Source organism: Acinonyx jubatus, chromosome B2 (assembly GCF_027475565.1).
Source record: "Acinonyx jubatus isolate Ajub_Pintada_27869175 chromosome B2, VMU_Ajub_asm_v1.0, whole genome shotgun sequence".
NCBI classification, from domain to species: Eukaryota; Metazoa; Chordata; class Mammalia; order Carnivora; family Felidae; genus Acinonyx; species Acinonyx jubatus.
Window position 1 is genome coordinate 82,767,135 of NC_069385.1, and position 256,064 is coordinate 83,023,198.

A 256,064-nucleotide genomic window follows, 5' to 3' on the forward strand; every position below is an offset into this window, starting at 1 on the left:
GAATTGTTTTAGCTGAGATGGTGAATATGGAGTAGCTGGCTATGTTAATTTGGGTTCTCACAGGCAACTCCAAGGCAATGATTTGAGTGAAATTAGTTTTTTTGGGAAGTTCAGAAATATGGTAGGGAAGTAGAGGCAAGTGACTGAGTGACTGGAAGACAGCCAATAAAGAGTGCATGGATAAGCCAGGTACCACAAAAGGTACCTGGAGCTTAATTCTATAGAGAAACTCTGCAAAACTGATGCAAAGCACACACCTTAAAGCTATTTCACCCAAGCTGTGAGGGAGTGGGGATGTTAATACACCAACTCCTGGGAGGTCATTGGTTAATGGCTGCTCTTGAGGATATTAATTCCTTAGCACTTAAGTCTACACCTGCATAGAGCTGGAAGAAGAGCACTGAGGCACAGGGATGCAGATAGCAGCAGTTGGAATTTCACCAGAGCACACTGAAAAGTCCCAGGAATATGGGATGGCCACTAATATGGCTTCTATGCTAGTACAATGTTTAGCTAAGGTTCAGTAAAAGATAGCGATGGAAAAAAAATTAAATTTATCTCCTTTTAGAATATATTGTCATTGAATACTATACCCTTCCTTTCATAATATACTTTCTCTTCTGAAACAGTCTGTGTAAGGCTAAGCTCCTATAAAAAAGAGAACCCAAAGAACTCACCAAACTCCACACCCGAAAAACAAATAATCCAGTGAAGAAATGGGTAGAAAACATGAATAGACACTTGTCTAAAGAAGACATCCAGATGGCCAACAAGCACATGAAAAGATGCTCAACGTCGCTTCTCATCAGGGAAATACAAATCAAAACCACACTCAGATACCACCTCACGCCAGTCAGAGTGGCCAAAATGAACAAATCAGGAAACTATAGATGCTGGAGTGGAGAGGATGTGGAGAAACTGGAACCCTCTTGCACTGTTGGTGGGAATGCAAACTGGTGCAGCTGCTCTGGAAAACAGTGTGGAGGTTCCTCAAAAAATTAAAAATAGACCTACCCTATGACCCAGCAATAGCACTGCTAGGAATTTACCCAAGGGATACAGGAGTGCTGATGCATAGGGGCACTTGTACCCCAATGTTTATAGCAGCACTCTCAACAATAGCCAAATTATGAAAAGAGCCTAAATGTCCATCAACTGATGAACGGGTAAGGAAGATGTGGTTTATATATACAATGGAATACTACTTGATAATGAGAAAGAATGAAATCTGGCCATTTGCAGCAACGTGGATGGAACTGGAGGGTATTATGCTAAGTGAAATAAGTCAGGCAGAGAAAGACAGATACCATATGTTTTCACTTATATGTGGATCCTGAGAAACTTAACAGAAGACCATGGGGGAGGGGAAGAAAAAAAAAAGGTTCGAGAGGGAGGGAGGCAAAACATAAGAGACTCTTAAAAACCGAGAACAAACTGAGGGTTGATGGGAGGTGGGAGGGTGGGGAGTGTGGGTGATGGTATTGAGGAGGGCATCTGTTGGGATGAGCACTGGGTGTTATATGGAAACCATTTGACAATAAATTTCATATTAAAAAAAAAAAGGTTGGGAGGACAAAGAAGGCTAGAAGAGAATCAGAGAAATGATACTACCTGAAAGGATTCTCTTCATCCCTGGTGATAGTCTTTGCTCTGACATCTCCTCTGTCTTACATGAATACGGCCACTTTTGACTAGTGTTTTTATGGAATATCTTTTTCCGTCATTTTACTCTTTTTTTTAAGTTTATGTATTTGTTTTGAGAGAGAGACTGCGTGTGAGTGGCAGAGAGAGAGAGGGACAGAGAATCGAAGCAGGCTCTGTGCTGACAACAGACAGCCCAATGCGGGCTCAAACCTATAAACCATGAGATCATGACCTGACCCAAAGTCAGATGCTGAACCAAGTGAGCTACCCAGGCGCCCCATCATCATTTGACTCTTAAACTCTCTCTGCCCCTATATTTAAAGTGAGTTTCTTGTAGCGAGTATACAGTTGAGTATCACTTTTTTGTCCAATCTGACGATCTTTGACTTTTAATTGGGGTGTTTAGGACATTCATACTTCTTTTGACTGTTGATAAATTTTGATTGTTCAGTGCTGGGTATTTTTGTATTCCTATAAATAATCTTGAGCTTTGTTTTAAGAACATGGTTAAGCTAGGAACAATAAACTGGGAAAAGTTTTATCATCTTAAAGAAATAAAAAATAAAATAAAAAAGAGAACCCAGGGGTGCCTATGTGGCTCTGTCAGTTAAGTGTCTAACTCCTGATTGTGGCTCAAGTCATGATCTCATGGTTTGTGGGATTGAGCCCTGCATTGGGCTCCACACTGAGCATAGAGCCTGCATGGGAGTCACTCTTTCCCTCTCTCTGCCCCTCCACCACTTGTTCTCTCTCTCTCAAAAACAATAAAATAAAACATAAAAAAAAAAAAAGCCCAAAATACAGTGGTTTAAAGACTAGAGAAGTTTCTTTAGGTGAGAAGTTTCTCACCTAACAGTCTAGAGTTCAGTGGGACAGATCTGTGGGACTCAGATTCAGAGATTCATGTTTCTTTTATCTTGTTGTTCCATGATCCACGATTGTAATGTCTTTGTTTATGTGGTCAAACTAGAATGTGCCATGTCTAGGTTCCAGCAGTGGGAAGGGGAAGAATGGGGACGACCTTATGTCCCTTGTCTTAGGCCCAGGTTCAGAAGTGGCATGCAACATTCTCACTCACATGGAGAGAGCTTAGTGAGGAGGCCATGTCTAACTGCAAGGGACTGTGGGAAATACCAGGGTAATCAGAACTCAGCTATTACACAATTAAAGGAAAAAGGAGAATGGGTTTTTGTGGGCAGTCAGCACTATCTTTCAGAATTTGGTTGTATAGTATCTATTTTAGGCTTGATTCAGCTTTTTGTAAATCTCACTAATCACATGAAGAGAAAGGATATGAATCTGCTCACCCATTTGGTATCTTTCACTGAATTTGAGTCACAAAGCTAATGACAAAGGTGTGGATTTCACATCTCTTTTCTTTACTCAACCATATACCTAACTAGAACTATTCCTACTTTTCCTCATATACATTTGTATACTTCAGTGTCTTGATTTTTTCAGCAATCTGTGTTGGAATTGAGGCTTATCTATTTTTTAATTTTTAATTTAAATTTTGCCTTTCTTCTATCTCATACTGAATAACTCCTACTGCTTCACTGATAAAAGTGAAACGGGAATGAAGGAAAGTCACGACAGGAGTCCCACAATTTCATATGTAACAACTTTTAAAAGTTATTTTAGAAAATAAAATACAATTTTGGAAAATAAAATGTCTGAAATTCCCTGGTATGCTCATGTATTACACAAGGGATTCTATTCTCAGAGTTATAAGAAATAGTATGCAATCTCTAACTGTGTTAAAAAAAAAAAACGCTGCTTTTCTTGAATCTAAACAACCCAGATGGTAGATGAGGATCTTTAAAGCTGCTGGGACCTCTGCTGCCTGTTCCCTGTGTTAAGGATGGTCCATTTTCCCATGAGTCTGCTGCTTCTCTGTAGCAGCCTGAGCAGGTGGCTGTGTAGTCAGTATGATTTAAATCTCACTATCAGGTCTCCATACATTTCTAAAGCAGAGATAAGGGAAAAGGCCTTTTGTTACCCCATCAATATACCACCATCTGGTGCACATGTGACCATCTACTATTTGCTTGGTGCTCCTTTGGAGATGGAAAAAAGGAGAAGAAGGTGGAACATGAGGTTGCTTGGAGAGATTGTTTTTGGGGAACAAAACTTTTGGCTTCTGGGTGCGGCTATTGAGAGCTCAAGAGAGGAGCTCCAGAAGTGGGGTGGGTTCTTAGGCTTGCTAGAGAGGACATCTGTGACTTTTTACCAGGCATGAGATGGAAGGTGGGAGGGACTGGTGGAGAGTGCATCTAAAGTCATAGGTTGGTCCCCACAAACATGGGTCAGTGAGAGATCCCCTACTTGCCACTGTAATGGTGGCCAGGCCTTTTCTCCCAGCAGCGCACAAAATACTGCCTTATATAGCCTATATAGCTTAAAATAATTTTTACTCAAGAGGTGCCTGGGTGGCTCAGTTGGTTGAGTGTCAACTCTTGATTTTGGTTCAGGTCATGATCTCTAGGTCATGGGATCGAGCCTTGCATCTGGCTCCACAATGAGTGTGGAGTCTGCTTAAGATTTTCTCTCTCTTGGGAAAAAAAAAAAAAGATTTTTGCTCTCTGGGACACCTGGGTGGCTCATTCGGTTGAGAGTCTGACTTCGGCTCAGGTCATGATCTCACAGTTTGTGGGTTCGAGCCCTGCATCAGGCTCCGTGCTGGCAGCTCAAAGCCTGGAGCCTGCTTCGGATCTATGTTTCCCTCTCTCTCTGCCTCTCCCTCATTCATGCTCTGCTACCCTTTCTCTCAAAAATAAATAAACATTAAAAAAATAAAAAAAGATTTTCTCTCTCTTCCTTTGCCTGTCTCTTCTACTCGAGCTCTCTCTCAAAAAAAAAAAAAATTTTTTTTTTTTTTTGGTCAGGTGATTGGCAAAACTCTGATTTAGACCCTATCATTTAGAGAAATTAATGTATGATATATGAAAGTATGGGATTTTTGAAATTTGACTCTATAAAACTTGAGGATCTCACAGATGTATTTCAATCACCTACACAATTTCTGTCCTTATAGTCATGAATTTTTGAGATTGGCTAATCTCCACTTCGTGGATGCAATGCATGCTTTTTGTATCTACATCTATCTGAATCTCTGATTTACTGAGACCCTTCTAAAAAAGTTTCTCTTCCTTATAAGCTCTTGCATTAGAGGAGAATATTTATGATTCTTTGTCCTAATCCTATTATATGTTGTTCTAATTATAATGTGTGTATTCTAATTATATATCTATCACATTAACTAGATGAAATATCTTAAAAGAAGGGGCAAACATAACTTTTTACTTCTAGGTACAAGCCTTGCTCACTGCTGATACTCAGTGAGCATGTATTGCTAATGTTATCATTTATAAAGCAGACTGTCTCCTCCTTTACTTGACTTCTTAAGCCCCTTTTCAATCATATGAATAATCTCAAGAAATTTTGCAGAACTATCCAGATTTCCATACAGTTTCCTTCTGTTAAACTCTGTCTAATCTGGATATGCAATATGGAGCTTCATTTCTGGGAATGTTTAGTTGTGCAAATTCCTAAGAAGTTACCTTGGAAATCCAAGGGTTTAAAGTTTGGGAGGACTAGCTGGAGTTGATGAGTTAACAGAAACCCTTCTAAACTTGTCAAACTCAACCCTCTCCTCTTTTCTATATAATTTATTGGGAGTATAGGATTCCTTTTTCCCCCCGGTGAGATACTGCCTCACATACTTTACTACTCTTTGAAGCACAGTTGTTCTCCAATAGTTCATTCTTAACATTTCAAAGAAGCTTCAGATGTTTTCCTTAGGTTTATTAATCATAAAGGCATTATAAAACCTTTCCAGACAAATTCCACCTGGCCTCTTCTTGTTTGGTCCTTCCATAACCCTGATTACTCAGCATTTGTGTATTTTTCTGCTTATATTTAGAAACTTGCACATTGGTAAAGAGAATGTTTTTAAGTTAGGGTTACCCAAAATCAACTAAAGTAACGGTATACATAAGATGCAACGGTTGCCAGCGCCTGGCATTAAATAGAATAAATAGGACAATGAACCCATTAGAATGCCCCTGTGAAACATCACGAACTTTGGGGACCTCTCAAGAATCCCTCATCAATATTGGAACACCATTTAATGCCACTCTAAAACATTAAGACTTGCAGTTTAGATTTGAGACACTTAAATGAGTAAGCAAAGCCCTAAGTGGAAACCTGATACATGATACTTTTTGGCCTTTCAGAGATAAAAATCACAGAACCATAGAATATTCAGAACGGGATCTTAGATCCAGAATCAGCTGAACTTTGACCTCTGGAGAGCTACTCATTCTGAGTATCTTACAAAAGGCATTTGTTTATTCATCTCATCAAGTCTGTGTTAAGAATCTTAATTTTGAATGACATTAAATACTTCTTTGACTGTAGGCAGAAATGATGGAGAACCAACAGCCTTCAATATGTTAGTTATTTTATTTTGCAAGAACTAAACCAATGCATTTTATTTTCCACATCATCTCTTAAATCATTTCTCATTTGCAGTCTTTTACTTCTAAAGGTGAGTCTTAAGGCTCAGAGGTTGAGAATAAGAGGGCAGGCACTAGACTTCTTACCAAGACAATAGCGTTGAAAGCAAGGCTTTGTGAAGTTGAGAGTTTTGTTTTTTCCCCCAGTCTCCTTTAGCTTCAGATTTAACTTACCAAAGGGAAAGTCTGGAAAACTTGAGTCACAGAATTTTCCCATAGTGAAGAGAAGATACCTCTTCCCCTGTGGCATTTGAGCCATTTCCCTCTCTGGGCTTTCCCAGAAGAGGAGCAGGTGTGTGGGGGGCTTATTTCCATTTAGGATCTGAAAGAGACTGCCTTGTGGGCTCACTGAGACTAACATGGGTCTAAACCCCAATATTCTGAACTTGATTGTGCAATGTTGCTAGGGAGAGCCCTCAAAGTTGAGCTTTCCTGGACCTCTCCTCCATCCTGTGCAGCATAAATACAACCCAGGAGTTATTGAAACTTCTGGAAGGGGAACTTGCAAAGCAGCTAGTTTGAGAGCCAGGACCTACTCTGTGTCCCAGCTTGAGACTGTCCTAGTTTACCCCAGTTGTTCCACTGTAGTTATAATATACCTTCCTGTCACTCCCACAAGTGTCTTGATTTGGATGGTAAATTTTATTGTCAGTGTAGCCCTGGAGCCTACTGAGACAGGAGCAGTTCTGAAGCAGAGGCAGGAGATGGGCTGTTGGGCGAGGTGGCTGGATGTAGGAAATGTCACAGATGTGGGGAGCTTTACAGAACTGCCGGGGCTCCATTAACTAGGGAATACTGTTCAGTTTTTAGTCAGCTAAGAGACCAGGATCAAGGATGATTCCAGCAAAGGAGTTTAGCCATAAATGCCAGCAGAGCAGCAGCAAGCAGATGGACCTGGAAATCAAGCCCATGATTGGGGAACTTCAGTGGTTCTCTGTCCACACATAAACCACATCCTTCCCCCATCCATTCCAACACCATCTTGTACGTGCATATGTGCTGGTTCACATGGGTGTTGTGGAAGGTTGAGAAATCCACATTTCTTTTCTAGACAGGTCAAAACATTACTTAAGAGACTGTTTCAAATACTGAATGGAGCTAAGTTTTAAACAGTCTTGAGGACACTTTAATTTCCTTTCCTCTATCCAACTGATAGAGGCTTCTGAGGAAGCAATTTCAGCCAAGTTAAAGGAGTTACATTTCTCTTTGCACATCTAAGTTGCAGTAACCCAAGTAACTTTGTGACTCCACTAAAGTTATATAAAGCAGTCTAGGGCACTCATTAAACAAATGCCTAGTGGAGTCAGTCCACTTGGGTCCTAATGTCAGTTCTGCCAATTACAAGCTCTATGATCCTGTACTAGTTACCCAACTTCCCTGAGTTTCTATTTTTCCATGTATAAAATGGGAATGACAATAGTGCTTAATTCCAGGTGGTATTGAATGAGATGTATGTACTGGGTACGTAATATACCCTTAATGAATGTTACTATTACTCTAATAGTTACAGTTGTCTACTACATTGTATAACTTATAAATACATATATTTGCATCAATCCTACTTCTACTAATAGAATTCAAGCTCCTTAAAAGCATTAGAGTTACTTTTATTTGTACCCCCCACAATACAAGTTCTCCATGTACTAAGGATTATCAGTAAATGTCCCTTCAGTGGTTGACCACAAAAGCCTCAAGTTCTTTATAATATAGTACAAGTCATTTTTGATTATCTCTCTCACATTCAATATAGAATCTATCAAAAAATACTGTATTTTCTTATTCCAGGCACACTTTAAATCCAACTACTTCTCTCCGTTTCCATTGCTCAGTATTCCATTTCAAGCCACTGTAATCTTTCACCCAGATTCATGCAATTGTCTCCTCATTTGCATCCTCTTTTTCATTCTTGGTTCTCTCCAGTCTATTTGCTTTTTTTTATTTTTTATTTTTACAATGAGTGGAGTATATGTAAATAGATCATATCATTCCCTTGCTAAAACTATTTAAAGGGTTTAGAATAGGATCTAAATTTTTTAAAGTTTGTTGATTCATTTTGAGAGAGAGAGAGAGAGAGAGAGCTCACATGTGCAAGCAGGGGAGGGGCAGAGAGAGAGGAAGAGAGAGAATCCCAAGCAGGCTCCATGCTGTCAGTGCATCATGGGGCTTGATCCCGTAAACTGTGAGATCATGACCTGAGACGAAATCGAGAGCTCTGTTGCTCAACCCACTGAGAGCCACCCAGATGCCCCAATTATTTTTTTTTAACCATAACTTATTAAGTCCCAAATTAGGAGCTATAAATTCAAACTCCCATAGATACTAAATCAGAAACATAAGTGAATGAAAAAGACTGGGTTGGGATGGTAAACATGAATGGTAAACATGAGGTCACAGACCTTGCCTCGAGGAGGTAGATCCAGCTGAGGGGTGCTATGTAAGAATACAAGCCCACTGCTGACAGATATTTCGAATTTTTTGAAAATCCAGAAATTATTATGTGATATCTGCTTACTTTCAGCTTTGGCAACTAATGTAAGAAAACACACACACAGCTGTGAACAGAGTCCAAGCCTAAGACCTTTGTTCTACATGACTGGGCATGCATCTGTCCAGACTTCCCTCTGCCATTACCTTCTTTATGTTTCTTGAAGATTCTGTGCTCTGTTCCACATCAGAGCCTTTGGGCATGCTGTTCTCTCTACTGTTCTCTCTTCCCCTCAAAAGTTTGCATAGGCTTCTTATCCTTCAGGTCTCAGTGTAGAACAGTAGCTCCTCAAATAGGCCTTCTCTTACAAGAGTCCCTAACTTAGTTCGGGTTACCTAGAAGGCAGAACCCATGACAAAGATTATGTAGTACGTTTTATTTGCTAGGTATAATCTCAGGGCTTTATGAAGAGATACAGCTGGTCATAAGGGATAGACTGCATGCATAAACTGTTAGGTATTCTGTGGGGATTACCTATTAAGGGCTTCTTATGTTAAAATTCTAGATTGGGGATTTTCAGACAACATGAGTGTACATTTGCTCATCGAGCCTACTAAAACCTGGTTTGTGGTAGTGAATTCTTAGGATAGGCCATTTTTTGCCTTTATCTGGAGTCAGGCCAAGATGGATAAGTTTCCTTCTTATTTTCCTATGTCTGTAATTTTTTTTTTTTTTAAGTCCAAGGGTCTTAGCTTTATTCAGAGGTCTCAGTTTCAGATTCTAATCTCTGGGACCTGAGGCTGCATGTCCTATTCCTACCTAGTCACCAAAATCTACTGGTTTCTGAGACTAATTGCCCTCCTCCTCCCCAGACCTCAGGGACCTCACTGTCAGTTTATACTCATTGTTCTGTTTTTCCCTTTTTGTTTTTGGCCCTTACAGCTTTTCCATAACTTCTTTAATGTTCAGCTAGGTTTCAAAAAGCATGTTGGTGGTATTTTAGCAAGAATTTCTAGGTGTTTTCTAATAGAGAGGTTTTTAGGGTTTTTGGACTTTCCAGTATTTTTGGAAACAAATCACACACCGAAATCATACATTTGTTGGTCTGATTTTTTTCCCCTCCCCCAAATGGCATTTCTACAAGGGCAGAAAACTTGCCTGTTTCAAGTCCTGTGCCACACAGTGTTTGATATATAATTGGTACTCATGACATATCTGAAGGAATGAATCTTGATAATGTTAATGTGGAATTAGAGATGTAACTCTGCTCTGAGTTCCAGAGAATAGTGGCTCTGTTTTACTCAGCTTTGTCTTTTTGGAGAACTTAATACACTTTCAAGAACAGAGAGGATGTCTTCTATAAGTATTTGGTGGTTAGTTTATCTTTATTGATGTAAAAAATAATTATAAAAATTAATAGTGCCTTAAAATTAAGTTATTTTAGGGATGTTAAGATAGATACTTATAGTATCATTTTTCAAAGTTTTCCCTGAGCCCTGAAGCTACAAGTAATTTTTTCTCTGTGTATTTCTTTTTGTTTTTTTAAGGAAGTTTTTTTTTTTAAGGTTTATTTATTTATTTTGAAAGAGAGCACGAGCTTGAGCCAGGGAGGGGTAGAGAGAGGAGGAGAGAAAGAATCCAGGCAGGGTCTTCATTATCAGCCTAGAGCCCAATGTGGGGCTCAAACCCATGAACCATGAGATCATGAGCTGAGCCTAAATCAAGAATTGATGATGAAATGTGGGGCTTGAACCCATGAACCACAACATCATGACCTGAGCCAAAGTCAAGAGTCAATGCTTAACTGACTAAGCCACTCAGGTCAGGTGTCCCTCTGTATATTTCTTAGAGCTTTCTTGCTTTGTCCATTTTGCTGTGTATCTGCCTCATCTTCATTGCTAGACTAAGCTCTTGAGGGTGGTTCTTGTTTGTGTTACTCTTTTTTTTATCCTGTAGTGCACGCAGGGGTTCCAACCTTGACACTATTGACACTATGGCTGGATACTTCTTTGTTTTGGGCAGTTGTCCTGTGTATTGGAGGATATTTAACAGCATCATTGGCCTCTACCCACTGGATGCCAGTAGAATCCTCAGTTGTGAAAACCAAGTGTCTCCAGACATTGCTCAATGTCCTTGGGGAGACAAAGGTACTCTCTGTTGAGAACCATTGCTTCTGAATGCCTTACACAGAGCACATGCTCCCTGTTTATTACTGAAATTCTATAGCAAATTTTGATTGAATCCCACAAAGGCAAACATAGGATTCGTATTTTCTTGAGGAAAGTGGTCTAGTGTCTTGGACTAGCTAGTGGACTAGTCTTCTTGTTTGCAGGTCTGGCTCACCACTAGAATGACTTATGCTCCTGTCACCACTCACTGTCACCTCCCTCCTCAAAGCCTTGTTTTTATACCTATGTATTTATACCTGAAAACATTTGGAGGTTTATAGTTTTGGTGAGTAGCTTATGTCCATTGCTTCCATAATGCTGTATTCATTTTCTGATAAATGCTGTCAGTCACATTTACATTGAACTGCACTTGCTTTAAAGATGACAGAATTTCTAAAATGTACCCAGACCCAGAAGATTAGGGTACTATTTATTGGCATAAATGAGCAAAATTAGGCTCTGGAACCATAACATTGTTTCCCCTTTAGCAAGACTACAACTATTGTAATCAGCATTTTTGAAAATAAACATTCCTGCTTTCCTATTTTTGCAATTTTTACAGTGTTTTTAATAGTTTAGGATTATGTATAAAAACCTAAGCAATAAATTATGTTTTGTAAAAAAAAAAGATGTTTATATCTGAAACAAAGGTTATAACAAGTAACACATTTTTAGGTAATAGAAATAATTTTAAGCAATAAAAATAATTTTAGATAATTAATTTTAGCTGGCAGTGGGCCCCACGAATGCCTGTTGCCTTTTCTTTTTTCTCACACTTCATTCCCATTCTGTGACACTGGCTCCCCATCTTCTTATGTACTGTGACTGGCAGTTGCCGAGGTGGTGGTGGCGGTGGTGGGAGGTCCAGAATGGTGGTGGGGTGTGTAGATTAAACTCCATTATCTGTATTTGACAATTGAAGAAATAGGCTCAGAGAGATGAAGTCATTTTTAAAAATTATCTTGCTAGTTGAGGTCAGAGAAAAGTCTCTTTTTTCCCAGGGCTCTTTCTGCTATAAGACATATTCAGATAGTGATGTCGTATTTCAGATATTGCTGTGGGAGTGCAAAAAGTGTTTCTCCATCCCCTATCACTTAAAGTCAACAACAGCACAATGGCTGGACACTTTCCTCAGGTAAGCCCTAAAGGTGAAAACATTTCCCCTTTTCTGCACTATGCAGAATGTCTGCACTCTGCAGAATTTCCAGGAAGAACCCAAACACAATCTATGGCTCAGAGGGAAAATGCCAGAGGAGAAAGTTATAGAAGCAAGCATAGTGATGTAATGTTATGAAGAATTAAAACATTTGCAAGGATGAAAGAGTAGAAAAAGCATGGAGAGCAGAGCAACCCTCGTTCATTTTGAAGAATCATGAAAAGATGACCTTTTTCTTTTTCTTGTGAGCAAATATTAAGAGGAATTTAATAAATGAAACTGAATGCCAGACTCACACCAGACAAAATTCAGCTGTGTTTGTTTAATTATTACATTATCTTGAGGCAAATTCACTGAACTCCTGAATAATAACAGGAAAGGGAAATCAGGCCAAACACAGGTCTGTATGTTTCTACCTCCGCAAAATATTGGAAAACCACTCCAGTGAAAAATAATTTTAAATAATCTTATTTTCCTACTACAAAAACAAAATGTCAATTAAAAATTTTAGAAAATATATGGATGATAACCACGTAAGTATTATGGTATGTATTACAGATATAAATATACACTTACATGTATATACATATATGTGTGTATTTATATATTTCTGTAGAAATACATATGCATAGTATGTGAGGAAATACCTATATCTATATTTATTTACCTGTTTCTATATCCCCATTGAAATAATACTAATTCATTAATGCTATTTATTGACTACTGTCTTCACTTAACTTTCAGTGAGCTTCTTTCAAGTCATTAAATAATTTAATATTCTGTAATGTTATTAAAAACATTTTTTAAATCTTTATTTATTTTTGAGAGAGAGAGAAAGAGACAGAGTGGGAGTGGGAGAGGGGCAGAGAGTGAGTGGGAGACACAGAATCTGAAGCAGGCTCCTGGCTCTCAGCTGTCAGCACAGAGCCTGATGCAGGGCTCAAACTCATGTACCATGAGATCATGACCTGAGCCAAAGTCGGATGCTTAACCAACTGGGCCACCCAGGCGCCCCTGTAATGTTATTTTTAATGGCTAAAGAGTCAATAAGGATACTGTGATTGTCTTAAAGAGTTCAATTTATTTTTTAAAAAATTACTGCTTTGTAATTTTCATTCACTTTTTTATTATTTTGCTCTACCTAATGATTCCAATTTCTACATTCATTTTATACTCGCTGAACACTAGGCTTTTGAAAAAATTTTCTTCATTATTTCCTCATATGGTTAAATTACCTCATGGTCCTGAAGATGGGTGACCAAAAGGAAAGCTTTGAGGCACAGAAATTTTAGATTATTTCATTATTTCATTATTTAGATATTCATTTTCCTGTCCCTGATTATAATGTTTCAGCTCTCCCAGGAAGTGAGTGATGACCCATTTTCAGATGAAAGAAGTAAAGAATGCAAATATTAAGCACACAAGGCCTGCTCAGCTGTAAAATGGATATTAAATTCAAGTATTTCTGAGCATTTCTCACCCTGAACTTTTCACCCTGAGTGTTGAACCCTTGTGATCACATTTCCTCTTACTAACTGCTTGTTAGCTGTTGGCCCACAGCTTTTGCTGCCTAGACATCTTTATTTCTTGATATTTTTCTCTTTCATTATCAGATAGAATAACATGTTAATGAGTTTTGCTGATAAAAGCAAGAATGAAGCCTATTCTCCCTGTGGTTTTTAAGACTAATTTGCTTCAGGCAGTCCTTCCTAGTTTCCTTACTTTTTTTTCTTAATCCACTAAAAAAAATATATATATATATATAATATATATATATTTTATATTATATATAATAAATATGTTATATATATTTTATATTTTATATATATATATTTATTTATTTATTTTGAGAGAGACAGAGAGAGAGAGAGAGTGCATGTGTGCTCAGGGGAGGGGCAGAGAGAGAGGGAGATAGAATCCCAAGCAGGCTCCCTTGCTGTCAGCGCAGAGCTCCATGTGGGGCTCAAACCCACAAACTGTGAGATCATGGCCTGAGCTAAAATCAAGAGTTGAACTCTTAACCAACTGGGTTAAGAGTGCTGGGTGATTTCCATGTAAAGACTTGATTGGATTCAAAGAATTCAGTTTGTATAGATATTTTAAGATGACAGCCATATTAATATTCATAATTAAAATAATAAGTAACATTTACAGTAAGCACTATTTTGAAGAAATTGTATGAAAGTAGAGAGAATAGTGTAATGACCACCTATTACCCAGCTGCAATAGCTGTCAACTTATGGGCAATCTTGTTTCATTATTCTCTTGACCACTTCCCTTCCTTTCCTCACACTGGATTGTTTTCATGTAAATCCAAGACACTATATTATTTCATCTGTAAATATTTCAACAGGTAAGGACTCTTAGATATTGTGTATTTTAAATAATGTTTAATTTTATGCTTTTTATTAAATTATAACACAAAAATTTTTTTAATTAAATTATAACAGACAAAAATTCTAGCAAGAAATAGAATGTTACCAATGCCACAGAAGCCTTCCTTGTGCCCATTTCCAGTTGTGTCCCCACCTTCCAAGGGTAACTGCTATTCTAACTTCTTACACCATAGATTTATTTTGCCTGTTCTTGAACTTGGTGTGTATGCATTCATATAATGTATTCCTTTGGGTCTGGTTTCTTTCATTTGACATTTTGTTTGAGAGATTTATCCATATTGTTGCATATAGTTGTAGACTGTTCATTCTCCTTGCTGTTTAGCATGCCATTATCTGACTATATCATAATGTACCCATTCAATTGTAGAAAGCGCTCAGAGAAAGTTTCTAGTGTTCAGCTATTATAAATAGTCTTAAATTCTTTTATTACTCTTACAGAAGAGGTAGTCTTAGGTGAAATAAAGTAATTTTCTAAGTTCACACAGGTAATAAATAATGGAGTCTGAATTCAAACTAGTTTTGCCTGACTCCAGAATCAGAGGTCTTAACCACTGTGTTTTCAAGGCAGCCTGTTTTGCAGAGTTAACTGTAGTTTATCTATATAGCGTATACATACAAACCCATAAGCTCTGTGGAAAAAGGTGCATTATTATTCATAGTTCTCTGCCCAATCATTGGTTTCCTAATTCAGAGTCTATTTCTTGAAGACTTGTAGAAAATTGTCTAGTCGTCTATTACAACTAAGAATTAAAGCATTGAACATGAGTGAGGAATGACTCTGGAATAGGAAGGAAGAAGGAAATACACTCAGGATAATGTTAGCTGACTCTGTTGTAAAGTAGGATGCTTGCGATCTTTCAACGTCTGCACAATATGGTCCTATAATAACTTTCAGAATTAAATTCTGTTCACCCAATTTCAAGCACATAAACAGGAAGTGAGGATTTTAATGTCTAATACAAGCATGTAAATGCTTCCTTTGCTCATGTAAATGCAAAAATATAATTATCTTATAACTTCCTAAAAACCTAATCTTGGCTCTCTTTTCTCTGAAGCTGTTGGGAAAATAAATGATTTAATTGAATATTTTATGAATAAATGTAGGTGTGACACAGTATTGGTTTTATAAATGAACAGAACAACGTAGTTATTTTATTATGAATATGTGTAGATATTACAAAGTAATAGCATTATTTCTTTTAAAGTTTTATAAGATCTAAATAGAAGCATATCTATATTAATAGAAAATGCAAGTATTTTTAAATTGTAGAACTTGACTATAGCAAGTATAAAACAATATCATTCTGATATCAAAGAGCTAGTTAATGTATGAGGATTCCTCCTGCCATCACCCATATTGTCTTTCTAAAAAAAAATTTTTATTTTTGAGAGAGTGCAAGCGGGGGAGGGACGGAGAGACACGACAGAGGATCCAAAGTGGGTTCTGCACTAGCAGCAGTGAGCCTGATGTGGGGCTTGAACTTACGAACCATGAGATTGTGATCTGAACCGAAGTTGGACACTCAACCAACTGAGCCACCCAGGTGCCACCCCTCATCCCCGCATATTATCTTATGTTTTTTCTTATTGTTGGTTACAGCTTTGAGAAGTTTTGGTTGTGAATGCATAGCTCGTAAACATTTAAAAATTGCCGATCAAATGATAGTCCAAAATTATATTCTTAGAATGTAATTTTAGAATTTCATTAGGCAGTGAACTCATTCATCATAGAACATCATGCATTGTTTGTTTTAGAGAGAATACTGAACAGCTCATATCCTTTGCTTAAAAATAGACAAGCGATTTTTTGCTTTTTTTTTCTCAAAGCAATTATCTTCTTTTCAGTCCAATTTTCTCTTCTCTGGTATTCAACAGGACTTCAGTTCCAATGAGCTTTCATTTTACTATGCTGATCATGCAGTTACGCCATTTTTTTTTTCTATCTGCCTCAGAGCTGTAGAATTTTAAATATATTTTTTTTTGGCCAGAAGCATATTTATTCAGGTATAGCAAAGCCTGTATCTTTTGACTCTCAGTGATTGCCAAGAACAGGATACTCGGACTACTAAATGTAAGGAGGCAGTTACGTAGTTAGGAACACAAATTTTTGGAACCAGACTCTCTGGTTCAAATTCTGATTCTGCTACTTATTTGCATGCAACCTTGATCAAGTTACTTAATATCTCTATGCCTCAGTTTTCTTTCCTGTAAAATGGGGGATAATAATACCTGACTTAGTGGGTTATTGTGAGAAGTAATGGGTTATTATATATATGTTAAGCCCTTATAACTGTGCTTGGCACATATTAAGTGTTACATAAGCATTTTTATTATTATCCTGACATCTATTAACTTTCCCTTGAAATTTTAACAAAATTCAAAATAATTCACAATCTATGAATTTCTTTCTACAACTTTTATATGCAGGTAATAATGACCCAACTGTGTCCAGAGAACCTAGAAACATTTTCCATAAGTTTTGGATAATATGCTCTAAGTTTTCTTCATCTTCATATGTTCATTTTCTCATTCAATCATTCCTATTTATTGAACACTTATTGTGGTGCTTGAGTAGTCAGTAAAGAACAAACAAGAAACATTTTCTACTACCTGGGAGCTTATATTCAAGTCTTATATCCAGGCAATAAACGTCAACAGAGATGTTTGTTTGAAAACTCTCCTCATAACTCCCCATCCCTGAACTTCATTTTGAAGCAAATGTTAAACTGATTAATTTTTTACTTAAAAAAAAAATCACTGTGCCTCTTTAAATGCACCAATGCAGTAAACTTTGGTTTTAGAAATGGATGTAGAGATAATGTGCCAACTCTCTTAATTCATTTGCTTTTTTCTCATTGATATTATTAACCTCTCTTCATGTTAAAAAGTTTTATCATGACTCATTCTTGAAGTTGGGAAATTCAGCTATAGTTGTAAGTATCAGATGTTCTTAGAATGCTCACACTTAAGACTGTGGGAAAAAGGTGCAGCTGAATGGTAATATATTAACAATATGTGTTGAAAAATCAGTTCCTTGTTGACTGTATACAAAACACAAATTTCTAATAGCTCTTAATGGCACTACTTCCTCTGTGGATTATGTAGGAAATTCTTTTGTCTGAATAATTGTTCCCTGAGGAAAGCTTTCAAAATAATTTCACTTTATAAAGAGGGATAGAGAATCCAAGTGTATATATGTGTGCACATGTGCATGGGTGAGATAGAGAAAGAGAGGCTGATTATTGTGGAATACTGAGTTAAACAAGCACATGTGCCAGTATAATTAAAGAACATAATTTGAAGGTAGCAACAGTATCTAATTATATAAAATACTCTGTATGCTGTTGCTTGTGATCACATTGTTTAAAATGAACTAATGGCAATAATGGACTGCTAATCCAAGTGTTATAGAAAACAATGGTGGGAGGACTAGATTTTCACTAAAGAAAAAAAACAAAACAAAACACTGAGAACCCTAATTGTCTGGATAGTTAGAGAGGAAATAGCTTTCATGCTCATGATGGAATTATCTAGGTCCATAAAGGTAAAGTGGGCTATTTCCTCTCAGTTATCTTGGCTTGAGCTGTAAGTTCTCTGCTTCTATAATGTGAACTTAAAAACATTTTTTTTAATGTTTATTTATTTTTGAGAGAGACAAAGCGTGAGCAGGGGAAGGGCAGAGGAGAGAGGGAGACATAGAATCTGAAGCAGGTTTCAGGCTCTGAGCTGTCAGCACAGAACCTGACACGGGGATCAGAACTCACAGACCATGAGATCATGACCTGAGCTGAAGTTGGACACTTAACTGACTGAGCCACCCAGGTGCCCCTAATGTGGACTTTTAGTAAGAGTGAAATGATACATTCCTGGAGTCCTCTGCAGTGAAATGGTTCTCAACCTGGTGGGCTATGTTGTGTGCGGTATGTACATTTTTGAAACAATAATCTCTCCACACCCCTTTGTAATTTTTAAGAGTTCTCGTGGTGATTCTAAACCATGTTCTAGCCCAGTCACACACTTCTACCTCCTATCAGAATCCACTTTTTAGGAACTGTGAATAGATTGTTTCTAAGAGATCCATTAGTGTTCTAGAAGAGTCAATTAATTTCACATAAGAACACTTCCATCTTAATAGAAGCCTTTTTAAAAAATCAAGCTTGAAAAAAAAACAAAAAAAAATTAAAAAAAAAAACAGGTCATGATCTCACGGTCTGTGAGTTCGAGCCCCGCGTCAGGCTCTGGGCTGATGGCTCAGAGCCTGGAGCCTGCTTCTGATTCTGTGTCTCCCTCTCTCTCTGCCCCTCCCCTGTTCATGCTCTGTCTCTCTCTGTCCCAAAAATAAATAAACGTTAAAAAAAAAAATTAAAAAAAAAATCAAGCTTGGCCTAGACCCAGAAAGACTAAGAATCCAAACAAATGCAATTTTATATGTGAATAGTAGTAAGTAAATTAAGAGTAAAGGATGAATACTGTTAGTGTGGTGGCTGGGATGGGAAGAAGGAAGATGTTTTCTAATGGGTTGAGGTATGGGGGGGTCAGTGAATCTTGGAGGTGAGGGTAATTGTTTTAAAAAGAAGGACACACACACACACACACACACACACACACACACACACCCCTCTTGTGAAAAGTGGTAGCCTTTCCCAGAGAGAAGTTAAGTGTTATCAAGCATATTGAGCACTTCTCACAAATTTACAATGCTCAAAATATTAAATCCATGCTTTTACATGTCTCCTTGGTCTAGTTTCAGTTTGCATGTCAAAAAAAGAGTATTATTAGACTGATAAACTGATATCAGGAAAGGGACCAACCTTTATAATGGTGTTAGTGAGGTTTTTGTCAGGGCAGTATTCTAGTGTGTTAACAAATAATGGGGTGTGTGTGTGTGTGTGTGTGTGTGTGTGTGTGTGTCCCTTCCTACTTTACCTGTGCTAAAGGGATCTCTCTCAGTGCCTCTTACATATGTAATAAATAGTCCCCAAAACTAGTTTAGCACACTTTTTTTCAAATAAGTCTAAATCTTGGCAGATTAATACTATTTTAGGATATAAGAATAAAATATCTTCAGACATTCTTCATGTGAGAGTGCAGAGTAGAAGTGACCCTTCTCTGGTTTTGGAGACTGCAGGGTTAATGATGAGGCAAGTCTGTCAACAGCTAGAGGTGTTTCAAGCCCTGGTTTTCCTGGAGGGTTCTCCATTTCTTACTTTGAATGAATGACCTGAGTGAGAATGCTAAGATTTTCCTTCTTAACCTTACTCCTTTCAAAAACATAGTATTACAGACATTCCTTTATGTTAACCTTATTTTAATAACATTCAGGTATTTAAACTGATCAAGTCTGATATGACAGGGTAGGTCATCTAGCTATGAAAGTAAAACACCAGTGTAAAACACTGTCTGGAACGATCACTTTCTGTGAAATTTCCCAACAGTTGTGATACATTTTAAAAAGGCTTTTTAAATTTAAGAACATTTATCTGAGACTGCCTAATTGAGAAAACTACTGCACATTGGTAAATTGCTCTGCTCAAGACAACTGCTGCTATTTCTTCATCATATTTAAAGTCTCAAATCACAATTTGTATTTAAAAGCTTCAAATAATAATTACCTCTGTGTAATGAGCAGAAGTCCTTAAAAGGGTCTGCCGGTTTCCCTGAAATCTTTTACAGGGTGAGCAGAGCTATATCCACTGATAACCCAGCTGCCGAGGAACTGAGTAAAGCCGGCTCCAAACTTCTCAGCTGTTGACAGGCTTGACTTGCTGAGAACACTGGTTAAATATAGCACGCGCGAGCTCAGCTCCTCAACAAAGTCATTGCTCCGACAGTGTTGTGAAGGGAGCAGAAGACGAGAAATCTAATCTCAGAACCCAACAACACCTAGCAACAGTTGAAAAAACTTTTAAACAAAAGTCTGGGTGGGAGATATACAACAGCCTCCAATTTCTGCTGATCGGGATTTCAGGGAGAAGAAGCTGCTTTCTTTCCCCTTCTCTCTACTCAGTTTCCTGCATGACTTCAGCTATTGGCCAGTCCTAGGAAAGAAAGTGGGAAAAGCTTTTTCCTCTGTATTCTTTTGGGTTGGATAGTTTTCCAGGACTCCAGTCTCTCTTGGGCTGTGGGACAAGCCACTGGGTTCTTCAAAGGATAAACTACCTCCATAAAGGACATACTCTTGGTTAAACAAGCTGCCGTCAGGTAAGACCAAAATAAATAGCTATTTACTGTCTTAAGAAATTTCTGCTTCTACAAGAAGTGTTTTCTCTCAGATTCTGTGTTGTCAGTTTCCTTTGATTCTTACTGTTTCCACTGTGTGATAACACATTTAAGGAATTATCATAATTATTGTGAATTATTTTTAAAGAATCAGTACTGTCATCTCTCTCAGAATTATGCCAATTCCTTTTTAAACACAAAGATTGTTATAATGTTTTAATAGCCATCACAATATTTCTGCCAAGTTATCATTCTTTGGCAGGTAACAGAAATATGGCAAAGGACAAGTTCACAGCTCCTTTCACAGTTAAGAAGGCTAAACAGTGGAAGAGATCTTTTCCCTAGGAGCAAAATAACGTTGATTTACTGAAACTAGCTGAGCAGCTTGTGTGGTAAATGAGAGAAGAGTCCTGTATGGTGTTTGTATTGCTATACTTAAGACGCCCTGCTATCTGCTTTTCCCTTTGCTTGATTCTCTGATTACACTGGTACACCTTGTGCTGGTTCTGACCTGGTTACGTTACAGTCACCCCAAATGCTTCTGACTAGGCACAAAATATGGCTGCTGTAAAATCACTACTTTTGCAGTTGTTGAATATAAACCATTCAGGAGAATGTTTTTTTTGTGTGTGTGTGATTTGGAAAATGATAAACTGAGTAATTGCTTGTGTATAGATAAAACAGGTTCTGGTTTCTAAAATGGAAATTGAATTTATTAGAAAAAAACTCTTTCTAAAGTTGTATATGTGTGTATATGAGTGTATTTACTATCATGCGAAGGAAATCCTCCTTTTATCTGTTGGTATATTGTCTCCCCCTCCATGAGTTGCCATGCGATTTTATCAGAAATGCTTAGAGTGATCAATTTCACATTGATTCTGACAAAAGTTGTGGCTGAATGTTGGGATATGGTTATTGAGACGTGGTGTCTATAACTGGGCTAGATTTACATAAGAAATTTTGTTCCTTTAAGTGAACATGATAATTTGGATGAATGTTCTAAATCTTAGGATAATATAAAACATACAGATGCACATTTTGAAAGGGAATTATTTGAGTCTATATTGTTAACTTAAACAAAGAATTTACCCAAGACCAGTTTTGAACAGGTTGTTTATTGACATTAAGAATGTATCAACCTTTCAGTAAGTGTTCCTATGTTAAGAAAAATTCATTAAAGCTCATATATCGAATATGCAGGTAAATGAAATAGTATATACATTTCAGTATGTCCAATGCTTCATAATTCTGATTGCATGATTAGTTTATGAAGTAAATGAAGCTAGTCATATATAATAAATGTATACAAGTAATAGTGCAAAATGCATTCTGGTAACCTTGGTATCAGAGAATGAAGCTCCTGGTGCTTTAGTGGAGATGAAGTATCTTCGTCTTGAAAAAATTTTGAAAAGTCAGAACAAAATGCTTTACATTTTTCTTGTTTTTATCTTGGGAAGGGTCACATTGTTGGCTTACAAATGTATGTGTAAAGCCAAACTCTGCCATTAGTTCTAGGCATGTAATTTCTTTTGGAGTTAATGGAACACTGTGCAGATAACTGAGTACAGCATTTGGCCTTGAGTGAAATCTATTCTTCAAAATGAATCAATTTCTGAGAATCATTGTCTTCATGGCTGTAAATTTACTCATGAGAATAAAAAATAGCTGAAGTTAGACCATGTGCTTCCCTCCAGTATATGAACAATGAAACCCTCCATGAACCGTGCGGATTCTGTTCTCCTGTTCACTCAAATTCACGTTTCTATGTTATTTTGCAAACTACCCTTTCCCCTTTACCATAAGGGTTGTTAGATTCCATTGTTGTATCTCCTACCACACTAAGACCTCTTCCCTTTACTCTCAGTCTGGATTGTAACAATGCTGGCCCCCCTACCACCCCTCCTTGCCATCCAAACCATTTTGCCAATGACCACAGGGTTAATTTTCCTAAAACATTGCTCTACTTGTTTCTCTATTCTTCAGTTATCTTCTGGGACTCCTGGTTGCTGCCAAACACCTAGGCTGGGTATTTTGAAAACCTTCCATCATCTGGCATGTACTTAACTTTTCCAGTTTCACCTCCCATTACTCGACAAGTGTCCTTCTGCTTCAGATATTTCAAACACATACACAGTGTACATTTCAGTGCTACACCCCTGCCTGTTTCATTCCCCCTGCTTGGAATACCTTTCCTGCCTTTTCCTGTAGATACCTTGTCCACTCTTTAAAGCCCAGATCAGTGTCTTCTACTTTCACAATGAATCTCTGACCATGCCTTTTAGAAGTGATTCCTTTTTAGTTTAGACAGTTTGGTGCTCTGTTAGAATTAAAGAACGTTGGGAAACGGTTTGTGTATGTAAATTCAGAACAATTTGATGAAGCAATTGGGTGCAAAGCGTTGTCCTAAGCATCGCTTGGTTATGGAGCTTTTTATCCCCATGCACACTGTGGATGTTCTATCAACTTTTTTGGCTCTAGATTTCTGATGATGAGTACATGACAAAGTATAAATAGGTATAAAATCAAGAAAAGCCACTTACAGTGCACTTTTTATCTCAAAAATTTCTCAAGGCAAGTCTTCATAGTTTTATTATGCACAGAGAAGTTACAAGTAATTCTAACTATGCTCATGTACCTGATTGTGGAGATGATGTACCTCTTGAGAATAAAATAGAAAGAACTATATATAAAGACTGTGTATATATATATGCTTGTCCTATGTATGCATCTACCCACCTAAATGCTATAACTCATAACTTTTATCATCTTTTGGTACCAGATTCAATTTATAACCACCTTTGGTACTGCTCATTCAAGTCATGGTATTTTGTGGATCGTCATGGATAACAATCTGGCTTGGAACATTAAAATATTTAAATATCATGTTGTGATCCCTTTTTTCTTTTTTCCCTAGATATTTAAAAATAGAGACATTTTTCAGATTTATTTTTAATCACTCATGAAGACCATAAGTAAGGCACTGTATGAGATAAAACATGAGTTATGATTTTGAAGCAATTTTTTCTGTGTCCACCAAAAGAAAGGCATTCTCTTTATACTTTCAGATAGCAAAGGAAGTTAAATTTACTCTTCTACATGTGTTTAGCAAGAATCATTATAGGATTTTACCAATGAAATTTGTGAAATATTTAATATATTCATTTAGCAATGGTTTTCCTATGGTTATATTTTAAATTTATTTTGTTAGAAGTGAAACTTGGTGGCAAAATACACATTCTAAACTAATGCTGATGATGTGTTTCTTTTTTGGAAGATGAACATGTCTTTGTAAAACAGGCGCCTTAAGAAATAGGGTTTTACAGAGCTTGTTTAATCCATATTTTTACTTATTTGTCTCATGTAATTTCTCTATACATGAGGATTTTAGAAAAGCAGCAGCTTGAGAAGTGAGGGGGAAGCTTAGGTTGAGATCTGTTTTAGCAGAAAGATTTCAGAGAGAACACTGGTAACGCCTTGTTAGAAATATGACATGTAAAAGACTGCAACATAAATTTGTTTATACATTAATTATTTTATTTTATTTTATTTATTTAAAAAATTTTTTAAAAATATTTATTTATTTTTGAGAGAGACAGAGACAGAGCTTGAGAGGGGGAGGGGCAGAGAGAGAGGGAGACATAGAATCCAAAGCATGCTCCAGGCTCTGAGCTGTCAGCACAGAGCCCGATGCGGGGCTCAAACCCATGGACAGTGAGATCATGACCTGAACCGAAGTTGGATGCCCAACCAACTGAGCCACCCAGGCGCACCTAATTATTTTAAATATATATAGCAATCGAAAGATAAGCTAATAAAATAAATTTTGTTTCCTTAAATGTGAATTGAAAATACAGCAAAGATATTGGTATGAAGGAGGAGGTAAGGAAGGCTAGTAGCACAGACAAGTCAAATGGCCTGGATTCAGATCTTCACTCACTACAACCCTGGGCAATTATTCTCTGTGCCTCAGTTTTCTCATCTGTAAAATGAGGATAACAATACTATCTTCCTCATAGAGTTGTTTTGAAGATTAAATGAGTTAATAAAAGTTAGTTGCCTGGTAGACTTCTCAATGAATTTAAGCTATTATTGCTTTATTATCACATCTTAAACGTAGTTATCTGTTTATTTTAATCTTTGTTGCATACAAAATTCTTAGATATAGATATTCTGTGAACTCAAGTTCATAGATCATAGGAAAGGCAGAAGAATGTATTGTTTAAATTTGGAATCTTGTTTGGGACATACTTTGCTGCTGGGTACTCTAAGCAGACATAGTTTGAACGCCGGCCAATAATTTAGTATGGAATTTATGTTTCAAACCCTCTCTTATCTCAGCAGTCTGCTGTCTTATAGAATCATTACTAAAAAGGCTAAAAAATCACCCACAGCATAGACTCTTCTACGGTTTCTAAATTTGCACTTGGAGATAAAGTATGTTTATACATAGTGCTTGGGTGCCTCTTTTATAGCCTACAACACTGGGTAACGTATGGCAATGAAGACTTCCTCCTTCATAGAAAATATACTATTAAATTTATCACTCTTTATTTCTTCACTTAGAAGTTCTGTTTTGTTTTACTAACCTAGTAACAGATAAAAATGAAAAGACCAAAAAAGGTCATCTCACGCTAGCTTTAACCTTACCAAATGGAAATGAATTCTTGCTATTCATTGTCCTTAATCCTATTCATTCTTAAACATGACAAGAAAGTATATTCCAAGGCAAACAAACAAAAAAACCCTTATATCATAAAGATGTGTGTGTATATTATAAGGTACTTATATTCTGTATATTTAATTTAGCAAAAATATTTGAAACACTCTTATAAACAGGGAAGTTTCTTAGTAGCTTTAGCTCCAACAAACCTTATGCCGGGTAGTTATGGTTTCAACCCGACCATTTGCTTTATTTTTCCCAATTGAAAGGATAAGTTTCTAAAACATAAGGCAAACTGAGTTTTAGAATTGTCATTCTCTAATGAAAACCTTGCTATAGAAATAAAGTAGGAAGAAAAGAAAAGAAATAGGAACTTTTCCTGGCTTTACAGAATACATTTTTAAGACTTGAGGGCAAAAATATAGGAACCTCAGGAAAATACATTGAATTATGTTCTTCTTTTCCCTTAAATGGTCAGTCCTACTCTTTGGCTAATCAGTGAAGGGGAAAGAGTACTACTACTTTCCCTGTGGCAATAGCTGACGCAGTTTGATTTCAAAGGCAAGGCAGGAATTATAGAAGAACTTGGAATAAGGAAAGTCAAACGTGAGTTGAGCAGTTAGCGCTAGCTGGCCGCTAACCAGCTGATTGCAGAACTTGAGAAACTCCCAACAGAAATGAAGTAACAGGACGTTAACCAGCACCCCAGTCCCTGAGAGCTTTGTTTAAGCCACAGCAACGCTGAAAAGTCAAAAGAAGGTTGGTGTTGCTTTTCCTTTTTGGGAAGTGGTGTCAATGTGCATAATATTGGGTGATTTATGTGTTTCTGAGGTCTGTGAAAGACAGACTAAAAAACTGTAAAGCGAATGCAGAATTGATCTCAAGTGATCTGACTGTAATTGAGCCCTTAGGGTTAAGGGATATTTCTGTTTTTGCTTTCTTGCTTAAATTCTGCCACCTACTTCCTTTACTCAAATATAGATGAACATGATTGTTACCCGACTGGCCAAAGACCTTATATGTCTACACTTGAAAAAAGTCTTTTTTTTTTTTTTTGCAACAACTAATTGTAACTACCATCTTCCCAAGTTACTTTGAAGAGATGAATTATCTGCTGCTTATCTTTGTAAGGAAAAGGTGTAAGAAATCCATGAACTGAACACATCAGACTTGGCCAAATTCATTCTATAAAAAATGATTTGCTGAAGATTTAATGCTGAAAGGCAATTTGATTAAAAACAGTAGACTGTTGACATCACCAAGACAATCAAGTTACTGCCAACTTGCCTTGTTTGTCTAAAAGATCTTTATAAAAAATAAGGTTTTTAGGAACACCCACACATACACACACAGAAATACATTCATAGGTGATATGGTAATAGGGATAAAAGGATTTTATTTTTTTTTATATCCCTTTAATATACTTATGTCTTAACTAATTCACTTTAGGGCCTGCTTCTTTGAGGTACCACAGCACAACAGGAAAGGAAGAGGCATTGCTGAGTTCATAATGCTATTTCAGTGTGGCAGCCTAAGTACATGAGGAAATGACGCCCTGGGCCTGTATTTGGAGCCTCACAGTTACTGTGACGACAACACACACACTACTGGAAAACAAAGATGGTCTGCTTGCCAGGTTGAGCCAGGAAGAGTTTGCCAGCTCATATTTTTCCTAATTATTCTGTAAATCTTGAAATGTGACACTGGAGATATGCAAGCCTCTTTGTATTTCAAGAACTGTTTAGTAAGTGATACATACTTGAGCAGCATGGTGTTTGGATGAGGGAGGGGTCTTACACATAAGCTTAACTTTCACATGTTGTCTTGATAGACACCATCTTCTGGTTTGGACATCACCAAACCAACTGCTTTGATCACAGGCTGTTGTTTGCTATGGTGCATAAGGAAGCCAACTGCATTGGTAGAATTCACTCCTTAGGGGCTTCTCAACTTTGGGTTACATATCTCCACCTTCTGTATGCTGTTCATTTCAGAGATCATTGACCAACATACCAGGTGTTCCTACCAATGACTGGGCATCTGAATCCAATTCTTATATAATGATATAATCCATTATATAATAATAATAACTGTGTAAAATTCACCTCATCTATATAATGTATATTATATAGCTATACATAATTATTTACTATATACAGATGATGACAATATTGGGTAGCATGTACTGGAGATTATTGTGCCAAGCACTTCACATGGATGATTTTATTGACTTCTCATAACAACCTTGTGCGACATTAGTTTTATCTCTGTTTTATGGATTGGAAAAATGAGGCTGGTAGATGGTAACAAACACGCCCACTGGTAAGGTGAACATTCAAACCTAGGCAACTTGACTTTAGCTAGCCATAATTTCAACCAGTTTCTTGTAATGTAGGCACTAGTTCAAGGAAGACCTCCACCTAGGTGACTGTGAGATGTTTTAGTGAAAATTGTAGAATGTAACACTGCAGGGAGTCAGGTGCTTCTGCAGTCTGAAAAGACTCACCAAGAGCAAAGAACAAAGAGATTCAGGGCCAACTGGCGACTCTTCTCCCAGATCCAGAAGTAGAAACAGATGGGCTTCAGTGGCCCCTGGAGTTGGGCAACCCAGGAAAAGCCAGGCCTGGGTACTGGAATGCATAAGTTATTCTTCCACAGTTATTGATAGGACAGTGTGATTCCCTGGGAGAGGGTGGCATGGAGCATTTGCTTTTATGAGTTATTAAGGCTGCTATTGTAGCCAAATCTATTGATACTATTGGGGTTTTGGTCTCCTTCTTGCCTCTGTTGACAACTCAGAACTCCACTTCTTTTTTTAAAAAAAAATTTTTTTAACGTTTATTTATTATTGAAAGACAGAGACAGGGCATGAGCAGGGAAGGGGCAGAGAGAGAGGGAGACACAGAATCTGAAGCAGGCTCCATCTAAGCCATCAGCACAGAGCCCGACGCGGGGCTCGAACTCACAAACCACGAGATCATGACCTGAGCTGAAGTTGGACGCTCAACCAACTGAGCCACCCAGGCGCCCCTCAGAACTCCATTTCTGTAGTAACATTTGAAATGCTCTGCAAATCTCTGCCTTGGTCATAAACATTCAGTTTGTTAAGTGTGTTCAAGAGAGAGTCCTACAAAATACTTATTTCAGGTATTGGTGTTCCTTGAAGAAGTCTTTGGTGGTGTGTGTATATTGGTTGGAGGAGGCAAGGAAGGAGGGGATAGAACGTTTTGTTCTATATAAGAGCCTTCATAGGCTCCCCAAGACTCTGTTTAGGGAGTGAGTTGTCAATCTGGCATCATGTTGTTCCCTCAGAAAAAACCAGAGAGGTTGCTATAGTTTAAGGAAAATTATCCGATTCTTCAGCCAGTGGTTTGCTCCTGTGGAACAATAGTGTGAAATATTTTATTGGATATTTGATTTAATTCTTTTATCTTTATTAACCAAGAGTTAACCACTAATGATGCTAAGTGTCTGGTCACTTGGATATAATTAAAATTTTTGAGTTTCTATTTACACGTATGGCATGGATTATCTGAAGTAAAAGGAGATAAATTCTAATAAAATTTTGATGGAACAGATAATGCTTTGCTTTTTCTTATGCCAGTGTCCATAAATACTCTATGTATCTAATATCCCAGGTGATGAGAGTGAATATTCCAGTAACGTAAATGTTTCATGTGAAGTGAGCACATAACAGAATGAATCTCTACCCTCTGAGAAATTTTATTCTATGAATTGTAAACAGTATCTTGTCATAAATATATTAGCACACCTTGAGCCCCCGCCTCCTGCAACATATAGATAAACATTCATTACTGGTCAATACACAGGACTTATACTACTGCTTACCTGACGGGCTAAACACTCTTTGCAAATACACTCTTTGCACAGGTTTATTTAATCCAAAATAAAAGTACTGACCTATTTCATCAAGGTCCTCTGTTTCATTCACATGGTCTCTCCTGATTTCCTTACAACAAGTAAACTCAGAACTTCCCTTTTGTCATCTCTTGTCTTTATGTAAAAAGGTGTAACAGTATCAAAGGAAGAAGAGAATTAGTGCTATATCCATTAGAGACAAAGGGCTTGACTGTTGGCTTCTGGAAGTTATTTTTTTCTTTTTTCTCATTCAGTTATTCTAAATTTCTCTTGGCAACAAAACTGAGATAGCCTCTTAAATGGACGATATTAACAATTTATCATATTAATGCAAGAGCTATCTAAAACATTCTGTAAGAGCTTCTAGTTCTCTGGGTACTTTTGTACCTGGTCTGATTTCAAGCAGGAATGGGGGCTCTGAGTCTCACACTGTTGATGATTATATAGCTTTGGTCTTGAAGCCAACCTTACCCAGCAGGAAACTGAACTCTGAGTTCACTTGGAATGGTCAGAACATCTAGTCTTGTGGTTCTCAATACTCTTTTGCATCAGGCTCACCAGGGATGCTCTAAAAATTCAAATGTCTGGGGATATGCTCCAGAGGTTGTGATTCAAGCTCCTGAGTAGGTGCTCAGTACTGATCTATTTTGGAAGATTTTATGTGATTGTAATGTACACCTGGGGTTGAGAACCAGTTATCTAGTTACAACCTCATCATTTAAAAGAAGATAGTACTGAGGTGAAGGAAGAGAAGTCACTTGGCAGAAGTTACAAATTCCTCTGAGTACCAGTCTACTACCCTTTTTATCACATGATCATTATAAATAATAACATAAGTAATATTTTAATTTTTTTATGTCTATGTATTTTTGAGACAGAGACAGAGCATGATCTGGGAAGGGGCAGAGACACAGGGAGACGCAGAATCCGAAGCAGGCTCCAGGCTCCAAGCCGTCAGTGCAGAGCCTGACGTGGGGCTCCAACACATGAACCATGAGATCATGACCTGAGCCAAAGTCAGATGCTTAACTGATCAAGCCACCCAGGTGCTCCTAAAATAGCTAATATTTAATGAGTGCTTTCTATGTATTAAGCACTAACACCTCCACAGGGCAGATACTCATATACTCTACATTTTACAGGTAAAAAAGGCTGAAGGAATTGTCCAAAGTCTCCTAACAAGCAAGTGGCAGATCTGGGATTTGAGTCAAGCAATTGGACTCCTCAGTTTGTACTCTTTTATTTTATTTTCTAGTTTTTAAAATTTACATCCAAATTAGTTAGCATATATCAGTTTGTACTCTTAAGCTCTTCATTGCTTTGCTGTTCTGGAGCTAACTCTGAGACTGTAAGGTGTTAAATGGTAGCTGCTTCCCTGTTTCAGCATCAGCGATCTTGTGGCAGCTGACCTTGGTGCTGTGATAACTTACTGGACTTTCTGCTTGACTAAAGATTGGTTCCTTGCTTTCTCTATTTGCCCAATAAGTGGGCCAATTGGAGACAACCCATTATCTTAGAGACTGTTCCAGGGTGCTCCATTTCCCCAGTGACTTTGTTTCTGTAACTGTATTTTCTTGCCCTTGTTCACTGATATAATATCTTCTGCCTTACTTTTGGGCACATATTCTTTTTATCGTTCCATGGAAATTCTAATCACAGACTCTAGTCTCCTGTTCAGACCCTTGACTTTTCCCTAGTCCTGTGGCTTTGGCTGGTTTCACTATTTTCCCTGGGATTCCCCTATCGGGATGTACATACCATCCGTTAACTTCTCATGATAGCAGCAACAACAGGAAGGGATTAATTACTTGACTTCTTCTATGGCAGCAGGTGCATTGGAAACAAGCTGGTCTGTCCCATGGAACTGACTGGTCCCACAGCCAATGGGTTAAATACCCTGAAGACCTTTGAAGTCTACATTTCTGGGCAGCATGTATAGAATTAATTTTCTGATTGATTCTGTAAGTTTGAAGTTCTAAAGAGCAGGATTTTTTACATGTAGGGGAAAATCTATAAGCATTGTCTGGTTAAATGAACCTTACCAAGATGAAAGTCATCAATGGCAAATCCTGTAACACAGATTATTCTAAGCAATAGAATCTAAACAAAAAGTCAGAGATTATAATTATTCTGATTAGTATTTACTTGTAAATTTTAAAAATAAACATGATAAATAGATTGAGATATGATTTGGCATGATCTTTAGAATCACATTGCACAAAATAAATGCTCAATAAGCATTTGTTAAATTGAATCCATTAAATATCATGAAACTGAGAAAGCAAACATTACTGACAAGTTTCCATTGATTGGATTTAACATGATTGTTTTTTATAAACATAGGAATAACAATCAGTAACCATGGGTGATTATCTCTCTGCTTCTCAGTATTCTCTTAACCTTATTGGTCACATGTTGCTTTTATTACTATACAAATTAAAAATCAACAAACACTTAAAATGTCCATTAGAGTATCAGAGAATAACCAACTCATAACTAACTGAGTGGAAGCTGTACTCTAGCTATGATTAGTAGGATATAGATGTATTTCCAATAAGAGACTAAAACTCTTACTTTAAATATAATGGTATAATGGGGCAGCTGGCTGGCTCAGTTGGTAGAGCATGTGACTCTTGATCTCAAGGCTGTAAGTTTGAGCCCCACAATGGCATAGATATTTACTTAAAAAAATAAATATAGTGGTATAAGACAACTATTGACACAGACTAATTGCAAATATTCGCCACTTATCTTTTCACTCATGCACTGAAAAACTCATGAAAAAAACATAACCAGGCTCTTATTGTGGTTTATTAGCTGGAAATGTTCTCATCCTCGGAAATCTATTTTGGAGTTAGGATTGCTCCACTCCCCTACAAGTGGTAAAGCAACAGCTGCCATTTAATTAATGTGTCTGCTGACAGCTCCAGCTGATGAATACCAGTGAAGTTCCCTATCAGCATCAATACTACCCACACATTACTCCAAAAGGAAATATTGATCATAGTTGCTTGATTTTGTCTTAATTTCACCATAGCTTTCTTCCCTGCATCACTTCCCCCAAATTCCAATGATGCTGTTATTTACATCACCATTCACATCTTCCAGGGAATAAAGTCCCAGTGGAACACATGTGTTCCTGGTGATGTATTGCGATGGAATCTCACCAAAATGAACACGTGAAATGCTGAGCTCAAACAGAGGAGAGGACAAGGGAGAAAACCAGATGAAAGTGACTTGTGGTTTCTCGGAAAGTGAAGAATTTTGTCCTTTTGAGAGAGAGAGAGATTGGAGGGAAAAAACAGAGCTTTTCTTTTTCCACATAGTATGAATGCATAGTTAAAATCCTATGACTTGATTTATGTCTGGCTTACTTTAATATCTGTTCCCAGACACTTTCATAGGAGTTGGACTTCCACAGTACCGACACTAGTTTTGTGTGAAAATTGAAGAGGATTTGGGCTGTGTGAAAGCAACTAATTATAGAGTGAAATTCACTCAGTCTGCTCATGTTGAAAAATATGTTTTGGGCTCAAGCAGGCAAGGCCCATGTATATAGCTGGAAGAAGGGCTGGAGTGGTCCTGAACTGGGAACAGGTGGAGCACAGGATCCAAATGGCATGGGATTAGGTGATGAAGGGTAATCCAAGTTGGCAGTGGGCACCAGAAAGTCTAACATAAAGTTATGGCGTGTCCTGGCATGCAGGTAGAGCATGGCTGTGTCCGATACAGGTAGAGAGTCAGCATTCAGGTAAGCCTGTGAGCAGGACCAGGGAGGAAAGCAGGGAGGTGAGATTTAGTTCTGGTGGTGGAGTAGTCCTAGAGATTCTGAGTGAGATGCCAAAATTGTAATGAAATGTCAGAATAACTAAGATGATGCTAAATCTGAGAGTACTGGGCTAGGACATTCTGTGTCCTCTTTCACATTTAATATGTAGCAGTCACCCATTCACAAATATTTTAGATTCATAAGTGTCAGGCATTGAGCTAGAGATTGGAATACAACAGTGAATATTGTATTATTTCTACTCTTTAACAGGTGCTGAAGGTAAAAACAATGGCAATTTTGATGCCATGTGACCAGTGAGTAAATGGTATCGTGAGAGCACCCATCTGTTTTTGGGTAGTCAGTGATTGGTTTAGCAATCATAGGTGGGATGAAGTGACTCTTGCTGTGGGGAAGACGAACTTTTGAGGCTGAAAAGGAAATACGGCCTGACACACAAGGTCTCAGGGAATGCAGCAGAAATGAATGTGATTAAAATTTCGAATATCTGATTTGTTGCAACAAGTCCACATAGCTTTACAAATGGTGGAGAATTTGTAAATTACATTCTTTCCACTTATATGATAATTTTAATGTTTTTTGAGAATAATGTGATGAAGAGGATGCACTCTCTCTATATATTTTCATTATACTTAAATCTATGGTGGCCATAACAAGCCAGCCAAATATGCATCTTGTGGGCTAGAAAATTCTTGACCCTCGCCACCATCCACACTCTTTCACAACAGTGACTGCTCTTAATGTATCTAAAAGGGGTGATGACCACTTCCTATTAAATTATTTGCTTTAGGGCTTTCACAAGCTTGTGTACTTTGAAAAATTGTTACATATATTCAAACTTCACTTCAAGGGCTTAACTGCTGCTGGAGCAAGAAATCTGTGTGAATAGCCAGGAAATTTTTGAAGTGCAAGTTGGGAGGATTGCCTCACCACATATTAAAATAAATTTTGAAACCACATTCATTAAAACACTTTGGTAGTGGTGTCAGAATCAGTTCATATCCGATGAGGATATCAAGGGAAAATAATAGAAAGTCTAGAAAAACAGACACCTCCATATAAGAAGTTTGTGCTGGGAAGGAGAGACATTTCAAATTAGAAAAGAAAATACAGATTTTTCAATCAATGCATGTTGAAATAATTGAAAAAAAAAGAAATTAATTCTCTACATCATACCTTATACCAAAATATATAGTAGATGCACCAAAAATGTAAGTGGAAAAAATGAACCTGAAATACTTGAGAATAGATAGATAGATAGATAGATAGATAGATAGATAGATAATAGATAGATTGATAGAGTGGGGAAGATCTTCCTAAACAAGACAGAAAAGCAGTAAAACAAGACTAAAATATTTCACTCCATAAAAACTGAAAATTTTACACAGGAAAAAACCCATCTCATGAATCCAGTTACAATACAAGCAGCAAGCCAGACAAAAATATTTTGACCCAAATATTCTTAATATAAACAGCTCTCTTAAATGAATAAAACAAAAGAGATACAAAAGAAACATGGGCAAATAACATAGGTAAACAATTTATAATAAATGTGTGGAAAACTAACCTCACTGATAATTAAAAACTCAAAGGAAGGTAGTATTATTTCAACCGACACATTGACAAAGACTGTAAAGAATACAGTGCCTTGTATAGTGAAGATGTGAGGAAATGGACACTGTACACTGCTGGTGGGAAAGTCAACTAAGGAAAGCTTCCTGAAAAGCAATTAGACAATATGTGGTAAAAATCCTTATAATTAGAAGAAAAATAAGGTCACTTCCATTTTGAAAAATAGAAGAGTTAAAACACATGTGATGCTTTTGAGAATGCATTGTTTCTTTTCCTCCTATTGTTCCCAAATACTGTCTATTGACTTCTAAAAGTTTGGCAGACCTAGATGGCCTTATTAAAAAAAAAAAAGTCCACATACTTCTTCCTTAGTAGTTTGATAAGATTTTCTAGGAGAGATCCTGCTTCATCAGAGTTGTTGAAATAAGCCTACCCAGTCCATTTTGCCTATCATCGAAGTGCCAAGTACATCTTAATGGCAATGTACTTCCTGAGTAATGATATTACCAAAACCTAACCTGATAACCAAAATGGACACACTTCCATTGACTGGATCATGAGGGAGAGGGATCAAGGAGCAGGCAGATGAAGTGCGGCAAGGCAGTAAGCTTTATGAGAGATGGGGAAGCTGAGACCCAGAAAGTTTGACTTTCTCAAGGTCATATAGCTTATTAACTCAGGTGTATGAATTCACAGATAAGGCACAGTATTGTGCAGCCTATCTTTCTGGAATTTAGAACATGACGTGTATTGGATTATTTCCCTAGATATCTGTTGTATAAGAGATCAGGATTTCTCTGTCTCATCATGTCCTTGGCACCTCCAGATGTTGGGCTTTTCGGAACATCAGCAACTCTCCTCATCAATTGTGCCTGTCATTCCAGGAGATGGAGGGAGGCTAGTTCCAGAGTGGTGTGTGGTGTGCATGTGTCCTGAGAGGGGTCTTGTGAGGCGGGGACATACTGCAAACGATGCCTAGCTGCTTCCCACTCACTGGTCTGAGAGCAGGGGCATTTTGTGAATGGGTCAGGAGCAGTGATGTGAGTGATATCTCACCCGAGACCTTGTGTGCTAGCATTCTTGTTCTTTCTTCTGGGAGGCCCTTTTTTTGGAAGAAGCCACTCCTGAAAGGTTGCACAGAGGGAAGGTAGGCACTAAACATTCTAAACCAAGCTGATTATCTGGATCATCTCTTGCTGTTTGGTCCTGCAAGATGTGCTGAGATAAGCGGTGGTGCTTATCACTTCGCTTGTCCTTCCAGGTATTCTTCACACACTGGGCTTAAGCAAAAGAGTTCCCTTCTCTCGTACTAACACATGAAGAGGAGTGAGACCAACATTACGGGAATACATTTTATGGTACTTCACTTGGCTCACTTTACTGCTTTTCGCAGATATTGTGGTTTTTTATTTTATTTATTTTTTAAATTTATTATTATTATTATTATTATTATTATTATTTTACAATTTGAAGGTTTGTGGTAACCCTGTGTTAAGCAAGTCTACTGGCACTATTTTTTCCCAACAGCATCTGCTCACTTCATGTACTTGTGTCTCATTTTGGTACTTTTCACAATATTTCAAACTTTTTCATTTTCAGTATGTTTGTTATGGTGATCTGTGATCAGGGATAATGGCTCCCTAAATGCTCAGATGGTGGTTAGCATTTTTTTTTAGCAATAGAATATTTTAAATTAAGATATGCTTTTGGGGGGCGCCTGGGTGGCTCAGTCAGTTGAGCGTCTGACTCAATTTCAGCTCAGGTCATTGTCCCAAGGTTGTGGGATCGAGCCCCACGTCAGGTTCCATGCTGAGTGTAAAGCCTGCTTAAGATTCTCTCTCCTTCTCTCTCTCTCTTACCTTCTGTCCCTCTCCCCTACTTGCATGCTCTCTCTCTCTTTCTCTCTGAAAAAAAGATATGTATTTTTTAAAGACATAATGCTATTGCACACTTAATAGATTACAGTATAGTGTAAACATAATTTTATATACACTGGGAAACCAAAGAATTCATTTGATTCACTTTATTGCATGATATTTACTTTATTGTAGTGGTCTGGAATGGAACTTACATTATCTTCGAGGTATGCCTATATATACAATTCTGTTAATTAGAATTTAAGTTGAATAATAGCAACAACAGTGGTTTATTTCTAACTTCTTTCTGGTGATTGCTAGACCAAGGAATTTAACAATGCATTATTAGGGGTGCTTGGGTGACTGGCTCAGTGGTTAAGCATCTTACTCATTTAAAAAAAAATTTTTTTAACACCTATTTTTTAGAGACCGAGAGAGACAGAGTATGAGCAAGGGGAGGGGCAGAGAGAGAGGGAGACACAGAATTCGAAGCAGGCTGCAGGCTCCGAGCTGTAGGCACAGAGCCCAATGAGGGGCTGGAACTCACAAACCGGAAGATCATGACCTGAGCTGAAGTTGGACGCTTAACCGGCTGAGCCACCCAGGCACCCCAAGCGTCTTACTCTTGATTTCAGCTCAGGTCATTATCTCACAGTCGTGAGATGGAGCCCTGTGTCAGGGCGTGGAGCCTGCTTAAGACTCTCTCTCTCTTTCTCTCTCTCTCTCTCTGTCTCTCTCCCTTCCCTGCAGGCTCTCTCTCCCCAAAAAACAAAACAAAACTATACAAAACAAAAACAAAATAAACAAAAAACCCACTAATGCATGATTCAACAAATTCATCACATTGTCCATTTCTAGCCCTCTGTTCATTAAACAGCCAAGCCAATGATATTCTCTTGTCCTTGCTTCATATTGTTCTGTATGTACATTCTTATATACTCACTGTGATCATGGGAATTCTCTTTCTTTCCTCTTCTTCCCTTTCCACATGGGTTCAGACCTTGATATGTGTGCGTTTTTTCCTCTCCCTCACATGAGGTCCATCTCCTTCAGGCTTTCTAACCAACTTTCTGTACTTCCTGGGCTTATTCCTTATTGTCTCCTCTTTTTCTTCTTTTGAGAACCTTCTTTCTATTATTCCTTCTGCTTCAGCCAGTCTTTCTTCTTTTTTAATTTTTTTTTTTTTTTTAAATTTACATGCAAGTTAGTTAGCATATAGTGCAACAATGATTTCAGGAGTAGATTCCTTATTGCCCCTTACCCACTTAGCCCATTCCCCCTCCCACAACCCCTCCAGCAACCCTCTGTTTGTTCTCCATATTTAAGGGTCTCTTATGTTTTGTCCCCCTCCCTGTTTTTATATTTGTTTTGCTTCCCTTTCCTTATGTTCATCTGTTTTTTTTCTTAAAGTCCTCATATGAGTGAAGTCATATGATTTTTATCTTTCTTTGACTGACTAATTTCGCTTAGCATAATACCCTCCAGTTCCATCCATGTAGTTGCAAATGGCAAGATTTCATTCTTTTTGATTGCCAAGTAATACTCCATCGTGTGTGTGTGTGTGTGTGTGTGTGTGTGTGTGTGTGTACACACCACATCTTTATCTATTCATCCATTGATGGACATTTGGGCTCTTTCCATACTTTGGCTATTGTTGATAGTGCTGCTATAAACATGGGGGTGCATGTGCCCCTTCGAAACAGCACACCTGTATACCTTAGATGAATGCCTAGTAGTACAATTGCTGGCTCATAGCATAGTTCTATTTGTAATTTTTTGAGGAACCTCCATACTGTTTTCCAGAGTAGCTGCACCAGCTTGCATTCCCACCAACAATGCAAAAGAGATCCTCTTTCTCCACATCCTTGCCAACATCTGTTGTTGCCTGAGTTGTTCATGTTAGCCATTCTGACAGGTGTGAGGTGGTATCTCATTGTGGTTTTGATTTGTATTTTCCTGATGATGAGTGATGTTGAGCATTTTTTCATGTGTTGGTTGGCCATCTGGATGTCTTCTATGGAAACATGTCTATTCATGTCTTTTGCCCATATCTTCACTGGATTGTTTGTTTTTTGGGTGTTAGTCTGATAAGTTCTTTATAGATTTTGGATACTAACCCTTTATATGATATGTTGTTTGCAAATATCCTCTCCCATTCCGTTGGTCGCCTTTTAGTTTTGCTGATTGTTTCCTTCACTGTGCAGAAGCTTTTTATTTTGATGAGGTCCCAATAGTTCATTTTTGCTTTTGTTTCCCCTGCTTCAGCCAGTCTTAGAGAATCTTTCAACATTCATGTACATGAAAGTTACAGAAATCAAGATACTTTTATTAATGTTATAGAGAAAAATTTGTTACCAATAATTAATCTTCAACCTCAAGATTTATTATCAATTCCAGTCAAAACTGTTAACCCCAATCATTCTCTAAGAAATATACACTTTGAAGGAGGGACCTGCCATTTTTTCTAGATTATTGTATAACAGAGCAGAGTTTGAAGTACAAGTTACCACTCAATGTAAGGGTCAAATCAGATGCTTGGGAACTGGAAGATTTTTTTCAAGTTCATTTATTTATTTTAGGAGAGAGAGCAAGAGAGAGAGCGTGACAGGGAGGGGCAGAAAGAGAAGGAGAGAGAATCCCAAGCAGGCTCTGCACTGTCAGCTTGGGGTCCGACATGGGGCTCAAACCCATGAACCATGAGATCATGATCTGAGCCAAAACTGAGAGCCAGACACTCAAGCAACTGAGCCACCCAGGCACCCTAAGGGAACTGGAAGATGGTTTGACTTGAATTTCTTCTCAGTTTTTTTCTTTTAAAATAGGCTTCATGCCCAACATGGAGCTTGAACTTATGACCCCGAAATCAAGAGTGGCATGCTCTATTGACTGAGCCAGCCAGATACCCCTCTTCTCAGTTTTTTAAATTTGTTTTTCTTTATTTTTTTTTAAGTTTATTTATTTTTGAGAGAGAGACAGAGCATGATCTGGAGAGGGGCAGAGAGAGAGGGAGACACAGAATCCAAAGCAGGCTCCAGGCTCTGAGCTGTCAGCACAGAGCCTGACGCAGGACTCAAACCCACAAGCTGTGAGATCATGACCTGAGCCGAAGTCAGAGGCTTAACCGACTGAGCCACCCAGGTGCCCCTGTATTTGTTTCTCTATTCTGGAATTTTGTGCCTTAGGGGGGAATAATGTCTAATACCTGAAGAGATTGGAAGAACATGGTATGAGTACCATGAATGTAAAGGTGTTTAATATACTCAGAAAAGGTCAGAATCTTGGTTACATAAAGAGCTCAGCTAAATTCCAAAAAATTTTCATAAGTGCTTTATTTAAAGGATCATTATAAATTGTAGATTTAAAATATATATGTGGAATGGATTGAACACAATTTTCTAAAATATTCTTGAGAAGATTCTATATAATGATGGTGTGAAATTGCTTTTTGTAAAGCCCAGCTTAGTTTCCTCATTAAGAGTGGTTGATATATTTGTTTAATTTGGTTCAATCCAAACTAAAGTTTAAAGTTAACATATAACCTCTTATGCTGCATATGATCTGGACCTAACTACAAAAGCAATTGTCTATGTATTTTTCTCTTTAACAGCCCAATTAAAGAGAATGGCAAACTAGAAATAATATCATATTTAATAAGATAAAAGTTGGTTATTTTAAAATGACTTAATGTATTAGTTCACATAGCCAAATAGATAAGGAATATTCCACTTAAATTCAAAATTCAGTAAGATATTATCTGGAGGTCATAATGCCAAAATTGTATGTATGTGTGTATGTATGTATGTATGATGTATAGCCTACCTTCTTCCATAAAAGATTTAAAAGGTTATCATATAGATTTGGTAGGGATTGTTATGCATTGTCCCAAATAAAACTATAATATTGCTATATTTTTAAATAAAACATTTCTTGGCTAGCAAATGCATGGGCTTTTTGCTTTCCCTAAAATGCATTTGTTTTGTTTATTTTTTTTTAATTTGATACAATCACAAACTTAACAGAAAAGTAGGAAGTACTTTTTCTTCCTGAACCATTGGAGAATAAGTTTCAAACATGATGTCCCATCACCCCCAGTTCTTTTTCTTTTTAATGTTTGTGTATTTATTGTGAGAGAGAGAGGGCACTCACCTACATGCATGCAGTTGGGGGGAGGGGCAGAGAGAATCCCAAGCAGGCTGCATGCTGTAGTGCAGAGCTGCATGGGGGCTTGATCTCACCTACTGTGAGATCATGACCTGAGCTGAGATCAAGAGTTGGATGCTCAACCAAGTCAGATGCTCAACTGACTGAGCCACCACCAGGTGCCTCTCCCATCACCCCCAATTCTTTTTTTTAAAGTTTACTTACTTATGTTTGAGAGAGGGAGTTGCACCAGTGCACATGGGCTCATGCACGTGTGCAAGTGGGGGAGGGGCAGAGAGAGAGGGAGAGAGAATCTCAAGCAGACTTTGTGCCATCAGCGTGGAGCCCAGATGTGGGCTCAATGGACCATGAGATCATGGCCTGAGCTGAAATCAAGGCACACTGGCTGGCGATCTACCCCCAATTCTTTAATGTACATTGCTACAACAAGGATATTTTCCAACATAACTATGACATCAACATCAAGATTAGGAAATTAACATTGATACATTACTACCATCTAATCCTCAGGACTCATTCAAGTTTCCAGTTGGCTCAGCAATGTCTTCTATAACAAAAAGATTTATTTCAGAATTACATATTGCATTTAATTGTGTCTCTTTAGTTTATTTAACTCTGGAACATTTCCCTAGTTCTTCCTTGGCACTTTTGAAGCTTGCAGGCCGTTTGCTTTGTAGAATATCTTCTCATTTGGGTCTGATGTTTCCTCATGATTAGATTTAGGTTCTACAGCTTTGGCAAAGCATTTGTTTTTAATGTCCCCAAATGTCTTCTTTGATACCAGAATTATAACTTTATTGACACAAGAAGGCTATAATATAAATTTAGATTTTCATATGATTCCATCCTCTGTAACTTCAACATCATTTTTGACCTTTATCTAGCCTGTTTTGCTGCATGTGTTGTGGTAGACAGTCTCACCATTTACTGCCTTTGGTGGTCTGACTCAGGGTTTCTCAACCTCAACATAATTGACATTTTATGCTGGATAATTCTTTGTTGTGGGGGCCTGTCCTGTGCGTTGTAGGATATTTATCCTTATGTATCATTAGCCTCCATCCACTAGACACTGGTAGCATTTCCCATTATAAGGTGTGACAAGCAAAAATGTATTTAGACATCGCCAAATATTTTGTGAGGCGTGAAATTGTCCCTGGTTGAGAATTCCTGGAGTAGCACATTTCTTTCATTGGTCTGACTTTTATTGGTATTCAAATCCTCATGAAACAGAAACAATACTTCAGGCAGTTTCTTTTCTTCTAATTGAGTTCCATCTTTAAAATCTAATCAGAATATTTTATCACATTCTAACAATGGTATTCTTTTTAAATACTAAATATGCCTGTTCTCACTTAGTTTCCAGTGGGCCCTTGGCAGCACATGAGACTTACTTGACTTAAGGTACCAAAACAAGACTTTTTTGGTGTTTGTATCTCTTTAAACCTTGTGTATCTTTCAAAGTCTACTAAGAAAACAAAAGCAGATACCTCATGCTTTCCTCCATAGTAAATGGGACTTTCTACTTCCATTGTTCTCTTCATTCCTTAAGGGCACTTATTGTTTGGTTTATACATTTTAGCAAGTACTTATTTTCGGTTTAGCATTTGCTTTTATGCCTTTTTGTTTGCTTGCTCATTTTCAACTTACTGTTTTGTATTCCTATCTCACTGGGGGCTCTTGAAAGCAGAGATCTACCTTCTTTGTGTTCTCCACAATTCTGACATATGACTAAACTATGTGGAGTGAATACTCAATAAATATGGGATTCAATTCAACTGCTTTTGCCAGAATGGTTAAGAATTGTGTTTTTTGGAATACGATAGATTCCCACCAATCTTACCTCTCGAAAGTGCAGGAGAGGTAAGATTGCAGGAAAGAAACTTACTTAACATGTATCAGCTTTTCGAGTATTTTCTATTTGTTAGTTAGCCTTAGTATTCTCATGAAACAAATGGAAGTGTTATCTGTTCTGTTCTGTCAATGGGAAGGTGGGCTTATCTCCTGTAAACGATGTTACATGGTAAATACTCTGACTCAAACTGTCCTACTTTGAGGGGTTCTTTTCCCCTCCACAGTTTTTTCATTTTATGACCAAAATTGTGGCCACGTGCTTCTCAACAATTTCAGGATATATATGTCAACACTTGAAAGTTACCATCATGACCAGCTGGATTTTTCTGTCACTTGGTTAAGTTTGGTTAATTATAACATATTATGGTTTTTTTCAGAAGCAATTTTTACCTTTCACCAAGTCCAGGATGCTCATTGTTTTATTGACTATAGAAATGATAAGACATTTCTCCAAATTTTGACAAATACAGGTATCATATAAGATTTAGTTGTTATCATGGTCAAATACTTGGTCAGAAATATATTTGTCAAAAAACATTATTTTGAGTTTAGTGAGAAAAAGACACTTTATTAAAATTAACTACAAACCCAAGCAATTCTTCCAGTACCAAATTGGCAAGCTTCCTTTCAGTGCCTGTAGTATTTTGTAATAAGTATTTTTTGAGATAAAACCTAGGTGTAAACGTAAATATGTTTAGTTATTCCAAATGCTCAGTAAATAAATCTGATGAAATTCTTTTTTAATAAGTAATGAAGTTGGTAAGAAAATGTTCTAAGACCATACTGTTGTTTGTAATTGGATAGGAATAGCTCTTAGTATTTTAATAAACTTAGATGAACAGATATATTCTCCAAGATGGTATTTTTTTTTTTTTTTATGTAGCATTATGCAATCTTAAATACAAACCACTATTGTTACAAACATAGTGATTGCAGAAATATATCTTACGCAGGCTTGGGGCTTAGGCTGGTTGGCCAGTGCTGTACCTGGAAAATGAATCTTCCTGATCTTGCAGTAAACTCAGAAACAGGCCTGGTGGTCACCAATCACACCTGTGCACACATAGTCATTCCTCTAAGACTCCAACGCAGATTGGAAGAAATAGTACATTGCCAAGTTCAGTCTTCAGGTTGTATTTTTTTTTAAAGTTTATTCATTTTGAGAGAGAGAGAGAGAGATTGAACAGGAGATGGGCAGAGAGAGAGAGAGAGAGAGAGAGAGAGAGAGAGAATCCCAAGCAGGCTCTGCACTGTCAGTACAGAGCCTGACTCAGGGCTTGAGCTTACAAACCGTGAAATCATGACCTGGGCTGAAATCAAGAGTTGGAGGTCTAACCAACTGAGCCACCCAGGCACCCGTTCAGGCTGTATTTTTATTTTTCTTTTCTCTGCAACTATTCCAATATTTCCCTATCTTTGTAACTAAAGTTTACATTCCTAAGGGAAGGGAGTGAAAGCAAGAGGGTAGAAAATACCTTTAGAGGTAGCAAATGGAAACATGTTAAATGACCCCCAAAAGAACTAGACACCTCTAGAGGGATCCAAGACCAGGAAATTTGGTGCAGTCAGTAGGAGAGCTTCTGGATGCCCTGCCCTGCACAGCAGTCTTCAAACTCTTAAATTTCTGTATTCTTCACTTACATCAAGGACGTTAAAGGCCCATAAATCCTTTGTTTGTCCTTATTAAGATTTTTCTAAAATTAAACCACCTTTACATTTGGAGGCCTTAGTGGTGATTAAAATTTCTCCAAGAAACTGTTGTATTAAGGCAGGGAAAACACTTAAGATTCAGTTTCTACCTATATATTTGGCTTTTGTTTATTTTAAATGGAAATGGGTTTTGAGAGAGGCTCCATTACTTTCTTTTAAGTGTAATATAATGAACTCAAATGCTTCCATTTTAATTTTAAAAATCAATTTTCTACTTATTACTTTTCCACTGCTGATAAAGAAGTTTCTTTTTCTTAAAATTCCATTGAATATTTAGTCATTTTCATTTGGATTTTGCTTTCATTATTCATTTATTTGACATTATTTTTAAGGACCTACAATGTTATTGTATCATAAATAGGCACTGTGGGGTAGCAAAGAAAATTCAGATATAATCCTTCCTTGAGGTCTTCTATAAAGTTAAAAACAACACATGATCTCAAGTTTAGTCAGTTTGAAAGTAGCCAGACCTGATTTCATATCCAGACTCTACAGACTGAAAAGGCTTATGCTCTACTGCTCCCACAGTTTTCCCTCTAGAGTATAGAGTTTAATTAGAAGGGTAGAAAAATATTAAAAGAGTTGATGAGAAAAGAAAGGTAAAAATATGGTTAAGAGACTTTGAGATTTGGAATGTGCTGTTTCTTTCAATCTTTGTGGGGCTTGAGATGGGGTTTTTGGAAGAAGTAAGATTTATGATGTACTTTATATTATGTCTCTGTGACCAATATATGTGTCGTGGAGATAATTTGATGCTTTTAGTTCTTTAAATATTGCTTCTTAAATAAATCCATTCAGTCCATTAACCATAGTTAATGTTTTCCCACTGGTTTGTACATGTCATAGCTAAAGACCAATGTAGACTAACAGGGAAGGAGAAAGAAAAATTAGTACATTCATGAATTATTCTCTGTTCTCACTTTAGACAAGTTAATTTTCCTTAAATTATCAGGTTCTGTCTTAATCATAGGCCACTTGTGGTTATCAAGAAATAAATGTTTATATACTTGGCCTTCACAGTTTTACATTTCATACTAAAAGCCCAATTCAATTCATCCTTCAACACTCTATCACAAAACAGTCAATGTGGGAATCAAAATTCTAAAACATGTATAATTCTTAATTATAAAACTTTTCTTCCAATGAATATTGAACACTAAGACTGAAGAAAGACTATTCTGTTAAATTAACAGTCAAATGTTATAATTGCATTAAGGGGGTGACTCTTGTTTCCAGAGTAATTATATTAGAAATTACAGAGCATTTATGTCACCACATCCTGGATGGGTAATTCAAAGTTCACCCAAAAAACAGCCACAAAAAATATAGGTCCACCCAAGATTACCTTTCGTTTTTTAAGACTAGAAGGATATGGTGTAACATGCAGTTTCTTTTGATTCCCTAGTAGTATGAATAAAAGGAAGAAGTAACTTAAATAAAGGAGGAAATATCTTAGTCTGTTGTTTCACTGACTTTACTAACTTTAAGCAACTTTGCTTACAATACTTCACTATAACTTCATCACTCGTTTTCCACATGTATGACACATATTAAAAATAATTTGTACATGAGGGGTGCCTGGGTGGCTCAGTTGGTTAAGTGTCCAATTATTGATTCCAGCTCAGGTCATGATCTTTCCATTCGTAGGATCGAGCCCTGTGCCAGGCTCTGCACTGACAGGACAGAGCCTGCTTGGGATTCTCTCTCTCTGCCCTTCCCCCACTCATATGCATATGTTCTCCCTCTCTCTTTCTCTCTCAAAATAAATAAACATTAAAAAATAATTTGTATATGAACAATAATTTAAAATTACCTTAGTAATGGATTCTTATTAAAAAACTAGAATTTAACAGATTAAACTGAAGTACTCCTTGTTCCCCTCTCCAATGCCTTCTACCTTAGTCTTCTCTGCTGGAAATGGTCACTATTAACAGTGTCTAATATGCTTCCAGACCTTTCTCTGTGGGGATAGAAAAGATACGGATTTGTGGATATATTTTAATATAAGTAATGTATCTTTTATTTTGCATAACAATATGGCTTAAACATTTTTTCATTTTAGTAGATGTAAGTTTGCTTCATTTTAGAAAATTATAGCATGGTATTCCATAGAAAGGGTGCCCAATTATTTATTTAGTCATTCCTGTTTTTATGAATATCTAGGTTTCTTTGAAGTTTTCACTGTTACAGATAACACTGCTGTGAAGCTCTTTATACATGCCTCCTTGGGCACACAGGTCAAGTGTCTCTCTGGGGTAGATATCAACAGTAGAACTTTAGGGTGATGAGTTGCACAAGATGACCTCTTCAGTGCTTATGTCTATAGACCCTCCAACTGTGTCTGAGTATACCCACTGAATTTGAATTTCCTCCATTAAAGTGGGGTTGAACACCAGTTTATATAACTCGACCATTTTTATGATTTCTTCTGTGAATTACTGTTTATATTCTTAGCCCGTTTTCCAATTAGATTAGTTCTTCTTTCTTTAAATGATTCGTTAATTCTAATTCTTTGTTGTTGTACATGTTGCTCATCTTTTTACTTTTTTTTTTAATTAAAAAATGTTTATTTAATTTTGAGAGAGAGAGTGCAAGTGGAGGAGGGGCAGAGAGAGAGGGAGACACAGAATCTGAAGCAGGCTTTAGGCTCTGAGCTGTCAGCACAGAGCCTGATGCTAGGCTCAAACTCATGAACTGTGAGATCATGACCTGAGCTGAAGTTGGATGCTCAACCGACTGAGCCAACCAGGAGCCCCAACATCTTTTTACTTTTAAAGTGCTTTGGTCAGTCAGGTGTTTAAATTTTTATGTAGTCAAATTCATTATATTTACTTTTAGAACTTTTGCTTTTTTGTGTATTATTTCAGATGGCTTTCCTGACTCTAGTCCTATACATATATGCCCACATTTTCTTCTAATAATTTCTTACCATTTAAAAATTTAAGTCCTGATTACAATTTTGTGAGAGGTATAAGTAAAGATGTAACAACTTTTTAAAAATATTTATCCAGTTCTTCTTATCAATTTGAAATGCGATACTATTTTTTTCTCAATGATTTGAAATTCCATTTTCTTCATGTTTCGTATATATGAATATATAGATATGCATATACATACATTCATATTTATCCTCTTAACAAAAACGTTAGGTTAATTCCATGGTTATTCTTTATTTGACAGAGAAAATGAGGCATAGAAATAGAGTAACTTGTCTAATGACACATAGTCATGTGGTGGTGAAACAAGAAATCCAACTCAAGGGTCTGGATTTTACAGTCTGTGAGCTTACCGACTACAATCTATAAAATCCCTTTTTATGTGGGTCTGTTTCTGGAATCTATTCTGTGTCTTTAAACTACTTGCATAGTGTTGTATTAATGTCATGTAGTCCTAATTACCATAGATTTATAATATGTTTGATGTCTGTTAGGGAAAGTCCTTCTTTTTGTATTTCTTTTTCAAAAGATGACTTTAGGGGTGTCTGGGTGGCTCAGTTGGTTAAGCGTCTAACTTCAGCTCAGGTCATGATCTCACAGTTCATGGGTTCAAGCCCCCTGTTGAGCTCTGTGCTGATAGTGTAGACCCTGGAGCCCACTTTGAGTTCTATGTCTCCCTCTATCTCTGCCCATCCCCTGCCCCTGCTCACACTCTGTCTGTCTCTCTCTCTCAAAGATAAATAAACATTAAAAAATTTTTTAAAAAGATGACTTTAGTTACCATTGTTCATCCAATCTTCTGTATACATTTTAGTATTTTATAAAAGATTCTATTTGTATTTTGAGAAAGATTGCATTGATATTATACATTAATTTGAAAAAGAATTTACATTTAAAAAGTATTGAGGTTTTTATCTATGAATGTGGTATATTTTTTCCTTTATTAAGGTCACCTTATGTTTTTTCAGTTAACTTTTATAATTTTTTTTCCATAGAGGCTTTTTTTATTTCTATTAATTTTACTCCTAAGGACCTTATACTTTAATGTCTGTTGCTATTGGGAATGTGATTTTTTCACCACTTATATTTAAAAAAAACCACTGAAGTTAATGTACAGCAAAGTTGTTCATCTTTTATGTTGACTTTGCATTTTGCCGTCTTGCTGAACTTCCTTCTTATTTATAGTAGTTTTTCATTTGATTATGTTTAATTTTCTAAGTAGATCATCATGTTTTCTGAAATTAAAAGTAGTTTTTCTCTGATTTTCCACTCCTTATACCACTTAATATGGCTTTACTTATTTAATTCCATTGGCAAGGACATCCAGTATGATGTTAAATAGTAGCAGTGTCATTCTTATTTTGTTCCTGACCTTAAAGACAATATTCCCAATATCATGTTTACTGTATTTTGGGGGAGAGGGTAGATACCTTTTGTCAAACTAAGGAAGTTTCTTTTTGTTCTTAGATTTTATACATACACACACACACACACACAGTCACATATATATCTCCACAATTGAGATTTTGGTACATCATTTGAATTATTTTTTTCCTGATTCATATGAATTATGTTAGTGAATTACATTTGTTGTTCACTATTAGAAAAATCTATCTTTGTATCCCTGAATAAAACTTGCCTGATCATAATACATTATTTTTTAAATAGATTGCTGAATTTACATTTCTGATATTTTTATTTAGCATTTTTGCACTGATGCTTGTGAGATTGGCTTTTAGGTTTCTTTCCTTACGCAGTCTTGTTTTGAATTTTTAGAAAGCTTATAACACATACCTAAATGGTTTAGTGGCTTCTCATATTTTTCCATTCTTATTTGTTTAAAATGTGAATTTTTAGTGTTTTAAAAGCATTGGTAAGAGTTGCCCATGAAATATTGTGGGCCTAGTAATTTGTGGGGGAGGTTGTAGATTTGAGTACTTCTTTTTCTGCCTTTTTTGGATTGATTTAATTTTCTTCTATTTTTTTCTGATGGTATAAATTATAAATTGTAATTGTGTTTTTCCAGTAATTACTATTCAATTTTTAACAAATACAGCTAAAATATATTCTCTATTAGTATCCAGAGTTAATTAGTGTTTTTCTACATTTATTGTACAAAACAAAATTTCTATATGTTTCCATTTTACTTGAAGCATTCCCTTTCATTACCATTTCCTCCCATGTTGAAATCGTTTGGACTTTTAGTTCTACGTTGTTATTTTTAAAATTGTTATTGTTGTTGTAAAAAAATAACATTTAAATATAATTATTAATGTTATTTAATGGATTTCTTTTTCACCATTGCTTCTCAGAGATTCCTTATTACTATATTAATTTTTTATTTTGGATGGCATAATTATTTCAAAGGTACTACAGATGACAAACGTACTTGTTCTTTCATGTTTCATTTTTATCTCGAATGATAGTTTGGTTGGGTATAAAATTATGGGTTTAACACTTTTTTTCTTGCTCTTTAATTTCATTCTTGCATTATCAAGGAGATTCTCTGTAGATCATTGTTTTTTATTTTCCAAAGATCTTTAGATTTGTTTCATTTGTTCTTGGTCTTCTGAAATGTTAATATAATGTTTAAGTGTGGGTTTTAAAAATTCAGCTCACTCAGCACTTGGTTAGTCCTTAAACTGTGACAAATGTATATATTACCTTCTTTCATTCCCCCTAATATCTCTTTAGGCACTCCAATTATATGGAGGATTCAATTTTGAGTCTATTTTACTTGATTCCTAACTTTTATTTTATACTTTATATCCCTTTATCACTTTTATTGCATTTTGGAAGAAGTTTTTGGCTTAACATTCTAGTTCAGCAATTTGTTCTTTGACTATGTCTATTCTTTGACCCACTTATTGAATATTAGACTTCAATGATCAAAACTGTAATAGTTGTACTTTTTAACTCATAATTTTTTAATGGATTTAATATCCTCTTGAATAGCTCTATGGATATGAATTATAGTTATTCTAAAGTCCTAATGTCTTCATTAGTTTTGGTTCTTAGGTGTAAGTTCTTCACTTTTTTAAGACAAAGAACTCCATTTTATCTCTTTTTAATAATATTAGCCTTTCTCCAATGCTTAGTGATTCCTAACTAAGTGTTTTTGTAGCTGAGTCTTCTTGTTTGGCAGTCTGTTCTCTGTATTTCTGCAGCGCTTAGAGACAGGGGCAGGATTTGCTGCTGGAACTTGTATTTCAGTCTGTTCTCAAGAGTATGTGGGAAGGATAAGGCTGCCACTGGGCAGGATGCTTTGGAGGCTAGATTCTGGTGAATGAGGGGATATCTCTTTCCTCTTGGATAGCTCCAGCCATCCAGGGTATCTGGGATGCTCCTTTGTTTCTTTGAGCTAAGCTCCAATACCCATTGTTTCCAGGTGAAATCACCAACTTATGTCGCTGCTCTTTGATTCAAAATGTGGCCCAGGTTGATAGAGGGCAAGTGCCCAGTTTCACCTTGGCTGTTCCTGCTACTGCCCTCTAACAGTAACACTTGTCTGTTGTCCCAGCCTCTCCCTCGTTAGTATACATTCCTAACATTTTTGGCAGCACTCTCCTGTTCTTGTTTTGAGCCATGGTTTTAAATCTTCATTCTGATTCCATCTGCTTTTTGTCTTCCAGTGTTTTCTCAACGTTATGGTCCTCCAAAGGTTGATATTATTTTCTAGTTATATGGATAAAAAGCCCTTTCTAAGATTTTAAGGATTTCCAATGGGAAGGGGAGGCTACAATCTATTCCTACTCTACCACCTTGAAACAGAAAACAGAGTGTAATATTCAAAACCTTAGTATTATATTTTAAAAATGAATTTAACAGACCAATTCTCAGGACTGCCATTTGTGGTTGTTTATGTTGTTTGCTGTGTGAAGTCACTGCTGAAGAGATAAATAGAGCTGAAATTGAACTCACTGTTTTTTACTGTATTGTGTATCCTTGCATAGGAAAGCTTCTACTGGGTCAAAGGTTCCTTTCCTCCAGTTTGCACAACCATGTCCTATGGGTCAGCAGTGGTTCTGGTCATTTGAGCTTTAAATTACAATATGTGTGGTGATGGTTCCATGGATGTATACTTTTGTCAATACTCATTGAATTATTCACTTAAAATATACGCAGTTTATTATACCTCAATTATACCTCAATACAGCCTTGAAATAAAGTTTAAAAAGTAACAGAAATTATGTTATGTAAATAGTGAAATAGTGAAAATGTGCTATTGGATTTATAGGATAAATTCTGAATTTTTTTATAAGTTGATATAAATTTGTATCAATAAATTGGTTGATATAATATAAAAGTTTTACCTTAGCTAACAAAATAACAATAATTATGAAAGAAGACACATTCATGAACCACATAAAGATTAGTTAACAAGATATGGTAACTAGCTGTTAATATCTTTCATGAGGAAAAGAAGTGGTACAGTTAGCAACCTGCGTTGGGCATCTTAAGGAAAGTCCTAGTTAGAGGCAGAGGGATGAACTAGAGCTGTATTGTCCAGCATAATACCCACTAGCCACTACTGAAATTTAAATTAATTAACATAAAATAAAATAAAAATCCTGTTCTTCAATTATACTAGTTGCATTTCAAGTGCTCAACACTTCATGTGACTAGTGGCTACTATACCAGACAGCATGGATATAGACCATTTCTGTTATTGTAGAACACTCTATTACACAGTGCTGAACTAGGTAATCTCTTAATTTAGGTCCTTTCCATCCAATTTTTTTATCTCCATAAATGAGTACATCCAATGTGATCTCAGATTTTGTGTGATTGTCTGATTGTCTAGTGGGACAATGGAGTATAGATACACACTAAATACAGAATAGGTACTCGGTGACTGATAAAATTGTTGGTGAGTGGGTATATGAATGGATATGTAAATGAAGATTGGCAGTGAACTCCCACTATTTGACAAAGTACTGCATTCCTTTGTCCATTCATTAATTCAACGAATATTTATCAAGTGTCTACCAAGTGCCAGGTACTATTTCAGGTGCTTGGGATATATGAGTGTACTAAACAGACAAAGATTACTTCCCTTCTGGAGCTTACATGCTAGAGGTGGGGGGATATTATAAATAATAAGCATAAATAAGTAAGTAATATCACAAATTTTAAAGTGATAAATGTTATGAAAAACAAAATGCAAAGCAGAGTAAGAGGAATCAGGAGTGCTGGGTGTGGGTAGAGAAATGAGGATTATAATTTTAAGTGAGGTGGTCAGAGTACATTTTAAATAGGGTGGTCAGAAGGTGACATCTGAGACTTGAAAGGGAATAAACCATGTGAACATCTGGAGAAAGATCATTCTAGGCAGACAGAACAGCCAAGGCACAGACTTAATTTGGGACCATGAGTGTCATGTTTGAGGAATAGCAAGATGTGTGGCTGGAGCAGAGTTAGCAAGGAGGGTAGCTGAGGAAGAGGTCTGGAAGGTAACAGATTGACAGCTGAAGCAGGGTCTTGTAGGCCATTGTAGGAATTTAATTTTTATTCTGAGAGAGTTTGGAGGAGAGAAAGAACATGATCTGACTTAAGTTTAGAAAGGCTCAATCTAGCTTCTGTGTTAAGAAGACATTGTAGTAGGACAAGGACAGAAGCAAGAGGACCACAAAATCCAGGTGGAAGATGATGGTGGCTAAGTCTGGGGTGGTAGTGGTGAAAAGTGGTCAGATCCTGTTATATTTTGTAAGTAACAACAGTAAGATTTCTGGGCGGGTTGGATGTGGATGTTGGAGAAAGGGAGTAGTCAGGTATGACTCCAAAGTTTTCAGTCTAGCAGCCAGAAGGATGGAGTCATCATTAAGGGAGATGGGGAAGGCTGAGGAGGAGGAGTTTAAGAGAAAGACCAGGAATTGAGTTTTGGACATGCTGAATTTAGGATGTCTGTTAAAGAAGTTGAGTAGGCTGCTGGATGCAAGTACAAATTTGGGAAAAGAATCTGTGATGGAAATAGTGTTATTGATAGGCAAGCAAATTTGTTAGTGAGCAGTAAGTTTTTGTTATATCAGAAGATATGAATTGGCTTTCTGTGAGGTGGAATAAAAGTGTCATCATTTTGTTCTTACATGAGCTAGGAGAATACCTGCCCATAATTTTTGCTTTGGAAACATTCACAAAATGTTTAGGCATTAATTTTGACTTGAAAAAAGGAAATGTTTCCCTGTAGGCATGGATGTTTAGTGTACAAAGGTTTCCTGTGATTTTTGCAGAAAGCACTTTAGCTTTTTTTGTTAATATCAATGTGCTATGATATATGCTAATATTTTTTTCCCAGCCCATACTATTTTTAGCAGTGAAACCCAAATTACTATACTTTACCTATATTTCATTTATCACTGCTACATAAACATTTTATTTTTAAGCTACAGGAAAGAAAATCTTACTATTAATTTAAAAGAATGAAATAGTTAAACATAAGTATTTGAGCACCAGGCCAGAGTCTCATAAAAACAAGTTAATCAAAATTGTGGAGCTTTATAATCTTAAGGATGACATCAAGGATATGATTCTTGAATTCTTAAGGGCAGACGTGGAATAGCCCACCATCTGTGCCAGAATGACCTCTGTGAAGCATAATATTTCCTTTTAAATATTTAGACATCACAATATCTTTCCGCAGTTTTAATTCATAAAACATGGATTTAAAAAAATGCCACAGAAGCATAACATTTTTTTTCAGCTGCCCCCTCCTTTCTTTCTACCTTGCTTTTAACCCCTGTTAAATAAATACTCACCAGTACTAATGTGAACAATTCTATTAGCACTTTCTTCCATAAATATAACCATTTACAAATATCTCTGGATAAGGAAATGAAATGATAAGGAATAAGTTCACCAACTCTGAGTTAGGGTCATGAAGTTTAAAGGAACTAATATAAATAAACTAAGATAAGAAACACTAGATAGCTTATTCTGGGTTGAACTATGTTGCTTCCATAATGCTTTTACTAATATTTCTCTTCTGTTAAGACTCTTATCTTTGGCTGTTTTCCAGGTCAAACATATTGTAGTAGCCCATGTTATTATGCACAAGGATCCTTGTTTTAATGATACCCAGAAAAATGTTTAAGTTTTGGAAGTTTCAGAGGAGTCATGTGAGTTATCATAGGGAACTCTCATTCAGTCTGTTTATCTTCAGTGGATTTGCTTTCTTTATTGAGTAATCCAAAGCTGGAAATATTTACGTTAAAACAAAGATATTTAGCTATGTTTGCACGTGAGCATCGTTAGTTTTTTTTTTCTTTCTCTTTAGGTTCAGCCCTACCCCCCTAGCCCCCAACACACACACACACACACACACACACACACACACTAACCAATCAGGTTATAATGGAAGAAGATAATTCAATGCTTATTTTGCATACTGGATGCTAACTTCCAAGCAGTAGTTATGTTTAATCAATTAAATTCCTTCTTTCCATAAGAGCATAATTTAGGGAAAGGAGGTATGGAACATGTAGGGTGCACAGTAGTGAGCTTGAGTTGTGCACTGACTGTAGCAATTTTAAGATGTGCAAATGCCCCAGGTCATGATACTAAATGCAGACACTTTGGCCTTAAGGCCCTTTGCTCAGTTATGTACTTTCTTCATCAGTCTCATTTGTTTATTCTCTACCAAAAGCCAAATATTCAACTTGACGTTTGTCACATAAAATGTGCTTTTATTTTATTCTGTTGCCACTGTGAAGATCTCATATACAGATGAAGTCATGTGACAGTAAAAAAATAAATGTCTGAGTAGCCACCATCTTTAACTCCTACCACCCACTTCCCAGATTATCCCACTAGTGTCCACCTGAATGGCTCTTGGGCCATTGTGGTCCTGATGTAGGTGGTGAAGAGAAGATGCTAGAAAGGTGGACCAGGTAAAGTGATGGTAGGTAACATCGTACATGGAACTGACCTGCCTTTGCTGAGGATCATGGGGTAACAGGAGAGTAAGAACAGAATCTGGGTTATAGGCTTGGATTGAGTCTGAGAGACATTTTTAGTGTTTAGAGTAATGGAGGAAAGAAAATTTCTTGAAGCAGCTACTGTGCTAGCTATCTATGTCTATATCTGTGTATTGATATGCGTATGTACATATATATGCACACATTATATATATGTGTATATAAGATTTAATCAATTAGGATTTAATCTTATGTTCAACTATTTTTGTTATCTTCAGGGTTTCTATTGTGTTGGTATAAACCAGGATGGGCAAACTGATTGTTTACAGTTGTTACATGTTTTGGCTGAGCCAGTGTGCTTCCATTTAGCTGGGGACTCTGCCATTACAGCTGTGTGGCCCCTATCCCGGGGTTCTTTGGACTTCCCCACAATCCAGGTATAAAAATGTTCAAACTGAGTGCCATGGGGCCTAGAACCTCACTTTAGCACTATGGCTGGCATCATTCTGATTGTCAAATATTTAAAATACCACTTCTGCTTGTTACATATCTGGAGGCAGGTCCTAAAGATTTGAGATGCTTAGAAAGGGCAGGTCCACATGGGATTCCCTTTTGGTAGGGAGAAAGAGAAACCATAAGAAATGTTATACCAAATATGGAGTGTGAGGAAGGAGGCTGAAGGGTGTAGGCAGAAAGGTAAAGATTTACTTTCTCAGAGGCAAAGCCTGGTGAAAAGGCACTGCCAACAACCTCACCTACATCTCCATTGCCTTGGAGGCTGGCCATGCCTTTGCATAAGTCCCTATTCCCACTTGAAAGTTCTTGTAGGTGCCTTCTGTTGCCCTACCTGATTGCTCATGCCCTGTTCTTTTCTTCCACGGAGCATGTATGTCACATGCATACACTGCTGAAGTGGTGCTCAGTAAGAATTCTTGAGTGTTTGTTTTCCAGTGTGGGTATCCAGGCATCTTAGTGCATAGAATCTGAAGATAGCCTAATTTAACACCCTTATTTTGAAAATCACAGACTAAAAGAGGTCCAAAGAAATTGTTACCCATGTCCCTCAGCTCTAGGATCAGTTTCTAGTTCAGGGATGACTCGCCTACTATACCATGTGTCTCAAGCAGCAAGTTTCCTGAGGGAGGTTGTATCACAATCAGGACAAATTTCTCAAATGGTTCTGTGCTTTGAGAGCAAAGTTTTTTTAGTTTTTCTCTTTGCTCTATGAAGGCTTGGAAAAATATTCATAATATAAGGATTAGCAAAGAAAACCTATATGATCCCATTTAAAATATGTATATGAACATAATTTTAAGCAAGGAAACATTCTATGCCTAAGTCCATAAATATTCTTCTATGGTGTCAAGAGAGGCTGTAAAAGAATAGACTTTGGAACCCAACTGCCGGGACTCACATTCTAGCAGAGTAATATTACACAAGCTACTTAACTTCTCTGTGCCTCAAATTCCTCATCTGTATAATAGGAGAGATAATTATATCACTTCATAAGGTAGTTCTGATTATTATGCAAGATGATTTAGCTTAGAGCAATGCTTAGTGCATAGTAGGGCTGTATGTGTTTGTTTTTCTTATTATTATAAATTTTTATGGGCTGAGGTTCTTTACAACCCAGTTTAAAGAGTAAAAAAAAACCCTGATTTCCTGGAATTAGATTTGATGAGATGACTATATCAAAGTAAGATAGATATGGAGGTTCACGGTGGGGAGTGGTTTAGTAACCACTAAAGTGGTATAGTAGTGGTATAGTGTAGTAAACCCTACATGAGTTAAATACCCAAAAGTCTGGCCACAGAAAAAATTGAAAGTATTAAATATTTCTTCATAAATCAGCTTATTTGGGCCAGTTATATTTTTATCAGCATGTCTTCTCTCTCTTATAAACAAATCATATCCACCAAAGCTGGGAAAAAAAGGAAAAAGCCAACAAGCATTCTAATTCAACAGATTTTTTTTTTTAACACCCAGAGAAGCTCAGTCTTTTATAGTGTCTTTTGACTGTATTGCCTTGGTTACTTTCTGAGCTGGGATGTATAAAAACATATAGTTATTTTGTCAGAATGGAATCTCAGAAATAGGGGATAAATTCTCATTTCCAGAAGGGGAACTTCAAACCTAGTTATTAAATCAAGCCATAGTGGAAAATGAAAATCATTATTCATAATTATATTCCCCTAAGATAACTGAAGTTCTAAGGTAATTACGCCATAAAATAACTTGTTGATACCAAATTCTCAACCGCAGAGATAATTTAATATTAGTCCTAGACAAAATTCAGCTGTTTGCTTTAGGGCATGATAGATTTTCCTCAAAGCGAACATTGTTTCTTTTTTTAAATATGTAAATGTACATAAAATTATCTTAAGTCATAATAAAGGTGTATAAGAGCTGAGTGCCTTTAGAATGGCAGAAGGGAGCCTAAATGTCTATCAACTGATGAATGGGTAAAGAGATTGTGGTTTATATACACAACGGAGTACTACATGGCAATGAGAAAGAATGAAATATGGCCCTTTGTAGCAACATGGATGGAACCGGAGAGTGTTATGCTAAGTGAAATAAGCCATACACAGAAAGACAGATACCATATGTGTTCACTCTTATGTGGATCCTGAGAAACTTAACAGGAACCCATGGGGGAGGGGAAGGAAAAAAAAAAAGAGGTTAGAGTGGGAGAGAGCCAAAGCATAAGAGACTCTTAAAAACTGAGAACAAACTGAGGGCTGATGGGTGGTGGGAGGGAGGGGAGGGTGGGTGATGGGTATTGAGGAGGGCACCTTTTGGGATGAGCACTGGGTGTTGTATGGAAACCAATTTGACAATAAATTTCATATATTTAAAAAAAAAAAAGAATGGCAGAAGGGTGGCTTCTTTCGAAGGATGTTAAATTCTGGGAGAATACCTCCATCCCTTGTATATCTTCATATATTTGCTGAAACTTAGCAAAGACATCTTGATGGTTTAGCTAGCTTGATGTTGCCTTATGCTTCCTGAAGAAGGTTGTAGTTGTGGAGACTGTACAGATAGTTGTGGTTCTAACCAAAAACTCCCTAGACCTGCTCTAAGTTATTGGGCTGAGGAGATTTTCTATTGTCTTTTAGGTCCAGAGCCATTGACAGAAGGAATTCTGTGGACTCCTTAGTCATAGAATTACTGCCATGTCTACTGGCTGCACTGGGGCCCAAGTGCTTTTCCAAATAAAATGAAAATTAGGGCCAGGTGTCAGTAGTATTTCCTCTCTCAAAATAACATTTGATTGAAATTACTTATAATTACTTAACTTACTTTAAGTGATTAATGGACGTATTTGGGAAAGTTGGCTTCCAGAAACACATAAGTGCTTTGAGGATTCTGAAAATTATCTTCTAATTCTCTTGAGAAAACAAAGTGTGTGGATAACCTAAATATTAAGAGACAGAAACTATTTGACAATTGGAAGGCTGAAGTTGAAATGCATCCCTGTTAAATTAGTGGATCAAAACAACAACAACAACAACAACAACAACTAGAATTTATGTATCCATAAGGGAATGTGGATGTTAATATAAATAACAATGACAGGGCTGTTGCTCCAAGAGGATTTTAAAAAGCAATTGATTCAGAGGTTAGCTGTACCAGGCCTAGGAATGGCAACATTAATGGCAAAGTCATATTTCCTTTGAAAGGTTCTACAATGATTAAATGATGGGGCTGAGGGAACTGAGAAGGAAGAAACTCTTTCCCTAAATCTGTAATAGTATATGCCCTTCATAAATTCATTTATATATTTCATGTAAAAATTATTTTAGTAGGATGAATATTTCCTTAGTTAGATGTTGTGTTTAAAACAATTATTCCTCTTTAGTCCAGTCCTGTCAAAAATTCATACTAATAATTAATAACATGCTGAATGAATATTTTAAAAACTGCATTTTAAAAACCTCAACTCATAATTTAAGAAAAATTTTCAGTAAGCAGTGTCAGGGAATCATTGCAGACACTCACAGAAAAGAAGCAATAAAAATTGGTCTGTTAAAATAAAACCAAGCAGGATCAGAGACAGTGTATAGTGTCATTAGATTCTTAGGTCATTAGATTATCTTGGCTAGCTCTTTACTTAGATGAGCCATGCTGCTTGCTTTGGGGCCTCCAAGCAAACCTTATGTGGCAAGAATTGACGTATGAATACATTTTCAGTACACCACTTCGTGTTATTTCACAGGCCTCTGACATTTGGCCACCCCCCAAATAATCTCTAGTAGGTTTCATCAATGCCTTCATTTTCCTTTTGTAATACTTAATAACTTCTTCGGGCTGGTTTCTACTTAAGCAATTTTCCCACATCCAGGAGCCAGGAGATCCTTGAATAAGGAAAGTTAACCTCTCCTAAAGACTCAAACAATGTGTCTTTGTAGGTCAAAGAAAAAGTGGGAGCAGGGGAGAATAGACATGATTGGAACTCATTCCAAGCCAGCAGTTTTACTCTTCCCTTCCTTTCCTATAAATAAAATTAATGTTGGGGAAAAAGATTTGGAAAAATATTTGAACAAAAATTTTGTCTCGAGCCCTATACCTCCTCTTCCTCCCAGGCAGAGGCCACCCAAGGGCTTGATTGATGTTCTCTATGGGGGAAATCTGAAGGAATACACTCTTGGATAGCTTAAGTGTATCTGCTTTAGTAGGTAATATTTCCGGGCCACACAGAAATGGAACTGGTTTTCTGGGTTTGCCTCCAAGTTGACTGGATTTGAAAGTAATTAGCTGTGAGTCTTAGAGCACATTACGTTAGCTCTTCTGGGTCTTCTTTTCCTCTCTGATTAAAAGAAGAGGGCAGATTAGATATTCTCAAAGGTGATTCTAGATCAGGATTTCTCAACATTGACATTATTGACATTTTGGACTGAATAATTCTTTGTTGTGGTGAAGTGTCCTATATATTGTAGGACATTTACATCATTCCTGGTCTTTACATATGCCAGTAGCATCCTTCCTTGTTCTGACACCCCAAAAATGTCTCTAGACATTGCCAGATGTCCCCATGGGATAGGATGCCAGATTAAAAAAAAAAACACAGGATACTCTGTGAAATTTGAATATCAGATAAAAAATGAATTCTTTTAAAATATGTCTGAAATATTGAATGGGACATATTTACATTAAAAACTTATTTTGATTATGTTGAAGAGTATGTTCTGACTTGGTAAATATCAGAATGTGCAAGCCATTGGGCTCTGGAGTCATACCTGGATTCAGGCCCATCTTTTCCCAGCTTTGTGTCAGGGTAATCTGTTTAACCTCTCTAAACCTTGGTTTCCATGCCTACATTTTAAAATTGTCATGGGATTAAATAAGTTATTTTATATGAAGTGCTTATAAAAAACCCTTTTTTGTTTTTTATTTGAAATTCAAATTTGACTGAGCATCCTGTATTTTTATTTGCTAAATCTGGCAACACTATCTGGGGAGGAAAATCACTTTCTCCTTCACCCCATTGAAAAGCACTGCTCTAGGGGCGCCAGGGTGGCTCACTCAATTAAGCATCGGACTTCAGCTCAGGTCATGATCTCACCTCGCGAGTTCAAGCCCCCCATCAGGCTCTGTGCTGTGCTGACAGCTCAGAGCCTGGAGCCTGCTTCGGATTCTGTGTCTCCCTCTCTCTCTGCCCCCTCCTGCGTATGCTCTGTCTCTTTCTCTCAAAAATAAATAAACGTTAAAAAAAAGAAAAGAAAAGCACTGTTCTAGGCAAACATTTTTATGAAGATGCGGTTCTATTTTCCCTAGATTTTTTTGGATTAGTTACAGAGATAGGCCAGACTTTCATTAGATGTTTGGAGATGTTCTTATTTGGTTATTTTGGCATTCATTAGAAATATATGTTCTAAGGGAGCCCAGGTGGCTTAGTTGGTTGGACGACTGACTCTTGATTTAGGCTTGGGTCATGATCTAGTTTGATGCACTTTCTAAGTTTTATCTCTTGAATAATTTACATGCTATATTCATACAATTAGCATTAGACTGAATATACAGTTTCATATTTAATTCTTACTTTATATGTAATTTCCCATCAAATAAATAAACCATAATTTCGTGGTTTGAGCCCTGCATCGGGCTCTGTGCTGACAGTGTGGAGCCTGCTTGGGATTCCCTCTTTCCCTTTCTCTGCCCCTCCCCCACTCACATTATCTCTTTCTCTCAAAATAAATAAACTTAAAAAATAAAGGACAATTATTATTTTTTAAAAAAGAAACATATGTTCTAAAAAAGAAGAAAATTTTTCAAAATTAGTAGGCTAAGGATGTCAGACAATGACCATTTCTTTCAGCCACGGATGATTTCTCTATTGGAAGACTAAGCATATGGTGAGGGTGTTGCTAAAATAGGAGAGAGAGAGAGAAAGAGAGAGAGAGAGAGAAACATTTTGTTTGAAAGAATTAGACATAGTTTAGAAGCACCAGTGTAGAAGTAGATGCTATATGGGAAGTTATAACTTGGTTGAACTTGTTTTGAATTCCATATGGGAGGAGTATGAAGGATAATCTTTTCAGTGCTGAAGGCATTTAGTTTTTAACCCTGTCCTGCTTAAATTGTACCCCATGTTAGCCATAACGGAAAGTGTAAGAATTGTTGTAGGTACCTGACTCCTTCTTTCTACTCTAAGCTCGTGAGAAGTTATACAGAGAGAACAGAGTACATGAAGTCTGCATGTGGGGAAATGGATGATAAACGAAGTAGAGATTTAGGTACATGTCTGTGTTGTGCCAAACTTGACACACTCCTTTTTCAACCTGAGTCAGATTCATCCGACCAATTTAGGATTATGGCATTTTGTTTTTCGTTGGGACTTCATATTTTCATGAAAGTAAGGAATTTGAGGAGGTAGCATAAAAATGAGGGACTCTTACGGATATTGGAACTGGTGAAATGTGACAGTGAAACTGTGAACCTGGAGTGCTCATTGTTACTGAAGAATAGAAAAATATTTTATCAAGAGATTTTTTTCAATGATTACATAGGTATGGAATCAAACATTGAAGGAGATGCTGACTAGCATAAAATTGTTACTCTCATTTCCAAATTTCCAAATTGTTTGGAAAAAGAATACATGAAGACAGAGAGAATGTAGCAAAAAGATAATAAAATCTATGCTAAATGCCAAAAGAATGTTCACACATTCAGTGTTGTAGTTCAGAGGAGTTTCCACTTTCTTCTAGTACAGGGTGGCTCACCCTTAGCATTATTGACATTTTGGGCTGGAGAAGTCTTTGTTGTTGGAGTTTTCTATTCATTGTAGGGTGTTTAATAGCATCTCTGGCCTTTACTCAGAGAAGCCACTGCCTGTTGTGATAATCAAAAATTTCTCCAGACATTGCCAAATATCTCCTGGGGAAGGAATTTGCCCTGGTTGGGAACCACTGGTCTAGTATTGTGTGGGGAGACTTCCTAAAAAAGATAACATTTGAGCTGGGCCTGAGGAGATGGGTAAAGTTTTGAAAGAAAGAGGTAGTGATGGTTGAAAGCATTTTAGATGTGGGAAATGCCATGCATAAAGATGCCAAGGTGGAAAAAAAATCCAGGGGAAGTTTGGAGTGTAGAGGGCAGATGAGTTTAATTATAGTTATTGTTCCTGTGGGAAATAGAATATATTTGAATAAAACATATTTTCTGACTGCCTATGCTCACAGAGCCCAACAGTGTCTTGACCTTAGTAGCTGTTCAGTAATTGATTGGTGATTTGATTTGAAAAGTAATCTGTATCAGGATAAGAAAGGCCTTAAGTGAAAGTCTAAGAGATTTAAACTTTTTTTCTGGTGGGCAATGGACAGCTCTTGAAAGTTCTTTGAGCAAGGGAATGACATGATCTTGAGAAAGTCAACATGTTCTGGAGTCCGTTTTCTCACTGGTGAGATAAAGGAGTTGGAATTGAGAGCAGTAATAGCAACCAGCTTAAAAAAATCTTTTTACTTCACATTTACAAAGTACCTTTGTCTACATTTCTAAATTGATCGCCCCTCCCCCCACCCAATATTAACTGCGTAAAAATTTTTTTCTTTAGTTATTTTTCTTCCCAAGAAACACTGGTACTTGGACATTGCAGTGGAAATGGACTTTGAATACATCTCATGCTAATAAAAAACTCCCGCAATTTTATTTTCCTCACCCCTCAAGATGTGATGTCATTAGCGGGCTTGGGCAGCTGGTTCACCTTGTAGGCAAAGACGAAGTTGAGTGGCACTCTGTCCTTGGCAGGGAGGGGCGTAAACCTGGGCTCCTTTCTGTGTCTGGGATCAGGGTTGAAAGAATTTCCTTTTGCCTCCTCAGATGAATAAGTGGCACTGTACAAGCATTAAAAGAGCTGTCTGTCATATGAACTTGGCATTGTCCCCTCCACAATCTCTTGAAAGTCTGTTTGTGGTGTCACAGGATTAGTCCTTGACCACTCTGTTCTTTCCATTCCCAAAGAGGCAAGACAGCTTTCTTTCTACTGCTCCCACCACCCAGGTGCTCTATTTACTGCAGGATCTGATCTTGTCCCATGGACAAGTTACATAATTGAGGGTGTTATGAGGTAATACATAGCTTGGCTCTCTCTTTTTTCCAACCCCCAAAACAAACTTCTCTTGTTTCTTGGGTTTCTCAATGTCTGACTGATGTTAGAACAAAGATGAGAATAGATTAGTTGAACCAACAAAAATGGAACTTGGGTAATTAGGAGAAAACTTAGCTATGGCTAAAAGTGGTTTCTGCTAATTAAAAACATTGACAAGCAAAAGATCGTCAATGTGTTTTAGATCTGGTCATCAAGGGATGAGGCCTATGGTAGAAATGTTTCTCATGCGAAGAAAAAAACATTGGGGCCTCTTGACATTCAATTAGATTTCTTGAGTTGAATCCATAATTTCAATCTGGAGTGTTTCATGCAGTTGTTTTATTAGTATTTGTGGTAGGCACATTGGTCCCCAAATATGTCTACAACTCAATCCCTGACTCCTGCAAATATGTTATGTTACATGGCAAAAGAGACTCTGCAGATGTAATCAAGGTTATGGACCTTAAGATGGGGAGATCATCCTGGATCATTCAAGTGGACCTAATCTAATCCCATGCATTTTTAAAAACAGAGAAGTTTCTCAAGCTGGAGGGAAGATAGACTCCAACTGTGAGAAGGATTCAATGTACTGTTGCTTGCACTGAGATATAGGGAGCTGTGTGCTCTAGGGAATAAGGGCCTCCCAGCTAAAAGCCAGGAAAGAAACAGAGACTCCAGTCCTCCACCTTCAAGGACCTGAATTCTGTCAACAATCTGAGTGAGTTTGGAAGCAGATTCTTTCCCAGAGCCTCCAGTAAGGAATATAATCCTGCAGAGACATTTGTTTTATTTTTGTGAGACTCTAGGACTGAACCAAGTTACACTGTACTCAGATTTCTGATGCACAGAAACTGTGAGCTAATAAGTGAATATTCTTTTTAAACTATAAAATTATGTTAATTTGTCATGACAGTAATAGAAATAAAATACATTGTTCTTTGTCATTGTTTCTTTCTTGCTATCACTGCCACTGTCATAAATTATTGTGGATTTACGTCACATATGATGTGGCATCAAGCAAACTCTTGAGGGCAGGAATTTTTTTTCTCTCTTTCTTAAAAATTTCATCTCTATATCCCTAGCACCTCAAACAGTGTCTAGCACATACTATGGGTTCAATAGATATTTCTTAAGTGAATGAATAGAGCCACAAAATAATTTTCAATGTTATCCCTTCCCCAGTAGAGTTTAAAAATCTAGTTGGGGCATCAGAACCTCTGTCTGAGAAAAGAACCCGAAAGACAGGACAATGTAATTTAAGTGCCAAATGAGAATATGGATGATACATACTCTCGCTTCCTAGTGCGATAGAGATGTGTTGAGATGGCGAGAGATTGCATGGAGGAGATAGGTCTTCAAGTAAAAAGAGGACTTAAGGAAGCAAAGTAGAAGGGAAAGGACAGGAGAGAAAGGCACAGCCCCAACAATACACAGAGTAATACAAGGTGACCAGCTGGTGTGTGTACTCGCCTTGGCTTGAGCATGGTGGGAAGGCTGCTATGTCATCTGCATGTGCCTTGCTGGGAATTACTGTGCATGTTTTATAACACATTACACCTGCCGCTGGGGACCAGAGTTTCAGTTATCAACATTCTTTGTCAATCCTTTCATTTTCTTTCCTTTCCCTTGTAATAATAAGACATCTTCATATTGAATGATGTCACATCTTACTTTTTAAAAACAAATTCTAATGCAAAAGTTACATATGTTCCATCTAGACCACTTAGGAAAAAATAAGTATAAAGAAAAAAAATCATGCACAATTTCACCAACATAAATAACTGCTGAATAGTTTGATGCACTTTCTAAGTTTTATCTCTTGAATAATTTACATGCTATATTCATACAATTAGCATTAGACTGAATATACAGTTTCATATTTAATTCTTATTTTATATGTAATTTCCCATCAAATAAATAAACCATAATTTATTTAACAATTTCCACACTATTGGTCATCTAAGTTATTTCCAATATTTTGGAATTTGGAATCTAATACTATTATTAAAACTTTGATAAAAATTCTTGTCAATAAATTTCTGGTTGCATTTCTAATTATATCTTAAGGATAAAGTCCAAGAGGTTGGGATTATTAGATATAAATGAATGACTATTTTTTAAGGCTCTTTATACAATTTGTCAAATTACTTTGCAGAAAGAAAAGGAATTTATTTTATATGCTGCCTCATATCAATTAACATTTTTGTGAGTTGTAAGAGTGTTCATCTTACTAAACCCTTACCAGCATTCAGTTTCCTAGCTCTATCTGTTAATGATATTTTATTTTTGTTTTGTTGTAAAATTCACTAATTTTATACATGTACTTTTTATACTGATGAAATTAAATATATTTTCACATTAGAGTGGAAATTCACTTACCTTCTTTGTGAATCACTTACTGATGCCTTTGCCCATTTTTTACTATTAGTGTTTTGTATTAACTTATAAGAGCTCTTTATATATTATCATTAATTATTGACATTTTGATTGTTACATTAATGATCAATCAGTGTGTTAATGATATACTTGTATACAAATATAATAATGCAAATATGCAAATAATGTTCTCATTCTGTAGTTTGCCTTTGAATTTTGTTTATAATGTTTATATAGCTTCAGCATTTCAAAGTAATACCCCAACTTAAATATCATGGCGAGTCAATAGCTTTTTATTTTAATTGCCTTAGAATATGTTGTTCTCTCTCACTCCCCACTACTCAACCCTATCCTGCTGCCCCAAAAGGAAATAACATGTCTACTAGCATTTGGATTTATATTATTCCCAAAGTGGAGGAGATTCATTACATTACTTATATCAACTAATTCTTGAATTCAAGAGGTGTTCTATAAACATTTTGTGATTGTTTAATAAGCCCACCAATGAATTCTCCTTTAGAATAGTCATATATATCAACTTAGTAATCAGAATTATGTATATTTAATTTGGAGTAACTGGTTATCATATTGCTCTGAGTGAAATCCCAGACTCCAATGGTTATTTTGAATGAGTTAGAATTTGAGTTAAATATAAGCTGGAGTTGAAGGTATAACCACTTATTCTGGGGAGTGGCTTTGGGAGTAAGTGTCTCAGAATTTCTGCCATAGCAGTCAAATAAGCATCGTTATTTTTGGAACTTATTTCCTCTACTATTCTACTCTTGTTAAGGTTTGATCAGCTTTGTGTTTAACCATGCTACGTAGGTTTCTATTTTTGAAAGGATTTACTTACTATCTCGTTTATGTAGCAGTAGCACATAAGAATGAATCATGTTTTATTTTAAAAGAATTGAGAGCAGAAATGCCAAACACATATCCTTGTGAATAGGAACTCTGATCTGTTAGTAGAGGTTGTTTGGGTGATGTGTTGAGAATTCTGGGAATGTATTCAGGCTCAGCAGCCAAAGAATGCCACAATTAATTAGTGATCTGGGAGGAAGGTGTGACAAAATTCATGCTGTGTATTTACCAGCCCAGGTTAAAGTTAATTTAATTAATATGAAAGTTCAAATACAAAGAGATTTTCAGATTTATTTAGTATCTGACATGCTATCTTTGATATAAAATTACAAAGATTTTTTTTCCTCATCTGTTTTGGAGGATGTTACTGTATTTGTAGAGAAGCTTTCTTTGGAGATAGTTTAATATTATGATTATTTTATGTTATTTTTTCTATTTGAAAAATGCTGACGAAGAATCCTGAGAAAATTCCCTTTCTTCCATGTTGACACATTGTTTGATTTCCTCAAAGGCTCAACCTTCAAAGAACAGGAAGAGGCCTGATTTGTATTTGTGACAATATATGGGTCTGTGTAAGTTTTAAAATACAGTTTGTTTTTCAGATGAAGACTTAGTACATGTAACCTTGTATGGATGTTTAACAAGGGCACAGTAGAAAGATCTTGAGTGATAAAAACAAAGATCTTTCCAAATCTTCCTTAATCAAAAACCCATACACCTGCAGAGCAAAAATAAAAAATAACTTCAACTCCTTGTAGTTCTCATCATTAACTTTCAAGCTTCACTGTCCTTTATTCTCAGACAACTAGCCTCCATCTTTTATTCTGTCCTGTGAATGTTTAAAATGCTCTCAACTCGGTAAAGCAGATCTTATATCTACAAACCTAGTGATGGAAAGCACCTAGCTCCATTTTTCTTCAAATGGTTGGTAGAACCCCACGGCTCCTGCAGTTTCCATTAGGTGACACTGACTTTATCCAAAGTTTCAAGATTTGAAAATCCAGTTCTTCACTTAAGCTAACATGCATGGTGAACTATAGTTTTCATTGAAAATGCTTCCTGCCAATTAAAAACAAAGGAAAAAGAGAAATTGCAAATAATTTTCAGGGAATTAGGTTTGTTTCATTACTAGTATTTCTTGCAGGAAAAAATAATTCTTAAAAAACAATCTTAAAACAGCGGTGCCTGGGTGGCTCAGTCAGTTGAGTGTCCAACTCTTAGTTTCGGCTCAGGTCATGGTTTCATGGTTCCCGGGTTCGAGCCCTGCATTGGGCTCTGTGATGACAGCATGGAGCCTTCTTGAGATTCTCTCTCTCCTTCTCTCTCTGCCCCTCCCCTGCATGTGCCCTCTCTCTCTCTCAAAATAAAAATAAAAGAAATTAAAAAAATCTAAAAACCTTTTTTCATATGTTTATAGCCATTTTCTCTCTTATCTCCCTACCTACATTGAAACCTCATTTTAGATAAAAATATGTATAGGTTCTTAGCACCACACAAGTTTATAGACCAGCTATGTTCATTCCAACTTTGTGTCTCAATTATTTCTTTTTTTGACTAAGTATCTCCTCAGAAAAATATGCTACTTTTTTGGAGACAAGTTGTCTCCTCCTTGAGGTTGGTGACTTCATTTGATATGACACCAATGTTAACCAAGGAAATGAGCATAAAATATTAAAAAAACAAAAGGGAAGGTGTTTTAAATCATTGGGCAGACATTTGGCACCAGCTTTTTAGAAGCAACTGGCTCAATTAGCCAGTTCAGGAAATGTGCCACATTGTGTGTAGAGAATCTGACTCTCCAAATTATAGAACTGGTAGAATGTTGTACACCCGGTTTACTTTGCTGGGGAACGTCATCCTTGGCTCATATTCAGTGAAAGATTCATCATCTTCCCAGGTGACACTGGGGCAAACCGAGGTTTAGTCTCCTTTTATTGCCAGGGAGAGATTGATGGCTGTGGGTAGAAAACTATGCAAAAGCTGGCAGTTCTAGCTGGCTGAAGCTTTCAGGTTTGTCCAAGTGAAAGTCAAGGGTGTGAACCCAGGTAAACTAAATGTTTACCACTGAAGAAGCCACCATGGGTTTGAAACCACTGAGGTGCATAGACCCATTCACAGAGAGCACACCATTCTATATAGCCACAATTTTCTCTGTGAATGACTGTGAAATGTAGGGTTAGCTCATTTAAGTTTTGGGCTAAACATGCAAGAGGCAGATTTTACCAAGATAGGTAGTGGTTACATCCACAGCATTTAATTAATAAGACACATAGTTATGTCACTGTAAAGAATTCAGGCTTGGGCTCATTAAGTGTAAGAATTTGTTATATTTTATAATGATTGTAGCTGCAAACACTGCTTTTCCATAGTGGTTAGCAAGCACATATCTTTAGCTGTGAAGAGCGGGATTTAAGTGGTAAGTGGAACAAGGTGGGGACTCATTCTCATAAGAATCAAATTATATCAGTGCCTCCAGAAAATAAAAATTTTGTGATTTTTGAAAACTGGGTGATTATAAGTAAATCTCTGAATTTAAGTTTTATCTTTGTAATCTAATCAGGCTGATGCTATGCTTTGAAATTAGTTCTCAAAGTACTGTGTGGCATGATCATCCTCTAAATTTCATGAGGAATATACTATGGTACATAAAAGGTTTTTGTATTTGTAAGATTCAGCAAAATAATGACCTTACCATGTTGATGGGATCAGATAGTTTGCTGTTGCTAATAGGTATTAAGCACAACAGATGGACTGTCCCAAAGGAATAAAGAAAGCAAAATGTATTGAGAAGAAAGCTGTGCAAAAATACACTGTTAATTACTTGTACTGGCAACAAGAACAGTCTTATGACTTTGCAGAATGGAATCTACAAATATGTAGGCTATGGGAAATAAACAGGTTCATTTTTTCAATATTTAGCATATATTCAGTTGCCTACAATATGCCAGGCACTGTATTAGCTGCTAGGAGTAAAAATATTTAACAACTTGGTTCCTGCTTTCAAGAAGCTCACACATAGGGAAATAAACATGGCAGTTGCCATAGTTATATGATCAACATTCAAGGAGAGTAAAGAAAGCAGCTAAAGTTTTCCTAAGGGAACCAGGGAAGAGGAAGTAATTCTTGAGTTGACACTTGAAAGAACCACAGGACTAGTGGTAGGGAGGAGAAGGGGAGAGATCCGAAGGCCTCCAGAAAGGGTGATATGTTCAGGGAGCAGAGACGAGTTGAGCTTGATTCTTTGCGGGGAGTGGCTTGACAGCGTCTAGGTCTTGTAGCACCATAGAATCTACTTTGGGGTAATAGCAAATAAGAATCCTGAACAGAGGAGTGACACAAAGACCCTTTTGTGTTAAATGTATTTTTCTGAGAGCTCTGCAGAGTATGGGGGGGAGGGGCTGACAGTGCAGGAGAACAGTTGTGGCAGAGATGGAGGAGGGGGCATGAAGGTTGGGGTGGAAGTCAGACTACACTGGTGATAGCAGTTTCCCTCTGGCAGTCTTGGTCCTATCTGTCTCAGCTGCCACCTTATGCTGAACTGGAAGTTGATGGAAGGTCCTGTATGCTAGTCTGGTTTTCTTTAATGGGTTATAGGTTCTGAGGTACTATTTAAACACTTAAACAAATACAAGTAAAAATCTGAAGGGTGTACAAATTATTTTATTTTTCTTATATTTTGTTATCTGAAGTATTGTGGGACTAGAACTTACAAACGTTTTTTTCTCTACACAGTGACAGTATGTGCAAATCATATTTAATTTAAAAATGAATCTTTTAAAGTATGGGCAAATCTGTGCCAATCACATACCGGACAGGCCCATTTAAGCTCCATTATTAATAAAAGAGTCTAATACATGAAGTGTGTGGCTGGGGATATGAGCTAGTGAGTAACAGGAGATTCACTATGTATGAATGACTATAGAGCAACTTGAAATGGTGAGGACATTATGACAAAAACTCCTCTGGGGCCTGATAGAACTCATTTGTGGCCTTTATATGAATGAGAAGTAAGCTCAGCATGAACTTTTTATTAAACTGGTTATGTGTATTTAACAATAACAACCAGTGGTAGACTATGACCTGGCAAGTGCAATAAGTAGGATCGAAACTTACTTCAAATCAAATATTGATGGCTGGCTCAACCAGAAATGGAGACTATGAGAACCAAAGACACTCAAAGAACACTGTTTTCTTTTAATTGGGTGTGTCTCATTTGGGAACCCCAACTTGTTTAGTATTTAATTTTTAAAAATTTTTACATGTTTATTCACTTTTGAGAGAGAGACAGAGTGTGAGTGGGGGACAGGCAGAGAGAGAGAGAGACACACACAGAATCTGAAGCAGGCTCCAGGCTCTGAGCTGTCAGCACAGAGCTCCACGTGAGGCTTGAACTCACAAACCATGAGATCATGACCTGAGCCAAAGTCGGATGCTTAACAGACTGAGCCACCCAGGCACCCCCAACCTGTTTAGTATTTACTGAACAAAATGCATCTGAAAATTAGAGGCAAGTAGTTGATTTTTTGCTGGAACTAATGGTGCATTCAGAAGAGAAGAGTCAGCATGTTAATTTTGATTTAGATAGAACTGACCATTATAGAATTGTATTTGGGGGTGCCTGGGTGACTCAGTCGGATAACCCTCCAACTCTTGATTTTGGCTCTGGTCATGATCTCATGGTTTGTGAGTTCGAGCCCTACATCTGACTCCTCCTTGATAATGTGGAGCCTGCTTGGGATTCTCTCTCTTTCCCTCTCTCTGCCCCACCCATCCTCTCAAAGTAAGTCAATAAACAAACAAACAACAACAAAAAAGAATTGTATTTGAGTCACTATGTTCACTATTATATCTATTATTACCTCTACTGTCTGTTAAGCTCTTTCTACACACATGGCATGTGCTGAGAAATCGCCACTCAGTATTTCATTTTGTCTCTCCAAAGCTCAAGTGGTAGTCAGATGTTATTAGTATCCCCATACTCAAGTAAATCTGAGGCTTTGAGACGTTAAATGGACTTTTTGCTATATGGCTCACTCTAAATGTGAGAATGTTAGAGCTGAAAGAAACTAGAAGTAACCTAATTCACCAAAAACTTAGATGCTAAGCAAATAGGCAGCTAATGCAACACCAAGAATCCATGCCTAGCCAAAGGGGATAGCTGCCATTTAGCTTCAGCCTTTGTTTTCACATGGGAATGTAGTCCCTGTGTTGCCAATGTTATAATTTTTAAAGAGAAATCAGAACTCTGGATTTCAATGTGAAATTTCCCAGTTTTTAAAACATGCTAGGCATACAAGGTATGTCCAAAGACTGGATGTGGCCAAAGAGCTATTAGTTAGCAACTTCTCACCAAGTACAATCCCATTATTTTACCAATGAGACAGAGAGGTGAAGTGAGATGCCCAAAGTCATGCGGCAATTCAGTGGTATAGCTGGGAATCAATATGCAATACATATTCCTTCCATTTTTTCTCCTTAAAATCATATTAGATTACGTGTTACTAAAATAGTTCTTTAAGCTTTTCAGAAAAATTGAAGTATGTAGCTGAGGAAATGAACGGGTGAGTGACAGGGGATAGACTGACCATAAATTTTTGAAAGGTATTTAAAAATTGTTTACTTCCTTGATATATTCTATTGAAAATTGATTGATATTTGTAGTGCTAATGCTTGTGGCATAAATATTTATAAATATTTGCTCTTCTTTCTGCTTTGCTTTTGCTTAATATATTATTTTTTATTTTTTTCCCTTTTTGAATTTAAATTTTAGTTAGCTAACATACAGTACAATATTGGTTCCAGGAGTACAATTCAGTGATTCATCACATACATACAATATCTAGCACTCATCACAAGTGCCCTCTTTAATACCCACCCCCCATCTAGCCCACCCCCCCCATCCTCTTCCCTCCATCAACCCTGTTTGTTCTCTATCATTAAGAATCTCTTATGGTTTGTTTCCCTCTCTTCTCTTCCTCAACCCCTCCATATGTTCATCTGTTTTGTTTCTTAAATTCCACATATGAGTGAAATCATGTGGTATTTGTCTTTCTCTGATTGATTTATTTCACTTGGCATAATACATTCTAGCTCCATCCATGGCATTGCAAATGGCAAGATTTCATTCTTTTTGATGGCTGAGTAATATTCCATTATATACATATACCATTATATATATTCCATTATTATATATATATATTCCATTATTATATATATAATAAGTGGTATATATATTATATATTATATATATATAATAAGTGGTATATATATATAATGGAATATTACTATATTCCATTCCATATATATATATATATATATATACACACCACTTATTATATGTATACCATATATATGATATATACACCACTTCTATATCATATGTGTGTGTGTGTGTGTGTGTGTGTGTGTGCGTGTGTGTACATACACCCCTTGTACCCCTTTGTTTCTGTATTTTGTATCCTTTGGGTAAATACCTAATTGCTGGATTGTAGGGTAGTTTTATTTTTAGTTTCTTAAGGAACCTCCACACTGTTCTCCAGAGTGATTGTACCAGTTTGCATTCCCACCAGCAGTGCAAGAGGGTTCCCCTTTCTCCACATCCTCACCAACACCTGTTGTTTCTCTTGTTGCTAATTTTAAGCCATTCTGACAGGTGTGAGGTGGTATCTCATTGTGATTTTGATTTGTATTTCCCTGATGATGAATGATGAGCATCTTTTCACGTGTCTGTTAGCCATCTGTATGTCTTCTTTGGAAAAGTGGCTATTCATGTCTTCTGTCCATTTCTTAACTGGGTTGTTTGGTTTTTGGGTGTGGAATTTGATAGGTTTTTATAGATTTTGGATACTAACCCTTTATCAGATAGGTTGTTTGCAAATATCTTCTCCCATTCTGTTGGGTGCCTTTTAGTTCTGTTGATTGTTTCCTTTGCTGTGAAGAAGCTTTTTATCTTGATGATGTCCCTATAGTTCATGTTGGCTTTTGTTTTCCTTGACTTCAGTGACATGTCTGGTAAGAAGTTGCTGTGGCTGAGGTCAAAGAGGTTTCTGCCTGTGTTCTTCTCTAGGATTTTGATGGTTTTCTGTCTCACATTTAGGTCTTTAATCCATTGTGAATTTATTTTTGTGTATGGTGTAAGAAAGTGGTCCAGTATCATTCTTCTGCATGTTGCTATTCAGTTTTCCCAACACCATTTGTTGAAGAGACTGTTTTGCTTTATATTTCATAAGGAGCTTTAAATAGTGTGATTTGGAGAATAAAATTTCTAAGGAAAAAAATCTATGGGTTGATTTTTAATTTTTGCTTAATAGATATTTCAAGAGTATAATAAATTCTAACTACAAATTTTCTAATATTTTTCTTTTTCATTTGATGTAAAAATTAGATAAATCAGTTAGGAAATATTTTATTCAAATAATGAAGAAACTTTTTGCTTTCACTTTAAGATTTTTCATTGTGGACCCTAGCAACTATAGAGTCATTCTATAGCTTAACTTGAAACGTTTTCTCCCTTCTTTCTTTCCTTTCAAATGTTTAAAAAAATGACTCTTGTGGGAATTCCTTAGTCTTCCATTCATTGGCTGGGTTGTCAAGGAATCTTGGATGGGCTACTCCACTGATATCTCTGGCTGAGGATCCTGCGTGTGTGCAGACATGGATTTATATGAATGAGTGTTTGGGGAAGGAACATAAAGGAAATGAAGTTGGAGAAAGGAGGAAGTTTCACTCTTCAATCACACCATTTCTTTTCTTTTTTTTTTTTTTAATGTTTATTCACTTTTGAGACACGGAAGGAGTCAGAGTATGAGCGGGGGAGGGGCAGAGAGAAAGGGAGACACAGAATCCAAAGCAGGCTCCAGGCTCTGAGCTGTCAGCACACAGCCTGACGTGGGGCTTGAACCCATGGACTGTGAGATCATGACCTGAGCTGAAGTCAGATGCTTAACTGAGCCACCCAGGCGCGCCTCTTTTTTTTTTTTTTTTTTTTTAAGTTTATTTATTTTGAGAGAGAGATAGAGAGAGTGAGTGGGGCAGGGGCAGAGAGAGAGGGAGAGAGAGAGAATCCCACGCAGGGTCCACACCTGTGGATCTTCACCAGGCTAGATCCCGTGAACTGTGAAATCATGATCTGAGCTGAAATCATGAGTTGACACTTAGCCACCTAGGCCCCCCAGTTTCACACATTTCCTAAAAGAAGTTAATGGAATCAAAGGCTAGAGTGACAAATTGATCGAAGGTTTTCCAGTGAGTCCTCACCTATGTGGTCTCATGGAGTCATGTGATTCCTGATCTCAAGAAGCTGATCTTGCCTGACATTACACTTAGTAGATGAGTATCAGCATTTCTCTGTTGCTAATTTGCACAGCTTTTGATAGGATAAATGTTAAATATCTTCAATAAGTCTAACCATAGTGAAAATTCTCTTCATCTACAACTTCTCCTTTACCTCCTGCAACATCATGGCCTGCAACATCAAGACCTATTTGTCTTGCCATGAAGGTCAGGGAACACAGGTTGAATCCTGAATTTCTAAGTTCTTAGGATTTTACTGACATGGAATTAAGCATTTTAAACGATCAACTCATATGTCATAGTGCTTATATGTCATTTTCATATTTGCCACAGTGTGTTCTTTTTACTTTAATTTTGAAATACTTTTACACTTACAGCAAAAGTTGCCAATAGAGCCCACAATATATTTTCAAAATGAATTTCCTTTTAAAAAACTCAGTAGTTATTTCCTTGTATTATTTATAACACCTACTCAATACAATTATATATATATATATATATATATATATATATATATATATATATATATATTTTATCTTTGTTGGGAAAAGCAAATCATCATAGCAATAATATATAGCCATGCAAATGCATATATTTTCCTATTGACACAAGTGAGGGAGGATATCTATAACGCTTTGCAATCAATAGGTTCTCAAGAAATATTTGTTGAATGGTATATATAATAGGAAGGATTTGCTGACACAAATTAATTGAGAATTACTTAGTCATGGCCAAATTTGTATTTCAGTATTAGGAAAACATTACCATGCGCGAGTTCAAATATGTGGTCCCTTTATTTATTTATTTTAAAAAAATTTTTTTAACGTTTATTTATTTTTGAGACAGAGAGAGACAGAGCATGAACAGGGGAGGGGCAGAGAGAGAGGGAGACACAGAATCCGAAACAGGCTCCGGGCTCTGAGCTGTCAGCACAGAGCCCAACGACGCGGGGCACGAACCCACGGACCGTGAGATCATGACCTGAGCGAAGTTGGCCTCTTAACCGACCGAGCCACCCAGGCGCCCCTGTGTGGTCCCTTTAAACCAGGGTTTTGTTTTGGACAAGGGTGCTGTCTTAATATGTTTGGGCTGTTATAACACAGACTAGGTAGCTTATAAGCAATAGTAATATATTTCTCACAGTTCAAGAGACTGGAAGTTCAAGATCAGGATGACAGCATGGTTGGGGTCTGGTGAAGGCTCTCATCTGGACTGTAGACTGCCAGCTTCTTTCTGTGTCTTCACATGGTGGAAGAGACTAGGGGAGTGCTATGTGGTCTCTTATAAGAGCACTTATCCCATTAAAAATTTTTTTTTAATGTTAAACATTTATTTATTTTTGAGAGAGAGAGAGAGACAGAGTGCAAGTGTGCTCTGTCAGCGCAGAGCCCAATGCAGGACTCGAATTTGCAGACCAATAGATCATGACCTGAGCGGAAGTCGGACATTTAACTGACTGAGCCACCCAGGCGCCCCTAAAAAAATTTTTTTTAATGTTTATTTATTTATTTTGAGAGAGAGAGAGAGAGAGTGCAAGCAGAGGAGGGGCAGAGAAAGGGGGAGAGAGAGAATCCCAAGCAGGCTCCTTGCTGTCAGAGTGAAGCATGGAGTGGGGCTCGATCCCACAAAATGCGAGATCATGACCTGAGCCAAAACCAATAGTTGGATGCTTAACCAACTGAAATCACCCAGGCTCCCCAAGAGCACTTATCCCATTTATGAGGGCTCCATCTTCATGACCTAAGCACTTTCCAAAATCCCCTCTCCCAATACCATAACATGGTGCATTAGGATTTCAACATATGAATTTTGGCAGAATACAAACATTCAGCTCATAGCAAGTCCCCAGTGACCTTTTTGGAAGAGTATGGCAATTGCTCTCTAAGAAATTATATTTGAAATTAGTTATGCATAACTATTTCCCAACTTATTTTTAGTATTCTATTATACATTGATCATCCATTTATTTATCTAAATCCCTTTGAAATCCAAGATGCTTGACTAATTCCAAGGGGTGAATATTGTTCTACAGTGTTAGAAACAGTTTGTTTTTTATTAGCCCTCCTGCATACTTTCAGGACTTTTATATTTGCACACTGTAGCTATTGTTTTATGATTTAAGAGACAGAGAACATGGCTTTGCATCCTCCAGTTATGACCATACTTGCTTACTGTCCCTTTAATCATGTCTCAGAGCTTTTAGTAGCTTAGATTTTCTCCTCTCAACAATCCTGGGAAATTGCTATGATGTCGGACTTCTGTGTTAATGTGCTGAAGATAAAAATTCAGATATTTGGAGACATTTCATTTGAGGTTATTTGAGGAGAATATAATATTGGCTGATCACATTGTTCAGCAGCTTGTTTGTAACCCCCATCTCTGGCAAAGGTTTCCTATTGGAGTCTTTCCAAATTTATCTAGTTTCTGAATCTTTTAGTCACTTTTTGGCTTTCCTGGTTTCTCTGTAACATTTCGGAATCCTATGAATTCTCCATCTTCTTAATAGAAAACCCACGAGTAGAAGCAACATTCAGAGGTCCTTATGATTTCTGAGGACTTTTAAGAGATCTGTCTACATTTTTTCCACATTCTTCAACTTATTTGAGCCAGAATGGGGCCACCTTTTCCAGGAGATCAAGTAGAGTATGCTGGTGCTATTGCATTTTCTCATACACTGCCTTTCCCCCACTTAGTTTAATCTAATTACACAAAGATGTATTGCTCATACATTTTGTGTAATTTCTGTGCTAATTGCTAAAGGGGTTACAAAAGTGAGTTAAATGATTTTTCCCCCCAAAACAGTTTATGATCTTGTGGGATGAAGGAAATGGTAAAGACACCACAGCTGTGCAGACCATTTCTGCTTCTGTTTTTATTTTTCACTTGGGTTAAATTTATATAAAGACTTCTAATCAAACCTCTGTGGAATAAAAGAGAATAAGAAGAGAAAAGCAAAGTCCTTGGGCTGAATATGCTTATCATGTACTATGAATAGTCTTGCTCCAAAGGATGAAGTCCAGATGTTGGACTTATCCCATAGTTCAGTGAATGACAAAGTCATAATACTATATCTTTTATAGCTTCACTATTTATACATAACCTGTGATGAAGCATTAACCCCCTTTGACTAATCTTTTCTGCCTATAAAGATCCACTGGCAGGCATACATTTAAGCCCAGTTGGAAGAAGCATATTCCTGAGTTCATGGCAGTAAAACTGGTTGTCGTTACACAGTCACTGTGCCAAAGTACTAGAATGTAACAGAGATAATACAGGAATTGTTACAATGCAACATGACTAACATAGCCATCATATGCAGGACCTAGTCTCTAAAATCTTTCTTTTCAACAAATTAATTCATGAAACCTTATAGCTCACCTCTATGAAAAGGAACAGTTAGTGATCATCTGTCTTAGATGGAGAAACTGAGGCACAAAGCAAGCAGTCAATTTCTTTGAAATGTCCAGTGAGCAGTTAATTTCTTTGGAATGTCCAGTTAGCCTCTTAGCCAACATTACTGATGACTAATTCTTGGTTCTTGACAACAATTCTTCCCAAGCTAAAATATGTTCTCAGCAAATCGTGAAACTCATGACCAATGAGCACTGTTCTGCTTGTTCCATTAGAGATGCATTAGAAATCTTCAAGGTCACTGTTTGTTTGTATATATCTGTGACATCATGTTTTGGACTGTGCTTGAGGCAGTTACTTCATAGCCAGTAAGGAGAGATCCCTGACTGTATCAACACATCAGTAACTGTTACCGAAATACCACAGACCCAGGCTCTCCCATGAGGCATCGCTGGCCAAGAGGATTACTGAAATGAGGAGCGTGAGGAAGATGAGAAAGCCAATATGCTTATGAACTAAGCTTTATTTCTAATAAAAGAAAAGAAAACAAGAACAAAACACTGACTTCAGTTCAAAATCCAGCTTGTTTTCTTTCAGAGGCTATTTAAGTTTGTCCATACAAACTCATATTTTTCTCCCTAGCTTATGGTCACGTACCTTAAGAAGACAAATTGTTTCCTTCTGATTCTTTTCTTCCTTCTCCTTGCTTTTCCGTCTGCTTTGAAAAACCATGATACTGTGGCCTGGGACTTGGCTGGTCAGAATGTGCTTACTCTTGTCAGGCAGAGAGAGGGTTAAATGAGAGGAAGGAGCACGGGATGCTGAGGTTTATCTGACATATCCATTTTGCCTACTTCTGCCCTCATAGTATCTTAGGAAGTGGGGAAACCTCTCCAATCTGATTCTGCCTGCATGGAAAAGTAAGAACAGGATTTTGAGGCTACAGCAGTTTCTTGGCCCTTTCTCAGTGGTGTGCAGAAGCCAGCTGGCACTGGCTTGCAGGGGCCGACCGTGCTCATCTCCTCTCAGCTCTGCATTCAGTGATGTCATGGTAGCTTGAAATTGGCCATGATGGGGGTATTTATGCCATAGAAATCTGCAAATGCTGCCTACCAATCAGGGATTTTTATCCCCTGTAGAGCTAGTTCACCAGCATATCATTGCCCTTTAACCCAAACCTGAAGGATTTCTGCCAGTGTCCAGTAAAACTTCACCAAACATCTGACACAGTGTGAGCTCAAGATGACAACTCAACATGAATTAGGAAGAGATAAATTCTCTAGCAGTCTCAACATCAAAAGATAGCTTGGGGACAGAGCTTTATCTGTCCTATAATTTGTATGAGCAACTGCTTAAGGGTCCACCAAATAAGTAGCAATATATGACACAAGTGTGCCTTCTTTCTTTTTTTAAAGGCTTATTTATTTATTTTGAGAGAGAGAGAGAGAGAGTGAGCGAGCGAGCATCTGTGCAAGTGGGGGAGGGGCAGAGAGAGAGACTCCTAAGCAGGCTCCATGCTGTCAGCACAGCCAGAGGCGGGGCTCAATCTCCCAAAGTGTGAGATCATGATCTGAGCCAAAATCAAGAGTCAGATGCTTAACCGAATGAGCCACCTGGGTGCCCCTAAAAGTGTGCTTTCTAAGCAGATGAAGCTTCAAGATAATCTATAATCCTTTGTTCTCACTTTCAACCAGATTAAGCCACTAGATCTGTCTCCAGCAAAATCTTAGCAAGCCTTGCTGCCAACTTTTGGTACATTCATAGTTACAGGTGAAGGCTTTTTGCAGCAGTGACTCCTGTGAGTCTGTGGTTTCTGTGATCCCAAGGACTTTTAAAAGGCACCAGAGGGGAACACCTGGGTGGTGCAGTCAGTTAAGCGTCTGACTCTTGGCTTTGGCTCAGGTCATCATCTCATGGTCTTGTGAGTTCAAGCTCTGCACTGGCAGCATGGAGGCTGCTTGGGATTCTCCCTCTCCCCCTCTCTCTCTGCCCCTCCCCCACTCACGCTGTCTCTGTCTCTCTCAAAATAAATAAATAAACTTAAAACAAAAAAAGGCATCAGAGATTTTGGCCCCACCATTGCCTTTAGTGTGTGGGGAGTTTGACTAGTATCTGAGTATTGGGGTAAACCCTGGAGGCTTCTGGACTTCCTGAGATCTCTTTTTTGTTGCCTTGATAACATGTCAGCAGCTTCAATGATGGCAGGAGAGGCCACTGGCAGCAAGAACAAGAGAGAAGGAAATATCTGAGTCTCTTGGTAGCTATCAGGACAGCATCAAGGAACAGAGTTATTCACCCTTTTGTCTCTGGGACTTCTATTTCTAGAAGAGTGAGGGTCTTTGAGGAGAATCTACAGGTCCCCCAGTCACAGGTATGAGCAGATTTTGAGAGACCATAATTTTACTTCCAGATAACTGTATTCCAGGGGGCATGATTTCAAGTTCTCAATCTGTGAAATGGCAGAGGCATAAAAATGTGGAGTCTGAATTCAGGCAGACATGATTTAATTGTTGGTTAAGCCCCTAACAATCACTTATCCATTCATTCATATTTCAAGATAAAAAAAAAGCAAAGAAATCCCCAATGACTTTACATCCTTCTCTGAAGAAAACTGAACAAAGTTATAGAGGCCTCTGGACATATCATATAATTTTGTGCTTTGAAAAATAAACTGCTAGAATACAGAGTACTTTAAAATTTTTTTGAAAGATCACATTAAATATTCACTCTCTTTTTTTTTTTTAAATTTTTTTTTTCCAACGTTTATTTATTTTTGGGACAGAGAGAGACAGAGCATGAACGGGGGAGGGGCAGAGAGAGAGGGAGACACAGAATCAGAAACAGGCTCCAGGCTCTGTGCCATCAGCCCAGAGCCTGACGCGGGGCTCGAACTCACGGACCGCGAGATCATGACCTGGCTGAAGTCGGACGCTTAACCGACTGCGCCACCCAGGCGCCCCAATATTCACTCTCTTTGAGTCACTGTGGATGAAACCTATGCCATCTTGTATAGGGAAGGTGCTTAGTAACATTTTTGTGGAACTGGCTTTGAGATAGGAATATTGATTCATTTTTTTATAATACATTAAAAAAAATTGACCTGGAAATTAACTCATTCAGCCAGTCAGTTAGCACATGCAAAAGATCTTATTAATCCCTCCAGCTCCCGCGGTGACTTATCTATTCAACCAGAACAATTTTACTGTGAGTTCCATAATGACACAAATCACCTACAATTATTTTCTTTACCCAGTGCTTTGCACTTTGAAATCACCTAATAAACATATATTGAACGAAGATAATACAGTGGATCCTGAAAATAACTTCACTAATGACAGTCATATGAATTTTGTCTTTAAATTTAGTTTTGAATAATAAACTTTAAAGTAACAAAGAAAGGTTTATTATAAAATTTCCTTTTCAATGACACATGCATGTGAGGGTATTGTATTTATAAATATACGTGACAAGGTGATCTGACGAAAACAGTGGGACTCTTTTATTTATTATTTTCTTCTTTTTTTAAAATTTCATTTACTTATTTTGAGAGAGAGAGAGAAAAAGCACGAGTGGGGGAGGGGCAGAGAGCGAGAGGGAGAGAGAGAATATCAAGCAGGCCCTGCGCTGCGGGCGCAGAGCCCGATGCAAGTCTTGAACTCATAAACTGCGAGATCCCGACCCGGACCCACACGAAGAATCAGATGATTAACCGCCAGAGCTACCCAGGTGCCCCAGTGAGACTCTTTTAGTAAAATCTAAGCAGCCTACCAAATGTAGGGTGTGATTGGTTTATAATCTAAGTGAAATCTATAGAGAAAGAGAAACCCTCTGTCTGTGTTGCTGTCTAGGACTTTGGCTCAAGGAAAACCCAGCTATTTATAATCCTTGGAAGAGAAAGTATTTTCACAGAATTTCTGTATGTCAATATCTTTTACATAGTTGTGAGAGGTTTTTAGAGAGTAGTGCTCTTATCTTCTGAGGTTTTCTTTTTTTTTCCTCTGTTTTATATTTCTTCTTATGCTCCCACTGGTCACTGGGTACATTTTGCTAGAGCAGAGGTATGGAGAGGACAAAGGGGTGATCAGGCTCGTTAGCTCCTTTGGCCCACGTGTCCAATAAGGCAGGCTGCTTCTCTGCCTAGAGCAGCTGGCTGTGGCTGGGCTGGAGGAAAATTCTCTGTTCACAAGTTATGCCACCTCCCTGCTCTGGTTCGTCAGCTGCCTGGCAAAACTTTGTCTTTGGCCACAAGTGTCATTAGATGAGAGAATACGGATGACAGAAAGCAAACACATCACCACTCCTAGAAAAGCAATTCTCAGTTTGTGTTCTGTGGATGGTGAGTCATGCTGGTATACTAAGAACAGAGAATCACAGAAAACAAGGGGAAGAAGAGTAAAGGATGCCCTCCCTGGTTGCAAATTTGGAAAATGCTCACTTTGGGCATTTTTGTTGGCTTGAATGACAGCTGATGGAAATGAAACGTCAACAAAATAGGGAGGTAGTATTGAATTACTGAGAAAGTATTTTTTCTCATGGCTGCATGAGAAACAGACTTTACTATTTATGTACATCTTAATTTTCAGACATTAAAATTATAGGAACATAGCCAAAATTAAAAATAACCTGTGTTTTGTACTTTCTTGATGTGTAACTATAGAATGTTCCTTGACCTTCCTCTGCCCTTGCTCCCACTATTTAGTTACCATAGCGACCACCAAGGTTCACTTTTTTTTCTGATGTGGAAGAACAACACTACCATATGAGGGACAAACTGAAGGCTGAACATGCAAACACAGAGTAGTCTTATTATAACAAGCAACTTGCCCGAGTTAATCCGTTGTGTTTTGTTACACACATAATTAGTACTTTGCTGCACTTGTCCTCCATTTTGAACTTATTCTAAGTCCACATCAGGCCACTGAACAGCTATGCACTTTTGTTTATACTCTTTCTTTAGCCTGGAAAGAGCTCACTCATCCCCCAGGCCCCAGGGGAGTACTGCAATCTGAGAAATGCTGCGTCCTCAAAGCTTGCCCCTCAGTCCTAATCTACAGCCATTTGTCTTTGCACGCTTCCAATTTTTTTAATGACCTTTTTCAGGATCCGGTCTAGTTATTTTTCAGATCCAAGACTGCTACTAAAGCATTTCTCAAGATGCCTTTTATTTTAAAAATCCATCTAAATGTCTATTTTGTAGAGCATTTTTTCACATGAGAAGTCATTAGGATATGAGCTTCCATTATATTTATTTATAATGTTTATCAGTATTTAGTTTTTTTCTATTTTGGGATATAATTATAATATGCCTAATACATTAAGAGATTAGCATAACACACTTCATAAATAAACATACAAATGTTTGGGATAAGTGATTACAGTCTTAGATAATAGATTGAACTGTCAAAAAAATGTAGGGACCAATATCTTGGACTATGACATTCTTGAAGGAAGGAACAGGTTTTTTTTGTGTGTGTATCCTTGCATCTGGCATAGTTCCTGGGTGCTTGTTACTTGGTATAGTGGTTCACAAAAAGTTTGTGGAATGAAATATAACCCACAGTTCCCAAGTTGAGAAATCCAGGGATTTAACAGGAAGAGATCAGTGTGATATTTCCTTGTCTTAGTTCCTACCTAAATTAGTATAGAACCTTCACTTCACTTCAGGTTAATTTCAGAGGTGATCCCCAGAGGGTGTCTATTGGCCCTCCAAATGTTGTCCTGTCCCTGGGCTGGCTTGAAGACCTATTGGTGCCAGTGCTACTTCTGCTGGTTCCAATAGTGACCATGCACAAGTTCCCCAAATCCTCTCCATGCTTCCTGCATGGCCACTTCTCAAAGCAAGGCCTCAGTTCCTTACAGAGCCTCTCTTTTCCATTTATACTTTCATTGTAGGCCCCTGTCAGCCTTATCTTTTGCCTGCATGTCTGTAGAGGCATCCCTAAGAGCACATTCCCTGCTATGCATAATATTCCCTCTCCCATTGCAAAGGGACAATTGTCTTTGGATCAAGCTTGTGATAGACCACACCTCCTTCCTTTTAGATAATTTCTTTGCAGGAGGGTTCTTTAACCATCCTGCACACAGAGTCTGCTTCTTGTCTCTACTACCTCCCTCATTCATTTCTGCCTGCCATCTAGGCTAGTCCAGACTGGACCCAAACTCAAATGGTTTCAAAAGACAGGCAGATAATAAACAAGTGAAACTGGCCAAGTGTTTGTATATTAAACCCATAGGAGTAGTCATTACTAAATACTCTCTTTTTTTTTCTCTTGATGTTGCTTTTGTTTTTATCCTTAGATACAGAGAAGAGTTTCTCTACTAGAAGAAAGCCATAGTGCAATTGTAGTGGTAAATATATGGCAATTAACTCTTTTGTCTCAATGTTCAAGAGGTAACAGAAAGTAGTAAGGACTGGTAGTGAGCTAGCAAGTTAAGTCCTCTAGCCACATGGGTCAGCCATGATTCAACTCCAATGAAACGTAACTATGTGGGAAGATGGGGTCCCTTGTGCCAGATATTCTGATTTTTTCAATAAAACCTGCATATCTAGATTATTTTGTGAAATCTTCTGCAAAAAAAGTCTGACTCTTTTTTATGGCTGAGTGATATTACATTGAATTTATATACTACATCTTCTTTATCCATTCATCAGTCAATGGACATTTGAGCTGTTTCCATAATTTGGCTATTGTTGATAAATCTGCTGTAAACATTGGGGTGCATGTCAATGACATGTATGGAGCTAGAGAGTATAATGCTAAGCACAGTAAGTCAGTCAGAGAAAGACAAATACCAAATGATTTCACTCATATGTGGAATTTAAGAAACAAAACAAATGAGCAGAAGGAAAAAAGAGAGAGAGAGGCAAATAGATTCTTAACTATAGAGAACACACTGATGGTTACCAGAGGGAGGTGGGCAGGGGTATGGGTTAAATAAGTGATGAATTATTAAGAAGTGCACTTGCGATGAGCACTGGGGGTTGTATGTAAGTGTTGAATCATCAAATTGTACACCTGAAACTAATATTACACTGTATGTTCGCTAACTGGAATTTAAATAAAAGCTTTTAAAAACATGAAAATTTGCAATAAATAAATAGTATATAGTAAAAAAAAATCTAATTAATTGCTCTCCCCACCCCGTATCTGCAAAGAGATTTTGGCCTATAGAATATCATTAAAAAATTTATTTATTTATTTATTTATTTATTTACTTACTTACTTTGAGAGAGAGAGAGAGAGTCCACGTGTGCATGCTCCTGCACAAGTGGGGGAGGGGCAGAGAGTGAGGGAGACAGAGAATCCCAAGCAGGCTCCACTCTGTCAGCACAGAACCTGATGCGGGGCTCAAACCCATAAACTGTGAGATCATGACTGAGCCAAAATCAAGAGTCAGATTGCTTGGGGTTTCTGGGTGTCTCAGTCAAAAAGCATCCTACTTTGGCTCAGGTCATGATCTTGCAGTTCATGGGTTCGAGCCCCACATCAGGCTCTGTGCTGATAGCTCAGGGCCTGGAGCCTGTTTTGGATTCTTTGTCTCCCTCTCTCTGCCCCTCCTCTGCTCATGCTCTGTCTCTCTCCCTCTCAACAATAAATAAACATTAAAAAAAAAAAAAAAGAAGAGTTGGATGCTTAACCAACTGAACCACCCAGGCACCCCTAGGACATCATTTTTTAACCTACAAATCTGAATCCTCAAACAGAGACCCCGTTGGAGGATGAATGATAATTAGGCATGTAATTAGTAATGTAAATGGTTACAAACAATATATATTTTTCTAGTCAAGTCAAATATTTCTAGTTTAGTTATGGGAAGAGCAGAAATCTTCTAGTTGAAATAGGTAGATATTTTGAGGCCTCTGCAATTTTCTGGACCTATCTTAGTCCAACCTTGTCCTTGAATGTTGGTTCTTAATATGTAGTCTGGGAGCAACAGCATTATCACCGCCTGGGAATTTGTTAGAAATGCAAATTCTCAGGACCCACCCCAGACCCATAGATTCAGAAACTCTGGGGGTGGGAACCAACAATCTGTGTGTTAAAGAGCCCCCGGGGTGATTCTGATGTACTTTGAAGTTTGAGAACCAAAGAGGCTTCCTTTCAGAGGGAGCCTCTCTTCCCTGAGGTATGCTCCTAGAGCCCTGGCAGCCTGTATAAACCTTAGTCTTCGGGCTTCCTTCGCCTCAACCCCAGGTTTTAGGAGCCAAGATATGTCTGCTATGTGAACTCTGGGTTCAGCTTGGCTCTCCAAAAAAGGGTACTGGATTAAGACACAAAAGAGGACGTTGGTCCTTAGTAATGGAGGAAAATGGATTTGAAAATTAAGCGTGTTCAGAGGGGGAGAGGAGGAAAAATATGTCCCCAGATTTCTTCTTGGACTCCCTCTGCCATGGCTTATCTAGTGGTATGATTTAAAGAAATATCGTCTTTGCTCTACTTTTAGCCTCTTAAAAATGGCTACTTCTGTTTTAATTTCGAAGACTCACTATGGTTCATAAAGACTGAGGAATACAGAGTTAGTGTAGTGACACTACTATGTGACTTAAATTTAGAGGTTGATTTCTTAACTCCATCTTGAAATTCTGGAAGAGTGAGAGTTCAGTAGATGGGTGAGAGGTTATGTTTGGGCTTGGGATACACTTCAGGCAAGTCTGGGCTGGGAAGGCCCCTTGTGCAGCAGAATGAGATCACTGGGATCTTATTTTTATAATTTCAGTGAAAGGCACAGGTGAGGAACACAGATGGGAAGGCAGGAAAAGTGCCTGAAAGAGAGGTTAGGAAGGGCGGAGAAAGGCAATGGATAGCTTTGGGGCAGAACACCTCTGTGTCTTTCCCTCTTTTCAAACGCTTCTCATCAGCCTCCTCCCAGAGATGTGCAATAATTTCATTGCTGGAAAGTCCCTGAGCTCTGGTAACCTCCAGGCCCCACATATGAATCTTACTTGCTTTTCTTTCTCAAAGCTAAAGCAGGAGCAGTGGTGATTTAAAGGGAAACTCATTTATATATATTGCCTGAAGGTCCTGTAGCACTTATGGTTCATAAACTGTATCTAGTGTTATATTTCCCAGTTAAGACACCCCAGAAAGCCAAAGGACATAATTCTAATACTTTATTTGTTTAAAATTTTTTAAAAATGTTTATTCATCTTTTGAGAGAGAGAGAGAGACAGTGCCAGTGAGCACGGGGGAGTGGCAGAGAGAGAAGGAGTCACAGAATCCAAAGCAGGCTCTAGGCTCTGAGGTGTCAGCACAGAGCCTGACACGGGGCTGGAATTCACAGACTGAGAGATCTTGACCTGAGCTAAAGTTGGGTGCTTAATCGACTGAGCCACCCAGCTGTCCCTCTAATACTTTATTTCTTTGTGACTGAATTCAAATTTAGTCTTTAGTTACTTCCCTTTATACTCCTTACCTCCAATACCCGCCTCAGGTGGAAAACTTATCCTGGACATTTCCTGGTAAATTCAATTTTATCTGGTGATATTTTTCTTTTCTTTTCTTTTCTTTTCTTTTCTTTTCTTTTCTTTTCTTTCTTTCTTTCTTTCTTTTTTCCTTTTAAATTAAAGTCGATATATATAGCTCAGTCCTAGAAAAAAATCAGAATTCTATTTCAGTCTTTCCTTTCCCTCCTCTCAAGCTCCCTTCCTCCACATTTTGGGGTATCACACAAACACTGTGCTTCATCTGTGGGAGGCAGACTTACTAACTTCACAGTAAGAAGTTTGCTAACATGACTAGGTTGGTGGGAGTAACAGGGTGGGAGAAACTCCAATATCTGGCTCACATTGACTGCCCTGCTGCAGTCAGGACTGGCCACGTAATTTAGAGGGCTCAGTGCATAATGGAGATGTGTGGCCTCTAGTTCAAAAATGATGAAGGATTTCAAGACAACAACAGCAGAGCATTAAACTGAGTGCAGGGCTCTGTGCAATTGCATGGATCACATGCTTTATAAAGCCATCTTACCTATGTTCTCTTGTCATCTCCTAGCCTGGCTTCAGGTAAAAGTAGTGGCCACAGCTCTTTCTGGGGAAGTGTCCTCCTGTCTGTCCTGCTGTCTTAGAATCCTACCATAATTCTCATAGGTGTTAGAGATTCCCTGAAATGTAGCTATGCCTTTTGTCGCATCCTCTCTTTGGGTGGTGTGCTTTGAAGCCCTCTGCCTTGGTAACTCTTCTAGTAGCATCTCTCCAAGATACCTTCCACCCTTGCTGGGCACTCAGCCACTTGTATATCTTATACTTAGTGGTTATCAGTCTCTATTACCCCCTTTGTATGCACACATGCTGCTCAATCTCTATCATCTGTCTGCATATCCCATGGCATGACTGATGCCAGTGGGAATCCTACTCTCAAATTGTAGTATATCAGGTTCTCCCACCTTAGATTCCTCAAACATTGTGAAGGAACTTTTTATATTTATGTTCTTCTTTAAATTATCTGGAGGAGAAGAAGAGGATAGATAGACAGGCAGATGGCATGGTTACTGTATTATCTTTTCCCTCATTTTTTTTCTTCTTTCTTATTTTCAGCCATTTTTCTAATGACTGTAAACTGGGGGAGGGAGTGGGGAGTAGCAGAATCCAGCTCCATTTCTCCCAGTTTAAATGCACCTACTAATTATAATTGTCACCAAGTCTAATCAGGGTTGGCAAACTAGAGGCTAGGGGTCGAAGGTGGCCACACCCATCTGTTGATGTATTGTCTGTGGCTACAGCAGAATTGAGTAAATGCAACAGAAACCAAAAGGCCTGCAAAATCCCAAATATTTAATATTTACTTCTTTACAGTAAAAGTGGCTGACTCCTGTGCTAGACAACCACAGCTGAAAGTAAAGTGTCTGTCTCTGGTGGTAGCTATATGGGGGTGTTGAGAGGTGTTGGATGATCTCAGTAGTTAATCTGCCTCAGATGAATACTTCCTGCATTACTACCGCTAGTAAATATTCTCACATACATACAGAGTAGAATAGGCATTATGATTTCACATATACGTAGTGGGTAGAACAAACATTATTATCCTCATTTTACAGATAGGAAAGCTACCAGTTGGAGAAGTGAGGTAGCTTATCCAGGGTTACGGAATAAGTGAATGTGGGGTTAGCACTGGGGACATGGCTTTATTGATTCCTTAGGGCTAATGACAAACATCTCCAGGAGGACTCAGCATGTTAGGAAAACACATGCTAAGGATGTTGCTGTATGAGGTCGTGGGACCCCTTAAGGTCCTCTGTGGGGTTGGGGTATGCTGAGGTAGCACGGCTGGAAGGTGGAGAAAAAGAAGTGGCTTGGGGCCATTATTCCAAAAGGTGGTGACTCATTTTCTTACATACTTCCTGCACACACAGTGTCTGAAACTTGTGTATTATGGTAGCATGACATTTTCTATGGGTTAGATTCCTGATGCATCATAATTAGCTAATCACAAAGTTCTATTTACTCTTTTTACCAGCCTTTGCATTCACATGGAAACCAAGCTTTATGAAGATTGGATGATTGGTGTAAAATTCATAGCCTCCTCACACAGTATCAGACTGATAAGAAGCTGTAAACATCAGATAAATATGTCTGACAATTACGTGGCTTCTGTTGCATTCATAGAATGTGATTCAACAGAAATATCTTTTACTTTTTTCTTGCTTGATGTATAAAGTAGCTGTGCTCTGTTTTCAATTTAGGCTCCCTATACTCTGATCTAGCCCAAGATGAAGGATGTTCAGAGGTAATTAGAAAAGACAGAAGTCAGGAAGAGTTCAAAACAGACACAACCCATGACTCGCTACATTACAACAGATTTTAATTTGCTCTTTTATGTTAAGAAATGGTCTAGAGACTGAAAAGAAAAGGCATTTAAAGGACACCTGAATACAATTGACATATGGGCAGGCAATTAGAACACATGAAGTCATCATAGGCACACAGATGGGGCGATCCATGCAGTATTTCGTCTTCTCCCTTGGTAGCACGAAGCAGTGATGTCCAGACCACTGCATGTGTTTCTCCTCGTGGAAGTTAACCCATCTTGTTGACATTGACCAGCAGTTGTGATTTGCCTCACATTTCTTGCAAATGCAATAAAATTATTTACGAATAGTTGCTGCAGAAAGGCATTTTTTTCTAAAAGAAAACTTGTCCAGTTAGTTGGCTTACTAAAGCAATCAACTACTGAGCAAACTAGAATTTTTTTAAATTTGCCTAATTAAACAAATCTTTTCGATTCATATCCAGTCGTAAAACAATTGTCATGCTCCTGGAGTCTTAGTTACTTTTTCAATTCAAAAAATTAGAAGTCAATGGTGCAAGGGCAAAGTTCCTCTTCAGCTTTGTTGAAAACCTCAAGCACTGAGAAGTAGAGGCAGCATAAGGGGAGCAGTGGGGGAAGAGAATGTGGTCTTAAGAATAAGGTATGACACCAGTAGAACTTAGAGAAAAATATCCGCTGGAACAGTAGGATTCTGAATTAATTATTGTTGTTTGGGACTATTTAGTGGATGTTAATACCCTGAGAACTTTCAGTTCTATAACAGTGTGGCTATGGATTCATTTGTATTGCGGTAGTCCCGGTATGATGGGAAAAGCTTCCGTTCAGATTTCCCCCTGCATAAGGAGAATCCAAGCAGGCTTGCATTCTAGCTCAGGCTTTCCCAGGTACTTGGCCATGTTATTTTGGGCAAATGTCTAAATCTCTCTAAGCCTCATTTTCCTTATCTTTATAGGGGGAATAATTATAGTAGCTGCTTTATGGACTGTTATCAGAATTTCACGAAATGATGCTATATATGTCAGGTAGTTAACCCAATGCTGAGACCATAATAAGCTCTTTAGTAAATGTCAGTTATTATTTCTGTGGATAGACGTAATATCTAAGAACAATTCATCAACTATAGACTGCTGAGATATAGTCTAAGGTATTTGTCTTTCGGTCTACAGATAGATCTTTTGTTAGTGGAAGGGAAATGACTGATTCTTATACTATTCTGGGGCTGGACCGTTCCAGGAGTGATGAAATGCAGGAAGGAATTCTGGTTCCAGCTAAGCAGGAGTCTGGTAATTTTCCAGAGATGTTCTCTTTGTCACATGATAAAACCAATGTTTAGCAATTTTAATTCAACTAAATAGTAACACTTTTTAGAGGCCATAGGTACTGTTAAAATGTCTGAAAAAACTGTAGGGCTCGAGTAGAAAGAATATAAGGAAAATTAACCAGAAAACCAAAGCGTTGTCTTAATCACTTACATTTTAGGCCTTATTCTTTCTTGGTAATCAACGACTATGTATTATATACTATGTCTAGTAGAACAGTGACACGAGAATTACAATAATAAGTATTATAAATATAAAAATATTTAAAATGTATTTGAGGTTCAAGAATGAGTCATTAATGTTGAAAATGCCAGAAAAATGTGATGTCATTATGTCATTGTTTCTTTATAAAATAGTATATTTCCAGATAGTTAAATGCTTTTCTCTTTTATACAATTGACAGTACCCTTATTTCTTTTTTTCTTTTCTTTTTTCTTTTTTTAATGTTTATTTCTGAGAGAGAGAGAGAGAGGCAGAGACAGAGAGAGAGAGACAGAGAGAGAGAGATAGACACATGAACATGGGAGGGGCAGAGAGACGGGAGACACAGAGAGGGGGGAGCCGAAGCAGGCTCCAGGCTCTTAGCTGTCAGCACAGAGCCTGATGTGGGGCTCGAACCCACAAGCCATGAGGTCATGACCTGAACCGAAGTTGGAGGCTTAACCGACTGAGTCACCCAAGTGCCTTGACAGTACCCTTATTTCTGTGAAGGAAGTGAAAAGAATAACAGCAAACCCCAAACTTGTTAGGATAATAGAAGTAAGTATAAAGAGGTGAACTGACAGTTGGCAAGGCAGGTCATCCTATTTTGCATTCAAAGTTTTAAAACCCTCACATTGTACATTCATTTAGACTCAAGTATCCAATTATGAAATATTTATTTCATGGCAGTTCCCTGATCTATTATTTTATTATTTTTTTTCTGGAAACTTTTTTCAGGTTTGCTTTTATCTTCCTTGAAGGATATTAAACAGAAATCTATAAAATATTTCACCATGGTTTTAGGCTAGGGTAGAATAATATTTTGCTACAGTTATAAAATTTTCCTTGAACTTTTGATAACAACATCACTGCAATGACTCCAAGAGAATCCCCTTTCTCGAATTCTAACATTTTGTGGCATTATGTAGAAGAATTTTTAGTTGGTCTGGATATATCTGTCTTAGTAGAATGAAAATACCTTACTTAAACAAAAAACCTTGGTTATTTTGAAGATTTTATGAGTATAGATAATGGGCAGTGAAAAATCATTTAACATGGCTTGTTTCTAAATAGGATGAAGAAAATGAAAGAAAATCATAAAGGAAATTTAAGAGTAAACTTAGGAACACTTGTGAACAGTTTGTGTCACTAGAATGAATGATCATCTCATGAGAAATGTTTGAACATTTCATGAGTTGACTAGTTATAATTAGACTTAACCAAGTAAATAAGATATGCAGAGGGAGTACTCTGGCATTGGTAGAGAATAAACTAGTTGATTTGATGGGTCTTTTACATTTTAAAATTCACGTAAAACTAGAACAGATGTTTTCTTTTGCCTTTAGTTTTGGGCGTTTGGGATATTGTCATTTATGTCCAACAGAAAGAACCAGGACAGTTCCATGCTAATGTTCTGGAGGCCCCACTTACAGCAGGCCTTTTGCCAGGCCACACTGTAAAAAGTAGGCTTTTCTGTAATTGTGTGCTTTCCTTTTTACTATGTACTATAATTTTTCCTTATAATTCTATAAAATAATTTAAAAATAGAAATTGTATGAATAAAATTATTGTGACATCTCACTCTATGCACTAGGTAAGTTCTTGGAAAAGTATATAGATAAAATAAAAACAGACAGAGGCTGGATACATGAGAAGCATAGGAAATATGCCAAAACCTAATTTATACAGAAAAAAAATTTTCTTGGTGGTAGGGATGGGGAGTATTGCAGCCAAGGTTGAATCGTAACATGAAAAGACAAATCTGAAAGGAGGCAAGAGCAAGAGTGAGAAAAGGGAAGAGGAAAATTCAGGGTCAAGACTTGCAGAAGCTAATGAAGGTAGGCACTAGAATGAGTATTTCATTGCTGTAGACTTTTTTGTTTGTTTTTTCCTTGTTCAAATGCTCTAGAAATACTTGTTACTTCAGCATAAATGGCTTAAAGTCTTTATAAACATTTTCTGATTCCTAGGATATTATTCATCTGACAGTATGCTCTGGTGATTGCCCAATATAATGGGGGGCAGGGGACGAAGAAGAGGGATGGCCATAGATAAAAGAGGAAGGTTTGAAATGATATTTGATATTTCTTTTCACACCCTAGTCAGCCAATTCCACGCAAAGTATTGCTGACTAATTACTATGAAAGGAAAAGTAAGTGTATTTCTTGAACTGTGTTAAGATAATTTACTTATTAAAAGAGGAATTTGTGCCCCAGATAACATTGATTCATAAAAAAGGGCGGGATGGTTACAAATCTGATGTGAAGTTTCAGTTTATACCTTTTACTTAAGGAGAACTTTCTTCAAAGGATGTGTACTGGGGTAAAGCAAAAGTATTTTTGGCTTCTTTCAGAAATTTTGTTGTCTATATGTCCCAAACTGGCAGCCATTCAACCAACTATTGAGAGCCTACAGCGTGCCAGATGCCTTTTCTGTTACCTACCTGGTATTTCTGTAAACACAATGGGCAGGATTTGGCCAATTCTGATTAAATGTTTACTATTGTTCGGCTCCGGGGCTTTTAACACAAATGATCCCTGTTCAGACTTCACATCCTGTTTTCATAACCTGTATCCTTAATATTTAGCCAGGTTGCTTCTTGGGAAGGTTTAAAAATGATTCATCATTTCACAAGTTCTGCAGCAGTTTATGATTTTAGCAAAAGTGTTTTCACTTAGCAAACTAATTTCAATTGCTGGTGTGAGTTTTGCATGAGTGTCTGTGGAAGATGAATGGATTTCTCCAACTCTATAATGTGAAGTGAAAAGCATTACCTTAGTAAGCATTTGAAAATTTTTCTGGATCATCTGATTTACAGGGCATTCCCTGACGCCTACAAATTTGCGTGTGTTTAAGAACTTGGAGGAAAGCCATATAGTGAGTAGGTATATAGAATAAGACCTGGGTTCAAATCCCAGCTCTTCTATTCACTAAGAGTAGTTGAGTGATCCAGAAAAAAGATATTTAATCTCTTTCAACCTCAGTGGCATATCTATAAAACTGAGAATAATAACACCTACCTCCCCAGGGTTTATGTGAATGTTAATCTAAATGAAATGCCATATGTAAAATGCTTAGCACACTGTGTAGCACTTAAACATATGTGAGAGCTGTTAGAATAAGGAAGAGCATGACTGTCACTAAATGTGATACATGGAAGTCATTATTGTCTTGACATTTTCTACCTACAAAATAAACTAGTTTAAAGTGGACATTATTGGGGTGCCTGGCTGGCTCAATTGGAAGAGGATGAAACTCTTGATCTTGGGGTCATGAGTTCAAGCCCCACATTAGGTGTAGAGATTACTAAAAAAAATAAGTAAACTTTAAAAATAAATAAGTGGGGTGCCTGGGTGGCTCAGTTGGTTAAGTGTCCGACTTCGGCTGAGGTCATGATCTCACGGTTCGTGGGTTCAAGCTCTGCATTGGGCTCTGTGCTGACAGCTCAGAGCCTGGAGTCTGCTTTGAATTCTTTGTATCCTTCTCTCTCTGTCCCTCCCCTGCTCGTTCGCTGTATCACTATGTCTCTCAAAAATAAATAAATGTGTAAAAAAATTTAAAAATAAATAAGTAAAATAAACAAAGTGAACATTATTGATGGCAGACTTGGTTATACTATTGATAGATTATGTTTTTCTCTTTTGTATATGGTGTCTACTTCCTTCCTAAAACATTTCTAGTTTTTTATCTCTGAGGGCTTTTACATTCTTGAGATAGGATAGGTGCTGACTACTGACTTTGTTGTGGAGATAAAAACAGTAGACCCTATTTGGATCACTAAGAAAGGGCTAAAATCCATGTGCACATATCAAAGGAAAAGCAATTAAAGTGAAATTTCAGTATCACAGAGGAAAAATATTTGCTAATACAGAATTAACATCGTGGTCTAGCACGTGAGATTTGTATTTTTAATCAAAGTGAAATAATATGGAAGAGAATAGGTAACTCAAGATTTTGAGCTGATTAGTGATATAAAATAATTAGATAATTCTAAAATATGTGGTTTTTGTGTAAGAGTAGTAAGTTCTGTAACTATTTCTATAATCAAAATTAATGAATATAATTCCATTAATTCTGTAAAATCTATTAATACTACAATATAGTTTATTTCAAAATGTGTCAGACTGAAATTTTTTAGAAAATACTAAATATAAAGATAGTTTTAATAAGTAAAGGTCACTTTCTGTATATTTGTAAATATGGTTGAGTAAATGCATATAACATAGATAATTAGGCATTTGTTCTAATTTGGGAATACCCAAATGCTGTACATCCTACAAAAGATATAAAAAAGTCCAAGGAAATAAGACACCAACACATGCTACAGTCAAATATAAATGCTGTGTATGGTTAAGGCCATGTATGATAAAATTTAAAACATCACCACCTTACTTCCTGTGCTTTGGGAGCTATTGTCTGGAATTTTTTATTAATGCATCATCTAAATTGACATTGTCAAATCAATATCAGATGCACCATCCCAAAGAGCCTTGATATTTTATAGAGAAAAATTCACATGTGGTATAGAGTTGTAGGGAGTCACAATTTAGTTTGGGAAGCCCATGTGTCTTAGTTATGTTATATAGCAGGTAAAAACTTAAATTTGCAATTGTTGGGCAATTTTTCCTCTACGCTTTTAGGTTCTTGGCTGATATACTCCTATAACAAAAAGACAAATTAATAGGAAAAAAAACAGAAGTTTAGTAACATGTATACCTTTTCTATACATGGGAGAGAAAGTCTCAAGCCATCACCTTAATATGTCATCAGCTAAAGACAAAAGAAGATTTGGGGGTGAGAGGTTACCTCCTGGGAGGTTACCAGGAAAAGCACCGTGAATAAGGGTAAAGTGTGCAGATTTAAGTCCTTACTTTCTCTACTGAGAAGATTTTCTAGGAATTTAGTCATTCTTCTCTTCTTGGTACAGACAGGGAGACACCATTACAAATGGAGATTTCCCTTATCAATTTAATGTTTCTTACAAAAGGGTAACTTCTCAGTTTTCAGAGCTTCACATGTGTCTAACATTTCTTAAATAATTGATATGCCAAAGAAGCGTATTTTGTTCCCCTTCAAAACTTTCTATTCATTATCTCTCTCTCTCTCTCTTTTTTTTTTTTTTTGGCTGGGAGATTAAGTCAGTCCTCTCTGCCCACAAACTGTGGTGAAGCTAGTAGGTCTGCGCCGAAGTGCTCTGGCTTCCATTACAAAGAGACATCTATTCTTTCTTCACCAGGAAACACAAAAGATGCTCTAAAATTTCAAGAACCAATCACTGAGTGAATCAGAAAGTAGGGTGCCAGTGTTAAGAACCATTTCTTCAGTTTATATTGTTCAAATTCAGGGTGCTTTAGAAAGTACACACACACACACACACACACACACACACACACACACACACACCAGGGTCCATTTGGTTATAAGAGTTCAGTTCAAAAAAGGAGCATGAATGTAGATTTCAAGATTTGTTGGGAGAATTGAATATGCACTATCTGAAAGGAAACATCACACTATATTTATTTTTCTATTATAAACTAGTGTTTTGAAAAACTTTCCTTGGTTTCTTAAGTATGGTTGGGTTCATAAAGGAAATTAACTTTCAGAAAACAGGTCTCTATTTTATCTGGAATGAGTAATGAAAATCCTGCTGCTTAGCTGTTTAAGGGAAGGACTATTTATACTATGAGTTTTAAATAAGTGCATGTGCTAAGCTACTATATTTGAGGGTTTAGGCAAATTTTGTAGTACAGCCCCCTGGATATTAGAGCTCTCTTTCCTGCACTTTGAGTCCTAGGCTTTGAGTTCATTTTGTTTGTTTGTAACATACCTGTCGGTCAAGTTCTTTTGCTCAGAGACTGACAGAGAATCTGGAAAGCATTCATAATGGAAACACCCAAATGTGCTACCCACGGGAGTAGTTACCTGCTGCTTTATCTTTTTTCTTTATTTTGCCTAAAAAAATTTATTTTTTTATTTTGAAATTGATCTGTTTTCTCCAATTCTTTGTGCTCTTATTCTTATTACTATAAATGGCACAAAAAAGAACAAAACAAAACAAACCCCTGATTTTGAAAAAGAGGCTATGGAAAAACAAAATTCCATATCACTAAAAACAACACCACCCTCTTCCCTTTGAATTTCCCTTTTCCTCTCTCCATTTTAAGTTCCCTCCACCCCATGTGGATTTTTCTGTACATTGTGACATCCAGCTGGTTCCTGGCAGGGTTTGATGTTTGAATTTTCTGATAGACTTAATTTAGAATCACTTTTTATTTTATTTTATTTTCCCCCCAAACCACAATCTATCTATCTATCTATCTATCTATCTATCTATCTATCTATTTATATATTTTTAATATATAAATCCAAGTTAGTTAACATATGGTATAATAACATCTGTTGTTGTCTGTGCCGTTAATTTTAGCCATAGAATCACTTTTTTAAAAATTCTTGTTTTATTTTATAACACCTTTTGATTCAGAGAACTATTGCAAACATAATACTGAGGGTTCCAATACATCCCACACCCAGTTTTCTCTGTAGTTAACATCTTACACTAGTATGGTACATTTATTACAATTTATGAACCAATATTGATACATTATTATTTTTTGATACGTTATTATTGACTAAAGCCCATGCTTTATTCATTTTCCTCAGTTTTTCTTGATAATGTCTTTTTTCTGTTCCAGAGTCCCACCTAGGGTGCCATATTGCATTTAGCTGTCATGTGTCCTTAGGTTCTGTTGGCTGTGACAGTTTTTCAGATTTTCTCTGTGTTTGTGTATTTTTTTAAAGTAGGCTCCATACCCTATGTGGGGCTCGACTCACGACCCTATCAAGAGTTGCATGCTCTACCAACTGAGACAGCCAGGTACCCCAGACTTGCTGTGTTTTTGATGACCTTGATCGTTTTAAAGATTACTGCTCAGCAGTTTTGTAGAATGTCTTTCAATTGGGGTCTGCCTGATGTTTTTCTCATTGACTTGGGTAATGTTTCTGGGGAGGAAGACCACAATGGTAAATTACCATTTTTATCCATCATATCAAAGATATATACTATCAATATGACTTAGCACTCTTGATGTTGACCTTAACTGCTTGGCTTGAGATGTTTGTCAGGTTAGAATCACATTTTCATTTTTTCCTGAAGACTATCAAAGCCTTTTCCTGATGATTTTAATGACATTCATTAAAGCTATAAGGAAGCTAACTGGGACTGATCTTTTGGTTTTTACTTATTAGTGATGTTATGAAGCTGCTAAAATTTTCTAAGTAGTTAGACAAAAATAATTTCACTGGTAGTAAAAACATCTTCTCTTTTTTCATGTGCTGTAGGTGGGAATGAGATCCCGAAACCAGGGTGGTGAAAGTTCATCCAATGGGCATCTCTCCTGCCCCAAGTCCTCTATCATCAGCAATGCTGATGATAAAAGTTTCTCAGAAGATGCAAAAAAGAAGAATAAATCAAACAGAAAGGAGGATGATGTCATGGCCTCAGGAACTGTCAAACGACACCTAAAACCATCTGGAGAAAGCGAGCGAAAGAATAAGAAATCCTTGGAGTTATCCAAAGAAGACCTTATACAGCTACTCAGTATAATGGAAGGAGAGTTGCAGGTAAAGTCAAATTTTCTCAACTATGAGTCTCTAGTTCCTAAGCTATAAAAGTGAGAGACTATGAATCCATCTCCCTCACTGGACTGTGAACTTCATAGGGAAAGGGGCTATGTTTTTCTTATTAATTTCAAAATCCCTGCTACAAGTTTTTACCAAATAAATATTTGTGGAATGAACGAATGAATGAATCAATGAATAGATGTCAATTCCAACTTCCAGCTTCTCTAGCAGCAGACAATTTCTTCATAATATGATGAACACAGGATCCTGTCCTTAGTAACCAGTGAGGTTATCTAATTTAGCCATTGACTGTGGTTGAAAACTATAGAAAAGTCATGATTATTAGAGGGCGGAGTTTAGATCAATGATTACTTTTGCTTTTTTCTAAAAGGCAGATTAAAAGGGAGATAAAGAGATACAGGCAAAGGGAGAAGGAGAAAGAGAGTGAAAGAAAAAGCTTTGTTTAAACCAGCCTTACTCTTTTTTATTTTTTCGTAACTTTCAGGTTTAATTTGCTACACCATCACAGGAGTTGAGATGCACACAAATGAGCAGAGCGTGGTATTGTGAACATGTAATATTTTCACAAAGCGCTTTAAAGTCTATTATCTCATTTGATTTCAACAAAAATGTGGGTATTATTATCTATATTTTATGAGGAGGAATTTGAGGCCCAGAAGGGTTAATGGTTTGTCCAGATCTCATCTTAGTCCTCCTGATTCTGGTCCAGTGCTCTTTCCACTGCCATCCTCACCATGCTTCTGTAGCTGCCATAAACCAGGTCCCCCTTAAATGTATGCTTTTAGGGATCCAAGAGAGAGTTGGGATTCTTTTGAGTTTCTGAGCTCTGGACAGTTGTGTTTCTGAAAATGGGGGGAAAAACTTTTTTTTTTTTTTGGAGGAGAAAATGACTTAAGAGTGAAGTTGCTGTTTTCCTTTTCGTTTTTTTTTTAGACTCTTAGCCTGTATGAGCCTTGAGGGGAATGGTAACAATTGCATGAGATGAAACCTTTGTTTGGTGCTATTTGCATCAGGGATATTATTTGCAACTTACCCTAAACTAGGGTGGGCTAGCCTATCTGTTCCTGTTCTCATCTGTGTGTGCACACAGATAAGGAAACCCCTGGGGAAAAGAGAAATAGAAAACATACAAAACTCAAATTTTAAACAAAGAAACAAACACAATTGAACTTATCATTTATGGGCTGAGAAAAATCACATTTACATTTCACCGGGAAAGATGAGATTTTCCAGAATACCACCATTATTAGAAATAGCTTCACCACTCCCAGAAAGATGATTGTTTTGTCTATTAACATTTATTGTGTAAGGAGGCAGAATATATTAGTCTAACTTTTTAAGCTGCCCTCAATCGACAGATATTGACCTGAGTGAAAGGTACAATAGTTGTCTTGGAAATTTTCACAATGCAATGTCATCAGCTCCCTTCTTGCCAAGCATGGTGACTTGTTTGAAACCTGTGGCTCTTCCAGATTCTAATTTCTATAGAAGGCTGTTATAGTGGACTCTGGAAGGTATTTAAGATTCCTGTGGCTTTTATACTCATGGTATTGCCAGATATGGTTTCAGAGCCTAAGCATGCAAAATATAAGCCCACATACCCAAAACATTAAGGAAATTAGCCAGAAGGTGCCAAAGAAATGCATTTTGCTCTCCATTTAACTTTATAAATACTGGATACTTTACCTTGCATAATAGATATATTCCTGAACAGCAAGAAATAAGTAAAAAGTGTAAGATATATGTGGAGGAGGCAGTGAAAGAAAAGAGAAATGAAGGACCTGGTATTTTAAGAAATTTCATGGTGAATTCATTTGCAAAGCAAATAATCTATCCCCCTATATATTTCTATGCACACACATATATATGTAAGTGTATGTACTTGTAAATGCAGATTTTGAAATATTAGGTTTGTTTAAAATGAGAGTGTTCCTGTATTTAGAGCTGTAGATCTATGTTCTTGTAGCAGAAACCTGTCCTTTATTAGCATTGTCATGTGAGAGGGCGTGTGTGCTGTAGCTAAGAGTGGAAGGCAGTTGGCATTAGCAAATATGAGCGGGCTGGTGCAAATGTGGCAGCTGTGTGCCAGGTTTGCCAGACTAGAGATAAGAAAAAAATCTATGTAAAGTTCTCGTGCTGTGAATAGAGGCAGGGATATGCCTTGAGAGGTAAGTTACCTTCAGCTCAGGCCTCTATGCCATTCAGCTTGAACATTTAGCGAGTTGTCTTCCAGACCTTCAAAAGGCCACCCGTTACTCTCCTTTTATGGAATGGCTGGAGCTACTGTTCCAAGATTATATAAGATATTGGGGCCAATAGGCACCTTTGAGGAGTCTATTTACCTCATTTATATTAAAAATGTGAAACTGATACTCTGACAAATTATGTGACTTTCTCAAAGTTGCATAGCAATTTAGTTAACATTTGCTTATTTCCAAATTCCTTGTCTCTCAGTTCAATCTTCCTCTCATTATATTATTTACACTTGGGGATGTTCAAGGGTAAGATACAAGACCTTTATATTTATTCTTCATCTTGAGAATTTCTTTCAAGTAGTCTTCCAGTGTGAACTCCAGGGCCCAAACCATTTTTTATGTAAGAGAAATTGAGGATGGTTTCTTTCACATCCAGGTGGTAGAGTATGATCTGAGCCTTGAAGTTTGGTGTGATCTGGATCTTGAGAAAAATGGCAAAGAGCAAGGGTGCCACATGGCCATGGTCTGGGCCCTACACAACTTTGGGAGGCTTCACATTCACTAGGAGGGCTGTGCAGCAGCTTAGCCTTGGAGAGACTGGAACTATTTGTCAAAAGAAGTAGAGTGACACACAGAAAAAAGGGGCTTGTAACATTAGGGAGATAGACCAAGATCAAGTCTGCCTTTAGGAGAAGTACCTTGGAAGTGACTTGGGGACAAGGAGGAGATGGCAATTCACTCTTGTATTCATCTCTTGTATTCTCTCCATCTTGATATCCAGGGTTTTGGACATTATAAACAATTAGGTGTGTTTTCTGGTACCAGTGGTCTGCCGTCTTTGGAATCTGTTGTGTGATCTATGGGAATTTGTTTAGCCAACATTAAAACAGGAGGACCTTTATTGTTAGCATTGGTTCTTTGAAAAATTTGCAAATTTGCTGTTTTCTTTGCCAGTCCAGGTATCCAGTGAACTCTTGCAGTGCACTCTTGATGTGTATTAGAAATGGAGTTGCCCTTTTCAGGGATTTTGGCATTTTAAGGAGTCTTATCTAGAACTGGTGATGCCATGACCCATGTTTTGGAGAGGTACATCTTCCAGGCTTTTCAAGCCACACCTTAGCAGATGCAAGCCTGTCATTTCAGCACAATAGCTGGCCAATATTGCCTGCATAGAAGTAGCTGGGAATGGTTTCCATTATTATTCTTCTCTCACTGACTACTTCCAATAACAAGTACTTTCTAATAAATTGGAACATTTTTACTCTCTGGGTGAAAAACTGGTTACATATTTTCCAGACTAAACTGAAAATAATGAAATAGTATACCCAGGCTATCACTTGGGCACTATGATTAATTTCCCCTTGTATTTGTCCAAAAACAGCACTTTAAAGAAGCCAGTTGAATTGGCTGTACTAAAAACGACAAAAGTTCAAAGGAAATGCTACTCACATCAAAAAGCCGTAACACAGAAAACTTTGGCAGAAGGTTATTCTTGTAAAATGATTCAAAGATAGGATACTAATTAAATCTTTTCTTGATGCAAAAAACATTTAGCTGTTTTATATAGTAAATTTCCTTCATGTATCCACTTGAATACATTTTAGAAAAACAACCTCTGAAAAGTTTTCATCATTTTTCCCTTTGTTCTTATAGTTAGTTCTCTTTTACCTATGCAAAAGGAGGCTCGGAGAAATCTAGATAACACAACTAGATAATGCACCACCATTCCATTTGGCTTTGGTGTTTGCCAGGCTGAGTCAAGAGACAGAATCATCTGCACTTTGAAAAATCTACCTTTGTCCCATGTGACTGGCAGAAGAAGGTGTTATATTTCAAATATACTTACAAAATAGAGAATATGCCTGTGAATTACTAGAAGTTTTCTCTATTCTCTCCTTTTGGAGTTCCTAATCATTTTCTTTAATATTGTTGATTAGTTTTTCTTTACCTTTCTACCACCTACTGGAGATGAGCCCTGTACCTGTTCTTCTTTATTACTAAGAGAGTTCATTTATTCTTAGGGCATCAGTTCATTAATTCTAAATTGATTTTACAATATTTAAGAAATATCACTGTTCTAGAGATCTGAGTAATGCAAAGATGATGAATAATAATATGTGAAGCTAAAATATGATGAGCTCCTACTATGTGCCAAGCATGGTTTTAGGCACTGGGTACTATAGCCATCATGAAGAAAGAGCTCCTGACCTGGTAGTATAAATGAGAATATGTAGGAATGAACATTCTATAGGATAATTACAATGAAAATTATAGGAGTACAAAGGAGCTAAAGAAAATCTCAGGAGATGAATGAAAGCTTTGCTAAAGAATTGGACCATGAAGAATTGGTAGGCTTGGACAGGTAGAGATGAGTAGGGACCAACATGAACAAATTCAAACACAGAATGGGCAGGAAAGTATGGGTTATGTTCATCAGTAAATTGTCTTCCTTCAGTGGAGAAGTGTTTGGTGGAGGTAAAATTACACCTGAATTTGTATACTATAAATAAAACATCTGAATAAAAACAATAGAAGGATGGGGCACCTGGGTGGCTCAGTCAGTTGAGCATCCAACTTCAGCTCAGGTAATGATCTTGTGGTTCATGAGTTCAACCCTACATCTGGCTTGCTACTATCAACTTGGAGCCTGCTTTGGATCCTCTGTCCAACCCCCATTCCCTGCCTTTCCCCCATATGACCTCTCTCTCTCTCTCTCTCTTTCTCTCTCTCTCAAAAATAAATAAACATTAAAAAACCCAGTCAGAAGGAGTGAGGATCCCAGGAAAGTGGAGTGATGCGGAAGTCAAGGGAGTCAAGGTTAAAGAAGAGAGAGATTATGTCAGTAAAATCAGCAGAAAATTCAGTTGTATATGACTGAAGGGTGTTCTTTGGGTTTGTGGATCTGGAGATTATAGGGAGCATTTGCCAGAGCAGTTTTAGTGAGTTTAAATCTATTTTCAGTGGTTTGAGAAATGAAGGGAAGTTAAACAAATAGAATAACATGTTCTGTTGAAAACCTAAGAATTTAGAAAATCTTTTGTTTTTATTTTTGGTAACAGTTCATCAGAATTTTGTGGGGGTTTTTTTGGACATAGTCAAAAAAGTGAAATCCCCCCCCCTTTTTTTGGCATACCTGTAAATTATTTATCTGACACAGAGTAAGCCCTTAGTGTATATTGTTGACCTCCTGCTTTGAAATCACTATGTTGCTTTTCTCTACTTTCAGCTTTAAGTGAAAAATAAGGTTATTAAAAAGTAGGGGAGGCTAGAACAGTATTAATGCCAAGTCTTATGGGGGAGTATTGTAGAATCCCAAAGTTTTGGTAGTTGATCTTATTAGTGTTGACTTTGGGTCTCAGTTTACTGTCTGTATAAGACATATACTTCCTCCTTTCTGGAGTTGTTGTGATTACTATACTCAGTGAATATAGATGTTCATGAGTGGATAACTTTGGATAAGAAAGTAGAAGAAAGAGAGCATAGTAGCTAGTGGGAAACTCAGATCAGTGGAGGGTTTCTAATGATGAAAGAGAGTATGTGTTAACGGGTTAAAGGATATTAAGACCAGAAAGGAGCGAGGTCAATGTTATAGGAAAGAACAAGGATTTTTGATGAAGCAGAGTCTTGGAGGAAGCAGGAGGGAGGGAATAAAAGGTATAGTTTGGGTGTTGATCTTGGGTTTGCCTTTGAAAAAGAGGGACTACCTTTATCTTCTGTGACAGAGGGAGGAGAAAGAATGAATGGGGATGAAGATAATGTTTGTAGTGGAGGGGTGAGCAGTTGAGGGAGCTCTCCCGAAAGCCTCAACTTTCTCAGCAAAGAAAAGACAAAGTTATGTTCTGCTGAAAATGGGGAGAGCTGGGCCAAGTGGCAGTCTTAAGGATAATTACAGAAATGCCGAATCACTGCTAAGGGGAATGTTAGAGGAAGGTGATTGTGGACAGATAGGAGCATTGATAGGTGAAGTTTAGGATTTAGGCAGCAGAATCCATGTGTTTGCAGTGGCATTTTTTTTAATGTTTATTTTTGAGAGAGGGAGAGACAGAGAGAGAGAGAGAGAGAGAGAGAGAGAGAGAGAGAGAGAATGAGCAGGGGAGGGGCAAGGAGAGAGGGAGACAGAGAATCCAAAGCAGGCTCCACACCACCAGTGCAAAGCCCGACATGGGGCTCGAACCCATGAACCATGAGATCATGACCTAAGCCGAAATCAGATGCTTAACCAACTGAACCACCCAGGCGCCCCCACTGGTTTGTTTAGAAGCTGGAGTGTAAAAGGAGAGATATATTTTATAGCACTGGATCTAGGGTTGCAGTCATCTGAGTAGGTATAGTGGAAAGAAAAAGGTAGAAGAAAGTAATATGTGTTGGTGAGACGGTGCCCAGCAAGGAAGAGATAAGGGGAGGAACGAGCTTGGGAGGCCAAGCATGAGAGGGCTGGAAAGACATGAAGTTGGGCCATTTGCACTTAAGTTTTCTGTGTTGTGCAGTGTTACCTAACGTATGAGCCTGGGAGTGGAAGTGTAGGCAATCAGAATTCATGAGACAAGGAATAGTAGAGTTAGGACATTAGCTAAATCTCCCCCATGAATGTTGAAATCTCCAAGGCTGACGGTAGGATTTGGGATGAAGAACATGTCTGTATCACAATAAATACAGAGAGTTGGAGGCTGAGTGTCAGCATATAGCTGCTGCCAACCTACATTTTCTCAAGTGTTTCTCTGATCATGTCATTCTGTTGCTTAGGAATTTACAAGAGGTCTCTAGACTCTTTCAGATTTATGTTTGCATTGCTCAGACTGGCCTACGGAAGCTATTTATTAAGTGACTCCCCCTTAGCTATTGCCATTCATTTTTGATATTCCCTAACATGACCATTCCTATCCAATCAGGCAGTCTCTACATTCTTCCCCAACCTGACATATACACATGCACAGAGAATCTCAAACATTATCCCCATCCCAGTGTTTTTTTTTTCCCTTATGTTTCTTTATATTTCTCCTACCTTGAGAGTACTTACAAGACAAATATTGGGGCTCTTTAGGAAGATTCAGTATATGTATTTGTCCTTGTTCCATCCATACCTCCCTCATGTACTAGTCAATATGTCTTTTCTCTTTTTTTTTTTTTTAATAAAGACTTTATTTTTTAAGAGCAGTTTTAGGATCACAGCAAAATTGAGAGGAAGGTACAGAGATTTCCCATATACCCTCTACCCCCATGCGTGTACAGTCTCACCATTATCAACATCCCTCACCAGAGTGGTACATTTGTTACAACTCATGAACCTACATTGACATATCATTCTCACCCAAAATCCATAGTTTACATTAGGGTTCACTCTTGGTGTTGTGTGTTCTATGGGTTTGGACAAATGTGTGCTGACACGTACCCACTATTGTAGTATTATATAGATTATTTTCACTGCCCTAAAAATCCTCTGTGGTCTGCCTATTCATTCCTCCTCCAACCCCCCACCATATTTCTTTTAGGGACCACCACAGGCTTATCTCCTTTGTCTTTTTCCTGTCCTGAAATCTCACATTATTCTGGTATAAGCGTAAATCATAGCATCCCATAAATACACATTCCCTGAGTGTTTTATGTATTTACTTATCTCTATTGTCTGAAATAACTTGAGAGAAAGTGTTGTGTCTCTGCTTCTTTTGTATGCCTCATTATACCTAGAAAAGGGCTAGGCATATCATTGGTTAGTTTATTGGTAAGTGCTAATTAATCTTGGAATGTCTTAATACCTATACCTTAATACCTATGAGGCAGCCATAAGATTAATTTTTTTAATGTCTAAAAAAGACTTTGAACTATATAGAGAAAGTATAAGTATCACAGTATAAATAATGCTATTGAATTAAGAGGAATGGTCCCAAATATTTACAATTTAAATCCTACTACAATACTATGATTCTGCTTTTCTGTCATCTTTAACAAGAGATGTCATAACTCCATTGGGGATGGTGATAACCAGTTCAGATGGAATTACCTAGTGCCACCAAGCACAATAGGTTTATCCTACGGGGGTACCATTTATCACTTTTTTCTTTGGAGATGGCTTTTCTTTTCCTAAGTGAGCTCCATTTGTCACATGGTAAGGCCTTCTGTGGAATCTCTGTGCCTCTAAAGAATGAGGCTTTTAGTTACTCTGCATGGCTTTTTAAATTGATGACTCACCTGCACTTAATACACTCCATCTTTAGAAATCTTAGGCTGAGGTCACCCTGAGCGAGGCTGCCCAGTGAAACCTCACACCACCAAAATGGTCAGCATGCTGAGAATGGTATGTCTTTGCTAAGTTTAGGAGGCAGCAAAGAAGACAGGTTGCTTTCTGATTAAAATCAAGACCAGATCTCATTCTTTGTTGAATATGATGCCTCAGAATCTCATGTGTCCAGTAGTATTGTCAGTATTTTGGCAGAGACCACTGGCGTCTGATTTTCATTGTTGAGGCAGAATATTTTTACTTCTAATAGAATCACAAAGTCGATTTCTCTATGGTGAGAATAGCGTACTCATTGGCACTATGGGGGAAAACCTTGGTTTTACTGAGAAATGTATAAAAATATATTAATATATAATAGAGAAAGTGTCCCATAAATAAATCTATTTACTATTTTATGAAACTCTAAACATGGGAAAATACTATAGAGGTACTATGTAAAAGATGGAAATTCCCCCCCTAAATGGCTCTAGTTTATATTTTTCTCAATGAAAATGACCTAAATATTCAATTTATTTATGTAAATATTTCCTAATTATTTGGGCATGTGGTCTTATTACATGGAGCCTTTTAAAAGTAAAATTAGAGTTTATACAGATAACCATTATGAGAAATATATGTTAAATGGAGTAGGATTTGAGGCATAATGAATTTGTGATTCTAGGACTTCTAGGAAAGTTGTCAGGTAGAATACTGCCAGGGATGAAGATCTTAACTCAGGGGGAGAGGTAAGATCTAGAGCTGTGGGTCTAAAGGAATTTTCTATGCAGAAGGAAATGTTCTGTATCTGTGTTTTACTGTATAGTAGACACTAGCCATGTGTGGCTTGTAAGCACTTGAAATATGGCCACTTTGGCTGACGAACTGAATTTTAAATTATATTTAATAATAATTTAAATTTAGATAGCCACATGTAGCTACCGTATCAATAGCACGGATATAGAGGAACAGACATGGCACTCATCTGAGGAGACTAGGAATAGAGAATAAAAGAAAAAAGTCAAGTCCAAACACAGAGAACACCTGGTGGTAAAGGTGGGGAAAGAGAAAAGAACTGGCCAAAGAGGAGTAGAGGACAAAGGGAAAGGGAAAGGAAGACAGATGAGAACCACAATGTACCATGGATGCAATGGAATAGAGAATCTCAATAAGAAGACATTTATAGTTCTCAGGGCTGCTGAAAAGCTGGAGGATGAAAACTGAGAACAGGCCATTTATTGAGTTGGCATTTGAAAGGTACGGTTTCAAAGGAATGGTGAGTGTTGATATCAGATTGCTGATGTCCAGAAGTGCTTGGGCAACTTTGCTCTTGAGACGTTTGTGGATACAGAATGATGGCAGGGCTGGATTTGAGGGAATAGTAAGGGGTGGGGAAGGCTTTTGTTTAGTTGTGTTTTATTTTTGGAAGGAGACACTTAAACAGGTTTATCAATGTTAGATACACACTTCTTTCATAATTCCCGTCCTATCCTTGTTCCCTTTATCCCCCCACAGACATTTTGATCTTCGATTTTACTTAGGAAATTAGGTCTTCTCAACATCTTTCCATCCCCAAAGTTTTTATCAAAGCCAATTCTGCTGACTTGACCCTACCCCCTTCCCAGACTAAGATGCATATGCTTTACCTTTCCTCCTCTCATCCCCAATCTCCTTCTCTCTTCTCCCTACTAGCTCTTCTATGGTCTTTATCACCAGCTTGTAGGAGGCCTGGAAACCTTCCACATAAAAAAATTGAGACTGATCAAAGCTCCTGGGGCTCTTTAGACAGGGAATTATTGTCAGCAAGGTCTCCGTCCCCCAGGGATCTGGACATGGCATATATAGGACCTCCTTTTAAAAATCTTCTGACTCCATACCTACTCCCCTTCTCTCCCTCTGCCCTATTCAGGTACCTATATTCTTACAGAGGTAAATTTATCATCATTTTCTATCTCATTTGACTACTTGAAGCAAAACTCCTCAAAAAACTTGTCTATGTTTTTCTTTTTAAGAACTATTTACGTTACAAATTCCTAGAGGACAGACTTTATCTCTGAAACACTTGATAAGTGCTTTTTTGGAAATTATTTTGTAGTTCCAGTTGGTTAATAAAATGTTTTTTTTTTTAATAAAACAAAAAAGTGGATTGCCACTTTAATTGTTTCTAAAGGTACTGCACATTAAAAATGTAGATTGACCTTCAGGATAGTGACCAAGAGTGAGGCTGTTTCAAGGAAACATCAGGTGACAGTGAAAATTTTGACTTTATTTTCTACCTGCCATGGTATTTTACCCCCTGCATGACTTCATGTATTTTCTCATTGGAGGTGTTAAGCCAATATTAGTGGCAGAACTCTCTCTCAACCAGGGACCAGATTGTGCCCTACCCTGAAAACACTGTCATCATAATCTCTTTATTGTTGAGTGAAATGATAAGATAGATGTCTGGAGTTTCCTTCAAAATTTCCTCTAAAGTTTCCAGCCTCTCCTCCCCACAAAAAGTATGTGAGGAGGTATGTAGGTGGTTCATTATACTTGTTTGTTCACTTGGGTTTATGTTTAAAACTCTCCAATAATTCAAAGTTAAAAAAACAAATAAATGACAATGAAATCGCAAAGGAAAAATAATTACATCTATATTGCCCATGTGTCCTTCCTGTGCTACCTACTATATACCAGCATCTTCATTATTTTATTTAATGATCACAATAGCCCTAAAAAGTTAGATGAGTGAATAGAAGCTTAGATGGTTTAAGTGAACTCCCTCAAGAATGCCCTAGTAAGATGTACTATACCTTGCTGACTCCAAAGCCTGTGCCTATTGTATGCCAGAAAAATAATATACTACTATTGTTTTTGTAATTCAAATGGAAGAGCAAACTTGCTGGAAAGAGAAACCTAATCTACAGATAAGAAGAAGTGTCTATTATTTGCCAACAAACTTTTTCCATACAAAACAATAAATTTTGAAATATACAACTTGGGATAACTTTTTGGTCTCTAAATCACAAATTGATGGTTGGGTTCCTTTTAGTAGACTGCCTCATCTCTTTGCCTGCATCTTGCTTTCTTTTCATGCTTCTCAGTAGGATTATAACAAACTGAACCATAGAATCACTTGTAATGAATCCAGTTGTGACTAACGCAAATGCCATTGCTTAATGGGTGATTGAAAACATTGAAAAGCAAAGAAAAATCTTCACTTTAAGTTAGGTGTATTTTTCTGATTTATTGTTAAACCACATAAAACATTTTTATAGTTGTTAAATGTTTTTAAAAAATTTTTTATTAAAAAAACATTTTATTTATTTTTAAGAGAGAGAGAGAGAAACAGAACATGAGCAGGGGAGGGGCAGAGAGAGAGGGAGACACAGAATCTGAAGGAGGCTCCAGGCTCTGAGCTGTCAGTGCAGAACCCAACACAGAACTTGAACTCCCAAAAGGTGGGACTCAAACTCATGAACCATGAGACTGTGACCTCAGCTGAAGTCAGATGCTTAACCAACAGAGCCACTCAGGTGCCCCTAGTTATTAAGTGTTTCTAAGAGTAGAGGTGCCTGGGTGGCTTAGTTGGTTGAGCAACCGACTCTTGATTTCAGCCTAGGTCATGATCTCATGGTTTGTGGGAACAAGCCCCACATCAGGCTCTGCACTGATATCATGGAGGCTATTTGGGGTTCTCTCTGTCCCTCTCACACTGCACCTCCCCCATGCATGCTGTCTCTCTCTCTCTCTCTCTTTCCCGAATAATAAATAAATTTTTAAAAATTAATGTTTTTAAGAGTAAAGTACAGGGGCACCTGGGTGGCTCTGTCAGTTGAGCGTCTGACTTTAGCTCAGGTCATGATCTCATGGTTCGTGAGTTCGGGCCCCATATTGGGCTTGCTGCTGTCTGCACAGAGCCTGCTTCAGATCCTCTGTCTCCCTCTCTTTCTGCCCCTCCCCTGCTCATGCTCTCTCTCTAAAAAATAAACATTAACAACAAAAACGAAAAAGACTAAAATATAGAACTGCATATCTAGACCATGGTGAGTTTAAATTGATGGTATCCAAGTTACTGAGATGTTTCTGTATAAGCACTGCTTATAACTGCTAGCAACTTGACGTTGTTTTTAAATTCCAGAGACAGCTTTTACCTCTTTTTTATTTCCTTCTCTCTTTTGAGCAGTTCCAGGGACACTCCTCAAAGTCACTGGGCAAAGACTTTGTAGATAAAGAATGGCCCTTTTTTTGGCACTTCCCCATGATCTTCCTTTGTTTCAGCCCCAGTGGTCTTTAGGAGACCTTTCCATATACAGTGGTGATGAAGGGCTTGTTCTGAATCTCTTGTGACCTGAGGCATCCTTAGGTTTGCCAGGTAAGGTTAAGAGTGCAGACAAAGTGTGGAATATTTTTCTTTGCAAAGGTAATCGGCCCACGTGAGATTTGAAATTTGGCTTCATAAGCATCATGTCAACTAGTCACAGATTAGCCTCGAAACACATGATGGGCTCAGAGACTCACATCACATGGTTGTCAACAGAAAAATACTTTTATCCAAACTGTCTGTATTTAAAAGAGAAAGCAGGGTGCTGATGAAAAATTTTGAAATCATTTCCCTGTGATATTAGTGCATAACTGAAAGAAAGTATATAAACTGATTCAAAAAGAGCATTGTCACTTGGTCTTTTCAGCTAACACATAATTCTATCTGTGGATACGGTCTTGTGCTTCGACAATGTATACATTTGTATTGGCAGGAAAGAACTTTTATTGACCTTTGAATAGCAGCCATTAATCTCTAACAATACTTACTCCCACATTAAGCATTTCCTGATCAAGGGTCTGAAAGGAAACAAAAAACAATGTGCGCAAATTTTAGCCGACTCTGCTCTACTCCTGCTTTTTAAAAGTTATAATAATAAAAGCACATTTGCAGGTCCATGGCTCTGTGGGGAATAGCTAATTTGTGAGGAAAACCAGCAATAAACCAGGGGTTTGTATGTTCCTAAGCAAATGCAAAAAATGGTCTGATGGGCTCAAAACCAACTTGTACCAATGAAAATGAGTGTCCCTTGAACAGTGGTGTTACTGTTTCTGAACCTTAAATGGATCTTTCCTGAGATGGCATATTGTAGTACCTGTCAATATGGACTAGTGAAAAAAATTTCGTATGTGATAAAAATAGATACTATATGTGATAAATGCTATATATGAGTGTGCACATTTGGCTGTATATATAATTTTTTAATTAACAATTTTTTTTCTTAACCTCAAAGCAATGTGTAAAGTGAACTATGTTCTGAAACCACCAAAATGCACGTATCTTGTTTTTTTTAATGGAATGTTAATTCCTGGTGTGGCGTTTACTAAAGACAGTCATTTGAGTGCACAGTTGAGTACACAGCTTGAGCCTTGAGTGTTTGTTTTCTTTGCAATATCTGACTTGTTTATAGGTGCATGTGGCGTAACATGTCAGCTTGAAGTGCCAGGTATGCTGACTGCAAAATACCTGGGCAAAGACATTTCCTGGAAAAAAAAACAAACTTACACATCCTGACAGGGAGACACTTCCAGGGTCACTGAAGAGTTGCACACAGGAAACTCTAACATTTGCACTTCCTTTCTTTCTCTTTGGAGCTATAATTGCTCAAGTGGGAAGGGATATTGGGTAAGGGTATTTACCTTCTTCACCTGTGAGGCAACATGCAGGTGGATAAGATCCCATTTCCCTCTGAGGTTCACTGTCACACACAATGATCACACATACCACACTTTTATCTATGTGCAGTGAAGAGTGGATCAACAATCTGGTCATTCTTATTGATTATCTACCACCATATGATAGTTGATTCAACTGACCAAGGAATAATTGAAAGTAGTTATGGAATGCTGACTAGGTAGTGGAGGGAACGCGAGGGGAAAGAATAAGCATAGGGTCCCTGACCTCAAATAACTGGAGAGACATGATCTCCACTGTCCTTGCTTCACTTCAGACACGCTCACTACCTTTCACATGGTTTGTTGCCGTAGCCTCCTCACTGATTTTCCCTTCCTGTGGTCTTGTCACCCATCATTCTCCGTATCACAGCCAGAGTCTGCTTTTTAAAATACAAATCAATCAAGTCTTTCCTCTGCTTAAAATATTGAGAGGCTCCCTATTGCTCTGAGAGGCTTTCATGGACTGGCACCTACTCACCACTCCAGCCTCATCTTTCACTGCATGCCTCCCATCTGTGGTCCCACCATACTGACATGTCTGTAGCTTTTGAACGTTTCCTGTGTTAAATAGTGTTGAGAGTCTCCTCTTTCATTGTGTATTATGCAAATGATCTGAAGGAAAAGGCACTAATATTTCACATGTTTCAAACTGATGAAAGCCATACATTGATTCTATTCGTTGATTTTTGTACTACTTTATTTTTAATGCCATTTCCACATCAAGTGAGGGTCATTAGGCAAGGAAAGCAATTCTCCATACAAATACCTACTATTAGGCTAATGCTTAAAAGCTATTCCATACTTGTTATAACTTGCTCACATGTTTTTTCAAGGGCTTTATGGGAGAGGACTTCTGTTCTGTCCAGGTGTTTAGAGATTTTTGTATTTTGATAGAATGTCATTCTTGTATCTCTTCCAAAGTGGTGGAGTCTTATTGTAATTACATGTTCAGGAATCATGTTGTAATTTATAAGTGTATGGATGGAGTCATGCTCTGATTTAGTAAATCCAAAAATCAGGCCAAACATAAATAATTCTAGGGGTAACTTTATATATTTAAAAAATTGATGTTAAAAATAATTTTTTTGTGATTTAAAACAATTTTATTATCTGTCCTTTTTTTGTTGAGGTATAATTGTCATATAACATAGGTAATTTCAGGTGTAGAACATAATGATTTGATATTCATATGTATTATAAGTGATCATCACAATAAGTCTAGTTAACTTAGAATATTTTATTAAAAAAATTTTTTTTAACGTTTATTTATTTTTGAGACAGAGAGAGACAGAGCATGAATGGGGGAGGGACAGAGAGAGAGGGAGACACAGAATCGGAAGCAGGCTCCAGGCTCTGACCCATCAGCCCACAGCCTGACGCGGGGCTCGAACTCACGGACCGCGAGATCGTGACCTGAGCTGAAGTCGGACGCCCAACCGACTGAGCCACCCAGGCACCCCTTAGAATATTTTATTTAAACATTTGAATGAATAATTTACAAATGTGGTTGAAGAGCTAGAAAAAGGTATAATGTACACAAGTATATATATTTTCTTTTTTTATATACAAATGGAAGATACTATGTACACTGTTCTGTAACTGACCCTTGACAGATATCAAATATGACTTGGAAATCTTTTCCTATTAGAACATATGGAGATTTTACATTCTTTTTAATGACTGTGGAGGGTACAGTAGGTAGTTGGGTATGTGGCTTAGTGCAGTCCCCTGTTGGTGGGCATTTAAACTATACCCAGTCTTTTGCTATGACAATCAATGCTGCATGAATACGCTACACACACATCTTATCACACATGTAAGAGTATTTCTCTTGGTCATAGTCCCCAACAGTTGGAACTGCTGAGTCAAAAGATATATACGTCTGTGGTAGATTTTGTTTAATTGCCTAGGTCTGTTTTCTCACACTTTTGCCAACACAGTGTATTAACATGTTGCTGATTGGGTGTTTTACTTCCTTTGCCAGTCCAAAAGGTGAACTGGGTATCTCCTTGTAGTTTTAAGTTACATTTCTCTTCTGATTGAGGTTGAGTATCTTTTCAAATGTTTTTTAGAGGTATTTGTACATCCTTTTCTGTGACTAGTCTGTTTCTAGCCTTTGCCTGTTTTGGCTGTTGTACTGTTGGTCTTTTATTGATTAATAAGAGCTCTTGATATAGTAAAGGAATTAGTTTTTTATCTGTGATATGAGCTGTAAATGAAGTATTTTTCCCACCCCATTATTTTTATTTTGACTTTGCTTTTGGCATTTCTTGCTATGCAGAATTTCTTATTACTATTATTAGTCAGACATCAATCTTTTATGGCTTCTGATTTGGATCAAATTTAGAAAGCCCTTCCCACTTTTAGATTATGAAAACTTTCTTTCAAATTTTCTTCTGGTCCTTTTTTTTTCCTTCCCATTTTCGCATTATTTTACCCATCTAGAATTCATCTTTGTTTATTTTTTTTTCAGTATCAGTAAAACATCTTTATTATACTTCATTTTTGAAACAGCTTACTTTTTTTATTTTAAATGAATAAATTTATTTTATTTTATTTTTTAATTTATTATTTCTTTAAATTTATATCCAAATTAGTTATCATATAGTGCAACAATGATTTCAGGAGTAGATTCCTTAGTGCCCCTTACCCATTTAGCCCATCCCCCCTCCCACAACCCCTCTAGTAACCCTCAGTTTGTTCTCCACATTTATGGGTCTCTTATGTTTTGTCTCCCTCCCTGTTTTTATATCATTTTTGTTTCCCTTCCATTATGTTCACCTGTTTTGTCTCTTAAAGTCCTCATATGAGTGAAGTCATATGATTTGTGTCTTTGTCTGACTAATTTCACTTAGCATAATACCCTCCAGTTCCATCCATGTAGTTGCAAATGGCAAGATTTCATTCTTTTTGATTGCCAAGTAATACTCCATTGTATATATATATACCCCATCTTCTTTATCCATTCATTCATCAGTGGACATTTGGGCCCTTTCCATGCTTTGGCTATTGTTGATAGTGCTGCTATAAACATGGGGGTGCATGTGTCCCTTCAAAACAGCACACCTGTATCCTTGGATAAATGCCTAATAGTGCAATTGCTGGGTCGTAGGTAGTTCTATTTTTAGTTTTTTTGAGGAACCTCCATACTCTATTTTCCAGAGTGGTTGCACCAGCTTGCATTCCCAGAATTCATCTTTGTTTAAAGTGAATCACTTTACTTTTTTGTAGATGGCTGTTGTATCAGTTGGGGTCTAGTCAGGAACACAGAAACCACTCTACATATTTCAAGCATAAAGGAGTTTATAAAGGGATTTAATTATACAAATGCTAGAAAACTGAAAGAGTAAAAAGAGAATGCTGAGGTAACCAGAGATAATAACTGCCTGACTCTAGAGCTGGGGAGACACAGGGAAGGGGTAGAATTACTAGAATTCGTTGTGCAGAGGGGGCACCTCTCTGAAGAGGGAGCTTCATGGGCTGGTTCTAGGAGGTCTGAAGAAGCTGGAACTGGAACAGTACTGTCAGAAACAGGACAAAACAGAAAGGCACCCCTCATTCTCCCCTTCCCATCTTTTAATATTCCTCTAGTGACTCCTATTGGCAGGCAGAACCCAATAGGAAGCAGCAAGCATAGGACTGTAGGAAATGTAATTTGCAGACTTTCAGACTCAGTATCACAGAGCAGAATAAAGATAATTGATTTTACAACTGAGAAATAATAAGTAAATAACCATTAATTGATTTTTTACTTTTCCTCCTGTGATTTGAAGTGTCACTTTTGCCCTATAATATTTAAATCCATTTCTGAGTTATAGTTCAGCACATAGATTTCTCTGCCTATTTCATGCTTTAGTATCACATTGTTCTAATTAGTTTAGCACTATAATATACTTTTGTGTGTGGAAAGACCTGTCCTCTCTCACTACATTGTTTCTAAATTTCCCCAATTATTCTTATTTAAAAGAGATGGCTTTATAATCAAAAGATCTTTAAAGGAACTTAAAAATCAGGATTTGTGGGGGTTTTTTTAAAGATACTTTCTTTTTTTGTATATTTTTCATTGTTCATGGTAATCAGAATCTCTCTGTATTAGGTTCTTAACAAATATTTGCAGCTATCTAATGTTTAAAATGTCATTATATCTTTTTTTATTGCATTCCTATGACCTCCAAACCAGTTTTAGTTTTAATTTTATTGTATTGACAATGATTGAGTGTATAAAGAAAGCACAGAGATCTTTTCCTTTGTCAGCAGTTCTTTATTTACTTCTTTGCTTCTGTGTTGATATGAACCACCAGAAACGGGGTTTCTAACTAACAAGCTTTATCCAGACTAGAGCTGGTGGCTTGGACTAACGTGGTAACAGTAGGGGTGGTGGTGAAAAGTGCTCAGATTCTGTACAAATTTTGTAGGAGAGCAGAATGTATTTGATGGCAGGTTGAGAGTGGGATATGTAAGAAGGAGGTTATCTAAAGCTGTCTCCAAGGTTCTTTGGCCCAGAAAATGGATAACAGAAATTGTCATTTACTAAGATGGGGATGACTGCAGGTGGGGTGGAGTAAACAGGTGTTGACTGGCAATGCAGTTTTACACATGTTATTTTTGAGATAATGTTAGACATTCAAGTACAGAGAGATATCCAGTAGGCATTTGGATCTGAGTCTGGAGTTCAGGGAAAAGGCCGGGCTGGGGTTATCAGTTTGGGAATCACCTGTGTGGAGATGGTGTTTAATTCCATGAAACTGGGTGAAATCATGAAGATAGTAAATGTAGAAAAGGTAAAATGTCCAGGTTCTGAGCCCCAGGAAATTTTACCCCCAGAGGTCAGGAGAATGAGGAGGAATCAGCAAAGGAGAATGAGAATGAGCAGCTAGAAAGGTAGGAGGGAAATTAGCAAAGTAGGGTGTTTTGGAATCAAAGTGAAGAATTTTTCAAGGTGGAGAGAAAAATTAAAAGTATCAGTTCCTGCTGGTGGATCAAGCAAAATGAAGAATGAGAGCTGACTGTTGCATTTAGTGACAGGAAAGTCATGGTTTGCTTTAATAAGAGGGGTTTCAGTGGAGTGATAGGAGTAGAAACCTGACTGGAGTGGCTTTGACTTGGTGGTACCTAAAGTTCCAAGTGCCTCCACTTTAGCAACTGCAATTTCAGAAGTACCTGGTTGTTTTCTTTCTTTATGGCTTTGGTGAGTCTTTAGGAGCTGTGGCTAGAAAAAACAATGCAGGCACATCAGGAAGAGATGCTTCAAGTGGTTTTGCCATGGTAAAGTCATCTTGGGACATAAGCCTTCAGAACTGATCTCCATGAATATGACGCCAGCTGTGGAGTGACCACTAGGACTTCAGCTGGAATGAATCCATGTTGTTGCAACCCCATGGTGTCTTGCTAAATTAGCTCCTGGGATTAAGCATGTGTGAGGAATGGCTGCAGAAAGAGGGCATTCAGACTACATGCTTGTTGACCTTGAAGGTCATGGAGAAATTGGAAGGAAATTTAGGGATATTCTCGTAATATTATTTAAAACTGGCCACTGCTGAATATGAAATAATGAGTTCAGCATTGAGAAATCTGGCAGCACTGGTTGTCTGATCTCATCCACCTGCCTCTTCTATTTAGTCATCTCCGCCATGCTTTCATTTGGCCATTGGCCTGTGGATAATGAAGCATGTTAATGACAGCCCAGATAAGGCTGCTAACCACAAAAACTCAGTAGAGGTCAGTGCATATCAATTGTCTGAAATGACAATGTTTGGCAATTTGGTAACTTCAGAAAAGGAGCAGGAGTTTGAAATAAACCAGGAAGACTATGAACCATTTTGACTTTGTCATGACCAAGAAAATTCTCTCCCTGAAAGTTCCCAGCTATTAAAATGAATCTTGGCCAGTTGTTCTTGGTCATTTATTATGAAAAAGCTGATGCGTTGAGAACATTATACAATCTAGTAAGGCATAGATTTTTAAACATCAGAATCAATGTCAGGTTATCAGATAAAGCTCAGGCTTAGGCTTAGGAATGAAAAAAAGTTCCCAAGAGGTGGGCTGCAAGTATAAGACCATGGTATGTAAGTCAGAGTGCTCCCAACTTTGAATGATGATTGGTTATTGGTGGTAGTCGTTGATAAGCTTATAACAAAATTAAGTTTTTCTAACATTTTCCCTCAAGAAGACTATAATGAAATTGGTTGACTAAAAGATCTGCCATGGGAAGAAAGTATGCTACAAATAATACTTTAGATATGCCCTGATCTGAAAATTAGGGTAAAAATACTGAATCAAATATTTTGAACTCAGTAACCACATTCCTATTGCTAATGGACAAATAATGTATTTGAATACAAACTCAAACTTCAATGAAATGTCAGTTGCTTTTTTAGGGCATTGATTTTATAGCATGCCAGAATTCCTTCCAAGTGTGCCCAATGACATTTAAATGCTTATTATCATCCGGAAACTGATCACTGAAGAACATTGCTTATTTCAATTTTTTTTTTAAAACAAATTAATTAGCATATGGATTAATTCCTACTTGAGATTGTTGCAATGCATTTATTAGTGATTTTAGTATAGTGAGAGATCTCTGGTCCCAGAATCAGGAGACCTGGATTCTAATGTATAATCAATAACCAATTAGCTGTACCTCTTGGAAAAATCACTGGCTTCTCTGAAGCTGTTTCCTTAGCTGTAAACTAAGGGGCTAAAGTTCTTTCTTACTCTAAATTCCTGTGATTCTATAAATAAAAAGTCCTGCTATCACTTGGCCAAAAAACTGGAATTAAAATTACTCATTCCTTATGATTTCCTTATGTTATCCCATGCTCTAGAACTTTCCTCCCATCCTTCCATCCAAAAGGTTCAGAATGAACAATTAATTATAGGAATCACCTCCCCAAATCTCATTCTTACTGGATTATAAAGTCATGCAAGCATGGGATTGTGTCCTATTCATGTGGGTTCCATCACAATGACTAGCAGAATAGCAACTTTACACATGAATAAATGAATAAATTAGTAAATAGATGGAAGAAGAAAGGGAGGAGAGAGGGAGGAAGGAAGGAGATAACTAACTGCTCCATCTATGGTGTGTTCTGGTGCCAGTGGAAAGAGGAGTGGTAGACAGCCTCTTCAACTTTCAGCGAAAGAAGGAAGAAACACAAATCAAAGAGATATTTGGTAAAGGTTTGATTTAATTTCTATAGTAGAGATCTTTAGTTTAAGTAAATTCAACACAGTGGAATTCTAGTCTAACACAATTATTTTATCTTTCCATTGGATTTTTTTTTTTTTTTTGTATTAGAGCTTGATCTAAACTTGGGTTAGAGAGTCAGGTAAGAACAATTGAGCAAACTGAAGAAGACTCAATCGAGAGATGGACGTATGAAAAGAGAGGAGACTCAATGAATTTATTGATTTGAAAAACAAATACACAAGGCATACCTGTTAGTTCTGGTGAAATGAGTATTATTAGCACCAGCAGATTTCATCCTTCTTGAGCTTTCTGGTGTATTTGAATAAAAAATGAAGTGTTTCATATTTGAGAGGTCCTATATTGATAGATATATATGGAGAATTCATAAAATATAGTATTAAGATTGCCAGCCCTGGAGTTAGACTACCTAGATTTGTGTCCTGACACCAGCAATTGTTAGTTGTGTGACTTTGGGTAGATCGCTGAACTTCTTTGCACCTGTCTCAGATACCTCATCTAGAAAATAACGATAATAATAATACCTATCTGATAAGGTTATTGTGAGGCTTAAATGAGATAATATTTGCAAAGTGCTTTGCATATTTCCTAGCATATAGTAAGTGCCCAATAATATGAGGGAGAAAGAGAGATGGAAAGAGAGGCAGAGAGAATGTGTGTGTGCTGACATCTGTATATATGTATCTAGAGAGAGAAAAATAATTCTGAAAAGATCCACCTCAAATTATCAATAAAATTAGATCTGGGGAGTAGATTTGGGAGGATGTGGCATTACCTTCACTTTTTTTTAAATATTGATTCTGTAATGTTGATTTTTTTATAATCAACTTTTATTACATTATAACTTTAAATTTTTAAAAATTTCAGTAGTAGATCTAAAGAAATAATTTGCCAAACTAAATTAATCTAGAGAGAATACAGTTTAAGCTAGTTTATGCAGAATCAAGGTAGCAGAATAGACCATAAATAACAATTCCTTTGTCGGGGGTTAATATTAATATGCACATTCAAATCTATGGTATTAGGATATTACTATCTCCACCAGAGTTGGGAAAGTTCAGAGATTTCTTGGATCTTACTTTATCACTCACCTGAAAAGCAGGGCCAGAACTCAAGTGCTCTGATTCCAACAGAGCCCCTCCACTACTTATGACATCTACAGTGTTGATCCACCCCACCAAGCCCGTTTTTAAGAGATAAGTAATAGCTCATTTACATAATATTGAAACCCAGCAGAGTGGAGAATGATATTTTCTGATGAGCGTGCTAATTTGCTTTAGATCTTGTAAAGATATTGATGAAAACTCTTAAAATATATGGTCACCATTCTGGTAATTTCTTATATCTTATAAAGTTTACATAAATTGATGCTTTAGGCTGTTGTGGGTGATAAACAATCTTTCACCTTGTGGATAATTCAGCGTGGTTAGCTTTGGTTGAGATCTCATTTTTCTGGCTGCAGATTCACAAGATCCCCCAAAGAGTCTATTCAGTAATTGTGATGCATTCCTGTAGCATTTAAGACTAAGCCTTAAAAGCTTTGCTTTGTATACTTGATCTGTAGCGACCTTTAGATTTTGCTGCCCATTGAACCGAAGGTCTTCCTTGTGAAATCATAGAATAGTGCCCCAGTTCACTTTCTGTTACTTGATATCACTGAACAAAAATACCATTATCAGTGTCTGAGAAAAGAAAAAAAAAAAGATATGGTACCCTGTCTCTTTAAGAGTTTAAGAATACCAAACACAGTAGAGTTAATTCTTTTGGGGGGCTGTGCCTTGAGAATTTTCTGGCCCAGAATCAAGCTACAGATAATTAATTATGTCAGTGAAAAGCTCTGATGGCCTGCTCTCTTCAGAGAAAAGTGACATCATCCATAGAATTCTCTGGCAATAAAGAACAAAGCTGTGAGTGCAGGAAATAACAGACAGATGTCCATGAGTGCATATTTTATCTACTTCAAAGTGCATTGCAAGAAGTCGTGCTCTAGGGCTGTCTCCCAGCAGCAGTGGCTTGGCAAGGGGTCTTGGAGAATTAGAGAAGTAAGTTTACAGGATTGGCTTCACTGCCTCACATCCTCTGACCTGACAATAGCAGTGCAGCATTTTCAGGGAAGTTACTAAAAAGATGATAATGCTCAAAAAATTGTTGGCAAGATCATGGCAAGCCAATCAAGTTATGTAGTGTGAGGAAATTGGGCCAGATGGTGGTGGCACCATTTGTGGATGAATGTTAGTACAGGAAACATTACCCAGAGAATTGAATTCCAGGGCCTTCCTTTGCTTTGTAGTTATGTCGTATTTTCATATGTAACTTGTAATGGAGAGAATAAATATCTTGGAATCAGATACCTCTCTTTCTTATGAATCCTATGACTTTGAACAAGCTACTTAATTTTTTTGAGTCTTATTTTCATCATCTGTAGAATGGAATTAAGAGAAATGATACCCCTGAAAAGAATTTTGTCCATACTAAGGTGCAATGTAAGTATTGGTTGTTATTAAATTCAGCTCTGTCCTTCCTTGCAAAATATTTTAGTTTCATATTATGCATACAGATTCAAATATATTAGCTAGAAAAGATGTTTACTTACACAAAAATTTTTAGGCATAATAGAAAGATCACTGTCTCAAAATTTCAAATTCCAGAGGACCAGAAATTCTCCTATTAGAAATTTATTCTGGGGCACCTGGGTGGCTCAGTCTGTTAGGCGTGACTTCAGCTCAGGTCATGATCTCGTGGTTTGTGAGTTTGAGCACTGCGTTGGACTCTATGCTGACAGGGCAGAGCCTGGAACCTACTTCAGATTTTGTGTCTCCCTCACTTTCTGCCCCTCCCCTGTTCGTGCTCTGCTCTTTCTCTCTCTCTCTCTCAAAAATAATAAATAAACGTAAAAAAAAAAAAGAAATTTCTTTCTCTGAGTTGAAACTACCTATGCCAGAACTTTCTTTAAATTGTTTTAAATCTGGTGATCAAAGTAAAACCAGTTCAATACAGGTCATTGAGAATATGCATTCTTGATGAGAGTGCTATTGTTCCCAAGAGTGTAAAAATTGATTCTTAGGGGAGGCAAAGAAATTTTAGATATTACAATGGTTTGTGGCCCTCAAAAACACCACAGTACATAAATAGATATACAATATGGCTGTGGTATTAAAATTTCGTAAGTGTGGTGGTAATTACAAAAAATAATGTAAAAAGTCTTACTAGAAGAGAACAAAGTGAAAAAATTTTGAGAAACACTTACTTAGAAATATGAAAAGTTACAAAGAAAAATACCAATCACCCATAATTCTACCAGCTTGAAGGAATAATAGTGAATATTTGAGTATTTTTCTTCATATGTGTTTCTTATATAATTGCAAATGCAGTGTATACCCAAATTTGAATACATATTTGTTATAAGCACTTCCCATATCCTTCAACATCCCTTGAAATGTAATTTTTAAAGTCCACAAAATATTTTATCTTATGGAAGTATTGTATTCTATTCAAATATTTTCTTATTGAGTATTTAGGTTTCCAATGTTTTTATTCTCATAAATAACATTGTAATGAACATACTTGTGCACGAATCTTTGTCCTCACAAGAAGCCTTAGGAATTTTCTCACTGACATACCTGCACCCTTTATAGCTGAGGATAGTTACCCCATATCTGTCATAGTTGTCAACAAATACTTCTCTTTTTTTTGCCATTTAATTGGCTATGGGGTTTTTTTACACATAGAATTTCTTATCTTTTTCTTTGTCATTTCCGAGAATGTCTTTACCTCATTCAGAAGTCAGATAACTACCCATGTATATTCATTCATTCATCTTTGAACAGAAAAACACATAAAACAAGGTCATATGTTAACTAGTTGATGAAAATGTTGTGATGAGGGGCTTGAAGAAGCCTAACTATATTTTTCCTGGGAGCAATGATTCAGTATTTTCTAATTCAGTGTTTCTGGTAACTTCACGGAAAATAACTATTGCAAATAAGAATCGACTGTTGTTCATTTCTATTTGTTTCTTGTATGCAAGAAGGAACCTGAACCATGGAGAGATTTTACAGGGATTTCATGAACATACTGAGAGTAATAAATCAGTATCTTGTGGAATCTGAACTTCCTCTTGTGAAAGATAAAAGGTAGATTTTTAAAAAGCAGTTCTGTTCCCAAAGGAGAAAATGTACATGCTTAGAAAAAGGGAAAAACAGGAAATTGTTGTTGGGCAAGTAGAATATGTATACACAACACACACAAATACACATACACACACTTTATTCATACATTTAGCAAACATTTATTGAGCAACCACTTGTGTCAGTCACTGCGCTAGGGACTAGGGACACAAAAGAAAATGAGAGGCTTCTTCCCTCACTGTGTTCTCAGTCTTGTGGAGAGGGAGAAAATGAACAATTGAAATTATGAAGTGGTGAGTATAGTAATTAAGGGAAGTATCAGGCATCAGAAATGACAGTTTGTAGGCCCATTCTCAAATTTCAGGTATCACATAGCTTCTAAACACTAATGGGGAGGTAATAATACACATGAGAATTTCTTGTTTAAAAAAGTTTTGAATGTGCCCCATTTCTGATCCAATATAGTGAAAAAGCAAAATATTTGTATGAGCAGACGCAATGGACTATGTTTTCTCTTTGAACGAGTAGATTTGGCATTTCAAACTGAGACATTGCACTAGAAGGCCAAATATCGCCCATTAAAAAGCATTCGGCAAATTACAAATAGAAGTTTTAAAGCTTCCTCAGGATCTCCTTTCTTTAAAAAGGACATTTCAAGTAGGAGCTCTTATAGGAATTCTATTAAACATCAAAGATGCAATTTTTAAAAATTAACGTTTCTATTTTTGGGGACTTGTTTTTATTTATTTTCCTAAATCAGAGGGCTTGACTTTGCTTGCACCTTCATTTGTAGGCAATGCCTGCTTTTCACATGAGTGCTAGCAGAAGATGTGTTCTTTAACATTCTTACTCCTGCCAGGCTTTAAATAGAATACTCAGAAAAGTTTAAAAAAATGGTAGGTCATTTCTGCTGCAATATGATTTTTTGACATGGTGATGAAGGAACTACAGACTCTAAAGTAAACAGTGCAGTTCAAATTCTTGAATTAGAGAGAAAGCTGTTCCTTCAAATTACATCCACAAATAGAGCAGGAGGCTCAAAAGCACAGGATAAGCCAACATGGCATTGCCGGTGACCTGTTAGGTTTGTGGCATAGGAATCACAGATATCGTTACAAGTGGTTTGTACAGTCACAAAATATTGAGAGGAACAAGGATGAGAAAAACTGCCTTAGTCTTTGATTTACTTACTGAGTTAGTTTGCAGGAAGACTTTTGGTTATGTTACTCACTAGATGCAGCTGTCCCATATCAGCCGATTCACCTTCATAAGAAAAGAGAAGAGAAGAGAAGAGAAGAGAAGAGAAGAGAAGAGAAGAGAAGAGAAGAGAAAAGAAAGGAAAAGAAAAGAAAAGAAAAGAAAAGAAAAGAAAAGAAAAGAAAAGAAGAAAAGAAAAGAAAGAAAAGAAAAGAGAAAATCACCTTTTATTGAGCACCTACGGTATTCCATAGGCACTATTAGGCACTTCACATAGATTTCATTCTCATACAGACAGGAAAACTGAAGTTCAGGGCTAACTGGCCAAAGAGCACATCGCTATAGGAAACTGCACAGCCATGATTTGCCTGTTAGGCTCCCAAAGGGCAGGGCAATTAACATTTGCCAACGATCTTTACACATCAGCTCATGTAGTATCTGTGAGGTATCTACTGCTATGGCCATTTTATGGGAGAAGAAATTGAGTTCAGAGAAGCTAACTAACTTACTTAAAGTCACACTAGCAGTAGTAGTGATAACGCACATTTCTATCTCAAGATTCCCAAGCACATGCTCTTTCAATTACATTGCTTGAGTTGTAAAAAATAAGCATAAAACTAGTGCTCAGTTTACATCAAGAACTTGTTTAAAGGTGAAAAACAAGTGTGTTGAAGAACCACATAAGAATATACATCTTCAGTGCACCAGAACAATTGATACTCAGAATGACCACCCCGAGTTCTTGAAAAGACGGTAACTTACATACATTATATTCCTTTTAAGAGGAGAGAGACCTTATAATTCGAGGATGCTCCTATTCCCAAGCCCTTAAAAAAAAAAACAAAAACAAAACTCTAATGTTTAAAGTACTAACTCTTGATTACTTATCCCCAGTGTGATATTCCCTGTAGGTTAATAATGGCTGAGATTTTCTTGTATTTTTGTTTAAAATTTAAACTCTAGTTTTTCTAAGTTGGTCAAATATGTGTTACAAACATAGAATTCATTAAAATCAGAGGCTGAAATGAATATATATAAAAAACATACCAAATCTGAAGGAACTCAATGATGTAGTCTTATCTTGTTGGATTGAAATATTTCTTCTTTTGAAAAAAATCTTACTTATATTTCCCAGCCCTCACCAGTCACAGGATAAAAATAAGATCAAAGAAACTAAGCTATCTTCTCCCTCTCCGGCCTCTACCCCCACCTGCTCTGTGGGAATGCCGGGCCCCCTTAGGTTCCTCCCATAATATGCTAGCAGTCCTCAGAGGATGACCCACACATGTTCTGCACACTCCTCTGGGCTACCATTTGGCATTTGCCATTTTGCCCTTGTTCCTACTCCAACCCACTGTGGTAATGATGGCTGCCCCTGTAAGTGCCTGCTGAAAGCATAGCCCACACTGTTGTCTCTTCTGTTTATATCAGCTGATGACTACTTGGAGGCCGCTCAGGCTGGTATCTACACTGAGAGCATAATGCTAGATAAATAGAGGGCTGCTCTTTCCTGCCTCCCCTCCCCTTTTACTACTGAAGCACAGTGTCTTGAATTCTAATTTACCAATTCCTCTTAGTTTTATTTAGGTCTTTTATGGCAGTCCCTCACCCCGAGACTCAGGCATGGCTTGAGGGAGGTGGGCTGGAGGAGAGTCTGAGTGACAGACACTATGCTGCACTCAGACTCACCCTTCCCCTCTGACCCTGCTTTATTGTCCTTCAACCAAAATGGTGCCCTTCCTCCCTTGGGATGAGTTCTTTCCCAGGAAAAGCCTCAGTTCCTCATGCAAATAGCCCTATGGCAAGGCCACCCTGCCAGTCAGTCCTCCAAACAGGATTATATTGCAAGATTTTGCTCATGCTTGAAAAATAACTTTTAGAGATAATCTAAAAAGGTGACAATCATAGAAAAAAGTAAAGAGGTGAAGAAAATGTAACTTAATAAGCAAAATTGTACCAGAGATGTCTATACAAAGATGTCTGGTACCAGGTCTATTATAGATGCTTTACTGCCCTGGGTCTCATCTAGCTGGTTTTTGTTGAGGGGATTAAATTTATGGAGCTAGATAAACAACCACAGTGAGAAAAGAATCATCTAATTGTGCCTTAGCAAAGGCTTCTTCCATAGTTTAAGGAATTCAGCTTTTCAACTTGCTCACAGAAAGCTGGACTCTATCTGCTGGACTGATTACATACAGGGGTGGGCAGTTTAAAGGCTTTGCTGGAGTCTTTATTAACACTTAACAAAAAGCTTGTAGTGTTTTGGAATTTAAGAAATTATACACTGTAGCATCACAGCACTTCATGGGGGAACCTGTGACCTTATCTAATTTCTAATCTGGGACACAGCAGCTGTTGTACTATTAATAAACCAATGTGTGTAAAAAGAAAAAAGAAGAAAACCACATAAGTAGTGAAAATGTATTTAAATACATGGATGACTCTGACGTTCAGCTAACTAATCATAAGGAAAATATGACTGAATTTTTATAATTTATTGCATGGAATTTTACTTTTTTTCCCTAAAGTGTTAATCTCTAAATAAAGGATTGGGAATGATTTTTCTTATTTGAATTATTTTGGGGGCAAACAAGGTACTCTTAATTTTTTTTCAATGTGGTAAAATATACATAATGTAAAATGTACCATTTTAACAATTTTTAAGTGTACAGTTCTTTGGCATTAAATGTATTCACTTTGTTGTACATCATCACCATCCATCTCCAGAACTTTTTGCATCTTCCAAACCTGAAACCCTGTATCCATTAAAAAAAAACTTTTTTATTTTACATTTATTTCTGTTTTTGAGAGACAGAGAAAGACAGACTTGAGTGGGGGAGGGGCAGAGAGAAGGAGACACAGAATCCGAAGCAGGCTCCAGGCTCTGAGCTGTCAGCACAGAGCCTGACATGGGTCTCAAACCCACGAACCAAGAGATTATGACCTGAGCTGAAGCTGAATGCTCAACTGACAGAGCCACCCAGGCACCCCTGAAACTCTGTGCTCATTAAACAAGTCTCTGTCTTCCTTTCCTCTCTGCCCTCAATAAGCACCATTGTTCTTTCTATCTCTATGAATTTGACTATTCATATAAGTGGAATCAAATAGCATTTGTCCTTTTGTGACTGGTTTGTATAACATCCTCAAGTTTCTTCCATGTTGTAGCATGTGTCAGGATTTCCTTCCTTTTAAAGGTCAAATAATATTTGCATTGTGTATATATACCACATTTTATTTATCCTTTCATCCGTCAATGGGTTGTTTCTACCTTTTGGGTATTTCCAATAATGCTGCTATGAACATGAACAATTCTTTTGGGTATGTACCCAGAAATGGAATTGCTGGGTCATATGATAATGTACTTTTAGTTTGTTCAGGTACCACCATACTGTTTTCTATAGTGACATATATTTTACATTTTCATCAGCAGTGCACAATAGTTTACATTTTCTTCCGCATCCTTGCCAATATTAGTTATTTCCTGTTTTGTTTTGTTTTTTATGATAGCCATCCTAATTGGTAAAAAGTGGTCTCTGTGGTTTTGATTTGCATTTCCCTAATGACTAGTAACAACTGATCATTTTTTCATGTGCTTGGTGGCTATTTGAATATCATACTCAGATATCTATTTAATTCCCTTGTCCATTTTTTTAATCAGGCTGTTAGGGTTTTTTTGTTTTTCGTTTTCTTGTTTTTGTCATTGAGTGGTAGGCATTCTTTGCATATTCTGGATGTGAATCTCTTAACAGATAATTGATATATGATTTGCAAATACTTTATCCCATTCTGAGTTGCTTTTCACTCTGTTGATTGTGTTCTTTGACACGAAAATTTTAAATTTTGTTGTAGTTTAATTGATCTACTTTTTCTTCTGTTGCCATGCTTTTGGTGTCACATATAAATAATCAATGCGAAATCCAATATCATGAAGTTTTTCCCCTACAGTTTCTTCCAAAAGTTTCAGCTCTTCCATTTATATCTTTGATCATTTGGGGTTGATTTTTGCATATGGTGAAAGATAATGGCTGGACTTCATTCTTTTGCATGTGAATATTCAGTTTTCCCAACATCATTTGTTGAAAAAAACTGTCCTTTTCCCCATTGAATGGTATTGGCATTCTTACTGAAGATCATTTGATCATACATGTGAGGATTTATTTTTGTGTTCTCTATTCCATCCCACTGGTGTAGATGCCTGTATTTATGCCAGTACTACACTGTTTGATTACTGTAGCTTTCTAGTAAATTTGAAATCAGAAAGCCTGAAACCCCCAACATAATTCCTCTTCAAGATTGTTTTGGTTCTTTGGGGTCCTTTGAATTCCCCACTGTATTTTAGGATGCATTTTTTTTTATTTCTGAAAAAGCATCATTGGGATTTTCCTTTAAAAGGTTCAAGCTATTATGTTGATAATAATAGCAAGTTTTAACATGAAAATAGCATCTGCTTTTAACATTTTAATGAAATCTTTCTTTTGGATGATATTCAGTCTAAAGTGCTAGAAAGGAGTGATCTTTCATAAACATAAGTATAGAGACTTTTAGGCACTATTGACCATATATTTATGGAAAGAAATTTCTCCAAAGAAACCAAAAGATACACTTTTAGTCCCAATGGCCATTTAAACTAACCATGTTTGAATTTTCTCCTTGTATGTTGTTATGTTACTAATCATGTTCACTTTGCTTTCTAAAATTCAGGAGAGAAAATGGATTTAATTTCGGTAGTAATAGCTAACATCGTAAACTATGTAGCATTTTTTCTTCCACTATATTTATAGCTTATACCTAATAAGAGTAAATAGTATAATTCAATTTGTATGAGATTTAAAGATAGTCCATTTCCTGTTGCAACATTCTGGTAGAATGTACTGTTGTTCCTTATTCCGTTTACATATTTTCCTTTTGGAATAAACTTAAGAACAAAATGACTCCTAAATTGTAGACAAAAATGTCAGATGAAAGAGTAGAAGTTCACAAAATGTAATTGTTTAGATCTTTTAAACAAGGCTAAGTAGTTAAGGTTGTTCTGAGATTTTCAGTGCCAGTTTATGCCTCTTTGACTTCACATCATTTAATTTTACTTTACTTATTTGAACAAATATTTACTGAATTCTTATCACGTGAGCAGGCACTCTTAGTAGACACTGAAGACATGTCTTTGTCCTCAAAGCAGCTCACAGACTAAAAAAGAAATAGGCAGTAAACTAATAAATTGCCTTATTTAAATAGATACAGAACATTGAATTGAGTTCCCAGAATAGGAAAGCATTAACAGGATGGGCATGCATTTGTCTTCCAGGACCATCTTTTCTAGAGTTCCTTGTCTTACTGAGGCAATAGGACCATATTTAGGTAGTTAACTAAATAATACAGAGAAGCAAGAGTGTTTAGGAACATTGATGTTCTGGTGTTCTTCCATAGACATAGAAATAGAAATAGATTTTTTCTTTCCTCAAAATGCATCCTCCATTTAAGGTCAGCAGCTCTTGGCAAGGAATGTCTTCTTCAAGGTGTGCAGTATCCATATGTAGGGACAGGCTTCTTAAGCTCTCCACCTAGATATGCTCCTTCTCAACCTAAGTGAGAGGACTGCCATGCTGGGGACCATGGTGGCATAGTCTAAGAATTCATCCCAAGTTGTCCATCTCAAGCCAATATTTTCTAAGTCCTAAACATTAAAGTGAATATTAAAATTGTGTTAATTTTTTAAAAAGTTTTAATCTACTTCCCACTCACCCAAGTCTTCAAGTAATTTTAGTGGTTCAGGAAGATATACCTTGTTTAGCTCGATTTTACCCTGTCCTCCCAGAGCCATATACATTCCCATTTTAGAAGTGTGGAAAAAGCTATGTCACATATACATAAGAACTAAGCACTTTTTACCACTCATTATGGGTTTTTCCCAAAGACTGAAACATCCCACAAGTTTAAAAATAGTTGAAATTGTCACCAGGCATAATCATCAATAACAGCATTTTGCCTTTAAAGGCAGCTAAGTTTTGGAAACACCGTCACTGAAATTCATTTCCTGAGTATAGTTAAGTCCCCACTGGCTGCTGATTCCTAGATGCAGGGAAATTTTGGAATATCCAATCTCCTGTCCACTTTGTATTTGCCCTAGGATGACCACCTTATCCCAATTTTCCTGGGACTGTCCTGATTTTCTAAAGTCTAGCTTTGTGGGGCCCTACTCCTCAGAGTATCTGGCAAACTGGACAGCTAATTGCCCTTATTTGCCCAGAACTGGCAAACACTTCCAATAGTTTCCAGAGATTCTCCTGGTTTAAGCTACTGGTCTGAAATGACCATGATTTTTTGGTGAAGAAGGATCAGTGGAACTAATAACATAGCGAGAACATGAGAAACCTCTGGGGCAAGCAAGTCCCTAGGAATTAGATGACCCTGCCCAGAAGACTGAGCTAACACAACAGATATGTTAAGTGGTTTTAGTGCTGAATTGGCCTAACCATCTTAAAGCAGTGGTTTTTAACTGCAGCTGTGCTTTAAAATCACCTGGAGAGAGGGGCGCTGGGTGGCTCAGTAGGTTGAGCTTCTGACTTTGGCTCAGGTCATGATCTCACTGTTCGTGAGTTTGAGCCCCACATTGGGCTCACTGCTGTCAGCACAGAGTCCCCTTCAGATCCTCTGTCCACCTCTCTCTCTGCCCGCCTCTCTCTCTGCCCCTCCCCTGCTCACACTCTCTCTCTCTCAACAATAAATAAACATTAAAAAAAATAAAATCACTTGTAGAGATATTTTATTTTATTCCAGTGTAACTGATGTATAGTGTTATATTCATTTCAAGTGTACAATACAGTGATTCAATCATTCAATCATTCTATTCAAGCATTATTCAGTGCTTATGAAGATAAGTGTACTCTTAAATCCCCTTCACCTATTTTATCCATCCCACTACACACCTCCCCTCAGGTAGCCATCAGTTCTCTATACTTAAGAGTCTCCCTTTAGTTTATCTCTTTTTCCCTTTGTTCATTTTTTTTTCTTACATTCCACATATGAGTGAAATCATATGGTATTTGTCTTTCTCTGATTTATTTCACTTAGCATTATACTCTCTAGATCCATCCATATTGTTGCAAATGCCAAGATTTCATTCTTTTTTATGGCTGAATAATTTTCCATTGTGTGTGTATGTGTATATATATATGCCATTCTGGCTGGTGTGAGGTGATATCTCATTGTGATTTTGATTTGTATTTCCCTGATGATAGATGACATTGAGCATCTTTTCATGGAACTATTGGCCATCTGGATGTTTTCTTTGGAGAAATGTCCGTTCATGTCTTCTGCCTATTTTTTAATTGGATTGTTTGTTTTTGGGGGGTATTGAGTTGTATCAGTTCTTTGTACATTTGGGATACTAGCCCTTTATTGGATATATCATTTGCAAATATCTTCCCCCAGTAGGTTGCCTTTTAGTTTTATTGATTGTTTCCTTCACCATGCAGAAGCTTTTAATTTTGATGAAGTCCCAATAGTTTATATTTGCTTTTGTTTCCCTTGCTTCAAGAGACATATCTAGAAAGATGTTGTTATGGCCGATGTCAGAGAAATTCCTGCCTGTGCCGTCCTAGGATTTTTATGGTTTCAGGTTTCAGGTTTAGATCTTTAATCCATTTTGGGTTGATTTTTGTATATGGTATAAGAAAGTGGTCTATTCTCATTTTTTTGCATATGGCTGTCCAGTTTTCCCAACACCATTTTTTAAAAATACTGTCTTTTTCCCATTGCATATTCTTGCCTTCTTTGTCATAGATTAATTGGCAATATAAGTGTGGGTTTATTTCTGGATTCTCTACTCTGTTCCATTGATCTATGTGTCCATTTTTGTGCCAATACAATGCTGTTTTGATTACTACAGCTTTGTAGCCTATCTTGAAATCTGGGTTTGTGATACTTCCAGTTTTCTTCTTCCTTTTCAAGATTGCTTTAGCTATTCTGGGTCTTTCGTGGGTCCATACAAATTTTAGAATCATTTGTTCTAGTTCTGTGAAAAATGCTGTTGGTATTTTGATAGGGATTGCATTAAATCTGTAGATTGCTTTGGGTAGTATGGACATTTTAACAACATTTGTTGTTCCAGTCCATGAGCATGGAATATCTTTCCATTGTTTGGGTCATCTTCAGTTTCTTTCATTGGTGTTTTATAGTTGTCAGAGTACAAGTCTTTCATTTCCTTGGTTAAGTTTATGCCTAAGTCTTTTTTTTTCGGTGCAATTATAAATGAGATTATTTTTTAATTTCTCTTTCTGCTACTTCATTATTAGTAAATAGAAATGCAACAAATTTCTCTATATTGATTTTGTCTCCTGTGACCTTACTGAATTCATTTATCCATTCTAGTAGTTTTTTTGTCAAGTCTTTAGAGTTTTCTATCTATAGTGTCATGTTATCTACAAATAGTGAAAGTTTTACTTCTTCCTTACCAATTTAAATGCATTTTATTTCTTTTTCTTGTCTGATTGCTGTGGTAAAGACTTCCAGTACTATGTTGAATAAAAGAAGTGAAAGTAGACATCCTTGTCTTGCTCTGATCTTAGAAGAAAATTTCTCAGTTTTTCACCATTGAGTATGGTTTTAACTGTGGGTTTTACAGAGATATTTTAAATCACATATCCTGGGCTGCACCAATATACCTGTTGATTTGGAATTTGTTCCTTTCTAACACCTTTAACAAGATGAATGATCTTTCCGGCACACACACCTGACCATGTCACTGTCTTGCTGCTTAAAAATTCTAAGGCTTCTTGCTATTCCATGAGAGAATGCAAACTCTACCTGGTTTATAAGGCTTTTCATGAGTTGTCCATTATTTATCACTCTGAACTTAGGTTGTTCCAGCCCATGCATCTACATCTGTTTGGCTTTTGCCTACAGTTTTTCCTTGGCCAAGAGCACTCTTACCCTAACTCCCCTATTTTCTGGGCTCAAGTACTCATTGTGAGTTTTTTGGGTCACTTCCTCTATGAAGACTTTTCCTTTGCTTATATCCAAGTCAAGTGTATTTTTAGATGAAATCCTTAGCCCCCTGTATCTCCTCCATTCTAAGGCTTATCATGTCAATGCTTTCAATTATTTGTTCATATCCTTCCAGACTTTAATCTCTGAGGATTATATTTCCAACTACTGAACACAATGCATTGCTCAAAGTAAATGTGCACAAATATTTATTGAATGAATGATTGGATTTAACCCTTTTTTTGAAATATGCCACCTGTTGTGTCTCCACCTGTCCTGTGTCTTATTCTGCGTCCACCCCATCCTCATATCCCCCTCTCCCAGAAAAACCCAGATACCCTCTGTTGACTTTATAAAATGAATCACACACACTTACCTGTTGGTAGAGTAGCTCTTTGCTGCCCCCACATGTTTTTAATCAGTTCCTTATGCAGCCAGTTGAGACATCTTCTTGCTCCATCTAGTACAGTTTCAGTTCTGCAGGGACATCTTTGTTCTTGGCTTCCATATACCTCCCTTAGCACAGAGAGGAACATGTAGGATGGAATAGAAGACTGTGTCCCCTCTATGTCTGTTTTTATACCCTAATCTTGTATTTATTCTCCTTCATCATCAGGACTAAATAAATTGAACAATTTTATGTAGTCTCTTTCTCCTCTTCCCCCCCCCCCCCCCTTTCTTTTTTCTCTTGTCTAGAGTCCTCTTCAAAGTTTTCTTCCCTCTGGGTCCTTTTACATATATTTGAATACAGTGGTCTATTTAGCACCACTGCAGCACCCTAAGAATTTAACTACTTGCTTCTGATAAACCTTTTGTGTGAAAACAGTTAATGTTTAAGGACAGGAACTTTCTTACATTTTGAATTTTTATTCTTTTATACAAAAATTAAGAAGTTTCTCAAAATGGAGATATAAAGTGGTTTTATCCCCAAAATGTAGAATATTATTTACATAGATTGAATCATATTTAAAGTAGTTAAAAATTTATTGTGATTACATAGATATTTAATTAACCCATTGATTAAACAGATACTGCAATAATAATGATTGATTACTATATTAAACTACTTTAAGTAGCAGTAATTTAAAGGCAACATTTGTATTCCTTCCAGGATTATTATAGCAATTAAAAAGCTTTTAGTAAGTTCATGATGAATAGTGTGGTTTTAAATATACAATTTACAGTGTTATATCACCATAACCTCTTTTTCTTTAGTAATTAGTGCCTAGGGTAATTAAACTAAGAATGAAATGTGTGGTATATGTAGCATATCACAATTTTTATAAAATGTTTATTTATTTTGATAAAGACAGAGAGAGAGAGAGGGAGAGAGGGAGAGAGAAAGAGGGCCCATTGGTGGGAGAGGGGCAGAGAGAGAGGGAGACACAGAATCTGAAATAGGCTCCAGGCTCCAAGCTGTCAGCACAGAGCCCGACATGGGGCTTGAACCCACGAACCATGAGTTCATGACCTGAGCTGAAGTCAGTTGCCCAACCAACTGAGCCACCCAGGAGCTCCAGCATATCACAATTAATACAACTCAAGCATAAGCACATTTTACAGAAAGAAGAAAAAGGTGTTTCATATAAGTTGGAACAAAATAAACTGTTTTCTTCTAAGAGAATTAAGATTTGTTCCAGAAGACAGATACTAACAATATTTACATATTTTTAAACCACATAGCTTCAACTTTTGAACTGAAATAGCTACCTATTTACATTTCTAAAAACTCCTTATTTACATTATCTGCCTGAAAACCAATAACCAATGACAGACCTTATGCTCCTTCAGTCTGCCACCATCTATATGGAGTTATGCCTTGTATAAGAGTGCCTGGCAGAAGGGATAGATAGAGGTTGACATACAGCACTCTCTTTCCTTGCTAAGTAAGCTGCACTCTGACTCAGGGTTATATGTCCTGGAGTGAGTGGGCACTTTTTTCTAAACTGCACAGAGAGCCTGTACAGGATACCCTGACTGCATCTATGCTTATGTCTTCTCACTCCGCACGGAAACACATTGCCTTTCCATTAAATTATTTTCTAACTTTAACTTTCTCGTGAATTCTGAACTACTAGTTTCTTCAAAATTAATATTTTCCATTTTTTTTGTGTTGAAATGAGCACATGTAAATGTGGCAAAGACAACTTGGGAAAAATCTGCAAATTCCAGTCTATTGACGTTTCTGTAATAAATTAGTCTTTAGCCATCTGGAATTAGATTAATTTGGAGACTATGAAAAGGCAATAAAAGTGAGAAACCTCAAGAAAGACCAAACTTTATAATGGTCCTGTCCCAGGACTAACTAGTTAGCTCTGTTGTTTAGAATACTATGATAATGAGCCAGGTTATAATTTCAAACGCATAGTTAGCGTAACACAGGAGAAAACTCTATTCTATTGCCACAGACCGAAACTCTTGCCAACCAGATTGTTCTTTGGTAGAAGTTGGCATGAAGTCAGGATACTTTATACCCATCACCATTACTGGAAAAACAAGTATATGACCAGATGGGAGTCCATTTAGCAAATGCCATCTCCATCATAACTAGAAAATTCATCACTATTAACCAGTAGAAAATATATCCAGAGGTATTTACATTATGTAATGAGTTCCAGAGTAAATATGATATAAAACCTATAATCATCTGGTTTTCTCAAGAGCTTAACGAAGTGCTGAAGTTTTGCTGAGAAACCCAAAGAACAACCTTGACCCCACCAATCTGACTCATGTGATTGGCTGTCTGGATGTTAGAGGAGTTAAATGTCACCTTTGGTGTGAATATATTAAATTGAAAAGCTCAACCCAGCATCAAGTGAATTCTGAACCATGTGTTTCTGCGCAAAATGAATCACCTGACGGGAAACAGGACATCACTAATAAAGGCTGTTTTTGTTAATTACACACAGAGTTATAACTAGAATGGGGAGAGCAGGGTGCTATTTCAAATCAGATTTGAATTCTTCATTGAGAGTATACATAGAAAACTAGAAAATTTCAAATTGTCCTTGAACTCATGTGCACTGAAATGGGATAAATATCCCAGGTGCCCTTGATTCAAAAGCACTCAGAATCTTTTCTACTTAGATAAAGCAATTTTTGTGTAGTTAATATTAGCACAAACCCTTTTACTGCTTGTCTGCTTCCTAGCAACCTGAAGCAGAGTATCTGCTTGCCAATCTGCTTTTGATAAAAAATAAGAACAAAATACCCAGTGAATTTGCCAATAGCCCCGAAGAGATGGGGATGTGTTCAATAAGCTTTGTGTTGATTTTGTGAGTCTGGCATGTGATTTATGTTGTCGACTGTCTGACCTTGCTGCACTCTACCCACAGGCCAGGGAAGATGTGATCCATATGCTGAAGACAGAGAAAACCAAGCCTGAGGTTCTGGAGGCTCATTACGGGTCTGCAGAACCAGAGAAAGTGCTCCGAGTCCTGCACCGAGACGCCATCCTAGCCCAGGAGAAATCTATAGGAGAAGATGTCTATGAGAAACCAATTTCAGAGGTAAAAATACAACATCAACAAGTCCCCCTATAGAAGGGTACCTCAGAGTGATAGCTTCACATTCTTCCATTTTACAAGCTCTAACATTTTCTTTCAAAGGTGAAATTTTTATGACACACTAATATTGAAGTAAAGTGTAATTACATAACTCATGAATTATAGTGGATACATTTCGATGATAAGAATTTTGGAAGCATTTCCTTAAATATACTTAAAGCCTAAAATATATTTCTCATGTGATTATGCTAGTTACAGGCTCTTGCAGCCTGTTATTCTTTCATTGCTTTCAGAGGTGATGTGTGCAAAAATTTGAAGTGCTTCTCAGTTTTGGCATAGAGTTGTGAAGATCATTATCAAACTGGTAAAAGAAAATTAAATTGATTCTTGATATTATGTTGATGGATATTTTATTATTGATATTTATAAAGGTACTGTGTTTTAGTATCTTATAGACTATCATAATTAAATGGTCTCATGTGAGTTGAGGCATACAATGGTTGAGGCAAAATCCCAATGGAATGCTTAGGGTAATTCTTTAAGATGAAAGGAAACCTAAGAAGGCTGTATTTAATCATTTTTATATAATATTGCGTTAGGAACTATTTACTATTGTTATTAATTTCCTATGATACTACATGTTAAAAGTATTCCCACATTATAGTAGAAGTTAGAGGCTGAATTATGGAAATGGATGCTGGATCTAGCCATATTAACTCTTCAGAATTCATGTAAAAAAATTCATAGATGTAAAATTAGTATCATAAATGAAAAAAAGAACACAGAAATTAAAAGTCTGAAGCAACTGATCATAGTTTAACTTTTATCTTATGTCAAGTGTTTGTAGCAGCTCAGTTTGACAGATCTCAGATGCGATCTGCTTACACAGTATTTACAACAGATTGATGGTCCCATGATTATCTAATTTCTGCAACAAGGATAAGCCAGAGCTCTTGTTTTCATCTTTGCCTAAAATATTAAGAGATGATTTATGATGGAATGCAGTCAACTGGCTGGATCCACTTTCATGTTTGAGAGCCATGGTTACTAGCTGCATATGGCTTTGGGTGGGTCACTTCAGGTCTCTAAGCTTATTACCTTATCTGTCAGGTGGGAGTAACAAGAGTGCATATCTCAGAGTTGTCGTGAGGATTACATGAAGCAATGCCTGTAAAACTTTTAACACAGTGTCTGGTACATACCAGGTACTCAACAAATACTAACTATTAACATTTGCTGGGATGATATTTGCTGGCATGATACTTGCTTACACCTTTAACTAGTTCCAAACTGGGAGGGGTTTGAGGAGGAAAGACATAATGAAGTCAAAATATTCATTAAATATTATTATGATAACCACCAGATTGGAGAACTCAGTTTGGATAAATTATATCATTTAGGTTTCCTAATTCTTTTCCCTCAAGTTAGAGCTTGGGATGACACCTCAAAGGAGAGATAGATCTGCAAATCTCATACACTTACCCAAAATCAATGCCTCTAATCCACTGAGTTGTATGGAAAGTACACAAAGAGAAGAATTTCTAACCTACCTTCAGAAAGTAGGCCTAACCCAAGTGTTCCTATCTCATGGACAGAGTTGTGGAGAAGAACATACCCACCCTGTGGGTGGTCCTTTTAGAACTAAGTTGGGCATGCTTTTTGACTTCTTTCTCCCCTCAACTCACAGTTGGAAGAGTTTTTCCTCCCTTAGAGAGGAGTAAGGAGGTAGAGAGAAGGACAGGAACTACTTTTCCCAATGCTGACAAAATGGTGAAGTCCTGCTTTGTAGGAGAAATAGAATGCTAGAAAGAGAAAAGATTTATCTTGTATCTACACATTTTGGGTCTCTTAACCTTTTGAACTTAACAATCAAGTTGTCATTATCAAGAAGCAGGAGTCCTTCTTCCAACTTCATGAGGCAAGGATACCAATACAATCACTGTTCTGTTAGCCTCCTAGGACTATGAGCAGATAGTCTAGCTCTTCTTCTTAGAAGCTATCCTGCACCTCAAGCCAAAAACCCACTGCTCATTTTAATTTGCATACCAGATTAGGCCCAGCTAGGTTATTCAATGGAATTTATCAGAGGTTAAACAATGAACCCCATGTGGTGGATCCCTCTCATTTGCCAAATATTTGGGGAGAAATTAAGCAGCAAATATTAAATCTCCCTGAGCTTCTTTGCGAATTAAAGTCCAGGATATCAAAATTCATAATTCTTCAGCAAAATTCCAAAGAAATCAAGGTTTCAGTTTCTTTCCTTCCCAAATTCTTATTCTGCTTAGCTTGAGGGATCTTAATCTTATGCATTTTCAAAGTTTAATTAATATACCCTAAAGTCCCCCTATTCCCCTTTTATCAAAGTGTCCAAAGACTTATTAGGACACATGCAATTATCATAATACCAACCTCACACTCATAAATTTAAGAAATGCAAGAAAATCCTCAGTTCCATGGTCAATTTATCTCAAGCAAAATGACTCAGCATAATGAAGGCCCATGTTACTCTTAGCAAGACTGAAGTAGAGACTTAGGGGAAGTCTAAGGGAAGGAAGATAGGCAGAGAAAATCTTTAATTACAACAGGATTCTGGTCAGTCTGGGGCAGTTGTCCACATCAGACAGAGCCTGTTACCATCAAAGGTTAGTAATAATAGAAACTAGGGGCGCCTGGGTGGCTCAGTTGGTTGGGTGACCGACTTCGGCTCCAGTCATGATCTCACAGTCTGTGAGTTTGAGCCCTGCGTCGGGCTCTGTGCTGACATCTCAGAGCCTGGAGCCTATTTCAGATTCTGTGTCTCCCCCTCTCTCTATCCCTCCCCTGCTCATGCTCTGTGTCTGTCTCTCAATAATAAATAAACGTTAAAAAATTTTTTTAAAATAATAATAGAAACGGTGAACCCTAGGTTGGGGGGAGGAATCTGTTTGCATGCACTATCCTTGCCTTCAGTGAGTGGCATTTAAAACATACCTGTCTTTTCAAAAGTTTAGGGATTTGCAGTGGTCACCTTCTCTGTACCTAGGTTTTGTTTTAGGTTCTCTATTTTTCTGCCTGCATGTTTAAAACCTCTTTAATTGTTTTCTTTTTTTCTTCAGTAAGAAGACTCAACTGAGTCTTTGTTTTGTTTTTTAAATGTTTATTTATTTATTTTGAGAGAGAGGGAGAGAAACTGAGCAGAGGAAGGGCAGAGAAGGAAAGGAAGAGAGAATCCTAAGCAGGCTCCATGTTGTCAGTGCAGAGCCTGACATGGGGCTCAAACTCACAAACTGTGAGATCATGACCTGAGCCAAAATCAAGAGTCAGATACTCTACCAACCTAGCACCCAGGGACCCTTGTTTTTGTTAACATTTTGACTAGTTTCTTCAAGTGGTCCCTTCTTTTTCTCACTATTTTATGGATCTTATAGTGGTTTTTATTTGTTTGCTTCTTTTTCCCTATGCTTTCTGACCCAGACATTAGTTTTCCTAATATTACCTTCTGTGTTCTGTATTGTGTGCTAGAAGTAAAATCAAGGAGTTATGAACCTTCCAAGAAGATACTTTAGTCAAGGCAAATCTTACCTACATTTATGTCCTTGAGTTGGATAATCCTCACTGAAGGATGAGTCTTTCCTCATTTCACTTCATCCCAAGTTTGGACTGCTTATGCTACTGTCCTACGTGAATACCCCTTTGTTTGTCTCATCTTTCCTCCAAACTCTACATCTTTATGTTTCTTGAGTGTGTTCACTCAGGGCCCATCAATATTAGTGGGCACCTTGAAACTCACCAAATAATGCTTCAAATTTTCTACCTTGATCTTCTCAGAATTTAATTCTTAAATCTGCCTATATATTATGTATCTACTTTGAATAGCTGTGGCAGCCTTCAAGAGAATGGCTCCCAACTGATCTCATGAAGAACTGTCTGCAATTTTATAGCATGCTTCTTAAACATTTCCTGGATCCCAGTACCTTTTCTATGGGGGGCGTCACATTGCTCTGTTCTCTCTGCTCTCCTATCTGTACTTCCTCTGGACACTCACTCTTATCCAATAATGACTAAAATATCTCCCTTGTGTATAGCCCTATCTTTAAGAGCACTTAGATCCATTTCTCTTTTGTGTAAGTCCAGTTTGGCCTTTAAGACATCATGTTTCCTCTTTAGTAGATTTCTGTCTTCCTAAATCCCTTAATACTTCTCCAGTTAGTACTATCTGCTGATAACAGGGCTAAAATCACTTCCTGAACCATGATTCTTTTGTCTAAAACATGCTGAAATTTCTCTCCATCTCAAGTCCTCAAACTTCTCCATCAACTTGATTTAGTAGAATAAGACTTCCAGGTATACTCTCCCTAGTAAATTTTGGCCTTTGGTGTTATGATGATCTCATTCAATTTTCCTTCCACCTGTCCAAGTGGGAGCTATATTTCTAAAGTAATAGGTTCCCATTTCACTTTCACTGTTCATTAATAAAAGCAAGCATTCCTCTATGGTTGAGCCACAGTTTGGATCCTGAAAACCAAAAGTCATGGACATAGTATACATGATTAATGAATCTATAGAGCCATAGTTATGGGAGCTGGTCTTCCAAGCTTCTAGACAAGCCACATAGACCTGAGAGGTTAGCCCACCTCAGTTCTCTCCTGGGAGCTCTATGTAATTCCAAACAAAATGACAAGACACAGGTCTTGTACAGCTGATATTTTGCTACCTATGTTGGTTCTTACATCTGGAATTTAAAATTAAAAGCTAGATCCTCACACACTAATGATTTATTACTAAAAAGGAATTTGCTACCTTTACAGTTTAATGTCTGGGTCTGCAGTGAAAATCAATGCACACACCAGTGTCTCGGCATCCTTTCAATGCATTAAGAGACAAAAAGACTATCCTTGTGATTATGTAATCATTGCTGGGGTCAAGCTCTGCTAGTGTAGGTTAGTGGAACATTGCCGACTGAGACCCCAGCAACTACTCCAGTTGGCTAGCCCCAGGATTGTAGCTGCTGAGAGCAACCAATCTCAAAGGCCCACATGGGCAGAACATATTAAAGCTAAGGCCTATCTTGTACCTAGGCTGCCTTAGAACACTTAATATCAAAATACGCTGTTTTTCTCCAGATGCCCTTACAATGTGTATCTTTCTGAATAGCTTAGCTATCCAATTAATAATGCCCCCATCTTCCCCTCAAGAGTTCTTTGAAGGCATTGAGGGATAACTGCAGGAGTTGGATAGATGAGTTGAAGCTTGTAATCGTATTGGTCTGAATAGATAAATGAACAAACACCACTGGGCTTTCTATTACTTTACTCCTAGTCTTTGGAGAAACCACTCGAAGGAGATTTGGGGCCTTCAGAGCATGATGTACCATTTTATGGCAGGCAGAGTAAAAAAATAAGAAATAAAAAGGCTGAACTGCTTATGCCTAGTTTCCTATCCCAAATACAAGTTTCAAATAAGTCACCCCTCCTTCCTTTGGGAAGTGGGGGCGGGTATGAAGAAACAGGCAGAAGTTGCTCTTCCAAATACTTTCAAAAGGAAGGAGAGTCCTATGATAAGTAGAAAGGATCAAAAAAGGGAAAGAGCCGCTCTTTCTACATTGATGATGATGATGATGGTGATGATGATGATGGTATTTTAGAAATGCTTGACACATTCTATAATGTATGATGAAAATCACATTGTAGAAAGATAGGAGAGTTCCTGAGGGAGAATGTTTTATAGTAGGGAGATATTCCAATGAAGGAACTCTCTCGTATAAGATTACATAAATCTATCAGAACACACAAAAGTACCATTTGGTAATCCTTGATGATATCAAATGTATCATTTGATGGTATCAGCCACCAGTTAACCTGGGCTTCTCTACCAGTCTGTCTGATCCCCTGCTCTTAGGCAAAGGGGGGATGAAAATCTGATCGGAAACACTGAGGATTATCAGGACAGTATCTTTTATCTGGGGCCCCAGAAATGATCTATTCACAATGGAGATATCATGCAACTGTAGAGGGAAACTTAGATCCTCCGTATGACTAAGGGACAAACATGGAGAACCCAGGGAAAGAATTCAGATGCTGACACCCATGGAGTGACCCCATTAGGTTTTAGGGAGTAAATAGTGGCTTGAGAATGGATTTTAAATATGTCTGTTTCAATGGAAACAGTGATTCTCAGCTTGGGGTGAGCGGCAGTGGAAGTGTTTTGCTCTCCAAGAGACATTTGGCGATTTCTGACAACAGGTTTGTCACAACTAGAGGCAGCTCTGCTGGCATCTGGGGCGCAGAGGCCAAAGATGCTGCTACACATTCTCCAATGCACAAAACAACCACGCAAAATAAAGAATTATTTGGCCCAAACTGTCAGTAGTGCTAAAGTTGAGAAACCCTGAACTGCAGTTTGAAGAGGAGAACAGGATAGGGAACTATCAATATTATAAGATTTGGTCCAACTTAACAAACATTTACTGAACACTTTGTTCTAGGCACTGTGCTTGACACTAGGGACTAAAAACATAATCAAGGCACCCCTTAAAGATCTTTTAGCCTGGGGGTGCCTGGGTGGCTCAGTCAGTTAAGTGTCTGACTCTGGATCTTGGCTCAGGTCATGATCTCCCAGGGAGTTCATAAGATCCAGCCGTAGGTCAGGCTCTGTGCTGATAACTGGGAGCCTGCTTGAGATTCTGTCTCTCCCTCTCTCTACCCCTCTCCTGCTCGTGCATGCGCACGTGTTCTCTCTCTCTCTCAAAATAAATAAACAAACTTAAAAAACAATAAAAAAAAAGATAGCCTGGTCAGAGAAATAGGCACAAAAAGTCCTGTAATAATATTCGATAACATCTCCTTTAGTCTGAGGTATGTGCTCTCTATAAGTTCTGAAATCCTCCCTCTATTCAGCATACTTGAAAAGAGCGGACTGTGGATCCTTCCTATATATTTCCTAGAAATGCAAGTAACTGCAAGTCTTAAAAACAGATTGTGATTATGGTAATTACTTCCCACAGGAGAAGTTTGGTATATGTACATGCTGAGCTCTTAATTTTTCTGAGATCAGGAGGGCCGTTATCCTCTTTCTTTCTAAGTATAGGGTTTTATGTCATCTCACTAAAATAGTGAAAGAGTTTGTTCTCTTGCAAGTTTAGGAACCATACATCTGTCCACAGAAAAAGGGCCAGAAGGCCAGAAGTTACCGCAGCCTTATTATGGCTAGTTTACAAAGCCAGTTGGCCTACACAAAATGAGGGAATGGGGAAAATGGCAGAGAACACCAGACTCAATGTTCTCTCTTTCAGATAATAAATCAGTAGACTAATGTAATATTTTGAGTCATATGCAAATCAAATAAAATATTAAGCTCTTTCCCATGTTTGTTTACTCAGCTGGACAGACTTGAGGAAAAACAGAAAGAAACCTACCGGCGCATGCTAGAGCAGCTGCTGCTGGCAGAGAAGTGTCACAGGCGCACCGTGTACGAGTTAGAGAGCGAGAAGCACAAACACACTGACTACATGAACAAGAGCGACGACTTCACCAACCTGCTGGAGCAGGAGCGGGAGAGGTAATGAGCACCACACTGAGATGGCCCAGTCCTTTCACCTCTGTCCCTCCTGCCTGGGGTCACATGCCAATCCAGTGACACCACAGACAGGTGCCGGATTCTAACTCTGATTTCTGAGTGGTTGGTGACCTGAATGAGTCAGATTTTTACCTGGAATTGTTCATATGAATATGTTTGGGGGTGCACAGAGTGGGACACCAGATTCCCGCTAGCATGGTGAGAGCCATAAAAGCATAAACAAACTGGAAACAAACTCCGGGGAGCTTATATCTGGTCAGCGAAGCCACCTACATCTGAAGAGCTCTCTCCCGATTTCCTTCTATGGGAAATAATCTACTTTTTTTTCCTTTGAGGTTGAAACTCACTTAGTCAGGAAGACAAATTATGAAGCTTAACCATTTAAAATTGAATCCTGTTCATTCTTAATACCACTATAGAAAGTCTTAATATTTGGTTGTGTATAAAGTACTTAACAACTAGAGCTACCTGCTTTCTAAGGGTTGCATAACTCTTAAAACACAGTGTAAAAAAAGGAACCAAAACAAAACAAAACAAAACAAAAACTCTGCATGTGGAGCATGGATATCTGTCCTGGCAGGTAGTTTTCTCAGACCAGGGATCACCACGTTTGATGTAGAGACTCCAAATTGAAAAGCTTTGTAATTAACTCTTCTATACTCTCCAGTTTTTTCAGCATCTTCTTTTTAGTTTATTCTCTTTTTCTTTCCTCAGCTGAATGGTTATGTCTGTGAATTCCACAATCTTTGAAACTAGTGACATCCAAGCCTGATGCTTTGAGTTACCGAGCGTGTCTGCTTCTGTATTTAGGACTTGCAAATTAAGAGCCACTTGGGAACAGCTTTACTAATCCCAGCTTTATTATATACTTAGTTACAAGAAAGAGACCTGGTTTTCCTAGATTAGTTTGCTTATAAGAAAAAGCTGTCACAAGAAGAGTAAATAAAAGCATGAAACAAGTTTTTGTTAAATTTTTAAAAATTATTGGTAAGTTTTACTTATTATTGGACTTGGCACATCCCTTGGGGAAGGAGAAATGGAAAAGAGAACAATGGCTGGAGTGTTGCATACCGATACTCTCAGTTTACGGCTTAAGCCTGTCTTCTGCTCCTGGAAGCTAAGGTTTATCAGCTTCGTATTTGAACAAACAGATGGTCTAATTTGACTTTGTTTTGGACAACCACACAGTGAGAATAAACTCCACCTCCTCAGTCTCTGTGAACTTCCCAACCTCAAGCACAGATCTTGCAAACAAGGTTCTAAGGGCAGTGTAAATTGTGGATCTCTACAACAGCCATCTGGTTAGGTGTTCTGTGTTGGAATGTGGTCAGGTAAAGGAGTAGCAATTTGTTTGATAGTGACTTCTTAAAAGATCTGAAATCAAATAATTTTAAAGAACACCTGTGTGAATGAATTGTTTTCTGCTCACATTGTAAATTATGTGGTTTAGAACCAGACCTGTCTTTTCTACAATTTCCCACGTAAGCTAACTGCCTGAAGTGGCACCATTTCACTTACAGAGTTGGTTTAAATGAAGCGTGTGGATGGAAAGACTGTACTTACCTGGGCTGTGTCTTTCTCTTTCTTTTTGTCTTCCTAATTTTTGTGTTATGTGAGAGTAATTCAAATAATAACCCACAGCGAAGAGCTTTATAGTTCACAAAGTACTTTTGTATTTATTATACAATAAGCCTATCCCAGATGTGTTTATTTACAAACTTCTTGTTCATCGACTCTAGAGGAACAATTCCAATGCTCTGTACCCTTTTGGAGTTGTTTGATTTTACTAAAACAACCACAGCAAACATTTCTCCTGAGCAAAGTGCTGGGTAGAAGGTTTTAAAAATCAAAGTAAAAATTTAAAAAAAAATACCTTAAGATGCTTTCAATACTTTGATCAGCGTTGCTGGGATATGTCCTCAAACTTCACTAAGAGACCTTTGATGCTCACTTAACATATCAAACCGCCTTAACGTTTTGAAATAGTTATTGTTGACTTAACGGGTTATACTTTAGAGCTTTATATTTTCCACTGTCAGTGTTTTTTCCCCAGATCAATCCCCTGACTGACCAGCAATGCACGCCCCTCCAGACACACGTTATGCTAAATTAAACATCCCCACTAGGACCCTGATAACTTAAGTTGGCATCCCTGAATGTGTTTGCGATCTGAGGAGTCCACCGTGACTGGCTTGCCGAGTTCCCGGGGCAGTGAAGCCTATAGGATTTTCTCAAAGGTCAGGCCCGGGATTCCTGCTGCCCTTTGGAAACTGCTCTGCTAAATCTGCTTTGGGTTAAATCCTCTTTTTGAAGTCAGCGGTCATAATTAGATCTACTGATGGGGGCTGGCAGTTTGCTGACCCCATGGCTTTCTTTCCCCTGGCCAAGTCGCCTGGGAGCCCCTCCCCGCCAGGTGCCGGGACCGCGGGCAAGGCGCCCTGTTCCTCCGACCTCGGCCGGGGTTTGGGGAGCTCCTAGCGGCCGCAGCACCTGCAGGGGAAGCTGGGCGGCAGCTAATAAAGAACCGGCATTGCTGAGCACAAGTGGGAGTCCTCCTGTAGAACGTCCCAAGTCCTTTGTTTCCTTCTTTGTTTTGCATTCCCTTCCCCCTCTCCGGAAAAGTCCCTTTTGTCGGGGGGGCGGGGAGGGGGGGTAGCCAAGAACTTTACTTCGGAATCATTTCCCTTTGTTTCTACCGTGAGCAAGAAAAAAGGAAGGAAGAAAGTGAGATAAGCCTAAGTGGTTTGCCAGGTATAATCTCATCCAGCTTCTCCCACTGAGTGTGCAACTCTGCAGGTGGTCTCCGCCCCAGACAGGTTTTCCTTTGGTGGGTGGGAGTGATGAGAGCGGATGGGAGGAAGCTTGGGGCTTCCCCCGCCATCTAGCCCCCTACCTGGGGTAGCATCTAGGCTTGGTTCTCTGTAATTATCCTGCTAGAGTTTTTCATTTCCTGAGGGAGAATGGCTAAAGATAGCAAAAAGGAGCCAGGTCTACGGGATCAGTAGCAAGTGTTGAGAAGCAATCCAAACTCAGACTTTGGATGAGACCAGGAATCCCAGGCTCTGAACACTGCAAAGGACTTATGAGATCAGTCCTTTTGAGTGCTGCATTCTATGGATGGAGAAATTGAGTCCCAGAAAAAATTATGCAGCTCAACTCAGATCACAGTGTATAGTAGTATAGCACTTTTGTGCAAATGAGTCCCTTGTGCAAAATGGTTTGTTTTTTGTGTTCTCTCTATGTGTGTGGGCTTCCCACCTCCATGCTCTCATGGCCAAACTATGACATAAACTCTTACAAGGCAGAATGATGGTTATTGGGAGGATATAAACAGAGATATTCAGACCAGTGGTTTCTAGACTGTCAAGATAGGAGAAACTTTGAGACAGCGTCTGTTGGAAGGAGCAGCCGGGGGACTTGTTTGGAGTTGGGTTTGAATAGCATACACAGGCCTCTACTTTGGTTGGATTCTGTTTGGGGTCGTTATGATGGGAGGCTGACGATGGTTATGAGGAGGCTAAATAAAGCCCCCACCCCCACCCCCAAGCCACGACCTTGTTATTGTCAGTGACCTAGACCCTGCAAGTGTAAAAATAATAGAAACAGAAATTACTTTTTAACATTTCAGGAGTTATGAAATTCATCTTATATAAAAATTCCACAAATTAAGAACCTAAAATGGGCAACATCTTGTTCTGGGCTTCCTTCATTTTAAATCTGCAGACTGTGATCATAATTTATTACCATCATTTACTGCATATTTATTTTTACAAATAGTCATATTCCCAAATTAAAAGGATGAAATAGCATGAAAAAATGCATTGCTTAACTAGCATTGTTAATAATAAAGAGGAGAATATCCTTCATTGAATTAGTTAAGATTGGGTAAAGAAAACTCCCTTTCTAAATGCTATATTGTTTGGTCCATATTTTAAGTCAACTTGACCTTTAAAGGCTTAATTCTGAGCACATGAGATCACCTTCAGAGTTTATACTTTACTCCCTGTCTGAACTGCAAGACTTGTGATTTTAATCTTAAGCTTCACTAGAACTGCTTCAAGAATGTCAAAATAGAGAGAACACAGTTACATCAAAAAGTGGTCTGAAACTTAAATATTTGAGGTGTGTGTGTGTGTGTGTCTGTGTGTGTGTGAATGATGTGGGGGAGTGCTGTCTAAATCCATAACTGTAATTGTAGATTTTAAAACTTTTGGATTCTATAGGCTCAGCTGTGACTACATAAATAATTACATCATCATATAATATTGCAGCAAGCCTTCCAAGTATAAGTTCATTTTTTGTTTTTTGTTTTTTTTTTTTAGTACAAATCAGCATCTCAAGAGAAATCTTTAACTTATGAAGCAGAGAATGCAGGAGTGGGGGCTTGAATGGAAGGGAAGCTTTCAAGCCCCATTTTGTCAACGTGAAGGGGAATGGGCTTCGCCTGGTGACTTGTGGGCCAGGCTGCACTAATACACTTGCCTAAGATGGGAAATGACCAATCAGAGCAAGCTTTTGGAAAGTTTCTGTTGGCCTGGAATCCTGGGAAATACTATCTGTCATCTTTATAGAAAAAGATCCACACTTGATTCCTTGGCATAATATCCATTAAGATTTTTTAGATTTAGATGTCTTATCCCTAAAATATGGTAATAAAACTGATTTTACTCACTGGTAGCTTGGCGAGTCATAACAAAGCACTTTGTAAGAAAAGATGGTAATGATGTATAAAAAGATCAAGGCTTATCAAGCAGAAAGTAATCAATAGATGGAATATATTAGCAAAAAATAACTGAGCCCTCTTCTCTGTGCTTAGCACTTTGCTAGAGGCCACTCAATAGCAGAGTTAGTTTTTATTAACTTCCCCAATATGCTGGACACATATACATTCTGCTTAATACTTACAAAACTATGTTATGCATAATTACTGTCCCTATTTGGTATGTGGGTAAGCAGACAGCTTAAGCTCCTTAGATTCCTTAGGTTACTACCAATACTTAATTGGAAGAATTAATGTATGAACTTAGTTTACAGTAAAAAATAATAATCTTTTCTACTTTCAAATTCTTACCTTTTGATTAAAGTGAATGCTTCACTTCCCCATTTCCCCAATGCAACGGAGGAAGAAAAGATGATTCGGAAAGTTTGCCAGTGACTTTGTGGACTGCACATCCATTCTAATGTTGCAGATTCAGAATTTGAGTAACAGACCTTAACTTGGTCACGAGATATGCCACCAACTATCAGTATCCTACCGGCCAAGACAATTGCTAGGAATAAACAGTTTTTAAGAAAGGAGAGGAATTAGAATTTAGAGATTCCATCACAGAAGGAATATGTTTTACAGTTGATTTTCTGAAAGAATGCCAGGATCAAACTCCTCCTTCTAGTTCCTCTTACCCTGGCAATATGCAAGTCCCACTTGCTAGTGGAAAATGTGACTGAAATGAAAGAGGCGAGGTGAGGTAGTGTTACTCCTCGCTCACAGCTGGGTATTTGTATTGGAGGATGGGATAAGTCAGGATGATATAAAGGAAGAGTTGTTGCATCTTAAAGGGTCCACAAAATTGGTGACTCAGACAGTTTCCTAGGGTTGGAAGTTTGGAGTTAGAAGAAGTTAATCCTCTTAATAGACCCAGGGTATTAACATATCTACTTTCAGCCCTGTAGAAGTAGGGGCATGCGACTCATTCTGAAGTAGGCGCTCCCTGGATTAAATATGACTGGGCCCATTAAAAATGCCCCTGCAGTTCATTTCACCAGATCCCACTATACATAAATGCTGTGTCTTAGGTGGATATGATCCTCCCAAACCTCACAGCACCCTCATTCTCAAGGTCACTAAGTTAGCAGCCTCTGATCTAAGACTCTTCAGAGTCTTAGTATTATAACTAACAGACATGCCTAGGAAAACAGGTTTTCTGATCAACAAAATTTTCTGATTAATCAAAGGTTATAATATAAATTAACTTACTTTTACTGTTATGGAAAATATGTCTCAAATGCATTTTAATTTCCTGTAAAATTTTTAAGTATAGTACAAAATCATATTTGATGACTCAGGATCTTGTAGTGCTGCTATGTGGGTGGCTTTACAACCTTAGAGCCTATTACATTATATTCAAATCTGAATGTTAATTCCTGTTGCATTTTACTGTAGATAAGGATGGTGAAGATATTTTCCAGATCTTAAGGCTTAACCTGGCTAGCTGAGAGTTTTAGTTAATTAGATTCAATGTATTTGAACTTTTACAACAATAAGAACAGAACTTGAACCAAGAAAGACTCTAACATTATACAAAGGGGTGGGGTAATAATCAAAGAGAACTGGCCACTGAAAAGGAAAGGCATTGAAAGGGAGAGCCTGAGAGACAATACACAAGAATCACACTTTACTGTTTCAAGATTTTTAACACATAAGAATGCCTCAGTCCTGGTATTTGATATCCCTTATTCTGGAAAAATCCTAGGAGAAGTAAGAATGGAGGACAGTATTTAGAATTTAAATATGAGAGGTAAAGAATGAGAACCCAGTAATGGGAGGTGATCAGGCTGTCAGAGTCTCTCTAGATCTGAACTGATCGTTGGGTTGCTCTCTTTCAGAAAGTTTTCAGGAAATTGCCAGACAGTTCCTGAAACTCTGAGCACCTGATTCACAGAAGAGGCCTCTTCTGAGAGAAATCGAGGCAACTCCTTTCACATAACTGTCATTCTTTCTTTTCTGACCAGAGGTCAACTGTCCTGGACAGAGGTCACAAAGGTCTCAATCGCAAACACCTGCAGTGCTAGGCAGTCATCAAAAAAAAAGCAGATCCTTTAGCACACATTGCATGAGTGGTGGACCACTGGGCTGGAGATAGCAAACTGTGACACCAGGGAAAGTCCATTCAATTCAGCTCAGGCTGACTGACTCAGATTCAGGTTGTGATTCAGTTGCCACATTGTTGCCAGTTCTGAATTTTAGGGAAAAGACAGAAATCTGATTTTAGTAAAATCTTCTGGTTTTTCAATGTTGCCTCAAATTTATAACACAATGTGCAGTGAGCAAAATTCATCTGTTGGCTATGTATTCTGGAATGCAGCTAGTTTGCAGCATTTGATAACCTAGACATCAGGGAGGCTGAGGCCTATGAAGTAGCCTGGCAGGAGAACACTGCCAAATAGTGAGCTCTGTTTGATGGGGACTGACTAACCCACTGAGACACTTTCTCGGGGCATATGAAACAGAAAGACATAAAGACCACAGAAACCAAGAAAAACCCAGCAGAGACAGAGAAATTCTAAGAGTGAAGAAGAGCCCACATCACAGGACTGGGGTTGCAGTGGACACCTGCTTTTGAGAGGATGACAAGCATTAGATCATATTCATTGCTGCCGGGTTACTAGAACTGTAGGTATATGACACAAAATGATGCATAATATTCCAGTTCTCTCCAGGTCTGATCAGCTGTGGAGACAGTTTTCTGCTTTAATTTACTATGAGGTATTCTCACTAATAACTCCATCCTCTTAGGTAGTCTGGGTGAGCCTGTCCCTTACAACCTCAAAGACTAAGTAATTCAATTATAATATTGTTATAGCTTTGACATTTTCACCTGCCTATACTCCATTATAAAAATTTACTAGAGTATGATAATAATTATATTTTCTAACCTAATATTTTCTATTATCCTGTGTCCTGTCCTTAGTCGAACAGCCAGCCAAGAGCAACCACTGCCTCAAGGAAAAGTTGCCACTGCTGAAAGCGAGAAGAGAACTCAATATCTTGTCTTTGGATTTCAGAAGCAAAGATCTAGACATAGCCTTAGAAAGAATATGTAATCAAGTGGATCCAGTTTTTATCACACCTCTTCTTTTCTGTTAGATAAGATGCTTGGGGAAGCGAGAAAGCAAGAACAATCTCTGTTGTTTGTGGGAGGAGGTAGTGCAAAAGAAGAGGCTCTGTTCTGATCTTTTTTGGGGGAGTAGAGGGTGGAGGAAGGGAAGGTGAGAGTAATATAAACCACAGATAGATGTGGTGTGGAGAATTTGAGAGTAAAGAGGTTACTAGGTTGAGTCCAAGGGTGTCTTAGGTTGCCTGACTGTCATAACTAATAGACTAGGTGGCTTAAACAACATGCATCTATTTTCTCACAGTTCTGGAGGCTGGAGGTTTGAGATCAGGGTGCCAGCATGGTTGGGTTCTCGTAAGGCCTAACTTCCCGGCTTATAGATGGCCACCTTCCCTCTGCATGCTCACATGGCCTTTCCTCTGTGCACGTATATGGAAAGAGAGAGATCTTCTTATAAGGCCTCTTCTTAGAAAAGCCTCTAATCCTTTTGGATTAGAACCTTACCCTTATGATTTATTAACCTTTATTACCTCTCAAAAGCTGCATCTCCAAATATAGTCACATTGGGGGGTAGGACTTCAATATATGAATTCTGGGAGACCCAATTCAGTTCATTGCAAAAAGCATGACAAAACTTGTGGCTCTCCTTCTACTAAATAATTCAGGAGAAATAGGGTAAAAATTGGTGTCTGATATGTAACCCTAAAAGGAATGTAGATTTTCCCATGTCCCTGAAAGGCCATGTGAATAGCTGAAGCCATGGCTGGCCACGAGGATAGAACTGTGACTCGTTTATATCAGCAATCTGAGCAGATTGACACCTGTGACAAGAGACAACAATGTGCATCTCAGAGTATGCCAGGTGGCAGAAGGCTGACTAGATGACCTCTTAGCCACCTTCCTGATGGTCAAGGGACTTAATCTTAACTCCAGAAACGGGGTCCTGAAGCCCTAGAATTAACTCAGGAGACCCAGACTTGAATGAGGAATCTTTAAATTTATTAAGGGAAACCAGACTCGACTGAGCTTACCCAGAATGAACTAAGATAAAGTATGATGGGAACCCATATTGAAAATTATAAGAGATCTGGAAAAATGAAGGTAATTGTGTTTCTTGCACGTATAAGCTTGAGGCCTGCAATTTGCACCCTCTTTATTAGTAAAATAATCCAGATGTGTGCTAAGGAGAAATCATGTGGCATTGTGGTGGGTTCCAGAGTGCTTATGATATGTTTATAAATGGTTTATGACCTTCAGAGGATCATCTGAGCTAAGTCTAACCTCTTTAACTATGGTTAACTCCTCCCTGGGTTACTCTAGCTATAGCGTGCCAGAGCTCCTCAAAATCTGGAACCTAGAGACAGATGTTTTCTCAGTCTCCTGCATTTCATTTGGAGGCAAATAGCTCTGACTTAAAATTCTGACTCTGCTACTTCCTGTTCTGTAACCTTGGACGGGTTTTCTAATGCCTCTAATTCTTGGTTTCTTCATCTACAGAGTGGGAAAAAATTTGGGGGCGCCTGGGTGGCTCAGTTGAGCGTCTGACTTCAGCTCAGGTCATGATCTCACTGTTCGTGGGTTTGAGCCCTGTGTCAGGATCTGTGCTGACATCTCCGAGCCTGGAGCCTGCTTCAGATTCTGTGTCTCCCTCTCTCTCTCTGTCCTTCCCCACTCATGCTCTGTCTCTCTCTCAAAAATAAATAAACATTAAAAATTAAAAAAAAAAAAAAGAATGTGAAAAAATTTAAATGCTACATGGAGGTATGAAAAAGTCTGGGACCAATGGAAAGGTTTTACCATATTGTAGGACTGGGAACTCAACAGCATAAAGCTCTCTTCTTATATTAATCCACGAGTTTAATGTGGTCCTAATAAAAATATCATTAGGATTTTTCTTAAGATGTGGGAACTAACTGAAGTGATTCTAAAGTTTGTATAAAATATATACAAGCAAGGGGCACCTGGGTGGCTCAGTCAGTTAAGCGTTGGACTTCAGCTCAGCTCATGATCTCAGGGTTCGCAACCTGTTCGTGAGTTCAAGCCCCTCATTGGACGTGCTGCTGTCAGCACAGAGCTGGCTTTGGATCCTCTGTCTCCCTCTCTCTGCCCCTCTCCTATTTGCACTTGTGCTCTCTCCCTCTTTCTCTCTCTCTCTCAAAAATAAATAAACATTTAAAAAAATCCACAAGCAAGAATAGTCAAACTTTGAAAATGAAAAGTAGTAGAAAAGTTTCCTACTAAAAACAAAAACTCATTTAAAAATTATAGTGAGTAAAACAGTATTGTATTAGTACATTAATAGGTAGGTCAATGGAGCCGATAAAAATTCTCTATAATAGAGAATTATTATACTAGATTATAGTAGGTATAGAAATTTAATATATGTTAAAGATGGCATTCCAAATCAGTTGGAAAAAGTTGGGACTCTTAGTAATGCTTATTATAGTCATTTTTATGTATAGAACAGGTAATCTTCCATAACTATGTGAGACAGCTGACCTTATTTTAATCAGGGTCATTTCTCTCTGGCCTCATTTGATTTCTACCATTTTAGGAGAACCAAAAATATAACAGTGTGGTTTATGGTGAGGGAAGATTTAGCATTTATGTTTTAAGTTTCCAAAGGACAGATAAATCTTACATCTAAAATAAATTATACTTGAGGAGTAGAATGTAACTATGAAATACACATCTGGAAAAGGATGACTTTCTTTCTACAAAAATAATAGTATGATGATTTTTATCCGTATACAATTTTATGAGAAGTGAAACATCTAGTAATATAGGCATCTTATGGAAGAAAAACTGCTGTAGTAACTTTGCTAACTCCGTAAATTTACTGCTGTATTTCTACAACTATGCATATTCAAAAAAATAAGTAAATTAAAAAGAAGTGAAAGAACTCATTTTACATCTTGAAAAGAATAAAAGTTTAAACTCAGTTTGGACTGACTTATAGAATAGTCTTGGGGATAATTATTTTCTTTTCCCAACAGCTGCATAAAGCAAACTACTTTGAATGAGAAAAAAAAAAAAAAAAAAAGAATCTGAAGTGTACTAGTGTACCAAATTGAAGGATTTAAATGCATGTATTTTGCACAGAAGTTATTGCGGGTTATGAAATGAAGTATAGATACAAATTCATTTATTTAGAAAGTCTAACACAGATTTACTTTATAACTTCTGGATAAAAAAGTTGATAGTGAGGGACACAGTATACGCATGCAAATAAAAATGTATGCCTATTTTTAGTATTAATCAGAGAGCCCTCAGGAACTGGAGCAGATGGGAAGTTTTTTTTTTTTTTTAAATTTTTTTTTAACGTTTATTTATTTTTGAGACAGAGAGAGACAGAGCATGAACGGGGGAGGGTCAGAGAGAGAGGGAGACACAGAATCTGAAGCAGGCTCCAGGCTCTGAGCGGTCAGCACAGAGCCTGACGCAGGGCTCGAACTCACGGACTGTGAGATCATGACCTGAGCCAGAGTCGGACGCCCAACCGACTGAGCCACCCAGGCGCCCCTGGGAAGTTTTAAGAAACACACAGTGAAGATCATTAGGAAATAACAAATAGTTAGGCCAGCTAGAAGGGCACTTTAACAGGTAAATTTTTAGTCAGTAGTTACAGCTTCAGAATCTACCAAAGTGGCAAAAAATACAGTTAATAACTAGTGCTTTATAGTGACATATTAAAAAAAAATTTTCTGATCTATCAGTACTCTGTTACTGGCAATTGTAATGTCAGGCAATTGATCAAGTCTGATAGGCTTTCTGTATATTAGAAACACAAAACCAGAGTCTCTTGTAGATCCTTTTTGAACTAATTGAGTTATTACTGAGATATGTAACTTTCAGAGAAAATGATTGAATCTAGGTTGCAAAAGCAACTGAATTCAAAGTGAGAATTTCTAACAAATGATTGGGAGTTTTTGGTCCCCAGATTCCAAACTAGTTGGGTTGGGTTTTTCACTAAGCTGATGGTTTATTACAGCATCATGGACAAAATCAGGTATTGGAAAGTAATAAGTAAGATTATTCTTCCAGAGTGAAAAACCTTGGGAATGCTGCCCTAAATTGGCAGCCATTTTTCATCACGTTAAATACCAGGCAAATGCTATTTTTGCACAAATTTATATACCAAGAAAGAGTTAAGAAAGGAAAGTGCTGGAAAAATGTGTTGTCTCTTAGCACCACAGTGAATATTCAACTCCATCACTTTGATATTTTTCCCTTTTTTCCAGGATGGAAGAAGGTACTCAGATTAGCATTACAAATCCTGGACTCCAGAGAGGGAGTTGGAACTTGGGAAGGTGGTGTTTTCAGTGTTTGGAGATTGCTCCTTTCTGGCTCCTTGACTGAGTATGCACTCTTTTTCCAAGAATGCTTGTGTTTGGAAAGTACTTTGTGGTGGTGAAAAGTTTGAACAGAAAAGATTAATCAAAGGTTGGGTCTTTTATGCTCAGTGCATAACATATTCAGCTCTTGGATGTGAACTCTTAGCCAAGAAACTATTCAAATTATTCAGGGGCTGAATGTGAGCTTCAACTGCAAACACACCAGAGGTCAACTTTATTTAATCTCAACTCATTGCTGTTGACTTCAGAAACACTGTGCCTTAAGAATTTGCTTTATATTTTCTGCCTACCTCTCAATTTCCTAGAGAAGTTTATGAAGAATTATTTTATTCTTAAATGCTTAGGGAAGTATATGTATCTGATCTGAAAAGTGAAGGGAACTAGAAATGGTGGACTATGGCTACTCTGTATCCGGTGTGCTGTTGGAAGGGAGGAATGCTTTGGTCTACCTAGTCTTTGTCATTTGTTACAATGTCACTAAATCCTATATTCTGATCACAGAAGTGATCTTATGTTTCCCACTTATTTACACCTACCATCCCTTCCTCCAATATTTTCTGATTTACTTGGCTCTCTAATGCTTACAGATTTGTCCGACTTCTGGAATCTGTAACACTTGAGAAGTTTGGGATTATATTTCACTAAAGGAAAGAGGCATAATTATGTGCAGAACTACTGCCCAGACTTAATACACCATTACCAAACCTCCAGGGAGGGATCCTGGAAGAAAGGTCTCCACCCCTCCCCTGCCCCCAACTAAGGAACGCAAGTGTAGTGCTGTTAGCATATCCTATGACTTGTCCTTGCCTGCCCACTCCAGTTCACCAGTGCACCCACTTCTCACAGTTTTGGAGCACAACCTCCTCTGCAGCAAAAAATGTCTCCTGAGATAAAAGCACATGGAATTGGCAAGACCAGTAACCGCCCACATGTTGAGAAACTTCCCACTTGCCATATGCTGGACTAGATCTTTCTCAGAATGTGCAGGAAAGATGTCCTCTTTGTCTCTCCTTTTCTTGATCAATTTGAATAAGAAGCAGTTGTGAGAAGATTTGATTTTAAGAGCCACTTGCTCAGGTCACGGTGCTCAGTGGCAACAGGATGCTTAAAGGATGCATCCTAGATGGTAGCCTAGATACTCTGTCTCTGGGATGCAGCACTCTAAGAAGTTATGACTGTCTTAGGAGATCCCTACTCATGGTGGACTTAGGACTTGGCCTATGGACCCATAATCACAATAATACTTTCCATGTGAGTAAATTAAATTGGAGTATACAGTTCAGTTAAGACATGCTAAAATTTTTGAGAAAGGGAAGGTCTCCATTTGATTGTATGTCATTCATAGAAAAGAAAATTACTAGTCTTCTTTAAACAAAAATTTTTATTTGGTTCATTGAGTAATAACTGAGTGAAAGTCCATACTTGACCAGCCCATTTGGATGTTTAATAGGCTTCTCAAACTTAAGGTATCTAAAATGGAACTCTTGGTTACTTTCTGAAAACCTAGTTATGCTTATCTCAGTTAACAGTACTTGTATCTAATCACTCAAACTAAAATGCAATCACCCTAAATCTTGTCTTTCTCTCAACCGTCCAAAAGTAACCATCAGTGAGTTGTATTCCTTCTGCTTCCAAATTATATCTGGAATTTGTCCATTTTCCCAGAACCATTGCCACTGCCCTAGTCCAAGACAAACTCTTATCTAAGCCACCATCCCATTGTGTATCGAGGCTACCACAATAGCCCTTTGAGACATCTTCCACTCTTGCTCTCCCTGCCCTCAAGTACCTTCTCTACATGTTAGTCATATAAATCAGGTGTTTCAGAATAAAATCCAGCTCTTTACCATGGTGTGGCAAATTGGGCCAAGTCACCTTGCTTTTTTCCAATTGTCAGATCTTATTGGAAGATATTGGTATCTCATGACAAATGATAGGTCATAATGAAAGCAGGTCTCCAACTGACTTTTGCCACACATACAGTTACTAGTAAGCAGTACTTGGAGACTTGGTAAAGTCTCAGCCCCCTGACCTGTGGACATGCTGACAAGATCCCTACCTGAAAGCTTGGTGCATGAAAAGGCAGATGCAGCAATATTCTAGCTGCAGGATCAACTCCATTTCTGGTTATATCAGGTGATGGAATCCTCTCCTAAGTTTGAGGAACCAAGTAGAGGCTTGGGTCTAGAGCAGCACTACTGAGGACACCAGGCTGCTGGGTTCATCAGGTTCTTATATCTCATTTCTACAAGGATGGATGCCTGACACATCTTCAACCATTCATTCATCAATTAAACAATGATTCTTCACTTTTCTTATGCTGAACAGAGGACCCTGTAGTACACATTGAGGCCCTGGTAGCTTATCAGAGCTATCTCTGGAGCACATGTTCCAGAAAAGGATACTTGAAATGTTAGTTAATGGATCATTCAAATGGATCTTGTAATTCTCTTCTTTCACTCTCCATGCTTTGATCACAATGGACTTCTTTTCATACCTAGAATCTCCCATGCTCATTACCACTCAGAGCCTTTGCTCCTGCTGCCTCTGCTCTTTGCATGGATGGATCCTTTGATTCTTTAGTTTCAAATGTCCCTACTTTAGAGAAGGTCTTTATTGAGCAGGTCCCCAGCCCTCAGTCACCTCCTTTGAGAAAACCCTACTCTCTTTCCTCAGGGTATGTATCCTTGGAGTGTGACCTCCACCAGGATAAGGACTTTGTCTTGTTTACACCATATTGCCAGCTCCTATTAATGCCTGGTTCTTGATGGGGAGCCAATTGTAAGTGGGTGAATACATTAATCATCAGGGAAATGCAGATGAAAACCACAAGGAGATATCACTTCATACCTGTTAGAATGGCTGTAATCAAAAAGATAAGAGACAATACAGTTGGTGGGATATGAAGAAGAGGGAACCCTTGTGCATTATTGGTAGGAATGAGAACTGGTTCAGCCCCTATTGAAAACAGTATGGAGGTCCTCAGAAAATTAAAAATAGAACAACCATATGATTCAGCAATCCCACTTCTGGGTATATAGCCAAAGGAAATTAAAACAGGACATTGAAGAGATATCTGTACTCCCATGTTCACTGAAGCTATTATTTACAATAGCCAAGATATACTCTGGTTTCTCTTCAGATTGTATAAATCTTTCCTCTTTTATGGTAGCCAAGACATAGAAACAACCTACATGTCCATTAGTGGATGAATGGGTAACAAATTTGTGGTATATGTATACAGTGGAATATTATTCTGCCAAAAGAAAGAAGGAAATCCTGTCATTTGCAACAACACAGATAGACCTTGAGGGCATTATGCTAGATAAAATAAACCAGACAAAGAAAGACAAATACAACTTGGTGTCCCTTATATGTGGAATCTTAAAAAAAAAAAAAAAGTCAAACTCATAGAGAGAGTAAAAAATGTTTGCCAGGGGTTGGGGGTGGGGGAAATAGGGAGAGACTGATAAAATGGTACAAACTTTTGACTATAAAGTTGGAGGAAATAATACGAAACGTGGTGACTATAGTTGATATAGTTGGTGATTGAAATTTGCTGATGGTAGAACTCAAATATTCTACCAAAAAAAAAAAAAGTTAACTATGTGAGATGATGAGTGTCTTAATTAATTAACTAGATGATAGGAATCCTTTCACAATGTATATGCATATCAGATCACCACAGTGCACACTTTAAATATCATACAATTTTATTTGCCAATTATACCTCAGTAAAGCTGGAATTAAAAAAAAAGGTGAATATAAGATATTTCTGAATATAGAAAGACCCAGAAAGATGTGGTCCCTGTGCTTCAGGATATAATAGTGGAACTTTGCAGCTACTGCGACTCTAAGGAGGGTTCTATGACCCATTTAATCATCTCTTCTGGGTTCCAAGAGGCTCCTAATAAGTAATGTCATTTAGCCAGGGAATCTTAACTAATTATGACAAATACAGCTATTTTAGGTGAGTCTTAATAGGAGGAATAAGTTAATTTTGAATGTAGCTATTTAGTAGTACTAAGCAGGGAAGGAAAAAAAACACACCTGTGATTAACATTTATTGTATTTGTTTTAAAGAGTTTTCAAATGTATCTGAAACATTTCCTCTTGCTATTATTATGTTTCTAAATAGTGATTTATTGGCCTTGAACATAATCAGTGCCTCCCTGGGGCTGTACCTCAAGCTCGAATCACCAGAAGCAGACTGAATGCAAGATGCCCCTTGATTATATATAATCAGTCCTGACCCTTTGCTTCTCTTTTTTTTTTTAACATGAATTTATATTGTCTGTGTCAAAATGAGACTACAAATTTGTAGTTTTGCAAAGTGCATACCATTATCAAGATGTATAAACTGTATAAATGTATTATTCAGCATTTTTGCGGGCCCACTATGTGCCAGACTCTGTGGCCTTAACTCTGCAAGTTAAAATCCATATCTCTATTAGATAGTGGAGTAAGCTGAAGCCAGAGGAGTTAGAAAGCATCCTCTTAGCTATCTACCCAGTAGGTGCCAAGACAAGATTCCATCTTGGGTCTTTCAATTGCCAAGAAGCCCCTTTCCCCAACACCAGGGCAGCCTTGCACACAACACATGGTGGCAGTAGTTTCTTCCTCAGTTTTGGTTTTTCCCAATCATTTAAAAATTGCTGGAAAAACTCCTCCCGACTCCCCCCCAAAAAACCCCAAAAAACCAAAAGCATCAATTAATTGGCTCAATATCTGTAATTTTACCTTAACAATAAATGTTGTTTTATGTAAATTTTACCAAAATCACAACACTGTATTCAGAACTGCAACCCTGAAACATGCACTAATCATTGTTCTAAGTTCATACTGTTAAGAAGGTAGACATGTTCACAAGGCAAGACGTGATCGAACATTACGAATGTAGAAAAGCAATTATCTTTAACTTATTTTTCCTTCCAATTCTTTTCCATGCATAACATAATGGTTTATATTTGTATAATAGGAAAGATATCTGAGGACTTAAACATGTTCTCCAAACATTTAATTCTGCTAACTTTAAAGTTAATCTGTTAAAGTTAATTTAACTAATTTATCTGATACTATGCTTGTATTCAGTAATTAAAAAATGGAATTTCTTAACATAAATGATACATAAATTATATGGATATGTATTAGAAAAAAATTATACAGGAACCTCTGTTACCTAACTAATGTTACCTTGACTAAGTTATTACTCACAGACTCACACAGGAAAGAATGAATGATGGAAGGAAACAAGGAAAAAAAAGAGAGAGAAAACTAGTTTAAGGCGATAGGGGATTTTGAGAAGATTTGTATGATTGACGATATAGACATTCCTTGAAATTTGGCTGACTATATTCACTTGTTCATTTGGGTGGACAGCACTTTTTTTGCCATTTCAAAACACTTTTAGGAAAGCAATAAATTCAGGTAAAAAAAATTTCTTTAAGACATAATGATCCTTAAACTAAGGAGTACTTGCATTCTGCAGCCCACACTGCAGTGTTTTCATTTAGACACACGTAAGTTAACTAGCACTTTGGTTGAACATGAATCCCGTCCCGTTGGCTGACTCACAGATCAGGCTCTAGTGGGATCCTTATTTAAATTCCAGTGTGTGCTAAACATTTAGCTAGTTTGAAAAATCAAGAGTGAGGCCCATTTGACATCTTATGCATATCTTTTCTTTTTCTCACTTTTCCTCCCCAACTTCCTCCCCTCCCCAGTGCATTTTCCTCTGTGCGGAGCATAATTCCGTTCACTTTCTGTGCTTCTTAAGATCAGCCTTCCCTTCCAGTCCCGGGCAGCTCCACCCCTTTTCACAGACCAAAGTAAATCTGCACAATAATGAACCATATAAGGGAGGAATGACATCATCAGTTAGTGGTCCCAAGCTGTTTTGCACAACATTCACCTTTCATTGTTCTGATGACAGGGCTGGAATGTGACGGTTAATTCCCTGTGGAGTAGGGGGCTGAACAGGGCCTGCTGCTGTTGAACAAACTTCAATTACCCCCTTGTAAAAAACAAAAACAAAAACAAAAGCTACTATGCTTCCTAGTATTAAGGTAAGGAAGTCAAGATCTGTTTTGATTTAAGCAACGTTAGTTATTACTTTAGTCCATGCGCATTTCATTTGTTAATAGGCTTACTTGGCAGTAAACTCATTTCTAAGTGTTATTGCAAAGAGCATCTTAGAAGCTGGGTTTGGACATTTGTACAGCCTGACTAATCTGACAAGGGCTGTAAAAACCCGACAACCTTTCAGCTCTTGACTACAGGTTTTACTGAGTGTGGACGGTGACAACCCTTGAAAATGACCAGTTTATTGTGACTTTCCTTGATACCTCAGAATCCTTGATTGGAATGGCCAAGATGCACCTTGTTGTGGTATGAGGCATGCTCCTGTTTTTCTATGGAGGGAAAAGTAATCTCATCCTACAGAAACTTGGGGAGTTTGTATAAGAATAGAAAGATCTCGTGCTGCCATCAGTCGTACTAATGTGTTTTGAAGGCTTTTAACAGAACAGCCTTTCCATGGGCTGTAAATGTATCCTCTAATTAATAATTTCTTGATGAGCAAAAATTAATTGAAGGTAGAAATATTATTTTCAAAATTTGTGGTCATTATGGGGATTGTCTGCAGATCTCTTTGCATATGTGGAGAAGGCTTGTAAAAGTTAGCAATGAATTAGAATGCATAGTGATCCAAAGAAAGCCGTGTTTGTTCTGAAACAGGGTGGCCGTGATAACAAGAATAATACAGAAAATAGGAGGTTTGATTTCAAAGTGGAAATGGAATTAAAGTTTCTACTATGTTAAACAGTTGTGTAAAAAGTTCAACTTTAGTAATTTTTCAAAATGCCAAAAAAACATTGTCTGAGTTCAGTAGAGTGTATCAAAATAAATAGCTTGCATTTAGCGCTCAGTAGGGCTGGAGGGTAGTGTGAGTCTTTCACAAAAGAACTTCACTTGGCCAAAACCAAATTTTTATAGCATGATTTCATATTCACATGACCTGTTTTATAGAAATTTGAACATAAGGGCAGATGGTATGGTTTTCATTTGTGTAGGTTTAATTTTGTGTAACATTGATTGTTAATAATGTTTTGTCTGTGTTTAAAGCGATGAAAATCTTGAGTTCAACTGAGATGAAAATCTTGGGTCCATTACATTGATCTGCCCAGATTCTTAATTCCATGTGATGGCTGAGCTTCTGTTTACTTGTAAAACTAAATATTCTTTCCACAACGGAAGGGTGCTTGCATTTCTTTTTCTCTAGATTAACAATAGTCAGCGTCAATACAAATTAAGTCTTGGGGTTTTGGAGTTTTGTTTATTGTTTTGGCTTGTTATATGTTGCATTAGCTTTAAAGTTGTTCAAAAACTGGACAAAATGATTGTTAGATACATGTTAACGTAATAATTTAAAAGGTATTTAGTGAAATTTCAAGTATGTTTATATTTAAAAGCTTTTTAAAAGACCTCTAGATACAAGGGCAATAAATTCTAATGCCATTTTAAAGAGGGAGAGGGTTATTTTTCTGAGTAAATAAATGCAAGGGAGTGTACTATCAGTGGTTTGTATACTTAATTTATTACTTATGTAACAAATGTAATTTTACTTACTTTAAACAAATCTTCGTTATGAAAATAAATTTACCCAAGAGACAAATTAGCTTAATAATATCTTAGTAAAAGGCTTTACAAAAGGGTATGTTTTTATATTGTGAGCTCCCATAATGTATAAGGTTAAAAGCCTAATATATAAGCTGAAAAATGACTTTTGACCAGCACTCCATAAATGCATGTACAGAGTAAAATGAGGTATATTGCACCTTTGTGGACTGTCTTCAACTTGTTTGAATAGTCTTAGCACATCTGATTCATGCTCCCAGCTCCTCCCCTCATGTTCTGTACCACCACAAGTGCAGCTCACAGAGGAGAGGCCTCTGTACTTAAACACATGGGAGGATACCCTCACATTGTGATTGCAGGGACGTAAAAACCCACCTGCTTCAAAATATCCTCCCACTTTCTGGCTTCCCAAGGGAAACCCCCTCTGCCCCCCACCCCCCATTTAGCTTATTTTCTGAGGGAGAGAGTTACTTGCGATAATGCACAAGTGTTACCTAGATGAGCATCTGATAATTAGGTGTGATGAACTTGGATGATGTATTCTTTGGGAATGGGCTAAGAAAGGTCTCTTCCCATCAGAGTAAGGGAAGGTGAGGGTGCCACTGGGAAGAACAAGGCCACATATTTAGGTGACAAACTTTTCTGGCTTTTTCTGTTTCTCATGAAAATCGTTAAGTAAATTTGTTCATCTGGCTGATTCTTTAAAAAACAGAATCAAAAAGAAAGAATAATATCTTCTTTCTACTCTGAAAAATATTTTATCTGATCAAGCTGAGGGTGTTTGAGAAGTACTTTGAACAACTTAGGGGATATGAAAACACAACAAAAAGGCATTTAATTGTGGGTACAAACTACTCATCCATGCCCACAAGATAAACAACAACTTTTTCAACTTTAAGAATGAGATTATGTTTACATGGCATCAGTAGATGTACCTCCCTCTCCATTATCTTTGAAGAGTTCATTCTAATGAGAATTAATTAAATTAATTAATTTAATTAATTAAATCGGCAGTAAGTTCCAATTTAGCATTATTATTAATAGTATCTAACATTTATTGAGAACCTAGCCTTTTTACATAGAATAATTCCTGTGGTTCTGACAATGACCCTACTTATTATCCTACTTTTATAGGGGAGGAAACTGAGGAAGAGCTAAATTAAGAAACTCGCCCAAGATGGTAGGGGGCAGGATTAGACACAAACCAGGTAGTCTGGCTCTGGAGCACATACCTGAACTACTACACTGAGCACTGAATGTTAGCTTTGAAATGACAAAAAAAATACCCATGTTTTCAGCCAATGAAAATGACTGGCATGATTGACTAACATAGAGATTTGTTTTCTCAACAAATTATTATACGTGACTTCATATTTGGTCCTCTGTCAGGAGTTACCCATTTTTTTCTCCTGAATATTCCCGTTCAGCTTTTAGTATTTGTGGTCTTTCTCTTTTATCAACCAGAAAATTTCTAGCTCTAAAGAACCTCAGTGCAAAATGAAAAAGGTAGAGAGCTAGGCTTTAGGATTGTTGTCCTGGGATCCAAGGCAAGGCCCTTCCCTGCAGTCTACCTTTAAAATGAGGCTGGAGAGACCGATTCATGTCTGGTCTGAGGGAGAGGAGGAGCACTATTCTGTCTCCTCTCTTCTGTCTTCAGCTTTATTTCTTGTTCCTGCTTTCCACTCATAGCAATGTGTATGTGTGGCTATAAGCCTGTCATACTTCCTTTTTTCTCAACTCTTATTGACCCACTCTTAGCTCCAATTATCTGTGACTCCTTTCTTCTTAGATTTGTCCTATTATCTCAAGCTACACATTTGTCTTAAGAGAAATCATGATGCATATAAAGTATGCGTTGGACATAGAGAAGGGAAAAATGATCCTGAGCCCTGACATTTGCATATTGTCAGATCTATTTAGGGTTACAGCAAAAATCCCAGATGAGTCATATGGGGTAACTTAATGTTGTATATGTGTGGGTGGGAAGCTAATAAGGGATACCATGTTTCCCTAGGGCTAGTAATTGGGGGAGGGGCATTTGGAGTGCCGGAGTGTGTACCTCTTACTACCCAGTAATTGGGGGGAGGGAGTAGTTCCTGGAACCCTCAAGAGTAACTGGATCTGTAGGAGAAGGCTACCTAAAGGGACGATGGCCCTTAGTAGAAGGATGAAGCCAAATATCCAAGATTCAGGAGGGAATTAATACCTCATTCTCCAACCTCCTGTCAATGTCTCCTATTGACAAAACCAAACTTGAAGCTAGAAGGGGCTTTCAATACAATGGCTCAAGATCAGCCCCGCAGGATGGAGAATGGTGGACAGTAGAACTGGAGAGGTAAATGGAAAATATGCAGCACAAAGGATAATAAGTAGAAGTATAAAATTAAATAATACAATATACAAATTAATAGCTTGGTAATTTAGTAACTTCAATAACTTTTTTTTACAGCTGTATATAACATTTATCTCATAAAGTGAGTTGATGTCCCTATTCAAAAACACTTCCTACAAGAGGCTCAGAGTCCTGCTTTACATCTCTCACAAGTTTGTAAGAGACTATACTTATTCTTCAAAGATGAATAAAATTGGGATTTATAAGACCACATTTCAAAAACTCATAATTCTAGAAAAAACCTAGAAGTTTATCTTGCCTCTGCTGACTCATTTGAGATGAGTTTTTCAACAAGATAGCTTTGCCCTCTTCTCAAGTTATTAGTCCTGAGGAAAAATTGGGCAGTTAGTACATCAAAACTATTTCCCCTAAGATTCCACATGCTACCACTTAGATGAATTGTCTAGATTGTGATGCTAATGGGGCCATGATGGTGAAGGAGGGCACTATCATTCACATTGTTACCCATATCAACATGAAGGAATAATCTTGGGGCACGTGGGTGGCTCAGTCAGGTAAGCCTCTGACTCTTGATTTCCGCTCAGGTCATGATCTCATGGTTCCTAAGAACGAGCCTCACGCCAGGCTCTGTGATGACAGCATGGAGCCTGCTTGGGATTCTCTCTCTCTCCCTCTCTCTCTGTCCCTCCACTGTTTGTGCTCTCTTTCCCTCAAAATAAATAAATAAACATTTAAAATCATTTTAAAAATGCAGGAATAATCTTATATAATTCTTTCAACGTTTATTTATTTTTGGGACAGAGAGAGACAGAACATGAACGGGGGAGGGGCAGAGAGAGAGGGAAACACAGAATCGGAAACAGGCTCCAGGCTCTAAGCCATCAGCCCAGAGCCCGACGCGGAGCTCAAACTCCCGGACCGCGAGATCGTGACCTGGCTGAAGTCGGACGCTTAACTGACTGCGCCACCCAGGCGCCCCTATAATTCTTTCTACCTTAGCTTTCACATTCAGGCACCAAAACCAGATATTTCTATATCCTAATTATTCCTAAAATCCCCTTTTTGGGGTGTCTGGGTGGCTTAGTTGGTTAAGCATCCAACTTTGGCTCAGGTCATGATCTCTCAGTTCCTGAGTTCGAGTCCTGAGTCTGGCTCTGTGCTGACAGCTCAGAGTCTGGAACCTGCTTCAGATTCTGTGTCTCCCTCTCTCTCTGCCCGTCCCCTGCTCACACTGTATGTCCCTCTCAAAAATAAGTAAAACATTTTTAAAAATCCCCTTTTCTTTTAATGTCTATTTTTATTTTGAGAGAGAGAGAGAGAGAGAGAGAGAGAGAGAGAGAGAGAGAGAGAATGAGTGGGGGAGGGGCAGAGAAAGAGGGAGAGAGAGAATCCCAAGAAGGCTGTCAACACAGAGCTGACTCCACTTGGGGCTCAATCTCACGAATCATGAGATCATGATCTGAGTATAAATCAAGAGTCAGCCACTTAACTGACTGAGACACCCAGGTTCCCCTCCCTTTTTCTTGTATTATAATTGTAATCATAATTTAGTCTTTTTTTTTTTTTTGCCTTGGAAAATTTTAATGCTTTCATAACTGATCTCCTTGCCTCTAGCACTGCCCGCCCCCATAATCCATACATCCACATTGTCATTAGAACATTGTAATATACAAATTTGAAGTTATTGCTACTTTTTTTATTAAAAAATTTTTAATTAATTAATTTTTTGAGAGACAGAGAGTGCATGTGTGAGCCAGGGAGGGGCGGGGGGGGGGGGGGTCGTGGAGAGAATCTTAAGCAGGCTCCATACTCAGAACAGAGCCTGATGTGAGACTAGATCCCATGACCCTGGGATCATGACCTGAGTTGAGATCAAGAATCAGACACTTAACCAGTTGAGCCACCCAGGTGCCCCTGATATTTTCACTACTCTTAAAGTCCTTACAGAACTTTGTGTAATTCTCTGGATGGAGTCCAACTTAGGATAACAAACAGACTGCTTGATGATCTGACCTTCACCTTCCACTGGAGTCTTATGCCTTGATGTTTTCCCACCTCCTACTGTGTGCTCTGCCATTGACTCTGCTGTTCTGTTTCTTGCACTTGTGTCACTTTCCCCTTTATGTGGCATACTGTTTCCTCATTCTTCATCTGGATAACCTTTGTTTATTCATTCATCGACCAAATATTGAGAACCTACTTTATGTTAGGCACTTTGTTAGGGGGCTGGTGTTTAGCCATGGACCTTGCTCTTATGGAGCTTTTGCTCTGTGGAGAGGTGGGGAGACAGACAATATCTATGTAAACAAATAAATGAAGGAGATGATTTCAGATAAAGTTAAGGGAAAGAAAGAAATGGGGTGGTATGATGGAGAGCAGCTGGGGAAACTATTTTCAATAGTTTCAGAGAATGCATCTCTGGGGAGGAGACCTGTGTGCTGAATGAAACCTGAAAGATGAAAAAGAAGAGCCCATAGGATTATTGTGTGTGGTTGTGCAGGTTATAGCTTGCTGTGGCACCTATCTAATGAAAGAATAGGACTGAAATCCTGTTCTCATTCAGAGCATCAAGCCAGGCAGGGACTGTTTCTCTAAGGAGGGAAACCCTTATCTAGTTCTCTCCAAAGGGTCATATGGGCTGTAGTCCTGATAGCAGGGGAATGGCATTGGGAACCACTTCCTTCAGTCATATCCCCATCCTTGGGTGACCCTCAGTAGCCTATGTTTAAAGCATAAATGGTACTTTTTACATAGCATTGCAATTTATTTTTTTATTACAAGTATCTAGTATACTATTTGACAATGGTGGGGCATTCAACCCATCTTTGTTGAATTGCTGAGTGAATTAATGAATCATGGTTACATTTCTAAGAGTCAGGGAGCTTCATACTAGAGTGTATGATCAGGGAGCTCCTTCTCAAATAGTTATTCTCAAATATAGGCCTCCTGATGGGCAGCAAACTATCAGAAGAAACAGTTATTTCTATGTTTAAATGAGCAAATGACAAATAATTCCCTAGACTTTAATTTCTACTATGATTAAGAGCAAGTTACTAGTAATATACAAAATGATTTATTTTAAAATATAGCATTTTTAAATTTAAATTTGCATGTTATTGGGTTTTTTTTAAATGTTTATTTATTTATTTTGAGAGAGAGAGGCACATGTGTGTACAAGCAGGGGAGGGGCAGAGAGAGAGGGAGAGAGAATCCCAAGCAGGCTCTACACTTAGTGCTGAACATAACATGGGGCTGGATGCAGAGCCAGACGTGGGGCTCAATTTGGGTCTGGATCCCACAAACTGTGAGATCATGACCTAAGCAGAAATCCGGAGTCAGACACTTAACCAACTGAAACACCAGGCACACCTGTCAGATTTTCTAAAAGACTAAGAGGGTATTTTCCAGTGGAGTCTGGCTATTACCAAATGCTGGCAAACATGGAACATGTGCTCACCTGGTAGTAGGAAATCCCAAAATCTTCACGAAGAATAATTTATTATCCATGATGAGCTTTTCATGGTTTTCAGTTGCTACCATCTGTGCCTTTTAAAGATAAATTACTATTGGTTAAACTTCACAATCAGTTTAATTTGTTATGGGTTGTTGGGCTAACCCACAGAGGGCCAATAATGCATATCCTTAGTTTATGATTTTCAACAGCTAGACTTCAAGACATGTCATTAATGTTCCCATTCTAGAGCAAGATTATATCTAATCCTCTCTGATGAAGAATAAAACTTCATTTGTGATAACTTGCCCGGTGTGTGTGTGTGTGTGTGTGTGTGTGTGTGTGTGTGTGTGTTTGCATTACTTGGATTATAACATCAAAGTAAATGTAATGAGAGTCCTAGATTATTTTTAAATTTATAGGCTATAGTTTTATAGTATAAAATCATGTGTATAACATTAGGGTCTTCACTTGCAAAATAAAAGCAGTTCATAAAAACTGCTAGCAAAAAGTTTACTGATTATCCTTTCTTTTCTTTCAAATTTTTATCACCAATTTCTTGAGAATAGGTGAGAAAGACCTCTGTCCCACTCTACTGGACCTGGGTCAAAAAAGTGTGAGATCAGGTATTCCATAGTACTGCTGGTTTTCACAATAGGGAAAAAGTAAAAAGTGTACAAAGCCTTTTATAAATTCACCCCCACTACTTAAAAAACACAAAAGAAAAACAAAACTTAAAAGTTTGTGTCCTGCTATGAAGGATCTGCCGTTAACTTGTACATAAAGAAAATGATTATCTAGCACTCCGAGCTCAGGGCTGGGACTAGGGTGAGGCAAATGAAGCTATCACCTTAGGCACAAAATTTAAGGGGATATCGAATAATTCAGTAAGCAAGATACACAATATTTTAATGCATTATTTTTTAAGGTAAAAATTAATGCAAAAAAAATCAATAATGAATTAAATGTCAAAATTTCAAATGAGGACAAGATCTAACAACCCAGCCTTATTCGCCTCACCCTAATCCCAGTCCTATGGAGGTTAGATTAATTCTGAATAATTATTATAATAGACACCATCTTGAGGAACTGGGGCAATTTATGAAAAACTAACACTTCTTTCTGAGTCATTTGGTAAAACCATGTCCTATCATGTTACCAAGCTGCTTAGCTCTGTTCTGTGCTCTAGCTGGGAAAAAATGCATGTGATTAAAGACTTCTAACTGCATGCAAGCTTGACTCTTTTGAGGTTCATTCATCTTTAATTACTATCATGCCCTTGCTAGTTTTAACCTGCCTTTTCTCTTTTAAGAGAGAGAGGCATACATACAGGGAGAATTGAAGAAGAATAGGAGAATAAAAATAGTGAAAGGGAAGGGAAATAGTGAGAAGGGAAATTAGCATGATCTGGCTCAGAAACAAATGTAGCTAACTTTTAAAATGACATCAGCATTTCAAAATGGGTTCCAGAGGATTAAGATGGTAACAAGTGACATCTAAAGAAAGCAAAGAGAAAATTGCTGCTCTGGGGCTAATGCTGATAAATTTGGAGAAATAGTAGAAATGAGAGTATAAAGAAAGTTGGGGAAAAGAACCTGTGAAATCTTATATGGTTTACTTTCGGAGGACAAGGAATGAGAATCGTTATAGTCAGGTGCGGCTCTGGGTCTTTAGGAGTACAGATCTATAACTGTTCTAGGAAGGGTGTTCGTTTGTCTCAAGGATGGATAACCAGGATAAGATTTAAAAAACAAAACAAAACAAAAAAAACCTCTCATTTCCCCTCTCCCCAAAACAACAACAAAATTTGTACTTAAAAGGAAAGATAAACTCATAAATACCTGTGGAACAGAACACAGCAAGGATGCTTTTTTTACCATAAGTTTGACTAAGCATCAAATGTATACCAATGAGGAAGAAAAGGTAAAAGTCTCTAATATGCTTAATTTTATAAGTATGGAAATGAATGGAAGAATCACCCACAATTACAGACAAATACGAGAGATACATGGAACTGTAAAGAAAGTAAAAATTATGACCAGATATCAAAGGAGTTGAAACTTGGTGTGGGAGGGGGGAGGTAAAGATCTTAAAGGGGGTTAAAAAAAACTTTATTATGGAAAATTTCAAATATTTACAAGAATAAAGAGAATAATGTAATGAATGCCCATATATCTGTCACTTAGCTTCAACAGTTAATTCATGACTGGTCTGGTTTCATCTATTCCCATTGCCCTGAGTTTGTTGGTTTGTTTTTTTTTTTTGGCCCTGGATTATTTTATTTTTATAAAAGTTCCAGACATATCACTTCATTCATAAATATTTCAATATATATTTCTAAATGGTAGGGATTCTCTTAACAATATCCTTACACTACCTAAATTTAGTAATAATTCCTTATAACATAATTTTTCCTATTGTTTTAAAAATAGCTTAAATAAGAATCCAAATGTATTATAATTGGTTTATACATCTTATAAATTTCTTTTAATCTATAGTTTCTCCTCCCCCACTCTTTTTCGTCTTGCAATTTATTTATTGAAAATACTAGGTATTTTATCCTCTGTAGTCCCCTACATTTTGGATTTTTCTGATTGTATCATCACAGTATCATTTAGTATGTTTCTTGCCCATGTCTTTCCTTAAACTAGTAAGTAGTTATAGGGGCTTGATCTTATTCAGGTTTATTTTTTGGGTAGGAATATTTCTTGGTGGAAGTATGTACACATGTATACAATGTTTGGCTAGCTCTCTTCAGAGACATTGATGAACATTACCTACATCCATCATTTCTTTGGATATTGCAAAATAGTGGTCTTCTATAATTACTTCTTTATTTATTAATAATGGCATTCTATCATTATTTACTAACTAGATGATTTCCATAAAGAAAAACAACTTTAAATTTAAGTGGGAACATGCTAATCTTATATATATATGTAATCTCATATATATACACATATATATATACATACATATTATATACATACATACATACATATATTTATACATATACATACATACATACATACATACATATATATACATATTGGGATTTGGGGTGGGTTTTTAAGAATGCCTTGAAATAATATTAGGACTAGAGGTTTTCTAGTACCTGAAACATGTTTACCCCAGAACATGTTTTCCTACCAGCTTCCCCAACCCTAGCTGAAAATGTTAGACATCTTCTCTTTAGTGTTCCTACCTCTGCTTTCACATCTTTCTGCCTTAAGCTTAATAATAATCTATTTTATGTTTTCTATTATATTTTAAGTCACTCTCATAATATTTGTTTGCAACTTTTTTTCCATTTCTCTGACATTTGGAACACTTTCTAGGGCCTTTTATATTCTTTTTATTGCTACATTTTTTTATTGAGATATAATTTACATAAAATAAAATTTACCAGTTTTAATTACACAAATTGATGCATCTTGACTAATATATATACCATAAACAATCATAGAACATTTGGGCTTATACTTTTAAAGTCTTCTAGTTGAAAATAGTTAAATTTCTGAACATTTGTAAATGGTAAAGTCTCAAAATAAAAAGATCATGGTTTCATTTAGTATGAAAAGAAAAATGAGGAACACACTTAAGAATAGTTATTAAGAAAGACAATAGAATTCTGAAAATCTATTAGATTGTGTATTTGTCTTCCTTTCATCCTTTAAACAGGATAAAATGCTTGTTGAAAATTAAGAACTTGCCAAGAATAAATTTGATTTCAGGGTATCAAATGCCTGTAATGCTGATGAGAATCGGGGTACTAATTCATCTTAGTCTTGGTCTTCTGGTTTGTTTCCTTTTTATGCTAATCTTCCTAAAATCAGGGCATGGTTGAAGAATGGCAAGATGGGTAGAGAGGAGGTGGTAAGACCAGTTGGCACAAACAACACCTACACCCTTTCATTCTACTCCTTAAATAGCATAATTACATGGCAACGGTGCCCAGTAATGTAAAGCAAATGAATTGTTTAAGTACAGTGACATTGTAACTATTAGGAAATTGTTTGAAAAAGGAGACATAACCTGCCATAGTCATTATCTATTGTGAATAGTTATGTGGTGATACTTTTGAATGCTTGTTTAATATAAAAATGAGGATTTTTAGATAGAAGGGAAGGAAAAAACCCATCTGAAGTAGAAGGCTAAATTGACTAGGGAGGGAGGTAGATGAATGGAAAGCAGTGCTCCTTCCTTTGGCGCTCCAGTGTTGCTCCTAGTATATCTCCCTCCTCTTATCTCTCCTGCCAGACCTTCACTAGGTCCTCCTCATTCTTCCTTCTTTTTTTTTTTGTAATATTTATTAATTTGTGTGTGTGAGAGAGAGTGTGTGCATGCGCTCAAGTGGTGGAGGGGCAGAGAAACAAGGGGACAGAGAGAATCCCAAACAGGCTGCATGGTGTCTGTGCAGAGCCCAATGCAGGGCTGGAACTCACGAACCACTGTGAGATCAAGACTTGAGACAAAATCAAGAGTCAGAGACGCTCAGTGGACTGAGCCAATCAGGTGCCCCTCCTCCCCATTCCTTTTTACCCCTTAATTTTAGGCATTTCCCAAAGTCTTTTCTCTACCTTTTACTTTTTCTCTTTCCACATAGTTTCTCCTTGGAGATCAAATTTATTTCCACACCTAAGGCACTGTCACCACCTCCTCTCTCCACTTACTGAAATGAAAAGCCAAGAATTACCAAGCTTTAGCACTATACAAGTTTCTATGTAGGAAGGGATGGGTGACAAAAGAGCCCCAAGACCTCCAATAACTTTCTTTCTTCCTGAAGCTTCTCTCACTTTAACTACTACTATTCCTCCCAATAGACTCCAGACGTACACTGCCCCAACATTCTGGTCCAGCTGTGGGTAAAATACCTCCTCTTGTTTCTCTGCAACAGAGGTTGGAAACTTTTCTTAAAAAGAACTAAAACAAGCAAGCAAACAAAATAAACAAAAAGCACACCAGAACCTATGAGAGAGACACAAAAGCCTTCCTTTAGTCTGGTCTACAAAGTATTGTTTAAGGTTCTAATATTCCCAGAGGCACTTTATAGGTTATCTAGTGGTTGTTCATCATCTGGTACTAAAGAGAGATATTAAGTGATACCTTCCCATCCACACAGAAAGGGCTCGATCTCTCAGCTTTGGTTTCCCACTTAGGAGATAACACCTCTTTCCTAGGCAACCAATGACTAGAATGACCAGTCTTCAAGAGAGGCCACTGCTCACTAGATCAGAGCCACTTGTCGTCTAATAACCACTATTAATATCAAATTACTGGCCCAATAACAGCCACGATATCCATTCAGCAAAAATTTATACTCAGTATTGTGAGGGACTTTAGTTCACACATCTCTATAGAAGATGACTTGAGCTGTATTTCTAGATCAAGCTTATTTATTCTTTCATTTATCTATTCACTCACTATTTTTTGAGCACTTCACAATGTAGGCATTGTGCTAGGGGGCAAACAAGACAGACATGGCCTGTATCCTCATGCAACTTGTGTTAACAAAGTCAAGGGGTGCCTGGCTGGTTCAGTTGGAAGAACATGAGACTCTTGATCTCGGGGTTGTGAGTCTGAGCCCCATGTTGGGTGTAGAGACTGCTTAAAAATAAAGTCTTTTAAAAAGTTGTAAGTTGATTAATGTTATAAAGGTTTCAGGGTATTATGGGAGTCTGTAAGAATGTATAACTTAATCAGGTTGGTCCTGGAAGGCTTCTGGAAGAAGTGACATTTAAGTGAAACTTTGGAAGGATGAAAATCAGCTGGATATTGTGCCAGAGTGAATGGAGGAGTGGGGAGGAAATACTAAGCAGAAGGCACAGCATATTTAAGGAATGTGAGCAGCTTAGATAACAGGGGGAAAGACTGGCTTCAGAACCTGCCAACATGGTCAGGAATCAAATCATGCTAGGCCATGTTATAGATTTTTCACCTCTATTCTTAGAGCAACAAGAAGACATGGGAAGTTAGAGTTCCATTATAGCCTGTGATTATATTTAAATTTGGGTGAGAGTAAGTAATAATAATTATTATAATATAAACATAGCCAAAAGTACACTTGCTATGGGCCAGGCACTGTTATAAGTGCTTTTCCGTATATTAACCAATATGCATCTCACACAAACCCTATGAATCAGGTACTATATTGATGCCCGAGTTATAAGTGAGGGAAGTGAGGTATACATATAGGTTATAGAAGTTGTCCAAGATCACACAGCTAACAAGTGGCAGGGCTCGTGAGGAGACCCATTAGGAGGCTGTTGCAGAATTATCAGCAGAAGATGCTCAGGGCTTTGGACAGGAGTAATGACAGGAGGAAGTCATTAGGGTAATGGGGTTAAGATGTATATGAGCTGTAAAATTTACAGGATTTACACCAAAAGTACTATATTTCTAATTGCTTGGTATACTGAAAAAATTATCTCATTATGGAAAGAACATTTAACATGAGATCTACCCTCTTAATTTTTTAAGTGTACAATACAGTATTGTTAAGTATTGCCTGGTACACTTTTAAACTTGACTATCTTGCTATTACCTCAATTTTCTACCAATACTATTTCTCACCAGTTTTTCCCATTCCTGTTAAAGGTATTATTTGTAGTTGTGCAGATTAAAAGCATCAAAGTAATTTTTTTCAATTTCTCTATCCCTTTTTCCTAGCAAGTGAACAGTCACAATGCCCATGCCAGTTACCTTTTGCAAAGTCTTCACAATTCATCCATCTTTCCCATCCCCGGTGTTCTCCCTGTAGAAATTTAAATGCAAGTCTGTTTGCACAGAAGGTTATTGGCAGGCTGTCCTGACTGAGTCACACAACTTTACCTTGGTTATGGATCTAACCCTCAGCTAAATCAAAGCTGTAACTGAATTTTGGGAGAATGCAGAGAATGGGCTGTGTATTGCTGTAAGAGCCACTTTAACTGAGAGATGGGAATAATTTAAGAAGTGATAGAAGAGGGAAGGAGAAAGCTTAATGGGACAAAGAGAAAGGGGAGAGAGAGAAGGAGAGAGAGAGAGAGAGAGAGAATCACAGCTAACAGGACATGAAAAAATGTGGTTTCTTGGAAGCCAGATTCCTGCGATGGTCATGCTCTAGCTCACAGGATTTCCTACTCATGAGAGAGCCTTCTACTTTTCTCTGGCTGAAAAGTTAATACCCCAGGTTTTACACCAAAGTTACTGAAATGAAAATATTTACAGTGTAAACACAAAAAGCATTGGACAGACTTTTCAGATACATACTCTTTAGTTCTTATATTTATTTTTGTGTTTTATTATATCTGTGTATAGAGTCTGTATGTCAGTCACTTTACTTCTACTATCTCAATTTTGAGAACAATTCTATGAGGTAGGTATAACATCCTTGCTTTACAAGTGAAAAAACTGAGGGTCAAAGAGTTTCAGCAATTGGCCCGAGGTTACAGTCAGAAAATGACAGAGCCAGAATTCAGATGCAGCTGTCTGACCCCAAAGCCCATGTTTTAGTTACTCCAACCCACTGTCTGTAATAGCATAGAGGCATAGGATATTTAAACAAATATCTTTAGAAATTTTAACATTTTAAGCTTAGAGTTGAAAGCACTGATGTTTTCAATGAATTACCTTTGATAGTCTTGTTAAGGCTAAGGAATTTGAAAATATCCCCCAAAGTATCTCCCACTCTATAGTTCTGTGACATTATTTCAGTTGTTTTGACTTCAAGTAAAAAAGAAGATGATCAATAAAATTCTCTTTACACATGTAAGAACCACAGTTAATGAAGCGATTACAGTATTACTCATGTGAACCCAAAGGATTTGAAAACAATCTTTTTCTTCCATTGTAAGAATAAAGTCATAATGGGTTTGGGAAATTATGCATTTATTTAATAGATGCTTAGACACAAGGATATGTTTTGTAAAAGTAAATTCCATAAAAAATCTTAATTATATCATCAGAATCATTTCTATAATAATTCTTTAACACCACAAATAGCTTCAATATATGTTCAGTCATTTCTTGTACAATGCAATGTGAGACTATTAGCTTCTATTTACTTGGTTAACAGCTAATCTAGTCATAAATATGAAATAAATCACTTTAAATAAGTAAGGTGCAAAATATATTGAAAGAATAAAATATTCTTAAAACAAATACAGGTTGTTTACAACTTGCTTCTCTGATACAAATATTAATATTAAGAAGCATTCTTATACTATATACAGTAAATATGATTATTTTATTTTATCTTATTTTTTATTTTTTAAAATTTACATCCAAATTAGTTACCATACAGTGCAACAATGATTTCAGGAGTAGATTCCTTAGTGCCCCTTACCCATTTAGCCCATCCCCCCCCCCACAACCCCTCCAGTAACCCTCAGTTTGTTCTCCATATTTATGAGTCTCTTCTGTTTTGTCCCCCTCCCTGTTTTTATATTATTTTTGTTTCCCTTCCCTTATGTTCATCTGTTTTGTCTCTTAAAGTCTTCATATGAGTGAAGTCATGTGATTTGTGTCTTTCTCTGACTGACTAATTTCACTTAGCATAATACCCTCCAGTTCCATCCATGTAGTTGCAAATGACAAGATTTCATTCTTTTTGATTGCTGAGTAATACTCCATTGTATATATATACCACATCTTCTTTATCCATTCATCCACTGATGGACATTTGGGCTCTTTCCATACTTTGGCTATTGTTGATAATGCTGCTATAAACATGGGGGTGCATGTGTCCCTTCAAAACAGCACACCTGTATCCCATGGGTAAATGCCTAGTAGTGCAATTGCTGGGTTGTAGGGTAGTTCTATTTTTAGTTTTTGAGGAACCTCCATACTCTTTTTCAGATTGGCTGTACCAGCTTGCATTCCCATATGATTATTTTAATTCCATTTTTATGGATAACTGAAAATAACTATTAAAATTGGTGCAAGTTATGAAGGGGAGTGGGAGATGCAGGCTTCCAGTTATGGAATGAATCAGTCAGGGGAATAAAAGGTACAGCACAGGGAATATAGTCAATGATATTGTAATAGTGTTGTATTGTGACAGATGGTAGCCACACTTGTGGTGAGCACAGCATAATGTATAGAGTTGTTGAATCACTATGTTGTGCACCTGAAGCTAATGTAACTTTGTAACTATACTTCCATAAAAAAAAATTGGTGCAAATTGATTCATCAACACAAGGATAGTAAATAGTTATTCTGGTGTATTTATATTCCTACTTTTTTAATGCTATACATAAACACCATAGAGAAAATGTATTTCATACATATAAAACATAATTCCTGTAGCTGCCACATTTTTATATTGATAGTAATTGATTTCCTCCCAACCTAGTTCTCTATTTAAAATTTTTGTTTAAATCCAGAAACTGAGCCAAAATTCTGTGCCAGTTCTTCATTAGCTAGTTTATGTAGATCAGCTTTCTATCAGAAAGCTTGTCTTGCTTTGTTCCTATCAGGTGATAGTTGCATACATAATTAAAAAGTCCCAAGGTTCTTTTTGTTCTGCACCTTCCCTTTGACTTAAAATAAAATTTTATATATATATATATATATATATATATATATATATATATATATATAATGTGTATTCATTTTTGAGAGAGAGAGAGAGAGAGAGAGAGAGAGAGAAGACAGCACAAGCAGGGGAGGGACAGAGAGAAAGGGAGACACAGAATCCGAAGCAGGCTTCAGGTTCTGATCTGTCAGCACAGAGCCTTGACATGGGGCTTGAACCCACGAACTGCGAGATCATGACCTGAGCTGAAGTAGGAGGCTTAACCAAGTGAACCACCCAGGTGCCCCATAAAATAAAATTATATTTTGAAGTCATAAGATGTAGAGGTGAGGAGCAAGGATTCTGGATCCTGAGGATCCAGAAGGATTCTTCCTGAGCCTGAATCCCAGAATTGCCACCTACTGACCGTGGGAATGTGCAAGAGCCCTGTCTCACATTCCTTATTGGGATGACAGTAGCAATACATGTCTCAGAGGATTGCTGTGAAGATAAACACATAACACACATTGTGCTTAGAATACAGAAAACACTATTTAAATAGCCACTATTATTGTACAACCTAAGTGTTACTCAATGGTTATGTTATTGAAGTATAATACATTTGCAGAAAAGCACTCATAAGTGTTCAGGTTACTGAAATTTCATAAGCTGAACGATCCTGTGTAACCAACACATAAGTCATGAAACAGAAACCAGTACCTGAAGAGTCCTTTTCATGCCCACTTCTGGTAACTACCCCTCCCCAACGGGAACAAATAACCTGACTTTGGATTAGTATCCTTAATGACTATCTGTTAAAGCCTTGATATTGGAGCAGTTGGTAGGTATTTATTGTAATAGCATTTCACTTTTTATTTAATATCTAAGACAAACTTTTTTTGCTGATGAATCTTTTAATATGTATAAGAATAAATATATATGACATATGTATAACATAATAACAAACTATAATATCTTAATATATTTTGTTTCCTAGGTTGAAAAAGCTCCTTGAACAAGAAAAGGCTTACCAGGCCCGAAAAGAAAAGGAAAATGCTAAGCGACTCAATAAACTAAGAGATGAGCTTGTAAAACTCAAGTCCTTTGCACTCATGCTGGTGGATGAAAGGCAAATGCATATTGAACAACTTGGCCTGCAAAGCCAGAAAGTACAGGATCTTACTCAGAAACTGAGGGAAGAAGAAGAAAAGCTCAAAGCCATTACTTCCAAATCCAAAGAAGACAGGCAGAAACTGCTCAAGTTGGAAGTGGATTTTGAACACAAGGCTTCGAGGTTTTCTCAAGAGCATGAAGAGATGAATGCTAAATTGGCTAATCAAGAGTCTCACAACAGGCAACTTAGACTCAAGCTGGTTGGCTTGACTCAGAGAATTGAGGAACTGGAAGAGACCAACAAAAACCTTCAAAAGGCAGAGGAAGAACTTCAGGAATTAAGAGATAAAATTGCCAAAGGGGAATGTGGCAACTCCAGCCTTATGGCTGAAGTGGAAAATCTCCGGAAGCGCGTGTTAGAAATGGAGGGTAAAGATGAGGAGATCACTAAAACTGAATCCCAGTGCAGGGAATTGCGGAAGAAGCTGCAAGAGGAAGAACACCACAGTCGGGAACTCAAACTTGAAGTCGAGAAGTTACAGAAGAGAATGTCTGAACTGGAGAAATTGGAGGAAGCATTTACCAAGAGTAAATCTGAGTGTACCCAGCTACATCTAAACCTGGAGAAAGAAAAGAACTTAACCAAAGACCTGCTAAATGAGCTGGAGGTGGTCAAGAGTCGAGTTAAAGAACTGGAATGTTCTGAAAGTCGATTGGAAAAGGCTGAATTAAGTCTAAAAGATGACCTTACAAAGTTGAAGTCATTTACTGTGATGCTGGTTGATGAAAGGAAAAATATGATGGAAAAAATAAAGCAAGAAGAGAGAAAAGTGGATGGACTCAATAAAAATTTTAAGGTGGAACAAGGAAAGGTTATGGATGTAACTGAAAAACTAATTGAAGAAAGTAAGAAGCTTTTAAAACTGAAATCTGAAATGGAGGAAAAGGTGTACAATTTGACAAAAGAAAGAGATGAGTTAATAGGTAAACTGAAAAGCGAAGAAGAAAAATCCTCTGAATTGAGCTGCAGTGTTGACTTATTAAAGAAGAGACTTGATGGAATAGAGGAAGTGGAAAGGGAAATAACAAGAGGAAGGTCTCGAAAAGGATCTGAGCTCACCTGCCCAGAAGATAACAAGATTAAGGAACTAACACTTGAAATTGAGAGACTGAAGAAACGCCTCCAACAATTGGAGGTGGTTGAGGGGGATCTGATGAAGACGGAGGATGAGTATGATCAGTTAGAGCAGAAATTTAGAACTGAGCAGGACAAGGCTAATTTCCTCTCTCAACAACTGGAGGAGATAAAGCACCAAATTGCCAAAAATAAAGCAATCGAGAAAGGTGAGGCTGTGAGTCAGGAAGCAGAGCTGAGACACAGATTTCGGTTAGAAGAAGCTAAAAGTCGAGACTTAAAAGCCGAAGTACAAGCTCTTAAAGAGAAGATCCATGAATTAATGAACAAAGAAGATCAACTTTCTCAACTTCAAGTGGATTATTCTGTCCTTCAACAAAGATTTATGGAAGAAGAAAATAAGAACAAAAACATGGGGCAGGAGGTCCTCAATCTGACCAAAGAGTTGGAGCTTTCAAAGCGTTATAGCCGAGCTCTTCGACCCAGTATGAATGGGAGAAGAATGGTGGATATTCCTGTGACGTCAACTGGAGTGCAGACTGACGCGGTGAGCAGTGAAGCAGCAGAGGAGGAAACACCAGCAGTATTTATACGGAAATCCTTTCAAGAAGAAAATCACATCATGAGCAATCTTCGACAGGTAGGATTGAAAAAACCTATGGAACGATCCTCTGTTCTAGATAGGTATCCTCCAGCAGCAAATGAGCTCACTATGAGAAAGTCTTGGATTCCATGGATGAGAAAAAGGGAAAATGGGCCCCCAATCACTCAGGAAAAAGGGCCTCGAACAAATCCCAGTCCAGGGCACCCAGGAGAACTGGTCCTTTCACCAAAGCAAGGCCAGCCTCTGCATATTCGAGTGACACCAGACCATGAGAATAGTACTGCAACTTTGGAAATAACAAGCCCAACATCTGAAGAATTTTTTTCTAGTACCACTGTCATTCCTACCTTAGGGAATCAGAAACCAAGGATAACCATTATTCCATCACCAAATGTCATGTCTCAAAAACCAAAAAGTGGAGATGCTACTCTTGGCACAGAACGAGCCATGTCCCCGGTCACGATTACTACATTTTCTAGAGAGAAGACCCCAGAAAGTGGAAGAGGTATGTTTGCAGACAGGCCCACATCCCCCATTCAGATAATGACAGTGTCTACATCAGCAGCACCAGCTGAGATTGGAGTCTCTCCTGAATCCCAGGAAATGCCCATGGGAAGGACTGTCCTCAAAGTCACCCCAGAAAAACAGACTGTTCCAACTCCACTACGGAAATATAACTCCAATGCCAATATCATAACCACGGAAGACAATAAAATTCACATTCATTTAGGTTCTCAGTTTAAACGATCCCCTGGGACTTCAGCTGAAGGAGCAAGTCCAGTTATTACTGTCCGACCTGTCAACGTGACAGCTGAAAAGGAGGTTTCCACAGGCACCGTCCTTCGCTCCCCTAGGAACCATCTCTCATCGAGACCTGGTGCGAGCAAAGTGACGAGCACTATCACCATAACACCGGTCACAACCTCATCTACTCGAGGAACCCAGTCAGTGGTGAGTAGAAGAGGCTCCAGAGTGGAGGCTGAGGGAGGGAGAAGTGACTTGTGAGAATCACCCAGTGCCCAAAGTACAACAAAAGCACATGCCTCTACCTGAGCCCACTAGCAGATGTTTCCTAGAGGACCAGCTACACCAAGACATGAAAATAAAAAGTGGCCTAATGTTTTAATAAATTGAACTCATTTTGAGAGAAAATTTCTTTTTTTTTATGTAAAGTATGAAGACCCCCCAAATTCTTGCAACTATGGCCTCTTTATAATGTCAGCATACAATAATTATCAGGTTTAAAGTTTAGTTTTTTGTATAAAATACTTTTAAAAATGGAGACTGAGAGAAATGGTCAATATGCAGGAAGAATTAAAACTGCCTCCTGGGTTATATTTCTATAACCTAAAATATTCAATATGTGGTTATGTATGGCCATAGTCACATTTTTTTCCAAAAATAAGATTAAAATTTCTTAATATTAACTTTTTTAAAAGTAAAAAAATGGGTTTATATGTCTAAGCACTATATTTTATTAATAGTATCTTTCAGAGAGCAGATGCTTGATAAACATTTATTTAATAACTAGAAGGCTAAATGAGTGATTATGAAAAAGCATGTCTCAGATATAAAAACCAGAGCTTAAAAATAAATTCTGTTTTTAGAAATACTTCCAGTGATTGTCTTCATTTACTTGGGACAAATTAGTAAATTAAATTATAGAAGAACATGTACTGTTTAGATTTTAATTTAAACCAATAAACTAGAAATTATTATTCCTAGATTCTGAACAAATTCTGTCCCATGTATTAGAAACTCTTAGGAAAGACAGGAAGCTTATTATTTAAGTATAGAAACCGTGGCTTATTGTCCCATATCCTCAATTAAATTTACTTTAATTTTCTGTGTACCAACACAGATTCAAGACAGACTTCAAAGTGTGAATTACTAATTGCTTTGTTGGTAAAGCTTTTCATTACTGGCTCTATAGGAGCCAAATAGCATTCAGAATTGCTCACACTTCTTGAATGGTTCAATATAATACTGCTTTTTAAGCAACACAGAGCATAGTTTGCTTGTGCATGGTCACTTCTCTCTAATAATTTTTATAAAAAGATAGTGGAGGTTTAAGTTGTAGCTCAGAGCAGATTTTCTGCTGAAACATCTTAGTACCATTTTAAGGGTCAGATCAAAATAGCTTTACTTTCTTTAGCAACATTGTTGGCTACTGATTAAACCCATATACAAACAAGATTTCAAAACAACTGTTTAGGATTTATAGACCTAAAGGATGGCCCACTTAATTCAGATATGTCAGATTCCATAAAATCAAGGATAACAAAAAGTTTGGGACGCCTGTCTTAGAAATAGAATAGTGAGACTAGTTCATTTGTGCATGTATTTATTCAACATTTATAGGGTGTTTAGCTACACTCTGGGCACTGGGTTTTGTGCCCAACTGCAAAGAGGACCTTTAGAAGTTCCTAGCTTAGTGGGAAAGGCAGGATTGGAACCTACCTAGTGGTTCTATGATAGAGGTATGTACAAAGGAACCCAGAGAAGACTTCCTGGAAGAGGAAGTTTTCACAGATAAGGAGAAATTTTTTAAGAAGGAAAAGGGAAAGAGTATGCAGAGAGAACAGCCTGTGCAAAAGTGTGGCTCTGTGAAGAAGCCTGACATGTTCCAGGAAAGGTGACCATTCTCATTGTACTGCAGCAGTTGGGTGTAGGGACATAATGCAAGAACAGAAAATACAGAGGCAAACTGGAGTCAGATACTGAAGAGAGGTATGTGGCTTATTATGAAATTGACATTTGATCTCATAGAGTAGACAAAGGGAGCCATTGAAAGGGTATTGATGATTTAAAAAAAATACATTACTTATGTTTTAGAAACATATGTCTATAAAACAATTTAAAGATAAATTGGAAGGGACAAAGACTGAGGACAGGGATACTGTTGCAATCTTCCAGGCTAGAGACGGTGTAGGCTTGAACTGTGGTAGTGAAAATGAGGACAGAGATATCTTAAAGATAGGATCGAAGATTTTGTGACAAACTGAGTATAGAGGGTGGCTCTGAAGTTTCTGGTGTGGCTCTATGGGTAGATAGGATGAAAAACATAGGAAGGCTACTCTTTGGGGACAAGATAAGTCATGTTTGGGGCATTTATATTTGAGATGCCTGCAAGACAGTGGAAATGTCTGGCAAGTGGGAAATATAGATGTGTATTCCAGAAGATCATTGAAGGGACTGGAGCTCATCAACACATGGGGTGACAAATGAGGTGATTCTCAGGGTAAATGTGAAAAATTAAAAGAGAGCTGAGAATGGAGCATGGTGACACCCACGTTTAGAAGAAAGGCAAGCTATGACAAGGAGCCAACCAGAGATTGAATAGGAGTCATCAGACAAGAGGTGAATGTGTGAGACTCCAGGAAAAAGGTATCACGGGCAAGAGAGTTTTAAAAGAACTTCAAAAAGAAGGGTATGGCCAGCAGTAACCGTAAAAAATGAAAAGAGGGGCACCTGGGTGGCTCTGTCTGTTGAGCGTCTGACTCTCGGTTTTGGCTCAGGTCATGATCACAGGGTCATGGGACTGAGCTCCACGTTGGGCTCCGTGCTGAGCGTGGAGCCTGCTTGAGATTCTCTCTCTTTCCCTCTGCCCCCTCCCCTGCTCACATACTCTCTCTCTCTCTCTCTCTCAAATAAAAAAATAAGGGGCACCCGGGGGCTCAGTTGGTTGAGCGTCTGACTGTAGCCCAGGTCATGATCTCACAGTTTGTGAGTTCGAGCCCCGCGTCGGGCTCTGTGCTGACAGCTCGGAGCCTGGAGCCTGCTTCAGATTTTGTGTCTCCCTCTCTCTCTGCCCCATCCCCACTCATGCTCTGTCTCTGTCTGTCTTAAAAATAAATAAAACATTAAAAAAATAAATAAAAAATAAAAAATAAAAAAACTTTAAAGAAAATGAGAATCCAACATCATTAAGAGGTGGAGGGAGAGCTGCTTCATCCACTCCAAGAAAGTGCAGATAATTTGGGGGACAGTGGGAGTAAAGTTGCCTGAGTTTATGCCAGATGGCTGTATTTTCTCTGTGAAATAGGAGTTAAGGTCACTTCTGGAAGGGTAGATAGAGAAAGTGGGTCAGAGGCTTGAGAAGAGAAGGAAGTTTGGCGTAGGTGTTTCAGGACATGGAAAAGGGAGGCAATCAGAGTGGATTAGATCCCGACTCCAAGTTTCTAACCATTTTATCTGGGGAGGTGTCATCTGTGGGCATTCCTGTCTTGCTAATGCTCAGGTTGACGGCAAATCCAGGCAGAAACTCACCAGTATCTCCCTGTGTCTCTATATTTTCTCTCTTACAGTCAGGACAAGACGGGTCATCCCAGCGACCTACACCCACCCGCATTCCTATGTCAAAAGGTATGAAAGCAGGAAAGCCAGTAGTGGCAGCCCCAGGAGCAGGAAATCTGACCAAATTCGAGCCTCGAGCTGAGACTCAGTCTATGAAAATAGAGCTGAAGAAATCGGCAGCCGGCAGCGCTACCTCTCTTGGAGGGGGGAAGGGCTGAGGGCAGTGGCTGAGGGGGTATGTTGTGCAGATGCTACTGCTGCCGTGAAAACGGACCTTCGTCTGTTTGTGCCAACTCTCTACATGTACTAACAAGTTTTAAATATCTTGTTTATAAAATAATCGACTAATAGCCATGTGTGTTTCCTATTTTGTAAATTTGTTTTGATGCTAGAGAAAAGAACTAACCAGCAGAGCTACAGTTTGCTGTGTGCTTTGTTGAGGATGCTGGGCCTGAGGCAGGGCCTGACTTCTAGTCCCATTTTTGCTCTAGAAAGTGGACCCACCAGTTAATCCATCTGAACCTCAGTCTCTTTGTCAGTAAGATATGTGAGCTGGATCTCATCATCTCCAAAGACAGATCCCATATTTCCTAATTGTAAATCAGATTTAATAGGCCTATCTCCACAATAATTGATTTTTCAGAAATTCTATTATGAAATAGGAAATAGTTTAACAATTGTCATTTGCCTCTATCAGATCCCGAGTTTGCTTCATGTGCTGGAAAAAACATCTCCTAGCTCTCACAGGGCCTGGACCTCTAAAGTTTTGCAAAACTAAAGCCTCTGGGATGATTTCAGGAAATAATTTGAATATGAAATAAAATGAAAATGAAATATGGAATCCTAAAAACAGAGTTTTACTTATTTGTGTGTGTCTGTGTGTACTAAAGAGGTTTTGGCCATCTCCAAAACATTCCCAGAATTTTAGAGATGATAATTTTAGAAGCACTAATGTCAAACTCATGCTCTATTCAAGTGTGCAATTGATTTAAATTGTGGAGCAGTTTGAATAGAGCTGCCAAATGGCCCTTCTATCCATTACAACCTCAACAGAGGTTGTAATGGATAGAAAATAGAAGAAAGTAATTGTGATACACTAATGCCAAGAGAAAAAATGACATCATGCACAGCTTAATTGAATTCAAATATTTTCCTCAGTTGAATGTGGACTTTACTTGCAAATACAGAACCAGTTCATGATTGTGGTGTGTGTGTGTGTGTGTGTGTGTGTGTGTGTGTGTGTGTGTGGTGATGAAATGAATTATTATTCCTGTCAGTTTTACTTATATTTGTATTATTTTCATTAATTTCAAGCATGTTTTAATAAGCATGAAACTGTGTGAATGCAAAATGCCAGGTGTCTTTGTGAGAGGATTAACCATGTTATTAAAGTGGACATTGTGCTTCCTGGTCAAATAACCACAAATGAGCTCAAGGCTAATAACCCGCAGCTTAGCATCTGAGGTCTCATGTAGGCAGCACCTTTGTCAAAATTTTTAAGCCAATTGAGTGAACTTTATAAAAATACAACAACTATAAAGTTACAGGTTGTTATTTTTCCACTTCTGAATTGTGAGGGTTCCAAAATTATTTGTATAGTCCCTGCTGTTGATATTTGGGGAAAGATAGATTTTTTAAAAAAAGATATTTGATTAGCTTTTATCATTAAATCATCATACTTCATGATAAAGAGGCTGTTCTTTGAGTTCTTTCCATACCAATTTCCTATCTCTTGCAGAACTTGGACTTGAATTGTATATGATGGTGGTAGATGCCTCACAGAATTCATACATTTTTTTTAATGTTTATTTATTTTGAGAGAGAGAGAGCACAAGCAGGAGAGGAGCAGAGAGAAAGAGAGGGAGAGAGAGAGAGAGAGAATCTGCACTGTCAGCACAGAGCCCAACATGGGGCTTGATCCCACAACCCTGGATCATGACCAGAGCCAAAATCAAGAGTCGGATGCGTAACTGACTAAGCCACCCAGGTGCCCCCATATTTTTTTTAATCAGGTATCTTATTGCCTGTAGCTTATCAGTTCTCAGCATATGTATTAAAAGATGTTGAGTAACCATGCTAACATGCCATAATAATGGGATTTCAAGGTAGCAGGAGAGAGACTGAGAAAAATGATTTTATAAAATGTGATTTTGAGGGGCACCTGGGTGGCTCAGTTGGTTAAAGGTCTGACTCTTGATATTTGCTCAGGTTATGATCTCATGGTTCCTGAGACCCAGCCCCTGGTGGCCTCCACACTGACAGCACAGTGTGGAGCTTGCTTGGGATGATTCTCTCTCTACTTCTCTCTCTCTGCCCCTCTCCTGCTTGCACACTCAAGCCTTCTTTCTCTCTCAAAGTAAATAAATAAACTTTAAAAAATGTGACTTTTGGGGGGCGCCTGGGTGGCTCAGTCGGTTAAGCGTCCGACTTCGGCTCAGGTCATGAACTCGCGGTTTGTGAGTTCGAGTCCCGCGTCGGGCTCTGTGCTGATAGTTCAGAGCCTAAAGCCTGCCTCAGATTCTTTGTCTCCCTCTTTCTCTGCCCCTCCCCCACTCATGCTCTGTCTCTCTCTGTCTCAGAAATAAACAAACATTAACAAAAATTTTTTAATGTAATTTTTAACAAGTTTAAACAAGATATCTTTCCATTTCCAATACTGACTTGTATTTTCTTAAAAGGAAATTTTTCCCTTTTATAAAGTGCACAACCACCCCTTTGAGGAAAGAAAAAAAGGATATTCACTCTTTTGAAATGCTTCTTTGGCATTTAGGGTATTTAGTGTTACTGTGAACAAATGGTGTCAAAAATGAAAACTGAGACATTATATTACTTCTGACTCTACCTGTCATTCTCCAATGACTTTTATTATAATCTATTGTCACCGATGCTGTTTTTTGCTTTTACCCACTCATACCATGCTTATTTCATTCCTGCCTGGAAGTCCATACCTGCCATCTGCAGGGAGAGTGCCCTGAAAGGCTTAGCAGTGCATGTACAGGATGTTTATACATCTGGATGCTGGAATAGAGTCATCTACAAAGTACAACTGCTAGGAAAATTTGGCCGAACAGCACATTCACTTTTAAGAAATGGTAAAGAGCAGCCATGGCAGTGTTTCTTCGTAATTTTATTTTATTTATTTATTTTTTTAATGTTTACTTATTTTTGAGAGAGAGAGAGGAGGGGCAGAGAGAGAGAGGGAGAGACAGGGAGACACAGAATCCGAAGCAGGCTCCAGGAGCCTGACGTGGGGCTTGAACTCACAAACCATGAGACCATGACCTGAGCCGAAGTCAGACGCTTAACCAACTGAGTCACCCAGGCGCCCCTATTTTAGAACCAATTCTACATTTATTGGATAGCTTTGTTTTTGTTTTGTTTTGTTTTTTTATTTTATTTTTTTTTTAACGTTTTATTTCTTTTTGAGACAGAAAGAGACAGAGCATGAATGGGGGAGGGCCAGAGAGAGAGGGAGACACAGAATCGGAAGCAGGCTCCAGGCTCTGAGCCATCAGCCCAGAGCCCGACGCGGGGCTCGAACATACGGACCGCGAGATCGTGACCTGAGCTGAAGTCGGACACTTAACCGACTGAACCACCCAGGCGCCCCAGGATAGCTTTGTTTTAAGCCACATATTAGAAATGAAATCACTGAGAATAGGAAGTAGAGGATTAAATGCACTCCAATTCCAGCTTCCATTTGTGAGGATAATGCTTTTACAGTGCAACTTGATGGGCTTTTATAAGAATGAATGGGATTAAAAGGTTAGAGTCTTTTCCCTGTCCTGGAACACAGTATTGTTCCAGGGCCTCACCAAGGCTGCTGTGTACAGCTGCCGTGCAGGTCCCACCCTAGGGATGGGGGGAGTGTGATGGCTCCCCCTGGGGTTGTGCAGGGCACAATCTGCACAGCTACACAGGAAGCGCTGGTCTTCCCCTCCAGAGAATAGTTTTTATGGGTTGACTATTTCAGCACGCTATGATGGTGGCCATTTAGCATGCATGGTATAAGAAATGTTCCTGGGGCGCCTGCGTGGTTCAATCTTTTGGGCATCAGGCTTCGGCTCAGGTCATGATCTTGCAGTTCGTGGGTCCGAGCCCTGTGTCGGGCTCTATGCTGACAGCGCAGAACCTGGAACCTGCTTCAGATTCTGTGTCTCCCTCTCTCTGACCCTCCCCTGCTTGTGCTCTGTCTCTCTCTCTCTCTCTCAAAAATAAACATTAAAAAAAATTTTTTTTAAAGACATGTTCCTGTATGGGACATGGCCCTAAGGGTATTTATCATTTCTTGAAAATGACCTTTCTGTCTAGGTCACTTGCTTAAACAGACTCATTCAGTTTCTGCTGGTAATTTTGTTACATTTTCAGTGAGGGCAAGTTAACGGATAGCAACCAGACTCCAGAGGTTTTAGCGTATTCATTAACAGCAGGTCTTACTAGATCTCTTACTTGAATGTCTTCAAGAAAGAAGTGAAAGAATGGCTTTGATGTGTCATGTGGGAAGAGTATAGTTGCAGGGAAATGAAAACATATCCAAGAATATAAGATGTACAAAGATTTGAATTTCTCATTTCCTCATAGGTTTAGAACACTGAGGAAAGCATGAGACTTCCCTGATCAGAAAAACCCAGGGATGTTAGATAAGAAGACTGCGCTTATGTGGGAGGTTGAAGGGCAGAGAGAAGGATGGACACAGAGGGGGCTTCCCAGTAAACAGGAGCACACAATTCCAAATTTTCCCCAACCCAGATGGAATTCAGGGTTTCCCCTCCACAACCTCCTCTAGGGTTTCATTGTTGGTTATGTCCTCATCTTCTGCTGTTTCAGTTTCTCCTTTTTACCTGCTACTTCCGCACAGGATATAAATATGCTCTGGACTCTTCCATTGGAGCACAATTCTTCCTTCAGCCATGCAGTCCTCTATAGCTGCTGCCCTGTCTCCTTTCTGCCCAGTTAAGCCACAGACCAAACACTCAACCATTTCTGCCTCCACCTCCACATTTCCATTTATTCCTTAACTCTTTTTTTTAAATTAATTAATTTATTTTGAGAAACAGGGAGAGAGAGAGAGAGAGAGAGGAGAGAGAGAGAGAGCAGCGGAGGGGCAGAGAGAGAGGGAGAGAGAGAATCCCAAGCAGGCTTTGCACTGTCAGCGCAGAGCCTGATGTGGGGCTTGAACTCATGAACTGTGAGATCATGACCTGGGCTGAAATCAAGCATTGGACACTTAACTGACAGAGCCACCAGGTGCTCCAACTCCTTTAAAATTTTTTCAAAAAGTTTATTTATTTATTTTGAGAGAGAGAGAGAGAGAGAGAGAGAGAATGAGCTGGGGAGGAGCAGAAAGAGAGGGGGACAAGAGATCAAAGCAGGCTCTGTGCTGACTGTGGAGAGCCCAACACGGGGCTTGAACTCACTAACTGTAAGATCACGACCTGAGCTGAAGTCTGATGCTTAACTGACTGAGCCACCCAGATGTCCCTCTTTTAAAAATGTTATTAGTATAATTCATATACAGGGGCACCTGGGTTACTCAGTTGGTTAAGCATCTGACTCTTGATTTTGGCTCAAGTCATGATCTCACAGTGTATGGGTTCCAGCTCTGTGCTAACAGAGAGGAGCCTGCTTGGGATTCTGCCTCTCCTTCTCTCTCTGCACCTCCTCCACTCACTTGAGTGCATACTCTCTCTCTCTCTCTCAAAAACAAATAAACATTCAAAAAAAGGTAATTCATATACAAGGTTAAACTATCAGCCAGCACTAAAAGAAAATTAAAACCATTCTTCCTTATCTCACTCCCCTTTTCCCTCAGTTTTACTCCCTGGAAAACATCATTTCTAACTCTTAGCTGTTTTTCTGGTGTTTATCTACATATTTCTAAATAATATACTTGTATTCTTTGTCAATGTAGACATTATTTTCTGTCTTCCCATTATTGCTTTGATGGTTGAGGATGCTCTCATATGTCACCTCTGTCCTTTTTCCCCATCCTCCCAGTATGATTACAACATGAATTTTTTGATAAATTATCAGTCAGCATTTATATGTTTATGTATATATATGTTTACAGTGTAAATTTAAACACTGTTCCCTGTTGGGGCAACTGACTGGCAGAACTCATGACTCTTGATCTCAGGGTTGTGAGTTCGAGCCCCATGTTGGGTGTAGAGATTGCCTAAAAATTAAATCTTTAAATAAATAAATAAATAAATAAATAAATAAATAAATATTGTTCCCTGGTGAGGCATATAGTATACTATGCTTGTGTTTCCTTTCTCTTGCCACTTTTCACCCATCAATAGGATAATTATTTTAATTTTTCATCTACTTTGTTTTCTATGTATCTATCTTTTTTTAAAATGCTCCTATAGGCCTGCCAAACACCTATCAATGATTTTTCCAAACACTTAAACACATAAGTTTCTTAATTTTGCCTCGGGGCTTTCCTAGTTCAGCCCGTTAGTTTCCTAGTTTAGCTCTCTGCTTCCCTACTTAGCCTTGGATTGGTCATGCTCTAGGCCAGGTTATGCTATTGTCCTATTGTTCTTTTGCCTAAGTTGAATCCTGTTTCCTGCCTTTTTTCTTAGCATTTTGCTTACACGTCTATCTGCATATCTATCTATTGAAGTACGGTTGATCCTTGAAAAATATAGGAGTTAATGGCATTGACCTCTAGTGCAGTGTAACTTTTGACTCCCCAGAAACTTAATTACTAATAACCTACAGTTGGCTGGAAGCCTTACCAATTGCATAACCAGTCAATTAATACATATTTCATATGTTACATGTATTATATATCGTATCCTTACAATAAGAGACAAGAAAATATTAAGAAAATCATAAGGAAGATTAAATACATTTATAGTATTGTACTGTATTTATGAACAAAAATACACATAGAAGTGGACCTGCACAGTTTAAACTTGTATTGATCAAGGGTCAACTGTACATCTTCCAGTAGTTTTTGAAGAAAAAAAATCCCTCGGTAACCTTCTTGGGGCAGGCTACATGTATTCTGGGAATAGATCAGGGAAGGTGAGATGAAGAATCTCACAGTAAAGTGTGCAAACATTTTTATTCCCTTGCATTTAGTCTATGCTTCTCTTCATATGCATAGGTCTAGAACTTCCTAGGTTAGTTTTTTGTTCTTTGTTTTTTGTTTTTTGGTTTTTTTCCTAGAAAAATAAACCTTGGGTTCTGGTCAGGTGACTAAGACATCTAATCTCTTTTGGTTTTCCTTTGATCTCTCTGACCACTCCACCTCAGTCTCTTTTTCTGGCTCCTTATTTTATGCATACAATCTAAATGTCATTGTTTTCCTTATCTCTCCCAATTTCCTACAATACATGTTCATTCTGGTTATTTTATGCACTCCCATGGCTTCAGTTAATCACCCATATGTTGAGGGCTACCAATCCTCTATCTCCAACATTGTACTATATATCTCCAAGTTAATTTGTTTGGAAACAATTCTTGGGGTACCTGGGTGGCTCATTCGGTTGAGTGTCCATCTTCGGTCCAGGTCATGATCTCATGGTTCATTAATTCAAGCCCCCCATCAGACTTGCTGCTCTCAGTGAGGAACCTGCTATGGATCCTCTGTCCCCCTCTTTTTCTGCTCCTCCCCTGCTTGAGCTCTCTCTCTCTCTCTCTCAAAAATAACTAAACCTTAAAAAAAAAATAAAAAGCAATTCTCAACACCTCCTCCATCCTTCTTCCAAGTCTTCTTCTCCTTACTATTCTGCATTTCAGAAGGGATATCCTGATCCACTCAGTCACCCACACAAGAAACCTGGTAGCCGTTCTAGCCTTCTTCTCCCACAACCATCAAGAAGACTCATTCAGCAAGTCTCTCACAGTCTGATCCCCTATCACTTCTATCAGCTGGACTCACATCCCCATTTCCCCTGCTACTGCCTAAGTTGAGGTTTTAATTACTTCTCATCTGGATTCCTCCAATGTGCCCCTAACTGGTCTCAAAATCTCTAGCTTCAAAACTCTCAGATTCATTTTTCATTTTGTTTTCCAAAGTTCAAGTTGATCATATCACTCCTCTATTTGAAAACCCTCCAAAGGCTCCTCATTACCTAAAGAACACAATGCCAACAACTCCATATGGCCCTTGAGGCTCTTTGCGACCCGGCTCTAACCCTCCCTGATCTTTGAGCATCCCTCCCCTTCCCTTTCCCTTGCCTGGACTCCTGTTCCCCAGCTGGACAGAATGGCTTGTATACCAGGCCAGTCCACCTTTCCTTGACTTGTTCAATTTGTCCCTTCTCCCTACTTTTCCTTCTGGTGGTTGTGGCCATCTCTGTCTAAAATTTCTTTTAAAAACATTGCCTCTACTAGAAAGACAAGCCATTATTTCAGAATCGAACCTGGGTTTTAAAGCCTGTCCACTTCGTAAAAAACTTGGCACTTTACTGTAGAGAAAGAAAACCAGAAGTTGAAGGATGGCTGGAAGTTGCAGAAGAAAGAGGTGTTCTCGCTTCCTGCCTTTGTCTGCAACGCAAACCTGTGAGAATGTGGAGGGTCCTGACAAATCATGCGTGAGAACATGGACATAAAGAGATGGTGAAATTAGAGGAAATTCAGGTACTGCCATTCTGGGTAGTGTGAGTTATGTCTATTTCCCTTCAAAGTCATGATAGGCCCATAATGGGTGCAGAACAGCCAGGGATCCTGGACTGGGGAGTTGTCATCTCTGAAGCCATCACACTACATGTGGAGAACTTAGGAGCACTGAGAGCTTTCTAACATAGACAGATACTTGAATGAATTACAAATTGCTCTTTCCTCACCCTCTCGAACTCTCCCAGAGGCACATGAAAGACACTTCTGGGAAGAGAAATTTTCAGGTGATTTGTCACACTCTTCAGGTTCACGAAGGACCTTCTAAAATAGGCCAGGAGAGGCTCTTGTTTTAAAGGACCAAACATTACCAATAGGCAGGATTTAGATTTAGGATAGATATTAAGGTGAACACCCAGAGAAAGTGGATTGCTGAACAATGGACTAGATACCTGATATAGACCTGAAAACCTGGAGATCAGAGTAAGGTTGTGTGACCTTTGGCAAATTGCCTTACTTTAGCTTGTGGTTTAACATTTAGCTATAACCATTTATGATTCTGGCATTCCTCCTTATAGTCAAAGGATAGGCTTCACTATTTAGCAAGAAACTTAAAACATTCTACCATAGCACTTTTCCTAAGAACTAATAAAAAATTTCTTATCTGGTAAATGTAGTTTTGGCCTTTCTACTTGTGCTAATGTTATATATGTATGATAGAATTGCAAAATCAAGTGCTGGTAATAGTGGAACCAGACTTTAGAGGTCAAGAAGATAATTATCTCTATGATTAAAGATGGAAACAAAATCAAAACCAAGAACAAAACAAAAAAACTCCAAGGTTTAGAGGCATCCAACCATCTTATTAGTGATGGTGCCAGGTTTTCCGTGCATTATTCATTATTTCATATGAGAAACAACCTCAGGTGAGCGAAGTATGTTTTCATATATAGACTAAAACATCCACACTCACTAGGCCAAAATAATATTGCCAAAGGATTTTGAGATATTGAGATAGCTATGTAGAAGCTATACGTGTCAAAGTTTCCATAACAGTACTTTGATAAATATTGTTGTTTTTATCTAAAAAGCACAGGCCATTCCCAACTTTCACATATAATATTATTTTCTATGCTATTCTGTGACCAGCCATAGACTGAGATCAACCTAGGCATTTAGCATTTGTGTCCAAAAAGGTAGAACATAAGCAATCTTAACTCAAATGCTTAACTATTTTCCACCATTGAACTTTGACTTATAGTTAATGTTATATGTGAGATAATTAGTTCCAATTTACTTGTATCTAGAAATAGTAAACTATGTGAGAGATAAGGATTAAGTTGCCTAAAAAAGAAGTTACCAGTCATAACTGATATTGGTAACTCTGCAACCTGGAGAGGTAAGGGGATGGTTTGGGCTGATGATGGAGTGGGAAATGTTTTGGAAGAAGCAAATAAACTATTAGATGGTTGAGAAACCCCAAGGGAGTGTATTTCATCTGGTTCAAAAGTTTCCTCAAGCAAATGACAGAACTGATTAGCGGAAGTATTTTTAATTAGCTGAGCTGAATCCAAAAGAAAAGAAGGAATACAAGTCCAAGTCAACAGAGGAAGTTTATTGGACTTCCTATTTAAAACAGATGTTTTCTCAGAACTCTGATTAATTTCTGAATGTGATAATAACAGGAATGAATACTGAAATAGTTTATTAAAATGAGAACCTTAAAAGAAAACAATATCTAGGCACTTTAGAAAACAATATCTAAAAGGTCTAGGACATTTTTTAGGTGAATAAATCACTCTGCAGACAGCATGTTAAAGCTGGTGTTGGGTCCTAGTGGAGAGGAAGAACAGCACAGCCCTAAGCCTGTGCATTGCCCTTTAGGCAGAGCCCACAGGGAGTAGGGAGCCATGAAACAAGGGAAACAGGTCATAAGCCAGCCAAACTGAAGCAAAATCCAAGAGGAAATGTTTTCTGTAGTAATTTGGTGTGCAGTTTCCTGTGGATAAAGCAGCCCTCCTTTGCAGAAAGAAAGTCCGGCTATAAATTGAACTTCTATCTTAGTCTTTAGTGTGTGAACTTAGAGGCTATCTATCAAAGCAATCTTGTCTCATTTACTAGAATAGACTTTTAAAATTCAGAGCTCAAGTGTCCCCTTGCAGAGAGTTTGGCAGAGTATAAACATATGTACTGCTTGGGAGGAAGACATTGACTTTCCAGGGAATACAGCTTTCCTACTCCACAGCCAAGGAGCTCTCCTGGGAAGAATCAAACTTGCAATTTTTTGCCATGTTGCCACACTCTAGCACTCAAGAGAGAGTCTTCCCCAAACTTCTCCCCAAATCCCATCTTGCATATACAACTTTGGATCTCAAGTCATTTGGCTGGCCAGTAGTTTGGAATTACCACCCAAGGAGCATGAAGAGTAAGATCAAGTGTAATTAGGAATTGATAATATGTTGAACTTCCTTTCCATGGACATCATCTAATAGCTGGTGTGTTCATGTTATTAATTCATGTTATTGTGAAACATCTTTTCACAGTAATATCATAATTACAAATAATGTATTAATGTGTTACCTGAGAACACATCAAGATAACACTTGAAAGAAACATACAGAGGAAAGTGTCTGTAAGGGCTTTTGGTAAACTGTTAATGTCAAAAATACATAAAAATCCAATGTCCCCATATGTGTATGCTGATTAAGATTTACAGTTTTCTCCTTCTTCCAATTAGGAAAAAGGAAATGTTATTAACTGTTGGCACATCAGAAGGCCCTAAATTTAAGTACTTTGCTATTTTGAGTTTGCGATAGAAGTAGAAATTAACTATGGCCTTTGGTCTCAACCTGTCTATTATATTCTCTACAAATTACTAATGTCAGAAAAATGTTGTCTGTAAAAAGAGAAGCCTTATTGAAGAATTATACCTGATTTTACTCAGGTTACTTCAGAGGCCCCAAATGACCTGTATTTGGGTCTAATTCTGAGATGAAATGAAGACAAGCAGGAAATGGAATAAGATTTGCTCACTGACTTTGTAACTTCAGTAAAATTTATATCATTATTTTATTGTACTGAACCATAAAAAAAGCCAAGGAAAGACTTGAAACTCTGCCCTTTAAAAAAAAAAAAAAAAAACATAAATAATGGCATCATCCCTAAAGCATTTTTTTTTTTTTTTTTGCTGACAACCAAGGACTCTGTATGCACCAGATAGTTTTGCTGTGTAATGAGTCACCTCAAAATCTACTGGCTTAAAGCAACATTTCTTTTTAAAGTTTGTTTATTTATTTTGAGAGAGAGAGAGAGAGAACATGGGAGAGGCAGACAGAGAGAGAGAGAGAGAGAGAAGTAACATGTTTTTATCTTTCACAATTTGCTGTAGTGGCAGGGTGATTATTTTCTGAGTCAGTTTACAGACTTGGGGAAAACAGATAATAAGCAGATGTAGATTTAATAAATATGTTTAGTACATTTCAATTCATAGAGCTTCTATTATATAGATATTTTTTCACTATCGCTAGAAACAAGATGAACTATGTTTTCATGTGTATAAAACAAAATAACTTGGGCTTGATTGTATTCCTTTAAATAAAGCTTATGTATATAAAAATAAAATATCCTCTTTTATTATTAAAGTAGAATAAAATAAACTGTTACTTAGCATTGTCAAGTATTTTTAAGATAGTCGGTTTAGAAAGCAGACTGATTAATAGCGTTAGTATATATATCATGCGGGATTGTTAGTTTGCTAATTTAAATGTAATAATAAAATGTAATGGTCCAACCAAGACATTGTTTCTTCTATGTATGGACCCTTTTGCCATATGTATTTTCACCAATTACTGAAAATTCCGAATTCTGAAAATTCTAATTCTGCAAAGCTATTATTATGATGAGGATTGCAAAATGTTAAGATTAAGGCAACTCTAGGAATTTTGAGGTTTGCACACTCAAGGTGAGAGAAGGTATTCTAGTAACACAAAATGTTTACACTGCAAAGGACTTTAGTGACGATCTCTAATACCCTCATTTTGTGGTGAGGAAACAAAGACATGCCCGTTCTAAATCACATCTAGGATAATAACAATTCTGGATTTCACTCTTTTAAATTTAAGTTCTCCATGCTTTCCTAAGGGAGGAAAATGGGCCAGATACTTTAATTCTTTTAGGGAGACTTGAGATCTGTCTTTTCACTCTTTGAAAACTTCTACAGAAATTTTAAAAAGGAAAAAGTGTTGAGTGAGAAATAGAATTTGAACCTTAAATCCTGATTTTTGACTGTATAGTATTTTAACTAGTGCTTTTAGTTTTTGGATGAAGATTTCAATATATTTTTAGGCATTGAAAAAATTTAGAGATAGAGCAATTTTCCAGTGAGAAAAATGAGATGATTTTTAAGGGTTTCTCATTGTGAAAAATCATATGTGGGTCTTAAAAGCATTACAAAGCCTTCATTGCTAAATATTATTAAATATATAAAACTTTTATCGATTTCGTTCTACTTTGCTTTCCCATCTGTTTTATCCCAAATTCAAATCGAAAGGTTGAGGGAAGGAATGGGAATATCTCCATCTAGTGGTCAGCATGAAGTCAAGTTAATAAAATCAAATTAAACTTTTTGACAAAGGATCCTCCACTGTATATAATTAGCACAAATCTATATGTCTATGATATAATGTGCTTTAATTAATGTTTACTTAGATTTTAACTACTTAAGTAAAAATAAAATGTAAATATTAATTATTTGATATTAAAGTGAAAATAATAGATGAAAATGTCCTTGTCATTGACTAACCCTGACATTAGTTTCTACCCTTACCACACTGCCATATGCTGACAGGGAGGTATTACATATTTCAGGTGAAGGAACCATTTGAAGCTTAGTTATTTCTTTGCTCTGTTCTTTATAATCTCAGCAAATGGCAGGACTCTCTCTCATTTTGATCACTTATATAGTTCCATGCTTAGCAGAGCGATGGACACATAGTAGTGCCTAATAAGCAATCGTTGGGGGCACCTGGGTGGCTCAGTTGGTTGAGCGTCTGACTTCGGCTCACACATCCATAACATGGCTGGTACTATCTCAAGCTATTTTTTTTTTACCCTTATAAGAATGAATCTAGATTTAAAAGCATATACATAACTTTGCAAAAAGAACTAGTCCAAGACAAATGTGAGTTGTCTGTGTTTAGTGACTTCTTAGGAGTAGATAATGACTATTTCCTTATTAAAACTCAAATCCACACACATAAAAAAAGAAGTAAAAAATATGTGAATATTGCTCAGATTAGAAAGAGTATGGGGGTGCCTGGGTGGCTCAGTTCGTGGAGAGTCCAACTTTAGCTCATGATCTTGCAGTTCATGAGTTCGAGTCCCGTGTAGGGTTCTGTCCTTACAGCTCAGAGTCTGGAGACTGCTTCAGATTCTGTGTTTCCCTCTCTCTCTCTGCCCCTCCCCCACTCACACTCTGTCTCTCTTCCGCTCAAAAATAAGTAAACATTACAAAAAAAAAAAAAAAAGAAGAAAACGTATGGCTAGAGGAGTATAGTTATTTCTGGAAAATAGTCTAGCTTCCCAGCATGGGGCTTATATGCAGTAATTAATATCTTTGTGTTCAGTTCTTTCCTGGGGGTAAAATCAACCTAATATTATTAGAATATTAGACATAGTTTCTAAAAGGCTTTGAGAATTTTGGAGGTAAAGCACATATGTCAATATAAAGAAATTACCCAAGACTAGTAAAGAACTGCAGGAGAAGCTATTGGGCTCATGTATCTGTTTTTGTTTGTTTTGTTGTTTAACATCTAGTCTTTAAGTGAGATAATGTAGTATTGATCCCACATAAACTACTGAGTTTTCAGTTTAATTGAAAATACTGTCTTTCTTCTCTTTATAGAAAGCATCGTCATTCACCAGTTACGAATGAACTCCAGATGAAATGGTAAACCAAGCACATACTGGGTGTGTGTACTTCCTCTGAATCCCTGTTGAATGAATAGTATTTCTACAGCCCTTCATCATCACTAAGGTCCTCTGTGCTACTGATCACTACTGGGAATAATTTTCTACTTCCAGTGATTTTTTTTTTTTTGAAGATATAATGTAAAAGCTGAAAATGGCATTGCTGATAATATGAAAATAGGTAACAAAAGCAATTCACTCTTTGTGTCAAAATAAATTTCTCTGCCTTTTGTAAAGCTTTCAGGTCCATGGGCACATGCTATGTAAATTATTTTTATAATATACTCTGTAATGTGATTTTTTTCCTAAAGTGTTTCCTTTTTCGTAGTCTATGGCACATATACCTGTAGAATACACTGTCAGTTATTCAAAGTATTGGTACTGGTGCATTCAAAATGGAAACCTATAAGTATTTTCCTTTATCAATTTGTTACTTTTCTGAAGGAAAAGAAAGTACAACACTCTATATATTTCCTGGGGTAAATTCAAAACATAAAATAGAAGCAGGAGATTCTAGAAGAGATTTTATTATTGCTGTACAATACTGTGTCTGATCATGGCTCCACAGTAATAACGCTGATTTAAGAGTTTAATTTTAAATACCTAGAGCCAGTTTTAAAAGTTGCTCTTTCTAGTGTTCTGTGCCAAAACCCCTGGATGAATTGAATTTCATACGGAACAAATTAATAAAAGGAGATATGTAAGTTTAACCAGTAAGCGTTATGGGAATTGCTTTGACTGACAGTTCAATTATATTTCTGTTTTCATTATTTGCTTATATATACAAGACTTATATTAAGGACTGTGATATCAAGATATTTCTCACAGTCTGCCCAAATGAAAGCCCGAAAAATAAAAAATGACCTAGGTAATATCTGCATCTTTTAAAAAAATGGTAAGAGAAATCTCATGATAGATAACATTTTTTTTTCTCAATAGGTAGGATTTAGATATTTTTTCATAACTGCATATAGGTTGCAGAATATATCCTTTAAAGATAAAAGCACAATGTGCTTCACTCAAATCTCAGTGTCAGAGCTGCTGTCGAATTTAGGTTTATGGAAAAATGTGCATCTCAATAGGTAGGATTTAGATATTTTTTCATAACTGCATATAGGTTGCAGAATATATCCTTTAAAGATAAAAGCACAATGTGCTTCACTCAAATCTCAGTGTCAGAGCTGCTGTCGAATTTAGGTTTATGGAAAAATGTGCATCTAAAGTCTACTTGAAACCCGAATAACACAGGTTTTTAAAAAAAGACTTTGCTAACGTGGATATGTTTTCAATAAGGTGTTTAAAAAGATAACTTTAAAGGTAAATGAAGAATTGACATACTAGTTTCTGAATGTAGAAATCATATACCATGTAACTCTACTGAGATTAAAGAAAGAATGCTTCCCAGTGTCACATTAATACCTAAAAACCATGCAAACAACACTGTTGGCTCATTTCTCTGGTTGACAGGTTGTATCCAGGTTATAAGCCCATAGAGGTGAGTCCACAATGAGTCCCTGGAATAGAAAAATTAATTTGACTTCTTCCCCCTAGGTACCTTTGGAAGGTTTTAAGGTATACTTTGTGGAATTAGCAATCATATTTGTAGATATTATAAATTAAATTATATTTTATGTAAAATTAGTTTGATTTTTGTAAGTAAAAGAAATGCTATGGTAGGCTTGTCCTAGCTTGAATGATTGTGAAAGTATCACATATCCTTCAGAGCTTTTGATTAACGATTAAGCAAACTAGAGTGTGTATGTGTGAAGATTTTAAAAACTGTTGCTAGGAATTTTGTTTTCTGAAAATGTTTCTGAACTGTAAAGGCATTTTCAATTAGAAAAGGGTTTTATCTTGTATTGTTATCTTTTTTTGACACACAGTTAAGTTACCTATTTGCCCATGGTTATACTTCTGATGGCAAAATATTCTGATGTATCACAAATTAGCATTTGAAGCAATAACTTTTTCTCAACTTGTGGGAATTTTATTAAGCTAACAGTGAAAAGGCTAGAGAATAAGACTTTACCTCTGGAATTTAAAATATTACAAGTAATTCACTTGGATCTGAAGTTTTAATTTCTCTTGACTTTATAATAAAATTTGGTACTTGCAATGCAAAGTATGGTGGTGCGATCAGAGTCACTTAGACGGATGCTGAGACCTTTTCTGCTCATGCTGTGATTATGCAAACCTAAATGGAATCTGAGTGACAGATGAGTAAAACTAATAAAAATTAATAAAAAAATTGTTCTGAAATAAAAAAATATTAAAAACTAACAGAAAAGTGAAAATACCAACTAGTTGTATCCTTATCTAATGAATAAACAAATAAGATCATAAATAGTCTTATCCCAATATCCACATCCAGTTGAAAAAAATTGCCTCCACGTGCAACCCTGGAACCATCCTAGACTCACATAATTTCTATATCTTTCATTGTAAGTAAATCTCCAATCATCAATATGAAAGATAATCAGTTTTGAATGGAAGAATTGTATTTTCTGAAATGATTCCAGTTTACAGTGCAACAATTGAACTACCCATTATTTTACCCTTTTTTTTTGATAAGAGCATTTTTTGAGGTATCTTCTGTAGAGATTTTTTGAGGTATCTTCTGCAGACAGTGGATAAATTTTCCAGATGATAGATGCCTAGAATGTTCACAAAATGTGAAGAATTAATTGTCTCTTAGGACAACCATAAAAAAAAAAAATTCATGATGTGGAATACCTAGCTTAAGCATTAAAAAAGACACTAGCGCTATTGAAATAATTCACAGGTTCTAAAAACCAGTGGTAGAGCAAGAGTAAATGTTGGATCAGACAAAATGACAGACAATATTTTGATAATATCAGACAATATTTTGTCCATATTTTGACAATTTCAGGCAATATTTTGTTCTTTCTCTTTTTGCTGTGGTTGAATTTTCCTGGAAGTGAATAAAAAACAGCAAAAGTTGGGTGTGCTATGAATCTGATGAGGAACAATTCTAAAATAACAACAATGCAAAATGGAAGTTAAAAAAATCCCACAACTGGCACCTGAGGCATACAACCCCCCTTGGACTCCAGTGCTAAGCTCATGCTAAAAATACTAATTAGAAGGCAAAGAGGAAAACAATAAAAATTATTGTAATAAATTCATAAAAATTAGGAAATTTTCCTGGAATTAACTTTGTTTAGTGACCACTAATATTTTATTGTCTTACATTGTCAACATTTACTCCATAACTATATGATAACATAGGGAAACATATGATACATAGGGAAAATGTTATAGATTAATAAATTTGAATAGAAATGTTTATAGGTGCCATCACATAATACGTTTGTTTTTTGGTGTTGTTTTTTCATTTATATCGTTTAGGTAATTTTGCCTTACCATTCACAGATTTTGTTATTTTTACCAGTGCAGATTGTATTTATTTAGATTTTGTTTAAAAAATATCAGATGTCAGCCTCTCCATTATAAGAGGCTTACATTGTGATCAGATATTCTTACAAGTCTTGCAGTTTAATTAATGGATTTACGAAAGCAAAAAAGTGCATTGAAAAATTTTGGTGTTACATTATATTTTCACAGCATTATCAATTTTGTCTCCTTTAAGTTTTATTAAGTACATGAGAAGTTTGTTATTTTTCACTACAGCCAAGTGAATTTATGGGTATCTACTTGTCTTTTATATGAATGTAATATCTTGCTTTCAGTTCTTCAAAGATTATTGAAATTATTTAGCCAACTAAGGTGTTCTCTTTGTGTTATTTCCAAAGTCAACCATGTTTATCCAAGTCTCACTAGAGAGTGAGAAAAAGAACAATTGTGATATAAAAACATTGTGCAATATTCTTTTTTGAGTTGGAACATAATATTCGTAAAATTAAAATCATTTAAAACGAGGATTCAACCTTCACCTTATTTTTATTTAAAATTATTTGCTTTAAGATAGTTTTCACTTCTGCATTTCATGTTTTCTTAAAAATATGATGTTTTTCACTGTGAATAAGCAGAAGTGGTACAGCAGATCTGCCAAAATGAGATACTTTTCCTCTGAGTTACATCATAGTCTGATTCTTCAGTAAGATGAAAACTGCAAGACACCAAGAGATGGAACTGGTTATAGGGTTTCCCTCAGCCCTTTATCCTCATCAAATGCAATGCCAGTCAATATTCAGATTTTCCTCTACTACTTTCTGCTGTCAATCTGAAGGTAGATTGCTCAGTAGAGCAAATGCTCCTGAGGTTTTGCCAGCAATCCATAGCCCCTCTTCCAGAGAGGCAGTTGGGTAATGCTTTCAGCAAGGTGGGCCAGGGGGACAGTGGGGCTATTCTCCGGCCCCTTTTATAGTGTCAGAAATGGTGGTCCGTAGCCAATCTCTACTTATCTTTGCCTTATTTGGAACAAAGGAATGGTTTTCTCCTGTTTATTATTTAAAGATCAAAAAAGCAGGCAAGGATGATGTCTAAACAAAGATGCTTTCTACAGGAAAGTTGCAGATGTTAGGGGTCTTACCCAAAAAGCAGCTCTGTGGCCCCTTTTTGGAGGAGTGGAGCCCTTTGGTGCACATAGTTTAAGAGCACTGGCCAAAAGTCATCGTCTGTTTATTTCGTGACTTCCCAGGAGAAGGAAGGTCTCAAGCTTTCTACCATATTTGCTTAAATAAATTTGTTCCCCTTGAGCCCTGGGCTAGAGTTACTTTTTTGTTTTTAACTGTTTATTTTTGAGAGAGAGAAAGCAAGAGCAGGGGAGGGGTAGAAGGAGGGAGACATAGGATCCAAATTGGGCTCCGTGCTAACAGCAGGGAACCCAACATGGGGCTTTAACTCATTAACCTTGAGTGAGATTGTGACCTGAGCCAAAGTCAGAAGCTCAACCGACTGAGCCACCCAGGTGCCACTAAAGTCATTTTTAATGAGCACCAGCCTATTCTCCTGTACACAGAAACTGGAACAAGTTCCCCGGGCTCCATGCATGTTGGAAATAGGGTACATTGCATCATACTTGTTTTCTTTTTTTGCATATCATTAAAATTTACTTTTGAAATTTGTATTTAACAGTATCCCACGGAACCTATAAAAGATGTCAAGCTTTGAGACCTCCCCTCAATTCCCTTTGAGATCAACCCTCACTGACTGCACAGTTCCAGGGATAGCTACCTGATCCACAGATAATGGTTGGGTCCCAGTTCCCTGGAGTTCCCAGATAACTTTTTTTTTTTTTTAAAGATAATCAGTCCTTCTTTAATTTCCCCTGGAATTATCTTCAGCATTTCTTTCAGAGATAAGCATCTCTAAGAAGAAAATATTTTTTTCCTTTCTCTTCAGTAGTCCATTTTCCCATTCTTATATTGCCTTATATTGACTGGTATTGGTGTACAAAGTTATTCTCCAGTTGGCCTGTAAGCTTCTTAAAGACAGAACTTGCATATTCCTCATAGTGAATCTAAGATACTGGATAAATGTTTGCAAAGGGCAATATAATTCCTTCTAGGGAGAGGCCTTTTCCCACTTTTCTTCCATATGCTCTATCTCCTTTTCCCCAATCTTCACAGACATTTTCCATGGCCATCACCATTCTCATTTTTGGCTTCTGGCTCCTAGGACACATTTCTTTCTCCTCTTTGACAGCAGGATATATTTAGTCAAAGTGGCAGGGTGTTTTGTAGGCACCCAATTACTTACTTAACTCCAAAGGGTTGCTCCTCTAGGAGTAGTACCTTAGCCAAAGTATTCTGTGCCAGATCTTCCTTACCAAATTATTCTGCCTGCTGATCCTTCCCTTGTAGAAACCTCTGTGCCCACTGAAGGTTTTAGATGCAGAGTTTAGATGCAGAGTATTAAACAAGACTCTCCATCACTGATCTTAAGGGAAGATAGGCTCTCTACAAAGACAAAGGGCTTTCATCTTATCAGACTACCATATGGCCTATGCCATTTTAACAAGAAAAGTGTGTTCAGTCATTTTCAATTCACAAAGAGGCCAAGCATTCGTTCCCACATGGAGCGTCGTTGCAAGTAGATAAGTGGGACAAATGGACTACATAAGCTAACAGAGTATTTCCCCAAAATGGAGGGTACCAGAAATCTTGGTTTCCAGGGAAACAACCTAAGCCCCTGAGAAAAAGCACATGATCAGCTAGGGTATGGAGTCCTGCAAATCATTAATAATGAGTGTAGTATAAGGTTCAACTTTCTCTATGTTCTTTTATTTTTGATCCTATTCTTTCCTGCATGGAGAGCCATAATGTCACTCAGGCCTTAGGACCCACTTCCTCACAGTTTAACTTTTGACATCACAAAGAGGATGAGGTATGGCATCTACTGTAACTCCTTGTGCATACATCTTATATGGCACTGACCTCTGTATTTTTCAGTTGTTTGTTGCCAAGATGTCTCTTCCACTAAAATGTGAGTTGAGCGTAGGTCAGGTTAGTTCAATAGGATTTACTGAATACCTTTAAGACCTTGGCATTTTTCCAGGTGCTGTAAATATAGAGACAAATAAAAAGTCTCTGACCTTGAGCAGCTTATAATCTAATAGCAAAGACAGACAAAAACATATTTTTCTGTACTACAGTTAAGTGCAAGAATAGAGGTATGTACAAGTTGCCTTGAACTCAGAGAGAAACTCTTAGCCTGAGGGACAAAGAAAGACTCCTCAAATTGGCTACTGTCTTGCATCTTGAAGGATGAGTAGGAATTAGTTAGCAAGGCCGCTTCAGCAGAAGTGGGGTCTGAAGTGGGGGAGCAATAGGTTAGACAGGTTAGGAATTGAAGACAGTGAGTACAGATTCTTCTCAGAAGATTCAGTGAAAATAAAAAATGTTGTGAACAGTCTGTTGAACCTTGTCCCTCACCACGCACTGATCAGAGGGAGGTCCTAGGAGGTCTTGGCTACTTGTTGTCATAAATATTTAGTTCCATTGACAAAAAAAATTGTTTCACTTCTCAGTCTCAATAGAAGTTGACTCCCACATTTAAGTTAATTTTGTGAAAGTCATCCTTCAAAAATATGTTAGAGCTATTTTAAAGACGTGACCCAAGTGTTTAAAAAAACAAATAATAATGAAATGCCTGCTAATTCTCCCTCCCCTCAGACTTCCCATAATTTAAAACCTGGAAAAACAGAAAAATGTAGGTATGTCTAAAAATAGTCCAAACATGATTTGTAAGAGGTTTTTTTATTTTTGAGAGAGAGACAGCACGAGTTGGGGAGAGGCAGAGAGAGGGAGAGACAAAATTCGAAGCAGGCTCCAGGGCGACTGAACCACCCAGGCAGCCCAAGAGGTTAAACATTTCCCCCGTATCTCTCTATTCTCATGGAGTAATAAGTCTCTTCCTTCTTTTGACTGTCTCCTTTAAAAACTAATTTCACTATTATACATGTAACATCTGTCAGTTGGCCGTCAACTGAGAGATGGTAATGTCATATTTGAAGGAAAGACCTTATCTATAATTGATGGCACCTATTGGAAAATATATCCCATGGGATGTAATCAACTGAGAGAGTCTATACAGTGGGAGTACTAAAGTCTGAAATCTTACTAGGGTCACATTTTTTCATTTAAATAAAGTATGGAATTATGAGAAATGAAACCTTATTTCCTTCCCTAAACAAAGTTCTTAGGCTGTCTACTCTTTCTTCTAATGAGACTAACCATTAAAATATTTTGTTTGACTGTGTTTCTGACTACTATGATTATTATTCATGAACTTGCAAAAGCTTTCAGCACAATGACCTCAGGCTAACCAGATCTCTCAGTGTGAAAACAAAAGAATTTTCTTAAATGCCTAACTGAAAAGGTTTAATAAATACACAACAAAAAAGGCAGGAAGAAGTCAACTTTAAAAGTAGTAATTTTCAATGTCAGTTGGAATCAATTTCTGATGCAATAAATAGAACAAATTAAATTTATTTTACAAATTCTATATGATCTTTTTCCTAAAAATCTTATCAATTACGAATGAATATTTAGTCCCACCAAAGTTCTCTAAAGTAAGCTGCCATTAACTGAATAGAAAAAAAATTTTTTTGCTTCAAAAATAAACAAGCAAAAATACTACATAGTCACTAAAAACAATTCAAACCACTTCCAGTCTCTAAGAACTTTCTCTTAAATTCATGCTGGTAAAAATTATAGCACATTTCTTAGGTCTCTTTGACTTGAGGTCTTGGAACACTGTTATACTACACATGGGAATGAAATGGCTTAAATATGGCTAGAAGCTAGAGAGCTAAAGCAGACTCAAACACTCAAAAGAGTCTAATGAGCAAATCTGGCACTTTGGCTAAACAGTAAAAAGCCCAGTTTCAGTTTCCTCTTCTTCTTTAAATTACTCAATAATTATTCAATATTTTTTACCTTAATGTTTCTGGTTAACTAGTTCAGTAACTTGAACAGAGCAATTGAGCTAAAAAAAAAATATTATAAAACTACCCTGCCAAAGGCTATTTACATACATCTTTTCAGATCATGGGTTTTGACTGCTTTATTGTTTTGGATTTACTTTTATATTTGGGCTTATGCAATCATTGCATACTTATTACAATGATCTGGTAGTTGGAATTAATCAAAATCATTTAGCCATATAAATTCTTTTACTAGGAATCAGCAAATGAACAATCATTTGAACAACACAAATGTTATCTAAATGTATCAATACCCACACATACACACACACACACAGTCATACCTACAGTGAGAAATGCATATACTGGTAATCCACTATGAGAACAACCACCGGCTTTTGTTACCCTAGAAATGCTGACTAACATTTTCCTTTAAGAATTTCTACTTTATGGGGCACCTGGGTGGCTCAGTCGGTTAAGCGGCCGACTTCGGCTCAGGTCATGATCTTGCGGTCCGTGAGTTCGAGCCCACAGTCGGGCTCTGTGCTGACAGCTCAGAGCCTGGAGCCTGTTTCAGATTCTGTGTCCCTCTCTCTCTGACCCTCCCCTGTTCATGCTCTGTCTTTCTCTGTCTCAAAAATAAATAAAACGTTAAAAAAAAAATTAAAAAAAAAAAGAATTTCTATTTTATCAGATTAAATTAAAAAACAAAAACAAACAAACAAAACCTACCTGGTAAGGAGTATCATAAAACAATGTGTAACTACGGAAATTATAAAATTGAGTCCCCTGAAATAATGATGTGGATATAAAAAAAATGTTAGCTCGGTAAAGCAGCATATTGTGATGGCACAGTACAAGGAGGAAAAGGAACTGTAAGAGCAGAAACCTCTTTGACCTTGGCCAGAGCAAGTTCTTACTAGACATGTAAAGAAAAGTAAAAATGAACTATTGGGACTTGATCCAGAAAAAAGGCTTCTGCACAGTGAACGAAACAATCAACAAAACTAAAAGGCAGCCTGTGGAATGGGAGAAGATATTCGCAAATGACATATCTGATAAAGGGTTAGTATCCAAAATCTCTAAAGAACTTATTAAACTCAATACCCAAAAAACAAACAACCCAGTTAAGAAATGGACAGAAGACATGAATAGACCCTTTCCAAAGAAGACATCCAGAGGGGCTAACAGACACATGAAAAGATGCTCAACATCACTCGTCATCAGGGAAATACAAATCAAAACCACAATGAGATATGTCACACCTATCAGAATGGCTAAAATTAACAACACAAGAAACAACAGGTGTTGGTGAGGATGCAGAGCAAGGGTGACCCTCTTGTCCTGTTGGTGGGAATGAAAACTGGTACAGTCACTCTGGAAAACAGTATGGAGTTTCCTAAAGAAACTAAAGATAGAACAACCCTACAATCCAGCAATTGAACTATTAGGTATTTACGCAAAGGATACAAAAGTACAGATTCAAAGGGGTACATGCACCCCAATGTTTATAGCAGCATTATCAACAACAGCCAAATGATGGAGAGAGCCTAAATGTCCATCAACTTATGAGTGGATAAAGATGATGTTGGTGTGTGTGTGTGTGTGTGTGTGTGTGTGTGTGTATACACACACAGTGGAATATTACTCAGCCATCCAAAAAATTCAATCTTGCCATTTGCCATGATGTGGATGGAGCTAGAATGTATTATGCTGAGTGAAATCAATCAGAGAAAGACAAATACCATATGATTTCACTCATATGTAGAATTTAACAAAACAGATGAACATACAGGAAGGAGAGGAAAAAAGAATAGAGGGAAACAAACCACAAGAGACTCTTAATGATGGAGAACAAACTATGCGTTGACAGAGGGAGGTGGGTGGGAGATGCGCTAGATGGGTGATGGGTACTAAGGAGGGCATTTGTTGTGATGAGCACTGGGTGTTGTATGTAAGTGATGAATCACTGAATTCTACTCCTGAAACCAACATTGCACTGTATGTTAACTAACTAGAATTTAAATTAAAAAAGGAAGGAAGGAAGGGGGGAGGGAAGGAACTCTAAGGTTATCATCAAGAGGTTTTGAAAAAGGAAAATGTAAGGAATCTAAGGAAGCTTTCAGTTTTACAACTGTTTCAGTCAAAATAGAAGTTCTAATAAGAAGAAAAAAAGAGACAAGTTGTTAATCTTTGCTATGACAAACACAACTAAAAAAAAAAAGCAGATAAACATATTGCCATCATTCAGATCACTAGAACGGATAGGGAAAAACCTGTTATAAGATGGCCCACAGGACTGATAGGGGAATTGCAGTCCCTGCCTGAAGACTCCCCTTCTGGGTTTTTCTTCCCACCCTGCTCGTGGCTGGCGCCAAATTACTACTAATGAAGAATGTGGAAGTAACAGACTATCAACTGTCCCCTCTGTTGATGCTCTGGACTCAGACCTCTGAAGAATGATCTCTGAGCCCACCGGTATAAAATAAACCTCCTGCCTTCCAAGATATCCAAGTGTAGCTTGGTTCTTCCGTGGGGTGATCCAGACCAGGTTCCATAACAGAACAACAAAAATCTTAGGGCAAAATAACTGACCATTTACACAGAATGCTGAAATAGCAAATCTCTTAAGGAACTATGACACTTAGTGGATGTGATAATATAGGCCAAAACGGGGAGAAAAAAAAATGTGCCTCATGCTTTATTTTTTGCAGTATGTCTAATATTGTTATACACAGTTTTACTAACTGACAGGACTTAGCAAAATAAAGGCATTCCATGCCTTCTCCATTAACTGTGATAGATGAATGTTTTCCATTTGAGCCTTAGGTTAAAACTAAACTTGCATAGATCAAAACAAAATAGACCCACCTATGTCAATAGGGCTGAGAATTTGAGAGATAATGGATGTCATATAAGGGCAAAACCAAGCAAGCCAATTATCTGCCAGATCTTAATTGGCTCACATCTTGAGACTTGTAGTCATTGTGAAAATGTATTTAATTTTAAATTATGAGGCCCAAACACTCTTTTCATTTCCCTTTCCTTGGCTTACCTTACAAAAGGCATAAATACAGACAAAGCCTAACAGATAATAAAGTTTGGGTATTTGTTTTCAGATACTATAATTTACTTTCTGGTTTCGGTTTCAAAGACTCCAATATAATGTGACTTGTATAAAATTAAAAAAAAAAAAATTGGGGCACGTGGCTCAGTCAGGTAAGCATCTGATTCTTGATTTTGGCTCAGGGCATGATCTCACTGTTCCTGAGATGGAGCCCCTCATGGGGGCTCTGCGCTGACAGCTTGGAGCCTGCTTGGGATTTCCTCTCAGAATAAATAAACTAAAAAACAAAAACAAAAACAAAAACAAATCTATGCTTATTGCAGGAATTGTGGAAAATACAAAAGTGCAAAAAACAGAGAAAAAGTATCCTCCATCCAGTCAATGGATATTACCGCTATTTACTTTTTAGTTGGCTTTATACTATTTAGGTGTAATTTAGTTATTTTTTATATCAGTAATATTTCCGAGGGTCATTAAGTACTCAGCAGTTTTAAGGTGTCTACATAGTATCTCATTTTATAGTGTTGCCATAATTCGTTGAGGTTTTTTTTTATTATCAATAGTAAAATAAAAAGCTACAGCTTATTACAAGAAACTTCTTAAAGTGCAAAGGAGAAACGCAGACACAGAAAATAAGGTAAAAGTTAACATAAAGACCATTAATGGAAGAGAAAATAGCTTAGAGGTAAGCTAATAGCGTTCACCATCTGGTAGGATTTATTCTTACAGTACAGTAGGGTCACTCATCACGCATCTCACTTTAACGTTTACGTTTGCGCCTTGAGTAGAGGTTTATATATTTAAGAGAAAGTCGCGGTTTTATAACTTAAGCAAATACTGCCAATCCCACCAGGCTTGGTGTGGTCTTTCAAATGCTCCGATACCCCTCAGAGGGCTTCGAGGCAAGACAAAAACCTGTTTGGCGCCAAAGCCACCAGAAAGACTTCAGCAGCTCCAGGGCTGAGGAAGGTGATTTGGGCCCAGTGGGCTGGACTTGCGTCCCAAAACGGCCCTCGCCATGATAACCACAGCAACAGTCAGGTGAGTGAGAGCAGAAGCTTCGGCGCGAGGAGCTGAAACAAGCGTACGGCGTAAGCGTCGAGACCTCTTCGCTCCCAGGGCGGCGCAGGCGCAACGTAGGTCCACGCTCTGGGGGATTGAGGCCCTCACTTTGTCGTCACAGGGCAGATGATCAGGGTGCGTCCGCCTCTTCCCTCCCCCTTCTACCCTCCTCCCCTTTCCCCTCCCCTTGTCCCTCAGTCTTCTCTCTTCTTCCTCTCTCCCTCCCTCTGGGGTCCCCAGCCGACTCCGGCTTCCGGTCGGCGGCAGTCCGCGGAAGGGTGTCCCGCCTCTTCCGCCTTTACAGAGGAGGTGGCGGCGGCGCCTGCGCCTGCGCGTCTTCTGTCAGGGTCAGCAGGCGGGTCCCCTGGGTGGTCCACCTGCGCTACGCGGAGCCGCGCCGTGGGGGTCGATGGCGATGAACTATAACGCGAAGGATGAAGTGGATGGTGGGCCCCCGTGTGCTCCTGGGGGCACCGCTAAGAACCGGAGGCCGGATAACACGGCCTTCAAACAGCAACGGTTGCCGGCTTGGCAGCCCATTCTTACGGCTGGCACGGTGCTACCTACCTTCTTCATCATCGGCCTCATCTTCATCCCCATTGGCATCGGCATCTTCGTCACCTCCAACAACATCCGCGAGATCGAGGTGAGGGGAGGGAGCGGCGGTGGGAGTTGGCGCTGCTCTGGAGCGGGGTCCTCCCGGTCCGCTCCACTCCAACCTCCGCTCCCTGGAGGTTGACAGGCGGGCTCCGCCCTCCCCCGCGTCTTCCCTCTCTTCTGTTTCTTCTTTTTCTTTCTGTGGTGTTGTCTATATTTGCAGTTTTGTCCGAGTTTCCTCTTGCGATTTACAGGGTTACGGACGGAATGGATGTTTAATGCAGGGAGTGGGTCAGGTGAAGAACGCCCGCCCCTTCAGTGCGCGGTTTGTGTGGTTCGGTCGGGGTTTTCGCCTCCAACGGAGGTTTAAAAAAAAAGGGGGGGGGGGAGAAGTTAGATCTGGATGTAACTCCGGAAGAACTGATGTGGTCAGAGTCATTACTCGTGTAGGGATTACAGAGATTAACACGTTGGCCATTGTTAGGAAAGGAGCCAGAGTCATAGAGGTATTGATGATTTTTATGTAAAGTTGTCGTGTTATCAGGTCACATATTCGGACACGTAACCGAAGTGCGCACAGAAGTTTTCATTTGGGGCTAATAAATGCTCTTATTTGTAAGGCATGATACAGGTTAAAGGTAACCAGAATCTTCAATTCTGGTTTGCTTTTAAGCTACGCTTAATCACTGTGAAATACATCGCTCTGGTACCCCCCCCCCCCCGAATTTAAATTTGGAAAAGAGTCAAGGGCTCTACGCAGAGAATTAGTTGTACACTATCTACTGAACATTTTACTGTTATAAACATGACATAGAAACTTGGGAAAGCATCTTGACTGTCGGGGCCGTATCATAGTATCTTCATCTATCTGTAGTGGTGAAGATAGGTTGATACTGGAATGTAAATGCTTTGTAGAGATGCCCTGTATTAAAATCTGCCCATCCTCTTGTATATCGAAGGGTATAGTTATCTGTTTGGAAGGGTAAGAACTGGTATCTTCTCATGATTCCTTCTGTTCTGTTAGGTTATGCCATTTTTTTTCTAATTTTATTAAATACTTTAAATATGTGCATGTGATTTAATGGGTCTTTCAGAGTAATTTTATTTCAATTAATGGAATAGGAACAAAAATACCTATTTTATGGTATAATTTACGATATTACTTCTAAAAGCAAAATCCATTTGTCTTTTAATTGTACAGTGCTCACTTTGATGTTAATAATACTAATAAGAATAGTATCAATAGCATAGTTTTTAAATGTTTTACTAAAAATTCATTTTTGTTTAGTAACAGGAGAAAGTGCTACAGTATGTTTCTTCAGCATGTATTTTTGTTTTATCCTTTTTACCTCCCTAAGTGTCCTGCATATGTAGATAGTACTTGTTCACCCAACCACAGTAGGATCATACATATTAGGATCTGAGCAAAAACAGTGTAATGCAGGGATCCATGGGCTCTAGGTTGGAGTTAGGCAGAGGTAGGGTTAAATTCCAGCTCATCTACTAACTAACTAGCTCAGTTTCTTGGAAAATTTAATCTCTCCAAGCCTAAGTTTCCTCACCTGTAAAATAGGTGAATGATGCCTCTCTTCTAAAATACGAGAATTAGAAACAATATAGGTAATATTCCTGGCACTAAGTTTTTACAATAAGTAGTTCCTTTCAATATGATAATCACTGATCAGGAGATGAGAAATGGAGTCAGAGGGATTGATGTTTGTCACTAAGCTATCAGAGTGTTGTAAAATTAAGACAAAAACCTAGATGTCTTGATTCCCAGCCTTGATCTTGTACACTACACTAGAATCCTACTGCAATGTTTGTAGTTAAGTAGAAGAAAAGAATTTAACGTTAGAAATTTGATCATTTTACTTAAACTTAAGATAATAAGATGAAAGTAGCAATAATTTAGAATTTTATATGATGGGTATTTACTAAATTATCAGAACTTAACTTCTGTTAATGTTTAATATACTATGAAAATAAATATTTACTTTCTTTAAGACTTTTGGGTTCTGAAATAAGTAAGCAGTTGTTGAAATGGGAATTTCTTAACTAGCTCTCATATATGTGATTCTGAATCACGGGGGGCTGAGGAGTCTCCTGCGCCTTGGTCTGATGAAAAGGGCACTGAAGATTCAAGGCATTAGAGTTGAGGTCTCAGCTCTGTTACTCTCTAGATTGTGATCATAGGCATACTTTTGAGTCGCAGTTTCTTTTTCTTGAAGAATCAAAAGATTCAGACTAGATGATCTCTGAAATGCTGTTCAACTCTAAAAATCTATGACTTCGAGCTTTAACATGAGTTTTAAAAATGCTGCATATTTGAATTGTATCACCTTTAGAACCAGATGAAATGAAAATTGGTAATGATTAGGAATTTTGTACCAATGCTGATAGTTGTGTAAATAGAATTTTAAAAATTAATTTGGCTGTTAAATATGTAGAAAATTGGTTCTGGACTAGAACCAATGTGAAATATTAGAAAAACTAGGGAACATTCCCAAAACATACATGCTTGTTTCTGCCAGCTCTCCACCTTTTGTTAGCCACTAGTTTAGGTTAAAATATGTTGAGGGTTGGGGCGCCTGGGTGGCGCAGTCGGTTAAGCGTCCGACTTCAGCCAGGTCACGATCTTGCGGTCCGTGAGTTCGAGCCCCGCGTCAGGCTCTGGGCTGATGGCTCGGAGCCTGGAGCCTGTTTCCGATTCTGTGTCTCCCTCTCTCTCTGCCCCTCCCCCGTTCATGCTCTGTCTCTCTCTGTCCCAAAAATAAATAAACGTTGAAAAAAAAAATTAAAAAAAAATATGTTGAGGGTTATTAAAAGTAAATGGGTAATGAGAAATTCTTGCCAGTCTCTACACTGTAAGTTGTTTACACCTCTTTAGCTTATTTCCTCAATTTTGAAAATTAAAAAAAATTTTTTTTTAATGTTTATTTCTTTTTGAGAGCGAGGGACAAAGTGTGAGTGGGGCAGGGGCAGAGAAAGGGAGATGAAGAATCTGAAGCAGGCTCCGGGCTCTGAGTTGTCAGTGCAGAGCCCAACGTGGGCCTTGAACCCATGAACCGTGAGATCGTGACCTGAGCTGCAGTGGGACACTTAACTGACTAAGCCACCCAGGCACCCCTCAATTTTGAAATTTTAAGAACTTTCTTTGCTGTATTACATCAAATTACTAGGCCAGAGGAGACTTGTCAAATAAGAATGCTTTTGTAATTCAGTTTAAAGTGCTGATAAGATCAGAAATCCATATTTTTGAGACACAAAAATCGATGGGTCTTTACCCTTCTCCCAGAAATGTTATCTTAAAAGATTACTCTTACAGAGCACATTGGACTCCCCTGAAAAGGGTATAGAAAAGATATTTTTAAATTTTAATGCTTCTATGTGGCAGTATTATCTTCCCAGCTCCATCCTGTTAGGTTTGTATATCTTGTTTAGTTGGGTTTTAGATTTTCCACCATCTAATTCAATGAAGTTGTTAGAAAACTAAAGTTGTTAATTTTATCATTCATAAGAAAATATTTTAAATATTTAATATCTCAACACTAAGGTTTAATATCTTCATTTAATATTAGCAGCAAGGAATGAATATTTCCTTTAATTTGGCAGTTGTAGGAGTCAGTCACATACTTTTATGGCAAAAATAATGATTTTCTAGTCTTGGGACCTTGTTGGTGAGGCTGAGATATTTCTTGAATAGAGTTAACTTGAGAAAGGTAATGAAATATTCTTAACTTTTGCAAAGGTATTTATCAGTGTGAAGTTATATTGTTTTAAATTAATGGTTAGAATCAGATGAAGACATTTTTCAAAGTAATATTCAGAGTAAATTTAAAAACTAACTATTTACTTCAAGTTAATAGTGCCGAAAGGTTCAAGTTAATGTTTTCATTAACTTTTAGTGGAATAGGAACCCTCCCACCCACTACGCCCTTGCTGCCAGCATGTTTGATAGAGAAATTTCACCTCTTTTCTACTTTATCTTATGTCATTTACTGCCCTCAATTATTTAATTCTGGTTATTTTCTGTTTCCCTAATTTCTGATAAAAATATTTTTTATCTGTTGTTTGTACTCCTGTGTAACTTGGATTCTTACATAATAAGATTTTTTTTTTTTAACGTTTATTTATTTTTGAGACAGAGAGAGACAGAGCATGAACAGGGGAGGGGCAGAGAGAGAGAGAGGGAGACACAGAATCAGAAGCAGGCTCCAGGCTCCGAGCCATCAGCCCAGAGCCCGACGCGGGGCTTGAACTCACAGACCATGAGATCGTGACCTGAGCTGAAGTCGGACGCTCAACCGACTGAGCCACCCAGGCGCCCCCATAATAAGATTTTTAAGATGATTAGATTTCTCTTCTGCATTTAGTATTATTCTTTGTGTATGCTTAACTTACAGCTAAGAGTCAAGGAGGAATAAGTTGCTGTGTAGAAATGATTGTTAGAGATAAGGCACTTTATGTTAAGAAGTTTAAAATTTTGATATTCAAATGAATTGCAGCTGCTTAGAAGCTGACTCTTGGAAATTAAGAAGTTTGTAGTGTTTTAATTTGTTTTTCAAGTAACTTTAGTACTTAGAGCAAGATATGACAAAGTAAATATGGCTGGCCCAGACCATTTTGTAAAGCTCAAGAACTGAGAATGAATGGTTTTATAGATGAACAATTGCAATTGATTTGATGATAGGGAACACTAATTTTGGACGTCACTTACATGAAATGTTACCCCTCCCTCCCCCAAATAATTCCATTCTTATTAGTAGACCTGTATTACCAAAATATTGTATGCCATTGTTATTATTATATTTTGAATTTCATCAATAAAAATTTGTGCAAAGTTGTTTTCTTTTGTTATGTAGGAACCTACATAATATCCTTGACCTTGCTTCTTGATTTGCAAAGTCCAGAGTGTTTACTTTCTGACCGTTTACAGAAAAGAATTTCCTGCCCTTGACTTCAAGTTTTAAAGAAACATACAGGCAAATTTAGCATTTGTTACAAAAATAGCAGTGTTTAATTTATACATTCTAGTCCTCAGTAATCTTTCAAGGTAGGTATAATGATCCCTGATAATTGCTTGTGTTCAGTCTTCTTTGTACACATTTAATAGATATATAATACCTTAGCTAAACTTAACATTAATCTTGACTCAGGTGGTATCATTTTTCATTTTTTTTGTCACAGTCAGATTAAGTTCAAGCAAGGTAAAAAAATTGCTTTTGACATTTTTACTTTGAAGAAAGGATTTCAGATAAATTCTTTAGCATGTAATTATTAGTTCAAAGGGGTACTTAAAATGCCATTTAAAAAAAATTAATCTAATTAATACCTACAATGATTTACCTTATTACTCAGCATTTTGTTGGGTGACCTGTTTAGGTCTTAACATTGATTTCCTTTAAGACAAATTCACATTCAAAAATGGAAGTTTTCCAGTCCTTCTTATATAGTGTAAATACTGCATGTCCTTCAAATTCCACCTTTCCCAGCACATTAAATTCAGTTTGTTTCTTAGGAATAGGATGTATTTTTAGAATTACTAAGAAGTGGAAGTTTGATTTAGAGGAACAATTATAGTGGTAGCAAAACAAAGCTGAGAAATATGATAACTCTTAAACTAATCTAGTCATCTACATCTGTTGTTCTGTTTTACCTCTGATTCTTTGTGTTTTGTATTTAAGCTAATGGGCAGGTCTACAGTTTATCATTGTATTCTGTACTGTGCTTTGTATGCTTTTGACATTTAATATTAACTTTTTAAAATAGGGGAACTGTATGTAGTTCCTCTTCCCCCAGTAGCCTCTTTCTTTCTAGGATAAATTATGGACTCTTGTCTTTAGTATAAACCTTTTCCCTACCTTTATTGAGGTATATAGTTGACAAATAAAAATTGTATGTTTTAAGGTGTTCAGTGTGATGGTTTGATACATATATGTGTACATTGTGAAATGATCACTATAATCAAGCTCATAAGCACATCTGTCACCTACAATTACCTGTTTAAAAAAAATTTTTTTTTAGTGTAAACACTTTGGTGAGAACACTTAAGGTCCACTCTCTTAACAAAAAGATGTGAAATGACAAGTGTTGGAGAGAGTGTAGAGAAAAGGAACTCAGTGGAATGTAAATCGGTACGACCTTTATGGAAGATCCTCAAAAAATTAAAAAAGGAACTACCATAGGATCCCACAGTCCCACTACTGAGCGTATATCTAAAGGAGATGAAATTAGTATCTGAAAGAGATAGCTACACTCCCATGTTCACAAACTGTGTTTATATCCAACAGATTTTATTACAATCTGGACATTAGGACAGGCTACCCTTGAATTTTAGCTGATAAAGGACATAATGGGTTTTGGTGGTAAAAACTCTATAGGCTGAATTAAATTTATCAGGAGTTTTAATTGATATTGAACACATTCTGTACACAAAGTGCTGTTCTGGATATAGTGAATGTTAGAAAAATGTTTGGACAGGGCCTCTTAATTTTTTTTTTTTTTTGCTCATGCAGAGAGCCTGTCTTAAGGCGCCTAGAATCCTTTGGGATGGGTGGGGGGAAGGGCGGGTAGATGAGATTATACACCTAAAAGGAAAACTAAGCATTGCTAGCTGAGTGGCACAAATAGAATATGCCTTAATATTTCAAAGGAAGATAAGATCACATCTGTCTTTAATAACCATGGAAAGGTTTGTGGTGGAAGTGGGCTTTTGAGCTGGAACTGGAAGGATAAATAACACTTCTAAATGGGAGGTTGGATGCCTTCCAAGAAAGAAGGTTAGTATGAACAGAGATGTACTGACAGGAAATCAAAACGTATAGAGAAAATCAGAATAAGGGCAAATAACCCAGTGCTAGGTTGTGGATAGACTTGAGTATTTGATAATGAGTATATTGAACTAGGGAAGTGACAGTGATTGATACAGTGTGTATCCATTAGGATTGGGTTCAACAAGGAGGAATTAAGATTTTCATTCTCATGTAAAAATCCCTTAGAAACTTGGTTTCTGGCTAGTTGTAGAGGTTGTTTTACTGGGTCCTCATTCTGTCTAGTTTACTGCTCTGCCATTCTTAGGGATTGGATCCCGTGCTGACAGGCCAGAATGGAGGAGAAAATTCTGTTGTCACATCCTTTTCCAGACAGAGGTATGAAAGAAGGGATAGAGAACAAAGGGATAGGCCTTCTAAAGAAGGTTCATGGAAGCTGCCACGTACTCCTCCACTTAGTAACAAGACCACATGACTATAAGGGAGGCTAGAGGCTGGAAATGTGGTCTTTATTTTGATAACAAGATTGGGGTGTGTGTGTGTGGGTGGGTGGGTGGGTGGGTGTTTTGTTTTTAGAGAAATTGCTTTTCTTTTTTTTTAAAGTTTATTTTGAGAGAGACAGACACACGCAAGCGGGGGAGGGGCAGAGAGAGAGAGGGACAGAGAAGAATCCCAAGCAGGCTTTGCCCTGCCAGAACAGAGCCTGATGTGGGGCTCCACCTCATGAAACCACGAGATCATGACCTGAGCCGAAACCAAGAGTCAGATGCTCAGCTGACTGAGCCATCCAGGCACCCCTGTGTGTGTGTGTTTGTGTGTGTGGGTGTGTGTGGGTGTGTGTGTGTGTTTTAATTAAGATTTTTAATTTTGGTGTAGTTAACATAAAGTGTTTTATTAGTTTCAGGTGTACAGTATAGTGATTCAACAAGTCTATATATTACTCAGTGCTCATCATGATAAGTGTACTCTTTAATCCCCATCCCCTATTTCACCCATCCACCCCACCCAGCCCTCCCTCTGGTAATCATCAGTTTGTTCTCCATAGTTAGTAATTGAGTTTTCAACTATGGAAGAAAGGTAGCACAGAGATTGAGGTTGGAGGATGTTAGGAGTCTCTGCAAAATTGGGCTATATATAGGAAGATTTGTCTGGTAGTAATATGTTGGCTAGATGGAGCTAAATCATCTTGTATGAGTCTAGTAGTTTAGACACTGAAAAATAGATTGCATTTTTATATTGATTATAGTTGTGAGTTGAACTTGATTTCATAGTAAAAGCCATTATGTGTTGTTTTATATGTGAAATGCAAATCAGGTGTATCACTTTGTTGATAATCTTTTTAAAAATATGTTAATAGAAGGAATATTGAATATCATTACCTCCCTCTTATTTTCTTCAGACTCTCGTTTTTCCTTTTCTGTTCAACATGTAAGTGTGTTCTAGTTCTACGTCTTAAAAAATGAAAAGTCCTATCTTAATTCTGTGTAGTAATAAAAATATTAATGACTTAACTTTGAGTGTTTACCCTGCTAAAAATTTTACATCCATGTGTCATTTGATATAGTGATACATGGTAATGTTATTATTACTTTTTTTTTTTTTTAAGAAGGGGATGTTAACTCTGAGATTAAGTCGTTTGCTTAATCACGTAGCTAGAATTCATATCCTAGCACTCTTACCCTTTGTTTTCATTCCTGTAGTTGCTGGTCTGTATTCTTTTTTTTCTCCACAGTCTGCTTGAAAAGAAGGGTCCACACTTGTTGATAATGTCCATTCTTATCTTTCATTAACTTGCTCCTTAATTTATCGTATCTGAAGTATATTGGATAGTTGGATGTAAAATGCTATGAAGAAAAATAAAGGAAGGAAAGGGAATAGGAAGGGTTGAAGAATGATTGACAATTTTAAATAGAGTAGTCTGGGAAGGCCTCAGTAAAGTGGTATTTGAATAAAGATCTGAAAGAAGTCAGGGAATGAGCCATATTGATAACTGAGGGAAGGATGTTCCAGGCAGAAGAAATAGTAAGAGCAAAAGTCTTGAAGAGTGTGTTTAATAGGATGTTTGAGGAACAGCAGAGAGGCCAATGTGGCTGGAGTAGAGTGAGAAGTGGGAAAGAATAGTAGAAGATAGGGTTTGAGTGGTATAGTAATGGGGTGCACATCATATGGGTAAGGATAAGGATTTTGGAAGCTATTGAAAAGTTTCACACAGATTGGTGACATGATCTTACTTATGGTTAAAAGAGTCATTCTGGCCATGATACAGAGAATATTACCTGTGGGGATAAGAGTAGAAGTGGGTTTGGGGGAAGCAAGAGTGTCCTGTCTTCTTCAAAGTCCTTCTAACTGGACTAAGAATCAAACTGACATGAGATGATCCAATTTAACAGTGTACATGTGGGGAATCCATACAGCTATGGAAATTCCAAAAACAGGCAAAATGAGATATATGCGTCATAATAAACTAAGGAGAAGGGATAGAAGCTTGGAACTTTAAAGGGAAGAAATGTAGTTCACAGGGACATAATTGTTTGGTAAACAAATGTTTGCTGGGCCATTCAGAAACAATAGGGCATAGAAGACTTTGATCAAACAGGCCTTGGTAGGTTCCTCCCTGTCTACCATATGTAGTTCATAGTATAATGTAGTTATCTATGATGATAGCTCTCTTCCTGGAGCAGGTCCTCTATTTAAATTATTTTTAGGCAGTTGTGGGGGAAGTAAAGACCTTTTCCTGAATCTGCTGGGTTTTGATGGCCTTTTAACTCCAAGTAATCTTTATGCCAAAGTGACCCATCTTGGAGCAGCTTGCCCTTGGCGCCTGCACAGGGAAACGAGATAAGGGTCTATTGCAATAATTCAAGCAGGAGATGATGGTGGCCACAGTAGAATGGTTGCAGTGAAAAGCAGTTAGATTTAGGATATATTATGAAAATAGAGTTAATAGAATTTTCTCAGGTAGTAGACTTGTGGGGGTGGTGGTGAGAGAAATGATAGAATCAAAGATAACTTTAAGATATTTTGACCTACTTTGGAAGAATGGAGTTGTAGTTTATTGAGATGGTGGAAGACTATAGAGGAAGTTTTGGTGTAGTACTAAGGGTGTGAGTGTGAGAGGCTGAAAAAAAAGGGTTCCATTTTTGACTTGCTAGGATGAGATGCCTTTTAGACATCCAAGTTGGAAATAATGAGCAGGCAATTGAATATAAGAGTCTAGGGGGAAGGTTAATACTTTGGTTACATATTTTGAAGGTTAATTAACACAGATGATAGTAAAGACAAGATAAAATGAAGTCAAGAGAGTGGTTATAGGTCAAAGAAAAGTGAGAGCATCTAGACAGCCCTGAATCACTCCAGTGTATATAGAGGTTGGGGCGATGGGGATGAACAGCTAAGGGGATTGGAAAGGAGCAGCCAGTGAAGTAGGAGAAAAACAAGGTAAGTGTGGTGTCCTGGAAACCAGTTTTGAGGAAGAGTAGGTGAACAGCAATGCCCAGTGCTGCTGCTGCTAGTTCATATGAAGGGAGTGTTGAGAGCCGACCTTTGTATTAGCAACATAAAAAGCATCGTGCACCTGCCTTACAGCGAATGCCGTCACCATCTACCGGGTTTTTCCACGCCAGAAATCCTGGAAGTCAAACTAAACTTATTTGTCATCATCCCATCTCTAGGTACTAAAGTTCTGTAGATTCTAGATTCTACTTTATGTATCTTGAATCTGTCTTTTCCTCATTTCCAATGCCCTTTTCTTAGTTTGTGTTCTCAACATTTCCCACCTGGATTGTTGCGGTGACATTCTGTTTTCTTTGCTTCTAGTCTGATACTTTCTTTTCCTTGTTTTAAAAAAAGGTTTACTTTCTTTTGAGGGGGGAGTGGGACGAGGACAGAGAGAGAAAGGGAGAAAGAGAATCCCAAACAGGCTCCTCACTGTCAGCGCAGAGCCCGACACAGGGCTTGATCACATGAACTGTCAGATTTTGACCTTAACTGAAATCAAGAGCCAGAGGCTAAGCAGACTAAACCACCCAGGCGCCCTAGTCTGGTATTTTCTTTAGCAGGGTGAACTTTTTAAAAGACTAGTTAATATTTCATTTTCTTGCTTAAAGTTTCTCCTATGGCCCCCTCTAGTATTCAGGCTGATGTTCAGACCCCTTAACGAATGTAATTTTCCTTATGCTATCATAAATACTTCTCTCTTCTCTAACCTCACCTCCTACCACTCCCCGACCCTTTGCTCTAGCCATAGCAGACTACTGTAGTTTCTGGAATGTGGCATGCTGCCAGGTCTACCTGAAATGTCCTTCCTTTTCTTATTCTGCCATTTGTTTCAAATTTCATTTCTGTCAACACTGTGGAAAGTGTGCCTGGTTCCTCCCTTTTCCCACCTGATACATATGTTTCTCAGGTTCCATAAGTACTAGCTTATGGCCTGACATAACATTATCAAATTATATCCTGTAATTATTAACATGACTTTCTATTTCACTAGTCTAAATTTTTTTGTAGTATGAATAGTGTATTTTTCCATTATGTTTTTCTATCCTGCGGCACAATGCTTGGCATCTAATAGGGGGTAAGATGTTTTAATGAACAAATTAATTAAACCGAATAAGTACAATCAAGAAATTTTAAAAGTTTATTGATCATCTGAATGGTACTGTGGGTCTGAAGGAATTCTTGAAATTAGCCAAGGAAAATGTGATAGAGTAGAAGATGAAATTTGTATGATATGATATCCATTGTCAAGAGCACTCTATGACGGCACACACATGAGTTGTCTCTTTCCACAATCTCAGCTTTATTCAATAATAGAACAGAGTTAATCACAATTATAAAGCAGGTTCAGGATTCCAAACTCAGTGTCATTTCACCATGTGATTAAACCTGACTTCTTATACAGCACACAGAGCAGAACATAAGATAAGCCATACAACAAACAAGATAACAGAAGGGTATAGGAAGTTAAAAAGTCTGTGGATGCGCAGTTGAGATAAGACCTCATCTGGTCCAGGTCAGCTCTGGGCACTTGCTGCTTATTATGTTCAAGCAGTGAAGGATCTCAGTTCTGTTCAGAGATAATCAGGCAGAGCCTTTGGTGGCAGTTGCCTTTTTTAAGTGGTCAGACATAGAGGTCAAGTCTAAAGAGTGACATTTTGCTGCAAAAATCCTCTCCCTTTTAAAGGAATTTAATCAGTTTTGGGCCCCTGCATATCTCCTCTGGTTCTGCTTGTTATCAGTTCTGGGGTGTCAGCTGATGCTGGTCCTGGCGATATCTCCTAGCTGCAGTACCTTTAACTACTTGCATCATTGCTTGACACAGGCTCCTGCTTGTCATAAGAAACTCCATTTTGCTCTCTACATCCATCTATATCTAAAGGCAAAACACATTTGCCTGTTGAACAGTATCTAGATAGTGCCGAAAATTTAGCAAACAAGTTGATTGGCAAATGTTGCAGTGAGGGAGGGGGGTGCATGATTTTAAAAATGGCATAAAATACACTCACTGCTCTGCACACCAACACAGATTTTTTTGGGGGGGTTTATTTTAAAAGTAAGTGCTGTTGTATACATATTAGTTCTGAAAATTTGGAAGCCAAAGACCAACTACCAGTTACATGGATTTGTAGTTTGATTTCTAAAATTAATTGAAATTTATTTAAGGATGATTATATGACATTAGAGCATCTAATAACATTGTTCATCAATACACTAAGTTGGCTGTTGTTCTCAGCTCTCAGGTCTCACATTATATACGATTATATTTAGTTTTTTTTTTTTCTTTTTAAGTTTATTTATTTATTTTGAGGGGGAGGGGTGGCAGGAGGGTCAGAGAGACAGGGAAAGAGAGTGAATCCCAAGCAGCCTCCACAGTGTCAGTGCAGAGTCCTATGGTGGGGTTGATCTCATGGTTCATGAGATCATGGCTTGATCTGAAATCAAGAGTTGGACTCTCAACTGAGCCACCCAAGTGCCCCTGATTATATTTAGTTTTGAAAAAAATTTTGTGACTTATTTTTACTTAATTTTTTAGAAGCTATAATGTAATGTTTTCCCCTTCCTTTAAAAAAATTAGCATGAGGTCTCAAGTTTGATCTGTATTGGAAGCAATGAGAGTCAAATTCATGGATGCTAAATATATTGTTAAGGAAGAATTTGCAGAACTTGGGGGCTAATGCCAAAGTTGAGATTTTGAGTTTAGATGCCTGGGACAATGGTGATGCTTTAGCCAGGGCACAGGGGTGCAAGAGCACCTGGCTCCAGGGGTCCCAAATAGATCAGGTTCAGCCAGTGGCTGCTGACAAAATCCAAAGACAGAAAAATGAGTGGTGGTGAAATAAGAGAGCAATTTATTTTAGTGTGATCAACACTGGGGAGATAGTGGACTAGTTTCCGAAAGTGCTGAAAATACTTCTAGGTTTATATAAGGAAAATGTGGGGGCACCTGGGTGGCTCAGTCAAACGTCTGACTTCAGCTCAGGTCATGATCTTGGGGTTTCTCAGTTCAAGCCCTTCATCAGGAGCCTGCTTTGGACTCCATGTCCCCGCCCCCCCCCCCCCCCCCCGCTCCTCCCCACTCTCTCTCTGTTTTTCTCTCTCTCTCAAAAATAAATAAACATTAAAAAAATTAAAAAAAAATTTTTTTTTCCACATTTACTTATTTTTGGGACAGAGAGAGACAGAGCATGAACGGGGGAGGGGCAGAGAGAGAGGGAGACACAGAATCGGAAACAGGCTCCAGGCTCTGAGCCATCAGCCCAGAGCCTGACGCGGGGCTCGAACTCCTGGACCGCGAGATCGTGACCTGGCTGAAGTCAGACGCTTAACCGACTGCGCCACCCAGGCGCCCCTAAAAAAATTTTTATAAGGAAAATGTGGGACAAAGGTCAGTGGGTACATGCCGGTGGGCAGTAAAGGTCTGGGCAGTCATTGTCTTGGAGTCAGTCTTACAGACTCTTGCTTGCTCAGGGCACTCCTTATTGCTTAAAGGGCGGTCGTTTCAGTTCCCATCTTGGGGATGCTTTCCCAGAGGGTCTTTTGCTTGAGTTAAGAGATAAGCTGGAAAGAACTTAATCAATTAGAAAGTACAGACTGAGGTCAAAATGGAGGTAGTTGAAGTCCTTTTTCAGTACCATTTACAGACATCAAACGAAAACAGTTGGGTGTAAGATTAAGGGATTCAATGAATCATCAGTATTGATTTTTCTTTAAGTCAAATTTTTAGGGAAGCACAACCAAAAAGGATTAAAAAATCATATATGTATGAGTTAATTTTCAAAAGATCACCATAAATTTGAATAGAGATGGTTAAGAGTTCCAAGTAGGAAGGAAGAAACACAACCAAGTGAACTCAACATCTATGAAAATAAAATGGGACTGGGGGTAGAGATAAGACCAGTGACAATTTAGAGAGGGGAGTATAATGGATGCCACATGATACAAGGTAGCATGAGGTTATTGTCAGAAAATAGCGCTTGAGACATAGGTAAAAGCCACTAATGTTTGGACATCAGTTGTATGACTATACAAAAACAGTATTTTATATAGAGGTGATCATGTATTTCCTCAAAATAGAAAGGTCTGCTTTATTCATATTAGTTTGTCTGTTCCTTTAATCTACCCTATTATATAGGTTGGAGCATAATTAGCAATGCCCTTTTCATTAGTTTTTCCTAGGCAATTTTTGTAACTTGATACCTTAGTAAGACTTTTAAGGTATACACTAAAACTTTGTTGAAAGTAATTTTTTTTTTGTTGGTAGAAATGGATTAAATGCCATATATATTTGTATTATAAAATTCTATTTCAAACTCTAAAAGTTAAGATGGTCCTGGGATTATATTGTCAGGGAGGAAGAATTTCTGCTACCCTTCAGGGTCCTTCTAGTTGGACTAAGAATCAAATTGACATGAGACAGATTAACAAGAGAAAATAAAATTTGATAATATACTACAGGGAATGCATACAGTCATCGAAATCCCAGCAGTCAAGCAACATGATGTTTATATATGAGCAAAGGAGAGGAATAGGGGTCTGAGGATACAAAGGAGAAAAAAACCATAGCAGGAAGGTGAAAGGAGGTGTTGGGAAAGCAAAGGTTGCCCTGTTGTGTAGGTAAGTTTCTTAGGTAAAGAGGAATCTCTGTTAAGGCTCTCTTCCTGGTATAAGTAAGCATTTGAGGGGGAAGTGAAGGGCATTTCCTCAATCTGCTGGGTTTTGATTGCTTTTAACTTAAAATAATGTTCATGCCAAAGTGACCCATCTTGGGGCTGCCTGCCCTTGGCCCCTACAATATCTACTTATCATAGCAAAATTGTTTTTAATCTACATTTTAGTTGCAAAGTATGAAGATTTGGTAGCACTGTTTAAAACAGTGGTGTATTCACAATTGATAACCAATTTTATTTTAAAATACAATGAATGACTTTAAAATTGATTTCCGGGGCGCCTGGGTGGCTCAGTCGGTTAAGTGTGTGACTTCGGCTCAGGTCATGATCTCACGATTGGTGAGTTTGAGCCCCACATCAGGCTCTGTGCTGACAGCTCAGAGCCTGGAGCCTGCTTGGGATTCCATGTCTCCCTCTCACTCTGCTCCTCCTTGGCTCATGCGCTGTCTCTCAAAAATAAATAAATATTTTAATTTTTTTTTTTAATTGACTTCCATATTTGTAAATTGTCCTGTGGTGCATGCTGTTCAGGGTTATAGGCAGCAGCAGTGCAGTGTAATGGAAAGAACAGCAACTTCGGAGCTGGACAGATATGAACCTATCACTGTTGTGGATTGAATCTTGTCCCCCCCAAAACATATGTTGAAATCCTACTCCTAGAACCCGTGAATGTGACTTTATTTGGAAATAGAGTAAGATGTAATCAAGTTACATGAGGTCATTTGAGTGGGCTCCTATGCAATATGACTGGTGACCTTATGCGAACAGACAGATGTGCATAGAGGGAAGGTGATGTGAAGACACAGACATAGGGAGAATCATACAGCAACTGAGGCAGAGGTGGAGTGATGCAGCTGCAAGTCCAAGAACACCAAGAATTGATGGTCACCACCAGAAGCTAGAAGGAGGCAAGGAAGGAATCTACCCAGAGTCCCAGAGGGAGCATTGCCCTGCTGATACCTTGAATTCAGACTTCTAGCCTCCAGAATTGTGAGAGAGTAAATTTCTCTTGTTCTAAGACACCCAGTTTATGGCTGTTTGTTACAGCAGCCCTAGGAAACTAATATAGTTACATAACAGCTGTTTAACTTCTGAATCTCAATTTTTCTGTAAAAGGTTAAGAATGTATTGGCATGGAGAAGACATTTGGGAATTAATAAGCTAGTTTTGATATTGCTGTCCTTTCTTCAAACATAATTTACATTATTTATTACCTACTTCATCAATGTATCATTTCCAAGTGTGAGATTGAAACTTACTGATTGAATTAGTAGTAAAATCCTTGTCTGTGGTTCCTACTTAGGTTCTCTAATTTATAGAAACATATAACAGATTTCATATGATCCATACAGTTTGATTAAGATATAAAGGACTAAATTGTTTTGTAGCTGTAAGTTTAGAATTAAGCTTTTGATTTTTTAAAAAGTAATCTTCAGAAAAGATTAAAATGGAGTGACTGAACCTAAAAAAAAATCATTCAACTGCTTTTAAGAGACTGTAAATAATTTAAATATGGATGTTTATTTCTTTCCTTTACTCCCTTTATCTGGTGAGCATTTTTGACAGGAATTTGTCTATAGTGATATATTACCTATTAATAAAACATTTTAAATACTTGAAAATATATTATTCAGTGCTCTAAGGATACCCTGCTGCCTTATTGTACCCCTGTTACTTCTGTCACTCACACAGTGCACCCTACTTTCCTACTAGGGTGAAAAGAACATAGATTTTGGAGAAAAGCAGAGCTGGGTTCAAATTCTTGCTCATCATTCCTAACAGGGTAATCTTGTGAAAATTATTGAACTTTCCTAAATAACAGTTTCCTAGGTTAAAATAAGGAGAATAAAAACAGACTTTGCCAGGACTATTGTAGTTTTTAACAGACAGTGTGTATTAAGTGTTTATAGTGTCTGTGCTCTCTATTTTCTTGCTTCTCTATTCCCCCTCTTTCACTTGTACAAATGTTTTTTTTCTTTTTACTTTTTTTTTTAATGGCTCAGTTCAAATTCTTTTTCCTTCTCACTTTTTTTTTAAATGTTTATTTGTTTTTGAGAGAGAGAGAGGGAGTGCCAGCAGGGAAGGGACAGAGAGAGAGGGAGACACAGAATCCGAAGCAGACTCCAGGCTCTGCGCTGTCAGCACAGAGCCCAAGGTAGGGCTCGAACCCACGAACTGTGAGATCATGACCTGAGCCAAAGTTGGATGCTTAACTGACTGAGCCACCCAGGTGCCCCTCTTTTTTCTTCTCACTAAGAAAGTTTTGGTTCACCTAGTACTCACTGTCCTCTTTACCATTCAGTTGGCACTTAGCATTTATAGTAGTTTTCTTTGTATTCACGTGATACCTTTGATAAAGTAGTCTTCTAGAGGCAAAGAGGACTGATGAGTCTTCAGAAAAAATTTAGTGGGAGGAACATTGGGTTTGGAGTCAGAAATCTTCGGTTCTAGTCTACCACCAGCTATTGCTATTTGTGTGACTTTGGGCAGGTTTCTCAATGTGTTCTCTTTGCATACAAGGGAGATAACAATACAGAATTTTGGTGAGGATCAGATGATATACAGTATGTATATAATAGAAAGGAATGTGTAAAATGTATTGAAGTATAAGATACGATTGCTTTTGTATCTACTTTGTACCATATGTTATGCCTTGCGTGTAGTAAGGCTTAATATGTTAATGATAGTGATTTTTAAAAAATTCCTTTCAGGGGCATCAGGGTGGCTCAGTCTGTTAAGCATCCAACTTTGGCTCAGGTCATGATCTGATCTGTCAGTGCAGAGCTTAGAGGCTGCTTCGGATTCTCTGTCTCCCTCTCTTTCTGCCCCTCCCCTGCTTGCATGCACTCTCTCAAAAATAAATAAATATTTAAAAAAAATTAAAAATTCCTTTCAGATTTCCTGAACTCAAAAGACATGCAATTTTTTTGTACATTTTGAAAACTGTAATCAAAAGATTGTAATGTAAATGTTTTGGCTATCCCTTTATTTTGTTGAAGTATAACTTAATATTCAGCAATTATTCTTGGTTCCAATAAAATGTTCAGTTTTAATATACTGTAGTATAATTGATTAGATTTAACATTCTATCATATTATGTTTGTTCAAATAAATAAATAATGTATACCCTTGGTTAGTCACAGCTAATGATCCTTCTTTCCTACTTTGTCCTAGAAACTAATTTGAAAGATTTGAGAGGATTTTGTTCAAAGGCATACAAAATGGTAGTAGGCCCAGCTGGCAACTTTTTTTTTTTAAATCCTTAAATTAGCCTTAAAAAAGAGAGAAAGTGTGTGGAGATTTTTTAAAATAAAAATTTGAAAAAAAATTAATGAAGTTTAATACAGATTTTAAAATATAATTCTGTCTTGGGGCACCTGGGTGGCTCAGTCGGTTGAGTGACCGACTTCGGCTCAAGTCATGATCTCACGGTTTGTGAGTTCGAGCCCTGCGTCAGGCTCTGTGCTGACCGCTCAGAGCCTGGAGCCTGCTTCTGATTCTGTGTCTCCCTCTCTCTCTGCCCCTCCCCCACTCATGCTTTGTCTCTCTCTCTCTCTCTGTCTCAGAAATAAATAAACATTAAAAACATAAAATAAAATAAAATACAGTTCTGTCTTCTAAATGGTCTCATCTTTTCAGTATCATAAAACTTGGCTTTCAATGGAATATTGTGCATGTAGAGGCCCTGAATGAAAGGTTGTGGCCCAATAGGTCTAGTGCTAAATTACATATGCTTTGCCTCTTTTCATTTAGGAGACCTGTGTTTTTAGCTGTGTTTTAGCTTATGTGCCTAACTTTTCCTAGATATTTGCAGTGAATAAAAATTTTCTTGGGGCGCCTGGGTGGCTCAGTCGGTTAAGCGTCCGACTTCAGCTCAGGTCACGATCTCGTGGTCTGTGGGTTCGAGCCCTGCGTCGGGCTCTGGGCTGATGGCTCAGAGCCTGGAGCCTACTTCTGATTCTGTGTCTCCCTCTCTCTCTGCCCCTTCCCCGTTCATGCTCTGTCTCTCTCTGTCTCAAAAATAAATAAACGTTAAAAAAATTTTTTTTTTAATTAAAAAAAATTTTTCTCTAAACAAAGTTTTGTTAGTAAACAAATAAGCTTGATGGAGAACATTTCAATATCAGAATTTGACAAAACCAAGATGAAGCAGTTTTGTGTTTTTTGAAAAGCAGTCAGATGTTGCAATTAGATGCTGGCTCTATTTTCTATATAATGCTTTTAACCTTTTTTCCAATTATAAAGAAAAAATGAACATCCATATGTAAAGTTTAAATGTTCAGTTTCAGAAATAAAAACTAAACGGCTATTTTTGTACTTTACTGAGGTAAATTAAATTCTTATTTATCGAAAGAGTGAGAGCACAAGCCACAGACTAGGAAAACAATTTTTTAAAGATATATTTGACAAAGGACTATTATCCAAAATATGCAAGGAACTCTTAATATTTAGCAATAAGAAAATGGAAAACCCAATTAAAAAATGAGCAAAGACCTGAAGAGATATCTCACCCAGGAAAGTATACCATATCTTAACTTGGGCTCTTATGACAAGATACCATAGACTAGGTGGCTGAAACAACAGATAATTATTTCTCACAGTCCTTGAAGCAGGGAAGTCCTAGATCATGGTGCTGGTAGGTTCATTTTCTGGTGAGAACCCTCATTCTGGCTGGCAGAATGTCACTTTCTTGCTATGTCCTTACAAGGGCAGAGAGAGAGTTTTAGTCTCTCTTCCTCTTTTTATTAAAGACACTAATCCTGTCATAGGGACCCCACCCTAAAACCCTCATCTAAACATAATTACCTCCCAAAGGCTCACCTCCAAATGCCATCATAATTGGAGGTTAGGACTTCACAGTACAAATTTTGGAAGGGATAAATTCAGTTCATATATTCCACCCTTGTGCTCCTCAAGTTCATGTTTTTCTTGTATGCAAAATATACTTTGATTCCATCCCAACAGTCCCCCAAAGTCTCAGCTCATTCCAGCATCAACTCTAACGTCTCATCTAAATATCAGTTCAGTCAGATATGGGTGACACTTCAGTTTCATTCATTCTGAGGCAAAATTTCTCTCCAACTGTGAACCTATTTAACCAGATGAGAAGTTTGTGCTTCCAAAATACAGTAGAGGAACTGATAGGGCATAGACATTCTTATATGAAAGGGGAGAAAGTGAGAGGAAAAAAGGGGTTACAAGTTCTAAGCACATCTTCAAAACCTAGCAAGGCAAATACCATTAGATTTTAAGGCTCAAGTGTAATCCTCTGGTTTGATGCTCTGCCTTCAGGATCCACCAGGCTGTCAGTCTTGCTGCAAGGCTCTTTCTTGGCTGCTGCCATCTGGCCTGTTGAACCCTTTTTCATCTTTGAACTGAGGATGAAGTCCTGATGGTCTCTGAGTCGTCTTTGGGGTAGTTCTTCCCTTGTTTTGAAGAATAATAGCACATGTTTGCAGTGAATTGGTTCTATCGATCAGTCCGGTAGGATCTAAGAAGTCCCACAGCCCTCTTCATTTTGTCCCGACTCTTTCCTCTTTGGTTCAAACTGGTATCATTTCTGCTGGCGTGGCTGCTTACGTCCATAGTTCACACCCACACTAACAGCTTTACCTAGTGGTTGTTCAGCCACACCCATAGTATTCTCTTCAGTACAACATTTCTCATTTTTTGCAACGTGGATAGCCTTGAGAATCTCCCAAATCTTTTAAGTTTTGGTCCCTTTTTGCTTAACATTATTTCAGCTTCTATTCATTTCTCCCTTCTTGCATTTAACTATATGCAGTCAGGTGGAACCAGGCCACTCCTTCAACACTTTGCTTAGAAATCTTCTAACTAAATATCCAGTTTCATCTCTCACAAAATACCCTTCCACAAAACACTAGAACACAGTTTAGCCAAGTTCTCTGCCACGTCATAATAAGGATCACTTTTTTTTTTCCATTGCCAAGTAACATGTTCCTTGTTCCTGTCTGAGACCTCATCAGAATGGCTTTTACCATCTATTATTTTGACCAGTATTCTGTTCATGATTATTTATGCATTCTCTTAGAGGATGGTAGCTTTCTTTCTGACTCTTCAGATTTCTTTCTGAGGTCTCAGCAGAATTACTCTTAATGTCTATATTCTTAGCATCGATCTCCAGTTTCTTGCAGCCTCTACCCTTTATACAGGTCCAAAGCCACTTCTTTCTTTGTAGGTATTTGTTATAGCAGCACCCCACCTTTCAGTACCAAACTCTGTTTGAGCTTGGACTGCTGCAAAAACAAACAAATAAAAATAAACCAAAACCCAAAAAAACGAACAAAAAACACAGACCAGGTGGCTGAACCAACAGACATTAATTTCTTATGGTTTTGGAGTCTGGGGAGTCTAAGATCAAGGCACTGGTAGATTCAGTTCCTCGTTAGGACCCTCTTCCTGACTTTGCAGATGCTGCCTTTTCAATTTGTTCTTACAGGACAGAGAGAGAAAGAGAGCTCTGCTCTCTGCTTATAAGGACACTAATCCCATCATGGGGGCCCTACTTTCATGACATCATCTAAACCTGATTATCTTCCAGTGGTCTCACCTCCAAATATAATCACATTTAAAATTAGTGCCTCAACATGTGAATTATGGGAGGATATATTTTGTCCTTAATGTACAGATGGCAAGTAGTATATGAAAGATAACATAACATCATTAGGGAATTGTAAATTAAAACGAGATACCACTGTACACCTATTAGAATGGTGAAAATCCAAAAAATTGACAGCAGCACATGCTGGCAAGAATGTGGAGCAACAGGAACTCATTCACAGCTGGTGGGAATGCAAAATAATACAGATAGTTTGGCAGTCTTACAAAATGGAGTGTGCTCTTACCTTACAATCCAGCATCCCTACTCTGTTACTCAAATTGGCTGAAAACATAGGTTTACACAAAACCTGCACAAGGATGTTTATAGTAGATTTACTCATAATTGCCTAAACTTGGGGTGTCCTTTAGTTGGTGAATGGATAAATAATCTGTGGTGCATCCAGAAAATTGAATAATGTTCAAAACTAAGAAGAAATGTGCTGTTGAGCCATGAAAAGACATGGAGTAACCTTAAATGCATATTAAGTGAAAGGGGCCAATCCGAAAAGGTTACATACTGTGTGATTACAACTGTACGACATTCTGGAAAAGGCAAAACTGCGAAGACAGTAAAAAGATCAGCGGTTGCCAGTGGTTAGGGGAAGGAGGGGTGTATAGGTAGAGTACAGAGGATTCAACTCTGACACTAACCATTGTGAGCTAGCATCAAACTCCACAGGTGTAAGGGCATGGTTCTCAACAAAACCGCCACCACTTTAGACACCAGCTGCAAGTCAGGTCCCCAGGCTACCCACACTTCTGGTTAACTAGCACAAATCCGGGGGTTTCCTAAGACCTCCCCTCCCAACACACACACACACACACACACACACACACACACACACACACACACAACTGTCCTTCTGATGTCAGTTTTAAGTTTAGAGGTCTTCAGGCCATCTGCACTTGACTATAAATCTGGGGTTCTTATGACCCTTCTCAGATTCAGTAATTTGTCTGAATGACTCAATTTGAGAAAAGTGCTATACTTAGGATTGCACTCTTACTGTAAACAACATAAATTAGGGCTAGCTAAATGAAGACACATTGGTTGAGGTCTGGGACGATCCTGAAAGAAGAATCTTTTGCCTTTCTATGGAATCAGGGCACATCACACTCTCTTGGCACATCAATGGGTTAACCAACCAGGAAGCTCCCCTGTGCTTCCATTTCCAGAGTTTTTATTGACATTTCATGGCCAGGCATGATTGATTAAACATTAGCCCACATGATTGAACTAAATTGCTATCCTTCTCCCTCTTTCCAGAGGTCGGGCTGGGCCAAAGTCCCTAACCACATACAGTCTGTCTGGTGACCAGCCCCCATCTTGAGCCATCTCTTTAGCACAAACTCTAGTGTGTGAATCAAGAGGCTTATCAAAAACAAGTATACTCCTGTCATTCAGGAAATTCCAAGGGTTTTAGAAGCTCCCTGCCAGAAAACCAGGACACAGACAACACAAATTCTTTATTTTACAACACCAAGTTTTTTTGTTTTTGGTTTTTTTTTTGAAAATGTACCATGGAACGCTGAGGTGACTGAAAAGTATTGAAGATGGGAAGATTTGAGAGCAATGATTGGCTTAATGATCTCTGTATCAGTTTGGTATTTTAATTGTTTAGACTTTATATAGCAGTGTAAATCTTTATACATCATGTAGTTAGAATTTTATATCTGGGACGCCTGGGTAGCTCGGTCAGTTGAGCGTCCGACTTTGGCTCAGGTCATGACCTCTCCTCTTGTGAGTTCAAACCCCATATCAGGCTCTGCACTGACATTCTGGAGCCTGTTTCAGATTCTGTGTCTCCCTCTCTCTCTGCCTCTCCTCCACTCATTCTCTTTCTCTCTCTCTCTCAAAAATAAATAAACATTAAAAAAATTTTTTTAAAGAATTTTGTATCTGATTTTATGTAGAACTATATTTCTCTTGGTAAAAAGGAGAGATGAATTTAGGAAAGATGAGCCAGTAGAATAATACAGGACTCTTTCCAGTTTTTATTACCTTACTTTGTCAATATAAACAGATACCTTAAAAACAACTTTTTTCTCTACTATAAGTTGTTTCATTGGACTCATTTTTCCTTTGAATAGCAATTTATTTCAGAGTGTATCCACTTTCTTCAAGGGAGTGCTTACTTACATTTTTCTCTTACAGATTGATTATACCGGAACAGACCCTTCCAGTCCCTGCAATAAATGTTTGTCTCCGAATGTGACACCTTGTATTTGTACCATTAACTTCACACTGGAACAGTCATTTGAGGTCAGTATTCCCAATGTGTTAGAAAAGCCTGCTTTAAAAAATACTTCATTAAAAATTTTTTACTAGTTATTTCATTTTTTTGTAATCACTTAAATTTTTTGAAGTGCATACACTTTTGAGCAAGATTGCTTTGTTTGGCTGTTGCATTATGCTCTCTAGTAATTAAATACATGTATTTATTTAAGTAGTTTAGTTAGTACTTTATAAACTAAATTAAAAATTTTTATCTTTTCACTGGAAAATTTTATTACTATACAATCAAGGCTTTATCATGTTTATATCAAATAGTTTAACCTACTTTTAATCCTAAAGCAAGTTTTACTTTAGAACATTTACTAATTCATTCATCATTTAATTGTATTATTTTCTATCCGATATGAATAACCATAAATGCAAACACTTAGTGAAACCTTATTGATCTTTTATGTCTTGATAAGCAATTAGAACACTGTGTGTGTGTGTGTGTGTGTAGTTGTCAGTGTGTCTTTTGCTTTCATACTTATCTGTCATTGGAAATTGAGCAGATGCTATAAAAGACATGAAGATTTAGAATAGGCATTATACGACCAGTTTGGGCTTTCCTTTACCTAAAAATTGAGCTTAAAAAATTATTGTTTTATTCTTCAGGGAGCCAAACTACTTTAATACATGTCAACTTTTTAGATTTTTTCACACTTAAAATATTTTTAAAGGCCTCAGTGACTTTTATAGTCTCTGGTAGATGGTTGCCATCTAGTGGTTGTAGATGCTCTTGCACTGAGATAAAGGATAATAACACTATCTTAAAAAACATGAAAATAAATTTGGGAGAAGACAGTAATTTAATTATTTTACTATGTTTCAGCAGAAATAACATATGAATTTAATTTCTTTTTAATGTTTTATTTTATTTTTGAGAGAGACAGAGACAGAGCGTGAGCAGGGGAGGGGCAGAGAGAGAGAGGAAGACAACAGAATCAGAAGCTGGCTCCAGACATTGAGCGTGTCTGCACAGAGCCCGACGTGGGGCTCAAACCACAAACTGTGAGATCATGACCAGAGCCGAAGTCAGACGCTTAACCAACTGAGCCACCCAGGCGCCTCCATATAAATTTAAAACATAAAAATTCATTCTTTTTCACTGTGATCAAGAAAACTGTAAAGATAGGTGCATTAAGTTCTGCTTTTGTCAAAACAGAATTAAGGAGATAAAACAGACTTGTAATGATTAGTAGTTTCAGTAGTTTCTGTCCCCATCCAAAAACACTTATTTCAGAGCTTCTCTTTCTGAAAAGTGCATTCTTTTGTGGGCTCTGTGTCCCTTCACAAGACCAAACTTTGAATTGGATTAACAGCCTTTTCAAAGTTATTTTGCCTTAGTATTCATTGAAACGATTTCTTTTTCAGTTTATAAGTTGAATTTACTATACTGTTTCTTAGTTGAGATATTTTTAAGCATATTCTTTGTTTCTGTGATATTTTTGATAACCAAAAAAAAAAAAAGAGTTTTTATGTATATAAACATTTTCTCTATACAGAATGGGAAAGTTTGCATAATTTGACATTTGAAAATCAAATTTTAAATAAATAATTGTGTATGTGAAAATAGCAAATCAAATAAAGCATACTTGAAATGTTATTGAAACTTTTTTTATTGAGTTACTTTTGATTATAGACTATGGAGGTGGCAACCAGAAATGAGAAAATAGCTTACTGTTTCTGCTACCTCCTGTATATAACCCTAAGTCATTCAAGATGGTTTTGTGGTACCTTCTCAACAATTGTAGTGTATATAGATTACCCTTCTTTCACAAGTTATTCTAATTGGCTCCTCCAGCTATATTAAAGTATTTTTTTATTGTTACACATTGACTCATTATCTTAGATACTTTACTAATTATTAATTTATTAATTACTTATATTACATGTAGTATCTTGTTGAGAAATATATTATGTCTCAATTCAAATTCAGAATTTACTTGGGCAATAAATAAAAATTGACCATTGTCCCTTTGAAAAATTGACTCTGGGGGGGTGCCTGGGTGACTCAGTTGAGCATCCGACTTTGGCTCAGGTCATGATCTCACGGTTCGTGGTTTTGAGCCCTGCGATGGGCTCTGTGCTGACAGCGTGGAGCCTGGAGCCTGCTTCGGATTCTGTGTCTCCCTCCATCTCTGCCTCTCCCCCTCTTGTGCTCTGTGTGTGTGTGTCTCTCTCTCAAAAATAAATGAACATTAAAAAAATTTTAGAAGAAAAAAATGAAAAGTTGACTCTGGGTGAAAACCAATCTGAATTGTAAAAAATTTGAAGCTGAAAGTAGAGAATAGGCTAATAGGTTCCCTGAGGTATTTTTTTTTAATGCAGATAGTACTTCTTTGAAGTCTTTAAGGATATTTTCAAAGTTTACTCTTCGATTTTTGTACCATACCTTCTTTAACTTTGTTTACAATTTGTACTGCTTTAGATTGTTAAGGATTGGTAGGGTTCACTCTAGTGCTTATTTTAAGTTACCACAAATTCTCAACTAATATAGTCCAAATGACATAGCCTTTAAGTATGCATGAAACAAGTTTATACTTAATAGTTTCATATGAAAATTGTTTCCCTTCTCTTTCTCTAGGGTAATGTGTTTATGTATTATGGACTGTCTAATTTCTATCAAAACCATCGTCGTTATGTGAAATCTCGAGATGACAGTCAGCTAAATGGAGATGCTAGTGCTTTGCTTGTAAGTAAAATGATGAAATATGAAAATGTGATAGATGTAAATAAGAATGTGTAATAATTATTCAGTTACAAATGTTAAATTTAATAATGTTAGGATGACATTAAAGTGTTACTTGTCATTTATACTTGTTTAGTGAGGGTTTTTAGTTAAAATTTTTTTCGCCTGGAATTTGCACAGATTAATGATTTCTTACAATTTCTTACTACCTGCTTCTTTCTAGTACTGCCATTGGATTTTTGCTTTATTAATCTGTAATGGAATTTTGATGAGTCTAGTATTCTGGTTATATAATTGGTTCTTTTTTGACTTTGTTCATTACTGTTATACTCGGTGAGAATGTATAAATAAACTACTTTTAGTTTCTGAGGTTATGTTTTAGAATTGAACATGTATGCTGTCTGTTTTTTAACTTGTGGTAAGCCTGAGTAGTAAAGTTCAAAGGATGGGTTACCGAAAAATTGTCTGAGGACCTTTTTGAAAAATACAGATTCCCGACTTCTCCTAAGTGTAGTAAACCAGTCTCTGCAGGGGTGGAGCTCTAAAATATCTTTTTAACAAGCTTCCCTTCTGATGCCCAGCCTTATTTGGGCTAGAGGATCTTAGTTTCCTGACTGTTGTTCAACTTTTCATAGTGGTGGGTGGTGCCCAAGTATTTTATGTAATTGTTGCTAATGCAGCAAATCTTCAGAGTTCCAGAGCTATTGAGGATTTCTTAGAAACAGTGAATCTCAGGGTGCCTGGGTGGCTCAGTCGGTTGAGCATCGGACTTTGGCTCAGGTCATGATGTCATGGTTCATGGGTTTGAGCCCCGCGTCAGGCTCTGTGCTGACAGCTCGGAGCCTGGAGCCTGCTTTGGATTCTGTGTCTCCCTCTCTCTGCCCCTCCGCTGCTCACGCTCTGTCTCTCAGAAAAAAATAAACATTGAAAAAAAAAAAAAAAGAAACAGTGAATCTCTTAGAATGCAATTTAAGACTATATTGTAACCAGAATAGTCCTGTGACCATATAGCTGCTCTAGGTTATCTTTACTGGTTTTATTGTTGGTCCCTGATGTTTGAGATCTTAAGAAATAGTGAATCTATTGAAAGGTTCTGGTTAAGTGTGCAATATTCTGCAATCCATGTGGGGTTAGGACTCAAATCCAGAGAAGATGGTGTTCTGTGAGACACACCAGGTTCCTAGTCCTTTCTGAATTTGTTGATTGGGATTATGAATTGGGTGTGTTCAGAGACCCAGAAAATGGAGGTTGATTTATAGTTTATAGTTTTTTTAAAATTTAGATACACCCTGTCTTTAGTGAGGGCAAAAGAAGTGGAGACTGATTCTTTTCTTACAGGCTTCAAGCAAAGCTTTTAGACTACACTAGGAATTGATGAATTTTTTTTCTGTAAAGGGCCAGATAGTAAATATTTTGGGTTTTGTAGGTCTTACAGTCTCTTGATACAGCTACCCCCTTCTGCCACTGTGGAATGAAAGTAGCCATAGATAGTACTTACAATGAATGGGTGTAGTGTAGCTGTGTTCTAGTAAAATTTTATTTGTAAAAACAGGTGGTGGGCTGGATTTGTCCTGCAGTCTATCATTTATTGATCCCTGAGCTAGATCAAAATACATGATTTTAAAACCAGGTGGCTTTCAAAAATTTTAAAGATTTTAAGAGTGGACAGATTGAAGTCCAAGTTACTTAATATTATATGTAAGATCCTTCACAATCTGCTACCAACCTGCTATTCTAGCTTCATTGTTTCATACTCTTTTTTTAAAAAAATATAATTTATTGTCAAATTGGTTTCCATACAACACCCAGTGCTCATCCCAACAAGTGCCTTCCTCCCTGCCCATCACCCACTTTCCCCTCTCCCCCACCCCCATCTACCCTTGGTTTGTTCTCAGTCCTTAAGAGTCTCTTATGGTTTGCCTCCCTCCCTCTCTAACTTTTTTTTTCCCGTCCCGTCCCCCATGGTCTTCTGTTACGTTTCTCAAGATCCACATATGAGTGAAAACATGCGGTATCTGTCTTTCTCTACCTGGCTTATTTCATTTAGCATAATACCCTCCAGTTCCATCCACGTTGCTGCAAATGGCCAGATTTCATTCTTTCTCATTGCCAAGTAGTATTCCATTGTATATATAAACCACATCTTCTTTATCCATTCGTCAGTTGATGGACATTTAGGGTCTTTCCATAATTTGGCTATTGTTGGAAGTGCTGCTATAAACATTGGGGTACATGTGCCCCTATGCATCAGCACTCCTGTGTCCTTTGGGTAGATTTCTAGCAGTGCTATTGCTAGGCCATAGGGTAACTATTTTTAATTTTTTGAGGAACCTGGTGCAGCCGCTCATACTCTGTCTTTAACATACCTATGACCTGGCTGCCCTGGGCAATGTAAGCCGCTCCCTAACCATTCCTGGGGCCAAGTAATCTGCCCATTTTACATTTTATTTGCCTAGGATGCTGGTTTAACTCTTCCCCTGGAGGCCCTCTCATCTGGAGGCCTGCTATTGTCTTTAGTGCCCTTTGATACAAAATAACTTCTTTACATATTTAGTTCATTCATACCTTATCCCAAGTCACTTCTCACCTTGCTTAACAAACTCCATATCATTCATTCCAAACTCTGTCCACATCATTTGTTCTGGCCCTACTTTGAGGTCATTTTCTACATAGTCACTATAGTGATCTTTTAAAAAAAAAAAGGTAAATGCCACTTTCTGCTTAAAATTTTTCAGTGGTCTACTAGCACTTGGAGTAAATCTCAGGATGACCTGAACTATGCATAATTCTCCAGTGTCATCATGTCATTCTCCTTGTTCCCATACTCTAACTACATTTACCTTTTACCTTCTCAGAAATATCCAGTTTTTTCTCAATGGCATGTATTTTATTCTCTGCTTAAAACCCTCTTCTGCCTGCTTCTCCTATTCTTTAGGTCTTAACTTATATGATACCACCTCCAGAGCCAACTTTTCCTTATCATAGATTCCAAAGTAATTTATTTTGCCATCCCCCACAATCACTTGCACACTATTTTCATAACACTTACTGTAATTTGTAATTATATATTTAGTTGTTTGTCTTCTGTTTTCTCAGCTACACTGTAAGCTCATGAGGGCAGGGAGCATGACTTTCTTTAACCATCTTTCTTTAACCAAACACCTTGTCAGAGCTTAGCACATGGAAGACATTTAATAAATATATGTTGAACGAATATAGACACATATATTGACACCTTCATCATGACTCTTATTTCATATAATAATTGGTTGTGTATGGATCTGTTTCCTCTGTTACACTGTGACTTTATTATTTAAAAAATTTTTTTCTGTTTCTAGCACCTTGCATGGTACATGATATATTAGGTACTCATTACATGGCTTTCCTAAGCCAGTTACTGCAAAGTATCTAGCATTCAGTACCTGATGCATAGGTAGTAAATAATATTTTCCTTTCTTTTAAAATTTACTGAAGAATTTAGTGACTAGGATATATTTTCCCTTCTGAGAGTTTATTTATATTTAAAACTTTTTTTTTTTTTGAAATCGCAGTGTTCATCAAAACATTCCAGTAGTCATAAGCCAGTTATATACTGTCTGTCTTCAAGGTCTCAGTGTACTAACTTTATAAATCTAGAAGGCTTAGGGAACAGAAAGCTGAGAAGTCAGATATTAAAGAGACTTAATGAGATCCCTGCCACATGTTTCTTTAGCCTTTTTTTTCCATGCAGGAAGTTCTTTATCCAGTCTAGACACAAAGAATGTTGGATACAAGCCAGTGTTGGTTGGTAATAGAATAGCCCTAAAAGGACTAACTAGGGTCTAGTTAATTTCCAATCAAGAATATCTTAGTCTGTTTTGTTTTATTTATTTTATTTTATTTTATTTTATTTTATTATTTATTTATTTTTAATTTTTTTTATGTGTTTTGAGACATGGCTTACTGTAGCTTCGGAGTTTCAGAACAACCCGGACATATACCTAATCTCAGACTTGGTAGAATCTCTGGTTTAATCCTGTAACTGCTACATCTCCTGGAAATCTTCAGTAGGGACTAAGTCAAAACATTTTTGTTTTCCTAGTATCTGGATGCACAATTTAAAGAAGAGCGGTATATTCTAGGAATGAATCTACCTTAGCCCCCTTCCATCCCTCCCTCCTTCCCTCCTTCCTTCCTTTGACATGGGACCATGGGATTAACCTAGAATTACACAATTTGAGATTATCTAGTTGAACATGTTCATTTTGTGAGGCCCAGGGAAATCAAGGAACTTGCCCAAAGGCATGTAGTATATAGCTGGACCTAGAGCCTCCAGTCTACTTTTGGTTTAAGATTGACAACAGACTGCTTGTTAATTTTTCTTGCACAGAAAACTCCTTGTGGTATGATTTTTGTGTTGATATGAAAATTTTAAAAAAGTCAGTTTGATATATGCATGTATGACAAAATATATGCAAGGAAGGGTTACATTACAAAGGTAATACAATTATTACCTTTATGTAAGGTAATTATGTTAAGAAATAATTTGAGTATTTAAATGTGATGTTATTTATAGTCTTTACAATACAGATCTATTCTGTATGCATTGCAGGTGAGACACATGTAGGGATTGAATTTTTAATCAGTAAGTATGGCTAGCTCATAGTTCTCCTGGAGGCCTGTGTAATAATTTTTTCTTCTTTTCCTTTCAAACATCAGAATCCCAGTAAAGAATGTGAGCCTTATCGAAGAAACGAAGACAAACCAATTGCTCCTTGTGGAGCTATTGCCAACAGCATGTTTAATGGTATGATACAGTTATAAACAAAAGATATGGATTATAAATATATATAATTACAAAACTTTGTATAATTTATTGATACTGATTTGGTAGTCTAGTAAACATGAATGAAATTGAAAAATTCAGCAGCTTTAAAATAAATATATCAACTAGTTATTCAATGGAATGTCATAATGATTTGGGACTTTTTTGAGAATTCTTATACTTTAAGAATGAATTCTCTCTCTGGGAAGAAAGGAACGGAGACATTCTGCTAACTTTCACATTTCATATATGATAAAATAAAAGCCAGGCTGCCTTTTCCACCAACTTCAAATATTTATACCATTACAAAGGAGCTATAGTTGATCTTTTAGGGCAGCACTGTCTGATACAAATATAATGTAAACCATCATTGTGAGACATGTATATATAATTTAAAATTTTATAATAGGCACATTAAAAGACACTAAATAGAAACAAGTAAAATTACTTTTGCTAATATACTTTATTGAACCCAATATGCCCCAAATATTATTACCTTTTTACTGTATAAATTGTGTTCAGTGTATAAAATATGAGTGAGATATTTTATATTCTTTTTTTAATTTAAATTCAAGTTGAGATACTTTATATTCTATTTTTTTTGTACTGAGTTTTTAATTTCTGAAATGTATTGTTTCAAAAATTAATAATATATTATTACAAAACATATTTATTTGGACCAGCCATAATGTCAGTGGCTCTGTGGCCATGTAGCTAGTGGCTACCATATTGCACAGTGCAGGTAGAGAAATGGATAAGCCAGAAACTAATTTAGGAGTGCATTTTTTAAAGAAAAGGAAGAGAAGCAAATTTACCCTGCAAATTATTTTATTTGGGTTAATACTAAAACATTTCGCCTTATCATATACCAGCTAGCCATATAGGAGAAGTGACCTATAACTATATTGAGGGAAGAGAAGTCCACCTAGGATTATAAAGTTACCATAGATAATTCACATATAAGTAGTCAAGAGCAAATATATGTCATATGCCTGCTTACCCAGTTATAACCCCTTTTGGGAGCAGATACCAGATCCTTATTTCTCAGAGTATAGTAGATCCTATGGATATTCAGTAGATACTTAGCAATTTTTTCTTTTTTGTGTGTTTAGATACATTAGAATTGTTTCTGGTTGGCAATGAATCTCATCCTACACCTATTCCTTTGAAAAAGAAAGGTATTGCTTGGTGGACAGATAAAAATGTAAAATTCAGAAATCCCCCTGGAGGAGAAAGTCTAGAAGAACGATTTAAAGGTAAAATTTACTAATATTTCTTTCAAATATGATATAAGCAAGGAGTTTTAATGAAGTACCTAAAATTTTCTATCTTTAGAATCTTAAAAACTTTTATGCTTTTTTAAAAACAGCAACTTTTCTTAACTTCATACCAAGTTAGGTAAAATATGTAGGATGTTCTAATGTACTGAAATTCTAAAGGAAATGTGCATGTACATTTAATCTTGAATTTTTCTGGTATTTTCTTATAAGCATTTCAGCCATTGTCTTTACAAATCGCAGGCAAGGTTCTTTTAAACAAGACCCAATTTTTTATTATAATTATAAATTTAAATTTAGTTTTGATTCTGTGCCTCCTAAATTTTGCAATGTAATGTTTTTTACCATTATATCTTTGCATTAAATCATCTGCTTTTTGGTATGTACCTCATAGCGTACTTTTAGTATTTTCTTAATGGAGATAGCCATCAAATCTTTGTAATTACTTGTTATTACATGAGGAATTGGTTTGTCTCTAGATTTCAAGACTTTCTTGGAATATGCCTATATTTATACCTTTGAGAATAGGAAAAATATTCAGATTGTGTATTGCATATCTTTGTTTTATTTGAGTGTGAATTTTCAGTGAAACTCCTAATAGAATTGAATATTTTGTCCCCTCACCCTTCTCTTCTTTTTTTAAGATACAACAAAGCCAGTAAACTGGGTTAAACCAGTGTACATGCTGGATTCTGAACCAGATAATAATGGGTTCATAAATGAGGATTTTATTGTTTGGATGCGAACTGCAGCATTACCTACTTTTCGTAAGTTATATCGTCTAATAGAGCGGAAAAGTGATTTACATCCAACATTGCCAGCTGGACGATACTATTTGAATATCACATACAGTATCCTTTTTTGGCCATGTGCACAGATTCATAGGATTTGAAAAGAGAAAGAGTATAGTTTAGTCTTATCTCATTTATGTGACATGCTATTCTGTGTTTTAGTTTTGATCTCATTTTTGTAAGAGTATGTGTGTATACATATGAGAGGGTATCTTTTCACTTATATCTTCCAGAAGTCTTAAATTTTTATAAACTTTGTACTAGGATTCAGGCATATTATTTGATAAAATTATTTAAGATGCTGGTGGTAGATTTATTAATATGCTAGATATTTCTATAATGGAAATTGTAATTGAGCTTAATGCAAAGGCCAGTGAACACAACTAATGCTAAATTAGCATTCAGCTTATTTAGATATATGTATCTATATATACTTTTATATATTCTTTAGATATTAAGAATCAGTGAATGTTAGTTCACATCAATATAATTGTTTGTAACTATTATGTTCATAGTACCAAAACACTTTTATCATTAGCTGTATTATTTTACGTTAATAATTCAGGTGTACTTTTCAGTGCTGATAAATATAATTTATTTCATTCTGATTATATGTCAACATTGTACCAAGTACTGTTCATGCATTATTTTATTTTATTTGAAGCATTATGAGATGGGTATCATCATCTCCATGTGCGTAGCCACGTATATAGGAACATAGAGCATTTAAGTAACTTACCCAAGGTTATGCAGATAATAAGTAGAAGAGTTGGGGTTCCTAATCAAGCTATTGACTCCAAAGGCCATGACTTTACCATCTGCCACTACTACAGGCCGCATCCCTAGATAGTTCACTCAAGTAATCAGACCAAGCCATAGCCATATTGGCGTGGTTACAAAGTCTTCCTTAGCTGACAATAATGGGACACTACCCTTTATTCTAAACAAAGTCCTTACATCTTTTAATCTGTAGCCCATTGCTTACATATATCATGAATGAAAATTTTCTCAAATATTAGCATTTGAATGTTTGCTAATGCTTTGCATTTTTGATTTTTCATAATCCAAATGAGCTATTAAAACTAAATATAGTTTTAGTTTTATAATGTATTAGTGAATGGTTAACAGACCTAATTTCAAAACAAATGTCTTCTTGGATCCTTAGCCTCTTAATTTTGCACCTGAGTATGCAACTGAATATGACCTGATAATGACAGACTAAAAGTAGCCACGTTTTGGAAACGAGGCCCACATAGGAGCAATTATCCTGAGGCTAGTGCCAGAGTAGAAGGCAGCTCTGTTACAGCATCCAGAAGATCTAGTAAGGAGTAAGGGCAGATACCACCCTGTAGCCTAGAGCATAATTTAGGGAAGTCTTTGGAGTACTTAGTACTTTGTCTTAGTTAAGAGACTATTTGCATCCAAGGCACTGAGAAGAGAAATCAAAGAACGTAGGCTCTCAAAGACTGATGAGACAGGAATTTGGGTCTGTGAAGCATCAAGGGTAATTATAAAAATGAGGTATCAAGTGGGAACTAGACACCAGAATTAAGACAGAAGCCCATTTTGGGGGGTTGGGATACAGAGAGGCTAGCATGAGTGATTTGATAGTTTGTCTCCCAGAGTGTTATATTAGTTAGAACTCTTATTATAATCATTCCTGCTTCAGGTTTAGGGTTGATTTAAGAAACTGGCAGAGTCTGCCATTTGGAGTAATAGGGCACATCCGTAGGGATGGGAAATTGCAGAGAGAAACAAATGGGGCCTAAACTTGATTCCAAAGATGTCTTTGAAAAGGTTGTAAACCTTTCACATAGGGATTTAGTTCTGTGTTCTCTGTTCTAATTCTTGCCAAAATCTTAGAATTGGTCCATGTAGATAGCTCATCCAACATACTGGTGTCCCATTTCTTAAATCTCTTTAACAGTTCACCCTTCATTTCTACTCTCTTTCAGCCATCACCTCTGCGTCACATTACGAGTTTTGTCATTGCTCCAAATCAACAAGTCAAAACTTCAATATCATACTCTTTGACCTTGTGCTCTGAGTCCTCTTGTATTCTCATAATTACTCTTTTATTACACATGCTCTTTGAGCTCACAGAGACCTCCAACCTCTTCATTCTTCCTTTTTCTTCTGATCTGTCAGTCTTCTCTTCCTCTGTTGGTTTTATTGCTGTTCATCTGAAATATTTTTTTCACATTACATTTCTTTGTGATCTTTTGCCCCTTCTGTGTAATGAGAGTAAAAGTACCTGAGAAGCCATTTAACCCTTAAATTCGGTTGTTTTTGCTTGTAAACTATATTGGTTTTCACTACTAATGTTTAACTTGCTAAATCAGTGCTTCAAGGTAATAGTCATATAATTATGTTGTGGTTCGGAAAATGTGAGTAAGGTGCCTGTGTATCATAGAATTATACCAGTGAATTACAAGCAATTAAATGCCAAATTTTTAAGTTGTGTTTTAAAAATCAAGTAACTAGACATGGAAAAGCCTTCCTATACATTCTTCAGATTACCCTGTACACTCTTTTGATGGACGAAAACGGATGATCTTGAGCACTATTTCATGGATGGGAGGAAAAAATCCATTTTTGGGGATTGCTTACATCACTATTGGATCCATCTCCTTCCTTCTAGGAGTTGTACTGCTAGTAATCAATCATAAATATAGAAACAGTAGTAATACTGCTGACATTACCATTTAATTTTATATTCTGAAAACAGATTTACTGCATGTGCATCAAGGCCAGTCCTATTCAACCTAGCTTTCGAATGCTGATGTCTGGTTAGTATGTCATTTTTGAAGTTGGCACATAACTTTGGTTTTTTTAAAAAAAACAGTTTTTCTCCTTTGCTTCTTCCTTATGGATGTCTTATGGAACTATATGACGGGTATGAAACAAATTAACTATATAGATCATATCAACACTGTAACTGCTGAAATGGCATTCTAATGTTTGCTTTTTGTTGGGTCAGGCCATATGATGCATAGTCTCTCATGTGAAATGCATCTATTGCTTAAATATTTATGCTGTGTTGATAATATTATATTGACATGTGATGCTGTATATGTGTGCCTGTTGTGTGAAGAAAGGGATTACAAGATGTATGAATATAACACCTTGCTAACCTTGCAGGATTCAGAGTTACAAAAAAGATCTAAATCTAAATAAAACGCTTCATCATTTTCATGTGTCATGTGTAAAGGCTTAAAGTGCCATCTTTGTTGAGGTTGTTCAAGTATTCCATTTATCCAGTACAGTTCTTTGTCAAGTATAGCTTTGATTTGAAAGGACATGCTTACCTTGTCTAGCATAGGAATTAATGGTCATGTCTGAAGAGGTCAGATGGGTCTCAGGTGGGAGAATTTAAAATTCCTTTTTCCATTTGATTAAGATGTTGCAGTCAGGAACCCCAACTCACTTGATATGTTTTTACATGTGATCATTTCCCTTGAAGCTTATACTTCATAAGGGACAAAAGAATATAGGTGAGATGGGAAAATTTCTTGGCAGACCTTCATCTTCTGCCAGATGTAAGTGTTCAGAGGAAACTGTTTTCATTCTTGTGGTATTTAACATTCAGAAATTTGCTTCAGCATTGGAAATACCTCAGGCTGTTTTTATTTTGCAGGTAAGTTTTGATTTAAGTACTAATGTTGTATTGCAGAAAATTTAGAAAACAGTGACTTTCATATTTCATTCAATTTTTGCATATAGGTCAAATATAGAGATGTATGCACATTCTCTTTGGTTAAGGTACCAATTATTTTGGTTGGTTTCTCCTAAGACACTTAAAAAAATAAATTCTTTAAATTTCCTAATTAAATTCTGGAGATTTTGCAGTATGCACATGATAAATTATAATATATATGGTTGAAGTTACTTTATTTTCTATTAACTGGAATTATTTTAATATTCCTTATTGAATAAATGCTGTAATTTGTTTGCTATGGAACTTACTCTTGAATGTAAACTTACTTTTTCAACATGCATGAAAATGTATGTCTTAATCAGAGGTGGCTTAATTGCATAGAAATGGCTTTTCTTTTTTAACTAAAATAACTCCTATATTTGTATAGAAGAATGGCTGTTTATTCAGAGTTTGTGATGATTTTGTTCAGTTATATTTTAAATCAAAAGGTCTGGGTAATGTATCAGTTTTGATTAATATATGTTTTTTTTTTTAAAAAACAACAACAACAAAAAATAATGTAATGGTTAATAGAAATGTGCCACGCTTCTTAAGTTTTGTATAACATGAAATTTAGTTAAAAGAACTTGTAATTCATAATTACTTTTAACTGGTAGAATATCACTTGCATGAGGTACTTAATGTATGATTATCCTGAAATTTCTGAGTGCATAGGGTATTCTTTGTCTAAAAATATTCTTTGTCTTGTCAGTCCTTCAGAATATTGTTATTTATTCTGACCATTGACCCTCTTTCACATGGCAGTTTATTTTCTGGGACACATCACTGGGAGAGAAGGTTTTTGCCAGTCTTCCCAGATTGAGTTTGTTTTGTTCAAGGAGGACTGCCATCCTGCGTCTCTTTTTCTAATTAGGGGACCAAAGGTGCCACGAAAGAAAAGTTGAAGACCCTTCCAACACTTTCTCATTTGGGGTGAAGACAGAATCTTAAGATATATTTGGAGTTTTATCTATTTACAAGTTCATCGATGGCCTAATTTCCTTCCCGTCTCCTGCCGTTTGAGCGCTAAGGGATTCCTGTTACTAATTATGAAGAATGTGGAACATTCATATGGCCTCTGCGAAGCCTGGTGGGAAGGAAAAACATTTCTTTTTTTATGGGGCTTATGCTCATCTTTTGGAAATATTAATGTCATATTCAACTGTTAGAGAATCATACTGCATTTTATTGCATTCAGGTTAAGTAGAAGGCATTGAAGAATGCATTGACTTACAGGAAGTATTTTGATATATGAAATTTCCCAATTGAAGGAATTATTTAATATGTAAAAGCTAAGAAGTTTCATTGAAATCATAAGGCAGTTAAAAATGAATTGGTAAAAATAATTGTACTACCAAATGGAGAATTATTCAACCAAGAGGAGAGTCAAGTGAATATTTTTTGTTTATTGGTTAGTTATCAGTTTGTTTGTAACCTTGATTATATTTAAAGATAATGTTCTGTTAGTATGTTCTGTATTAATAAAAATGAACAAAATTAATTTTGCTATGTTCAAGTGTCTTGCTAAAATAATAATGCCTCAGTGTTGTTGTTAATGTTTAAGCACTAAATTTTAGCCCAAGGTCAATAAATCCCACGTTTTAACATTTCTATGTCTAGATTTGATTGCCATTATGGATATATATTAATCATTTTGACAGCATTAACTGCAAGGTTTGTATATATTACTTAGAAACATCTGTTCTTACCAGGAGGTGGTCATATTGTCACCTGAGTTATAGGTAGATGGGCTAAATTTGGTATTAGATCAAGGAAATGTCTAGTAAATAGAAAAGGAAGAAGTGGTAGAGAAGTAAGGATGATGAAATAATGAAGAGGGTGGGGCATACAGGAAACGAAAAGCCAGACCAGGAAAGAGAACAGCTGACTGGAGGGTTAATGAATGCTCACCTTCTATCTTCATGGAAACAATGCCTTAGAATTCTTGTATCGTCCTTTGTTGGTTAAAGTGAAAAGTCTTCTTATTTATAAACATGTGTTTTTTGAAAGGAGGGGAGAGGCAGTAAAGGAGTGCTGTTTCAAGAGGAGTTTTGATGCATAAATGTTTGTTGTAGAGTTTGGATGATCTAAGGAAGTGTTTTAGAGCTTTTTTTTAGCCCATGCTCCATTCAATAAACATAAAAATCATATTTCCCCTAATGTCATTCGAAATTTCAAAATAAATATCATGTCTAAAATCAAATCGATCACGGTGACCTTAATTTTATAGCTTTGTAAATAAATAAATTTATATTTTATCAAAGTAACGTGTATATACAGTTAAAAAAAAATCGACAAGCCTTATGATGAAAACCAGTAGTCCCTGTCCCAACTTTCTTTAAGTCTTAGAGATAATCACTTTGAGTCCAAAAGTTATCTTTTGGCATTTGTTTTAGTGTATCTAAACAATATGCCTAGTCTGCTATTGCTTGATTTAATGGTTTTAGTCATCATTAATATCTTCTTGATAATGTTAACCTGCTGATTAAAGCTCTTTAACATACCTTTCCTTCTCCCATTATTATTACAGTTATATCATATTTGGGAAACACAGTAGCTATTATTACTTATGACTGTGGAGCAAAGCATTGCACCACGATTACATTTCACATCATTTTATTTATCCTAGAATTAATAATTGCCTCATTTTTAACACATAATTTCTGGAAACCTATCTTAAGCTTTTCCCAGTTATTCTGTCAGGTCCACCATATTCTCATCAATAATTTTGAAGGGTTTTTGTCCCCAAATATCAGATAATCTGATTCCCTGTTTTTACTAGGGAGATCTATTCTGTATTTGTCCTTTTATGCCAATCTGAACTGGTTGTTTTCTTGACCAGTTACACAGCCATTATTCCATGATCTCCTCTTGTCACCTTTCTATGTTGGATCTGTTTCCTAGTTTATTCTGTAGTTTACTGGAGCACTACCTAAAGCACTTAAAGCTTCCTAAGAAGTGGTAGCTGAGAGGCAAATTTTCTGTGTCTAAAATGTCTTTTTTCAATTTTCACATCTCATTGATAGTTTGACTACATATACAATATTAAGTTTAAAATAATTTACCCTCAGATTTTTTTTAATAAATTTTTTTAATGTTTATTTTTGAGAAAGACAGAGCATGAGCAGGGGAGGGGCAAGAAGACAGAATCCAAAGTAGGCTCCATGCT

General features: G+C 37.4%; 2 protein-coding genes across 5 annotated transcripts; both read left to right on the forward strand.

Annotated features, from left to right (window-relative positions):
* The first annotated feature begins 20,021 nt into the window (after positions 1-20,021).
* On the forward strand, positions 20,022-203,809 carry FILIP1 (filamin A interacting protein 1). 4 transcript variants are annotated; one of them, XM_015078204.3, is made up of 7 exons: positions 20,022-20,507; positions 98,938-99,219; positions 138,195-138,368; positions 145,723-145,901; positions 182,039-184,844; positions 188,201-188,424; positions 202,663-203,809. In XM_015078204.3, the coding sequence occupies exons 2-6, from the start codon at positions 98,944-98,946 to the stop codon at positions 188,405-188,407; spliced, it is 3,642 nt and encodes a 1,213-aa protein (XP_014933690.1). In that variant the 5' UTR covers positions 20,022-20,507; positions 98,938-98,943; the 3' UTR covers positions 188,408-188,424; positions 202,663-203,809. The 4 variants fall into 4 exon arrangements, with proteins under 4 accessions (XP_014933690.1, XP_014933691.1, XP_053078534.1 ...); XM_015078205.3 differs by lacking the exon at positions 20,022-20,507 and having other exon boundaries at positions 188,201-188,258; XM_053222559.1 differs by lacking the exons at positions 20,022-20,507; positions 202,663-203,809 and adding an exon at positions 188,887-194,418 and having other exon boundaries at positions 188,201-188,258.
* Positions 203,810-215,317: 11,508 nt separating this feature from the next.
* Positions 215,318-254,396, forward strand: TMEM30A (transmembrane protein 30A). The gene is given in 8 exon segments (XM_015078202.3): positions 215,318-215,503; positions 215,505-215,852; positions 239,515-239,622; positions 242,222-242,329; positions 247,025-247,112; positions 248,243-248,386; positions 249,052-249,258; positions 251,714-254,396. Coding segments are annotated over 8 exon segments (1,368 nt in total). The 5' UTR covers positions 215,318-215,332; the 3' UTR covers positions 251,908-254,396.
* The last annotated feature ends 1,668 nt before the right edge of the window (positions 254,397-256,064 follow it).

What these genes read in the sequence shown, in the direction of transcription:
- FILIP1 (XM_015078204.3), top strand. Translation starts at nt 98,944, where the DNA reads ATGAGATCCCGAAACCAGGGTGGTGAAAGTTCATCCAATGGGCATCTC. An exon ending in TAATGGAAGGAGAGTTGCAG is followed by an intron (nt 99,220 to 138,194) that starts GTAAAGTCAAAT and finishes CTCTACCCACAG; the next exon opens with GCCAGGGAAGATGTGATCCA. An exon ending in ATGAGAAACCAATTTCAGAG is followed by an intron (nt 138,369 to 145,722) that starts GTAAAAATACAA and finishes TTGTTTACTCAG; the next exon opens with CTGGACAGACTTGAGGAAAA.